The sequence below is a fragment of the Grus americana genome, chromosome 8, assembly GCF_028858705.1.
Source record: "Grus americana isolate bGruAme1 chromosome 8, bGruAme1.mat, whole genome shotgun sequence".
NCBI classification, from domain to species: domain Eukaryota; kingdom Metazoa; phylum Chordata; class Aves; order Gruiformes; family Gruidae; genus Grus; species Grus americana.
Window position 1 is genome coordinate 18,914,394 of NC_072859.1, and position 268,848 is coordinate 19,183,241.

Sequence of the window (268,848 nt, forward strand, 5' to 3'; positions counted from 1 at the left end):
CTGCTTTAAAAAATGCAGGAACCCCATCTTCCTTAACCAGTCACTCTTGTAGTATCTTTAGTGTCTCTGCAAGATGCTATCGATGTCAAGAACAGTGAGCCATTTTTTATATGACAGCCAGAAACTCTTCCAGCACCTCTTGGTAAGTGGTAATGTCTGAAACTAAAAGGCGTAGAAGACTCCCTAGTTGCTTCCCTGCAGTGATGGTCATGTGATTGCCAGCTCCTGGCTGAAGCGAAGAAGATGCTGTCCTCACTTCCACACCAAGTTTTGCCTGGTTTGTGAGGTATAAATTAATTCCCCTTCATTTGTATATATCTGGTGGTGTGGAACTATACTATCAAGAAATGTATGTCTTCAATAAGGCACGACAATTTATCAGTACCATAAGCTATAGATTATACCAGTGTACTGTGCCTGACTCAATCTCCCTGTGCTAAATCATGTCAGGATCTGAAATTCACTGTTCCATAAAAAAGAATAGAGGGAGCCAAAATACCTGTGCACACAGGTATATGCGTGGATATAGCAAAAAATTATAAGTCATTTGGAGGCTCTAACAATCCCTGCCGAATCCCCTGGGAATAGGTTTTTGCCTGGTTAGTATTCCAAGGGAAATGACAGAAGCCCAGTCACTTGGGACATTTACAGCTAGACCAGACAAAGCACCTCAGCATTTTAGAGCGAGAGGCGATCCTGCCCTGGCAGAGGAATGTTATTAATGACCATTAAGTCTTGTGCATCTATAAGATAAATTCTGTGAGTTTCTGCTCAACATTGATATGCCTCAGTTTGTAAAATCACTGTTCACATTTTAGAGTGTCCCTTCTTATTATTTTTCAAGATCAAAGCCATAAGATGCAAGAGGTGATAAATGCATTAGTATAAGTAGTCTTTTTTTAAAAGTTTAAGAATTAGAATTAACTCACACTGTATAAATCATATGGGATAATTATTGCATTTAAATGTTACATTACACTTATGTTTACATTAATTCTTAATAGGTCTGATTTTTTTCCTTCTGAAAACATAATTGGAAACAATATTTTCCCTCTTATTCTAATTAAAATACTTTAATAAATGTTTATTTAGATACTATGTCATGGAAGGTTGCAGCCTTGGCTGCCTAATGTAATGTAAAAATCAATTAGATAGAGAAAAATATCTGTTTTTAATTTACGAAGACTAGATATCTGCCTGATCGCTGCTGGGTAGCAATATCCATAACATTTTATATATTAAAATAGTAATGATTAGTATTAATCTTGGACATGCTGTAGTGTTTACCTATTCATATATTCAGAGGTAATCTGTTTCCTCAAATGCAGTTTTTGAGTTGCCATATAGTATCATTTCTTTTACCACAATGTCTTCTACAGTGGTTTGAAAGCAATTTCTAACATGCATCATATAGTCAAGGTTTATTTGTCTCATGCAGAGATCAGCATGCAAACATTGCTGCATATCTAAGCCTTGTAACTAATTGCATGCAAAACAATGCAAAGATTTGAATGTTGCACAGCAATTAATAATATATCTGTGAGTGTAAGTATGTTTCCTTCTCCCCATACTCTCTTCCTCCATGCCCCCCCCCCAACCATAAATCATTTCCAACCTGTCAGAATGGATCTGTGCTGGCAAAGAAACAAGGGTAATGTTTCAATATTCTCCATCTGGTAAGATATTTTCTGTTAGTTTTTCTCCCTCTCTGTAGTTATTGGATTTACATGAAGAACTATGTATTGTAGACTAATAAGATTCCCTGAAATATAGTGGAGGAAGCATGACCTGTCTCCCACTAAATCTGAGGTTGTGTGAGATAGGGTAAATTCTGTCATGGTAATGTTTATCAAGAAGTGTAGCTGAGGACCTGGCTGCCTTCCTGCACCTCCAGTGCAAAGGCAAGGATGCTGGTGTACTGGCAGAGAGGCTAGGATTGTGGCCATAGGATGTGAGTCACTGTACTCTAAGCACATCATTCCATTCTTCTCAGTGTACAAAATCAATTAAAAATTAATTATAAGAAGATGCGTCTTTCTTTTCCTAAATATCAGTCATTTCAGTATCTGGGCTTTTGCATCTGTGTCCTTTTTGTGGCTTAAACTGCAAGCTTGGTGGGTTACTGGTTTGTTTTTTTACTTCAGTTTATGTTAAGTGTATTATTAATTACTTTTAAAAAATAATTCCACATAGGAAAAAGCAATATCCTCTCTGAGTACCAGATCCCGTGTTCATGATAGCCCTTGTGAACAGTTCTCTGTATTGCTGTGGGAGGCTCCATTACAAACTGGCTCACAAATGATGTATGGTTTTGTTACAGCCATTAAAAATATAACCTAACTTACTTGCACAGGGAGAAATTTTTGGTCCTTCTGAAGTAGCCACATCCTGTACTTGTAGGATCCATAGACAAAAGGAAATATCTGGATGTACGAAATAGTAAATGCTTTTTGGATAGTTGAAAGCTCCAGACCTTGAAGCACAGCAGCCCTTGGGGGACCGGTATGGCAAGGCATGGGTGGCATAGATGGACTTGGCAATGAAGTTCTACTTGGTGCTACTGCTGCAACTCCAGGCCAGAAACACTCTCCTGGGGAGCTGATTCATATCCTAAGTGGGAGAATTCCTCCCTCTTCTTGCCCTCATTCCTTGCTTTGTAGTGCCCAGTGTTTATCTGAGGATTTTAGCCAATTTGCACTACTTGTCAAATCCAAGTTTTCAGGATTGAGTTGAAATTAAGAAATGATATTCAAATTATGCTGTAATTTAATACCCCTCCTTTTGTTTTTTAATTTACTTTTGCTTTTTTTTAGCCCTTTTGGGTACGTTTGGTTCATATTTTCAGATTTTACTTCATGTTTGAGGAATCTAGCCACTTTTTTAATGGAAATTCAGATTCACATTTATTCATATGATTTCAGCAGTCAGGGCTTTAAGAAAAACAGCAAATATCACAAGATTCATAGGAAAATAATGAGAGTTGGCAACTATCAATTTCCTCTGAGCATACTTCTATTAGATTATTGGACATAGTTATTTTATTGCAAAGTTTCATCTGTATGAAAGGAGCAGAGAGCCTTGTTCTGAAAGAGAACAAAACACAAGAAGAAGCAGACGTAAATTCTCTGTGAAAGAGCAGAGAGACAGCGTGCATGTGCATGCATGCCTCTGTCTCCATGGATAGTCAGCACTGAACACTGAAAACAAAATGCTTTTGACTTAACAAGTAGGGAGAGTACTTAGAAATGTAGAGGCACAAAAATATCCATGCAATTTCACAGCTAAATACACTACAATTATGATCTAATGCAATAACAATTTTAAGGGTCATTTCATGGTAAGAGATGAGATATCTTTTGAGTTGTAGAAAGCTCCCACCCAGCCGTCACCTAAACAATAGTTACGGTTCCCTGGGAAGGGAAACATTTGGACAAATTGCTGACACAGGGACAGAATACTTTTTCAAGTATTTCCTTGGTGTACCTGGAGTTCTTAGAAGATAAGGGAGACTTTAAACTCACACATCCCTGTACAGACCCAGAGTCGCAAACTTAATATCCCTATCAAAAGGAATTTAACTTTTCCTTATTTGTGGTTTTGATGTCTAAATCCTTTTTTATTTAATGGTTAGTTATTGCTGTTGGATTTTGTTTAGACTTTAGCAGCTCCACAATGCACTGTGCACAATGTTCCCTGCATCTGGAAGAAAACTATTTATGTCCAAGGACATGGACTTGTAGAACTGTTGATAAATAAAGGGTAACTTTACTTTTTAATGAGGTCTAGGCATATGGCAAATAGTGCACTATACTGAAAACACGAGGACTCTGGGTAAGATCCTAACTAAATACAAAAGTAATGGGAACACTCCTTTTATCCTGTAATTTCAGTCTCAGCTTTTTCCTTTTTGTGTGTTTGCAAAGTCTGTGTAAGTCTGATTTGTGATGATGTTCATTTCAGCTCCTGGTGTTGCTCTGTGGTCCAGCAGTGACTGGGAGCACTTCAGAGACAGCACACTTTCAGGCGTCACATTACAGCATCTCCTCTGGCTGATAAAAGAGAAGTATTAATAAGCTCCAAAAAAGCCTCCTATCCAGTACTTTCACCACTGCAATGCTGTTCATTAACATGTTAGTAAGCATCAATAGATGCCTCCAAAAGAGACCAAAAGCAGCTAAAATAGAGCTGCTTCTTCCAAATATAAGCAGTGGTATAGAAATACCAGGTTTGAAAGGAGAGTTCCATTCTGTTTCATGGATTTTTCAAAACAATGGTATAAGTCATCATTAAATCAAAAAGGCACCCTCTGTGCCTGCCAACCTTTATGTCTGCCAATCGGATTTCTCAAATGGTTTTTTTCTCTCATAAAGCTAAAATTGGGTATCATGGGTTGAGAAAGGCAGAAAAGAGGAGGAAAAATTATTGAACTGATCAAAATCAGGAATTGTTAAAATTGTGAAGTATTTCACCACATTTTCAAAATTATGTCTTCCCAGTTCTGCTGAGCTACAGCTCTCATATTTTCTGTTTATCCAAAGTATGTATTTCTTTTTATTCAATATTACATCATCCTCAGAGAATGTTAACGGACTTTTCAAAGTCAAAATAAAATAGACAGGGGGCAGTTGTAAGAAATGTCATATAAAACTGTGTGTGTGTGTATATGAGTAAAAAGGGAAAACCATAATGAAATTGATGTCAGTTTAAAACATTAAGGAATTATAAGCAATTCATTGCATTAATTTATAAAGATGTCTTCTGAGGCAATAAAAAGCGGGGATTTGCTTATCGGGATTGTAACTACTTGCCTTTGGAAATGCATGATCCCAGTGGAAGTGCTGAGATTTACAAGGCAGCAGTATATGTGTAATGTGATATATATTGCTGTTTGCTCAAGAAAAACATTGAAATAGCCAGCCACTGGAGTTGTTGGTTCATCTGTGGTACTTGGGATGTAAGTAGGTCCTAACACTCTTCATTTCAAATGGGTTTTGTTAGATGTTTCATGCCATAGAACTCAGTGAGACTGAAGCGCACGTTAACTCGAGCATATACCCGGTTTTGAACTTAGTGTTTGACTGAAGCATTTCTGGAAGCAAGATCCGAAATTCTGTCTTTTTTAAAAAGTTATTTATATTGTAAGATTGCAGTTGAAGTAAGGACTTACTAAATGTTATCACCTCTAGCCAGTTTTATTCTTCATCTACTGTGCAATGAGGTACTGCTAAATTCCCAGGCAGATGTATAAACCCAAAAGTGAAATACTGGCATGCCTGTGAAGGAGCGACAACAGAGTGTTAGGGTCAGGGCAGTCTTCAAAATACATTGGTTTCTGAATGCTGCAGAAATGCAGAAGCACAGCTGAGAAGTTCAGGATCAAAATATAATCACAGCTGTGTTATCACTGCCAAAGAGGGAAGTTGCCTTCACCTCTCCAGGCAAGACCTGCTCCCTCCTTGCACAGGCTCTGGCAAACTCTTCGATGGGCTTGATTCCATAGGCTGATCCTATCCTATCCTATCCTATCCTATCCTATCCTATCCTATCCTATCCTATCCTTTTTGCTTGCTGGGCCAGTTTTCCACTGTTTTGCCTAGCTGAAAGAGCTCAGGTCCGGGAACAGCCAGAAGCAGGAGACAGGAGTGTGCAGTGAGGGGTGCACAGTTGTGAGCAGATGGAGGAAATGAGCTTTTCCTTTCTCAATAGCAGTAACCAGTGGGATCAGCTCACCGTGTAACATGTCACTTCACCCGAAACAGCAGATTCACCTTTGACAATGTTCAGGTGCAGCAGCTTTGTTTCTAACATGCTCATAACTGATGCAGATATAATTACTTTTCCCAACATATATTATCAAATTGAAGATTGATGTCTGATCTAATGAAGGGGGTTAGTAAAGTTACTTTGTGTTATCTCTGATCAAGAATGAGAATGCTCATATTTTTCCCAGGCACTTTTTTGAACAAGCTGATATCTGACAGCTTTTAATTGTTTTCCTCTTTTATGAGTGATAATGATCAACCAAATAACAACCTGCCCAAAAAGAAACGCTTTATAAAAAAACACCTGAATGCTAGTGCTTAAAGGAAATGGTAAACTTTGTTTTAAGGAAATACCATATTCAGGGAACTGACCTCAGGCTTATGCTCTGTTGTTCTGAGATGGGCAAGGTTATCTAGCTACTGCACTGGACAAATCCCTCATTTAACATACTTCAGCCTGAAGTACATTTCAATAATCAGACTGTGGACATTTCTAACTAGGTTTATAATACAAAAGCTGATGGAAGGAACTCTGCCGAAGATACAGTTATAAGAAAATGCCAGAAAAGCGCACCAAATCTAATTATGCTCTGAAGAAGTAGTTTTATTTATAGTTTTGTTTTGTGCCTTGAACTTTGGTAGCACATCTTGGAACTATATTCAGACTACTTTGAATTTTAATTTATTCAGTCAAAAGCCAGGCCAGCGTTGTTTATTGTGTGGATTATATTCATGCTTACTGAAGAATTCACTAGTACTGAGTTTCTAATTAGTGTTTTTAATCTATGCAGTGAGATGTTTTGCATGTTGCCTTCTGACCACTGCCCAGCTGGAAATCATTTCAACTTTCACAGGCTTTTGGTAGTGAAGACTAAAAATTTTGTAAGGTGCATGCATGCCTAGTACATTTGCATAGCTCTTATCATTATGTTAGAATATTTACTGGAAATATATTACACACTTCTTATTTCCTGAGAAGGTCAGTGATTTGTGGGATTTCGTCCTGTGGCACTGACTGTCTGGTCCAGTCGTGCATGAAAACAAGATCTATGGCACAGAAACTCATTTAGGTAGGATAAAGCAGACTCCAGAATTCTCCACAGCAGAGTTACAATTTTGGGGTGTAGGACAGCTTGTATAAACAAACACTTAGCTTGCTTGGGCTGCAGTTCTGGCTAGTCTGGGAGAGAGGAAGAGAAGCAAGTTTCTTCAGTGCTTTCTTCAGTGTTAATCAGAGGTTCATTTGCCATGCTCCTAGGCTTGGGGAGAGAGGCCAGGCGCATGTCTCATCCAGGTACATCAGAATGAACCTTTTCTATGTTGTAGCCATGTAAACAAAAATGTTTTACAGCTTCCAAAATGGCTTACTTTTTATTGCAGAACATAGTGATATGAGATAATAAATTCAGCTGCCTGCTTTTTGTTGATACAATGTTTGAAATATTCTTGTCCATAATAAGGACAATTGTTTTGTCATCATTAAGCTCCCTGCCATTTTTTGCAATAATGTAAAGTCTGCTATGTATGGGATTTCTGTAAACAAAACAGTGCTTAGTTTTAAGAAGTCTCAATGAACAACCATTAGACTCTTTAACAAGATGTTTTAAACTTTAGAAAAGTTTGACTTTTACATTTCCCAGATGCCTGCTTTCATCATTGCTCTTAAAGTTCTACTTTAATGTCTTTGTTGTGTTTTTGGACATTTTGATCATTCCTAATTTTAGCATTTTGGGTGAGAATTAAATAGTAATAATTTATTATTTTCTATAACTGTTCATTGTATGTGTGATGACATAATTTTGCTTTGCTATATATAGGACTGGCTATATTGCCTTATTTTACTGTGTGCAAATTCAGGTTCCTGCTTGAATTTCCTTCCTAGTTTCCCAGGTTCTTTCACAGGCAAAGCTCTCATCATAAGTGGAAACTGATTGACCCAAGGGCCTAAAAACTTTTTTTACCTATAAAAAAGATGCCAGAAGAATGCAGCACAGTTAATGTGGTGATTTGTCTTTGCAATTTATTTCAATACCTTTTTTATCTGTGGCAGCACTGTGGTGTGTGCGTTAATGTAGTACATTTAAACATCAGCAGATGGGGCCCTTGTTTCCTTTGAAGAATGGTTTGTCTTTGAATTTTATTTTTTAATGTCTGTGGCAAGAATGGATTTTTCTTGTTATAACATATTAAATTAATGTAGTCTTTGTAGCAGATAGGGATCTAAACGCAGATCAGAATGGCCGAACTTTAGTGGGAAGCGAGTATTTCCAAATCTAACAGGACATCTAATTTTCATGGCTGGCTCTTATTTCTGTAACTGACTGAACAAAAACCTCTGGTTTGAACACCTCCGAAATTTTCTAAGGTTTGAAAACCAGCTATCTGCCTTGTGGTTGAATCCATCTTTCTACTGTATTTCATAAATCTTTCTATAGGTAAAAGAATAAAGCAAATTTCTATGTCTTCTCCAGAACAGGCAGCACTTTTCAAAGTTATTTACAAAATGCAGTTTCCCTTCTCCCAAGGTGAAATAGCATAAAGGCTGTATAAAAGCAAAGAAATAGGCACTGCAGAAGCAAAGCAGAAATCAGTGTAGAGACTAATGCTTTCTTTTAACTGTTGCATCTAGGGGAAAAGCACAGGAACATGCAGCTAAGGGTAGCATATCTCTTAACTCAATTTCCTTGCTTGTGAAAGACTTGAGTTATAAGTGGAATGGGCTGAATATTTGAGTACGGTAGTTTTGTTTCTAAGCTTGGTTGTCCCCCTAACTGATTCTGTTCAACCTAAAATACATGCATTTTATTTCTAAGTAAAAAATTGTATGGAAGGCAAAGCAATATACTCTGATGCCTTAACCAATCTTATGAATGTATTACAAATTTATACTTGCATTTTGCAAATAGGTGTCTCGTAGTTTGGAATTACTTTTTCAGAGTTGTTAATCTCTCTGATCTAAATAAGAACTTTATTTGAATGTGGCTTTTTAACATAGTGTATCATAGAGGGCAAATCTTTCCTATTATTAACTTGAAACACCAAAATTGCTCCTTCTGTGCCATTCTAATCTGTCATGTCAAAATGACTGCTGCTTGCTTATGCCAGCATCTTCATGTGGTACAAATGTGCACTGTCTTATAGACTGCAGGTTTGTTATTTTGGGGAGCAAAGCAGAATAACTTAATACATTAAAAAATTCAGCATATCAAGAAAACACGCCATGTTTGAAAGATGAGCACACAGTTTGCCTTTGTTGGATATTTTACCACTACCCAAGGGTTGATACTAAGGGTTAAAGTCCTGCTGTTTCAAAATTGAAAGCTACATAACATGGAGACAGTTATTAGGTAACGCACATCAATTTGGTACTTCATTTATTGTTGCTTATACATAAAATTGACATTGGTGCAGCCATGATTTACACTTATTCTTTACTTTTACGTATGAGATTTGTTATTAACGTTAAACACATTTTCAGTATCTAATGGTGCTTGCCATGCAAGGCCTGTCAAAAATTATTGATATTTTAATAATAGTTTTTTAGCTCCATTTTTTTCTAGAGGTATGATTGGTTTTCCAGAATTCAATGGAGAGTGAACTTCAGGAACACTTTACTGGTTGCTCATTTAGCTGATTTGGGTACATAGCTCATAAACAGTATGTCCCATTGAAAGATCACCTAAGCTTACCATTCTGCTTGAATTAAAATGATTTTATCAGCATCATACGGTATAATCGGAGCATCTTAATGCTTCCCTGTATTTTATTACTGATTTTCCCCTATATTCCCATATATATTTGTCTGGATTGGTCCAAACTGTTCTGTTCTTTACACAGATAAAATATAGTGGGAAATAATCTGATCAAATCATCGCAGTTGTACTGGACTTTTATTGGTGTAATTCCCATCAAAATTTTGTTCCCTGCAGACGTTGTACGTGGCAGTGCTTTAACTCAAGCAGGAAAAATTGACTGGCACGCCACATCAACTCTATTGGCATTTTCTTCCAAAATGGCAGTGGATTATTTTTTAGGTAAGTAAGAAAAGACAATTTTATTGGGCAACAAAACACTCAGGAAAATATTTTTCTACATAGTACATTTCTTTCTGTACACATGAAAGGGAATGTTTTTAAGGCGTGCTTACAGTATATAAAGAAAGAGAAAACTTTTAGGTTAACTATGAACTATTTCTTACACAGCGTATTAAGTAAGTAATGTAAAGAGATCCAAGGATACAGTACAGGTGTCTAATTTAAATTATTATTGTAGTGGCTTATTGATCTCTTTACTCAACACACTTATTTTTGTATCTCTTTTTGGCCATATGTTCATAATGCAAATGATCAAATGGAATCTCACTTCCTGTTGCTCAAGGCAGAAAGAAAAGAGGTTTAAACCTTTGAGTAGGAGGAAGGGAGGGAAAGAAACTTAACTAAAAGGGAGGTTACTTTCTTTAGAAGTAGGGAGCTCTGCTTTAGTTGGGAACTGAGATAGTGCAGCTGTTTAGAGCAGCTTACATCTTTGGAAATGCTAATGGTCATGATTTGAGTGTCATTGGAAACTGTTCTGTACATTGTTAAGTATAAAAAAGTTAGGAAGGAAGGGAAGAGGGTTTGAAGAACAAGGCCCTTTTGGAGACAAATATCTTATTTACAGTAGCTTTATCTAGGAATTTCTACACATATAGGTAAGAAGTAATAATCATTACTAAGCATCCATGAGACTATTTATCTAATTGTACCTAGTGGATCTTCTAAATCTAGAGTTTATCTTGCAGTTTGGTGCTCTTTCTTTTTTTCTGTTAGAAATGAATTAAAATCAAAATGTGAAATAAAAAAAAACCCTGAATTGTGCAGGTTAATCTTAAGGCTTTCTCTGTAGCTCTTTCAAGGGAAGTTCTTCAGCGAATTTTTGTAATGGATGTTCATTTTGGGTTCTGTCTTCTTGCAAGGCCTGCACAGAATACATTGAATAAAAGTGATAAATAATTACCTTTTTTTTTCTAATTTGATGAGCAGGTCTGGGTGTGGTGGAAGTGTTCCTGTGTGCTGGTTTTCTTGCTAAAACATTGTAAAAACCCATGCCGCAAAGCATAACAGTGAAGGGTTGTCTGACATCACTCAGTATGGGGTAAATTTTGGAGATGTTCCATTCTTTCTATTTCTGAGGCTGTAGCTCTATGAAAAGGGCGGAGGCTTTCGATGAGAAGCGCTTTTGTGGGATTTCCTAGAGGAGAGCACTATGCACTGGTGATGAAAGAAACTCTCAGACACAGTGGGTCAAGAAGGGAACCTCCTCCAGATCAGAGTTCACACCTCTCTGCATCTCTGGACCTTTAATGAGGGAAGGTTGGACACACTTGGTATATTCTTTTTATTCCCTGCAAATCTCGTTTACCTTAGAATTGTATAAAAGGGACTAATAAAAGAAAATACATATTTTTATCTACCTTTTGGAGCATATCAGCAGAGCTGGTTGTGCTTAGAACTCTTCCCCACAGAGCTTGGATGTTTCTCCAGATCAGGAGCTCTAGCAAAACTGGTGCTGGAGCTGACATTTTCATTGTGTGTCACTGAATCTAACAAAATGTGGCAGGCTTGAATTCCAGCATACTAACACCCTGCTCTTACAGCTGGATTTAGTCTGGAGAAAAGGAGGCTGAGGGGGGACATTACTGCTCTCTACAACTACCCAAAAGAAGGTTGTAGCGAGGTGGGTGTTGGTCTCTTCTCCCAAGTAACAAGCGATAGGACAAGAAGAAATGGCCTCAAGTTGTGCCAGGGGAGGTTTAGATTGGATATTAGGTAAAATTTCTTCTCCGAAAGGTTTGTCCAGCATTGGAACAGGCTGCCCAGGGAAGTGATGGAGTCACCATCCCTGGAAGTATTTAAAAGACATGTAGATGTGGTGCTTAGGGACATGGTTTAGTGGTGGACTTGACAGTGTTACGTTTACGGTTGGACTTGATGATGTTAAAGGTCTTTTCCAACGAAAATGATTCTATGATTCTATGATTCTATGATTTTAGGTAGCACTTAGCTGTGCTCCTGAGGAGCTCAGCTGATTCCCAGGGAAATCCGTTCAAGACTGCAGAAAGTTTGACATTATTAATTGTAACTTGAGATTGTCTGACTTAAAACTTTATGTTTTAAAACTTTATTTACACCATGGTTTCTTAGCTTGGTTTTCACCACAGTGTTCTAAATGAATAATGTTTGATGTTTCACAATACTTTAAATTAATAGATAACCATTTACAACGTTAACACTATCTTAATGAAGATTTTTGCCTGGGATTACAAACAGCTGCTGGAAATACAGTTCATCTATCATTTATAATCTTTTATTAAATTTGCACCTGGCAATGCAGCTATAGTTAAAAGTCTGTTAATTATGAGACTTGTATTTGGGAGGCCTATAAGTCTCATTTCCAATCGTATCAGGCTAGAACGTTGTATGCAATCTTTTCACTAGAGTGGACTTTTTTCTCCTTGAGTGGGTCAACATTTAACTTCTTCCCTTCTCAATAAATAGGTAATTACTGAAGAATTACCTGAAGATGCCAAGTAAGAAAAGGGTTTGGGGTTTTTTTTTTGCCTTTTTATCCTCCTCTTTCTGAAGCTGCCTTTGCCTGGAATGGAAAACCAAATAACAGAGATGAAAAATAAATGATTTAACATGTGTAACTTTTTTCATTTGTGAATTGTCTGTGAGCTGCTTTTGATTCTCTCAAATGAATTTGCTATTCAAAATTATTCACCAAATACTTTATCTGAATAATTTTTGGTCTGGAGATTGTTGGCAAGCAGATTGTTGCATGTATTTGAATTTCTAATTTCAGATATCACTCTGTATATGTTGATTAGATGTAGTACCATTTATGTTCCCTATTTGGAAGAGAAGGTAGTAGAACTCTTAAAATCAGATTTCCAAGCTGAATGCTGGTGTTTGCAAGTTCAGAATTATCAGTGAGTACATGGTTTCCAAGTGGATGGGCTGGTGACTGCTCCTTGAGTGTAAACTCACTTAACAAAGTCTGGTGCCTCTCTCAGAAACAGTTCTGACAGCAAACCACCACAAATTCACACACACACAAAATATATATATGCGATAGTGGGCATATTTTTTAAAAAAGTATTAACTTAGCTTGACCTTATTTTATTAATGTTTTTAATTTTTAAGATCCAGTAGAGTGTACAGATTGCCTTTCTCAGGGAGCTGCCATTGTCAGGGAAGATCAGGCTGGAGGCTGGTAGGAGGATTGGAACAGCGTACAGGAGCAGGACTTGAAAGGGAAAGCAGAATATTTCATAGTAATAGAATAAATAAACCTGTCAATTTAGGGGCCACATTAAACTGCATTATTTTAGGCCGACAAATCTAATGAAGAATCTAGGAAGGATGGATGGGCAGAGAGAAAGATGATTCAATGTTTTGTTTTTATGTAGCAGTTTCATACAAACTATCTCTAACCAGCTTACCAATAATGAGATATTGCTATGTAGAACTCAATACAATAGCTTTTACATTTGTCACACAGGAAGACAAGACAATATCTTGAAGAAAGAGAGATGGAGAAAATGATGAGGAGTATTAGAGAAACGGTACAAGTTCTCTTGTAGGGAGAGAAACAGAAAAGCATAGAAGAATGGCTAAGAATGAGAGGGGATAATGTGCACAGTGGAACTAGAGCTGACCTGCTGGATCATCTAGTCTGACATCTGAAATATATCACAGGAGTGCTTGCTAACTTAAAGAAGTTGTTGGCTGGCTTTCAATAGGAGTTAGTCATCCAGCTTTTGCTTAATTTTGTGACTTTGAAAATTCATGTTATACTGAGTTTTGGTAACATTTCGTTGGTTTTTTGCTACCACAAATGCTTCATCTGTCTTTGTTGGCACTGTATTCCGTACCCAATGACTGGATTAGATACAGGCAAATTCTAAAGAGAAAATTCAGGCTTGATTTAAAAATGAGTAGTGATTTCTTAAGGAGGACCAAAGTTTTTAACTAGATGGGTTAATACATTCTTGTGAAAGAATAACTCCTAATTATTAAGTGTCGTACTGATCTGGTAGAAAAGAGGTGCAGCGGCCTTAGGAAGCAGGTGTAGTCAAGTGGATTCCCAAACTAAGTCCAGAAGAAAAATTGTCACTGAAAGCATATTTTGTTTTGCTTTAATAAGTAACTTGAGAGTGATTGTGGTTGTTGTCACACTTCTGGATTGGAAAGAGTCTGTAACCCTTTGGACATTGCTGATATTTAGAGTGACAGAGCAAAATCATAGAAGATACTACTGTATTAAGTAATATGTATTGAGTAATACATACTTACTTTTGAAAACATGATTAACAGAGAGGGACTAATTTTGACAGTTTCTGCTGGGGAGTAAACAGGAGACCTCGAAGAGAATTATGGAGAGGGAACTTTAAAGGGAATTTTGGAGAGGGAAGGAATGTTTAAGGCTCAGGGCTGATTTCAGGAGTTTTAATCTCATCAGTAGGGTAAAGATTAACTGTGGCCTGGCTTTACATACCCATGCAACTCCACTGAAGATGAAAGGAATCGTGCTGACACAAGTAAGCAGAATTTAGATCCTTCTTACAGTAAGGTGGCCAGTATAGTAGATCATCCCCCTAAAATCCAGTGCAGCACTGAAGCTTGCGCTTTTTCATTTTTTTCCTAGCTGGACTCACTGTTCCACTAGAGATTGGGTTTCACAATTTGTATGCATTTTTTTAAAAGTGCACTTTCATCATAAGCCTCTTTTCTTCCGTTCCATATGTTCTTGAAGCTTTTGAGATCTTCCTAAGCACTTTTGTGAGTCTTTTTATGTACCACTAGTTACAGCCTGATTGCTGAATGTTTTGGGTGAATATTTACAGTTTGGATGAATAGCTGAAGGTGCACCAAATGGCAGCATTCAGAGGTATTTGACCAAGAATGATTGACAGTGTCTGTAACTACTTATTATGTCAAGGCTTCAGCTCACCGATTGATGGGAAATGATGTATAATAAATTAGAATGATCACACATCATTTCCCATCGATTGAAATGCCAAATCCTTTGATGGAGTAATGAGTTATGGCCAATACTACTCACTGTCTTAGTGGGAGATTGATTGCATATCCCTTCATCAATGTGATCAAACAACTAAGGAATCCAAAGTACACATGTAGCACACAAGTTCTACTGCATTTTCAGTATAAAGAGAGACTAATACTATAAAGTCAGTGTTGCTTCTGTGGTATTATCAGTGCTACCTGGGTATATGTGAAACATTAATAAACCTGAAAATGTGGCCAAATTTATTCAATGCAAACACTGTAAAGGAACATAAACTGATTCCCTCTCAGTTTCATATACCAACAGAAGACTAGGGATGAGATTGAACTTATCAAAATCAGTTACGCAATAAATTAAGAAAATCCTAACTAATGAAAACTCAGTTCTTGCTTTAAATTTTTCCTGAATTGCATGTCCTTACAGAAATTAAACTTAATTTGCTCTGACTGAGGAAAGAGTAGGTAGAGCTATATCTCCAGGAAAGTAGATGGCCCCCAAGTTAGTAAAAGGAAAGGAAAGTTTCTAACAGTCTACTGAGAAAATCAATTGCTTTAGAATTTTGTATTTTTCTTCCCTTTGAGAAGGTTCTTAATCTCCATATGTATATTATAAAATTAGTGATTTGTACCAGCTAGTCCCTCTATCCTTCTCTCTCAGGGAAGATACTTCAGTGCAAACACATCCGTACACATATTGAACAGGATTTAAAAGGCTGCACCATAGTATCTTGTGTCTATTCCAGTGTGTTATTGCTTATATACTCAGTGTTCCAGACATTCAGTTTTACTTCACATATAGCGGTACGCTCCATTAGCAAAAAAAAACCCAGCAGAAAACAATGGCTAACATGCAAGATAATGAAGCTGAAGAAAATATGATCTACAACAAAAGAAGAAGAATAAGAGCTTTTTCTTGAGCTCATGGATTGAAAAGAGGCCATTTATTTTTCTTCACTCTTCTTTTCAACTACTGAGAAGTGGATGTAGTCTTTCAGTGATGAAGACTTCTGAAGTAGAAAGTAGATAAGTTCCCTTAGGGAAGGAATTGCAATAATTTTCTGTATTTAAATGTTATTTTATAGGTGCATAAAAGCTGGGGTTTGATGCACAACTGTTCCATGTTGACTGTGAGAGAATGTGATGATGAGGAAATTTGGACTTGTTATGTACTTACGTGAGTTTAAAATGTTTTGTAGATTAATTTTCATGAGGAAGAACTATATTAAAATGACTATTTCTGGGTTACAGTTGCACAAGAAGGACTGGTCAACAGAGCAATGACAGCAGTATGAGATCAATAGATGGAAGCTAACTTTAAACCAGGTATTGTTGCTGTCTTGCCATAACAGCATGAGGCTTAATGTGGGCCAATTAACCCTACCTGTCATGAAGATTTTGCAGCAGGCAGTCACTTTCAGAGTGCTAGAGCAAGACAGCTATTGAGATTTGAGCTAGCTAATTTAAGCTCTCATGAGCATCTACACAGCACTGCAATCACTACTCTTACAGACTATGTAACCTCTGCAATGTGAAAGCAGTGTGGTCACGCTGCAGTACCGAGGCTGCAGGCAAGTATTTGTAAATTAGGAAATGTTGGAATGTAGGTTGCTTGTGATACTAAAATTTTGTCTCTGTATGCATATTCACTATGGTAGAGCCTTTGATTACATGATCACCTGCTATGTTTTTCTGCTGACTTCTATCTCATTCAATGCATAGGTAGCAATCATAGACAGCAGCAACTTTTTAATATCTTCTTCATGGAAAAAGCATAATTCTGCTGTTACATGGACCTCAAACACAACTACCCTGGGCCCTGACGAGAATTTGAAACCTGAACTTTTGTTCTTGAAATGTGATGAACTTCAGGACTAAAGGAGTACACAGCCTGCTTTCCTGGCATGATTTGCTTAAACTGAGCTAGGTCAGATGGGTACCAGAAAGTGGTCCAAGGCATCTTTCTCTCTCCTCTCCATCCATCCATCCATCCGCCCGCCCACCCACCCACCCAGAAAGGCTGTCTGTCATTGGAGTTTCCAATATGTTATGGGCAGTTGTTCAGTTTCTTTGGCTGGGCATAGCCCAGCTGTAGATTACAAACCATGTTGCTCTGCACATAATGTTTTGACATTCTGTAATTGCTGACTCTCCAACAGAGACAGGAAAAACCTTTCTTTTTCCAGAAGTTTATAACTATGCAAGACCTAGGCAGAATATACAGTGACAAAGAAAGGATAGTTCTGTGGGTTAAGAACTTCCTCTCTGTCCCACTTCTAAAGCTTTCTGTAACAGTGACATGATTAAGTTTATTATAGATGCCTCCAGAAAACCTTAATGTAAAGAATTCTAGTAGCTATTACTGGTGACAGCAGGACAAACTTAAAAAGGAGCAACTATTTAATAGTTAAAGAATTAACTTTTAAGAACTGATTCTGTATTCACATAACGTATGTACAGGCACATGAATAACAGAATTTTTAAAATTCAGCTCTGTATTAAGATTCAAACCCAGTATTTCACTTATTGCCATTTGCCTTTCATCCATTTGCTATGTTAGAAGCCATTCTCCTGCATTACTCATTAGCACAACAGCAGCACAATGTACACAGTGCATAGCCAGCTCTTGAAAAATATATGCCAACTTCCAAATTCTTTTTTAATATTTTTTATCTGTGAGGAATGGTTAAATACATGAAAATTGGTAGAGTCACTATGCTTTGGTTTTTTATACCCCTGTAAGTCACAGCAAATTTTGACCTCAGATGTTTAACTTGCCTCCCATGAAAATCAATGTGGTTGGCGCATCCAAGTTCTCATTTAAATGTACATTGAGACACTGAAGTACTTTTTATAAAAGTGAATTTTTGACCAAGTACAGTAAATTGTAACAGCTTCTGACCCTGTTACAATAAATACATAATTTATCACAAGTACTCCACTAAATACAATTTTTCTGAAGTATCTTGGAGAGGTAGTTACTTGCTATGCATATGCAATTGCCACTTTTTAATATTTAAATATCCTCGAAGTTTCACTTTTTTGTTCAAAATGGGAAAGGCACATCAGCTTTCATAGCTGAATCAAAATCAATGTTAAATAATTACAAATGAAAAAATCATCTGAAGCTATCCAGCATGTATTTTTATACATTATCTCAGAAGGTCAAAACTAAGATTGAGAAAACAGGCATGAATACAAATTGCTTTCCCATATTCAGGTTCCTGTGGGTTCCTTTTGTTTTTATGGATGATTAAAAAAACTTCAATGATAGGGCTGCAGGAGGACAGCAAGTTCCAGAGCACCACACAGCGATACAAGATTCTGGAGAGTTGTCCTGTTACCAGGCTCCCCTTTGCGCAAATGCCATGGAATTCCTGCCAACTCACAGTATTATTAGGGTTTAATTAGCACTGAGAAATACATTAGAATGCTTTGAACTTTGGGATAGAGAAAAATGTATGAAAATCTCATAAGCAGCTGAATGTAAGGAAAAAGTTGGGATAGATTTAATTACCATGCTATTATTTAGGTTACCAAAGAAGCCAAAGATCTGATGAGGAAAACACAATGTGATGAATTAGCCAGGGCAGACCACTGTGTTAGTGAGGCCACACTTCTTTGTCTACATTTCTGCATATCTCTGCCTTAAGAATTACAGGTAATTGAGGACAAAGAAAATGAGAATATTAATCACACTGCGTACTTTTGGTCTTTATTAGTCCTACTTGTATTCCTCCAGTGCTTAGAAGCCCTAGCATAGATACCATTTCATGTATTTTATATATGCTACAAAGGACAGTCCCTGGCCTAAAGAATTTACAATCCTATGCATGAGCCAAGGCATCCCAGATGGGTGCAGGCTGATGCAAGTACAAGAAAATCATGAGACCATCTTGTTCAATAGGGTAGACAGTGGCCATACCTTAACAGCACCTTTATCATTGCCCACCAGTGTTCCCATGTAAACATTAGGAGAATGTTTAGGCAGGGGAGAATGTTTAGGCAGGGGATGCTTTATTTTTGCAAGTTTTTAAGGTAGTACCAGCTCAGACAGATAAAATGCTGAAGTGCTTGTTTGAAAATTCATCAAATCCGTGATGAAGCTGTTTTTCCCTTTCATCTGATTCTCTGATTCTTTTCGTGGGAATAAGGAAAAACAGTGTCTTGTGTCCTGCCAGCTCTCTATAGTCTACCACTGAGTCTGTAGTGTTTTCTAGGCAATTGCTTGGGAAAGCATAGATCATTTACAGATGAAACCTCTCAGTTTTCATTACTCAATAAAATGCACACAGACAAGTTACGCAAATAACAGTACCTTTAAAAGCATTTTTTCAGTGCTATAATGATGCTGAAATTAATTCAAGTGATTTTATTAGAGATAAAAATTATTGGAAATCCTGGTTTCTTCTGTGATGCTTCTGAAACTATACCTAAGTGAAACATTTTTACTTTAGATCCAGAAATAAAAACTTCTGGCATTGCTCATCATTAGAATTTTTCCCCTCAGGCTTTGTCTTTATTAGCAGCTTAAGAGTATATTTAGCACTGTCATATGTGAAATCTCTTCTGTTTGCTAAACTAATATGGGATAAAATGTCTTTTTTTACAGTGTTACTCATTCATTATATAAAAATGAAAGAAACTACTTCAGTGTGTATGTAGAACTACTCTCTATTTTTATGACAAAAGGGAGGTGACAATACACATCCCTTAGGCACCCAGGGGTATTATGTAAGAGTCATTAGTGTAATTGATATCCATATAAAGAGTGTTGTATCAAACATGATTAAAATGTGCAATATATTACAGAGGTTCCAGTGTTCCAGCTGCTTTGTTATAATCCTTCTTCTGATAGATATGTTTCTGCTTCCTTGCGAAAAAGTAAAATTATTTCAGAAGAAAGGATCTTTTCCTTCTTTACTAATTTAAGGCACAATTTCTAAAAGGCCTATCTTGTCCTATATATGTGATTTTCTCATGCACAACGTGGTGAACATTTACTGTATGTCCACTCACGCAGTAACAATTTAATCAAGAGAATTCCTTGTTTTATGGAGACTTTTTATTAGGGATCATTTCCACAGACTACTAATAGGCTTTACCAATTCTTGTAATAGAATAAGATAGTCTCTTGATGGCATGCTACACCTTGTCAAGAAAACTAAACTCAGAAAATAGATTTTAGGTCCGCTTACACCTCTTTTACACCAGAATGGTATTGCTGCATTTATTGTCCTGAGAGACAAGGAGGTGTACGCTTCTAGCGTTTCTAGAGTTTTAACCTTCCATTCTTATCTTTTTGTTTGTTTCTTCAGTTGTTTTTTAAGGAAATTTTACAGTATTTTTAATATCTAGTTTTAAATATTGTTTCCATTTTCTCAGAATGTCAAACAAACATCTTTCTTCAATGCTCTTTAAAGACATTATCTCAATGCAATTTTTCAGTAAAAATCTTTTACTAGAAAGCAACCCCTAAAGTAAAAATCTTCCCATTTTCAAATGCTGGCCAGGCAGAAGGTGGTCGTCAGATAAGAGGCAGCCTGCCTAGAGTTCAAACTGCAGGGGACCACAGTCACAGGATAAGATTTCCTATGGCAATAGCAGTTTCTAATGGATGACCAAGCACAAGTTTTCCACATTAATCTCTGCCCCAAACTTGCTAGTCACTGTAGCTCCAGCCCTGCAGGGTTCTTTAGCTCATGCTAGCACAGTCTGCGCCTTTTAAGATTCAGGGTCCCTGAAATAGTGTCACACAAGACATATTCTTCCTTCTGTGTCCAGTTTAGATTGCAAGGTCTTCATTCTGTTCTGGTTATAGGCACTGAGTCCGTTGTTGCCAAGGGAAAGCACAACATTTATGTGTGACTCTCTCATCATGTTTCTTGTCAGAACCGTCAAAGCTTAGAAATAAGCCACTGATAATGGTCTTTTCTTGCTATCCCTAAATTAATAGTTTATAACTGTACCAAACTTTAACATCTTAGCTGGCATTTTCCACAACAGGCATCTGTCCCAAACACAATATGTTTGAAGATTAAGCTCTAACACTTTAGTAATTTCCAAGTAAAAGGTTATCAGGAGACAATTTCTCTGTCTGCCTGAAGAATATCCTTGCTTCTTGAAGAGCTCTTTTTCTGCCATGGGTGTTGAAATTTGGCAGAGTTATGCTGGTGTGAAAATTTATCCTAAATATGTTCCTGTTACATGTAACTGAAAAACTGTTGCTTCTACAGGCTGAGTAGGGCCTTTTTTTTTTTTTTTTTTTTTTTTTTTTTTTTTTGCTATTTACGTTCCTTGAAGAATTTGTCTGCACTGAACATGCTATGCTCCAGGCCTAGGGATGCTGAACAGAATTGTCCTCACACCTCCAGGTATGACTGTGATGCTGGACATGGGAACTTGCTGTTGGGACAATCCAGCAGAACATGGAGAAAAGACTCGGAAGCATGAGAAGTAGAGGGGAGAAGAAAAGCCGAAAGGTACTGCAGAGGAAATGAGATTTGAACTGAAGAGGATGGGGGTTAAGAAAGGGAGTGCAAGAGTAGCAGATATATGTCAGAGCAGCAAGGAATAGATTGTGTTTGGAGGCAAAAGAACAAAAGGTAGTCATACTGTGAGAAGCTAGAACTTCCTCCAGAAGCCTGGATTTGAACCCAAGCGTCTTGAATTTCTTCCTGCTTCTGCCATCAACAAGTGTTTGGTGGAGCATGTATCTCTCTCACTATGCCATCTAAATGCAAGTTAGTTCAGAGAGGACTGCGTCCAGTTGCTGGATTTTGCCTTAAGGAGAGGAAAAGCTTTCCCTGGCTAATGGAATAACGTGACCTTGCTGCCGCAGCCACCCCCTTTCCCAGTTCAGGTACAGGGATAGGATTGACAATATTTGTAGCATGCAGGATTTAGTTAAGTTTGATCTGCTAAGGCTGAGTTCATACACACTGCACTGGCCTTTTTTCCAGGATGCATATTCTGACTATTCAAAGTTTCTTAAAATTTGTGTTTTCCAAAGAAACTGTATGCAGATTTGCCAGGCATCTGTCATACAATATTTCCTGTGTGCAAATATATTCAGAAGTAGAAATTATTATTCCTGAAAATCATGAGGCTATCATGGGAGACATGCTGAAAATATGAACAGTAGAAGGGGAAACCTTCAAAAAGGGAACAACAGCATCTGCATGCAATGACTGTCAGCAAGAACTTTTGACACTGCCATGTCTTATAGCTTGTAATTTTAACTCAGAGTTAAATAATGGAATGTTTCCTATGCCTTCAGTGCAAGGTGGTTAAAACCTATACAGTAAATACATATTTATATTGTTCGCAATACTACGTAAATAGTGAGTTTGCTGTAGGAGACGACAGTGGTATAATAGCAACACTTAAAGTATGATCTTTCCTTTTACATGAGTGGAGTTATTGATTATAGAGAACCTGTTTTACAGCCAGCGCAGTGACTTTCCTGTGCAGTAATTGTATATACGCTGCAGTTTACTACGGACATATGTGATTGCCTGAGACCAGTATTGCCCTCTACTGTGGTAACCTAATTTCAAATCAGGTGCTTCTGGTTTGCATTATGAATAAAGTAATACAGCAGTGCTGCACAAGAATGTGTTTAGGAAAAGAGTGGAAGCTTTCATTCTTGTTGTTTATGCTAGTTTGGCATCATGTTTCTTTTTGACCCCAGCTCTAGTCAAATTTATGACAACACTTGTAGGGGTGAAACAAGCAATCTGCAGGTCAGGTTCAATGGAGACAGAACCGGGTAAGTGCACTTACTATCTTGTAAGCCTTTATTACTAAGTGTTTGTTTTCAAGAAAGAGAAATCCATGCTGCCCAGCTTCATTGCAAATTCCGGACTTTTTAGAAGATGACCAAGCAAGAAATTTCTATTGGCCAATAGAATGAACAGTTTATCTTTTAGCAGTGGCCTTCATTCAGACAATATTTCTTTCTGGTTTTGGCCTCCTGATTAACACACAAGTGTACAGTCTACAAGGAAAGACTGCTTTTGTTGGGTTTTTTTAAGCAACACCAACATTTTGCCTATCCCAGTGCTAATGCATGCTCCCGTTGGGGTTCCGAGTGTTTTGGGCACACAATAGGGATTGCATGTCCAGATGGGTGCCTTGAGAATCAGCCTGTCCCTGTGTTAGGTGACATACCTTTCACAGTCGAGGAGAACCTGAGCTTCACACGCATGAAAGTGTACACCCTCTCTGGACTTAGAAATCAGGGTTTGAGAATAAAACAAACTGGAATTAAATTGGTTTCATTTTGAATAGTCAAACCCCATAAGACTTTAATACTTGGGTGTATGCTGATGAAATACCATGACTCTAAAGACTATTAATATTCATAGGAAGTCTGAAATAATTCATGACTTTCTGGAGTAATGTTAGATGATGTACGATGGTAAACAGTATCATTTACACTGAACCTTAAAAATTATTGACAAAGACAAGTTCCTAAACACTGGCTAAACCTTGTATTTGTTGTTATGATTTCTTGGTTTTATACTTCAAGCAGATTTTCAATTAACTCCACTGTATTCAGTGTAATTATTCATTTATTATAGTCAGTTTAGATATGGTAAAGATTAAAGGAGTAAAACAAATCATTTCAGTGACATAGGCTAGTGATACATTGTTATTATTCTGATTTCTTTGCCTCTTGCGTAAGGAAGATTTATAGCATCCATTTTTGAGTGATTCCTTGTTAGCATGTATTTTTATGGGTATTTATTTGCTAATATAAAGTGTTTTGATAAAGTAAGAAGCTATCTTCCTCTCTCGCCATTCCTTTAGGAAATATCACCATTCCTAGAATAAAAGAAAAAAGATTGTAGATTTGAACAGCATGCATATTATACATGCAATAAAATGTACTTGTCTATTAATAAAAAAAGATAGATAATATGATGCACCGCTATTCTAAGATAACTACATGTGTTCGATGTTGAGAAATTAATGGCACGAAGCAGATGCTTTCAGTCATCTAGGAAGTGTGGTTTCCCAGTGTACTGCAACTGCATGCCCTGCAGTGTGTCATCTCACTTATAAAGGGGTTTTACATGTTTATAAAAGTGTGTTAAATATTGGTAAAGTTTATTTTATGCATTATGCATAAAAGTTGTCATTAGGATTTAACAAAGCAGCTTGCAGAGAAAGATTAGAAATAAAATCTCTGTATACAAAAATGATTTGGATGGTTTAGCTAGATGGTTCTGACTTTAAAAAATTAACATTTCACTTACTGTTCTCAAACATTCAGAGAAAGGAGAAAAACAGCACTAACTGAAAAGAGTGAAATATATGTTGCTATAGCAGTGCCTAGTAGGATCACTATTACAGAGGTTCTTTTAGTATTTCCATTATAAATCCTCTTTATTCAGTGTAATATCGTGGTAATTTCAAATCACATTTGGCTTTAACTTGGCAAATAATCTGTCAACACAGAAATTCAGTTCATTTATATGTATGCATGCATTTATTCTTATATGTGCACAGACTATATCATGTTCACACATTGCTGATGTATAGATTTTAAAATAAGCAATGATTCTAAAGCTACTTGTTTTTTGGTCCAGTTTTCCTAACCATCAATTTAAAAGGAGATTACAGATGGGATTTTCAGAAGCACTTAGCATTGCCTTAAATGGTCGCATTTGAGTTAATGGTAAAATTCCTATGACTTAAATTGCAGTAAAGTTAGGTCAATGCTGTTGAAAATCTCACCCCATCTTTTCAAAATATGTTTAGGGGGGTCTAGCTCTAGGCGTGTGGTGTAAGTGACTGACTTACAGGCATAGTGACATTTTAGTGGAACTTCAAGGAGATTATTCAGAGCTCTTTTGTGCCTCTGAATGTTCCCTGACTAGATAAAAAGCCTAAAGCACTAGTCTAGGCACCTATATTAGATGTTTAATTGATTCAGTTGGGGGAAATTGTTTTCCTCTTTAAAAACAAACTTGAAAGGATGCTTTTATGTTGGATCTAAATAAAGAGAAAAAACCCATTAGGAAGTGAAGGATGCCACAAGTAAACAACATGGATGAATGTCATGGCTGGAGTTATATGGCAGCAGTGTAAGTATGAGAGGTGCAGGTATCAATAAGCATATAGAAGAAACTCGCTGACAATAAAAGAAGGCACACTTTCGGCAGCCATACTTTTATTTTTTATGATGTTTTATATTCTGAATTTTTTTTCCAGTTGGATAACTTCCTTTTTGCTGTACTTTCCTTACCTACATGCATCTGTGCCTAGTTAAGATGTTATCTGTCAGGTAACTTTATTTATCTAATTTTTACAAGTTAGGAGAGAACTTCTCAAAAGATACAACAATATAATTTTGAATCAAACTAGTCCCTGCTGATTCTGTAAATAGATATGGTGGTAGCTAAAAGCATAACACCAGAGAAAGAGAATTGTTGGAAGTGTTTAGTTAAATGTCCAGAAGTAGTTGGGGACTTTTTTCTCTGGGTAAGCTAGAGCACTTCACTTCCATTTATGCAAGAACAGTTCCTGTGTTAAAAAACTAAACCACAGAAACAAAAAGGCAATTCTAGAAAAGACCTAATTATTAGTCAGCGTATTAGACGAGATCAGTGTTGCAATGTTCTTGGCCTTTATCAAACAGGGCATCAATTTGGAGGTGATTCTTTGAGCTTGTAGCTTTAGGCTATGTCTGTAAAGGTTCGGTATTTCTCTCAGGCTCCTGGACTAGCCAGTACAGCTGATAGTAGCTGTGGTCACCACACGAGTTTGTCTCGGGGCTCTGGCCTGGACGCTGGCATGGTAACCTCACTGGGGTAATTATGTAGCATCATCCTAGGCAAACTGCTGCTGACATGCCAAATGACAGACGTAGTGATTACTAATTGGGTAGCAGTACCTCTGGAAACATGGATCAGGATGGCCAGGCCTGCTGTGGTTTGGGATTTCCTTTGAGCCAACTGCAGTCTTCTAACCAAGGCACTTAAGAATGTGCTTTTATGCACACACCCAATTTTGTTGATTTTAACAGAATGTAAGCAAATCCAGAGATAACTGGGTGAGCAAAAGAGGAACCCACATACTTACTTAAATACTGAAAACGAGGTTTGGCTCTTTTTAGTCAGAAATTGGAGGAATTAGGCTTACCACCCACATTTTGGGTGGTAGGCTTTAACAATTCAATTTTTTTCAGCTGACTCGCACCCAGAGGCTGGTAGGTGTTCAGGGTTCATCACAGTTACAGATTTGCTTTCAATTAACAGTTATTCAGTACTGTTGCTATCTACTACTGTTACTGTATAAAATGTTAATGGCTTTCATCTCACTTTCCTGAAAGACAATCAAAGCCGATTATTTGATGAGTTATGTGGCATCACTGAGCTCTCACATGTTGGCTTTTGCTTTTTTTGAGCATTTCCCTGTTATTCAGAACTTTATGTTTAAATAAATGGGAATATTTTAAAATATTCTCAGAGCAAGGACATTTGGTATGTAGGCTGCAGTGGATGACATGTCGTTTGGTCTGAGTTTGTAATCTTGCATAATACAGGACACCCTAAAAGGTCTGGATTTAACTTTGTACTTCCTGAATGGAAGACTCTCTTCTGTCCCTTGGGTTTCACTCCTTGGTAAACTGCAGTGAAATAAAGAGCCAGGGTCAGTCTTTCCTGCACATATTGCAAGTTTAAAACAACCTATGAACATAATTAATGAAACTTCATTTTTCCTTAGGATCTTAAAGTATATTGTATCATCGCTTGAAATTTCACGTTGGTTTCTTTTGCAAAAGATCAAAAATGTTATATTGGTAAACTTCAAAGCAAGAAGTCTTGATAAAATATTTGCTACCCAAGAGGCTATTGAAATACAGTTATCACAGCTCCAGATGGCTTTATACTGGGGGGGGGGGGGGCGTGTCATGAAGTTTTGTACCTTTAGAACACCATTCAGATCTAATCTGAAGTTGCTACTGGCTAAACCTCATGAGCCTAACTGCTCTGTGGCCTGCAGAAAGCATTCAAATCCAACATTCAAGCCCAGTGTCTGCCACTGTTCAAGCCCAATTTCTGCATTAGCTACTTACCATTGGCCACTCCTTGCACTTTCCCAGGGACCTCCAATATAATTAGTCTCAAGGGCTGCATAAATTACAATTTGTGTGGGATGCCACATTGCTATGAATTTCCATGGAGCTGAGTGCCTGTCACCCCGCAGAACACTGTTGATCTTCAGAAAGTGCTGTTCTGACTACTTTGCTTACTTTTTACAGCAAAGTGTACTTGCTGAAACTAGGGGTTTAGGTACCTTTCAGGAAAGTCTGACCTACAGGACTAGGTGATAGTGGTGTCTGTATCACAGAACCTTTCATTATCCTGGCCAAGTACAGTATAAATATGCAAACCGAAACATCTTCACCATCCATGCAATCATTTATTCCTTTTGTGCTGTTATCAAGAGACCAAGTGGGGGAGGAAATTTGCCACATGTGTTTCTGTTTTCATGTTTTCTGAGCAAGAAATTACAATGCCTGGTAAATGGAGCAGGTTCTTTATACTCATTATGGACCATTGTGTGGAAATGCTTTGCTGACTTCAAAGGAACACCCATAAATTTGTTAGATGTGTTTTGCAAAGTGTATATTTGGCCCAGAATGAAAATGATTACTACAAAAGAGATTTCTGAGGAGTAAATGGGAGTTATATGTTATTTGGTCTCTGGAAATTGCAGCTTGCTGTTTGATCTGACCAGTGGCATAGTAAATGAGCATGTAGATGTTGAAGTGACACAGGCTCGGCAGGACAGGATGAAGACAGAGGGACTGTGCTAGTACTTGTTTACCTGTAGGAAGTTTAATTTTCTTATTTCTCCACCCCCCCCAGAATATCCTACACTGCTTTGTTCCTCAGTGTATATGAAGTTTAGTAAATCATTACTGGTCTTTCTGTATGATTTAGGATGGAATTTCATATGCTTACTAGATCAACACTTGACACAATGGAAAAACAATGGGTACATCGGTGATTTTTCTGTACTTTTCTGATGCCTTGACCCTCGAGATTGCTGAAGGAAAAAATATCTTGTATAAATAGAGATAACAGCGCCAAATTGAGTAACAGCTGCTGAAGAACTGCTCCACTAACCATACTGTAGAGATATTTCATGTTCTTGCTGTGTTTCTTCTTTGGCCTGTTCTGCATAGTACTCATGCACTGAGATCAGGCAAGCTAGGTTTTGTGGTGATCTGAGGAGCCTCTGATGACAAGGACATTTTCAGCCATGTATTAAGATAGTCTGTATGTCCCCTTTGCACTGCTGGCATAACACAAAAGGAATGTAAAAATATCTGAAAGTGATGTTATTTTGGTCTGGTTTTCATAAAACAGAATTGCATTCTCTGCTTGAACCATTCTATTTTTATTTTTCATTTCTTAGTTCTTCTGCTAATCAGAGATTTTTGTGTTTTGCAAAAGAGAGGAACTTGCAGCAATCAGTGTTGTGTCTTGCCACATCTTTTCTTTGTGAAGTAGAATTATTGCCTAACAAAAAAGCAGAGATTGTCCTCAACTACTATAGACTAGGACATCAGCGGTCAAATGAAATCTTGGCAGCTTGCTCTAGAAAAGGCTACCTAAAATTCTGGATCATTTGTCTCCCCCATCATCACACATCTTATATAAGAGCTGGTGATCCTTACAGACTCTAAAAAGCAGAAGGAAACAGGTTGGTAAAAAAACCGACGTGAGTACATTATGCAATTGTTGGGCATTAATTTTGATAGTATTATAATCACCTTTCTGATTGCACCACAATAAATAAAGACTCAGAGTCAAAAATAGCAAAATCTATTTTTTGTCTTTTTGCCAGCATGGATGTGTGAGAATGATTTTATAGAAACCCACGACTAAGGGAAGGAAGTGATGAGGTGAAAAAGGGCAGATACTGATTCTGCACCAGAGGGTACTGATTTTAACATTGAAATACTGGTTTTCATGTGATGCTCGAGAATTAACATTTTTTGAGGGATATTAACAGTGTGTGACTAAAGTTAATACATCTAAGTGCATCTTAAATCACACTCCAGTAAAACAAACGTTAACTTCCTATGTTTACATATCCATCTAGTGGGGTTAGTAACAAGGTGAAGACTAAATGCGGCTCTTCTGATTAGAGAACAAACCATTCTCACTACCAACAGAAGGAAAAGAAGGATTGTCATAGGTTCATGGTTGTGTCTTAACTGGAGTATTGCGCCCCTGTAACAGCAGTTTTGGTTCCCCAGGCCATTTCCATCAACATATCTAGCAAGAGACATCTTGCCTAGTTCTGCATTCTTCCTTTTGCAGACACAAAATAATAAGAAAATCCAATACATGTGGGCAAAAGAAGCTGCAGCCAAAATGTGATACTCTTGACTGTTTCCAGCAGAATGTGTAAGCTTGCAAATCACTGCTAGATCAGGCTAGGGTGACCCATGGACAGAGTTTCAGGCTAATATGTAACTCTTAAGCTGTTGGACTGTAAGGGGATAGCTATTGTGTCTCCACAGAGTGAATATGATTTGTCTGTAGTACAGGAGCACAGTAGACTTATATGAATTACAATGAACGGTATACTGGGAACATTACGGGCTTTTGCCTTGTATCTACTTTTGCCTTCTATCTAGTAGGTGACGTAAATGCTAAGCTATCATCTGTTGAATTAAATGGAGTTAGGATTGCCTCATGGTTTATATTACAGACCACCTACCTGATGTTAAAACACAGAAATCAGTAGCAGCATGAATGACTCAGTGAGCAAAGTTGCTATTAAAGCATTTGTGCGTAATGGTTTCTATCTGTAATCCATATTACATGATGATGAGAAAAGTGAGGTGAAACAGAAGATTAATGAAAACAATCAATGGTAATTTCTGTGCTTTTACTAAATAAGAGTCAATTTATAGCTTCGGTGTTGAAATCAAAGTAATGTTAAGTCTTAAACTAGAACCAGGCCTATGGTACTGAAATGACTCTGTCTGCATATTGGTCTCTTAATCCACCTGGAGTGCCTTCCAGGGCTGGAACATTTTTCAAAAGAGTCAAGTTCTCCATAGCATGTTACTTTATTGTAGGAAAGGAAAAATATAGTTATTGTAACAGCAACAGCACCTATCTCAGAAGTAGCTGATATTATTTTTCTGTCTGAAATCTGCAGTAAACTGACTCTAGAGTTCCAGAAAAATGCTGCAGAAATATATTTCTTATTTAATTTCTACTGTTCTTTCAAACCGCGGTTTGTAGAATGCATCTGGGTGTACAGCTAATGACCCATGAGCAATAAGCAACTGTTTAAGTAAAATGCACTATGAAAAAGCTTTTACCAAACAGCATTTTAATATTTTAAATAGATTTTCCATTGCAGACTCTTTGTAACTGGATTAGTTCTCTGATGTGTTCTGACAGAGCTGTTGTTAGGGATACTCCATTAACTTTGTCTGTCATCTTATTTTCCCCAGTATCCAGCATAACACCCTTATATTTCATAATTTGTATTGCTATCAGTGCTGATTTGTAAATGTGCAAATTATAATTAACAACGGCCACTACTTCTATTAAATATTAAATCATTCTTGCAGCCTATATTTTCCACAGCAGATGGAGCCCTGCGGTATGCAAATAGACTTTCCTTAAGTAGTCAGCAGTTTTTACCAAAATTTTGGCTTTAAAAATGGATTTTTTTGTTTGCTTTATGTTTTCTATAGCATATAGGTTAATATTTATTCACTGCAGATTCCCTTTCTCCCCATAAGAATTTCATGGACTATTACATTCTAGCACTGAGGTTTTGTTTCACTTCATTAATAGCTCCTTAATCATATCGCCTGCTTGTAAAGTACAAACGCTTGTTATTTGTACTTATGCTGCAGTATTGCATAAGAGGCATTTAGTTATATTTTAATATGTATAGCAGAAGCAAAAATGCTGGGTACACCAACATAGTTTTTAATTTGAAAACCAATCTACGTGCACAGTTTTTTTCCCCAGAATAAGCAAAAGCATTTATGATTTTATATTGTGTCTTAAACATTCCATTAAATGTCATCAGCTGATTCAGGAAAATGTATTGCAAGAATACTAGAGAACTGTAAAATGCGTAAATGTAATGAATGCTCAGGACGTAGACGGGATTGAAAGTCCAACATTTATCAGGTAACTATAAAACAGCAAGAAACATTGATAGAACATTACATTTTTCTAATATGTAGTACCTTAAGCATGAAACTCTTATTTTTGGTGTTTACTGCTGTGCTGTTTTATTAAAGAACACTGATCCAGAATTAACACAGCCTTTCTAACATCGAGAGAAATCTGAAAGGCAAGCAGTGTTATTCAGGAAATGGTTTCGCTATCCACCCGAGCAATTGCAAATGAAGATTTTTCAAATGATCGACTCGGAGATTGTATCCTAAATAAGGGCAACCCATTTTTTTCCCACATTTTTAAATGGACACAGGAACATAGAGCTCAAGGACATTAACTGCCACATTAACCAAAGAGTAATGAAAACTTCTCTGAAAGAACATTTCAGTGAGCTGAAATGGCCTCGGCAATATAGAAATGAATTGTAACAAGTTAGGGTCTTGTCTTCCTGCCGTTTTAGTAGGAGTTGGAATTAGCATCCTAAATAGGATCAGCAGTAGTAAGCAAGTGGATTGGAGAATCCTGGAATCCATGCTGTGAATGCACATTGGTAGCGTGATACCTCTTATAACTCTGAGGTACCATTTACTCATAAGTATTAACCTATTTTAAGCTGAAGTTGTAAACGATGCTGGAATAGAATTCTGGGCCAGATTACCAGCTAGTCTGAGTGGGAGCAACTCTGGCCACCCAGAGCCTTTACATCTACATGGAAGGTACTTTTAGGTACACTCCATATGAGGAGGAATTCAGATAACGGGGCAGGACCTGGTGCTAACTATTTGGGAACAGTTATTGTAATTCAAAAGATGTTATTTGCACAATGAGAAGGTAAAAGACATGTTTCCTGTTCATCCAGATTTATCAGCTTTATTGCTAATGTTAAGAAGAACTGTGATTTGAAAGATGCTGCAGGAATAATACCTTCCCTAAAGGGAAAGTGAGTTTTAAAAAGCGGGCAGCAAGCAGAGAAGAATCGCTGTGTTCAACATCCACACCATGGCCTGTGGGAGAGCAGAGGTAGACTAAACAAACCAATGGAAGTACTGGAAACAGTCCGCTTGTGATAGCCTGGAAGTGTGTATGGGTTGACTTATGTATTAGCCAAGTGAATTAGTTTCCACAGAACTCAGGCCTGATAAAACAGCATTTTCATCAAGAGCCTGCAGTCTGTGCTTTCCTAGAAATCTGCTATTATATACTCAGGATAGTCTTGATGTCTTTGATGTTTCTATGCAATTTCTACTGCAAAGAGAGTTTCAAGGAGGCAGAAATTTGACCAGTTTATTGAAATGAAGAGGGTCCATATACCTTTAAGTATTACAGAAAGTGGAATTTCAGCAAAATTTCTACCAGAGTCAGGCTAATATTTGACGGGAACAGTTTGTTCACTGAACTATCTAAAATGTTTCCTTGTGAAAGGAACTTCATAGGAAATAACATGGGCTTTCAAAGAATTTTCACTCTGGCAACTTTCGTGCTCTGCCTAGGAAATAATTGTATCCTTGTCTTTATCTCCTTATAATGTCTCACTGCAACTGCTGTTACTCACATGCACAGCATGGAACTAATCCCTCCCCCTGCTTTGAACTCCAGTGCACCCTGGTAGTTCTACACTCTCTGCACAGCTTTGCCCCTTGGCTTTTGGCATCAGCCCTGCTCTTTGAGTCCAACTGTTTAGAGCACAGAAATTTACTTGCTCAGGCAGGTGGGCACGGCTGCACTTCAGCATGTCCACTTTTGTAAAATGGGCCTGACAATTTTCATGGGTGCAGGACACTTGATACTGATGTATTTCGTGCCTTTCAGTGTAATATATCATTGATGAAGATGTTGGCCTGTTCATAGATGCAATCTTCCAGCATACTCCCAGAGTTCTGGTACACTGTACCTCTGAAAATCTGATATATAGTGGCTAATGAAATAATTTACAGGCAATTGAATGTCTCTTAATATCAGATCAAAGCAAGACATCAGGGAAGAGAGCCTACTTTCTTTAGGTTCAGAAACGCAGTTGAGTGAAAGCCATTAGACTATTCCTATTTAGAATCAGAGGAAATCCTCTCTGGAGAAGCTAAGGAAACATGAGCATATTTCAGTCAGTCACTGATATCCCACTTAAGCCTTATTTAAAATCTGTCTAAGGAGGAGCTGATATTTCGTCTGTGAAACTGTAGTATTTTTCTTCTCTAGGAGTAGCTAGTTAGGAGTATTTTAATTATGTTGAACAATTTAAATGGCTATATTTCTTCATTCCTTTCAAGAAACCTCACTGTTCTCAATGTGGGAGATTTGGATGTTATAAATTCTCCATGAAGCACTCTTTAAATATCAATTTGTGTATCTTTGAGGCTTAAAATAAAAGCATTGGTAAGGGCTGTGCATCACTACCCTTGAAATCATTCAGTGCTTTTTGGGGAATAATCAGTTATGTCAGATGGGCAATCTACAGGAATTTACAATGAAGAGAAGGAGAAACAGGACTCCTAAGCATTCATTTTTCTCCCTCCAGATCCTGAACCTTGGTTCATTCTCAGCAGTGCACTGATCAGGAAAGCTTAGAAAAAGCTTAGAGAAATTAGGAAAGATCTTACCGGTTGCGGGTAGTAGTGGTGAATGTAAGAGCAGATGGTCATTCCAGAATGGCTACCTGTATGACTTTGGATGACATTCATGGTCTCAATTAGGAGCCTCAATAATTCTACATTAGAGCTCCTGTTTGCAGCTGGACCCCAAAGGATCGTGTCTGTAGTCTCTTAGTCATACTGTGCCTCCCCATCCTTGTCTATTCTTATTCAAATATAAGAACTTTGCTTCTCCACACAGTATAAAATGGTGTCAATGAAGATGTTGGCCTGTACATAGATGCAATCTTCCAGCATACTCTTCTTCCACACCTGGAAGGCAAATTCATTTGTTAGTCTTCTGTCTCTAAATTGATGTACATTGGAAAGATGAGCAGGCTGTAGATTTCCAGCTGCTTTTCAAATATATATGTTTACAGTCTTATTGCATCTTTATGTGACAAAAAAAAAAATGGAATATCTGGGGGATGAAAGTTAGAATTCTGGGACTCCTAGAGTAGACCAGGGCAGATATAAACATAAATGTCTAAATTTTTTAATTGCACAACTAAATCAAATGCAATTGAAATTAAGAAGACCTACAGAAATAGGGTACAGTATGAAAAAGCATTTCACTAGACCACATCTAATCATAATGCAGCTAAACATGGAGTCTGGGATTCTGATGTCCAAGGCTGAAATTCCTTTTTTTGTAAATTTAATATTAAAAACATACATAGAATTCCTATTTTAAAAAAGGACAAATTTATAGTGGTGTGGAATTTTACAGCTGGTAGTTGTTCAGTTATTATGAACTTTAAATTATTACTTTTCCCTGCAAAGTAAAAGAAGAGCCCAAGCAAAGTGCATACATAGTTTCAGTCATGTGAAAGGTTTTGAATTGTAGACAAACTCTTAATTTTTTTCAGGTTGGTTGAAGCTATGTGTTTGTTCTAAGTGATAATGGTAATGAACTGTGTTGAGATCCAGAAGACATTACAAGGGCAGAACCTCATTATTCCTTGTTTTGGACATACTGTTTGAAGAGTTTCTAAAGTAGCCTAGATTTTGATCAGGAATTTTCAAATTTGAGAATCTCTGAGCTCTACTTAAAGAGTGTGGTTGATGCATCTGTGGTAAATTTTATCATACAGCGTTTTCATTTAATTAGATTGTGAACTCTCAATGACTTCCTGAGAGTAAATTTTCTTGAGAGGAGAATTAGAAAACATTAGATGAGGTAAAGGACTTGAGAATACTTGTCCAGAAGAGATTGATAAGAACATAACTAGGACAGCTGTGAGCTGTGCTTTAAAATTGTAAATGATGCTAGTAAGTGATTTTCACTTCTGATTTTAAATAGTCTCAGAAATTGTCTTCTGCCAAAGCTTCTTTGAATTACATTTTGTTTAGTAATCAGAACTATATATGAAGTATTCTGGAGCACATTACATACAAGGAGAGGATGATTATTTTTTTTTCCATGAGAGTGATCGCATACTGGAACAAGTTAGCCTGAGAGGTTATGGCCTCTCCTTACTTGCGGATATTTAGAACTTGACTGAACCTTGTCTTGTTGACGCTGCTTTGAACTTGGGAGTGGATGAGATGACCTTCTGTGGTGCTTTCCAACGTAAATTATTCTGTGATTCTTTCCTGTGCTGTATTTGGAGTTTCAAGAGACTATGTTAGCACATTCAAACTCTTTCAAGACTCAGTTTTGCAAATCCTCTTCCTGTTCTAGGCATGTATCAGCATTTAGGGACCAGCTGAGGTGTACAGATTGTGCAGGTAGTGGTTCTGTAAACTGTCTAGAAGATAGACTGCTATGCCAGAGCCAGGTCTTAAGACTACATGGTAAACTGGAGAATAATGGAGGATGAGGGACAGGGAATGAGAGAAGACTTTCAAGCAGAGCAGACATAACTGATGCCCGGGGTCTAGCAATCCCCTCAGACGCGAGAGGAGCCTGAGTAGCAGTTCTGTCCCTCCTGGTGTCATTAGGCCAGGCTGTGCGAAGCAGGAAGCAGGGCTGGTGCGGTAATCACAGTGATGCAGTAAGTAGGTTGGAGTGGAAGGAACCCTCCTCGGAGTTGTGTAGAGGCAAAGGCCTTCTTTCAAGACCTCTGGGAAGAGCATTTCATTTCCTCTTATAAGAAGGGTGGCTGATTTCCTTCCTGGTTACTAATGTAGTTTCTAAGAGCTGAAATTATCTTTAGAGAATGTTCATAGCATGTAGCCAGTTGAAGCAGCTGACAAATAGCTCAGCCACAAGAGAGCATCATTAAAAAGGGGTCAATTTATGTTTTAATGCTATTGGTGATGCCGAGGTCACCACTTAAATATTAATTTTCTGCTGATCAGAAGAGGCACTAGTTGTGCAGATAATAACACAAACCTGACAGTCAGCTGGCCCAGCTTTCCCAACACAGTGAAGATGAGAAGAAATAAGACATTGCAGTCTAAAAATATTATTAACAATAGGTTAGAAGTGCTAGACAATACTTACTCTTCCTCAAGAAATCAGAGGTCCAGCTGTGATGATGATAACTCAGCAAAATCTTCCTCAAACCTTCTCCAACTTCATTCCAAAACAATGTGCTAGTTTTTCAGGTTTTCTGTAGATATAGAAAAGGTTACGTTTACCCATAAGATCCTTGGTGATACTTCCTGTGTTTTCTGTTATCATTTGAATGATATAGTGGCCTGATTTACTCTGCTGTGCAATGCTGAAGCTTTTGATTGATGTTTCATTGAATCATAAGGTAACTCATTGCCTGTTGTCCAGTGGGTAGAACATGAACACTGCAGGTGCTCAAGCTGCCATAAAATGTCATTATAAATATATGCAAAAGCTCCACTTCAGTGTTATAAAACTGCATAACTAAAATACTAGCAATGATATTGCTTAATTTTTGAAGGCATTTTAACAAAGGCCCTTTAACCTTTGGAAGAACTTACATCTGATGGAAGGGCAGATGTTGGGAGACAAGAAGTAAAAACCATTTCTGGAGGGTGGCAGGGATAACTTCTTGATGCAGGTATTGGAAGGGCCAGCTGGGGTGTTCACAGATGGATCTGCTGCTGTTCACTGACAAGGAAGGATTGGTTGAGGATGTGGTAATCAATGGTAGCCTTGGCTGTAATGACCATGAAATAGTAGAGTTCGAGATCCTGAGGGCAATGACGAAGGAGAGTGGCAGAGTGCAGTGCCTGGAACTTAGGAGAGTCAAGTTTGATTAAGGATACTAGTGGTCAGAACGCATGGGAGGCAGCTCTGAGGGCAAATGTGCCCAGGAAAGGTGGCAGGAAAACAATAGTACCATCCAAGCACAAGAACATCCATCCCAATACTCAGAAGAACGAGTGAATGTATTGGCTAAGCAGGGAACTAATGGCAGAGGTCCAAAGTGCAGATGTTCTTCTGGTAGCCCCTGAAGATGTCTGCATGGTTTTTTAAGAGAATAATGCGTAGTGGAAAAGAATAGTCTAACTTCATGGAAGGGTCTGGCCTAACTCTTTGGTCTCTGAGGGTCAGTTCCCACAAATTCTATAGAGAAATCTAGGCACTGTCCCTCTGTAATGCTTTATTTTCTCTGACAATGCTTCTGCAACATACCAGGCTATGTTATTCCTTAATGTTGTTTGCTTACTAAGAGCTATAATTCTATACTGTGAAATACTAGGTAATGTGAAAATGACCAAGATGACAGAGGCTGCATTCTTCCAGAGTGGAAGGAGAACTATAACAACATGGTGAGGCATATATGGGGCACAACTGCATGGCCATTGTTTTAAAGCTTCTGTATCTTAAGCCTTTGCAACATACTTTGCATACTATTGAAAGCCAGATACACTTGATGGTTTTGCTTTGCATACTGGGCACTGCTCGTATTGTCAGCCAAGCAACTTGCACTACTAGCTTTGTAGCATTAGGAAGACATAAAGTATATGCTACAAATCCTGTGGGCCAAATCCATACAAATGACACTGTTCAAGCTGAATCCTGAGTGCTTTGCTAAAACAATCAGAACTTAGCCCTACTTGCCCTTGGTACTAATCTTGTCCTCTACCCACTAAGCATTTTATGGGATGTAAATGATTTATTTCCATTCATCAAATTCACAAGTAATGTCTGTATCTGTGAAACAGATTTTTTAAAAAAATATTGCACAGTTCATAATCTGTATTAAAAAAAAAAGAAAAGCATCCATGTATTAGGCCATCAAGAGTCAAAAGCATAATTTGAAATGATAAACGTATCCATTTTAAGTTACACATTACTTTGCATAGTTAATATCACTATAATTAGTCATAGTTCCTGTAATTTATTGAAAAAGATGCTCAGCCCCTCTAGTGTACTACAGTGATGAATGTTGGAAGTGCAACTTTGGAAGCAGGAATCAAGAAAATTAGTAACAGTTGGAGAATTAGCATGTAAATCAATAATATCCTTTCTCTTGCATCTTGAAAACTGAGGGTATACATCACGTGCTACATAATGAAAGGGAGGGCAGAAGTTAGAATTGTAACCTCCTTTACATTACTAGGTCTGCTTTTACTGCAAGAACTGCTTAAAATAATTTCAAACCTTAGAGTAAATCTCTAGTAAATATTTAAACTATGTATAACTAGTCACAAATAAATTAAGCTGATTTTATGCATTCTCTCTAATTAGAAGGGCACAGCATTTGTTGAAACGTGATTAGTATTATTCATTAAGCAAAAAATTCTCATTTGTATCTTATTATCACTATTCTGCATAAACCAACACAATTTGTCATGAACTCCCTCATTTGCTGTATCCTCAAAAAGCAGATTATGCTTATTTTTCATTTGGACAGTGGAAAATCAAGCCAGGTGTTTGGCAGCACCAGAGTGTTCAGGTGTAACTGTGCCAGTGATGGTACATTACTAGCAGCGTGGATGAAGAATGAGGCATGGAGAATCTCGGGACTGAGGTGCCTTGAGGCCCATCCCTTTACAGTGGTCCTGCTGATGAGACAGGTGGTGGTGTATAGGACTTAAAAAAAAAAAAAAAAGAAACTTTTTGTAAAGTCAGCCTTTCACCTTCAAGTGGAAATGAGAAGTGCTTTCACATAGCTGCTGCTGCACTGAAATATCTGGACATGTTTGTGACGAAAGTCTCTATGGTTGATACTTTTGTCTTAAAGTTTCCTCAAACTGAAAAATGCCACTTGGTGCACAGAGGTCTCTGTCACTGTCACTGTCTGAGAGGAATCGGTACAATACCACACGGGCAGTGCACTGTACATAAATATTTATACATGACCTTGATTGTAGTATATTATGCAGGATAACTAATTCACTGTATGCATATTCTTCCCCGTCTTTCCTCTCTTTTTTTTTTTAAGCTTTGAAGAACATGTCTCTAAATATCCTATATTTAATTCTGCACTCATTCACATGTGTGTAAACCATCAGCAGTACTGCTGAGCTCAGTGGTGCTGAGTTGGCGTGCAGTGTGTTGGAATAGAGTAGCAGGCTTTCTACATCAGCTCAGTGGTGTTACAGATTTAAAAACTGTGTGAACCATGCATTGCAGCTGCAGGGATACAGGACTGGGTGTCACAAGGACTGGTTTCTTCTGACTTTGTCACTAACTGATGCATCACTTTGTTCCTTTGTGTCTTTAAACTGGGATGATAGGGATAATGATATTCAATGGGTACCAACCTCTGTAGAGGCAAAAAGTGCTGTAAAAGTGTTAAGCATTGTTATTCCTGTATTGGATAGATGATAATATTAAAGGAATCATCTAGGGTTTAATGTTGTGTTTCCTACAGCATGTTTTTCAGGTCTGCCAGAATCTAGTTGTGAGGCAATGAGTGAAGTTGTAGGGACCAATAACAGTTTTGGGTATACAGATGGCCAGAGTCCAGCCTCTCTGGACAGCAGACTGAATTCTTCACTGTTTTCTTAAACTTAGATGGTGGTGAGTACCCCAGTAAGTCCTGGACAGCATAGTAGATGGTAGCCTTCAGAGACTAGCATGAGGAGTGATACAGTTATGTACTCTTTCTCTACAGTTCCCTTTTTGCATTTGGAGATAAGTTACTTCTTTATCAATCTGGACTCTCTCTGAAATTTTACAGTGAATCTGATGTCTGGTCATATATTTGGAGCAAGGAAACAATGAGACAGGCCTGTCTATGTTATGATATGGAAATATATATTGACACTCTTGCAAGAGATATGACAGGAAATTTTCATCCCAAGATCAAAGTAGAGGAAAAGCGCTATTTCCATCATAAGCCAATGGCAATGAAAAGTCTGATGCAGAGCAATAGTGAAAAGGAAGGACTTTGTATATGGTCATGCTAAAATAATAAATGCATAGTTACAAACTTAAACCCCCCATCTTGCCACTTGACAATTCATTAATATTATACATCTTTGCCATTGTTCATCTATATCTTGTGTATGAGTTACTATGACTAGTTTATTCCATTCTACTGAAAATGTACTTGTGAATTACAAATCCAGACTATGAATAGTTTAAATAGCTAGTAAGAGAAACAATTACATTTTCTTTCTAACATGCAATTTTAATTTTCATAACTCTAAAAACCCATATTCCCCACAATGCAGGCCTGCCAGGAGGCCTGAAATCTGCAGGCTACGGCCTCTCGGGCTGTTTTCCAATGACTCATTTTTAATTTTAAAGAAGCATTATCTCTAGCTAGTAAATTAACAACAGCCTATAGTGCACACACACACTCATCCATCTGCTTAAGGCTCTTGTCATTTGACACCAGTCTTGTATCTATAGACTTCATCTGGTATTCAAAAGCTATCAACCCTGCCTCCAAGATAGCCCACCTTCTGGCTCCAGGCTAGAAGAGTGACTCTCCATTTCCAATTCTAATGAACACATAGCTAGCAGCAGTTTTTACATTAAGGATCTGGTGTTAGAAAACGGATAATGGTGGAATTACCTGGATCCAGAACTGCATGGAAAGTGTAAAAGAGACTGAACTATTTGAAGAGTGTTCCTTAGGCAGCCTGACTTCTGTTTCTGCGCTTCTTCCGTCAAACAGTATACTCAGCATTACCTCGCACTTGTAGTATGTTAGATATAAGTGTTTATACTGCTGCATTCTGAGGAGTGGCATATTAACAGATGAAATTCTTTATATTATCTTTCAAATTATGAGCATAATTGTTAAGGAGTTTTGAAAAATACAATATCAAAAATCTCATGACTGGTATGAATCCCCCAAATGAGAGAAAGGCATGATATGTTTGGAGATGAGCAACTATTTCACAGTTAGTAAATTTTGTGTAATTTCAAATTTGTCTGCAAATGAGGTAATTTCTATCCTTGCAAATAATTTTTATGTAATCTGATGTCTGCTGTAAAGAAGTGATAGAGGTTTACCAGATAATGTATCATCTGCTTGACAAGCTTCAGTCATCGTAGGATAGAACAAGTTCCAAACACCTACTGCTTCATCAAGGTTAGGGAACTTAATTCCAGGAATAATTGAAGAAAGGGGGCTCATGTTCTGGACACAAAAGGAAATAATTTTTTTATATTTTCTTTTCCTGATTATGATAGATGTAGTTGTCATGAGCATGAGAAGAATTGACACAAGTCATACAAAATTGTAGTAAGGGATGAAACATAGGTGATATCAGCATTTAAAAATCAAAGAAGGCAGGGAAGGTGAGAGTTTATCCTTTTATTTTCCCTCTGCTGACAAGCTTGGAGAAGTTCCATCTAGGCCATTTGTTTGTGATTTTTTTGTCTGATAATCTATGCAGTGAAAAAATTATCTGTGTTTCGATGGGGTTTGTTTTCACTGCGTACCTCACAAAAACTCTCTTTTATTCAAAAATCCATCCACAACAGATGTACTGTCATGGTACTTCCAAGAAAATAGAGCTCTGAAGGACATATGATTGACAGTAGTAACTGCCTTCGCTGACTCTTTGGTCAGGTATGGAGAGGGAGTAGAAAGTTCCCGTACTAGTTTAACACACAAGTAATTATACTTCAACATGTGACAGACCCAGAATGATTATTCACGTATGTTCAGTTGAGGAGTGAGGCTGAGACGCAAACGAGAGACTTCAGATAATCAGGCTATTCTCAACCTTGATCTGTCAATGATGCAAAAATAGTGTAGTTCCATTTCTGTGAACTCCTGCTGAGGACTTGTTTCACAAATTTAAGGTCTTACCACTCTGCTATCAGTCATCATTATTTTTTACTGAGTTATCTTTGAGATCTTGAACTGGTCTTTGTGGGTCTTTTTTACTTCCTTTTGAACAGAAAGAGTCAAGTTATTCTGAGGAAAATGGTGGCGGTTTAACAAAAGTGATGCTAACTATATGTATTATTTAATAACATTCTCAGTTGCACGAGTAATTTTCTTGTAATTTGTATGAAGAATACAAGCAGTATCTTTAAAATGGCTGGGGAAACTTTCTTCTGTGTTCATCAAATATGAAGCTGCCCTAGATTAATAAACCTTTGAGATTATTTTTCCATTTATCGGTGCTCTCCAAATCAAAATACTTTCTAATTTGATTTCAATTGGGTAGTGTTATATCAAATGTTTCACTTCAGTACATAGTGAGATAATGTGAAAAAAAAAAAAGCCCCTTATGCTCAGGCTTTGTAATATTGACAACAGCATCAAATTAGAAGAGAAATGGCTGTTGATTTCTACTCTTTAAGAAAATAAGATTTGTATGTAAACAATTTAAAATAAAGCATCTAAATTGCTTCCAATTATATAGTATATAAAGCATTAGTAATGGAAGCAAATTAGGCATGATTTTTATTTATACATTTTCAATTGGGAAAATTGGCCCTTCACCAAATGTAGCCCTCACTCTGCAAACATTTGCTTACTTCCTTACCTTTAGGCATCTAATTAATCCTCCTGAAGTCAGGGGGACAAATTCTGTGATTATAGTTTAGCAGCCATAACTGTCTATGGGTTTGGAGGTCAAACAGAGACTTAAACTGACCCTGGAAAGCATACAGAGAAAATACAATAGGGTGCCAAAGCCACACTGGGATTGCAGTGCACTGTGCAATACTTCCTTGCCAAATACATTATGAATTTGCCAGACTTGGCTTTTGGTTCTGAAAGCTGATTAGTTTTCCAGTACCCTTCTCTAGGTAAGCAAGCAAGTGTTTATATCTTCATTTTACAAATGCAGGAAGTTGTTCGCTTAAGGCTGCAGGCTCGAGAACCCGTTACTGGAGGGAAGGTTAGAACTGAACAGCTCTTGGTTCCTGGTTCTGCATTCAGTTCACAGCAAAATGCTGTTCTCCAAGAAAATCCATGGAAATATGTACATAAATTATAATTAGAAACATGTAGCTTATTGTGTCCAGTATATATTCACTGGTAGACAATGCGTATTAGAGGAATAATAACTAATCCTGTCTGATGGTGTGCAAGACTCCTTATGGTGCTGTATAAATAATAATCCATTCTGTAAAAGATTATTATATTGTGTAGCTCTTGCTACATAGGGCTGCATCCACAAACAGAATTAGGTATGCAGTCTCTGATCTTCCACGGGATCTTTCATGTATTGTTTGTGTTATCTGTTGTGCAGTTGATTCATCAGAATGAGTTTATCAGGCAGATAATGGGCAGACACTGTATTCTGTTTTTCAAATTATAATGAACAAATGACATTTCTATTTGTTAAAAGTGGAAAACGGATGACAGATAAATTCCAAATTTCTATTTCTGTGGATCACCATTACCTATGTAGATAATAGCACAGTTTTATTTCTGTGATATGAAATGTATTTTTTAAAATACAGAGACTTACCAGACAAGGAAGTAATGTTACCCACTGACTTTGCCACTTGGTTTTGTAAGGGTCTGACAGTACAGCATAAGAAGTGAAGGGACTCTTTGATCCAGAGGCCACTAAGGCTGTGAACAGGTTTCAGTGGATCATGTATCAGGCCCAAAGGGTAAGGAGTGTGACTGAATTGCAGTGGTACTTGCTATACAGAAAAGTCTGGAAGTGGCTTTTGGTAGTAAGACAGCTTTTTAGCTGTTCCCTCACAAAATATACTAAACATGTTTGCAAAATGTTACCTTTACACATGAGGATTTTTCTTTATTAAAAACAGTTTATGACTGTCCAAGTACCTCATAGGAGAATAGAACTTTAAAAAGCAAGATACCTTCAACCCCATCTTTTTTAACAAAATCTACTTCCCTCTAACTGAAAAGTATATCTGTAAATCGTCCTGTATAACAGCTTATGTTGATTTTTTTCCCAGTTGTCTCTATGGGTAAGTGTAGCAATAGGCACAAGGTATATTCTCAAAAGTTTGTGAAATCTCTATAGAGATTATAAAGTACACCACCAAATTTGAAGGACTCAGTGTAAGAAGTACCTTGGCTAATCCATTAATTTATGAATTGTTAGCCAAATTGTCTTGTAGGGAAACAATGCTTTAAAAATTGAGCCATGGAATAGACAGCTGTGATTCCATAACTAGCAAAGTATGTATTCAGTATTTGTATAGTTAGATATTCAGTAAATAATGATAGTAAATAATAATGTGCAGTAAACAATACTGAAATTCAAGGGTACCAAATTAAAAAAAAATCCCAAGGAAAAGACTTGAAAAGAGATTCTATTAATGAAAAGAAATACTTTACTGTAGGAGAAAAACTTTTTATAAAGAGAATGAAAGCAAGAATATTTCAAGCTAATCTAAAAAATCCTCATCTCAACCTCTGTCCCTTTCATTCTTTGCCCAAAACTCTTTTTGCGCAGTCACAATGTCTTTTCTGCATATCCAAATATTGAACAATTATACTGTAGGTTCAGATCTGCAGACTTCTTCATACACATCAGATGTAAGCCATGCATTCAGAAATCCTTCTCTGCTTCAACCTCTCACAAGCTGATGGCAAAAATCTACAATACCTCTTTTCTTGTCCTTCATACACAGTTCCCAAATGTAGGCAAAGAAACAGTCATTCGTCTACAAGCTGGAAAGCTCAGCCTGCCTCAACTGCCTTCCAAAGCTGTCATGACCACCAATTTTTGCCTATTTATATGACTAAGAGCTTAATGATACACACATTGCCGCCCTTCTGAAAAATATTCAAAAAGCCTAGCTTTAGATTGAGTTACAACCCCTGAACAAATGATATGTTCAGAGTACCTAGGTCAGAAATAAAATTGTATTTTGGATCTTAACTATTCCTTTTCAGGTATCACTCAGACTTGGACAATAAATTCCTTAAGATCTCTAGACCGTTGACCCATTCTCTAAGGAATAACTTTGTTTTCAGCATAGACTTTCCTGTGTTTCGAACACTTTTAGATGTTTGGATTCATGTAAATAAAAATTTAAAGCTACAGATGTCTATCCATAGTTTATCAAGCTATTTTCAGGCTTTCCTTGTCAAAAATTCAAATTAGTTTCTTTTGATTATGTTTGAAATGCTGCAGTAATAGGATGGAGGGCACTGAATCAGCCATTCTCTACCTGAAGCTTTATTCTTGTTTTGGCAGAAAATTTATGCCCTTCATTATATTATTTAGGGTCTGTTTTGTCCATTTCTATGCTGGAAGCTCTAACAATATTTGTAATCTGAAATACGTAGCTGAGTGATGAAACAAGGCTTAGAAAACAGTATTTTGAAAGAATGGCTGAGTGCCTGCAATTTCTATGATGTTCAGGACAATATATCTGTATTTTAATCAGCTGGCTGCAAATGAAGAAGCATGCCATTGTATGATTAATGAAAACTGCTGTTTTTAAAGTTATGGTAATATATGTATGTTAAAGATTTAGACTGTTCTTTGGAGCTATTAAAGTTTGCTATTAACATCAGCAGCATTGTGCACTAACGTCGGATTACTTGCTGTATTGTACAGCCCTCAGCTTAAAGAAATGTACTTTTATTCAGTGATGGTGCATTGATACTACAAAGTTAAGTGAGCATGATTTAACTTGAAACATCATGCTATGGTTCCAGTTAACCATTAAGTTGTCATTTACATAAACCCAAATGTTTTGATAGGAAAAAGCAATTGCTGTAGCCAGGAAAAAATATCAGACTTTATACAGATCAGTTCAATAAGCAAGAGTTCTTGACGTGTTATAAGGCAGTGGCTTCACAGCTCTTGGGACAAATTGCAATTTGATCGACTGCCAATAAGTGAGGTCATACTCGTATCTTTTTTATTTGTTTATTTTTAATTTGTGGGTGAAGACTGTGCTCATTAAAGTGAGGAACTCTGCACTAGTTTTAGCCAAGTGTTACCATATTCTATATAATGAATTGTGTACACTTGTATCCTTTTCAATAGTTCATCTAATTTTCCTTGGAATTGCATGGAATACTTTATTATTTAAGTATTTTCCCAGTCAGTACTATTTATATTTCTGGTACAAACCTGCATTTGATTACCCTAGTATCGTAGATGCTTTGTCTTTTCTATGTGCTCTTCCGCTATGGAAGGGAGCTTGTTGCCCTTTTTTTTGTTTTGCTTTGTTTTGACAGGTAAAAGAAATAATTGACCACGGAGCTGAGCTAAAGTTATTCTCTGCATTTTGAGATTTATAATGAGTACAATGAATTTGAATTGCTGTAGACCTTTACAGCTTTGTGTTGTTTTCTGGTCATATCATGGAGTAGAAAATATTTTCATTATCTATTTTTAGCAAAATAAGTAACTTTCTTTCTTTCTTTCTTATTTGTTAATAATGACATGGCCCTTGCTTTTCATTTTCAAATTTTGTTGGATTAATTATTGACCTTATTGGAGAAGTACTGGGAAGATCTGTTCTGGTGGCAGATAGATACCAGTGGCTTAATATCTTGGCCACAAGGCTAAGCAATATCAGATTGCTGAGGCCTGTGACAGTTAAAATATCCAGATTGTGTCTGTAAATGTTTTCCCTTTTGAAAATGTAAACTTTCAGTATTAATGCTGCCATTACTAGAATGTTACTGGCATTGCTCCTATGTTAGAAGATAATTACTGGACTCATTCCTGACATATAACGTTTCTTTTCTTCGGAGAGGTGAGTGGACAAGCACACAGAGCTCACTGCTGAACTACTGAAATTGGGTAAGTTCTCCTGTCGCCCTGATTGGTACTGTGTGGCTTCCAAAATATGTAAGGAGTTGATGGAGAAAGCATCTGTGTAGTTCACATTACTAGAGAAATTTGTTTATTGTACTTTGCACTGAGGTTGTTCCTATTCTTGTACACAGTGTGCCTGGTAAACAGTTTGATTTCTGATTGCCTTTTAGGCTTTTCAGATGACCTACATGGAGCTTTTTATTTTGATTTCTACTGACTAAGGTGTTTTCTTAAGTTATTTCCTGCTTTGTCACTCTGTAAAAGCATATAAAATTCACCCTAGCTCGGAGGACTGTTACAGGTGCTATGAACCACCTAAGATTTCATAATAAATGCATTTCCCAGATCGAGACTAAAAAATCTTTCAGAGGGGCTTGGTGTATCTTACTTCTACCTAGATGGAGAACTAATGCTGTGGACCCTATAGCCTGTAACAAATGGAAAGAAAAAGAAAGAATTACAATGTGATCCAGGGGTCGCCTAGTCATACGTTCATTTCCCACTTTTCTGTCCCACGACTTTGACTGCCTCCTTCATCCTTTACGGTTCTTCATCTATAACAAGATGGTCCTGTGTGGTCCCCCAAAGGCATTGTTTCCCCCTTAATGAAAAGCCACACGTTCTTGTACACAGTGCAGGCCCCTATGTTCTGAGCTTTGGTGGACTGCCAGCCTTGCTTACTATGTGGAGGTGGAGAAAGCACACAGAAATACAATCCTTTTCAAGCTTTTCAGTCCCTATAGAATGTATTAACAAGTCTGAAAGCAGCTGTGCTTGCTCTGGCTGTAAGGATGGTAGATCCAAAAAAATGTAACCAGCCTTTCCCATGCCATGAGTTTCAGTCTAACTATGTAACTACAGTTCCTTCTCTAGCCTCCAGTAAGAAAGAAACAACAAACCAGCAAATTTTAGAAAGCTATTAAATTAGAGAAAATCAAATTACTGTCAAATGGACTTTCATTACTCTTTATTTGTAATGACATGCATAAAATTGCAAAGAATAATGTAGAAAACTTGCACTCTGAAAGACATGAAAGACACTTTGCACTGCATATATTGTTGAGTTAATGTGAAATACCTGTTTAAATCGGCTCTTTCTGTAGTTTCCTTGTCATACATCTTAATGTCAGCAACATCTGCAGTGGAATTGCAATGTGGATCAGTGCAGATTATCACCAGTTAATAAAGAGTCAAAGGCATGTTTTAGGTAGCACAATCTCTTCAGTTTATTTCTATGGATAGTCTACACATGTTTTCAATATAAAGCCACATTAAACACAAAAGTTATGTACAGCATGAGATGTGAATTACTTTATTATTGGCATAGCATTTGCTTGTCCAAGATCAAATCCTACTGCTTGGTCTCCTCTTCTGATCTTAGTTCCAAATGTTTCTTTTTTGTTAACAGTGCTCTAAAGGATGATTTGAGCTCTCATTTTGACATAGATTTTGCAAGAGAGGTACTCTTAACTTTATGTACATCCCTATAATCAGGAGGGAAAACATTAAATTATTGAATTTAGAGGATCATTCCTTAAACACTGATTCTCAGAAAGAATGGAGATCATGGGGGAATCTTTCATCTTAACAGCGTCATTTTAAATCATGTCATTAAAAAAGATCAAAATTTCAATAATTTCATCGGGAAGATTTTGGATGCACTGCTGACTCATTAAGTGTGAGTTGTAGTTTTGAAAATCATCTCAAGGATGTCCAAAATTCGCAACAGAAGAAAAGGAAACCATACTCCCCAGCCCCAGAGGCAATTTTGAAAATATAATTCTAGTTATTAGTGGATCTTATTAACCGTACAAAACTTCTGCCTCATCTTTGTTACCACAAGAAATACTTTTTCTGAGAGTGCAGTTTCTGAAGATGATATTTATCCGTGATTGATTGCCTTTGAGATGGTGACACTTTCCATTTTATGGAAATACTATAAAGCTTTGAACACCGAACTTCAGAAGGGCTCTAGGGGTGAACAAAGAGATAGCTGCCTCAGACCCCAAGATCTACAGGGTACAAACTGGATAAATTAAACAGTGCTACAGATTATCTAGTGTTTGATTCAGGGAAAGATGGCATGCCTCGGTCTCTGCAAGTGTTCCCCACTTTGTTTAGTTCTGAATAACAGCTCAGCATTTGCTATCAGTCCAGCAGCCACCATGGATGATAGAAATAGGTCTAGCAGTTTAACGAGTAGTCACAGCCAGCTTCATTTATCTGGACCTTGTGAGCCCTTAAAGTGCTCTCACGGTAAGTGCAAACACTGCAAGTGAATATTCTGGAGTCAGACAACCCACTGTTTTCAAGGAAATGCTTTTAGGATCTGAGGGTTTTGTAGTAATGCCCATGTTGTGGGCCCAAACTACCTGATAATCCAAGTTTTAAACTAGTGGAACTTTCCCCTGGTATCCAAAGAGATTTGCCATCCCACCTGCGTTTGAGGGCACTTGCAAGAATTGGCTGGGGGCTTTGGTAGAAGCATTACGTACATAGCAAACATTTTGTATTTGTAGTGCAGGGGATGACTGCAAGTATTTATTCTTAGTATTATTAGTTATTATTATTTTTATTAATCCATTTTTAGCATCTTCAGTGGTATATAGCTGTGGTTGCTGTTATCCTGTGTGTGAACAAGTGATGTATTTGGTCTTACAGTAGCACAATGTCACTGTGATTATAGATGCCTAAATACGTGCTACATGTGCCTGTAGTGTATCCAGCTCTCCCACGCAGTGGTACGTGATACAAATGTATGTGTTCTTCAGTGATATGTCAAGACATCATAATACAACATTTTACTATTTGAAAGGGCATTCTTCTATGTTACATGCACCTAAAATAGAAAGGAAAGGAACCACCAGGCTCTGTGTTTGCATTGTTTGCAAGTCTTTGTTGATCTCTGCCGGGACACAAAAGTTGTCAGAGCTCAGAGGACTTTGTGCAGGCACTGAGCCTGAATGTTCAGTAACTCATTGTGCAAGCAGAAGCAGCATTACATAAACATTGACAATACAGAGCAAAATGCACTTGGATTAAAAAAAATAAACAAGATCGAGAGGTTTTCTTGCATACAATAGGCCTAGCCCTTTCAGAGATGAAAATAAGCAAATTTCTGAGGTTCTGAATGCAAATCTTGATGCTAACCATTTGAATTTCCAAAATAAATAAATAAAATATCCCCAAACGAAGCCCTGCTTGAAGCACTGAACACGCCAGTGGCAAGTTCTGCTTCAGACTCCAAGAGATAAAATATGTTAGCTCCTATCGGTTAGTCTAATTTATTCAGTGTCATTGCCATATCACAACCTTCTGTTTGATTTTCTTATAAACTAATAATTTCCTGAATGAACTAATACTGCCACAGCCACTAGTACCTCTGCCTTGTAGAAGTTTTTTATTGTTGTGTATGCAACTAAATTGAAATATCTTTCACTTGAAATATTGACTTTAATATCTCATTTGAAAAATTCATGAAGCCTTTGATGTTAAATCCATACTCAATTTAGCCAAATGCCATTAGAATATGCAATACGCCTGAATACAGAGAGCATTATTGTCTGTGTTTCTGCAGAAGAATTACATTTTATGACTGTAACGTCAGGATCTTTTTTGGATTTGTTCATGAAGAAAAGAAAGGGAAAGGCAGCACATTAGAAGCAAAATGAAAAGTGGTATTGATTAGGCTCTCATTTACCCTCTCTTTGCTTCAATCCCTAAATGCATGGAAATAAGGGTTGTGCCACAGCAAGTAACAATGCTCGGTAATGAATGGAACAATCTTTAGAAAATTAGTGTAAACATGTATGATAGTGCACAGATGTTGCTCCTAGTAACTGTCGTACATTTATTTTACATCTCCATTTACATACGTCTCTTTATTTCCTAATAGTATCATAATAGAAACATGACAATAGTTAATGATTTCATAAAACATGGAATGTAAAGCTGACAGAGAGGTAGAACATTAATTGAAACCTATAGCTATAGTACATTAGAATTACATCTCCTAAATGACTCATGATAAAAATATCCCTCTTTTACGGAGAAAGACAAAGACAGGTAAAAAACTAGGCTTTCAGCAAATTAATTTTTTTTTTTCCAGTAAAACAGAGACTGGCAAATGTTGCAAAATCTCCTGAGTGCTAATAGAATGGTATTTGCCTTTAGTAATTTATGGGCACTTTCCCCTCAGCTATCGATCACATTTGAAAAAAGTAAACTGCATTAACATTTTAGGCAATAATGGCTCCAGAAAATGTTTGATTTTTATCACTACCAAAACTGATGTCATGATACTTGGTTCTTTAGCAGATGTGGGAGAGCGTAATGCGTCCAGCCCGTAGCACGTTTATGCACGTGCCCAGGCCTAACTGAATGAACTGGATGTAAACCAATGCTTGGAGCTTGCTAAACATAAACATATCTTAAAACATGAAAAATAAGTTGATGGCACAAGTCAGGAGACTGCCATGTAGCAGTGTAATGAGGTGTCCGGAGGACCTTGGGGTCTACAAGGATTAAAAATACCGTGATAAACTAGGTAAGGAGGCAGGGAGAACTGCTCTCTGCCACCATCTCCTGGCCAGTCCTTGGGACATAAACTGCCTCTGCTTCATCTCCTGCATGGTTTACCAAGTCTCCTGTTGCCTCAACCGAGAGGACAATCACAGCCATTTTAAGCAAGCTCATACTGGAAAAATAACATATTTTTAAAAATTTCTGATAGGCAACTGGATCTTAACAAACTCATTTCATATATTAAAGCGACAGTGCAAAATGCCAGACTAAGAGAGCTCTGTGAATGAATCAGCATTAGTGCCTGTGATTTTATGCTTGGAATTAGGGGAACATGTTAGTTTGGTCAATGGCGATGACTCTCACGTGCTCAGATAGTCCTGAATGCTCTACAAATGTGTGTTACATGTGATGGTGACTGGACTCGAATTCCTGCAGAATATCTATATATTGTGGCAGGAAAGAGCTTCATTTCAAGAGTTAACGCTTTTTTAACCTCAAGGTTGGTGTGGCAGCTGTTCCCTGAATACAAACTCTTATGGGTTGCTTTTGCTGAAACGCTACATAGGTAGAGAGAGGCAGCTTGAAGAATTAAGTCTGAGTGAGCCATTACTAAATTTTTTCTTGCTTTTGCTGATGTCCTTCTGTTTAATTATTTGTTGCACTCATTAAGTATTTGGAGACTGCTTACAGAACTCACAGCTTTAGTATTGGGAAGCAGTGTTATAAGGCAGATTGACACTGAAAGTAAAATTAGAGTTGAAGGTTCAGACTTTAGATTAGATTTCTGGTTTTACCATCGGCCTTTACCTTTTGCAGAAATCTGTGATCTACATTAGTGAGTTGCATGAAAGTTCTCATTATATTAGTGTTATTGTAGATGACAGCATAGCACAGTAGATTGATATTTGATTCCTCAATAATTAATTGTGACAACAACGAACACATGGAATTCATTTACAGAATGTGTACAAACTGAAGCTGCTATCCTTCTGATTCCTTTCATTACTGAGGTTATTTCATGCTTTTATCTCTGCAGAGCTATAGAATTATATTGCTGTTTGGTCATATGTTAAATTAATTGTGACAAGTTAAAATAGACGTTAAAGTTAGAGGTCCTACAAATTAATTAACAGTTGATTAGTACAGTGTATATTTTTTTTCATAAGAAGTAGAATCATGTATATTATGAGTAGAAATGAAGGTTAAGCATTTTGACATACTGGGAGAAGTTTAGTGACTTGAATGTATATCATGTAAACGATATCATCTGTGTGATGTAGAACCAAATTAATATGCTTGCTTGTGTTTTAAACAAATGTGGAAACATTTCTTAGAGATCTTGTACCCTAGTGCTTTTTCTTCAACTGAAAAAAAAATCTTCAGAACATCTGTACATCAAAAGAAGGTTATTTGTTATATTATGCCAAATAATACGAAATAGTATATATTAGGATGCAGCATGTAGTTTATATGTACCACTGAATCTGATACTGGTGAATAAAAACTTATTAGAGAAATCCATTTGCTATGCCTGAAGACTTTACGGTGAAGTGTTTTACAGATCTCATTTTTCAGATCTGCATTTTATTTCAGAAGCTTTGCAGTATGCTGACTAATGAAGAATTGTGGGAAAGAACACAAAAGTTGTATCAAAAAGAAAGAAACTTTCAACTGCAATTTAGAACTATCACACAAATTGGCATGTGGCTATACACCTGCATATCAAACATGAAAACATGTGCTCCCTAAAACAAATTGCATCCTTTATTTGGATCACTTACTCAATGGTCTTGAATTTCTGACTTTTAGTTTCAACCAGGTAAGATGAGGTGGCCTGTTCAGCCCATGTTATTAAAGAAATTGGTTCACCTATTTGATTTCATGTCATTGCAGTTCCAGCCATTTGTTTATTCAATAAACAGTTTGGTATGTTCTGAGAAATAATGAATATTGATTAAAAAATCGATCAGTTATTAAGAAACAGTCTAAGGGAAATTGTTTATCCAATCAATTTTAATTTTTGATTTGTTATTTATATTTTCCAATTTAATCCACCCCTCCCTTAGGCTCCCAAACTACCAAGCAAATCAGGAGGAAGGACAGAGAGACACTGGCAGCAACTTTGCAAAGAACACAAAACCTAATGGATTCGTTTTAGATTAGGCAGGTTGAAATAAGCCGTAATAAAGGAGATTGTGATTGAAAACTGTGGATACATTACCTCATGCACCTTTGGCTATTGGACTGAAACTTTAACTTTTAATGGGATTTATTAGGCTCTCTGCTTCCTACCTATTACATCAGTCAACTTTGACGCTGTCAGAACACAATAGTTACACAAATATTATGGGTTTCATCTGAGCTGGCAGAGATTCTGAGCATGGAGGCTGAATTCACAAGGCACTGAGAGAGACCTACACAAGAGCTCTGGAACATTTATCTGTTCTCTTGACACAAGATCTAGGCTGTGAACAGAGTTGCTGATTATCACTTTCTGCAAGGGAACAGACTGACCATCTGATCTGTGTTTTATCTGAATGTGTGCAATATTTCTAATTCCATTGTTCATTACACTAATAAAGAAGGTCGCCTTGATACTGACAGGCAATAGATAAATTCTTCTGCATCCCCAGTGACTAGTTTACTCTCTTTGGGATTTTAATACACAAGTTTGAAAAAAATTGTGTTACTTCTGCCTCTGAATTTGCCTGGAGTTACAAATCTCTCTGCCATTGTGAGTCTCACCTAATGTAGTTCTTTTTAGTAAGGCAGAGGTGTGCTAATCTCTTCATATTTAAAGTTGGTATTAACTATGCTTTGCTCACCTGATGTTCTCCCATACCTAACTTCATGTCAGAATGTTATTTTTCAAGAAATATGGGGATATATGTGTAAAGCATGGGGGAGATATTTTAGGGATTTAAAGCCTTGCTTCTGGACACCTTTTTGGGACAGGCACAATACTTTAATCAAGAAACTTCATGTATATACATCTATCTGTTCTTTAATGGGGTTGGATGAGGAAACACTACCTGCAATCTGTCATGCTGCTTCTGTGGGCCTTGAGTTTATAAATAAAAACTCACCTTCCTGTGAACAGCTGAAAGGTGAGAATGCTTGAGCAAGAACCGAATAGGCAGAGCGAAAGGCCAGGGCTGCGTGCTTTGAGATCTATAAGGGAAAGAGGGCATCCTTTGTGGAGGATAGTTTACAAAAGGAGGAGATACAGTCCTCGCGTGGCTTTCAGCCTCTGTGGAAACCTAAGGCCCTGAGGTATGATTAGCAATGTTAAATAATCAAGGAAAAACCTTATTCAGACTAGTTGTGGTGTTGAACTTTCAAGTATGGAAGAGTAAGGGAAGAACTAATGTTTGGGGTTTTTTCTCCAGTAAACACACATTTTATATAGGAATTGAGAGTTCAAATTATACATAAAAGCAAAACTCATGTTTCCTGGCTTGTGCAGTTTCCTTCTGCCTTTTAAAATTCTGTGGGAAATTTTGACTGGTCATATTTATGATAAGTCTTATGGAAAGTTTTTATACTAAACTTGGTTTTACCCACTATTATTCAATCTCTGAGTAAGAAATGGTTAAATAATTTGGAGACTATAAATTGCTACTACCCATAATTTTTCATTTCATTCATTTAATTTTATTCCTATGTTTGGGGCCAGATGTACATAGCATTAATGGATAGGTATAAGTATCTGATAAGGTGAGATAAGATATAAGGACAATTTGGTACAGAGCAAGTTAGGCTCAGGTGTTTCTATGGGTTTTTCCATAAGGCTAGGAGCATGGATCCAAAACTCCTAGCCATTATTCCATGCAAACTTTATCTCCTGTAGATGTCATCACTATAGAAAAAGCTAACCAATATTGATAGTACCAGAATTTCCATCTGATGCCATCCCAAGGTAATCAGTAAATACTCAGAAAGAGTAAGACAATACTGAATTGCTTCATGCATCTGAAAAATGAACAGCATTCCATGGAATACATTGAAGGAGGCCATAGGAGTGCTGCATATTGCCTCGCCTTTCCAAAGAGCAGACATTTCTATAGGTCACTATGAAAAAGATCTAGAAATGAAAGTGTTCTAACCTTTTTTCCAAATTTGCAAAAGAATTTTATTAACTTGGAGCAGCACTAAGCTTTATTTAAAGATAAAGCCTGAACACTGTATATATTTGCCAGTTCAAGGCTAGTTAAATTTAATGACATTACCTTGCCACAAAACAGCTGTGGGTAACTGTGTCCACTGTGTTTATTTTAAAGGAAGCCATGAGTTTGAACTGAAAGTCTTGTAGAAAATGAATGATGATGAATTTTCTAGGGCAACTATCCCTTTGAAAAACCTACATATATGTTCATACTTCTATCTCATAACTCTCCCAATACTTCTTGTAGGATTTTTCCTGCAAGGAGTCTCCAGGTGTAATGCAGAGTTGCAGCCACTCCTGAGTGGAAGCAGTGAGGCCTGTTATGTTTACAGCATCAGGCTTAAAGTGTAGTGTAGTCAACTGATGTTGCAATAATTTTGAATAATTTAAAGAAGTTATTTGTGTTAACATCTTCTTCGTGAAAAATGTAAAGAGCTGGTAAGAAAGTACGTTTGTTCTTAATGAGTGACCTTGATTCATTAGGGCCTGCGTGTTAGTCTGTACGTACCAAAGGAGTCTAGACCCCTTAATGTATGGTATGACTGGTTATCATTGTGAACCGTTCGGGTTTATCATATTTTCTTCATTATTCTAATCTTCTCTGTATGAATGGAATTGCATCCCTTTTTGCTTGACAGCAAAGACAAACATCAAGCTGTGCAGAAGACAGAGTGCCATTTTATTCCACTGTTGAAATTCTTGATGGGATGGGCAAAACATCAGCAAACATTCAAGAAAAAATCCTCCTGACCTTCCAATTATTCTTGTTGGCATCTTTAGATATTTTTAATAATGAGAAATATTTGAGAAATATTTGAGAAATATTAAGTCCTTTGTGCCAGAACAAAAACAAAACCACAACAACCCTACCCCCGAAAAAAAAATCCCACCAAACCGAAAAACAACCTCAAATTTTATTTCATTGCCATTTGGTCAGAACCTGACTTTTACAGTAGTCCTACTTGAAATTAAATTAGTGCTCAGAATGTTACATTTTCCCCACTAGAATTCTTAAAATGTAAGCAAAGCATACTATACTAGAATCATTATGTTAAGATGGCTATTTATGATTGTTTTAAACCAAATGGTTTGAACCAGTTTTATTCCCAGACACATTATACAGCATGCACACTGTTGCTGTGTAATTGTGGCAACACATTTTAGAATGTTCCTTATGTGTACAGAATGGAGAAAAATCATATTACCACGTTATTCAACATGAAAAACTATTAAAGCCTCCAATTCAAATACGCCTTTCTGAAATGATTGAATTAACAGAGTTAGATTAAAATATAAATGCACTTGTTAAGTAATATTTTATTTTCAAACCCCATTTTCTCTTTATATTATTTATACAGTTGGTATGTTTGACCAAGAGAATTGATATATTGTCCTCAATAGGGTAAATATCCGCTGTGATTACTTCTTTAATTGCCAGAGCAATCTTTCTCCTTTCAAAGAAAGCAGTAAGTTGCTATTTAAGAAAAGAAGTCCATTGCTGTTTCTCCAAGCACAGTGTTGTATCCAGAAGATGAGCCTGTCCTTCCCTTTCCTCTGTAAAATCGTAAACCTTGTACTCTGCACGTACAGTAACTTACTGCAAGAACAGTGTACTAAACCAACCTCTCCCCCTGTTAGAAAGGAGGCTGTCGGGCTTACTGCCACCTACTAACGCTGAGCTGTACACAATGCATTCTTTGGAGTTCATGGTTGAGTATCTTGATAACAAGATAAAAATATTGCACGGTGTTAAAAACATCCGAGATCAATTTAAACGGGTGAAAAGTATAGTGTTTATTCACATTCCCAGGCACAAAACTGAGTACGTTCACTACACAGTTTGGGTGCTTAATAAGCCCAAGTCCCAATGAATTGGTTCTTGACAGTTATGAATGGTAGACTAGCTGCATTAAAGCAATGAGGGAGCTAACAGCAGGTTTGAAACTGGGTTTGAATAAATCATCAACCAAACATAACGGCATTGTAACAGTAGGCCAAAACCTCTACAGCCATGTGATTGCTAGTTGCCAGGAGACCATGGATCTTGGGCATTCTGGAAATATTGAAATAATTTTAGCTGTCTCAAATTTATAGAATCTGTGGAAAAATCTAATACATTTAAATTTATTAAAATACAACTACTTTGTCAGAGTGCGTGTAAAGCTTTTAGACAAAATATGGCTTTTTAACTAAAACAGTTTCTTTTGCACATTGATCTGTTTTCTTCTGTATGATTTATAATGTCTTTAGAAAGAATATTTGCAAAATGTGATGTAGTGTTTAAAATCTTGACTGCAGTAATTCAGTGCCTCTAATGAACACATGCAAAAATATTATTGTACTCTTAGGTGTCCATCCTGCCATCCCTTTGCTTACATGGGTAACTTTATGCTTTAAAGTACTCCAGTGGAGGTCAAATGCACTGCCTTCATGTTTAAATTTAATCACATTAATGAGCCTTTAAAAGCCAAGATCTAATACTCTGTTTGCAATTACCTTTCTTCCAGAACAAAAAGTTAGATTATGTCAGTGGTAGACACGTTACATCAAGTCCAGTCTTTTCTGTCCCCTTTTTTCAGAAGGAATTTTGCCAGATGTGTGTGTATCTGTGTTATCCACAGATGCAGTGTATACGTGATAGGCTTGATTTACAGTGGGATTTTTAGGCTGTCATCTTATTTTGTGGATGAAATGTTGAACTTAATTGAATTGAATGAAATAGATGATAGAAGTTTATTTGTCTGATGTGTAGCCCCAGAGAGGAAGGAGTCAGAATGAGTCCTTGTAGGCTGCTCATCTAGCTCACAAGCCATCTTCTGAAAAAGAAGCAACAGGCACTCATCACTAGCACTTGCTGCACAACTTGGGATAGGTGCAGGAGACCTCAGAGACTGTTCAGAACAGCTGGAAGATGGAGCTTTCTTTTTTTGATTTCTAGTTCTGCCACAGATTTTATTTTGTATGACATTGGGCAGTTGCTTAATTTCCTTGGCAAAAGGGAAGACTTCTCTTTCTTACAAGAGTCAGGAGACAAAATTATTTGCTGATTGTAAGGCTATTGTATTTTGTGATTATAAGTAAACAGCTAGTTGTTAACTTACACTAAAAGAAATAACAGGAAAAAAATCTGATGATTCGTGAAGTATGAATTCATGGTGCATTTAAATTCTGTCTTAAGTAGATATAATGAATAAACCAATTATATTCTTTTTGCAAACTGAATTAATACAGACATAAGAATTTATTTCAACACTATATATTTTTGCAAGAATTCAGTCAACTGAGAATTTCTTTTTTAGAAGAATTCCCTTTCTGGAAGACAGCAATATCATAAAATAGGCACTAGGCAAAGCTTGGGAGAGAGAGAAATAGAGTGAGTGAAACTAAGGGCATGTGAAGAACAGTCACTATCCAGCAACAGCAGCAAAACAGTTTCAATTTTCTGGATTATTAATTCAAATTCACACGCACATGCCAGTTAAAATTAAAGGCCTTTTTTTACTGCTTTAGTTTAAATTAAAGATTATATTCTGCTCCACAAGTCTGAATTAAATAGCTTATTTTGCACACCAAGCTCTCATTTTAAAGCTAATAAAGAAAAGACATAGCATGTATGTGCAAGCTCGAGACAGGAAGGGTCTAAATTACTACACCTGTTTCACTTGGGAGCTACTTTATTAGTGTTACAAAACTTGGCTTTCAATTTGGCAGTCAGAAGCACATTTAGAACAAGCATTTCTTTGTTTTGACAGAAAGGCTGTGGTAAATGAATGACGTTTGAGCGAGGTGTGAAATGTGAAGGTACAAAATTAACTGGTAAGATAATTACTGTTCTAATTCTGCATAAACAAGCGTTTTGAAAATCATTAATAGTTCAGGGAAATAATGTTAGTGATTAAATAAGGTGGTTTGCATCACTGAGCACAACTAAGCTGTTTTAATTACATTTGAAAGCAAGGGAAAGCAGCTAATTAAAATTAGCACAGGGTTCCTGAATGACCAGCATTGCATTGTTGCCCTAACCTGTTTAATTGCTTGTTTATTAATAATATGTCTTTATTTTCCCCTCTTTTGCATTTAACAAAATTATTAAAGAAGCTAAAACGTGTAAAGAGAATCTTACTATGTACACTTATCAGAATATGCAATGCAGATATAACCCAGGGAATTACTTACAAGGCAAGCCAGCATCATTCAAAAGTCATAACTTTTCTTCATATTAATAATGTTTTCTTCCTGAGTCACATTCATATGTCAATCACGTCCATGGACAAGAAAAATGGTCTTTGGCACGATTGCCGAATTACAGCATTTTGTAGCTGCTTTATTTTTAAAACCTCCTGAATACTAAATTGTTAGCTAAAATATAGGTAATAAATCTAAGAGTAATCAATAATAAATTATGGAAAACATGAGCAAAAATATAATCTAAATTAAAAGAAAGCTTTCTACCAGCTCAGCCTTTTCTAGCAAAACTTGTGCTAAATTGACCATCTCCAATAGGTAGGTCTGTTCTCAGAAAAGATAAACCTCAGTATTCCAACATTTCCAGCATATTTGTTCTTCAGTTGAGGTATATCTTTACTCGACATCTGACTTTCTCTTCCTAGTCCCTCATGAGCTGTTTTAAGTTTCACTTTATTAGTGTAAAACTATCGGAAATAGTTGGGAGGAGTGTTAATCTACACACTTAAATATACAGTATAATACAATGAAGACAACTAAAAATAGAGTAAAATGCTAATTTATTTTTTTTATATTTAGGTATAATCAAGTCAAGTTAAAGCAGACATGATGTTTTCCACATTGATTTAGTATTTATACTGTACCTCTGATGTGAAAGGCTCAGATGCATAATAATTTACATACATATACATTTTAAACAGTAAAAATTCATAAAAATGTGAAGTTCTATATGGAAAGGTAGCAGATCCCTAAGAAAGCAGGTTAAATCATGGGAATTATGCTTATGGAACTGATAAGCAATTAAAACAAGAAGTTAATTTTAACTTCATGAATAGCAGAAAATATTCAGCAGACATTACATACATTATTTTATAGGTGCATGTTTTTATGAACAAAGAGAAGGCTTCTGCTCTGTGTTGCAGGATCCAAGAAAGAAAGATCCAAGTCACAGATTTCAATGGGAATTTTCCACTTCATGTCTACACACAGTATCTGATCACCATTTTGAACCAGAATATGTAACAGAAATAGCTTGGTTGCAGAGAGAGATTATGTTGGCACTGTTCAAGTGCTTACTGTATTTGACATCCAAAGCAGAGGAAGATGTCTAGTATAACTTACATAAATAGTGGAAATATCTTCCTAACTTTTAAAAAGCTAACAGCTAAACAACAACATTAAAAAAAAAATAGAACTAGAAAGAAAAGAGAAAAGAATGGGGGGAAAAAAACCCATGAGATCAAACAAATTACCTGATTAAGTCTTACAAAGAATATTTAGTAGCATCTCATTGCCATAACAACCATATTGCATCATCAAAGGGAAACATGACAACTTTTTTAGTAATCAATGTGGTGTATAATTAATGGTGGCATTTCTTTGTGCTCTGGCAATAGATAAATAAAAGTTTAGTGTTCTTTTTTAATTGCAAGGTTCCTTGGCCTTCTGTTAGGTCATGGTCATCATAATTATGACTAAAACCTTCCATTAACCTTCTATAATCTATTTCCTTAAGTTAATATCTGTAAAATTGTAAAAGCTACAAAAAATCCACTATCTGAAGGACAGACTAGCAAAAGTATCAGACATTATTCCCGTAAATGAAGTGATGTAAATAATTCGTATTCCTATTTATCCTATTCCTATTCCCATTTTTATTCATGTAGGGTTCAGGTAAATGTGTTCTGGTAGATTTAAGTTGCCATGGTTTAAGATATTACAGTCCCCAAAATATCCACTCTGCCCTCCTTTTGGAGGCGCCTGCTTCAGTGTTGGGATATATCCCCTCCTAGCTGTCATAGTCCATGGCCTGCAGTATTTTTAGACTCCCATGGCATGTGGGCCTGCATTTATATTACACCACATTTCTGCTGCGAGGAGGTAACTCACATGGATGGTAGTAATAACGTCTTAAGCATTGTACCTATCTTACTGTAGTTTACTGGTCTCCACCCAAAACATGACTTACCCACCTACTGCCAATGGGAACACATTTTCTCCTCCTTGACACATCGTGCTTTCATCTTAGTTTTCAGAATATTGATATGACATGTAAATGATATTGCTAAAAGAAATTTTTAAGATGGGTGGTGACTCAAATTGTGGAAGAAGGTTTTTATTTCAGAGGTCTTTTTGCTAGCTTCAGAACTGAAGAAGTTCTCTGCTTTGGGGTTTCTCTGTTACTAAACTATCTAAATGTGCCAAAATATTTTAATTGTTTAACCCTGAAATACCCTGGAGTTGGAGTTGTAAGGGCTTTTAACCCTGTTGTACAGAGATAATCTCACTCAGTTGCCCAAGGCACAGAGGAAGCAGTGACTTAAAGTAGGGTCTTGTACACCCAGATCTAATGCTGTTATTGCTGGCCAATATTGTCTTTCTCCCTCCGCAAGCCTGGGCTTCTTTGTTTCGTTTTATCCTCAGTGAGGACATCAGAGCATACTACAGCAGAAAGTGGACTCTTTATAGGATAATTTATTCTTCTGATGTGTGCTAGCACTATAAATATTTTGCAATTGAATTTTATTGACATGCAGAAAGGGCCAATCCTAAAATGTGATGAGACCCTGCAGGAGGTTCAACTACTCAGATGTTTGCTTACAACTTAATAGAGTCACAGAAATAAATACTCAAAGCAAGAAGATGTGGCTGACTGATGTAGTGCCAGACTTGCTTTTGGCATTTAGTGAGGTAAGCGAAGTACTTCCAGCATATATTGGAAACATCTCTATGGTACGACACAACTGCTAGGTGCTTGTGGCCTCCTATTCCGTGATAGAACTGAGATTTACTAGGGGATGGGGATTTGACTGTACTTTATGTATTTATGATGCCATTTTAAAATACCAGAATGATAAAAAATATATAAATAGCTCCTATATTTATAAACAATTAAGGATACTAATTTGTGTGGCATCTAAAATACACTGCCTTTATTTAGCATTAATGAAGAACATGATCATCTTGTAGAACATCCCAACAGGGGAGTCACAACAACTTCTTAGTACAGAGTGTTAGCAGTGAGCATGATCTGATTAACTGTGGCATTTCACTGTGTTATGGCAGTAGTGTTAAAGGAATGTGTTGAGGGAGTTTAATTGTTAAAGCTGCCATTTCTCTTGCCCCTTTGCTTCATCATGGTCACTGCAATCATGACTGAAACCTTTCATTAACCTTTCTCTATTTAATTCAATCTTTTGAGCTAATAGCATTAGAACATCAGATCTACAAAATGTGTGTGCCATTTTACACAGAGAAGTGCCTCACGTCCCTGCTCTCTGTAGTTGGGGAAAAAGGTACAATACTTACTGGCTTGTTAAAAGCGTGTTTTAAGGGCATGATTTTGAGCACGCTGGAGAGGTAGGCTTGCGACGTAAGACAATCCTGGTTTTTTTTCCCCTTTTACAACACAGATAAGCACTGACAAGCTGAGTGAGTTTTATGCTGATGGAGAGTACATAATTGGCGAAGCATTGTGCCAGAAATACTAAGGCTAGGTGACAGATGAAATAAAAATTAGTTGGAGCACACAACATCACAAAGAGGTGAAGAACCCGGTGCTGATGGGGTAAGCAAGGAACTGTATCATCCTAACACCAACAAATGACACAAAACACCTAACAAAGGCAGGCTGTCTGAAGCCAGTCTGTGGCCTGCACAGAAGCAGGTGCTGCTATGAGCTGCTTGCTGACTTTGGAGAAAGGAGAAATTAGCCAAATCCTGAATACAGTTGGAAAGCTAGCAGCTCTAAATAGAATCATAGAATCATAGAATGGTTTGGGTTGGAAGGGACCTCAAAGATCATCTAGTTCCAACCCCCCTGCTGCGGGCAGGGACACCCTCCACTAGACCACGTTGCCCAAAGCCTCATCCAATCTGGCCTTAAACACTTCCAGGCAGGGGGCATCCACAACCTCTCTGGGCAACCTGTTCCAGTACCTCACCACCCTCACAGTAAAGAATTTCTTTCTAACATCTCATCTAAATCGATCCTCCTTCAGCTTGAACCCATTACCCCTTGTCCTGTCACTACACTCCCTGATAAACAGTCCCTCTCCATCTTTCCTGTAGGCCCCCTTCAGGTACTGGAAAGCCGCAATTAGATCTCCCCGGAGCTGCCTTTTCTCCAGGCTGAACAACCCCAACTCTCTCAGCCTGTCCTCACAGGAGAGGTGCTCCAGCCCTCTGATCAGCTTCGTGGCCCTCCTCTGGACTCGCTCCAACAGCTCCATGTCTCTCCTGTACTGGGGCCCCCAGAGCTGGACGCAGTACTCCAGGTGGGGGCTCACAAGAGCGGAGTAGAGGGGCAGGATCACCTCCCTCGACCTGCTGGTCACGCCTCTCTTGATGCAGCCCAGGACACAGTTGGCTTTCTGGGCTGCAAGCGCCCACTGCTGGCTCATGTTGAGCTTCTCATCAATCAATACCCCCAAGTCCTTCTCCTCGGGGCTGCTCTCAATCCATTCCTCGCCCAGCCTATAGTCGTACCTGGGATTGCGCCGACCCACATGCAGGACCTTGCACTTGGCCTTGTTGAAGTTCATGTGGTTCGCACAGGCCCACCTCTCCAGCCTGTCAAGGTCCCTCTGGATGGTATCCCTTCCCTCCAGCGTGTCGACCCCACCACACAGCTTGGTGTTGTCGGCAAACTTGCTGAGGGTGCACTCGATCCCACTGTCCATGTCGCTGACAAAGATGTTGAACAGTGCTGGTCCCCGTACCAACCCCTGAGGAACGCCACTCGTCACTGTTCTCCACTTGGACACTGAGCTGTTGGCCACAAGTCTTTGAGTGCGGCCATCCAGCCAATTCCTTATCCACCGAGTGGTCCATCCATCGAATCCGTGTCTCTCCAATTTAGAGACAAGGATGTCGTGCGGGACAGTGTCAAATGCCTTGCACAAGTCCAGGTAGATGACGTCAGCTGCCCTTCCCTTATCCACCGACGCTGTAACCCCATCATAAAAGGCCACCAAGTTTGTCAGGCACGATTTGCCCTTAGTGAAGCCGTGTTGGCTGTCACCAATCACCTCCTTATATCTTCCATGTGCCTGAGCATATCCTCCAGGAGGGTCTGCTCCATAATCTTGCCAGGCACGGAGGTGAGACTGACTGGCCTGTAGTTCCCTGGGTCTTCCTTTTTACCCTTCTTAAAAATGGGGGTGATGTTCCCCCTCTTCCAGTCAGTGGGAACTTCGCCAGACTGCCAGGACTTCTCAAATATGATGGCGAGTGGCTTGGCCACTTCATCCGCCAGTTCCCTCAAGACCCGCGGATGCAACTCATCAGGTCCCATGGACTTGTGCACCTTCAGGTTCCTTAGACATTCTCGAACCTGATCTGCTCCTACAGTGGGCGGTTCTGCATTCTCCCAGTCCCTGCCCTCTGTGACCTGGGCAGTGTGGCTCAAGCATTTGCCAGTGAAGACTGAGGCAAAGAAGTCGTTGAATACCTCAGCATTTCTCCATATCCTGGGTAACCAGGTCACCCGTTTCATTTCAGAGAGGACCCACATTTTCCCTCATCCTCCTTTTCTCACTAATATACCTATAGAAGCTTTTCTTGTTGTCCTTGACATCCCTGGCCAGACTAATTTCTATCAGGGCTTTGGCTTTCCTAACCTGCTCCCTGGCTGCTCGGACAGTTTCTCTGTATTCCTCCCAGGCTACCTGCCCTTGCTTCCACCCTCTGTAGGCTTCCTTTTTTTGTTTGACTTTGCCCAGGAGCTCTTTGTTCATCCATGGGGGCCTCTTGGTGTTTTTGCTTGACTGCCTCTTCGTTGGAATGCATCGCTCCTGAGCTTGGAGGAGGTGACCCTTGAATATTAGCCAGCTGTCTTGGGCCCCTGTTCCTTCCAGGGCTTTGTCCCATGGTATTCTACCAAGCAGATCTCTGAAGAGGCCAAAGTCTGCTCTCCTGAAGTCCAGGGTAGTGAGCTTGCTACACTCCCTCCTCGCTGCCCTGAGGATCCTGAATTCCACCATTTCGTGGTCACTGCAGCCAAGGCTGCCCTTGAGCTTGACATCTCCTACAAGGCCCTCCTTATTGGTGAGAAAAAGGTCCAGCATGGCACCTCTCCTCGTGGGCTCCTCTATCACTTGGAGGAGAAAGTTGTCATCGACACATTCCAGGAACTTCCTGGATTGCTTGTGCTCGGCTGTGTTGTCCTTCCAGCAGATGTCAGGGTGGTTGAAGTCCCCCATAAGGACCAGGGCTTGTGAGCATGAGACTGCTCCTATCTGCCTATAGAGGGCTTCATCTGCTCGGTCCCCCTGGTCAGGTGGCCTGTAGCAGACCCAAAATAGAGCTTAAATAAACAAATATGCTACTCATATTCACCAGTGGACTGGCTAAATGACAGTAGCATTAGTGTCACCCCATGAGGTCTTCATTGCTCCTTATGGTAAAAACCTTTCTAGGTCATATAGCTGATACCTGAGTGCACCTGTCACGGAGCAAAGTGTGAGCATCAGTAATCTACCACTGGCCAACTTTTGCCTGTAGCCTTAACACCTCTAACCCAGATTTCAGGTCTTGCAAAGAAGCAGTGATGGTCATGCAGTAGATGATTCATTTGCTTCCAAAAAAAGGAAGCAAAAATCTACATTTATGTATTTTGTAGTCTTTAGCAGTTTTGCCATATGTTGTCACCAATTTATATGTGGAACAGGGGTCAAGGGAACTGTCCATGTTCCTTTCTGTAGGCTCACAATGGACAATTTCTATTAATTCAGAGTGTATTCACTTGAGAAGGAGGAACCTAACAAGGCAAGAGGTTTTGTCCCAATTGCAGTTAAATATTAATTATGCTGCATAAAGTTGTCATGACTTTCTGCAGGCTCAAACAGCAGTAGTATATGCTATATTCTGAAACAATGCAGCATCTGTATTTGAAATATATTTCATCTACTTCTGATCTAGAGGCAAAAGTACATAAATGGAATAGCTGAATACAATCCAGTTTAAGTATGGGGGAGGTGATAATGATATATGGAAGACAAGAGACTGGAAGTCTTTTGGAAATGGTGGCTAATTAATATCAAGCATATAGCTATCTGCAACATCATGAGTGAATTGTGTGCAAATGCCCAGGTTAAAACATAACCCTTTTTAACAGCCAGCTGGCCAAAAGCTGCCCCTGCTTCTCACAGATACAGACAGGGCCATATCAATCTGTGGTTTTGGAACTGTAGAAATAACAGATAATCATGGGCATGCAGCACTAGAAAGAACAGCATGTATTCTAGGCAGAGCAAGTGAGTATGAATCACTTGGGGAAGTCTGCTCCTTAATTTGGCAACCAAGTCAATACATAGGTCTTCCCAGGCTGAGACCTAATGACATAAAAAAAAAATCTCATCCTCTGACTCATGATCCTAATTCATTCCTGTTGTACTTTGAGCAAAATAAGCTGGGGGTGAAAACAAGTCATATCCTCATTTCAAGGAGGACTTGTGAAACTGTTTGCCATACATAGGCATAACAAGTTCATGCCTTGTCATTTTCACAACAAGGTTGTGAGATGCACATCCGACCTCATCATCCAATGAGACAGATTTCCTCACAATGAAGTGGAAAGACTCTGATGAAACAAACATGAATGGATTTTGAGACTTTGATACTCGTAACTTTCTCTCATATGAATGTGATAGGGGAAAATGGAAGAACTCTGATTGACTTTACTGGGTCAGGTTTTTATTCATAGAGAAAAGAATCGAAACCCCCAAACTTTATGGAATCTGGTACAACCGTAACAATGGTGCCCCATTGCTACCATAACTGTGCTTTACAGGAGTTATCTGTATAAGGTAAGAAGTTAATGGAGACATCTGATAAAATCAGACCACTGTCACTCAATTTGGAAAGCAAAATCAAAAAATGTCTGGTCTAAACAAATTAAAGACAAAATGAGGATAGTGCTTAGAATGCCAGTCGGAAGAAAAGAGCAAGCCGTCATGCATTGTAAATCAATCAAAATGATCGAGTTCATCTTCTAGAAGGCACAACAGTTGCCAATACAATATGTATAACTGACTGGAGAAAAGTTAGTGCTCTAGTAACTAACATCAGTAGAACCACTTTGATAGGAATCAAAGAATGAGAGAAGTATCATCCCAGCAGAATAAATGGTAGGCTCAAATGAGAAAAAACGCATGAAACCCTGACATTTTTGGTGAGTTCTCAATGGATTGAGTACATAGTAAGCACAGAAACAGCAAGGGCATGTGGACTGATTTGATTACCAGAGCCTAGTAGATAATTTCCATATTAAATCTGAGTTACCTTTTTTGTGTTCTAGATGTTAACAGCGTGTGTCTGAGTGGTGCTTTTTAATCAGTATTTTCTCTCTAGTCTACTGCCTGGCCTTTGTGCCTAATCCTACACTTTTGGATGCTGTTGGTCAAGCTCCTGTAGTATTAAGCAATTATTAGTGATCTCTCAGAGCTGTACTGAGTTGTTTTAATTAACATCTCTTATGTCAAATAATGCCATTTGTGATGGTCAATTTATGTCGCTATCTGCCTACCAGTAAATGTGTTCAGACTACTAGTCCATCTTGGAAGCCAATGAAAAAGGAAATATTTTTTACCATTCAACCCTATCAGCCCCTCTAGATTTCCTACTTATTTCTGTAGTAGTAGCACAAACAGCAAAGTGTGTTTTTTTTTTCCATAGAGCTATAATGGCATGAGTTGGACATGTCTGTTCTGAAATCACCTGGCTTTGGGGCTTTAAGTAGGACCTTTAACATTGTTATTTGTGTTTAATTTTACATAGCATTGAAATGTTACCTTGCCCTAAGCTGTGGAAGACACTGCTATCCTTTCCAGTAGCCACTTTTTAGCACCCTGTCCTTGACTTCATAATCCTCAAATACCAAGCCTGGAAATCTGCTTCTGGCAGAACAAGATCTCTTCATCTTCGGGGTCACGTTCCAGGCTTTTGTTCAGTCACAAGTTCTGTTTGGATTTATCTTCAGTATGTCTACTTGAATATTCAAAAAATCATCAGCTAGTCTAATTTGTTTTTTTTAAAGTCATGTAAAAGACTGATTTGCTTTGACAGGTGGATCAGAAACAGAATTGGAGCTATTTTATCTGGACCTAATTAAACAACCTTCATTACTGGCAGGTATGTGTTTGTGATGACTAGAAATTAGCTTGATTGGAATTAAAACTCAAAATATAAGGCATTGAATTGACTTGTTTTTAAAAAATATATGGTTTAAAAATATATCTGTGAAGTACATTTTTAAATGTGGCAAGTGCATGTCTAAATTTTAAACATCTCATCATGCCCAATTCCACTTTGTATTTTATGTTAATGGCACTTGTCACAGGTATTCATGAGGATATTGCCAACACTTACAAAATGGTACCACACTAGTTCAGAACTACGAGACTTTAATAAAACATTAGCAACAGTTCTTTTTTCCTCTTGCAGGCACAGAATTTCTACAGTATTTTGTGTGGTGTATTTGGGGTGAATTTCAGTCATGCAAATGAGGTCAGCATGAGGCAGATGCAATGCTTATGTCCTCAAAGAGGGGTTTAGGGGGCATTCAAGTAATGCATGTGTGTTGGTCCTCTTTTACCTTCACAGACCCCAGTTACTTCCAACTGGTAAAATGAACTCTGTGTCTGTTGAATTAAAGGAACATTTCTCTCACTGCCCATTGCAACTCCAGCCTGTGGAATAGATGTCACACCTCCTCAGTGTCACTCGAATGGCATGCTAAAGTCATTAAATCCTATGATAAGTTCTGTATGTCCTATTTGCCTTCTCCGGTGATGAAACCAGGCATAACTTCTTAGTAAAAAGTCTTCAATGACCCTGACTGTTCACCCAGTCCAAATATGCTGCTTGAGGGTTTCAACACCTACCTTAAAAAAACTAAGTGTACACATACAGATCCATACTGCTGAGATACCTGAGTGCATATTGCGCTGTTAAGCACTTTGATATCATAGTTTTCTATGGCTGTTCTGATTATGGAGAGTTTAGGGCAAGGCATCTTGGAAGAGATTTTTCAAAGCAATTGAAACATTGTACTAAACAGCTGGTTCAACAGCTTTTGGCATGGATATGACGTAGCTCTGAAGAGGAGAGTATTGTGGAGAGGAGAGTATCATGGTGAACTAGTCAACAAAGTAAATACAGCTTTTTTTCAAATAAAAATAATAGTTGAGTCATGTTATCTATGCCAAATAGAAATATTCTATTTCTATCTCTGTTACATGGACCTAAAATGCTGCAAAGTGTGTTAAAAATTCAAATGATATTTCTGAGAGGCATTTTGCATTCTTCCCTATAGATAACAGATGTGAAAAATCCTGTGTCAGAAAGGCAGCTCCTAGGGACAGGATATCTGAGGAAGTTCAAGCTATTCTGGTTATTGTCAACACTAATATAAGAACAGAATATTCTCCCTTTCAGCCTCAGATGGTGGCAGACAAGTAAGGACTGTGTTTTGCTAATTATACCCTTTAAACCGTGTCATGTAAGGGGATGCAGCACTCATGCCAGTTACATGAACAGGAAATACAATTTGTCCTTCTGAAGGACAAAACTACATATATGCTTAACCTAATCCTTAGGTTCTCTTTAGCTAAGGAGGGGCATTAAACATGACCATAAAATCAAAGACTAACTCTATGAATCCATAGTGCAAGTCTGCTGAATAAAATTAGGCCCATTTTACCAGTTTAGGATGTAACTGTTACCAATTTAACAAAGCATGTGCTTAAACTTTGAATTTCCAAAATGTGTCTAAATTAAAAGTCCCAGGATGACAGTACATAATAATGCAACAGATTACATTTTAAATCAAAGGCGATTTGATTTAATCAAACAACTAAAACATAGCAATAAATGTCCTGCTGCTTTCTCTGTCAATGACAATACTGTCAGAATAGCCCCCAAAGTGTTCAAATTTCTGCTGTCTTTTCCACCTCTTTGCCAAGAAGATCTTCTTACTTGGCTGAGATGAGTGTACATATTAGTCAACCCAAAACTGTCAGGTAGGTCCTACTAATACAGTGATTTCTCTGTATAACTTCTTATGCACGAAACTAGGACAAAAGGTCTTTATAGGGCTATCTGTGGAGCGCTGTATAAACAGCAAACCATTTCCCCTCAGAGAACTTTTGGACTGGGAAAGTCCAGCAACTGCCATCAGTAGCAATTATCTGTGGATAAAATATCACTTCAGAACATGTTTCAGTAAGTAAATTATAAATGCCAAGGCTAAAGCACTATTACAAATGCAAAATGAGAGCAGGCAATGTGGTCCTGAAATGTGCTGATCTAGGCAAGAGCCTTGGATTTTGTTTTTGTCTCTGTTGCTGGATGATCTAGGGAATTTGTGTCATCTGTGTGGTTGCGCTCCCTATCAATATAAATGGAAATGATGCCTGCTTGCTTTTGTAATGTGCTTTGAGATCTGTATGTGTGCACTAAGTATCATTATTTTCACGTACTGATGTTAAGAAGCAACAATGCCTAGTCTGGAATGCACATTTTTTCCATAGTTTATTGGAAACTTAATGTGCTCACAAATGCTTGCTGGGATGTGAAGAAAGGTATTTCGCATAACATTTTGCTAGGTTGTCTTACAAGCCTTGTCTTCGTGCAATCACAAACATCTGTTTGCAAAACTCCTATGCATTAATTGTATTCTCTTACACATTGGTCAGTGCCTGTGAACCTTATTCAGTAATGACTTGTACACTAGTTAACAGGGAATTCATTTAGAAAGCGAAGCGAAACAAACCAGCAAAGAGTGCACATATCATTAGTTTCATCCCTCAGATATTTTTCCCCTATGCATTTGGCTAACTGTACCAGGCTATGATCAATGTGCAGACCATGAAAACAGACAAAACCAGCTGAAAAAGCAACCTTGTGCCTCTTTAAGAAAAAGGAAAAACTTTTCCAATTGATTTAGTGCTTCATAAATTAGCCTAGGGACAGCTTTAAATTGTGCTCTTATTATGCATACAGGATTCTACTCATCTAATAATTTTGCTATTCAATAAAAAAAAAAAAGATGTTTTGAATAGCAACCAAACATGCCATAAAAATCCACTATCCACATTCTGCAAAGAGCAAAAAATGTAAATGAATGGATTGAAAATGTCCCCAATATGATTTCTCTCTTGTTGACTTTCCAATTTAATTTTTCATGGGGAAAAAGATGTACTGGGAAATAGAATGCATGATCTACAAGTAGGAGTTTAGGGAAGTCATTATATACCCATTAGTTATGTGCATTTATTAAATCTGTCTGGTAAAATTAAGGGAGCTGAAATTTTATGTATTTATTTCTATCTAGTGTACCTAGTGTATCTTGCATGCCAGTCAGCATTTAAGATAAGCAAATTAACTGACCGTATCAGAGAACAGAAGCCTTGAACTGGGAAGGATATACCCACTGAAGAAACTCTCCTGAGATTCTGTAGTTGTGGTCCCTGGGTGAGTTTGGGATACTATCCATTTTCATTTAAAGAACAAAGTCTTTTATGACTATCTTTCAGAAACTATAGGAAATATAAACAACAACTTCCTCAGCATTTTCGTTCAAGCTCTAGGAAATCCTTCAGGCTGTCCTGGAAAAGGGCACTGAATCTGTCTGTAGTTATGGTGTTTGGCCAGTTCATAGTCCTAAGAGCCTTTACTATGGCTATAAGAGCAGTTATTCATCCCCTAAGGCCCATGGTGGTGAGAATATTTATTTACTTAGATACTATCTTAATCAAAGCAAAGCCAGAAGAGCCCCTTAGACTGCATATCTTGGCCTGAGTCTACCCAGTAAGGGCCCTAGGGTTTTTAATAAGTACCCAAAACCTTCTTATATGAACCAATTCTCCCAGTTTAGACTTACTGATATTCATGGGAGATGCCAGGATTTGCATCTTAAATTTCTACTGGTCAAAAAAGGAATACAAATGGTATCAGTAATAGATGTTTATTTTATCCCTTTCCCATAGGAAAGGGGATTGGGGACTTCTGCTAATACTGCTCTCTGCTTTCGGTGTGTCTGCTTTCTATTATAGCATCCAAATGTGATTAATGAGCACAAGGAGAAGGAAAGGAATGGACAAGTAAGCATTTGCTGTCGCAAACCACTTGGTTCATTCTGGCATGGTGGAATTTAAACTCAATAGGCTTAGAACTAAATTTTCTTTTAAAAGAATGCTCCAAAGATCTAGGTATGGATGCCTCAGTCTTGCTTTGGTCATCTGTCTAAAGATTTGATAAAAGGGCTTTCTGAGCATAAATGTGAATGACTCACAGTCTGGAAAGAAAGAATCAGTGAGGTTACATGTAATATAGCACAGGTTCTGTCAGACACTGCCACTTCCAGGCCCCTGTCCCTGCAAGCTAGAAAGAACCAAATGAAAATGGCCATAATAATAGAGGCTAATGTCATAACAGTGTGGAGCTATTGCCAAAGCTGGAAACATTCCCCAAATGTTTCTCATATTCCAATGGGAATAAAACATTTATATTCTTTCTGACGTGCGTTATCAGCAGCAACAAGGATCTGGTTCAAAACCCAAAAGATTCCTCTGGAAATTAGCAAATCCATCAATCTGAGCCTCCTTTAAGTAAACTAGTTAAAATAAAATACACTTGCTGACTGTCTTTACTGGGCAATAGTTACATTCCTACAACCACTGACTACACACAGGACAAAGAACGCACAATTCGTTCCAAGAATCTTTGAAAGAAAGAAACCATAGTTTTGGCAATCACAGCCTTAGTTTATATGAATAGTAGGTTAAAAACGTACCCCATAGTCCCAGAAGTGCATTCTTTGGTCTTTTGCACTTTTTTTAAAGCTGCCTCTTGTAGAAAGAGAAGGTGGCAAATGATGGACAAATTATGGTCAATACCCTATTTCCTGCACACCCTTCCCTTCCCTTTTCTGTATTTCTCGTGCAGGTCTTCTATGATTGATTAAGTCAGAAAGTTTACAAGTGAAGTTTCAACCCTGGCTTGTAGGTTTTATGGCTTGTAAAGGAAAGTGTTCCCTATCCTTTCCATCTACCTTCCTTAAGCTTCAATGCGTCTCTGGGGTGTCACTACCTTTGGCTGGGATGGCCAGTCTAGTTATGCAGCTGATTGATAGTTTTCCTCTTGTTATGCAGGGTATGTCTTGCTGTTGTTGCTGCTCCTTCTGTGTTTCCCTCATGATGCCGCATGTGTTTTCTAAAGATCTGGCCTCACTGTGTTAGTGATTTCATCAAGCGTTTGCTAGGGGGAGGGAGGTTTTTTCTGCTGCCCGTACTGCTTTGTTCTTATGCCTTGTGGCCTCAGTAAATGGCTGCTGTGTGGACACGGTCAGAATGATGTAGGGGAAACTTTGTGTGAAATAATGAATAATTGGATTTCTTAGGGGTTGTTCTGACTGCCAGCCTATAGACATCCTCCCTCTTTCTTTGTCCCAAAGGATGTTTAAGCAGTTTAAACTAAGTAAAACAGCATCAATGAGCAATACTGAGAAAAACTTGTCTCTGAGGATCTTATATTGCCTGGGAGGAGGGAGACCTAGGTTCAGTCATTGCTCCAAATCAGACAGGGGAATTGACAGTCTGTCCTGAGTATTACAGTGTCCTGAGTATTACAGCAACAGCTAGATTTACTAGGCTGAGCAGCAGCAATACGGAACCTCCAGCTTGCTGCGTTTTGTCTGGGGTTGGCAGACAGCTATGTGATGAACTCTGTTGAGGTGATGGATAGGTGTCTAATTTTTGAAGGCTGTCAGGTCTAGGTGTGGATTAGTCACCAAGCTGCTTCACGTGGTCACGTTTAAGCCGTTTCCAGCCTTGCTACCAGTAGAAGTTCAGGGGTCTTTGTGAAGGTGTTGCAACAGAACAGTGATTTTTAAGAATCCCAATGGCACTTAGAGAATGGATTTAAGAATCTAAATTACTTCTACCCTCGAAGTGTGATGCCAATAAGGAAGTAAGAACTTCCTGTTCTTACCTGATGTCTACCTGGCACGCTGAAAACACTGAAATACTCCTCAAGAGGTCTCATCACTAGGAGATGCAGAATTCTAAGGAATAAAAGTTTCCTGCTTCTACCCATTTTTGTAAGCTCTAAGGCTGGACATGAAACATAGGCCAAAGGATTTCTCTGAATTAATTCCTCCTTCAAGTCCTATAGCTGTGGTAAAGCTAGAAAATGTATTTTAGGATGACATCCAAACCATAGTCCTCCTTTGCTCTGAATGATCAGTACTGTGATCAGTTACTGGAGGGACAGAAAACAGTATTTGTATAGTAAAGGACCCTGATAATGAAAATTCTGTCTGAAAATGAAGGACTGTGATGAAAATACAGTTAGCTGTGTGCATTAGGTTTACAGTCATATTTTTAGGATGTGAAATAAAATGCAAAAACATTTGGGAGTGTTTTCCAAAGATAATTGACTATTTAGCAAACAAAGTTAGAAAAAGAAGGTCTTTTGCCATTGTCCAGACACATGACTCATTGCTGGCATCCATTTTGCCTGGGGTAACAGGAATTGGGGAACTCAGAATGCTGGTTCGAGTCCTACGTAAATTAATTCATATCTAGTGATGTGACCTACTGAAGCAGCAGTCTGAGCTGCAAAGTGTCTTGTAGCTCTTATTTTATTTTTTTCTGGCATGGCATCAGAACTAACTCTTCTAAAATTCAATACAAAGCAGGTAATGAAAAAAAAAAAAAAGGTAAAGGTATGAATTTCTGCAGTTGAAAGACTAAACCCCAACAGATAGCAGTGAATTTTACCTTTTCTGAATGTGTAGAAGGCAATTAGATCTTTTGATTATAGAAACACAAAGGAGATTCTCTGAGCAGAAATGGTGTGAGGTGTACATATGGTGTAAACCCTGTGGTTGGAGCTTCAGGGGTACCAGAGTAGCATTCAGACACTTGGAAGAGGCCAAACTCTTCCAGTAGAGCATTTTATGCTATTCAGTCACTGGCTAACACATAATGACTCCCAAGGCACAATGAATATTAGCTCTGTTTGCTGCAGTTCATTGGATTAGTTCTGAAAGACTACAGAACTTTTCATGTGATGGTTTGAAAGTGACCCTGCATAGACATGACATTACTAAACTAAGAAGTAACCTCTTTCTTTCTGTTTAGTGCATGCATAGCCCAAATTCCCTTTCCTGTAATACATCCAATTGAAATAATGGCGCTGTATGATGAACAAGTCCACTTCCACCACCACATGTAATTAATTTGCATCCCAAATACCTGACTAAGTTTTTGCAGGTAATTGGTAGTTAGGTATTAATTTTTTCATTTCTAGCCAGTTTCTAGTTAATAATCAATAGTCCTCTTTTCTAATGAAGAAATGGCCTTGACATCCTGGCCTTTGTGCAGTGTTAAAATAACATTGATCGTTATCATTATCATATGTCCTTGATATACTGTGTAAGGGCAAGGATATCAGTCTTACAGTACAGGAACACTTAATAAGCTTGGATAAATAATTGTGATTGGCCAAAGAAGTATGCAGAGCTTTATAGGCAAAGATGTGTGGGAGAGAATTAATAAAATGTTGTATATTAGTTCTATCTCCAAATCTAAATAGAAGACAATCTCTCCAAAGATATATGGAAGATGTACAAAGACATATGAAAGCACTCTATATCATAGAGTCAAGCTGGAGATGGGGTTATGTTTCTCCTCATTGTATTGGACATCTCTGAAGAAAAGATCTTTCTTGCTCTATAGTTGGATACTCCCACTGGTGATTTCTCCTTTCCGTGATTAGGATGAACCCTTACCAGTTTTAGTGAGGGAAGTCTGTGGATAACACATCAACCATAGTAACTCAGTTTTCATTTTTTTATTTTATGCTTTTCTGTTAGTGTCCTCCCACTATTAGTAGAGCTTCAAAACTTTTATCTATTGCAGGAGCTTCTTTTTTCCTCAGAGAAATCAAAATATTAATTATGTCTTCTTGGACTCTTTAAGTAGGACTCGAGGACATTTTTCATCAATGACATACTACAGACCAGAGCATGGTCTATATTTGGATCTTTTGACTAAGGTACAATGTCTAATTTCAAAAATAATGGTACTGTAGATCTTATTTTACAATTCTTCCATAGTAATAAGATCTTTTTTTTGCTTCCAGAATTTATACTCTGCTATTAAATAAGGAAAATCTTTTGTACAGTAGGTGTAAAATTACATCACTGTCGAACGATTATTTAAAAAAGAAAAAAATCAGGGGTCCTGTGCTAAGATTAAAAATCAGAAATGAGTTACATTTAAAATGTCTACTGCAAAATGATGATATCCACTGGCAAGTCTTCCACAGCAACCTACAGAAACCTAAACTTGGTTATGGTTGACATTTTTTGGTTTTGAATGTCCACTTCAAATGTAAGGTTTCTGGAAATGGCATTAAACCAGGACTCTTGAATTTTGCTGAAATAGGTTATGGGAATTCATGCCTTTGTTCTGGAACATAAACACAATCTCCAAGTACCCTATGTTTTGTATCTATACATGCGCTTCTGTTCAGGGGTACAGAGGAATTTATACAGAGGGTTTTCTGAGAATTGATAGATACATTTATAATTATACCCAGCTGCATTGTATCAGCACAGGGTATGTACCCCAAGAGTAAGCAGAGTGTGCATAATTCATGCTAGTTCCTGTGTTGCAGCATGACCTGTGGCCTGCACGAGGCAGCGTGGGTGAGATGAGAGGGGGAGACCATGGCTGCCAGGGCAGTGGGTGTCTGGTGGATGAGATAAGCTTATGCCTTTTGAGATCCCTAAACCAAAGTATAACATTTTAACTCTATGTTTAGTAATTTATATGTGTAGATAAAATACAGCTTGCTGTTTAAAAATATTAAAGCGATTTTTATAAAGCATACACAAGAACATCTTGTATGTGGGCTGAGTTCGCTAACTATAGTCTGTGTTTCTCTCCACATACGTGTGGTGCTCCCCTGCAGAAAAGAGCTATGGGGGCTATACGATGTGCTCCTTTACTGATTGTCAGAAGTGGGACAGATTCCTAAATAATTGCCATTAGATTATTTTAAAACTGCCAAATATTCAATTTATAGCTTAAATATTTTATAAAATTATTTTATAAAAGTTTGAACATTTGGAAAGTGTTTAATGTTAAAGTATAAGACACTTGAGCCTCTTCAAACACCATTTTGGTTTTCAAAAGTGAATAATTAATGAGACTCTTAGCACTTGGTTTTGAGTCTTCTCAGTACTATTTATAAGTGGAGTGAGAGCAGCTATTATTATCTTTATAAATATTTGGCACTGCATGGCCTTGATACGCAATCGTGTCCGTTCAAAGAATGTCTAGTGAACAAAGGAACTGGTCTCAGGGCATGAATGTTATCCTGAAGCAACGAAAGGATACAAGCCTTGTCACTTCTTGTCTCATTTTCATTAAGAAAATCATGTGGTTTAGCTTTAGGGGGGTGATGATGAATCAACCATGTGACTAAAGGCAGGTGGCCATCTTAAAGCAGCTCTTATCCCTAGTAAAAATAAGAATTAAAAGGAAGGGATGGAGAGGGGGTGTTCAGCTCCATAAAATGTTCACTCACTGGGCTGCCAAAAAGTAAATATTTTTACAAATACATTATTTACTACAAGGGAAGCTTTTCCTGGAGAAGGCAGATAAATGTGCTTGCTATGGGAGCTTTATGGCCACTACAGGCCCAACTGTCATTCCTTCGGTACTTCCTGTCAGTCTGACTAAACTCTGTCATCCTTCAACCCAGTTTAAATTAACAGGTAATTTGTAAATGTCACTTCAGGTTAGGCCGCTCATTTTGTTTCTACTCTACCAATGCAAAGTCTAGGACTAATTTTTCTTGTCTTCTTTTAATAGGATTTTCATTTATAAATAGAATTATGTTCTGAAAATAAATTACAGTAAGTGATGCACAGAACTGGTAGCAGCAGCACTTTCATAGAATTTCAAGCACCTACATCAGAAGAGATTAATAAAAACACTTCAAAGGCTAAATTCTATTTAAGCAGAAGACAGCTTTTGGTTAATATTTAATCTGAGTAACTGAGATCTTGGTTGAAAATATAATTTTTTAATATCTAAATTAATTTGCAAAACAAAACCATTAATTTTGCCTGAGAGCTTTCATAGTGCAAAAGTTTCAGTAATTTATTTGAAAAAAAAGTTTAGAATGTAATTCTGTAGTAAAAGTCCCTATTTTAATATGGAATTTATTTCTAATGCAATATATTATATTTGATCAGCAATACTGCTTTAAGTCTATACTTTTTAAATGATTGCTAATGTGCTGTATTGAATAAGAAAAAGAATCAGACTTTTCACGAGAGTTTTTAATTTGTAAAAGAGATTGCTTTTAGGTTCAGCATTAACAAATAAACATCACCCATTTCATTAAAGGTAGCATACAACTGAAAAAAAGTACCATTTCAGTATAATACAGGCATGCATGGTAGGAGTTGGTACAATATTTTTCATTGACATGTTTTTTGAAGTGTTGTAGTTACAGTATATGCTTTGATTGTTCACCCTCTAGCAATCACATACCCAAGGGAGCTGGGGGAGCTGTTTGCACAGTGAGACTCCTGTGTGGTAGGAGGCATCTTCTTTTTCCCTCACCCCTCAAGGAAACCTTGCATCTTTGAGCAGAAAAAGAGACTTAGTTCATCTGTGGAGGGGAATCTCAACACCTTCTGGTCCTTGTAAAAGTTTTCTAGGCTCAGGCGGGGGCTTGACTGTCCCCTCAAAGCAAAAGCCATTGTCTAATCCCCTCTTTTGCCTTCAGTAGTAGCCAAACGCAGCTGCAGGGAGTGCAGGCCAAAATCCAGCTCTGTTCTTTCACTAACCTCTCCATGTTCATTTTATGCTCTTCTGCTGTCATCCCATTCACTTCTTTTCTGCACACTCTCACTCCTGTTATCTTATTTTTCCTCTCATTCTTTATGTTAATTCATTTGTCTGGATTTTTGTGACTCTTTTTATTCTTGTTGATTATGTTTCTGATTTCTTCCAGCAAGTCCCTTTTAATATTCCGTCAGCACCCAGAAGTGTTCTGTAGTAGTTGCACAGATGTTTTGTAGGAGATACATAACAGCCAGGGTATCTGGAAGACAAAGGTATTCACTGTGCATAGTGAAGTAGTAGCAAGGATTCTTCTGTGACTTGGTGAGCAGAAATTCAAGAACCATAGCAAAAAGGTTTGGCACTGGGCCACCAGTGATGAGTGATTACCTTGGCTGCTGGTCTGGTAATTAACATATAAGAGATATCTACATGGGAGATTGCAATATAATGTGACACGTTAACTCTCAGTTAAAGAGTTGGATCCTTTAGGTTGGCTTCAGTGCAACTGTGCTTTAAGCTTCCATTCATACAACATCTGTATAATTTAAAATCTCGTGTCTGGATCCTAGTTAAACCTGTAAGCACATGGTAAATTTATTTAGATAGTTATTCTAAAGGCCACTTCAGGTGGTTTAAAAATGTTATTTTTAGTGACATTAGCAGTATCAGAGCCCAGTATCTAATACTGAAAAAGCAATTTTCATTGTGCATTTATACTGACTTATTATCAGAAACATAACTTTTCCATGTAAACATTAACCATTTTGTTTAAACATTGAAGGTCTTACTTTATTCTGAATGTTAAGGTAGCATTAATGCGGCAAGAGTCTAGGATTTGAAGAGAGCCATGATGTATTAAGTACTAACTGACCTTCCCCCACCCTGACTCATGATAATTAGTAGGAATGCATGTCCAGTGGGAATGTCATTTATTTTCTTGTGCTTTAGTGGATTTTAGCTGTAAACGCAGCATCAGTCCAATTTTCCACATAACTTACCTTAACATGGTTTCACAAACTGCTCAACTCAGATTTGTTAGATTTTCCCACTGTAAAACATACAAAAGATGTTGTGGCGAAGCAGAAGTAAGCTTGGATCTTCTCAGCATGGCCTCATGTGAATCAATATACGGGAGTATGATGAAACTGAGGAAACTGACCTTTATGTGAACCAGCTGCTGGTGTTCATGAAATTCGAACTAAGTCTCGGTTCTAGGAAGACTGTGAAAGAGCTAATATTCTGAAATGCTGACAAAAAGGAATCCACTGTGAAATAAATGCCTGTCTACCTGTCTGACCATCAAAATTAAAGCAGAGAAGTAGAAATTTATTGCCACCTGTCCCAAAGACAAATATGCGAGATAGATGTGCACTGCTTTCTCCAGGATGACATCTGGAGAAGCACTTATTGTCTATCAAAGTTATTGCAAAAAGAACTGCTATGTCAGTTGCCCTAATTTCACTTAAAGACACAGAGGTTCTTTTGGCAATTAACTGAGCAGGAGTTTGGATGATTCTTTGAGGTGTTTGTGTTCACTCTACATCAAAAGTTCACAGAAAGCAAGGTAAGATGCACATTGCTCTTTTAATCAGAATATTTTTTCCCATTTTTTGTCTCACTTTTAGTTTACTTGAGGAGGTCAAATGACTATGTACTTGACATTTATCGCAGGGAGAAAACTATGGAGGTCTATCTATGAGGCCATTGCAAAGGTCATTACTAGGACACAGCAGCCCCTGGATGTAGTTCCCAGCATTTCTGAAAGTGCACCAATATTGAATCTTTCTTGGCCTCAATCCTCCATTTTACAGGCAAGAGATTAAGCAAAAATTCAGAAGATTATTATTTCACTAATTTAATGAATTACCTTTTTTTATGCCTGAAATTTTCTTTCCATGATAAGTTCTCTAGGTCAGTATGTCTCTTAATGTAGAAGATGATATGAATGTTCCCAAGAAGTCACATTGTACAACCTAGCAGGTGTTTTTTACATGTGGTTCCCTTTTTCAAAACTGGATCACACTTTATGAGTTGCACTTTCTTTATCAGCTCTTGACTGAGAGCTAGAGGAGTTGAAGGTGGTGTTTTTAGCTACAAAGTAATATGACATTCATATCCCCACATCTATCTAGCTCTGTCTTGGTGGGAGATACAGGGGCACGTTACATTCAGATAATAATGTCAGTGCTAATCAAAGGTTGTGATATCCAGTCTTGGGACTTTTGAAGCACAGCATTGAACAATGTGTTGTAGTGACTATTTTCTAATGCCTTTCTATATGACAGGTCAGTCTTTTAAATATAAAATTAATGATAATTTAATCTCATACTTCAGAGTATGTACCCATTTTATAGAATCAGCCTAAAAAGTTTTAAATTACTGCCCTTGGGCTGAAACTTTAGTTTAGTATCAGGGCTAGATGATAACTTCAAGCTACAATGATAATAATGAATATTGACTTCCTATTATTTTATATCAGTTTTCCAACACTGATTTTTAGCACTTCAATTTCTGGGGTCCAGACCGAATCCTTCTGGGCTGATTTGAAACAGGCTTGAAAAAAGCAGTTATTCCACACTAAGGAAAACATGGGCCAAAACTCTCTCAAGTTTGCTATCTAGCGTTGGGGAGATTTGAAGCATTAGGTTTAGCAAATAACGAACAGTTGAGACAGATGAGGGCAATCTTCCTCAAAGCTGTTGCATTAGACTGAGACAGACTGCATCCATGTACAAATGAAAAGTTTATCTTTGCAAGCAGGAATGTTATAGTTTGACTATTTTTCAATTAAAAGTTGGATTCCATAGTGCATTGAATCTGTCACAGTGAAAAATGTAGGCTGATTGTTAATAATACTGCTCTATAATTATTACTATTATACAGTCCAGATACCTCATGAGGGCATGATCCCCTGATTCTATTTGGTTTTGTATAGACTGTAGATGAAGCAATTGCTGAGCTGAAAGGTTGGTAAGCTAAGTATAAGACTCATACAAGTAGATTCAAGAAGCTTTTCTGTTGTGGTTATTGATGATGTTGCTGAAAGCAATCTGTCACGGTGAGAGCTACCCCCTTTTAGCCTTATATTGCATGCTTGTTTTCTCGTTTTGACATGTTAGGTGTTGAATGGCTAAGAGTGAGCGTTCTTGTTAAAGAAGGTAATTTTCAATATTTAAAAAAAACCCTGTAAAATATTTTCTTAAATTTGTGGAGAATTTAACAGAAAAATATTCAACACGAGATTATTGAAATATACTGCCTTCTTCAAAACAGAGAATTACAAAAACCCTCTGCAGAATACTTTTAATGTAATTTTAGAGTGAAATAATTACTTGGAGGTGCCTGTGGTACAAAGTTTAGCACCTTTTTCCCAGAGATATATAATTATGGATTGAAGAGGACAAGAAATTGGTGTAGATAGGTGTTCTCCCACAGAATCATCCCCCTTAGTGGACTGATGACAAGTGAATGCTTGTAATAGGAGACAAAATTCAAGTTTAAATGTTTCTTCTCTAGCCAGATGACTCATAAAGGTGTAAAAATATATATCTTTGTTGGGCCATCCATCTGTTTGCAAGAGACACATCAGTTGGCACTCTTGCTGTATTAGCCACAACCTAGAGAGCAAGTACCCATTATAAGACCCTTTTCTGTTGCTAATTGAAATAATTAGATGGGAAAATTCCATTTTGTTTCAGAATTTTGCTGAAAGAGTTCTGCTATTTCAGTGAATAAAACGAGGGGAAACACGTTGCTTTGTCTGTGTTCATTACTTTAAGTTATTGTCTGAGAAGCTCCGGCGCTCCTGTGGAAGGAGCAAGGACTTGTCATTTGGCAGCAGTGATAAGCATGTCAGGGTGTGCCTTTCACTGTCGGCATGAAGGAAGCATGAAAGTTTGGCTAAAAGTCATCAGCTACTGTAAAAAAATCCAGTCAGTGTTTTCTCCTTTTCTGCAGAGGGAGTTGTTAGAGTTCAATAGCTAAAGTCTTCTTTTTTTATTTTATTCTTTTTTTTTTTTTTCTGGGGCAAGATTTAATCTGTCCCTCCTGGGTTGCATCACTGAGTGTGGAGATTGCACCCCTAGAGAGCACCAATATCCCTTCCTTCCCCAGAGCTGCTGAAGCAAACCAGGCTTGTCCTGCAGCGATGCTGCTAGCACCCAAAGGTGGGCACTTAGTTGCTTGAACACCAAAACTGAGAGTGAGAATAAATTTTCCTGTTATCTCAGTGCCCTTCTTCTGTATCCTGGGACTCCATTTCAGTATGAAGAGGATAGAAAACATAAGTTGGTAAGTTCGTTTTGGAAGCTAGGAGAAAATGATAGGAAAAGGGTGGAATGATGGGGCTAGGGTGAGAACAATAAATACAAGAAAGACCCACCAGACAGGGAGAGAAAAAAGCAGATCAGTTAAGGAGGCTGGCAATTGAATGTTGTCCTGGAGAACTGGATTCTTCTCTTATGTCTGTTAAGCTGGAAAAATCTTTTTAAAAAGCAGAGCAACTGAGGTCTACAGTAAAAGCGAAACCCCCACATTCCTCTTCGGCCTGAGAACCCCTGAGGCTGGGGAAGCCGGGAGGAAGAGCAAAGGGGAGACAGCTCTGCCATGGGCTGTTTCCAGCCTGAGACATACGGTGTTTTGCACGTAGTGTTTTATTATGTTCGAATGTCATTTCTGCTAACAGAGACTTGTGTCCTTAAAGGACAACAGATCCTGGGAACTGGAGGACCATTCCTGAGCCAGTGTACAGGAGCCTGGGCCTGGTAGCTGTCTGTATGTGCCCATGTGGGCAGGGAGGGGAGGGAATGGTCACCCTCATCTACAGCAACAGCTCCCGGCCCTGGAGTGCTCATATGAAAGCACTCCAAGAAAGTATGCTTAGTTATCAGTACTCCGTGAAGTATTCCCATAGATGGAGTAGCAGGGGCTGTTGGTAAAAATGTTGGAGTTAGCTAAAGTGCTGTCAGCGAGGTGAGGAGTAGTGTGGGCCATAGCTGGGGTGAGAGGCTTGCTGCTAGCAGGAGCCAGGCAGTCAGGGCAGCAGGCAGGGACAATCCACACCTCTGGCGTGATCCAGCCTGAACTGGGCCTTGCTACCCAGCAAGTGTGCACGAGCTGGAGGGGAAAGGAGCCTGCTGGCCCCACGCGGACTCCTGGAGGAAAAGAGTGTAATGTGTAAAGTTAGGGTTTTATAAATGAGTCATTCCCTGCTTATCTACATGGGCATAGGTCTCTGTTCTACCTTTAATGAAAATATGGGTTGTTAAACTGCTGCTTTGCAAGCAGGGAAATTAGGTTTCTGGTTTTAGCACCAGAAAACTTAGTGTAATTATCTCTAGGTTCATTATGATGGCTTGAGTTTTTGTTGCAATTCCCATAAATTTAAACCCAACCCTTGCTGCTGCCAATGGCAACAGCATTACACTTGTGTCAGCTGACCCAGAAGAAGTGTGTTTTCATTACCCCACAGAGGTATGCTCTGATTTAGTGAAGTGCTTCATAACTACAATAGGTCAATAGGAAGTACACTTGAACGAATACAGTGTTGCATAATGCTTAATAGTAAGGAGAAACAGTGTTAGGCATCTCAGAAGAACCCAAGATGAGCAGATATTTTTAACCTTATTAGCTCTGTGTCTCAGCTTCCCACTTGTAAAATGGTTTACAATTAAATGAACCAAAGGGATGTTCTGAAAATAAATTCATTAATGTTTGAGAAATATTCAGATACTATACCATGGAGGGTAATAGACTATCCCACAAGTAAATCAAAATTCTTTGTTCTGTAAAATACAGTTTGAAGAGAGTTTGCACTGAGGAAGACGGGGGACCGCTCTCTGAACAGTGAGGATAACAAAAATATTGAATACCTGCCCTGCTCATTTGTGGAGTACCATCTACCTAGGACACTGACTGCAGTGAGTATTTCATGTGGGAAAAATTAATAATGTAATCATATAATTTAAAACCATATTGTAAATTGTGAATTTAAGGCGGATGAATTAAGATTGTATGAGTGTTAGTGCTACCTTAATTGCTGCCACAGTGAGCCACCTTATTTCTTACATTCCTTAACTTTGCTTGACTTTGCAACAGCAGTGCTCCTTTAATCTAGTGGGGTTTTTTATATAATAGTATAAGTTTATATATATATATATATATGTATATTCTTCAAAGTCAAGTTACCAATTGAAACTAACTCCATGAGGAGTCCTTTCAGCACTTCTGGGTATTGAAACAGCTTAAAAAAATCTGAAGCAGCCTTTGAAAAAATTGAAATCAAAAGGAAAAAGAAAATCAGTTAAATTTGATTCTTGGAGTTAATTTTCAGTGTCACACCCAGGAATTCAGGGGTGGAACAGCCATTACTGCTAATGGTAGCTGTCTGGCCTAATCCCTGCACATTGTGCTAGTTATTTGTATAAGTCTAAATATATAAAGTGCACTAGGTGCTCTTTACAAAGTGCTTACTAGGGGCTATTTATAGTACTTCTCAAAATCTTCTGGTAGAAAAACTACTTTTAAGCAGTAATTATTTTTTTTTAGTTTTGTCATGGTAAGTCTGGGCTGTATTAGCTGTGCACCCAGCATCCCGAAAAAAGGAAGGAAAGCGATAAAACGGTTGTCTTTTTTTTCCTAACTGCTCTTAGTCTGTAGCGGGACCTTATGTATTTTCTTTGCATCAAAAAATGCTTCTATGGGCACAAGCTTTGTGGCTACATACTCTGGAGAAGCAAGTTGAATCCAGGCATCATCCTCTGTCCCTGGTGCAGAGATGTCCCCATGAACCATCCTTTGCTGATGGCAGCTGTGGGTTGAATGGGTGAGAGTACTTTTCAGGTAGGGCACAGCTGGTGTTTCCTAAGCAAAGCTTACATTCTCCCAGGATAAATGGGGGAAGTTGACTGGCACATCACAGTTATTTGTATGCCAACAAAGAGTATTCTTTTTAAGTGGCTCCCCTCAGGGTCTCGACCTGGAAAACCTGAGCTTAAAGGTAAACAGATTAATAAAGCAAGGGCATGAGCTGTTAGGAGGCAAATTATCTATCCATCTGATCCAGGTAGTTGCACTTAAATAGACATGGGAGGCAGCATTAAACAAAACAACCCAAAATTTCATTTATATCCTGGTGTCCCTGTGTGGGTTTTAAAGGAAATTAGAGAATAAAGGTATTGGACTGTATTTCATGAGTTTAGTTGTGTTAACACACTGCAATGCAGTTACATTTTTATGTTTGTATGTGACTTTACTGATTTGTGCTGTTGTATTGTTATTAAAAATATGCTATTTAGACTGATAATGAAGTCGGAACAGGCTATAAAGTTGTCCTGACACAGAATTAAAAACTCTACTATTTCAGATACTAGGACAGAAAATCAAGGAGATTTGATTTCTGAAACAGTAAAAGAGAGTCTTGCCCCTCCAAAGTCTATGCTGAGTCAAAGCAGCACATAGAAATAATGCAAGCAGAGCACAGCACAGCTGAGGAAATGCTGGGAATGGGAGCACAACACTCAATGGGTAATGTTCCTCAGCGATACATGCAGAGTGGCCATAGCTGTGCACCTGGAGCAAGGCAAGGCTTTAGCTCACTCAACTGCCCCTAGGTCCTTCTCGGCACGGCTTAGCTAATCTGTATATTTGTAGATGCAAGAATTTTGGCAACTTCGCTGAAAACACGATCTGTTTGATTTCACTGGTCATTTAAAGTAAGCGGACTCCAACATCATTCATGTTGAGAGCTGTTTGTTTAGCAGCTACTTGTGAAAAATATGTTATCTGCTTAAGAAACCCACCACAGTTCAAAACTAAAAATACCATTCTGCATTAGCCAATTTGTTCAGGGAGCTTTTCTTCCAAATTTGTTGCTAGCCCAAGCTCAGAAGATATAAACTAGTAGCTGGTCTGGTCTCCTGAAATGCAAGTATCTAGCTGGAAAGAACAACTTGTATCAGCTGGGCAGATATAATTAAAGTTTCAGGCTTAATTCATACCCAGGTGGAGACTTTGAAAGACTTAAGGGAATTTAGTGCTAATCCAAACCTAGTATCTTCCAACCGACGACATGATGGGCAGCATGGAACTGTAATTGGAAGGGCATTGGAGGGGGACTTGGAGAGATTACAGAAGAGAGAGAAGAGAGGATTAGACAAGCACAGGAATAAGTACAGCAACTTCAGAAAATTACCTAATGCAATGCAGTTCTTGTGTCTTTATGATATTCAGGATCCTAGGCTTGTCAGAGAGTACAATGCTACACACCTTTCAGTTCTGTTATAGAAATCTGCATCTGAGAATGTGAACTGTCAAAGCCTTTACAAGCTGAAGGAAGCCGCTTAGGAAGATGTAGGCAGTTCATCTGACAATGCCTCCTGTTAATCCTGCCATATATTAAATCGTCTCTCCTTATCTTCAGATCTGTCCAAGCAGGACAAATGATCAAACTTCAGGATGCCCTTCCTTACATCGTGTGGCACATGGCCTCACAGTTGTGGGGGTCCATGATCTGCCTGCACCCACAGATCTTGCTTACTGTTCAGGTAGCCTCTTTGAAAGAATTTTTTGGGAAGGTTCCCTTTAATTGACATGGCATCTTCCACTGCCTGGAAACTCCTCTTTGCCATGTTGTATAATCATTTATTCCAACAACTGCTCAGGAGCTACAGTTAGGGATTAAATCAGGCTGCAAGCACGTGCATCCTCTTGTTATGACTTTGCCTCCATCTTCTTTTCCTAATGTGCTTTCACATTATCTTTGCCTCTTCCCAGTTCTGCTTTCCTTTACTTTTATTGGGGTTTTTCTCCTTGATTCTGTCCCTCCAAAGCATTTATTTCCTATCTGATTTTGAATGGATCTGTATGCTGTTCTCTCACTGCCAGCCTTCTTGCCTCTACCTGATGATTAGCAGTCTTTTCTAACCATCATGTGAGTAGAATTTGGCATGCAGCAGAATGCTAGTCTTAAGGAGCAGATGCTGCCCGGAGGGACAGCATGGGAAATGCAGTGAAACCAGATGAAATCCAATATGACCACTTGAGATCCAAGTCAGATTTTTAAATTGAATATTGTATTGCAAGGGGGAGGAACAAAATTAATGAAGTCTGTTTCCTTTAGAATGAAGGGTAGGACATATTTTTCCAACTCTAACATTTTCCAACTGAAATGATTCTATATTTTTTCTGATTTTTCTTATAATTTTAAGGAGCAATTGCCGATGAAAAATTATATCACTCTCTTTGATCCAAGAGGGCAGACAGAAACTTAGGAACTTCTGATAGCTCCAATCAGGGAAGAAATTGAGATAGGTAATTCTGTGATATAATCCTGTTTGATGATAAAATCCTCTTGTGCTTGCACCTAGAAGGAGGCATCAGCCAGCCAGAAACAGTTCCCCTGTCCACATCACCAAACCCCAGGTAGCAGCACTGCCAGGAGAACTCTCTGGGCTTCTCTTAGCTTACACAAACTGCGACTCTCTTCTCATTGTTTGCATGCCTCCATCGTGCTTTCAAGCAAGATCCAGCAAACCATGCTTTAAATCAGATTCTTTTCCGGACTCATCTTTGTCATCTTCTTTTTCTGAGCTATGCTATGAATCTTTCAGATGTCTTAAGTGAGCACGAGCAGGCCAACACCAGGCATCCCTTGTTTCCTGACAACGTTCTACTTTTTTGCCTTTAAATGCTGCCTACATTTTATGGATGTCTTTCTGTCCCACATACACCTTCAATACACCTGATTTTATTTTTCTTTTAAATCTTTTGTGGTGATAGCACCCAAACTTTATAAGGAAAAGCAGAGTTTCCACCCCAATCCTGTCTAATAGACGTATGTTTAGGTAAGATTCCTAGGCCTGGAGTGATGGGGTGTTTTCATCAATATTGTCACATTGTACTATTCGCAATGACGTAATAGCTTGGCTAATTAAATTCTAGTAATATGCACTTACATGGCTGATCAGTACTAAAGCTATTCATTTTATATAATTTTAATCTTTAAAATGTTACAAAAGCTATTTGAAATGAGTGGCTTACTGTAAATGAATGGACAGATACCACAGTCAATAAATAAAGTGCTCATTCACCAAAGTGCTTTAGCAAGGTTATATTTTGTTAAAGATTTTGAAGCTGGACATAGTGTTGAATTGAAGCCCATCAGCCATTCCTGTCATTTATTTAGATTTGCTAAATGATTTGAAAAGAGATTCAAATGCCAGCAAAAAGGGTTGGGCAGAAGGACTACCAGGCTAGTCCTCAGCTCTCCCACTGTTGTGTTTTGGATGCCACTGAAGACAAAATGCAGTGTATCAAATTATGTGACATACCAAAACATTGCCTTTGTTTTATGTTGCTTTTAATGTGAATTGATACAGTATATGGACAGGACTTGTGTTGCCCATAACAAGATGGAACGCAACTCAGTGTATAACTCAAATGCACACTTGGATGATGCTGGTACTCGTTTGAAGAGCAACTATTTGGCTTGACATCTTCCTCAGACTTCAGCAAGTTTCCAGCAAAGTTAACAACCACTTGCTGGTGACACAGGAGAGAGGAATACACTAGATAAAACAAGTATCAGCCTAGACCATGCAACTTTTCAGGTAATGTTTATTAAACATTATCTTTGTTTCAAAGTAGTACACTGGAAGAACATCCAAATGACTTTGAAGCTTCAAGGATAATTTTTCTGTTATATTTTAACAATGTGTTTTATCACTATAGCTCGCTTTAAATTTGCTTCAAATATTAAACAGACACTGGCTGTAGTAGTTAGCTGAATTGTTTATGGGATCAAAATCAAACTAAATGTTCAGAAAATTTTCAGCAAGAGATTCCAGTTAATGAAAGCACCATTTGTGATGTGCTAAAACATGTATACACATAGGTATTGCCCCATTTATCAGACATGAGAGCTAATTACCTCATCCACTGCTATATTTCTTCCATCCTCTGCATTTCAATTCCCAATATTAACACATAGGTGGTCAAGCTGACCATTGAATAGCCTACATGAGCATGAATGCATTAAATAATTTAATGTTAGAAGAGTTTATTAAACTGCCACATTCTAATCAGCATGCGTACCTGCCTTCATTAATCTTGCACTGGTCCATGGTGTGTCTCTACAGCTGACATAGAGTGTGCTAATGTTAATAGGAGCTCTTAACAAACAGGATCAGTTAATCAAGGAAAATTTGCTATTAGCCACATGACCATGCATACTGAAATCTAATTACAATCAGATTTAACCTCTTCATTACTGTATTCATCCAAATATTTTTGTTATCACTTGTGATACTGAAGTATTTCAAACTGAGACATGATTATACTCATTTGAAATATTTACATCAACTCACTTTTATTAAGAAGGGAGACTTTCTTTTTGCTATATTTTCAATGTATAATGTTATATGTGTTATATTTATTGCCAAAAGCAAGAAGCCGAGTACCACTTCTTCTCATCCAAAACCTGGCTACAGGAAATAATTGCTAGAACGGAATGTTGAAAAATCAAGTTCAGTATTCTGGATTAATTCAGATGGAATTTAGCACTTAGTAAATTGTCAGTTAGCACTGGATATGGTGGATATAATTTAGAATATATGGGGGGTTTAGCAGCTAAAGTGTTTTAAATTCTCAAGCAACCTATTTCTTTCTGATATCAATTGAACCATATTATTTTATAACACTTGGCTATTTTCATTAGATCTTAGACTGTGATAAGCAACTAAGCTCCATCAGTGGCCGTGATTCTCTGAGTCTGTTCACAGAATGCGAGAGGTTGAATGGGACCTCTAGAGACTTAGTCTTTGCTAGAGAAAAGGTAAATGGAGATAGTTCCATTTTAGGGCTATTGATTTTTATTTATTTTATTTTATTTTTAAATGTCCTTTTTCTGTATGCAGAGAGTAGACAGCATTAGTTCAGAGCTGAGGTCAAGTCTGTTTCTTTAATTAGGAATCTACATGACATTTTGTGTGGAAGAGCAATGTATTTTGAACCATAGTAGAGGGTAGCATTCTGAACTATTTTAAATTGCTGAGAGGTTCATTTGCATGGGGAGTTCATTGACTGAGAAACACTGTATCACTGCGCCTCTGCTTCATGGTAAAAACTGTGGGTTGAATCACAGCAGTGGCACTTGCTGACTTTTGGGTAGGGACCAACCACCAGCCTTGGGGACACTCCTGAGCCCTGCATTAGTCTCTATCACTACCTGGGCTTTGTCGTCACTCCTCTCCCTTCCACTCTTCCTCACCCCTTCTCCATTCTTCCTCCTTCTCCTCCACTCTGCTGTTTAAACTGAGTAACTTATGCAAAGGAGATGATAAAGACCTGGGGTGGTTTCTTCCTCTGGGAAATCTGTTTGTTATAAACCTGGTGCAACCTGGTGCGTTCCAGTGGTAAAAAATGTTGGGGTTTTTTGTGAGCTAGGGTAAAAGTCAGCTCAAAACACAATGGTTGAGCTGAGTCCAGAAAGGGAAATGGACTTGCTAAGGCAGTTTTCTTCCTCAGTTTGCTTCCTCTCCTACTGTTCTAACACACTCTCTTTTCTCTCCTCTCTTGTCTTTGTTACCCAGTTTTATTAGGTCCACAGGGTTTTGCATTTTCTTCCTTTCAGTACTATGGTTCCATCTTTTGGCCTCTTTTCCTTCTCTCAGTTTCCTTTTGTATTTCTGTTTCTCATTTTGTTACCTTACTCTTGGGCTACTTTTCTTAACTTACTAGCACCTTTAATGCAAGGTGCTCTAAAGCACTCCTTTGAGGCTGTGTGTTTGATGGTGTTTTATGCCTGTTCTGTGAAGACTTCTCTGTTACAAGTAAGCCTTTTTATTTTTGCAACTGTAGGTTAACATTGCTTACTGTGCTTGATAGATGGAGTCTTACATCATACATAAAGCTGGGACAATCAATTAGCTGGTAAGAACAAGACTGTTTCTCCCTAACCTATCCTAGGCCTTGTAGTATCATTCTCTGTAGTGATGGTTCAGCTTCATCCTTGATGAGAACAGAGGAACCCAATCAATTGAGCTTTTTATGTGTGCCAAAGACCAGATGAGTCTTCATGTTCGCCCTGTCACAGAAGCCACTTTCTGCTAAACTATACACTTTTTAAGGAATGTGATTGCAGTTGGAACAAAAGCATGGCTGTCAACCAATGGACTATCAGTTTGCTGCAATATACACACTCTGAAGGCATCATGCACGGTATTTGTTGAATTTTGGGGAAAATGGTGCATTTTTAGGTCACTATCTAACTTACAGAGAAACAGTAGGATAAAGAGAATTTAACTACCATGAATGGGATGTAGTGGTGATAGGGTGTGGGAGAGAAGGCATTTCTTCCAACCTAGCTGTTATGTAGTTATACCAGTTGTTTTTTCAGCATATTTAATACTCTATAACATATTTAGGGACTGTATTGGTATCTGGTGCTCTCAACAAACCCAATAACATTGTCAGGGCTAAACAGAGGAATAAATAACATAGCATAACAAGAACAAGATCTGATTCTTCATTAGTAGAATATCCTTCCTCTGCTCTGCTTTCCTTTTGTACGTCTGGTGCTTTCGATTGCAATTGCTTTATAAATCTGACCACAAAGGAGAACACTGATAACTTGCTAAATGTACAAATCCAGCATGATAGAAGAATTTAATGCAATAGTATATGACTCCAATATAATGTAGTTTGGAAATGTCATATGATAATCCTACATAAAACCCTATTCATCAAAAGGCTTTTGCTGTCAGGTCATGATGATGCTTTGATTATTTTACACATTATTTACACTGGATAGAGTTAGAAGGCATATTCTATGCATGATTCAAGATGAAAAGTAATTCTTTAAAAGGGAGGGTGTATTCTTTCTACAGATGTTAATTTTGATCATAGGAAAGGGGGGAGAGCACTAATAACATTGGTCAGGACATAACAGTATTTTGAAATTACTCTTAAAAAGCCAGCGGATGTATAATGTGAAAGTATTTTTAAAAATTTAACATTACATTAAAGTAGCTGCCTGAGTTCTGTGACTGGGAATTTGTAAGCTAAAGGAGATATGACATTTGCTGTAATGAAATCAGGATGGCTAGAAAAAATGTCTGAAAAGGGCCTAGACTGGAAAGAAGAAGGACAATTCCACAAGATTTGTTGTATCATATATCATGGGGCAATACTGAGCTCACAGCAGCTGTTTAATACTGGAAATGTGTGTTTATCAGGCCAACTGAATAAACAAAATCAAAATGGAAAGGGGGAGAAATTGGACATGGAGTCCTGGTGCTGTGTGTACTGAGCATTGCTGAAAGGGACAGGGTGTCTGTAGCAAGCAGTGTATGGGGCAGAAGTCATGTATTCAGTAAGTGATCAGTGAAGGGATCTGCAGGTCTGAGAATTACAGGCAAAACCTATGAGTAATGAATCCTACACACAACATTTTCACTCTGTTTTGCCTCCCCTCCCCTCCCCTCCCCTCCCCTCCCCTCCCCTCCCCTCCCCTCCCCTCCCCTCCCCTCCCCTTCCCTTCCCTTCCCTTCCCTTCCCTTCCCTTCCCTTCCCTTCCCTTCCCTTCCCTTCCCTTCCCTTCCCTTCCCTTCCCTTCCCTTCCCTTCCCTTCCCTCATTGCATTTTAAAGAACATGGTTTTTTTGAGCAGCTCCCTGTAAGGAGCAGATGATATGTGTTGTCCTGGAAATTCACTACTGATCTGTTCGGATTCACCCATGCTCTGTGGATTCTGTTGGTTTCCACAGGAAAAGAAAAGTGCTGATGTAATTTCCCCTTACTTTTAAAGGATCTCTCCAGATTTAGTGTTTTCCTCTGTTCCTGACTTACCAAGCAAAATCCTACCTACAGGCTGATAAATATTGATGTTGTATTGAGGATGATCATTAAATCCTCTTTTTCTGTAAGGATTTAAAGTAAATATTCTTTATGTAAAAGTTCAATTTGTAATCGATATATCAGGAAACAGTGGTAAATTAAAATCATAAGCTTTTCCTTAATTATGTACAAAGGTACCAATGGTCTACTGCCACATTTTACTGAAGTAAAACACTAAAAAGTGTCTGCCACTAAATATTGATGCAGTTTTATTCCTTTTTTGTTATCACGTTTGCTGAATTTCCTACACACATCAAATAGCAGAGAAGATAAAATGGGGCATAAACAGTTTTAGAAAAGTAATGTTATAGGGAATTTGCTGAGGGAGCTGGAAGGCCAGATTAAAACATTTTCCAGACCTGCTGAGAGCTTATCTTAAAACATGACCAAGATAATTGTTTTATTTTCCTCTACTGAAACATCTGGAATAACTTCCTAAAAAGATAAGAAGTGTATGCACAAAGTGCAACTGCAGCATAGCATTACACTCCCACATAGCTTTTCATTTAATGTGTTTCAACTACCACCTGGCCAAACAGAGATGAAAATTTAGTAAAACATGTTCAAACTTGAAGAAGTGTTCAATCTTTTGCTATTCCCTACCACTCCTCACATGATTTGTCTCCTGCTTCTCTTTCTCAAGGGCTAAATGTTTCAGGGAATCACAGTTTCTAGTCAGTGGAGTAACCACAACAAAGCTCTTCTGGAAATGAAAACTACATCCAGCCTCTTCTGCTTTTATCTGTAAATGAAACACACTCTTGTAAGCCTGTATCTGTTGTTGTAGACTGTGATGTCTAAGGGAGTTAGGCACCCATTTATAAATCTCATCTTGGAAATCCCATCTGAAGAGAATTCTTTCCTTACTCTTTGCGATTATATGGCATTAGAAGATAAAAGTGTTTTCACTGGGATAACTTATTTGTAGCTGAGCTTTCCATTAATGAGATTATGCTCAGTTTTCTACACTGCCTGTGATTTATAGACTGTAGACATAAGTGCATACAGTTTGAAAATATAGAAATACTTGTATTCAAAATAAATGATAATATTTTTCAGATTAATGGCAAACTGTGAGATGCTCAGAAGGTGCTTTTTGGATAGAAAGCTCTATCAGGCCCTTTTGCAACAATATGACACAGTGCTGTTGATACCAAATACATCTGGAATCAGGACTGGGATACTTTGCTGAGTAGTTCATGATCAGCTCCAGGCATCCCTTCTAGGAAAAGCATATGAGAATGATGCAAGGCTTGCAAAAACACACTTGTTAATTCCTAACAAAAGGAAAAAGGTAGCCAATTGTAGTGAATATGTGTGTGACACAGAGAGATAACTCACAGCTTCTTGATGCTGCAAACCTAACTGCACAAATTCTGGTAGCAATAGATGTACAAGGTTGTGGAAACCAATGCCAGTTTCTGAGCTATTCTGTTAGAATATCCTTATTCTGCTAAAATTTAAAAATCAAAGCTGAAGTATTTCTTATTGGGTGATCTGATCACTTCTGCTCCTTCAAAAAGAAAGACATGCCAGGAGCAATATAATGTCTTATGTCCAGCTGGAATTTACCACCAGAATCGTTTTAAAGTTTTTTCTTGGAATAAATGCAGTTTCTGTGACTGCCTCCTCATCTCCTGAAACACTGCAAAGAAGAAATGAGTGAATGAGCCCAGAAGGCATACTTCAGCATCTTCTCCCCCAACCTTTTTATTCACCATTGGAAAGTTCTAATTTAATGATAACAACAAATTCTACAGGCTTACTTTTTTTTTTGGTAGAGTAGTTTGTCAAGAACTGCTCAATATTTTAAGTCAGAATATTTATTTGCATTTCAAATATTTTCAAAGCAATGTTTCAACATTTTCAAAATATAATTATTTCATTATGATTTGAAATAACTTTCTATTTTAAGAAAATCAGTTGCCTGAGACAAAACAAACTACCCCTTTATTGTTGAAATGCTATGTAAAACTTGCATGTGGTCTGAACCAACCATTTGACTTTTTGGTTTGCTGAGCATTTTACTTTTTATTTGATTTCAGGTTATTCCAAAATGAATCCCCCCTCATCCCCCCTTTTCCTGGAATTGCAAGTGAGTCTTATTTTAACTGTAGATCACCATCTTATCTATTAGAAAGAAACAAAGAGAAGAAAAATACAGTGATCAGGCACGCTGGAGTTACCAAGGCTAGCAATTGTTCATAGAAGTGTGTTTCAGAGAGTCAAAGACAGACATTTAAATCCCATTTCAGGTTATGTGATCTACAGATCTCAAAGGCAGGAAAGCTCTGCCTTGACTCAGGGTTTTTCTGAAAGCTCATTCCTGGATCCAAGTAAAGTTTTGACATGATTATAATTCAATCAGACGATAATGGTCCCATCTGGCAATAGAATAGCAAGTCAGCCGAGACTGATGAAGGTGACATTTTACCTTCTCCAAATTCTTCATTCAAGAGCTCAAAGGACCTATAAATTTGATATCCAGCTCTTCCTCCTCACTTCCTGGCAGAATGTCCAATTTTCAGTCCTTTCCTTTTCCCTTTTTCTTGCTGAGACTATTCATCTCCTGATGAATGTCATAAAATCTTACTTATTTCCTCACTCTTCATAATCCAGTAACTTTTCCCACCTTAAGTTGGCAACATGACAGCCACTTATCTGTGCTTTGACTTTTTAAGTGTTGACTTTTCTTACTTAGATTCCCTAACTAGAGAAGGAATTCCGTGTGAGCTTGGATGTGTCTATACCGTTTCTGCAGCCCTTTCCACCAGAATGAGGAAAGCATAACAAAGGCAGCTATGCTTTTTTAATACCGATGCAGACTTTCCCAGAGGTAGCCTAAATGCCATTACTTGGCATTGCGTTGTTTAGACTGGCATTTAGTACCTGAATACATTAGTACCTTGTGCTTAATTAAAGTAAACTGTGATTAAAAGTCTGATGATGCTTCCTAATTCAATACCAAGGTCTATACTCACAAGATGAGACTGTAACTGCAGATTGTTTTTCTCAGGAGTGAGGTTTGCGTGTGAAGTTCCTTGTCTGTGCCATTTGCTGCTTTCTGCCATTTTGGGTGTGCGCATACCTCTGTCAGTAAGTAAGCTGTAAGCCTTAGGGAGGAGAAGGCAGTGAGGGAGAGAGGATTTTAATCCAAACCGTTTTGGTATCTCTGTCATAGATCATCCCCTTCCCTTCTAAACGACTGCCAGTGTAAACATGAGGGTGTGTGCATATAGGAGCGGGAAGAGGCAGGAGGAGTATGTTAGGGAAGGGCCAGGAACCTCCTAAACTGGCTTCATCACTGACTAAACTGATACCGTGGAAGGATAATATATGGTAGAGAAGGATGCAGTATTTATGATCCTTAGCTTATTTTGCTGTAGGAATGTTCCGTGCAGGATTCTTGTGTTGTTGGTCATCGTCCACCCAAATGATACGTGCCTGAAGACAACAACTACATCAATCTGTAGTACTCTGCAAATTTCCCTAAGAATTTTTCAACAAGCTCTCCTAGGCTTTATTTTCTGTGCGCTGGCAGCAACAAACATTGCAGCAGGTTTTTCTGTCTGACACCTCTCGCTCGTCCTGATCACTATATTTATCGACACACAGATTTGTTTTTTCAAATCTCAACTTCAATCATACTCATTTTATCATCTCTGAAGATTGTTTGGCACTAATCTTGGTTTGGTTTGGTTTGGGTTTTTGTTTTAATGATGCTTCAACAGAGATCATTGAGTTTCAAAAAAATAAACATCCCTTCCAGCCTATCCAGAAAAACACATTGGAACCTAACAGAATAAACCTCCATCTTGTAGGGTCATTTGATGTATAAACAAAACATGTACTCAGTCCATACTTTTCTGGAACTTATCTTTACTTCTAACATCCATCCTCTGCCAGATTTTGTCATCCTCATTTTACTGAATGGTATTTTATTCCTTCAGTCATCTATACATCCTAACAGAACTATGAAAGAGCATGAGTTTCTGTGCTGTGCATATGTGTAAAAGAATTTGACCCACAGTGCTATTGGTTTGTTGCTGCCAATATTGTTGGGGTTTTTTCCTCTTTTAGTGCCTATTGAGTCAATATAACCTCATAGACTTTTAACATTTTTGACGTATGAAATACTTCTAATCCTACTTATTTTATATTAACATCATACAACGAAACTTGATTTTTTTTCTAAGCAAAATATTGTAAAGACATTTTTAGTGTTGAGTCAGCAGCTCTGAAATACTGAAAAAAAAATTTAGCAGCATTTCTTCATTTGGTCTGTAGTCCTATCTCACTGTATCTGATACTCTAGATAGGGGAGGAGGTATTTGAAATGGATTGGGAGATTCTCTTTTGTCTGCCCTTTGTAAAGATTGTTTTTGGGAAGGGAGGAGGATGAGTGCTTAGTCTGTGGGGTTGCATGTTCTACATTCCTACTCCTTCAAACTTTAGGAGATTGCTATAAAGATTGCCCTCCCTGTGCTTGGTCTTGTTCCCACACTCCTGCTGTTGACACCATCATCTGCCTAGTCCCAGACTCTCCCTTATCTGCAGCAAAATGCAAATCTTGTTCAAATGATGATAGTGATCTCTCACCAAGTAATAGCTATTTTGTTGCAAACCATCAGTCATGTATCCCTTGTGCCCAGCATTGTCACCAGATACAAAGAGTAGGCAGGTCAAAGCAGCTCTCTTAGAACTGAGACATTAGGTCAAGCCCAACACTGAAAACCTGGGTTCAGTAAATGTTGTCTGAAAGTAAATTGACATTTCCCCACTTAGAAACCTTCATTTTATGTGTGCATCAGAGAAAATGTGGGGGAGAATAGAGAATTTGTCCAAAAAGCAATATTAGGAACAACATATCCACCGATGCAACTCTCTTCCTAACACTAACTTTCCTAGCAGCTACTTAATGTCATTCCAGGAGCAGCAGGACAATGTTTGCTGGGCACATCCTTCCGCCTGGTCTTCTCCTGTGCCACCTGCAGGGAGTGCTGGGCAGCAGATAGCCCAGGCCCAGCTGCCCGGGCCGCGGGCAGGGTGCTCTGTTTCTCGCTCCCTACAGTGCAGCCTACTTTTCTTCTTTGACTTCTGCCCACTCCTGCTGCCTTGCATTCAGGGTTATTAAGAATAGCAGATGTCCTCAGTGGAATTCACTGGGCTCTTCTGCAATCCTCTGAGATGTCAGTAAGGACATTCCCCACCCCCCATCAAAAAGCATCGCTCTGTCTCCTACCACTACAAATCCCTCAATGTAGGCTAGATCTGTCTGCTAAGTCTTCTCAATAGAACAAAGAGGCTCACTGGAGAGAACAAGTTTTAGAGTCGTGCAACTTGTGGTTGCCAAAATCTAATTGCAGCCTATTTTCCCCCCCCCTCTCTTCACAGTTTGTTTCCCTGTCTAGCCAGTTCTGAGTCTGTGCAATTTTATATTTGCTTTTTGTGTTGCTGACAGGGGGGTGGACAGAAAGAGAATGCAAATGGAGGTCTTCTTAGAGCATCTTCCCAAAGAGAGCTTCTGCCATTCTGGAAAAATACTTTATGCAAACAAAGAAGATCTGTGGTTGCTTGTCTCTGTTCAATATCGAGTAAAGTGGGGCCCTTTAGAGCTTGAAGCCATAGAGCCTATCTATCCCAGCCAAAACCAGCACAACTTTCCATCTACTGATGGTTTTATTCTGCTTCTTTATGCTGAATTTAACCAATGTGGCTGCATTTCAATAATCTGTAATGACAAAAACACCATCTAAAATATTCCTTACAAATAATCAGATATAAATTTAGGCCCATAAATATAAGGGAAAAACCACCGCTTTCTGCAGATGGGAATCTATTTCCCATTTGGTAACGGCTTATTCAATATCAGCTGATCCATTCACCTGCAATGGGTTGTTGTTTTAGTTTACAAGGTTTTTGAAAGAACACTGTTATCATACAGTCTTTTAAAATAATACCAGTAATACTATACCATTAGCTGAGAGAAGAATCCCATGATTATGAGATCTATTCCTGCCCAAAGGCAGCCAGCCATATTTATAAATTGGTGTGATCTCCTTGCTAGTAGTTGTTCAGGTTTGCCTTGACTTACCAGTCTCAGTAGTAAGTAAGTAAGTGGACTGGTAATTTAGCTTCTTTCTAATTTCTGACCATCTTGACCTCTACACTTTCTTTTTACATTATCGAGCTAGCATGGTATTTTGTATGCACTAAATAATACAGACAATAATTGTGTATCTGTATTAAAATAGGGAGACGTTAGGAGTTTTTTATATAATTTTATTACTTTCTTCCACTGTGCGTCAAAGTTCCACACAGAGTGCCTGTTTTTACTTAGGATTTTTTTCTTTTTATTAACCAGAACTTTTCAACCTTGTGTGATCTCTTTACAATTCCCTTTAGAATACATAATTGTGCTCGATCAATTTGTTAAAGGCTTTTGAAGTGTTAAAAAAGCTGCATTAAAATTATTTTCTTTCAGGTTTTATGTTAATGAACATAGGTGCTATTCAAAGCAAAGTCAGTGTGTCAAGGGAACTTTAACTAAAGTTATTCATACATAAACTAAAAAAGGAAACATCTTTAGTGGAGGAAAATACATTTAATAAGTAAGTGCAGCACACAATTCCTCCTTTCAAAAATGTCAGTTCATATTGAACCTCCATTCTAGATATCTTACAATTACTTTGTCAACAGAAGGTAGAGTAGTGATGGATGATACATTGGTTCTTGAAACCAAACTTTCTGTGAGTTACTTAGGCTGAAACTAAGTGCTTTTACATTCCAGTCTTATTGATGATAGTGGTTTTATATTTATCACCCTGTCATTTCAGTTGACTGTATCAGCCTCTTCAGTGCAGGAATATGGACACTAATGGAGGTGTGTCCTTAGTGCTCTAAAGGGTCACAGATTCATTCCACTAACACGTTCACAGCCCTGTTATAAGCTCAGAAATTGTTTTGCCATTTTAAACAGTAATCCGCAGCTGTAGGTGTATGAGGCCTGTGAAAAACGGTTTCTTACCAGTCTTTTTAGACCATGCTACCTGTTTGACACTGAATATGCTTCTTTCAACTTTCACTAATATAATGTTACTGTTTTGCAACCTGCCCTATAATACTCAGAATTCTACCAGGGCCTTGGGAGTCCAGGATCAGATTGCAACATTTATTTATAAGAAATTCTGTCAAGAATCAATAATAGTCTTGGGTCTCAAGTTCCTTCTTTAATAATACTTTGATATGATTTGTCACAAGCTAGCCCACAGTATCCACCAGATTTTATTACTTAGCTTGCAGCACAGTCTCTCATCTTTGAGTCATGAGATCAGCCATGGGGAGACCTTTAAAAAGCTATATTCTTTACTGTTTGGTTATTACAGAAAGTCTATATTACTCAATAATATCTTTTATAAGGTGTGCTGTCACATCTTCACATAGATGTTTAACCTCGATGTAGATATACTGAATGCCTGGAGGCCATTTTAGTGACATGGACATTGTTTTTCATGATTGGATGCCAAATGTATCAACAAAAACAACAGAAGTTGGGCCTTATTTTCACAGCTTGGTAGTTCTGACTGAATCTCATACTAACTGTCGATAGCAACTAAGATTTTATTTAGAGTGTAGAGTGTAACATTTTTATTACTTGAAAGTAGTAGAAATTCTGTGAAAGCAATTTAGATTACTTTCCACTGTAATATCAGTTCCTTAGGTTCTACTGTGTATCTCAATAAACAAGACCCTACTGTGTCACTCGCATATTGTGGTTCTAAATATATGAGATTTAACTCAGACCTGAAATTCAGATAGTTACAGTTGCCATTTACTTTTATAGGCAGTTTACAAAATGAATTATATATATTGTTGACTTAAGGCACAATATGCGTGATTCCATGAAATTTTCAGTGAAGTTTGTTAAAAAGTGCTCTGAGTGAATACAACCTAATCAGCCTGTGAAATTCAGATCCTCCTCTTCCATTTTTGTGAAATTAAGAACTGAGGATTCATAGAAGACGACAGAGGTTTGCTCTGTGTATCTTGTGTGTCATCAGTCACGCACATGAGTAGTACCAGTAAAACACATAATAGAGACATGTTTTCATAAATCAAGTTTTTTCCAAATATGTATTTTGAAAAAATTACATGCTTATAATTTTAAAGGTATTAATTCCTAAAGATTTCCTGTTAATAATAGGAATTGGTTATTGTGTAGTTCTCTGTATTTGAAGGTTCTTTCAATTTGCTATGTAGCCATGTTGTTAGCAGAGAAGGAAACCTTTAATTAGGGTACTGTTGAAAATTGAGTTAAGTTTTTTTGGGCCAGGCAAGTTTTCTTCAGGATAGAAGCATGCATGTTTTTCAGTACTGCTCATAGTGAGTATCTTAGAAAGAAGTCAGTGTGGTGATTTAATTGTAAGAGATTATATCTCCCTGGTTTATCATTTCTTAAAACCTGTCCCAGTAAAACTTATAAAGCAGGTAGGTCTTTGTGAAAACCAGTCCTCATGTATAATAAAGTTACATGGCCTGTTTTAGCTCAGAGCTAAGAATACAAAACTATTAATAAATCCATAGACAGTTTTAATACACATATTGCAAAACAAAAATAACTCTAAATTCTTTGCTAAGAGTGCATAGTAAATTTTGAATTACAGAAAGGCAATCTTGAATTGATTCTAGAAATTTCCTATGCTTTATTTTGGAAATGTGACATTTTCATGGACTAAAGTAATTCCAAGACTAAAAATGCATGTTGGTTAGACAAAGATTTTTACCCATGAAAAGCTACTAAGATTCTTTCCTTAATGAGAATTGAATTGATAACTGGAGATATTTCCTTCAAAAGTCTTTGCAAGTTATCCTAAAACGGTGTTTAGTACTAGATGTAATCTAAAATGTAGTAATTCCATAATACCCGAAACACTGTATTAATTTCACAAATTGTTCCAATTTCTGCCAAGAGCCTTGGAAAAGAAGTCCTCAGGAAATATAGCAATGTGTAGTATTCAGGTGTAGTGTTCATTTTCAGGCACCCTAGTCAATTAATTTTGAAACATTTAAAAGATTATTGTCTAATTATGTCTCTGATATTTGATTTATATTGAATGGATGAACTAGAAAGACGAAAAATATCTTTTCCAATGGATATTTTGGAAAAGTTAATGTATCTGGTACCACCAGGGAGGAGCCGCACACACAAATATACATATAAAAAAACCAACTAGTGAAGCAATTTTACTTACCTTTTATAGTTTTAGAGCCATGTGTAACATAGTCTAACTTTCAAATATCTGAATAATCTACCTGCAGGTAGCATTGACTTAAGCAAGAAAAGATATTAAAAAAAAAGACATTGAAGAAGAAGCCCGGAGAAGCCTATAGTAAAAAAGAAATGGTATGAATTAGATCTGGACTTGAAGACTTCCTATGTAAAATAAAGGAGAAAAAAAAAATCAGGAAAGCTGTGGAGCTTATCAAAGAAAAAAAGAGTTAGAGGTGGGTATTTCAACATTAAAATTAGAAACAGGCAGTGGAAACCTGGCTTCCTGCCTAAATTTCATAAACTAACCTGTGCTCTAAATTTATGAGAAACAGACAACATGTTAGCCCTAGACCTATCTTTTCTAGCTTGACCTCAGCCCACGGGTAGAATCTGTCTCATCAGAACAATTCATTCATGCCCTGCTCTTTTCCTTAGAGCTGTTATTGGCCTCCCTGAGGAATGTAAGGAAAGATGCTGATCACATGACCAAAATGCAGATGTGACTTATCATACGACCTGATTTATATCTGCCACATCCCTGCTTAGCAGGTATTTGGTTTTTTCAACAGCCTGCTCTATACACGTGTGAACAGAAAGGCCATTTAGCTGACCTTCAGCGCCTGCAGAAAAGGATGAGCTATTCGATGCACCTAGAAAGCTTCCCCTTCCCATCAGAAAAGATTGTTCTTTTCCAACATGCCTGTCAGCTCTGCCAAACTTGGTTTTCATTGTGCTCAAGTTTCCTGCAGTGTATTGACTATCCCTCTAACAAAAGCATGACACATGCTTATTTTTTGCGTATCTTTAGATAGTGCATTAATAAGCAAGAAGGAATAAAATAAAGAACGCACCGGTTTTAGCTTATTAATAGTATAAATGTATAGTGGATATGTGCATAATTTTTAGAGCTAGTAGCAGAGCCAATCTTTTCAAGATCCTTCATTGTTACTGGTTCTGGAGACTCTTACCAAGGTACTCACTCTAATGTACAAACCTGATCAGACTAACTCAGATTCTGTATGTCTTTTTTCCTTGAGCCTTGTGATTTAATGGTCAATCCTGACAAGCCATTGGCTATTTCCATAGTCAGTTAACTCTAACATAATAACAGGTTCTGTAAAATCCCTCAAAATTCAAAGCAAAACAACATGCATGGATACTAATTGTGTAAGCTTGATGATTCTGTGAAATTTATTGTTTAGAGGCACCATTAGTTTTATTGGTAGCAGGCCAACTGTGGCAGAGGTCTATTTAGCGTGTGATAGGAAAGCAGAGGAAAGTGTTAACTTGGGTTTTGATCTTATCAGCTTCAATCACTTCCATAAATCTGTGTTCTAGAAATGCATCTAAGTTTGTCCTAACTTTCCTGGGAAGCCCATATTTCCCTCTAGTCCCATCAAAGTTCACTTTATTAACCCAGGAGTTATAGGTTTCAGCAGAAATAAATTCTTTTAGCAGCAACAAAATGTTCTTGTCAGGCTTTCCACCAGATTCTCTGAAAATCTCATTCTTTTGTGTGGGAGCCACATTTTGTATGCTTACCTCTGGCAGCTGCTCTTCTGTAGTACATTTGCCATCTCCTGCACCCACATCCAGACCGGTAATACTTGTGTATTCATCAACCTGTGTTTGTATTCACATCACCTCACCTGGGCATATAATTCACAGAGGCCGAAAGAAATGGTTGCCATTTTTTTGAACAGAACTAGGACACACACAAAAAGCAGAGGAAAAGACAGGTTTTATACTCCTGACCATTTGCAAGAATACTGAATGGTGAGGGAGAAAATAAAACTGGATTTACCATTGAAGAAGAATCCTAAATCCTGCATACTCATCCTTGGCTTTCAATTGAGCAGAATAAACAATCACATTTTAGATAATGGCTTGTTTGCAGTTCTGTTCCAGTTACGCCTCATGGAAGTATTCTTCTCTTGCTTAGAAGCAGAAAAATCCTCTTCAGCAGTTGTTTGATTTGCTGCTTTAGCAAATTTACCTGAATTTGCCAGATCTGTTGACTAATCTATTTGATGTTTTCTTAGGAATCTGGATGTTGCCTACGTTATGTTTATAAAGGTTACACATATATCTCTGTAGTTGTTATACGGCTTCTAAAGGGCCACTTCAGAGTTAGATCAGCTGTTCTGGCCTTAGATCTGAAGAACAGCATCAGTTAACAGGTTTTGACACTCTCGGTAACAGGCACTGGCTCATAGTTTTTGAATATTTACTTTCTTTAATCTGAACCACAGAACTGCTTGATCACGAGGTGAGAGTTAGGCCAGGATTGCAGGGAGACACTTTCAAATTAAGAATTTGAAAAGAATTAGAAGATAATCCTCTGCTGAGCATCTGCTCCCCCACAGAACAAAGCAGGGGAGAGAAAAGACACCAAAACAAGGAAACTTAATTTGAGCTGTTTAATCTCCTGAAACTAAGTATAGATATGTCTTTAGTCCTTTTTTTTATTTCTAGGCCTTTCTTTTTTCTTCTGTGACATTCCTGTAGCCGATTCCATTTCTCCCCCTGAACATCGTGACATCATGATGGTCACAGAGGGAATGGATGGGCACATCTACACTGCACTGTGCTGTAGAAAGCAATATAGCTATAGCAGCATGGAGCTGTGTACTTACAGGGCTGGATTCCCTCCAGAAGGTAAGAGGGCTCATTTCAATTTAGCTCCAGGACCTATATATTCCTTTGGACTGTTCTATGACAGAAGATAAACCTAGCACACCCCGCTGGGATTAACATGGTTGATAATCAGGCATTTCTGTAACATTATCAGCTCAATCTAAAAGTTTCATTGTAGGAACTAGAAGATTTGTGAGTTCAAGTTGGAAAGAGGAGAGACGGGGAAGAAATGAAAAGGACAGTGTCATCTCAGCTACATCTACAACTGTGAGTACTTGGGAAGTGAATTCAATGCACTGAGTTTGACCTGAAATGAAGATTATCCTTGTGCTTACTGGGACCCTGCTGCGCGATGACTTTGCATTAGGTTGTTCACCATAGAGCAAAACATGGCAATTCTTAACTCCTCCTGAAAGGAAATCACTGTATTAGGATGCTAGGAGCACAGCACTGGAATTTGCACTTCCAGTAACTCATTCATTAGCACTGAACATCCAAAGAAGGAACACGCTCACTGCACGCTGACAAACTCAGACCATTTGGCAGGTTCTGAGGCTTTTCGCAGGTTGGCATTGTGACACGGGCTGAGATTTTAACCTTGCCCACAACATTAATAACATTTAAATTGAAAGAATACATACTCCAAGCAGGGCATGTTCCCAAGTTTGTGCCAAGATCTAAGCCATGCTGCACCTCAGGACTGAGCACTGGAGTGCTTATTAATTTTTCCCTGTAATTCTTAATAAAATTGTATTGCAGCATGCAAGCAACAAGGGCCTCTTTGATAATTTACCCTCTGCAAGTTCAGATCCATGTTAGTGAAGGGAACTGTCTGTCTTATATTTCAAAAGTAATGAATTCAAATTCTGTTGGGATTGTAATTTTATTAGAAATTCTGCATATCTTCTCTTGTTATTATTTCTGGGTCAAATGGATCATTATATTGATTGATCAACACTTAATTTGTTATTATCCATAAGTACTGAGCAAATAATGAAAATATCTTGTCATTTTGTTAAAGAATGAACAAAAGAGACAGTATAAGGTTACTTTTTAAATTAATTTTTTGCATACATGTAGATCAAGTTTGTATATCTCTGGAGCTTTGGCTGGCCACTCAAACATCTGGTAGGAAAAACTGAGTAGTAAAATAATTCAAATATATATATACACACACATATATATATATAGTAAAGCCTGCATTTTTACCAGTGTTCACTGTAAAAATAAACAACATGCAGGGCAGTAGGGTTTATGACAATGCCGTAAGTTAATGATCTTGAGCACAGCAACAAACTTTTGATGTTGCCATACTAATCAGGCATTTCTGTAGCATAATGAGCTCAATCTAAAAATCAAAAATCATGCAGCTCCATTCTAAGAACTGGTACTTTCTAGCTGGAAAGAGAAGAGAGACTGGGAATTTAGTTACATTTATTTATATTTATTGATTTATGGTACTTCCTTTCTTTAGAGTTACAACTGATTTTCCTGGCTTCGTTAAGCATATTTTCTCATCACTTCCACTAACTGACATCCCATACAATGTAAAAGAGAGAGAAGCACTGAAACACATCATTCAGTACATGTAATGTACGTGTACATATATATTATACCATTAGTTATAAGTCTTGAGGGAAAGACACTGGACCTTTCATGTTTCTGAAAATGGGACCATTTTTCCCAGTGTGAGTAACCAGCATCTACCTTTAAGAAAACCTATACATTAATCGTTCTGTGTCTCAGCTTGCCTAACTACTGCCTATAGTAGGAATACTCTTACCATGATACAAAGCAGAACTGACAAGAAAAAGACATGCTTTGTTCTGTCACAGTCATCTTACGTGGACCAGTTAGAGGCATTAAAGATTAAAATTACTGTTTTATATATTGTGTCGATAATGCGGTAAGTATCAGGCATATCAATACATATCATGTATTTTTTTCTACTGAGCAGGTCTATGACCATGCTCAAATTATACCACAATGGGTTGTTCATGAACAGCAGCACCAATAAATGTAGTGGGTTTGCACATCGTATCCCAAGTACCTATACCTCTGCACCAAAACAACTCACTGTTCCTCTCTGAGTGTATTCGATGATGTGTTTGCACATGGAACTTATAATTACTTCATACGTCTCATAAATCCCTCCACAGTATCCTTGACTAATTACAAGCGGGCAAGCTACCGTGTTATGGTTGGCGCTGAACTACCTGCAGACCAGCCAGCTGAGAGGCCAATAGTCAACAGAACTGTTACATTCTCAGTTGAAATCTTTCTTCCATGGAAGCACTAATTTGGCTCTTTCTTTACTACCCAGGTGCCAGTTTTTGTGAAACTTAAGGCAGACTTTAGTTTCTATAATTTTGCCCCCTGCTTAAAGGAGGGAAACTGACAGATGGACGAAACAGCAAACAGTGCAATGTTATGTATTTTATCCTTTGAAAACCAGGCTATAATGATATATAAAACTTCACTCACAAAGTTATGAAATACCTTATAAATATGAAATATTGTATAAATATGAAATATTGTATAAATATAAAAGGTGAAACTGATTTATGCCAATAATCTCTTCAAGCACTAATGTTTATCTAATGGATTCAGCTACCAAAAATTATTGCATATACTACAGAAAGCATTATAATTTGGGATTCACCTGTGCCATTATATCAAAGCTAAAATTATTCCATGAGACTTTGGAACATTCCATGTTGGTTGATACTACGTGCTTTTAACTAAAAGCTTCTCCTTTCACTTTACATCAACAGAAGTGGAACAATTAATGCTTCAAAATACAAGAGAGGCTTTTGTTCTTGTTTAAATTTTTGTACCTTAGCTTGAAAGGTATCTTGAGCTCCTTTGAAGTTTTCCTTTAATATACTGCACCCAAACCACTTCTTTATAAGAGCCTCATTTAACTTTTACATTTTAAAGATCTTTCAATGCAAGCCCAAATGTAACAAAAGAAAGTGATAATTGTTGAAACAGGCAGAGTTGTTGAATAGTGTAGACACTGAATCTTATGGAAGCCACATCCTGGAAGCATCTTGTGCAACTCTGGCTCTGGTGTATAGCTGGCAGGTAGGTCACATCGCATAGAATTTGCTTCATGCTCTAGACTAATGTTTTCTTGAATTATTAATCAAGTTTAATAATTCACAGAGACCCCAGTTCCACAGAGCTTGTGTGGCCCCTTGCAGAGAGCCCCACTTGCTGCTAGTGGCATTCCCTCAGTGGTCTGCTTGTGCAGTTCTCAGACACGGGCTTAAATGCCAATTCCCTGTGAAGTCAGTGGTCAGACTTCTATAGATTTCACTGGGCATTGGATTGGACTGTATACTCTTTGATAAAGGACTGAGTTTTCTCCTCTCTGCATTTGAAACCAGCTACTACCCAGCTGATAGTAACAAGAACAACTGAAATGCTGATTTCAGATTTTGGTGAAGCCACTTAGGACTGCAGGCAGAAGGTCAACACAGTCAGCACTGAGGAGTACAGGATTGTTTGCAATTAATCCCAACACTGCCCTGGCACTCCCAGTGACTATATAGTGGTATTCCTGCCCAACAGCCAAGCAGAGTATTGAGTAGAGCCTGCAGAAGTTCTGAATATTTTCATACCCCTATTTAATTCCCTGAATTCCTTCCGAGTAATTCCTGATATAGTCAGTGTACAGTGTATTTAATTTTCTGTATTAGAAATTTGCCATTTCAGATTTCTGATGACTGCCTGGCTTTGAGGCTCTGGTGCTGTCATCAGACTCCATCATGAGTGAGCAAATGTTGATGTCATACTGTAGTTTATGAGCCACAAGCTCATCATGCCTATATTTCTGCTTGGTTTTGTGCTTCTACCAGTGGTGTGGGAACTCACACAACATTTCAGACCTTTGAAAGTCTAATTCTCATGCACCATACTTTTTTTTTTTTTTCCTTCTGAACTGGGGCAGATGTCCCTTTCTGTAATAATTTAATTAACACTTTGGAATAATGATGCATTAATTAATGCCAGATTACAATGGAAATGCTACAGAATTACACTTTATATCAACATTAATTCAAAATGAGTTCCTCCTGGATAATATTTCTTACAGAGAATACAAAAAGAGATAATACTAATTAGGCCATCAATTTAAATTTACCATAATTTCAATCCATGTCACTTATCTGTTCTCTAACACAAAACCTTCTGTTCTACCATACACTTTTTGCTGCATTGGTATCAGTATGGCAGCCAGACTGGGAGTCATTTCCCAATGTGCATTCTGATTCATTATAGCACACTCCTATACTATAATCCTGGTTTTGGTGCATGCGTTGTGAAGGATTGAACTTTACAAATCAGGTATAGGCTTAATAATGTTCTGACATAGATCTTCTGTGGGTGGAGAAACTTCACTGGCAAAAAAATGCCCTCACCAGAGGCACAGGATTTTGTGTCGTGCATGGCACATTATTAGACTGTAGCACACAGTTCAGGTTATTCTAATTCTTCCTGGCATGGCCCAAATTTGCTGCTGCAAATGAAACATCTGCAAAGCCATTCTTTTGTGAGCATTATTATTTTAACTGCCTCATGCCAGAATGTGAGACAAATAAGCAACCAAGGTTTCTCTTCCCAAGTAGTTTCAATCTCAGTAGTATGTTCCCACTTCCGAGAATAAAATGGTTTATTTAAAGCACATCTGATCTCACTTGCACTTTGGTGCTTTTTTCTTTATGGCCATCACCTAGATGCTGCCTCGTGTACAGGCAAGAAAAGAGGATTAAAAGATAATTCTGAAATGCAAAGCATAAAAAAATTTATCGGAGATGATTCAATTTCAATGAACATCCAACAAAGCTGTGCTTTGCTCTCTGTCTCCCCTCCAGACTCTCTGGCAGTCTGTGTGGAACCTGCTGGGTCACCAGAATTTCAGGCTCCTTGCTCTTCAGCAACCAACAGAGAGTCAAGTCAGTGGAGGCCAGTCAGGCTGGCTTGCAAGCACTGGTGTTCATTTGGAGTTCCCAAGGTGTACAGGGTGTTAGCTGCATTTCAGTCCAAAATATGTAATGAAAAGTAGTTGGGGACCTGGAAGTCTTGGCTGTACCAGCACGCTCGGAATCTGAGAGTTCTTCACCCACTGTGAAGGACTTTTTTTTGGAAATTACAAAAAGAAATGTTTTGATTTTCCAGAATGCAATTTTTCAGAATTTGCTGCATGATGACTTTTAACTTGTTTGGGGATTTTTATTCCAAATACAAACAACACCAAATTTTGAAATTCCCTGTGAAACAGACCCTTTGCACAGCTCTAGCTGCTTTCTTCAAACACTGAACTATCCTTTACAGAAGTATTTTGCTCAGTAGATTTTAATTGTATGCTTTTATACTAGCCATTTGCACTAATTTTATTGTATAAAATGGAATTGTTTAGTTCAGCACAGAAAATGCTGATGCCTTTGTAGAATGTTTTCACCAACAAGGGGATTTCAGGAAGCATTGGCCACTCAGCAGATCAGATCAGGAGAGAGTAGCTGTGAGAAATTATGGAGTAGTGACAGAGTTCAGAGAAAACAAAACCCCACATAGATGGTCCTGCTTTATAGAAAAATATTTCAGCCTGGATAATAGCTCAGGGAATTCTTTTGCTGGCACATTGTGTATCTTCCAGAGGGGGCCATTCTTTTTTTATAGACATTTTGAGTGAAATGTATGTCACGTAAAGAACAAGCAACTTGTACCCAGTTAAATGACATTAGCCTTAAAACAGGAGTTATGTGGGATTTGGCCATCACAAGTCTACACAGTATTCTGCACCAGAATGAATTTCACACATTGAACTTTGGCTTTAGCATACTGCTCTCTCTGGAGACTACCATTCTGGTCTCAACCACATGGGCAAATTGAGTTAATGCAACAGTTCTTCTCCTTTGCAGAATTTATTTGGAATTTAGAAAAGGTCAGATATGTAAATCTGTGTGATTTGTTTTATGAAACTACCTTTTTATTTGGGACAGTTCACTATAGCTGGCCATCAGTGCCCAGGACTGTTTAAAGAATATGTAGTTAGGAGTAATGAAGCAAGTGGATTTTTGAAAACATGAAGAAAAGTTCTTTTTCGAGGTGCTATCTATTAGATAGTGGAACAGACTTTTTGAACTACAGTAAGCCCACATCATTAGATGGGCTTATAACTCAGTGCAGAGTAGACAATGTACTAGAAAAAGTACGATAACTACATAGACTGAACTGATGTTGATGCCAGTGTTCTGGAATTAAGAAATGTCACAACTGTTTTCTATCTCTAACTTCTGTGACGACTGGCAAAGAAGGGCTTTTGTAGATTGGGACTCAAGCAAGTATAGTAGAACAGCCTTGTATAGTAGAACAGCCTTGTATAGTAAAACAGCCTTGTGCTGAGGAAAAGTTTGCTCTGTGCCAATCTACAATGTGCTTTCCCATCTCGAGTGCTATTAATCCCTTACTTTCACAAGCAATGAAGTATGTTCAGAAAAACGTAAAGAAAAAAAAGTGAAGATTATTTTTAGATTTTATATGTAACATCAACTAGAAACTAATTGGATTAAATATTTTAGTATAAAAATAGCACTCTTTTCCAGACTTTTTCTTTAGGTTGCCAGTTTTAAATATGTGTTTTTCTCTGTTTAAGTCTTCATATTGTACTTTTTTCTCATTAAGTTATATGGTCTTAAAATGAAGAACTTTTAATCTTAATTTTTTTAGATGATCTTAACCCTTCATTGCTAAGAATGGTATGGAGATATAAATAAAATATTTTAGCTGGACAGCTATCTGATGGTGCTGTGTTTAGCTGAAACTACAAATGACTATCTACAGGGGATGGAAATAGGGTCGGATGCCTCCCATGAAGATGACATCTTTATGGAATCTAAAAATCTAAATGTGCAGATGTCGGAGTTAAGTTCAAGTATTTTAGTACCCACATATTTAAGTACTAGGGTTTTTTCTGGCACATTTCCAGTCTGAAATCAGACATGGAATACTCGTAAGGTGGTGGCTGATGGAGAATTTCAACGCTTTTCAATTTTAACATTAAGTTTAAGGCTTCTGCAAGACATCCTTCTCCTATGACCGCCCCAATACTTTGGTAACACCTGCCTCTTTCCAGTTGATCACACCTGACGACACTTATGTGCATTAACAAATCAACTAATAGCCACCTTCTGTTTCTCTTTTTTTTCACCTGCATTAGTACTGGTAGCTCTGTGCATAGAGAATTATGATATACAATGTATTCCTTGTTTAAATGGATTTTATTGAGTGCCAAACCTATTTCTGCTCATATTGCTTAATGATACCTCTACCTCAGAAAGAGTAATTCTAAGAAAAGAAAGCTTTTTCACACATATATGTAACTTTTAAATAATTCCATCCCTGGACTGTCCTATGAGTTATATGTATTTAAATTTTGTCCCAGAATAGTAGGACAGTTCATGTTCATATCAGCTCTCTGTATTTATGTCTATGAAAGAGAAAAGCCCTAAAAAAGCTGATTTTGATGGTGCTGCTGGTAGCCAGACAAGGTGGTACCCTTGCCACAGTGCTGCGTATTGGAGCACAACGCAAATAATACCAAGCTAATTCCAGAGTGGATAATACATCCACAGGGAGTGGGGCAGCATCATAAGAGGTTACTAGCTTGGATTCTGAAAGCAAGAGAGCCACAGATAAGTGATGCTGCACCTGAGCTAAGACATCCTCCATCTTGATGGTGGTAATCAATCAGGGACAGCACCATGCTGATGATGCCGTGCTGTTTCCAGTTTTGCTGCATTGGTACATCCAAGTGTGGTTGCAACTAGTTCAGAAACCATTGCACAGGTGTCTGTCAAAGCCAGGACAAATATTGATATCACCAGAGTTACATGCTCAAATTTGACATGGTAAAGGTTTAAAAATCACTACTCAGGCACATTCATCAGAGCTATACTACACAGACTGGCTAATGACTATTGAACATTTGAAAATTATAAGTTCAAAAGCAATGAGTAAAAACTGTAACAATTGGAGATTGTTGAATAAATTCAAAGAAATCATGATCAGCTCGTGGATATTTCGTAAACAATAGTTTTCTAAGTTATTCGATATGCATTGTTTATTCACCTCTAATAAGTATCATACAGTATAAATGGTATTTTTATTTCAGCTTCTAGAACATAAAAAAACTGGAAGCTAGCTGAGAGTTTTGCAAGAATATCTGAATGGCAAATCCACTGAGGTAAGTTGGAGTTTATGTCCCTGAACATATTGTACAATCAGTGGATAAGGCAGGGTTTAAATATAGATTGAAAACTGCAGGGTATTAAGTATCTAGGAATATTTTACCTTATGGAGTTGAAGTCTACAACTAAACTTAACAAAGAAGTAATGTGAAAAACAGTGAAAAAAATAATTGCTCGGTGGTCTCTGCCACATACTGTATCGTGTGGTGGAAAAGGCTGAGAGCCATAAGAAAGATATTGGGACCAAACCTGACATACTCTATACATTAAACATCTTACTATTTACCTTCTGAGAAAAGCTCTTTAAGGAACTCATGGGTTTGTTAACAAAAACTTTATGGCATTATAGGAAGCCCAAAATCTGGGATGAAAATGGTAGTGTTAGCCAAACCTTTAGGTGGAGCAAATATTCCAGAGTTACAAAAATATTGGGTTTTTTCTGAAGCCAAGGAATGGATACCATATAAGTGGATCTCAGCCCATTTGGATAGCCTTTGAAAAAGCACAAACATTACTTTTTCATTTGTTCTCATTAACAATGGTGAATGGAAAAGAGTTGAATGCAGTACTGAAAGCCATGGCTAAGTAGATTTGGACTCATAAAGCAAATGCAAAGGGAAAAGGCAAGGGAAGATGCAAAATGAAAAAAAGGGAAGTCCTATGAAACCAAATGAGTGTAAGATTTGTTTGTTTTCTTGATTTTTTTGTTCTTAAGTGTCAGGGCCCAGAGGGCACCACCAGGCCTCATGGGCCCCGATCAGCCCCCTCGGGGCTCCCTCACCCTGTCCACGGGCAGGACGCCATTTCAGCCTGCAGAGCCATGAGCCCTGCCGCAGCGACACCACAGCAGAGCCCATCTCCAGCTCCCCACACTCTGCCCTGCCCAGCCATGGGCCCCACTTGAGCAGGGCCCACCCAGAGGCCCACACTGCCCCGGGCAGGGGCTGCCACAGAGGCCCCGACCTGCTCTTCTCCTGGGTGGGGATGGGACGGGCCCTGGCTGCCGGGACAGGCCCTGGCTGCCAGGCCCTGCCCTGCCATCCTGTGGGGCCTCCACAATCCTGGCTCTATGGAGGCCACAGCTTGTGCAGGGCCCTGGTGTTGAACAATAAAGCAGGAGGGCTGGATGCTGTAGCGCTACAGAATACATCAGACCCGTGGAATGACGTCTGTGTCTTTCTCATCTCCTTGTAAAACCGTGTAGGCTCAGACTGGGACTTCAAGCGCGTGCAGTTGCAGCCTTCCTGCAGACTGTGAGAGAAGTACTGCGGAAACCTCTCTGCTTCTCCACTAGGACTAGTACAGAGGGAATGTAAGTAAAACATAGACTTCTGCTAATTTCTAAGGGATTTGAGTCAAGTCCCTTAACTATATACATTATGTTCTCCCCTCCTCTCTGCTCACTTCAGTCTCCTCAGAATTACCACTCATAGCTTAATGAATATAAGCCTAGAAGACTATTGCTTAAATGCTGAAGGGAGGCAATGGAGGAAGATTACAAAGTGAACATAAGGAAAAAGTTCTAGTGTGCTGCCTTATTCCTCCTGCTTTATTTTTGATTAACGGAACAATAAACACGAATGAGAACTGCTAGGGATAGCTCAAGAGGTGTGGACAGATGCTTGTCTTGTGGCTCTTCAAAGAGCATTTACTACCTTAAATATTATATGATTCTGCAATTTTGGTTGAGGGTTGGTGGCTCTATTCCATTTGTATGGGTATCCAATTACAACTCAAATATTTGCACTTGACAGCAGTTTTAGACTACGTAGTTAAATGAAAAATGAACCAAATGCAGTACATACTTTAATAACAATCAGTCTTAAGAGAATTTTTTGAAGAACAGCTTCTGACCCACCAGGATTATTAAACATCCTGTAGCATTTTTTGCAAGATTAGTCACAGTGTCTTTTCTGAAACTCAATTTATATTATTACATTCAGCCTCCATAAATCGCCCAACAGTATCAACTGAATATAGTATTCTTCTGTCATATATTGTTGTACAAAGTTAAAAAGCTGTCATGTTCCACCTCAGAAATGGATCCACTTTGCTAGAATGTAATGCAGTTCTATTACAAGATTTGGAATTTTTTGTTATTTTACAATCCAGTACATTTGCAAGAGAATCCATTAGGTTTTTAGTGTTTCTTAGTGTCCTCATCTGCATCAATGAATATAGAAATTATAAGTATTAGTATTTTGCAAAGGCACTAATTTCCAGAGATTATCCCCTAGGACTGTCCACAAAAGAAGGAAAACCATACATTTCCATTTGCATGTATGTGCCTAAGTGCATGCACCAGAAGAACCAAGTTTCTAATTTTTCAAAACCTCTCTTTATTTCACAAGAAATGTCGACATTATAGCTGAAGGTCCCAAAACCCATGATTATTTACTTAATACATTTTGTTTCTTGGCAAGTCTTGCAGGTAATGCAATAAATGTCATTCTTTCCTTTTACTCAGTATCAAGCAGGCAGATCATTCTCCTTCTTTCAGTCTTATCTTTCAACTGAGAGAAGAGCCAGTAGCCCTGCTCCTCTTGATTATTATGTATCTTATTATATGTTTGCCAGATTGGGGATATAAACCTAGTGCTCTATCCAGATTCAAGTGTGAATAACTACATTCTGCCTACCTAAATTCCCACAGCAGTTTCATTTGGGTACAGTATATTTCTTCATTTCCTGCTCTCGGGCCTGTTCTGGCATCTATTGAAGTTAATGGAAAGTGCTCAAGTTAATGGAAAGTGCTCAAAGACTTTGGTGAAATAAAATGTCCATAAACTATGGTGTAATTCTGTTGTGGTATTAAACAGTTTGAGTTGACATGAGTCTGTATCTTATTATAAATTGCTTGCACTGTGTATCTTTACGAGTTTGGAATACTCTTCACATCTCATCAACATTATATGTATATTCAAGATATAACAAATGGCAATTACCATATAATATACATATTCTGTTGGAGACATCTGTTAAATTTACAGATACGCATAGTTGATCCTGGGGTCACTGAACTTTATGAAGATCTAGTGAGGATGGCTAGGTAATACCTTAAGAGCAGTAGGGCATAGTAGTCTTTTGAGGCATGAAAATTCTGTCTTTTGTGGATGTGTGCAGAAAAAAATAGAAATATACAGGTTGTTCAAAAATTGAGTTCAAGTCTTTTGAACTCCAGATCAATACCTAAACTACAATACTCCATGGCACTTCATCAAGGAATGAACGCAGTTGCAAGTAATTGGTGCTCTGTACTTTCTTAGCAAACTTTGGAATTTTTGCAAAATACATTTTTATTTTAATAACATTTCTAGAGATAAAAAAATGCAAGTTTTGAACCCTTCTTGCTTGTCTCTAAGAAGTTCCTTGGAGGAGACAAAGAGAATGTCTCAGTGAGCAACTCGAAACAAAGGCAGATCAAATTGTAAACTTAATTCCACCCTCAGCTTTCCTAATGTTTTGGGGGTACTCAGGCCCATCTGTAACCAGAACTGATTTTATTTAGTATTTTAGTAATGTAAGGGTCACTGTCTAATGAAACTAGATAACTCCGGACTGGAATATATTTGATACAGTTGTTCCCACCTTCTTTTCTCTTGAAGATTGTAAGTTATTCCATTCACTCTCATTCTTACGACTTTTGATGATATTCTCATGAGCCAGGCAAGGCCAGCGCAGGACACAGGCCATCTCTTTATTCTTCCAAAGTCTGTGTCATGTACTTTTAACCTTGGCCTGAGCTATTGACATGGAAGTTACCAGTAGCCTAAATATACAACATTCCTTTTCTTTGGCATTAGACAAAACTAGGAGTAGGGCTGGTATAAAAGTCTGTGATGACAACTTTGTACCATTTCTCAGAAACCAGCAAAGGAATTCTGCAGTGAAGCTAAAGCAGTGGAGAGAATCTCAACAATTTAATTCTGTGATTCTTACTGTGGCAGTGGGAGGTCATTTTAATTCAAGAGCAAAAACAACACTGTGGCAGTATCACATACAGCATTTCTAATAATTGAAAAATCCTCTAAATCAGAAGTGTGGTACCAGTAAGCAAGCTGGTAAAAACCCGCCTGACAAGAAAGATGGGTTTATTTTATTTAATTTTTAAATGTTTCTGCAGCTTGCTAGATTCATAACCTAGGGCAAGTTTAATTAAAGTCAATGAAGCAGTTTAAAGGGAAGAAAAAAAGCATTAGAATAAGTGTTGATTGTTTTCTAATTATGCTGTGGACTTTCTTGGTAGTGGATTCTTGCCTTTTTAACTCTAGATAAAGCCACTGATATATGCCAATGTAGGGAGAAGACCTGGGAAATTCCTTCATAAAATTTCCTTACTAGTCACTTCTGTAGATATCTTAGCACCCTTGTGACATGATTCATTTCATTGCTTTTTGTCAACAGTTGGACAAGGAGGATTTTATTTTTTGAAGATTGTAACAAAGAATAGTGTGTCATGCAGGAAAGTTTTGCATGTATAGTTCAAAAACCTTTTGGTTTATGAATCCTTTATTCAGACAGCAAACCTATATGATACTATTTAAGTGTCCAGATCCAGCCTGAATTGAGGAACACTGGTCAATATGGAGGATAATAGTTGTGAATGCTGCTCTGAACCCATGGATGGTCTCAGTAGGATTTTGTTTTGACATGGCTGGGCAGCTTGCCCACAATACAAATGGCACCCCCTTACCCTCAGTGGGCAAGGATCTGCCAGTTGCATGTTGCCTCCAGTCATTCCTTCCAAACATTTCCTGACTTGATACAGGCAATGGGCAGTCCATATTCCTGCCAGCTGATCATCAGCCAAGTTTGTGATCTGACAGTGATTTCCTCTAGTAGAACCATTCATCTCTTTTGGAATGGTGGATGGAAATACTTTCTAGACTTCATTCTGAGGTACCAGTGAAGCTCAGAAAGGATGATGATAGGATACTGGACTGTCCCAAGGTAACAGTCCAACATCCCAGGGCAACATATATAGAGTCATAGAATTGTTTAGGTTGGAAAAGACTCTTAAGATCATCGAGTCCAACTGTAAACCTAACAAACGCTGCCAAGTCCACCATGCAACAATGTCCCTAAGCACCACGTCTACAGGTTTTTTAAATACTTCCAGGGATGGTGACTCCACCACTTCCCTGGGCAGCCTGTTCCAGTGCTTGACAATCCTTTCAGTGAAGAAATTTTTCCTAATTTCTTACCCTCCCTTCTGTTAGATGCAGCATCTCATGCTTTGGCCTTTCTGACTCATCACAGTTCATCTCATCTAACCTACCAGAGGAAGGTATGAGAAGCACAATTTGTGCTGTAGCCATCTCATCCAGAAATTTACATTGAGGTTTTATATTTTCAAATCCATCTGCATATCAATAAGTATTCCCACTGATGTGTTAGAAAAAGCATGTGCTGTGTTATACCAGCTATGCTCTAAAAGAAAATTCAGCTTTTATAGCCTGCTGTAAGTCCCCTTTGTTCAGGACTACACATTAAATAAAGTACGTATTGTAACTTTTGATACACTTACTCCTTTGGTTTTTTTTAGACTATTTATTCAGTCTTCAAAATTCTTCCATCAAGATTTTGGCCTGATGACTGTCCAGAGGCCTCCTTAAATTAGAGCAGGTACATTAGATTCTGCAGTTGTGACATTCTGAATTGTCCCATCATTCTTCATCACTGTTTTAATGGGCAGAAAGAGTCTGTTTGGCAAGATGCAGTAAGCTAAGCATGAGCTTTGGGTGGGCTTGTTGATAGAGTTCACTAGAGAAACGTAACATTTGCAGAGGAACTGAAATGCTCCTAGCAGTGCATTTTTCCTGTGAGAAACTCACTAAATGCTCACAGAATCGAAGGCTACAAATGAAATCTTTTGCATCTCTCTAGAGAAGCAATGAAAGCATTTCCCATTTATTTTGCAAACAATCAACTTAATAATCAGGTTATTTTTGTAGAAATGATAATTTGTTTGTAACTGTGTATTAAAAAACACATCAGAAGTCATGTAGGTTGCAGGATCAAGCACTCCCAATTTAGAGGATGGCCCTAGAATCCTAAGTCAGCTTCCCTCAGGTATATGTTAGGATAGCATCCTTATTTACAAATCATGTATTATTTTTGCCTCATTTTACACACAAGAGTGATGATTCACAGGGAATAAGGAAGATGTTGAATAGTTCTTTTTAACTTCATTGCCTAGTCTGTAGTCTTAGGCCTTATTTATTGTCCATTGTGACAGCTAATGTAATCCAAACCTGCACTGCATTTGGAATTATTAATTTCTTTTTACTGTTTTCAATGGCATTCTTCATTATAGAATTATCTGAATACTTCCCTGATGAGTTTTTCTGTATGGGGGGAGCCAAGAATATTATCCCCATTTTATAGCTGGGAAAGTGTAAATTAGCTGAGCAATAGAAAGAAGTCAACATGATTAAAACTCGTCCTGGCACTGTTTTTAAATTTATATCCTCTCAGTGACATTCCATGTCCTTATGCTTCTGTATTATGTGCAAGGGTAAGTAGGAATTTTGACTTCTTTTCTTTCTATCGTGCATTGTGTGGCCTCTCTCTATTACACCATCCTTTATTTGGGCAGTCTGTCTTCACATGTTGGGATTTCCCTTTAGGCCCCATCATTTTCACTGCTCATATCTAGACATTTCCGCTATAGAAAGAATAAGATCAAAGTTCTGTTTCATTGTCCACTATAAAAAAACAAAACAAAACAAACCAAAAACGAACTGGAGTATTTGTATCTGAAAGGTGTCTTTTTAAAGCAAAACATATTCCACAAAATGACTACAACATGGACAGTATCAGTGCTGACTTATTCAGTCCTAGGACTGAATAATCCCTTTCAGGACAATGTGTATGCCATTAGCCAAGTCTGACGGAGGATGCTGGTTAACATTAATTTTGTTTCTGGTGGTTTTACAAAACAGAATTCTGACTGCTGAAAATTAGACTAAGCAAATTGAGCTTAGTTTGGACAGACCACTGCAGGGTATGAAATGGTCCTTTGCAATGAATGGGGCTTGATTTAAACAGTCATGCACCAGCATACACAGTGTGTATTGCATATCTAAGCCACTCAGTGACATGTATTTATTATTCAGACTGACATTCAGTTATGTGAAAACTCTATGTATTTAGATTGGAAACAATTTTAAATAATTAACATAAATATATCAACTCCAGCAACAGGCATATCATATTAAGTAACACAAGATGTAGATTCAGGAGTGCTACTAATAAGATGGATCAGCGGGCTCCTGCAGCCTGGGCCAAGCATGCTGTTGATGGTGATTAGAAAATGGTGTTCACAAGTGTGAAAATTAAACACAAGGCCTTACCATTTAGGGTTATCTAGAGGAAGCTAAGTCCTTGAGCAACTGTAGAATTATAAATTACGCGCCTTGCTACAGTTTTTCTCTGGCGCAATTTTGGTTGCTTGCAATGACTATTTTTCATTTCCAAAACAGTGCAAATTCGGACACTGAATCATGCTTTGGTGTCCTGTCACCATGCATCGCTGTGATCCCACAGTGGCTAATGGTGCGTGGTCTGAGTGCAACATCACTGTTCCAAAACAGATCAGCTACTAAACTGATAGGCAGTGTAATGAGAAGCTCCTGCTGACAGCAGGTATTTCTATTTCATCTGAGAATAATTCACTGAGTAGATAATTGGTGAATTCCCAATGGGAGAAAACTTGATTCTATCTCAGCATAGGTTACCAAATGTACCACCATAAAATAATTGATTTCGTGATATATCAAGTAGGGACACAGTTGAGACTATTGAACTTTTCACTTAGGGCCTCAGGGTGAACTTGAACCAAGCTCCCAAAGGTGAAGAACCAGTGCTTGACATGTGTGGGGTTTTGCACTCTTAACAGCCTCTTTAACTTTCATTTTCTCCTATTAATCTACTTTCACCAAGATCTAGATGTGCACAGAGTCTCATTAAGATGGTTGAGTTGTCATTGGAGATAATCACCAAAGGAATGTGTTATAAAAGGAGAAAAAAAGTATGTCTAGAAAGTCTGAATAATTTTTTTATGCTGTTGTTTTAGTGAAGAGGCTTTGGATGCTGATAGGAAAGTTACTATAGCTATAGGGCACATTTAATTGCATTTTAGAAACTTCTTTTAATCCTGTAATAACAAAAAATTAAATCAGTGCTGACATTTTTTTGTTGCCAGAAGAAGGTAGTAAAAGGGTAAAGAAATAATTGTTAGTTCTGAGAATATAATTAGCAACTTTAATGCTTTAATCTAAAAAATGCATATTTTGAGCCTGGGTGAATGATTAAAGAAAAGATACTGAAAGCCTTTGAAATTTCTAACTGTTTGTTTTTAATTGTAAATTATGATCACTATAATTAGCTCATTTAGTACATTTATAATGTAAACAAATATGAATATACAGAAGTTCAGTGATATATTTCAGGGCAAATAAGAGCAACATTGTGACCCTGGGCTCTGTTTATTAAGCCTTTCTTGTAGCGCTTGGCACTGCTTCATTCTTTCATACTGGGTTTTTTTCTCCCTTTTTTTCCAGAAGATAAAAGAAAGCCGTACATAATATTTGCAGGTCTCTGCTGAGGTCTTAATGCATCTGGAACTGCACCGAAGAAAATACAGATAGAAATCTTGTCCTTTTTGGGCTCCATTTAACGTTCACTCTGAAGCTTTCTTAAAGCTAGAGTATTTATCACGTTAAAAAATAAATACTACATATTTTCTTAAACACTAGGTCATTAATACTGAGCGATTAGATCAGCTGAAAGTGATACTATGTTTCAGGTAGGCTTACCTATTTCCATAGCTAGCTATCTGCAGAAATGCAGCATGTCTGATGCTGGCTGTTCTGTTTCCTGGTGATGTGCTTTATGTAGCATCCTGGGACTTGATTTCAGAAATCTGCTCCTTTCCTGATACACGTGCTGCCCTACACATCACTCAGTACCGTGAACAGGACCTGCCTGGCTAAGACTCGCTACATGCTAATAGAAACACTTAATGAGTAACAGGATGTTTTTCCCCCACCAACTTCAAAGATTAAAATTTGTGGTTTAGTCTCACCATTATTTTTATAAACAAGGCATCTTTTGTTACATTTCCAGAGCTCGGTTATCATGCTGCGACACACTGCATCCAGTTCTGATAAGTCATGGAAAGTTATGATTAGTTAAGCTCCTTATGAATAGAGAAGGCTTCCCTGAAGGTTGAAACTGGCCTCTAACTTGAGATTTTAAATCATTGTTGAAGTGTTTTGACTAGGCTGCCTTTGTGTACACTAAACAGTTTAAGGTTACTTTTTAATCCAGTGGCGCCTGTTTTATGATGTACACTTGCTGCGGATTGAATGTTGTTCTGTTCATCACTGCCAGCTGTCTCCTTGGGATCCTCTAGTAACTAAGTTATTTTATCTCAGAGGAATGAATTGTCAATAACAAGCAAATAATAACTTTTCTGCTGAATTCTCAAGATTTAAAACCCCCCTCTTCTTCTGTCATACTTCCCCTGTAATGTAAAATGTATTGTGAGGGTTAGTTGCTCTTTTCTTGCACTGTGAGCCTTTAGGAGTTAAAATGTTTATAGCATGAAACAAAGGTAGAAGAGGTACATATTGCAGCAGTGTGTTCACCATATTCTGTGGATATTTTTTAGCTGAAGGAAGTAAGCCCTGGTTATTACAGCTGTCATGGTGACATCTGATATTTCAGTATCAGTGATTGCCTCACCCACCACATGACCCTGATCACTACCATGATTCTCTGTCCACTATTAAACTGTGAAAGGTCTTGGCCCTCCAGGTGCTGTTTCAAGTTTGAAATAGCAACTTGTCTGTCATACTCTTTCTGCCTAACTTAATGCTTAAGGACCCAGCAAAAATGTTTAATATAGACAGGGTCTCATACAGCAACAAAGCAAAGAACACGTCTTAGTCTATTTTCATGGCTGATGCAGAACAAGGGCACTAAGTATGCATCAGTTATTAAAAATGACCAAAAAATGACTGTGGCTTAAGTGTCAACAGTTATATTTTTTGCATTTGATTTCTACTTTTGGGGAACACACTTCTTGAAAGTCCTGAGAGGTATCTTGAGATTTCACACAGGAATGGGGTCATATAATTGCATGATAATTTTCATGAGCCGAAACCGAAAAATTCCAAAATGTTGTCATACAAAATTTCAGATCCAAAGCAGATCTTTACTGAATTTTTGCTTTTGTTTCTACAGCAGGGAAAAACTAGCAAACAAGCAAAACTGGTTCATGGAAATCTAGTTTAAAAACTTAAGGCTATGAACCAAACTCCAAAATTTTGTAGTTGATACGAAGAGAGCTTCCCATGATGTGCATTTTTCCCTCCTTAGAAGGTACCTTGCTTGTGGTAAGATTAATTTAGAAGTTGCTTAACCTAGGCAACATGAAAGACTTGGACAGTAGACTTTTCTATGCAAATAGATAAGGCCTATCAGGCCTACCTAAATCTTAGGAATAGGGCACTGGAAAAGATTCTGTACTTAAGATAACAGACCTGGCCTAACTGACTATTGCTCTGTACATTGTACAAGCTTTGACACAGTGGTTGTCAGACGTTTCCAGCCCTGACTGCTTATCTTTTTTAGCCCTGTACTGTTTGTTAAATTCATGTAAACTGGTATATGGGGCTTGACAGCCAAGAACAAGGGTTTGTATATTGCAGTGCAGCTGCATCTGGATTGTACCAGAAATTAAGTAGATGTAATGCCAGAGAAATAAAGAGGTTGGATAACCAGCCTCTGACATTTTTTTGGAGTGATTTTAGGTTCTTAAATGTAGTTTTACAACACTAATTTTTTTGCTTTGATCGACATACTTGTGAGCATCTGACCTGCAATTCCTCCTCTAATGCAGAGGGAAAGGTACTTTTGTGCAGAGTGCTTCTGGTCACCTTTGCTAAGGTAGTGCTGAGTTTCTTACAATGACCCCTGGGAACAGGATCTCTAAGAAACACAGCTGCAGCATGTTATATTGGAAAATATTTTCCTTTGAAATAGAACTATACATGCTTTCATACCCTTTGTGTTATATTCTGGATTGCAGTTGCAAACACCATTTTTTATGGCATGAAAGGTCCTCTCTTCATGTTTTGTCAAAAGCATCTCTCCGTTTGTAACCATATACCTATATAATATGTATATATGCATACATAGTGCATATTATATATATAAAAAACCAAATGTGTGACTTCATATCTCATGTTAAGATAAGAAAAAGCCATCCTTTAAAAATAAAACCTTACACAATTTTATATAGTTGTAAACTAAAGTTATGAAGTTATATATGTGAAGTTAAAAGGTTATAAATGCAGTTCTGCTTATCTTAGTGGAAAACCAGATCAGAAATTGTCAGACGAATACTTTTAGAAGGGTTCTGTCATGACTCTGAAGATGGAAAGGAAGATAGACAAGGATTTAGAGCTAATATGAAGAGGCAGAGAAGGGAGGATATGTCTTCTTGAGAGAAAACCTTAAAAACAAATGTAAAAAGTGGGAAAATTAAGGTGTGTTCACTCTGAGCACGTTTGACATTAACTTGTAACAGGTATGGCTTTGCTTTCTGTTAAATGAAAAACTACAACTCTGTTGAATAAAGGACACAGATCAATCCAAATGGGTTGCCCTTCTGTAGAATGTCCATGTTCTCCACACATCCCTGATCCATTTGATGTCTGCATGTGCACTGCTTTTTATACACAATATTTACTGTAATCAGAGATGCCACACAACGAGAACTTTTGGGAGCTAGAGGTGGGATTATATGGTTCTACCAATCCTCCCAAATCCTAAAATTTAAAGAGAAAGCCACTGTTTTATTTTTGTTTTCTTTTAAAATACAAATAGTTGCTAAAATTTGTCAGTCATTTCTCCGTGGACAAACACTGGATTTGATGCTGCCACTGGCAGTTTAGGGATGAAAGGCTTTGAGTCTCATGCTCTCTGGAGTACAACTCTGTGCTGGTTCATTTTCTCTTATGAGATTTGGATGTGCTGTTGCAAAGCCTTGGTCTTCACTATGCTCTTAAGTTTTCCACAGTGATTATGACTAGGATCTTTAAATGATACTGTAATTACCATTATTCATAGTAATGGCTTATTAGTAATAATTTCTAATAGTCTTGATAATCGCCTAAGGAAAAATATTGTAGGTGTGGAAAGCCGTAGATGGAGTCATTATAACAAAGAGAGACTTGTTCCTTGCGCCCATCTTGTAATAAAATAATTAATCCTCAGCTTTTTTCAAGGGTGATGAAGAGATTTCTGGAGAGACTTCTCTCCTCTCATACTGACCCTCTTTGCCCACCTGAAAGGCCCCAAAAATTAAGAGTGGAAGAATGAACAGGTCTCTGCCCCGATTCCAGTTCATAAATCAAGCAGCAAATATAACTTATTTCCATCCAGCCTTCTGTCTCTCCTTCACTTTTTCTTCATCTTAATTTTCATTGCCTTTTGTGCTTTCATAAGCCTGTAGAGTGTGTGGTAGACAAAAAATATAGCATTCATAGCTTGGTAGACGACCCGTTACCAGAAATTTTTCAGAAAACCTCTTTCTCACAGGATACGTTGCCAAATATGCATTGTTTTTATATTCTTAAATTCACTTTTCAAAATGTGCACAAAGCTCTGGCTGTGTTTATCTATGGCTTTAAAAGAACAACTATCAAAACGAACAGCATTCCATGTTCATTTAGTCTTCAGACCCAATAACAAAATCCTTATTCACTTATGTAAGTGCATCTCTGTCCAGTGATTTGTCCCATACGCAGAATGTGCCTGCAGCTTTTGGCACCAGGGAGGGTGGAGAAAGAAATATTTCTCATTGGCTGGGAAGGCTCCGTGCAGATGAAGTAACGTAAACCCGAACGGTGCGCTCAGATTTTTTCAATAAATGTTTTTTGTCACTACAGAGCTTTATATAACAGCAGTAAAGGCAAGAAAGGAAATTAGAAACACAGCTGAAACTGCATCTCATACTTCATAATGGCCTAAAATTCTTACTGTTTATTAAAACTAACACCCCTTGTCAGGGTGTTGATCAAAAATTCTCTGCAGTCTCTTTTCTTTGATCTTTTCGTTTTACAAACCACAGATATTTGTTGCCATTTCTTTATTTAATTTTACGTCTAAAACATTGAAACTCAAAACTGATTTCCAGTAATATTGCATGATAAGGAGTAATCCTGAATTCATTGAGCAAACTTATCCCTAAACAAATTTGTCCACTCCCAAAGAAAGGAGAACTCTGGTGTGTCACAAACAGAAGTTGTCAAAGGTGGCACCAGAAAGGATGCTTTCAAAAACCTGTCATGTCTGTGGGCCTCATGCTTCTACTGCTGTCCAGTCGGAGAATAGGCATAACCTATTCTAATACACACATTTACCTTTTGTTTCAGCAGCTCCCTGGCTCCTGCACATGCAAACATTTGAATTTCCTGTTGGCTCAGAGGTGAGATTTATAACATTTATTAAAGTTGCTTTTCACTGTGAGTTTACTAGGCAGAAAGCCTAAGAGGGCCTTTTTTTTAAGGGGGTTTAATTGCTTGAATTTACCAGAGGGGTGAACATTATGCTCTCTTTGCAGCACCACTATCCACTAAGATTGCCAGGTGTTGAATTTCCCTGGAGGTTCCCTATTTATTGAAGGAATTCATGAAATATCCATCTATCCAGAGCTGGGGCTTCTAGCATCCCTTTCCCATTCATTGTCTCGATTTTGTTTCCTTCATGGCTGCTTTTGAATTTCTTGATTGATCCTGTTAATTTCTGTCCATTCCTCTCCATAAGTGTCCTCCCTCCCCTCTGCTTGAGCACCTCGACCATTAAAAATGGGCCAGACTTGCCTCAGAATTGAATGCACCTGAAAGCCTTTTGCGGTGATGTGGCTGCTGGTGCAGGGAGACAGTTCAATGTTGGAAGTATACCGGGTGCTCTTCAGCAGGGTGGAAAGGAAGATGAACACAGGGCAGGAAAGACAGACTAAGTGGAGGGAAGGGTGAAGAGCAAAGAGGTATTTCGCAATGTTTAAAATAAAAACCTATAAATAGCCCTTTAAAATCCATGAATGGACTTCTCAACAGATGGCAGCCCTACTGTTAAGCGAGCCCAAGGCAGGCAGACCATAATTGTTAGCAAGTGTATTGTTAAGGGAATTTACTAATTTACTGATGCAGCAGCCGCTTCAGTTGAAGAATAAATTGGAATATTTTGGTGCATTTCCTTTAAAAAGTCATCCACTTTTAAGTCTATGTATTAAAATGACAGAGTCTTAAATGGGGGTCTCCTTCGCTAAACAAAAGATATGCAAATTACATTTCAAGATTTATATTATGATAAAAAACGAAACACAAAAGAGACATTATCTTGCAAAAATGTAAAAAGTACATTGCTTCATGAGTCTATAATGATATAATGTGATGTTGATGTAGTTAAAGATGTCAGAAGGGAGACAATGACCTTAAAAGTTTAAGGCAGACACATTAATATTGATTGATTTTTAAGAGATTGAACAGCAAGAATATATCTATATATAGCCTGGATATTGGATTGTTTGAAAATTTGAGATGAGATACAGAACATTTTGGTCTTGTAATGCTTTAGACCTAATAGCAAGAACATGCTTTAAATGCAGCCATTTGTACTACAAGAAACTGGATGATGATTTGCCTTGAATTTAGCAGACTATAAACCTATTTCTCATAAAAATCAGTGGTGTTTGACAAAGCTGGATAGTAATTGCTGGCTTAACCGCAAATGCAGGTATGTCATACAAGATGTCACAAAAGGCCTAATGTAGGAGGGGGTTTTTGGTGGTGGGTTTTTTTTTTACCATGTTCTATACATATGTAGATCTATATGTAGTCTTGTAACTGTTTTGCACACACATACACACATGCACATATTCCTGTAACATATTGAGCACTGTAAAACCTCGGCACCTTCTGGTCTTGAACCAAATAATGTGACTGCACATCTATCGTGTCATTTTTTCTTCCTACTTTTCCCCAATCTGGGAGAAGGTGGTCAATAACACTTCTTGTTTAAGTAAGTTTAGGCTCATCTTATATCCGTGTTTATGCCAGCAAAGTCATAAAGAAATATGCCTTGCATTGAGGTGGAAGGTGCTAAATATTGTAGTATTTTTTTATTCCCTTGGGGCAGTTCATTTTATCATCTCAGGTTTATGAAAGTTTCATCTCCTTCACAAATGAGCTTTACTCTTAAGGTAGAGACTTCCACTGGTCAGAGAAATGGAGATGTTGGGCATGGTTTGGCCTTTTAAAATTTTAGGGAACAGACGACAGACACCTCGGACACAGGGACTAAGAATTTAACTTGCAAAAATCTTCTGGCAGCAGAGAGCAAATCTGACCTGTATGAGATGGATCATCTTGCTGAGAAGAGAACCTTCAGCATTGTATAAGCTGGAGAATTTCATTCAGAATCAAACCTTTTGAACCATGAGGCAGATAGATAAACATAAGGTGTAGACCACATTTATAAACAGGGGGTTTTTTAATACCATTTTCCAATGAATCATTAGTCTTTTACCTTATTCTCCCCACATATGAAATGATGGAAAATCAATATATAAAGAGGTCAGCTGGAGTTCAGTGTAGACATTTTGCATAACAGAGAATTCTTGTTTTCAAGAAGCAAAGACCAGAAAAATTATCATGTGGCCACTTTACCTCCAGATTCAAGTTTTTAAATGTATAACCAGAAATAGATGGATACTTTTTGGGAGAACTATCAAACAGCAAGGTGTCTGGGTGTTATAGGAGCATCCTGTAAAGCTCTACTTAGTTCCACCAATGGTAAAACCTACTTTCACCCTCCACTATAGGAAAATAGCCCCAACAGCCTGTTTAGTAAACCAGAGAAAGCACAGCATCTCCACAGGGCCTGGCCTGAGTGAGTATCCAGAATCCCAGAAAGTCAAGAAATTTGAAGGCAGTCAGACTTGATTTAATTCTTTTTTACTACAAATCTCATTTAAGAGAATGATTAACGGGAGAAGAGACATAAATGGCAAAGTTTTGATCAAGGGAGCTGCTGTCAGGGTACCATCTAGATAAATTAGGAAGAGAATGCTCAGGTTTCTGTGGAAGAAGACTAATGACATTAAGTCAAGATGAAATAGAAAGGAGCAGCATTACAGGCTGAAAATCATAAAAGACCAGCCTGCCCTGACAAGAAACACTGAGAAATTTCCTGAACTGAAAAGTGGCTGGTAATACTAAGGAATGACTTTCTGTAAGTGCCAGGTCTTGAAGTTATGCAGGACTGAAGATGACCCAGGCCCCAAGTTTGCTTTTCAGGACCTGTCAAGACAAGTGAAGGAATGTTCTGGAAGCATCGTCAAACAGCAACTGTTAGTAGCAGCTCTGCACACTGTAAGTGTTCTGCATCTCACATGCTAACTATACTCAATGAGGATCAGTCCCTTCACTTAAATCTGAAACAGGCCCACCTGGAGGCAAGCAGACAGTGAATAAAAGGAGACTGTGAAACCTACAGTCAGTAGCTGTTTATGTAATTCAAAGAACCTGTTTATGAGAAAGGAGGAATGGTAGTCTCCTGGAAGGTGTGGCAGCACCAGCTGAAATCATGGGGAGACTTTACAAGTGAGCTGAATGTATTTGTACAAAGAGAGATTTCTCAGAAGCTAAGATCTGTCTTTAGGTATACTAAAAAGGATTTTATAAAAGTAAATTTAAAAAAACCCAACAATAAAACAACTGAACACCACCACTTCAGTGGTTAAAAGCCTACTCCTGGAAATCTAGAGTGTTTAAACCAAAACAAAGTGCCCTCTTTTTCAGGAAATGTTGAATTGTTGTTGAAGTATTGACTTAGTCTTCTCAGAAACACTAATATTCCTAACTAAAGGGGCAGATCTTCCATCAGAAGTCTTCTAGCTTCAGATTTATAATATAGAGTAGCATTTCTGCAGCCAAGCACTTAGTGTGATCGGTACTAAAACTGTATGAGATTAGCTAATGTACTTTTCTGTGATGTGCAAAGTGAGTGCCAGGACACAGCATTGTACCTGACTGCAGTAGCATGAAGTTATGCTTCAAGAGCATTCCATTGTAATGTAGGATTTTGAAGGCAGGGAAGCAGTCTCTGGAGTGTTGCACATCAGCAAGAAATTATTTTTGAAAGTAGAAAATAAAGAGTTTGAAGTGATGTTTAGAACAAATAAATGGGAGCAGCAAAACTTTCAGTATTAGTATTACATCTAGCCATATAACAATAACTAAATGAAGCATGTATTTAAAATTTGGGGAGATGCTTTTGTACATTTTAGTTCTGTTTGGCTCAGTAGGTGTGCTGCACTTTAGACTTCAGTCTCCAGGGCTGTCAATCCAACAACTTTCACAAGCACTATATTTACTTAAAAGCTGAAAGAGAAAAATAGAAGGGGATGATGTTAATAGCACTTAGCACTTATATAGCTTTTTCCTTCCTGAAAGTACAGTGCAAAGATGAGGTAATTAACAAGTACTTTGTCTTGGAGATGCAGATGTGTATCTAAACAACCTTTAAGCAAAGAGAATACAGACATGTAAGACCAACTTATGCCCAACTGTACATTTCCAAGGTTAAATGTTGCACAGTGGTATTTATGGTATCACTTATCCCTGTAGTGGGTCAATAAGTCCAACTTGTGGAAACCAACACAGTGTATTTCTGTGTGTAGGGCTCCTTCATTGTGTGAAGAACTTATTGTAATAATTTCAGATTCTGTTTGATGGAGTGCCCGCTATAGGAAACAACTGGCAAGTTATACAAGGGGTGTGTTGTTTGAGTAGAGTCAGAATATGTAGTTAGGTTGCACAGATGCGTCAGTTATTCAGACTGCCAACAGCTTCTGTAGCAATTCTGCTGTGCCTGCTTCTCTCCATCAGCTCCAGCATCTACCCACCTTGTACTAGGTATTCTGAATATGGCCCATGAAGTTTTGTACTCTTGGACAGACAGATATCCATCTAAGCCACTTGCTTAGAAAGTTCAAAGTCTTAGAAGGAGAGAACCAGAAAAGAGAGGTTCAGCAGGCAGTGAGAGAACTGGAATCCTTTTGAAGAGGAGAAGGGGCAGACTGTAAGGTTAAAACTACAAGTCTCAGACTTTTCTTTCTCATTTCTAGAGAATGTTAAGTGTTGGCAGCTCTGATATGTTTTCAGTGTGTGTGTTTTCTGGTTAAAATAAAAGTTCAGTGGTGTTAGCAAAGCTGGGAGTAGACTTGTAAGTCAATTTGATAATTAAAGAGCTCTTCCAAGCCCTTGAACTACTAAGGCCTATCAGTGCAGATCAGCCAGGATGCAGAGCAAAGTCTGCTGGGAGAATTGGCTGTTTCGCTCTCCTCTTTGTTCTTAAGCCATTATGACTTTAGGATGACAAATCTGTCAATTTTGCAATTTTCTCCAGTAATAGAGTTTTGGCAGAAGCTGATGCCTGTGCTGTATTGTACTCATGCAGAGTTAGGTAACCAGTGCATGCTCCATTTAAGAGAGGCACAGAAAGCTTCTCAAAGTTACTGCGTTCTAGTCTGTGTCTCTCTGCTGAGCTCAGCTGCTGAGAGCAGAGGAGGTGTGAAAAGGTTTGTTAATAAAAGTCTGTTTAGGTTTCATTACTGTGAGCAGCCAAATCAAGCCAATCTTACCCAACCCTCTGAGAATTTCAGTCCTCTCTGGAAATACTTTTCCTCCTGCACTGGATACGTTTCCCAGTTGAACCTTTATGCAATGCAAGCAGAGCTCTCCGCCGCTGCCTTTGAAGAATAGAGAGAGCAGAGGCTCCCTTCCAATTGTAGAGAATGGAGCAGGAAAGAGGAAAGGAGTAGAGCGTGCTGTATTCAGGGAGAGGTTTTGTTTCTCCTACCCGTATACACTGAAGAAAAAGCATCTAGCTCAGCCTTCTGTTTTTTCCCCTTTTTCTTTTTAATACTAGAAGGGGGAGCTCCTTTGAGTTGCAGGAGGAACAAAGGTGACTGGCATGGAGGATGGACTAGATGTGGCAATCTCACGGGCTGTTGTTGCAGAAGTGTGGAAAGCATTGGGAAAGGGTATAACTAACTGATTGGTCCATGGGATAGGCAATTATAGGTTGGTTATGTTCCACTGATATGGGATTTGGGGAAGCTATGTCTTATCAAGCTCTAGTATGGCTTTTGCACTGTGCCAAAAGCTTCTTATTGACTAGATCTAGAGAAGTCTCCTACCAAGGCTAACTAAAGAGAGAAGAAGAGCATGCAGTGAGCCATGAAGAACTTACAAAAATATTAATTTCTTCTTCAGAATGGCTCTGGCCTCTGAACAGTGAAATAAAACTGAGCACTTCTGACAGAAAGCTGTAGCTACAGAGGTATCTTTGGCTACATGGCCAGCCCTAGTCTTTAGCCAATTTGAGGGCTTCAGAGATGGAGGGTTTTTTTCAGTTTGCTATGAAAGAAAAATCCTAACCAGTGGCAGACTTGGCATGTGGGGTGGACAGGCCTTTTTTTCCCGGAAGATTAAACCTCTCCACTTTCATTACTGATTTCCTTTGTTGTGGTCTTTTTAATGTTCTGCAAGTTTTACTTAGATATTTATGAAAGTTTTTTTAATGCTTAAGTCTTGATGAAAGTAGATATAGGTCTCCTAACCATACATGCTGCTCTTCTTCTCTGTATTGGCATAAAAGAATCACCTGAATATACCATATATATGCATTTATATATATACATACAGATATCAAAACCCAGCTAGTAATAAATTACATGAAATGGTTGCTGGGAAGCTGGGTCAATCCTGTTCGCCATATATTCCACTGTGTTCCACACTTTCATTATAAATTCAAAGTAAATAACAAAGGTTAGTAAAATCTTATTTCACTTTTCACTTGTCCACTTGTATTTTCTAAATAACTCTCAAATTCTAGATGAGTAATGACCTAACTTAATGGAAAGGAAAATTCTTCAGAGAAGAACACGTTCTAAATAGCACATTTCCATCCACATATTTTGCATTATTACTGAGTGATAAGATAATACAGTTAATGAGTACCTTCCTCCCTAGTATAACTTCTTTGTCATCAGGAGTAGAATTTTGTCATTTTATCTCGTGTTATGCCGTGGCTTTTGGTGTTATGTTCGATGTCTGCAGTACCTAGCCCCATTAGGAGATACAGAAGGGTGATATTTCATTTATTCCATCACTGCAATCTTTGCTGTAGAGTTACTTAACAAAAACATTTTGTTATATGAAGTGTTTAGTAGTGTAGTCATTGAAGTCAATGTGACTTTCACAATTGATTTCAATCAGAAGAGGACTGTGACACCCCAGTAAAAGATGAACACTGTGCCCTTTTAAGTAATGTATTGCACCTATATTTTTAAAGAGATCACTTGTAAAAAAAAAAGTGCTGAAAAAACAGGCACATCTCTATTCCCCTCTTACTGCAAAACTTACCTTCTGAATTCTGTTTCTGCTTGCAAGAAAAAAATGCAGAATGTAAGGCATTTGCTGTATATTAATATTTATTCAAACAGTCTTCTGATACATTGTCTTTCTGTAGCTACATGGTGTTCTCTTGTGCTGTTTCCCAGCATGATGGCTAATGTCCTGCTCTGAAAATTAGCCATTAAAATTTTATCAATTTTGTGTTTTGGTGAGACAGTATGAGGAAATGCCATTGGAAAATTAGATTCTTCTTTGACATCAGGCGCCCAGTCAGCAATCCAATCCCATGTGTTTCTACTGAGACATTAGGATTTGATATAATTTTGGGCAGAAAACATTTTAAAATGAAACAATTGAATTTTCTAGATGGTCTTGGGGACCACTTAGCTTAAGAGAATACACTTCCAAATCAAAAGCCTTTCAATCATTCTAAATATTATTTGGATGATATTTGCTTTATGTGTAGTAGCAGTTTGAATTTGTATTGAATGTTTGACTGGCTCGTGCTCACATAGATGATGTATGAAATTATTATTTCATATTTTTCTAGTGTTTGCATTGCAAGTGACATCTGGCTGACAGGAACTTGGAGAAATGGGATACGAAGTGAATGCTGCAGTTACCACAGCATCATATTTATCAAAAGGCTTAAGGTTGGTCTGTCTTTGTTTAACATATGAAACTCACGGCAATGAATAAGAAACAGCAATTTTTTTTTTTCACTGAGCTGCTTAGAAAATGAAGATAGATGAAGAAAAAATGTTAATGGTATTCTTTATTCTGTTCATTGAATTAATTTATGTAGACAATCATGCATAGCGGCTGAAAGACAGTTCTCAACTTGTTTGGAGGGGGTTTTTTGCTATTATACCTTTAAATTTTAATGTTATATAATTCATACACACTATATCACAGATGTAGGGAAGTCTGGAATAAGCTACAATAGCAGCTTTCTGGCATGTTTTCTTTTTAAACTTTAAGTGTTCAGCTATACAAGTCTAAAGGTGAGTTTAATTCTAATGGCCTTATAATTTTGAAATGTATCTGTTGAAATACTGTCTTCAGCCAAACTCTTACCCTGATATCTTTTCATTAAGCTTTTGATGTGTCACTTGTCTAATGGTAAATTGTATCTTGATACAATATAATGCAGGTTTTAAGTATTATAATACTATTTTACAGTTCAAAATGTGGTATGAAAATGTATTTTATTTAGAAATATGAATTCAGCATTTAAAAAAGGCATTTTCAAAATGCGTGCTCTTTGGGAGGAAGCTCTGCTATAGTGTTACAGAATAATGACAAAAGTGATACAGTGAAGTGTCCAGCTTCTGGCCATGTCCTGGCAAGGGGGAAGAATTGGCTGCATTATTCTGACTGGAAGGGTCTGTTGGACACTCATTGTCACTGTCTTGATATCATTCACCCTTACTGGTTATTAAGACTGTGTGAAGAAAACCCACCCCTGCAGAACTCCCCCATTATTTCCCAGCTATCCTGGGAAGGAAGGAACCTGGATGCTGTTGCACTTAGGGATATGGAGTTCAGAAGAGAAAAAACAAGAAGAGGTTGTATGGAGATGGTGAGGTGGGTAGAAAAGACTGGGAGGGGAAAAGTCTGCTGAAGAGAGACAGAGAGATGTCAGACTAAGTAATCCAAAAATAATTGCATCTGTACTACTGCCAAGTGATTTTTCTGATCTATGAAGATACCAAACTGAGAGCACTCAGCATCTCCCAGGACTTGGACCCTTCCATTTAAACAAATAGAAAATCTCACTTTGTGGTCCAATTCACAGGAAGAAGGAAGTAGCAGTGATTTTTTTTTTTTAGGTCTGCAATTGCGAGGTCTAGTTAGGAAACTTAACAAAAAAAACCAAAACAAAGAAGTGGGGCAAGAAAGACAAAAAAACACTTCAAAATTGTTCAAAGAGGAAAATTCTATTCCCCTAAGTGAACCTCAAGAGGAGCCCATCTATTTACTGATGATATAGGGAATTTGCCTGTCCTCCTTTGTTAGACATTGGCAGTGTGATTACCCTCCACTCTACTTTTCTGCCTCCTTTTGCAAACATCTCCAGTTGATAAAATGACTTATCCATTGCCATACTTGCCTTTCCTAGCAGTCATGAACTTTTTCTCCTATAATAAAAAAATGAAAGCTTTTTTGTCAGACAATTGAACAAAGAATACTGAGATGTTGATCACTTCAGACCAGCAAAGAGGGCTATCAAATTAGAGCATTCAGAGCAATATGTATTCTAAGTGTAGCAATGACAGGAACAGAACTGATCAGAAAAGTAAAAGAGATAATACTCTAGCACAGTCTGCCATTGAGGCTGGTTTCTTAGGCATTGCATAGTAGTGCTTTTCAACAGTTCTTTAACTGTGCAGAATGCAATATATGATTCATTGGAATATGCTTTGCACTTTTAGATGAAGATCACAAAGTGTTTACTTGTGTTGGCTTAGCATGCTGTGGCAAAGAACTCATTGTGCAGGAAACACTAAGTAACTTATCACTTAAAATATATAGTAGGTGCTTTTGGGGCTGTTCTGAGTGGGTCCTATTCACTGTTGCAATTCCCATGTGCTCTGACAGTTTGTTATAGATGGAGTATTATGAAACATAGTCTGCTTACCTGTTTTCCGTGTTGTCATTTACTCTTTTGAACATGACACCTTTTCTTGGGTTCCTCTAAAGCTCAGGAGCCCTGATGTCAGTCATTCCTAAAACATATTCCTCTGTCTTTCTGCAATGAATGTCTCCAAACTCTCCTTGTCTTTCAGCTGAGGTGGGCCAGTCCCAACGTCTCAAACTTTTACTCAGTGTGTCTTTTCTTATGAACAGAATGATTCATATGCAAAGACATACAAGGTATCTTGAACTACTTTTAAACAAGCCTGCAAGTGCTACTGCCTCCTGTTGAGCTACAATCACAGAAATCTTCAGTTTGTTGTTTTCACTTCCATTCAGCTCTGTGTGTTGTATTATGTTACATAGTACTTCTCTTTGATATGTGGAACAAAGCTATTCTAGTTTCTTAGCCAATGTTGTTTATGCTCTGTGATAATGTACATTACACTTGTATTTGTCTACTTCTCTGTTTGCCTAGCCACACACTCAGATTTTATCAGCTTCTGGTTAAGATTGCTAGACTTCCTGTATGCCAACACAAACAGAAAGCAAGGAAATAAGTGATTAAGTCATTCAACACCCCATTTACACTACTCTCATCAGCTCTCTTTCTCAGTCTCAACTACCTCACTTCCAATGTCCACAGTCTACACACTTCTAAGTTCATCCTGATTACATTAGTTTTCTTCTGTTTACTATTCAGGGCAGTATTTCTTTGGCCTGCTGCATAATTTTTCATTTTCCATCTTGAGTATTTGCACCCCAAACTAAGATGTCATCATTAATTAAAAATTAAAGTCTGTAGATCATGGTTATTTGCTCCATTGCCAGTTCTAAGACTGAAGAAACACTACCTAGCTGTAGAACTGGCAGTGATAAGGCTGGAGATGTGTGATCTGCATTCTTTGAGATATTTTGGTAGAAAGCGTTGGGATAAAAGTTTCAAAAGTGCTAATATATCAGATTTTCAAAGCCATTTAGGGGCTGAAAAGTCTAGTGGGCTAGTTCTAATATTTTTAAACCTTTTATTTCATACTTGTATTTCATCATTAGAAATCTGTCCCTAAACTTAGACATGATATTCTCTATTCTACTTACTGTTTTCTGGCTGGGTTTAGTCTTTCAGATGTGTACCTCACATAGAAAAAGGACCACAATGTTATGATAGTAACTATACTGCCAGTCCAATCAGCCAGTGTCTCACTCCACCTTCATTTAAGATTTCACTTTCTCTTTACAAATTTAATGTGCTCATTTATGCTTAGTGTAATATTGGAATTTCTATCAAAGCAATGGATCATCTTTTTAAGAACTGAATGTCTAGGAAACACTTCATTGCATTCTTTAATATCCTTTGTGTGTTGAGTAGTGAAGCCATGCTTCTTAATAGTTTGCAGTTACACTCTGTTTTTCAGAACAAGGGGAGGTCAGACGTCCTCTATTGCTCTTTTGAACCTTCCTCAGCCTGTGGGGAAGGCAGATTGGTCAAAGGTCTGATCTCTGGTCTTGGCACTTTCTTCTGTGTGGGTGAAAGTGAATGACTGACAATATAAACAACGCTTCCTTTTCAAGAGAAGACTAGTAGCACCTACACGTACAGATATTCTGCAGGAACTGAGTCCTCTGATCGATGTTAATGTCAGTTGAAGTACTTGCATGTGAATTTTGAGGTATTTTTTAGGGGTGATGTGTATAGATAGTAAGAGCCAAAGTGTTCACTCTTTATTTAAAGACCAAAATTAGCATTAGCTGTGATAGACTGATGAACTGCTTGAGCCATTTCGATACAATAGTAGACACTGAATATATTTTTTTAAAGTTTGGTTGGCAGAAGGCAGTAGGAAGGGATAAAAAAAGGCATATAGACATCAACACAGACAAAGCCATGAACCTGAGATTCTTCCCTCCTCCCTTTTCTTCCCCCTTGTGTTCCCGGTTCTTGGCTCTAGAAGATTTTTCAGATAAACAGCAATCCTGAGTTATGGCACCATAACAACAAAAGCACTCCAAAGAGGGTGGAATGGAAAAGAAAAGGGAGATCCCCTAGGGTAGCTCATGCAATGCTGATAAAGTCATATTTTGTAGCTCACACTTTGTGTTCTCACATTCAGAAAAAGTATAATTGAGACCAATTCTCTAACTGACAAAAGTCCATTTAAAGCTGAATTACAAGTGACAATAAAACATTTTAAAGAAATCTAGTCTGTTCTTTGTTATTAACTTTTTCTCTGTTGTGCCAAAGGCAGTACAAAGATGTAGAGAGGGAAAGTAGAGAGGGAAAGAAGGAGAAATGACTCTCAGCTTCAGGAAAAAAATTGTTATTCATTCTGCCAAATGGGGACCCCCAAAGTACAGTCACTGAGAAGAATTTGATACTTAAAATATTTGGGGTTTTCCCCTTGCATTCCATTTTTCTGTCACTTTCTTCCTCCTTTTCCTTGCCATGCTGTCTCACATCAGATACTTGAAGTCCAGTTCTCATCTACTTTAAACACTAGTTGTAGCACTCCTTTTCCTTCAGCTTACATTCACAAAGTTTCAGGGTAGTTTAGAAAAGAACGTTGCCTGCTTGAAACATTGCTTTCCCTAATGGCAGCACACTAGTGTATTGGAAGATATTTGCCCTCCTAAATTAGAAAAGTTTCAGTTTTTGTCTATGGGCATCCTAGTAGGCTGAATAAAAAAGTATGGAAAGACTTCAGAAAGCCTTTTATACTCCTCTGTTATGGCTAAATGCTGTTATGACACCTCTGAAGATATTGCTGGTGACTGAATTTTGGCCTAATTTATTTAACATTTTGGTATAATATCTGCTTTTTCTCCCCTCTATATTAACTTGCTAAGGTTTGAGTTCTGTGTTCTAATTGTTGTGGTCCTTTTTTTAAGTGATTTTGGTCCGTATTAATCAAATTAGACTTTAGAGATTTTTTTGGCTAGAATAAACTTACCCTGCCTACTCTGCAGGTGATCACATGGCATTCAAACCAGAAAAATGTAATGTCGAAAGCTGCCGTAATGATGGCAATAGCTGTGAATTCCAGTGATACTTTTAGGGATGGAGAAATCTGTACTGTGTGATCTTTCCGGCATATATGTAGGTGTCTGGTCATTGTGTGGACTAATTCTCTTCCAAGTTTTCTGTACAGATAAAATTTGACTTGAAGCTCATCAATCTGAACAGCCTTTTAGTAACAGCTATTTTGAAGTCTAAAATCCTTTAGAAACACTATTTCACCATCCAAGAAGTTGACTTTGGCTCAGTTAGTAGAGACTCTGACATCTCAGAAACAGATCTCATTTCATATCTAAAATAAAATGGGATTTAGATTGTTACACCTTAACCATAGCCATGTGGCTTAAGACTGCTAAATCCACATAAGAATGCCTGACTGCTTTCCTTCTGAAAAACAACCATTTCTACCAGCAATCAATTCAATATATTTTTTCAAAGTAATCTTTCCTCGATCAGCAGACTACAGTGGTTTATCATTTTGTAGGTTTTGTTTCCTTCATGGGTGAATACTTCCACCAAATTGCATTTAATATCTATTAACTTGGATTTTTAAAAGATCAAATGGCTTCCATATCTCATTATGTTGTTCCTCATAATTGGTTATTTCTTCCAATTTGATACCCCTGCATATTTAGAACTTGACTTCTGTTCTGTCATCCTGTCTAAAACCAGGGTCCTGATAAGAGGCCTGTCTTATGAAATCGAGAGCTTCCTGGGAGTGACTATTATGCCCCTCTTTTCTTGACAGAGGCCTTTCTATTGAATACCTGCTCTTCAGGTAGTTCTTTCCAGATACCTCAATCTTCTGTTTACTTTGGCCATCTATGTATTCTCAGAACTGCTCTGATAATATGACGGGTTGCTTTTTTCAACTAGTTGAGCTTTTACACTTGGATCTATTAGTGTATTCTTATGCTGTTCCACCTGTTCTTTGGCTCTCTTGGTTTTTTTGTCAGAGGTCATTGCTGATGTTGAAATTTCAAAACATTGAAGTAAATAACCCACACTTCTGCTACTTTTTTCAGAGTCAGCTTCCCAAAGAAAAAATTGAATTTGCAAAGTTACAGAAGCAACAGTGGTGCAAATGAGATGTTCTGTTTCTTAAACTATGAAGTTTATTATGTGAGGCTTCATCCTAGGGATGTAACTGTGTTTTTGAAGATGCCTAGAGTACTCAAGCTACAACTACTCTGAAAATAAATATACTATGCACTAGCATTTGAATATTTATATCAAGAATTATTTTCTGTTATACAGGTATCTTATTTAAATTATGCATAGCTACTGCAAAATACAAAATAAAAAGACAAAATGGGGAAGAAGGGAAGAACATTTTTTTAATTGGACTGAATAGAAGTTAAAAAAACAGTCTGAGAAGCCATTGCTTGTTGTATAAGTATTGTGGATAGATATACTCCCAGTCAGGGATGACTCAGTATTTCTACTGAGGCAGCTTCAGGTTTATAATGGCATAAAAGATCTTAGAGCAGTTTGTAGGCTATGTGTAAATGCATGGTATAGTTGTTTTGGCAGACTTTTACACAAACTTGAGTGTGCAGCATTAGGCATCAGATCCAAATATGTGTGTGTCCAGTCACAGTTAATAGAAGTTACAATATTTTGTTGTGAATATCCAAGCAGGCTCCATTACTAGTTATTGCACTTGGACACAAATGTTCCTGTGAGGGCAGAGATGCATTAATCTGACTTGAAGCTCTATCCATAAACAAGAGCACTCTCTAGATATTTTAGTTAACTTTCTTCAGACTTCAGAACTGATATGTTCTACTCAGATGCGCTTTTTATTTCTTGTTGGTTATTATCTTGTTGGTTAACCATCATGTTGTTGGTTATTAGGTTGGCACTGCTGAATGGCGATTTGTAACATGATGTTTCCGATCATAAGAGGTTCAGATGAACTTTTTTCTTAAATTCAATTTTTTCATTTTGATATTTTCTTTGTATTTCCCTTTCTGTAGCAATATACAGTAAAAACAATATATGCAAGTTTTATGTTTGTACATGTGAATATATATACACAACACTTTTCTTTAGTACAGATTCTTTCACAAGCATTGCACTTGAGCAACCTGTTCTAGTGGAGGGTGTCCCTGCCCATGGTGGGGGGGTTGGATCTTTAAGGTCCCTTCCAATCCAAACCATTCTATGAGGTATTTATGTATGGAGACTGTAGTTTAGGTTTGGGGGATGATGTGCTTGTGGAAGAACCTGCACTGAAGAAAATCTGAAGCTGTCTATTTGCCTCTACAATAGTACTGCTAAGGAACTTCCAGTATACCTTTTTTCTTGATATCTTCCAAATACACACTTGTACCCAGACCTAAAATGAGCATATATGTCTCTAAGGTCACCATGCTGCAACAATTGCCCCAAAACAGGACATTCATTTGTAAATAAAGCCGAGTTTCTGAATTCTAACTGCTGTCTATTGTATTTGAGAAGCAATGAAGTTTCTGCCTAGACTGGAGGCACTGACCTAGAAAGATAAACAGGGAGCACATGTTCGGTGCTTGTGAATTACTGTTTGTGGTTTGCTTTGATAATTTTGGCCTTCGTATAGAAGTAGTCACTTGTAGACAACTGGCAATTACTTTTGAGGCTGTGGGTATAATCCATTAATATCCCTTAATTTAATGTAACCATCCAAATCAAACATTCTTCTGTTTTTAAAAAAGTCTGCAGGTAATGGAAGCTTCAGAACATTCATATGTGTAGTGTTATGGTAGAAAAGTCTAAATTCTTTACTCAAAGACCTGGTAAAGTACCAAGCTCATATTAATGCCACTTCAGGCTTCTAAGGAAATATTTTGACTGTTTGCCATTGGCCCTGTTGCTTATGGAAAAGCAAGGAACTAAACTGGTGCCCGTTGGCTTTTAATACATCTTTTTAGGGGACGTCAAAGCTTGGGCCAAAGAAAATGGGGGACCCACCCCAGTGTCTGTGCCTAATGACATTAGCAGATGTGTCTAGAGAACAGAAAACTACATCTATGAAGTCTTACAACTATCCAACCTAATTTACTGTGGAAAATGGTGGTACTGGTAGGAAGACTTCCTCTGTGTGCAAATATTTCTGATGAATCTGATATGGTAAATGTTAGGTTGCCCAAATGAGGAAACATCTCTCTTCATTCCTAATTTGAAAGTTTTTATGCTGTGAGACCTGGAGAATATCGAGTATGGATTTCTTGTTATGGTCAAAGTTTTTTTGATATATTTCAGTGAAAATCTAAAACACTGCTCATTCACTAGTGTTTAATATTAACAGAGTGTAAGAAACCTCATCAGCAACTTACCTTACAACTAGCAAATAGGTACAAAAGGTTTCTCAAATCTGTCTGTCTTATCTGGATGTCAGAGTCCTATAAAGCTAGCCCAAAGGTGCCTTCCACTGTGGTCACTCTCATACAGACAGATCAAGCCATAAAGGACTTTGAAAAAGGCTGAGGAGGTTTTAAACAGTTACATTCTTCTCTTTTAATTGCTTCTTTTTGCAGTCAGTCTGTTAATTATCTGTTTGTGGTGTTTTCTGAATCTTAGTTTACTTAGCCTGTCTATAAACTTTGTCTCCTTTTGGTACTGCTGTATCTTATTTCTGAAGAATAAGATCATATTGGTATGAGAAGAAGCAATATGGAGGATCTCACTTTGGTAGTTTTCCAGTCTTAATGTTCCCCCCAATGACAAGAAGAAATCACTAATAAATATAAATATGATAACCTTCAGAAAACCTTTTGCTGAACAGTCTTGATTTCTGATTTGTACTAGTTTAAGTCATTGCATTTGCATACAAAAATAATCTCTCTTTTTCCCATCTGTTATATTATTGATTTACATCTTTCAGGTAGTTATCTGCGATGGTGCACACAAACGTTCATAGTTTAATATTGTTATTTTGAGCTGATTTCCTATAGTCTATTGATCCTAAGCCATGAAAAATGTAGGATACATTTAATCTTCTTTTAAAAGTTTATAATAAACTTTGGAAACCAGTTGTAAGTGGGTTCTGCAATAATGAATGCCTTCACATTTTTTTTTGATGCTCCATACTTTTGTAACACTTGGTAAATATCACTCTGTAGACCAATAAATAGTAATTTTGAAATAGCTTAGACCTTGTTTGCTTTATTTGGATAAGTGAGTGTGTGTTATCATGTACACAGGCATTCTATGTCATAGCCTGCCAACTCAGATGGCAGTAATTGAAAACGCTTCTTCCTGATGGCTGGCTATATCTTGCCACAAGTTAAATCAGTAGGTAGTTCTGGCACACTCCTGGTTGGCAAGTACCATCAGAGATGGTGTTAGCTAGGGTTAACGCCCAAGTTAACGTCATGGTGTCCTCAGCAGGTGAACCAAATACTGACCTACAGTCTTTGGGATAGCCTTCAGAAGACAACGATGCATTGGAAATAGACTGAGAGTATCACCTATACTTTCAAATGTCTGCTAAAGCCATCTCACTGCAAGGGTTAGTTTGAATTAGTATGTATTAGGTCCTCCACCAAAACTTGCCAGCTGTGCACAGATGGAACTCAAATTACATGCAAAACTGGAGTTACAGCTCCAGTTAATACAGCAAAGACAAAACCCAATGTGAGTGTGAATAGATGTTTTTCAGTGAAACATGCTACCCAGCAATGATCAGTATGAGACAACCAAGTCAATAAAGCTAAGTCCAGTTTACTTGTCTGTTCATCTGTTTCTATCTGTTGGTGAATAAAATAGTATGCTTCCTCTCAAATACAGTACAGGACAATGCAACTCATCACCCTAACTTTCTAGATATGCAGTCCCTCTCACAGCTCTGAGGAGCTTCTTAATAAATAGTTCTGGACACAATCATAGCTAAAGATAGTCAACAATTTGGAAGGATTTAAGAGAACACTAGCAAAAATTAAGAAGTTGAAATGATGAATGCTCTACATGAGGAAAGGATAAAAAAATATAAATAGGTTAGCTGGCTGACATCTTCTGTCTGACTGTCTGGGGAAGCTTCATGGTAGTGACTTCTGTTAGACTATAGACATTACTTCCAATAATCAGGGAAACTGTCTCTTTAAAACTGTTGTCTATAAGATTGGACTAGCTCTGGTCCTGGGTTACTCCACAGCAGAAGTACTCAGGTGACCTAAAGCCAGACAGATCATCAGGATCTGAGACTACATTTTACTACACTGATGAACTGGTGAAGGCTTGAGGTCCTGTGGTTGCATCTGCCCTAAGTCCTTGCCTTTCCAGTTGGTATTTTTAGTGAAAATGGAAGGAAGGCCTGCTGTCTTACCTCTGTGATGCAGAAAAAGGCAGAGGACTTTATTTCATTGTAGTAGTGTCATCAACAGATGAAGAATTTCAGAAAAAAAAACTCTCTAAAAGACTAGTGTTTGGAGGATTAAACCCCAAATGGGAAGGAATGAGGTCTTTAGCTTAAGAACACAATTGAACAGCCCAGTATTAAAGGACTGAAGGATTACTGATCCCATACAGAGCTGACAGCATATTTTGTGTTGTCTTATTCTTCCAGGAGGGGAAGACTGTTTCTTGATCAGAAACTTAAGTGTTTTAGTAGCAAGGGAAACTGAGACTTGAAATTATAATACAGGTTTTGCTACACTGTAGCAAGGCAGGGCAGGGGCTTAGATCTGAAGGGGGAACAGCTACACTTGATGCTGGAGGGTGAGAATACTTTACGCTTTCTCTTTGGAAATGGTGGAAGCCCTATTAAAATGAGTCACTTGAGACTGAATGAAATTTACTATGGGGAACAATCTAGCATTGGCAAGAGAATGAATGTAATGACCTAATACTGTAAAGATTGTCTATCTCTGTTTCCTGTAGGTCTATGAAATGTCTGACTTTTGCAGGATTTGATTCCAGTGTGACCACCGAGTAAACAGAATGAGGAAAGCTTTCTTATTCTTGGTGTGGGTGTAATGTTCCCACATTTCTTTATGGCAATCCTAATCTAAATGGTTTGAAATCCTGGAGCACAGAGCCTTCAGGTTTAGCTGGGGCAGGCTGCAAACTGCTGAGTCCTGCTAAACATCCTCATAGCTGTTAAAGGCACAGGGTTCTTAAGCTTTTATTTGAATAGACTGTAGCTATTATTAAAATAACCTTCAAGTGTTGACTCAAAATCCCTTCACACTTTGCTAAAACTGTCCTGAAATTTCTGTCATTCTCACTAATATGTTTCATTTTCCATCCCACATGCTGTACTTAGCATTGTGAGAATTTCTCCCTCTTCTACCTGCTGTATATTAAAAAAATGTCGGTGCCATTTTCCTAAAACAAATAAGTAAAGTGAAATTTTCCCTTTGATCATTTTATCTGTTCTTATTATGCATTTAAAGCTGCCTTTTGTCTGTTGTTTAAATGACAACTCCAGATCAGGTGCTTTAAAAGTTTGCAGTTACAAATGGAAATGTCTTTATTTATAATCATCTTTGTTTAAATTGTCTTCACATGTAGAAGCAACGTAAGTGAGGCACAGAAAACAGTGTCTTGCTAAAAAGTCAGTGTTTTTGTGAAAGGATGCATTCTTATCAAGGACTGAGAAGTATCTTTTTTTCCTTCAGCATATGAAATATTTACTTGTTAGGCAGTATCAGGAATACCCATTTTCCATAGTGCTGTACCAGCCCAACCCATCAATGTGCTGGTTAATTAAGTGTGACCTAAACCAACTTGACTTGAGCTCTGCATTAAATGCACAAAACCCATTTGAGCTGACCAGCAGCAGAAGTGGTACTCAGAGAAATTGAAAAGGATTTCTCCCAAATGCTTTCTACTTACTTACAGCACTCAAGTAATGGCTGAAGATTAGCATATGACATGACAGATTACATTAAGTCATGTCTTTCCAGTGCTTTATGACAGCACTATCACATTAGCTTCTTAGCACTGGCACATCGAGGCATGCAAATGTTTTCAGACCCTCTTATTCAAATCTACAAGCTGACATGGCAGCCTTGATATGATTATTAGTCATTTGAGAGACTTTAATTCACGTCATCAGATAACAGGTTCTGCTAAAAGGTTAGAGAAACTGTCTGCTTTTAATGAAGCCCTCAGAAAAGACCCTCGAAAACCTCACTGCTCACAGAGAGCCTGATTTGACTTTATTGACAAGATCCCCCTAAGAATGAACTTGAGTTGAATAAGTAAGCAGGCATCTATAGTGGAAAAAAACCCACTGACTCCATTTAAAAATTAGACTGAGCTGGGTTGAAGTCATATCTTTCCACCTCCCATTTTCTCTTTCTGGTTTTATCCTAGCTTTAAAGACAAGGTGCTCTGTCTGGAAAATGTTTTCAGCATGGGATGTTGAATGAGGAAAGGTGGGGCAAGGACTGGTCTGCTACCTTTGTGACACTTTCATTGTTATACTGAGTGGAGGGTCATTGCAGCTTACCGCAAAGGGTTAACTGATGTCACAAGGAGCTGTGCAGCACAGTTACAAATTCTGTTTATGCTCTTTTAGTCTGCATCTATTAACATGACTTAATATTCAATATTATTTTATGTTAAATCATGGCAAATCTGCATTCCAATGGAAATATGTTGTAAATTAGTCACTCATAGATCAGTGGAGGTTGGCACAGACTTTGGTTTGTTTCAGATGAAGGAGGGATGAGTGAGGGGAGAGGTGATGTTCTTCCTGGGCAGTTAAAAAGGGAAGGATTAAAAGTGATACTTGTTGCTAGAGGAATGATTTCTCTTTGCAGAAGGCGTGGGAAGACAGTGCTGATCTCAGCCAGCATCGCCCCCAGGGCAAAGATACATGTCACAAAATTGCAGAGAAATGAATCTGAGTTCCTAAAATCCTTATGGAATCGGTGTCACAGTGGCCTCTGCATCAGTAGAGCCTATATCAATATAATGCCCAGACTATGCCAGACTTCCAGAAAGGTACCAGTGTGTCTATCTCTGGAGATCATTGCAGGCTTTTGTTACCTGATCCCTTATCCTTGCCTGAGGAGGAGGCTGGAGCTTGCTTGTAGACTTTGTAAAGCACCTCATTTAGAGATCACTTTGCTTATGCTTCAGACTTTGTCTAGAGCCTTGCTTGGTTTGCCTCTCAGCAGTGTGTTAACTTGGAAAGTGGTAGAGAAATGTACTTGGGTTCACAGACATAGTGTATTCAAGCTAATTGTTGCAGTTAACTTTATCTTTTGTCCCAGTTGTCTGAAAAGCCAATTCAGAGTCCCTAGTACAGGACTCGTACTTTGGTTATTAGGACATGCATAGTCTGAGTTTGGGACAAGCGATTGACTGCAGCCAATTCACCTTGGTGTAAAAGACCTGGTTTGTATCACCTTTCATGTTGCCTCTCAATGTCACCTCTAGCACACATGCTCCAGTAACTCTGTTTTTGTTCCTTCTGAATATAAATGTGCCAAGTGCGAAACAGCTATGTCCTCTCTACCTTCTCACTAAGTCCTCCTGTCTTCATTTGCCTTTGCTACTCCTGCAGCTTTGGTCTCAGTGGCCTTCTCAGATCCAATCAACCTACTCTGCTGCTTTTTCCATGTCTTCCAGCTCTTTATCTGAGCAAAATCGACTGCTGTAAATACTGCCGGTCTAATCTGGCTGCACTTCATCCCATTTCCTAGGGGTAAATTGACAGGATGAGAAACAAGGCAGTAGAGCACCAGCTCTTTTGTTACTGTTCCCACCCTCTTTCTCAAGAGCTTTTCCATTCTTAACAACAGTTCCCCATCACAAGACTCTCCTGTGCTTTGCCAGCATGGACCAACCTTCTTTTCTGTCTGCTTCACTGATATGGCATCTCCTCTCACATCATCTTAAAATGCATCTTTCAGCCTTGCTCATACTTGTTAATTTCTCTCTCTCATTGGATTGATGATCAAGTACTTTATTAATCATACAATGTCTTTGTAACTGTGTGTGGTGGGTTGACTCTGGCTGGGGGCCAGGTGCCCACCAGAGCTGCTCTATCACTCCCCTCATTCACTAGACAGGGGAGAAAAGGTATAACAAAAAAACTTATGGGTCGAGATAAGGACAGGGAGAGATCACTCACTAATTATCGTCATGAGCAAAACAGACTGAACTTAGGGAATTCATCTAATTTATTACTAAGCAAAACAGAGTAGAGGAATGAGAAATAAAATCAAATCTTAAAACACCTCCCCCCACCCCTCCCATCTTCCCGGGCTCAACTTCACTCCCAGCTTCAACCTCCCCGCCTCAGCGGCACAGGGGGACGGGGAATGGGGGTTACGGTCAGTTCATCACACGTTGTTTCTGCTGCTTCTTCATCCTCGGGGGAGGACTCCTCTCATCCTTCCCCTGCTCCAACATGGGGTCCCTCTCACGGGAGATAGTCCTTCATGAACTTCTCCAATATGGAGTCTCTCCCACAGGCTACAGTCCTTCACGAACTGCTCCAGCGTGGGCCTCTCCCACGGGGTGCAGACCTTCAGGAGCAAACTGCTCCAGCGTGGGTCCCCCACGGGGTCACAAGTCCTGCCAGCAAACCTGCCCTGGCGTGGGCTCCTCTCTCCACGGGTCCACAGGTCCTGCCAGGAGCCTGCTCCAATGTGGGCTTCCCACAGGCCACAGCCTCCTTCAGGTGCCTCCACCTGCTCCGGCGCAGGGTCCTCCACGGGCTGCAGGTGGAATCTCTACACCCCCTCATCCTTCCTCCATGGGCTGCAGGGGGACAGCCTGCTTCACCATGGCCTTCACCACGGGCTGCAGGGGGATCTCTGCTCCGGCGCCTGGAGCTCCTCCTCCCCCTCCTTCTTCACTGACCTTGGTGTCTGCAGAGTTTCTTACATCTTCTCACTCCTCTCTCCGGCTGCAAAAGCTCTCCCTCTAAGTGTTTTTCTTCTTCTTAAATATGTTGTCACAGAGGCGCTGATTGGCTTGGCCTTGGCCAGCGGCGGGTCCATCTTAGAGCCGGCTGGCATTGGCTCTATCAGACCCAGGGGGAGCTTCTGGCAGCTTCTCACAGAAGCCATCCCTGTAGCTCCCCCCCCTCCCCGCTACCAAAACCTTGCCACACAAACCCAACACAGTCATCTGTCATTTCACTATGGCTGGGTACTTGCTGTGAAAAGGAAGTTCTATACATCTTTCTTCTCCAGCTCTACTGGCAGCAGAAACCTGAAGTAATCTGCTCCTGCACTGTGTGACACTGGGTGTTGAGATCCCATCCCTTGGATCCAGCACCACCCTCCCTCTGTCAGTGGATTTGTTGGTACCAGCACAAGCTTTAAGTCTCCAGTCTGTGCAATCTGGCACAATCCCAAACCCCAAATGGCTCCATCCTGCTTTATGGGTTCTTTTCAGCAGCAGAGGAAAATAGCAGGGAATGGCTTCTAAATTGGAGATTTCAATTGCTGTCCCTTCAGCTCCAGTCCCAGGAGGGTTTAGCGTAGCCACTGACTGTGTTAGGACATGTCTGATATGCTTGCATCTCTTCTGTAGACATATTCCTGATCCTCGTTTGCCTTTTCTGAAACACATCAAGTAGAAGACTGGATTAGAGAAATACAAATTATTTTAAAAGCCCTGCTGAGTCTCTGAAATTTTGCAGATAGTTCTGTACTGGTAGTTATTTCCATCTTGTAGTTTAATACAAGCTAGAAAATCCATACCACTTTGCTCCACTCTGCCTATTTCTTCTGCAAGGAATACATGTTAATCAATAAAGAATCTTTTCCCTCCTTCCCTTCCGTTATTTCTAGCCTCCTACCATACCCATATTCTCTTATACACAGGTTATGAACAATTCCTTTCTCTCAAAATTATTTTAAATGTAATTTAGGCTAGAATGGTGGAGAGTGGCAAATGCCAGTGAGTAGAGAGAGTTTGTTCACCAGAGGCTGCAATCTCTTGTGACACCTAACTACAGCTCTGATCTTCATTTGTGCTCTCCCAGTCCTGTAACAGATTGCATTTCTCTAACCCTTTCTCTCTCTGTGTGTTATTAATTCTTCACCTTTAAAAAGATTAATACCTTTCAAGAAATGGACTTGTGTGCTGATTCAACTATTCTGAGTGCTAATATATGGAGCCCACCAGCACTGAGAACAGCAGTTTGATATCCACCACCTGATGGACCTTGATGTACAGCCACTGTTATCTCAAGTTTTCATGGTTTGTGAGGCTTAACGCTTACTGTACTTGTGTATAAAGGTGCTGCTAGTGGGAATGAAGCAATTGCTTTAGTAGTTGAGAACTACAGGATAGTTTTAGATTAATCCTACCTGCTAGTTGTACATTTCAATTTTGAAGGGCCGACCTCAGTACCTGGATCTCTTGTCAACAAAAAAGCTTTCAGTGACCTACCTGGGGATCAACATAAATATAAGGTGTGATAAAAGGGAATGGCTGAGGTAAGTGGCAGAAATAGCAGGAATTGTTTAAATTTGGCCTGTACCAGAACAGATGATGATGTTGACTTCAAGTTACCAGCTCTTTTTCAGTATGTTGCTGATATAGAAGTATTTCAAGTTGTCTGTCACTGTAGTCTTCTAAGAATGAATTTGGTAAAAATCCTCATCTTTAAAAGCTGGCATTCAGATATCCTTTAGCAATCTAGCAGTCACAAAAGTAATAGTTCTCATTATTATTGCTACCTAAATTTGTATAAAATACTATTTTTCTTAAACAACTTTGTGCTGCTGTTACACTCATTTTCATGCCTTGACTGGTTGTATGTTCTTCAGACATTTTATTTTCTAACTATTTAATAATTCTAGAAGTTTAAAAAGTTATGCAACTAAAATTTGACATGAGCAGCATTTCAGGAAACAGTTTCCTAGCACAGGGCAGTTCCAGGAGCATTTTAAGGGAATATGAAGAGAGCCCATACTAACGCAACTTCTGAGAGATTCTTTTTGCTTTTGGCCTATTCCATCTCTTTACCATCTTGGACTGTCTTACACATGCATCTTTCTCATTTTAGTCTACTTGTCCTTCATATATCAGTTCTGAGGCTTTGTCTGAATTAGGACAGATGACTTTCAACTCCATCTATCCAGTTATGAACAGATATATTTTAACTATCTGACCTTAATACCATGTGTATTTCTATACCACCCAGTTCCATGCTATGTAAAGTTATTTGAGCTTTAAACAAGCTTCTGTGAGCATATTGGACTCGCTGAGTGCTGGACAATCATGGGTTATATATTTCTGACACTGAACTGCCTCAGATATCCTAACAAACATTGCATTCTGAAGTACAAAGAAACAACATACTTCAGATTGCATCAGACTGACTTTAAACATACATTAGCTGGTGGATTTGATGCCTAAGCTCTTCTTTAACTGTCCCTTTAAAATATATATTTAAATTCTACACTGTGTATGACTGAATTTGATTTAGCACTTGGTCTTAAACCACAGTTCAGTTTTCAAGTGAGCGATTAATTGGGTTTTCCTCACGGTGACAGAGGATCTCAGAATGAAGTTGCTTTGACAAATATTGTGGGCATTATATTTTTATAGCATGAAACCTTACCCTGTTGTCACTGAAGTCAAGGGTATCCATTGATTTTACTGAAGAGTGGAAGCAATCCCACAGCCAAGAGGGCTTTAAGACACAGCTTAGCAGAAATAATTCCTTGGGCAGGTGGCATTGTCCAAAATACGCTTGGCAAAAGGAGCTGATTTAGAAAGCAACTCAACACTTTTTCTCGGTGATGTAGTATGACATATTTGATAAATGGGTGTGCTATTAGATGAAGCTTATATGACCCAGAGTTGAAATTAGCTATAGACCTTAGACATAAACCAATATTGATACATCTCTAGAGAGAAAATATTGCCATATTAATGGTTGGCATTCATCTTTTGCATTTCTATGAATATATCAATGCATGCATATACATGCATACAATGTGTGTATTCACACACATGTACATGCTATACTTCTAGTCTGTTGGGAAGATATCATCTTAAGGTCAGTAGAGGGGGTACTTACCTTTACAAGGCACTTGTCCATGCCTGTACTTTACATCTTCTAGTATCTCTTGAAAGCTCTCTTTCAACACTCTGCCTTACCATGCTGTGTATGTGGTAAATACTTCAAAAGAAAAATTACTGTGTGATGGTGGAAACTGCATTCTGCTCTATGTGGGTCCTTGCATGGAAACACAGTAGAAAGTTTATCTGAGGCAGTCAGATCTGCTTTATATGATATGCTGTCCTTTGCTTTTGCTTGGTATACCTCTGAAGCCAGCAGGCACACAGGGCTCTTTACAACTGGAGGAAGACATTACAAAGGAGCCTGAGCAACAGTGCTGGCAATGAGGGTGCCTAGGCATCACTGTCGCTGTGCATGCTAAGGATGAGCTTGTTTGATGGCACCTAACAGCCTATCTTCTATCAGATAAACTGAAAATAAAAAAACAAAACCAAACTCTCTTTCCTGGGTTGTTGGGGCTTTTTTTGTGTAACAAACATTGCTTAGCTGCTTTATCACTTGTTATTTGCTTTATTAAGCCTTATTTTGGGATTTTTATGTAATAGTATAAATGTAGTGTTTTAAAGGGAAGTATTTGATCAAAAATATTTTTTCTTATTTATTCTCAAGATTGTGTAAGAGATGTGTGGTTTAAAAAGAACCTGGAATTGAGTGACACTCAGATTGAAGGTGATCTGTTAGAGCAGAACAGGCAGTCACTGTGTAAATCCTTGTCACATGATGCTAAAATTTTACACAAGTTCAGAAAGGATAGGGGAAGATCAGAGTACAGGAGGGAATCCACCAAGGGTTATTGTATACAACTAGTGCTGGTGTGTCTGCTGGGAAAGTATTCTGGAGAAATGTCACTACACGCTTACCTCTGTGTGTTTTTCAGTGTCTGCTGGACATTGTCAGAGTCAGGATACTTGACTAGATGGATCTTTTCTCTGATGTGGTTCTATTCTTAAATACTGCAAAAAGACAGAAGCCTGGAGAAATAACCTTATTTTACTAAAATATTTAATGACTTCTTTATTCTTATCCTCAATACCAGGATGACAGCAAGACAGACTCTCCTATGTCTAGCCAAAGGTTTCTTGGAAAATCTAAACGATGATTGTATTAGAAATGTGACAAATTGTATTCAGGCCCTAAGAAGGTGTTGCTGGTATGGATAGATATATTGCTTTATTTCAATAGCAACCATAAGCCAAAGAGCTATTAGAGATCTATTGTTAGACAATGGATAGCATTTTCTGTTAAAACTAAGCAGAATGTAGCCAGTGTGGTCATCTAATGACAGGGCCACTTGTGCACATCTAAGGAACTGCTGGTTTAACTCCTTCCAGGCACACTATATTGGTGAGATTCCAAGGAGACACCCACTGTAATCTCTGAGAGGGGAAGAAGAAATAAGGATTAATCCTCTACTGCTCAGAGTCCTAAATGCAGTTGTACAACAGTGGTGAGAACAGACCAAAACAGCATCCTGTCCGGTAGGCGCATGTCTTGATTAGATGGAATGGTTCAAAGAAGACATGGCTCCCTGTCCACTTACTTAAGATACCTCCCATGACCTTCAGCTGTAGATTCTTCTCATGTTTATAGGCCCAGGGAAGGACAGATATCAGAGACAAACTCACAGGGAACTAGCAAATGGCTGTAATCTGGTCTGTAAAGGAAGAGTGCTGTAGAAGAGAGGGAGAAGGACTTGCTGCTGGGAAAGGCTGAAATGACCAAAATACACCACTAAACATGACTCAGAGGCCACAGAAAGGGAACCCCTTTTTTCCCATTTTAGCAATTCCCAAGTGTTTAGTAGTGGTTCATTCACTTCATGATAAAAATCAGAAGATTTGAGGTGACACATTTTAAAAGGCTTGTTAAAACATTTAAAAAAAAGTTGGCCTCTAGCACAGCATGTTGCCAGCTGAAAGAAACAAGTGTGAGAGGAAGATGGGAATTAAAGCTCCTTGGAGAGGAGAATCTCAAGGGTTTTACAGATACCAGGTCTCAGTTGAGAAGGACCATGGAGAGACAAAAAGAGATTGTCATAGCTACGAAACAGGTGCTCTGGGAGGATGAAAGTCTGAAGGACATGCTGATGTCTGCAAGGGCTGGCTAGAGGACACAGCACAGCTGATAGTAGATGCCTGCTGAGATAAAAAGTATGTAGAAAATCAAATAAAAAGCATATCTAAAATGTGCTATGTAACAGTTAGCATGTTTTAATGCCTTTTTTTTTTTTAGCCATGGACAGACTTTAAAGTGAGCTGGTTCTTACTGGTTTTGTAATTTTTTTGCATGGTTGTTAGAAGTTTGCCTTGACACCCTCTAGATTGTAGCTGGATTCTGGATAAATGAAATGCTTCTGTTTCTAAGCCTGCTAAACCCTTTAACTTCATAAATACTAGCATTCATCTTGCTGCTGCTTCTGCTCCTGGTAGTCCGTGTTTGCATATCTGTAACCACCACACACTCACCAAAGTATACTACCTCAAAAAGTGATTCAGCCAAATAATTGTGCCCTGAGGCATATAGCTGAATGTTCACCTCAAAAATGAACAATTCTAGTGAGTAAGCTTGTGTGTATCATATACATATATAATCCTCTTCAGAAGACTTAACGCACTTGGAGCAAAATGTTACTCTGCTTTGTTGAAACTCAGTGTATGTTTATGAAAGTATCTGAGTAATGGTTTTGAGAGGTCCTTTAATATATTCACTAGAAAAAATGACAAAGTTTTGGAGGAAAATTGGTTGCATTTCCATATATGCAAATAAAAATAATTTTGAAGATTTGAAGTTTTTAAAAAAAACTAAATTATTCAACCCATTCCAATCGTAAGTATGTACAATTATGTAAGTGATGTGTGACAGATATGAGAAACATAGCTGTAACAATGCTGGTAGTTTTTCATAAGAAGGCTTCTTTAGAGTGCTCATTTGTGACTGAGACAAATCTCTGGGTTAAGAAATACATTAAGGTTCTAGTAGGTAGTTCTTCAGAAATTCTGTCCATTCAGAATACACAGTATATAGCATAATGCTCAAGCTTGGCTTAAGGCTCCATACGATTTACAAAACGAGTAAAGTTTGACCATAAATGTTATGACAGTTTTATAGTTCTGTTTTTGTAGGAACATTAACTTGCCAATCTGTTCTATACGTGCGTCTGTAGCCATAGGTGTAATTCACTTATAAATATACATGAAATCAAGTCTATATGTGTGAGTTTCTTATAGGGTGTTTTTATTCAATAGGTATCAAAGGTTTTTATGAAGGAAGCTAAGGATGATCATTGTCTCTACTTTGCAGGTGGGGAACTGAAACTGAGGGCTTAGCAGATTTGCTGAAGACCTAAAAGTAGTTTTCAACATTGAGTGGTGGTTTTCTGAAAAGCTTTAGACAGTATATGACAAACCGTATCTGCTGAACATTTGTACTCTGGTCTCTCCAAAACTTTGTTCTATTACCTCAGAAAACTCCTATCTACATAGGAGCAGATCTGTAAAGCGTTAGCTGCATTGATGTTATTTTGTTGAAGTTCAGTTTGAGGTTTTGCAGCTGAAATTAGGGGTGGAAGGAGTGTTATGCAAAATGAAAACCCTGTAGTTTTCTTGCTGAACAATATGCATGTTACCCAGTATACATATAGACCAGAAGCGTGCGTATGTATGCATATAGATGCAAGTGAGTGTATATTTTATACGCACATGTCTCCATGCATGTACTTTACATTTTATGATCTGTCTTTTTCCTTTCTCTCTTTGTAGTAAATCATAATCCACATTTTCTCCTTCTTTTCTTGGGCTTCAGTTTTAAAGCAACCCTTGTGGCCATGGGTTTTGCTTTTACAGTGTTTTCTATAGTGCCAACTGCAGTTAAGCGTTTATTTGAAAAGCTTAATTGAGACTAGCAAAAAAAAAAATCCTCACTACTTTTCAGAAATAATTCTTACTATCACTTTTATTATTTAAGTGTGATGAGTATGAACTGTTGAACCTGTAGCCTCTGTGGTGATAAGATTAAAAAACGGCAGATTTTGTCTGCCCTTCAGAACAGTCACAGTTTGTTCTGATGAGATTCTATCCAGGAGTTACGAGTTAGTTTAGTCTTGTTTTTGAGTAGCCAGTAGCTTTCACACAGATATGCATAGATGATGGACTGGACTACTAAACTAGGTCTCAAGGCAGCATCTGCAAGATAGGTGGAAACGACTGCTTTAAGTTGCCTTTTCTTGCCTGCTTTGAAGTCAACCCCACCTATTTGAATCGTTACTTATTAAGCTAAGATCAGCAGGTAAAATGGTCTTCACAGAAAATGTTCTGCCAGCCAGTGATTTCTGGAATACAACCCTTGCCCTGATTCACAGCCCTGAAGAATGTAAGAGAGGTTGGTTTAGAGGTAATAAAAACTTCAAACTCTTGGCTGTGGTGAGGAAATTTCCCTTTCCCACTGTGGCAGTTTACTAGCTACTCTGTGTTGCTCAAGCCAGCTGAAAAGCAGCGTGGACTATTGTATATTGGAGTACATTATGCTCTTGAAAAAGTTATCTTCTAGCTGAAATCCAAAACAAAGGGACATTCTAAAATATAGTCATGAAATTGTGTAGCAGGTTTATGTGCACAAATCTTCATAACAAACAGCAAATGGGGAAATTAGTCATAAAAATCCAATTTACCAATAACAGAGTTTGTGCCTGTAAACTCTGGAGCACCACTTTTAAAATGGGCACTGTAATAAAAAGGGAGTAATCAGATTGGATGGAAGCAGTGGTAATCAGTTTTTCTAGTGAACTTTGGTAAGGAATGTTTGTGCTCACGTTCAGTGTATAATGGAGGACTGTACCAATACCACAGTGTCCTTTCTAGGAAAGAGTTACACTCAGTTGGGTCTGGTTCCTCTGTGTCTTCATTCAAAGAAATTTAGAAAGCAGAACAAGAGCATTACAGTGAAGCAAAGCATGAGGACACGTTGAAATTCTGGCAGGCCATCTTTAGTAATCGATTGCAATTATAACCTTTTTGCTTAATTTCTTGTAAGTTGCTGGCTGACTTGCCATCCTTTCATGAGCTCCATGGCTGAAGAATGTGTGATAGGCAGACTAGGCACAGGTAAACAGAAAAGACAGGGTGTTCCCCATCAATCAGTGTTCTCCTTGGAAATGTTTATTTTACTTAATTTTACTTATTTTAGTATCAAGGATTTGTTAATTTGGTTCTGAAGATCATCAGTTTGGGCAGAAATTAGTGGGGCAGCAGGGAGTAGATTTTAAATGTTGAATTATATTTATAGAAATTGCAGCTTAGATTACATGTAATTGACAGTGTCCTTTAGATTGACAAGTGAGATAGGATCACCTTATTTTCAATAATCTTTAAGGTGTTTCTTTAATGGTTTGGATTGCAGTTTAAAAATAGAAAGCCTATGCATGTGCTTCTGCTTGCTAGGGTACTGCAAACTTGATTTCTGAGGTTGCTGACAGCTTCTGAAAGATTTAGGAACTGTCAGCAGGAAACATTCCCATAGAATCTGTACTGTGAACTTTTTCTGGAAAAACAGCATCATTTAGCAGGTAATATATCTGCAATAAAAATACAGTTATGCAATAATGGCTCATTAATATGGTAAATCATAACATGGTCTTTTCTATTCAATTTAAAAAGGAACTTGTGGAAAGAAATAAGTTCCTACTCAGCTAGTTGCTGAACTTGGTTATTTTTGTATATTGTTGCTTTTTAAACTTTGAAATAGCTATTTGATTTGTATGGGAGATAACATTTAGTCATGACATTTTATTTCTGCATAAAAAGATTTTCATTTGGGTTTAGATTAGTACAATAGGATTTTTTCCTTTTTTTTCCATTTTTTCTTTTTTGAATATGCTAGGAACTGCTGGATTACTTTGGTATGTAACTGCTAATTTATCCTTTATGTCTTTACGATCTTGTCAGTGCCTCATGTATTCTGTAGTTTTTCTAATCTAAAATAATCCCAGTGAAATCCTTTGATTGTCTGTTTGGACCTGATCCACTTCTAAAGCAGGAACGTAATGGGCTTTATGGCACTTACTTGGAAGTAATTTATCCAACAGAGTGAATATAGATACTTGTTTTAATAAAAATATGCTTTATGGTAAGTGGGGACGGCTATTTAATTAGCCTGAGAGAAAGTAGTTCATGATACAATCTGTTCCAATCATCCTGGACATTAAACAAAGTCAGACAAAGTTATTTATGTACAGGCACTTTATTTGGAGTTGTTTTGTGTAACCTCTTGGTAGAACTTTACAGCATTATCTGGATAAAAAAGGTGGATGTGTATTTCTTAAAAAAAAAATGTAAACAGGAGTTTCACTTATTGCTGCAAGTGCTTCAAGTGCGTATATATTAAAGCAATTGACAGTGGCAGCAGTGCTCAGTTTATCCTGGATAATACCCTCTTTCGACATTTGGTGGTTTACACCTTTCTGGTGTGAAGGCTGATATAGGATACTATAAAAGCATTACACTCTTCTTTATAATGTGGATTTTTTTCTATTGCCTTGAGCTGCCTACTGCATGGATAAATAAGATGTATTTCTGAACCATAAGGATTCCCATGAAGTACTGTGGAAGCTGTTAGGATTTTAGGAGAGATTAGAGCAGCATTTGGAATCTAAATGGGGACATGCTTCCTTCAGTTCTTCTGGTTGCATTGAGTACTGGACATTTACATGATTCTTTGTGTTATAATTTGCTATTAGTAGGAAATGTAGTTACAAACCTATAAACAGCAATGCAAAGAAGGAATGGTGTGTAGACTTTAGTGTCCCATTATTTATGAGTATGAAATACTTAGTTGTCAAAATGTACTAACTACAATGCTTCATTTTCCTGCAAAATTGTCTTTAAGGGACTAATCCAAAATTGATTTGATTTAAAAACTCCTGTGGACTTCAGTGGTCTTTGGATTATGCCTCAAGGAAAGAGGCAAGTCTCATTTATCCAAACAAAGTTGGAGCTATTGCAAACACAGGGCACTCTTGAACAGTCTCTCTGAATGGGCTCGAGGTGCTGGCCTTAACGTTATCAGTGGCTATAATAGATATTTTCAGTTGGTAATTTCTCCTTCCTGACTACTATTTTGACTGTAGAAAATCTTCCAAGGTCTTTTCACTCAAGCACATCACCAGGATGTCCTGAATAACTGATTTCACATGCAATTTGTCAGGTCACAGGAGCCTATCCAGCATTTTGTGTTGTAAAGTCTTCATTGTGCTGAACAGCCATAATATTTTCTCAGCATAATGATAAGAGACAGATATCAAATATACTCATTCAAGAGGAATGCCAGTGGCAATAGGAGTGAAGTTCTAGGGCTGAATTTATTTAGTGCAAAGAAAAATATCATAATTAAGGAAGGTCTCTTATTATGGCTCCAGTTTCCAAACTCATTTACAGTAAGTTGGAAGAGTTTTTGATGTAAGACAGCGGGTAGTGTGTGTTGATAGCTTCCCTCCTCCTCACAAATATGTATCACCAGCTGGTTTATGTGACCCTGCTTGTTCCCATGAAGTCAATGGTAAAACTGGAATATTAGGCCAATTATGGCCCGTGTACAAACACAAGTCATGACATAGCCTGGAAGCTTCTTAAAACGAACAGACTCATGGCTTCCTCCTTGTCACTGCAAGAAGCCAGAGATGAGCAACTATTGGAAGTTGTATGGGTATCTCGAACGGATCACTTTATTCAGCCACATAATGCAAATAAAAGCATCATGGTAAAGGGTAAAGATGTTTTATTTGGGTCACATCATAATGCATTTCCATATTAAATCAAATTAGCAACTCAGTTCTGGCAAATCACCAGTAGGTTACTCACAAGTATCAGACTTTTTGTTGTGTCCAGTCCTAGCATGATACCAAATGTTAATAGACAGCTCAAGCTCTGTTCAAAATTACATTTTAAAATGAAACAAAAAAATTAAACCACCTATTTATTATATACAAACAGTAACTGCCCCAAAGCCCAGAGGAAAACCTATCTGAACTTCCTAGACCTGATTGTCTAAGGCCTGTTTTCTGGAAGGTGCTAATTGCCTCCTAAGGGATGCCAAATGCTCTCAAATCCCATTGAATTCAATGAATTCCAATTGATGTATTTCAGTGAATTCCTGATGAAGTCAGCCCTCTGAGCACTACAGACTCAAGGGCTCTCAGCAGTATTCAAGATCATGTCCTACATGGACAAACAAAACAATGTTAGTACAGTGTCCTGGATGACAACCAGGGAGGTTAATAAATCAAGAATATCAGTTACGAATTGTGTAGCTGCACTACTCACTTATGCCTTCATTCTTTGGAGACAGATGCATCTTAACTTTGTGCACTGTGAGTAGTCCCATTGATTTAGATATAGGGAACTATTCAGTGTCTACAACTGAATATGCACCTAATTCCTTGCAGGGCTAATGCCTGAGGGGTTTAATCTCAGCAGATTTAAGAGCAGGGATGGGACAGTTGACAAGCTGTCTGCCACTCTCCCATCAGCTAGACAGCTGAGCTTCCTCCGGAGCTGCTCCTCCACCACTGCTGTTAACAGCTTGGAGCCCATTTGGTTCAGGTGCTGCTGCAGAGGCAGGTCAGCTGTGTGTGCAGCTGTTAGAGCATGTAAGTGTGCACGTGATAATGTCAGTGGTAACCCCAGGGTTAAAAGTGCCCTCCCTTTGCAGAGCTTTAAGATGGAATGATGCTCCCAGGGTAGATAGGGACCCTTAAAAAAAAATACAGCAAACACTTCTTAGCACCTCTCTGGAGCTTTTGGGACTTCACCCTCCCTGTGAGGTTGATTGTTACACTATATTGGCAGCACTTACCCATTACTGACATGGAACCACCTCTGCAGTGAAATGCAGTAACTATTTCAAAGTGACATTGTAACACTCATGAGAAATGACAGGCATACTTTAATGACCACAGATCATCAGATCCTTAGATTTAGATCTCACACAAAAGACCTTCTGATCTCCTAACACCCGGATCCAATAATGAATCAGAAGGAAGAACATTATCTATGGCATCACTAAGCTGTTCCTGCAGTGGTGAGCTTGCTTGGAGGTCTCCCTTCCAATACTAACTAGCCCAACCCGTCTTAGCTTTTAAGATCACAGCACAAGGTGGTATGGCTTCAGGCCATAACTCTAATGAAAACCTGGTATAGTGGGTAGATTGTTCCTGGATCTCGTTATAGGCAATTGTTCCACTACTTCTGCTGTTTTTAATTCCTAAACCTAATATTTACTTCTGAACATTCAAAGTTATTTTGAATTTTATCTTGACAAATCACTAAGGGGTCTATTCTTCTTTCAATGCATGCATTTAACTCTCATTAATGTTCATATGAGTTATGCACATTGCTCAGCTCCAGCAGGTTTTTCCAGCAGGGCCTGACTCTCAGCCCTTATATGGTGTTTCAAAGTTTCTTATGCTTCTGAAAAAACCATAAAATTCTTCTGCCTGAATGGAGCAGAACAGTGCTTCCTCCCACACTCTGCTGTGACCTTCTGGTCTGCTACACAGATCAGACCTGTACTGCAGCAGTAAGGAGTCTGCCTACTTTTCTTTCCCCATTTCCCACCGTGCTTACGTATGTGTACTGGGAATCCTGAGGGCCTGATTTAGCAAAGAACTCATTCAGGCTCAGCATTACGGAAGCCTTGTGCAAGCTTTTACTGTAGGAAAACTGTGGGTGTATTTTGTACTGAATCAGGTTCTAAATTATGCCTAACATTCAGTTAACTGGAAAGGAAAACAAGCCCGGGCATGTTGCACACCATTTTGACGTTCGGTGAGTGCTCTGGCCGTCTTTCAGTTATACTTCCTGAAGATGCTTTTGCTTTTTTGTTCATATTCTTGACAAAGTGTTATGTATCTTGGACTGAGCCCATGATATCTAGAAACAAACAAACCCTAAAGGAATTAATTTTTAGACATAGGAACCCAAAGGTTTAAGAGGATGACTGTTGTTCATACTATATTAGCTACTGTAGCAGGAGTTGAGAGACTTAGCATAAAGGTTTTGGAAAATTATGATTTCCTGGGGCTTCTGCATCAACACTTTGATACAATGCAGGTTACTTTATCAAGCACTGACTGAAGCAATCTCAAAGAAAATGCTGGAAATAGAAGGGGCTATTTTGAAACTTAAAAATGCCTCTGCAGGGCAAGGTGCATTCTCCTCTGCCTGGTGAAAGTAAAATAAATCTCTTCTTAATAGAGAAGAGCTGTAGAAAACAGACCTTGAAATACCAATGTCTGCATTAGAGATCTCTGGATACTGTCATGAAATAGCCAAATATGTTGCTTCTAACAGTGCAGGTAGAGCTGGCCAGGAAACAGAATTTCCATTCTGCCATAGGTTTTAATGTTTTCTTTGAGGTTGGAGGAAGGAAGAGGGGAGAATTACCCCCTATTTTTGACAAAAGCCAAAACCACAGGAAACATGGTATATCCGAAATGAACTGTACTGCAGGGAACTCTGAGTTGACTGATGGAGTCTGACATAATTTTTGTCAGTTTTAGTGCTGTGAGTTGCAGAGAAGTCAAAGTGGAGGGAATTCTCTTGGTGCCAGGGCTTCCAGGGCCCGCAGTCCATCATATGGTCTGTCCTGAGAGCAAGGACCCAAGATTTCTAGACCACTTGGCTCCCAACTTGTGGAGCAGTATGGGAGCCAGGCAGCCTGCACAGATATCAGAACCAGGAATCTGAAAGCTTTAGGTTTCAGTATGATGACAGGTGTCATCCTGCAGATACCCACAAGCTACAGACCCTGAAAGCCATTTTCAGGCATGTGGCAAGGGTCCTTGATCCCAAAAGCTCTGGTTTGACTGAGGTTGGTGAGGCTTCCAGACAGATAAGAATCCACTTCTGAGAACTTCAGTAGAAGGACATACAGCAGTCTGGGAAACTGGGCTTCCCAACAGCTCAGCAGACAGACTGGCAGGAAGCCAGACATGCCAAGATCTGCCTGACAGACAGGATTTCATCAAATGTTGGCTGAAATAGAGACTTTGGGGAAAATATATAGATTTTGATGAACCAGCATTTTCAACAGCAAGTTTCACTGGAGAATTCTCAATGAGCTCTAGTTTCCAGCAGTTTGAGATGGTTCAGATGTTGTTGGTTTTAGACCAGCTCTTATAAAATGCAAACAAACAGCAATTACTAATTGCAAAACTATGATGTAGTAAAAGTTATCTGTTTGGGGGACATGGGTTACTAACAGAAAGCTAGGTCCTAAGTAAATACTGTGTATGTTCTGTAGAGAAGGCCAGGAGTTCTAGGAATTTGTCTCCTTTCCACTTCCTAGATGGAGCTGCCTGGCTGGTGAGACTGGAGGGGGGGGGGGCGGGGCGTGAATAGCTGCAGCCTCAAAGGGAAAAGTGCTGTTTGTTCTGATTTCTACTTCTCCCAATAGGACAGAACTACAACTTCATCATCAATTATAGGTTCTCAGTCAGGACTGCCTCTCTTGCAGCCTTAGGAACTAAACATGCTACATAGCCTATGTGTGTTTCTCGTGGATATTTCAGTTTGTCATGTGAACAGAACCCACTGCATTTCTAACTCATCTTCTCATTCTCTTTAGTTTTGGGACACAAATGGCTGTGACCGAGCCTGCCACTCATTTGTTGCCCTAGTTGTTTTACTGGGGCTGCTTTTTGGGCTTGTTTCAACTGGTAATATTTCAGTGTGTCTTCCCTGCTGTCCCTCCTCTGTTTCTTCTACACTGTCCAGGTTCCTCTCTCAAGGTGCTCTTTGTCCCTAACCCTTGTGCTGGTTCCTTGAGGGCTTCCCCATTTCCTGTAGGTCTCACCAAATTGTGTAGTCATGCAACATGGTCATCATGTTCCTATTAGTTCCAGTAACAGCCTCTTTCTTAATCTCAGACTAACTTACTGTTGCATGAGAAAGGTGTCATTGATATGTCTGACGTTGTATCAGAAACTCCCATCTTTTTCGATGTCCTTGTATCTAATGTCACTAATCCAAAACATCCTGCCTTGCAGACAGGTGGTCCAATATAAAATTCACACATTTACAAGCCTTCATGCTTAAGAAAACTAAATAGAAGAGTAAGAGCTAACAACTGTATCATCTGGATAGTAGCCATCATAATGTTATTCTTAATATACTATTTATTTTTACTTTTCCATCCTCTGGATAATTTTTCACAGAGATGGTACAGTGAACTGTGCTTTTACCAGTGATAGAGTGGCTTTGCTCTCAAATGACAGTTAGTTTTACATTAGAAGGAACAATAACCAAGCCTATATTTTTACTAATTGGTGGCACCAGTGAGCTCTACAGTTGTTGCAATATCTTTGTTTTAAAACAGTGAGCTCGTTAGAGGCGGTGGACTCTGCTTGCACTGGAATGGTTAACAAGCTGCAACCCAGAACACTTCTACATGCCTTTCCACCCCCTCAGAGACTGCCTTAGTCATCTGCGCAGTTATAGCCTGTAAGAAAGACAGATTGTTTGCTGAAATGTGAAGGAATTTTACCATTCTGTGGTATTGGAATTAACATATTATTATTGGATTCCAGGCCTTTATTACTTTGTCTTTATTTTGACTACGGTTCTTAAAAAGGCAGATCTGTGAGAGAACTTCTGGCTTAATATACAAACATAAAACACATTTAAGGGCAGTATGGTGGAAACATGCTTGATTGAGAGCTGTGGGTATTAATATAACTAATTGAACCTAAACTTACTTCAGTACCCTGTATTTACTGAAACAACTTGAGATAAGCAATGGTTATATTGTCTTATACTGGAAGGAAAATAATTGTCCATTGTATAGCTCATTTAGTGTCAGGTAAGTGTTAGGTTGCTGGACATGTACAGTTTCATTCTGCTGCTCCAAAATAGCACTGAGCTGCTGTGTTTGCAGCAATCCTGGGGACTAAGGGACAGCAGTGCAAGGAAGATCTAATATCAGTAGTATTGTCTTTCAAAATTCACAAGTTCTGGTGGAAGTCATGAGAAAAAGCATCAGATTCACATATGTTATTTAGCAATATGGCAGAAACAATGCCCCATTCTGGGGCATTAGAGGGTCAGCTGACTCTTTCAGCTAGCTCGATGTAGGCCCATCAGTTTCTGTATCCAGTCTTGCAAGGCCAGCTATGTGCTTAGCTCCATGTCTAGTCTGAGTCCAGATGACCAGATATCCCTCTGAAGATGAGCTGACCATAGGGACAACCATTGGATTTGAAATAAGAGACTAGAGCTTCTCATTTCAAGACCATTGTCCTCAAGGCTCGGAGGAGATATTTCTTAAATTTTCCCAATTAAGACAGCAGTAGATAACACTGGCAGCTGAAAAGATTGTCAGGTGTCAATAACTGTAAAATCCAAATAACAGACTACCCAATACTCTCCTGAGGAGAAGTCTTGAGAGCTAATTTGTGGGATTCTAATTCTGAAGGATTAACTGGCTAACATCAGTCATGCACTCCGGGTATAAAATCTGCTATATTCATCAAGTGCCATGGGCAATTGCATTTGTACATCTCAAACGTGTCTTGGATACCTGGTCAGAGATCTGAAAAACATGATTAGAAACTTCAAGTTTCCAAACAGCGTAGTTGCTGACACCTGGCTCAAGCAATTAAGAGAAAAATGTGCTCAGAACTTCATTTAGTTACAGGGCTATTGCTCAGGCTGTTCCCCCTCTTCCTGCATATTAGTTCTATTTTAGCTGAGCGTAGCCTACTGTGTTTGGGGGTTTTTTGATTGTTTGCTACCCATTGTATAAGTGGTGATCTATACATACTACTTCTGTGGGTCTGTAGACTTAGTTCTTTTGCTGGAATCAGAATAGGAGGTGTGAAAAGGTGACCTGAAATATGTTCCTTCTATGCCAATGTGTGCCCCAGTGGCAACAGAAAGGATTTGCATTACTTGCCTGATGTTTTCTGTTCCTCACCTTGAAAGAAAAAGGAAGGTAGCATAGTCTGTGTCCTCTGCAATCACAGCCTTTTCTAAGTGCTTTGGTATGTTATTGTAACTTGCCTTTTTCCCTCTTAAAAGTCTCTTCTGTAATACATTATAAATACCAATAAAATGTTAGTAGAAAAAAACATGTAAAATGCATGTTATTTGGTTTAGAAGTCTATGAGATACAGTGAGTGTAGGAGGCTGGAATTTTTTACAAGGGGGAGTATTATTTTCACTTTTTAATTTCACATTGACCAATATTTTTACTTTGGGTAAAATAAAAACATACATTTTCCTGAGCCTTTACCAAGATAAATTTTCTGAACATTAGGCATTCCAGGATATACAGCCAAGTCCTCCTGAGAGGCCAACGGATAGATCCGTTTGCTTTGGGATATGGTTTGTCCGCCTCTCATCTGTCAGCTCTTGCCTGTGGCAGCGATGCAAAGTATCATGGACAAAGCAAATCAAAGCTTTAAAATGAACTGGTCCACACCACCTTCTCCTCTCTCCTGTCCTGTCATGGTTTGGGTCAAGAATTGTGTCCAAGAGGAAAGACTGACCTTTTTCCTCTTCATATACTAAGGAAAAGGTGAGCAAAACGGCGTTTGGGGTGCAGTTGTTCCCCGTGCCCGAGGGTAGCAGAGATGACAAGGCACTGTGATAGTGTAAGGAACGTTGGAGTGGAAAGTCAGCCAATCGGGTTGGTCACCTCTTTCCATTCCTGGCAATGAGTCACTGTAACCATGTTGTTAAATGAAGTCATCTGCTACCTCTCCTCCAAGCCATATTATTAATACGTCTCATAACCAGGCAGTCACCACTCATTATTCCCCAGTGTTCTCAGATGCTTCTCTTTTATTTTGCCAGAAGTATCTGAGCTATTCACAGAGCACTGGGGATGCCTCGTAGTCTGATTGTCTTGTGAAGATGGTGGCTGGTGTGCCTTCTGAGTCCCAGTGCAATCTTTGAACAGTTCATTTATGAATGGGATGTATTCCTGTACATTTAAAAGAAAAAAAACCACTTAAATTTGTACCTTGACTTACATGTATTATGACTTTTCTATATTTATTTTCACATATTACTGTGCACCAGTTGGATGACACTGTAGGGGAAATCTGTATCCCCTCTCTTGGATTTTGAAGGCATCAGTATTGCTTAGCCCTGTACTTCTCATACTTATACACAAAGAAAAATCCTTTTATGCAAACAGGTTTTTATTGCTGTCAACACACAGCTATACTGTATGCACAGATAGAGCCTTTTGCCCAAGGACCTCTCAGCACCCTAGAAAAAAACATATCAGTGAGTCATAAGCATTCCCATTTTAAGACATGTAAGTCCTTATGCCCCTCATGTAGAAGTTTTCACAGCAAGATTGGTTAAAATTTCATCAGTCTGAATAAAGACAAAGGTAGGAGCTGAGCCATCTGATTTTCATTGTAGCCTCTTCTGTAACAAGGACATGTGCAAATAATCTATAAACCTTCCACAGATAATCTTCCACTGGCAATGTGATGTTCTTGAAGGACTCTTCCAATTCTTACTTCTTTTACTGATAGCAATAGTTTTTCCCCTTATAGATGACCTTTGTTTAAACTTTTAAACTAATCTTTGTTTAAACTTTTACTGGAAAGCTGAATTTTGCCCTACTGGGGAACCAATGACTTAAGCATCTTCAGAGTCATAGAACGATTTGGGCTGGGAAGGACCTTAAAGATCACCTAATTCCAGCCCCCTGCCATGGGCAGGGACACCCTCCACTAGACCAGGTTGCCCAAAGTCTCATCCAACCTGGCCTTGAACACTTCCAGGGAGGGGGCATCCACAGCCTCTCTGGGCAACCTGTTCCAGTGTCTCGCCACCCTCACAGTAAAGAATTTTTTTCTAATATCTAATCTCAATCTACCTTCCTTCAATTTAAGGCCATTCCCCCTTGTCCTATCACTCCATGCCCTTGTAAACAGTCCCTCTCCAGCTTTCCTGTAGGCCCCTTTAGGTACTGGAAGGCTGCTATGAGGTCTCCCTGGAGCCTTCCCTTCTCCAGGCTGAACAACCCCAACTCTCTCAGCCTGTATTCACAGGAGAGGTACTCCAGCCCTCTGATCATCTTATTAATTTTGCCACAGTTTTATATTCTATTTTCTTTTAAATTTTACAAACTATAGGCTTATTCATTTTTAATAAATGTGAGACTCTGGAGTGTGAATGAAAGGCCCAGATGTCCTCTCCACACAGACTGCAGCAGATTTTTGGATTCTCCTTTCCAAAACTTGACATTAGAGCATATGGAATTTTTATAGTAATTTTACAGAAAAGATTACTGCTTCCGCAACTGTTTTTCTGTTATGAATATTGAAAAATATTATTTGGGAATTTACAGTGAAAAGTGTGTTTCAAAATACTGTGGCACTCATTTTTACATTCTTGTAGTTGAGGTCCGAAGGTGACTATTAGCTATCATACCAGATCAAGTCAAGTATGTAGTGCAGTGCAAGTGTTGAGTTCTTCTGTATGATATAGCTGGGCAAGTCTTCATGATTGGCTTAAGTATCAGCATCTGCAGCATTTGGAGGAGTGGACTGTTTCTCACAGCCAAAAGAGTACAAAGGAGGATCTGAATTATAGTCCACATATAGCAAAATAACCACCTTCTCCATTGTGAATATATCATTATTTAGTGACAGCAGATAGTTTAGCGTTCATCTGCTATTAGTTGGTTAGTGATTCTGTTGTGTTGACCTGCCTGCTTGGCAAATTGAAATAAATACAGTCAAAACAAAGAAATTGAGATGTCTGCACTCTGGAGAGGACTTTAGATTTGTCTCTGACAGTGACCCATGGCAGACACGTGAGATAACAAGTGTCTACATTTGTCCTACGTTAGGTGTGGGATGACTTTTCTCCCTTACAGTATTCAATGTCTTGATAATATGTAATATTCTGAGACTCATTTAAATTTGAAGGAAGGACTTTAGTATTCCTTCAACAGTATTTTCAAAACTCAGTTCTGGTAATTCTGGCTTGGTTGTTTTTTTTTTTCTTTGTAGAAGTTGCATCACTTTTATATTTAAAAAGGTTTTTGTCTCATTTCCAGTGGCTATAAATGGTTTGAAGTGTTTTGAATTCCACAACTTTTAATTTGATTGAGGTTTTTTGGTTCTTGATTGTGACAGAAAAAAACATGATTTACTTTCTCATTCATTAGTATGCTTTCAGTATGTCCCCCTCTTGTTCATCTCCCTTCTAAGGTAAATAATCTTACTCTTTTCAGATCATTCAAACAGTCTAATTGTTACTCATTAGATCTCATTAGTCACCTAACACTTTTTTTTTCTTCTCTGGCATTTTCAAATTTTGCTGGGATTTCATTGGGGGTTTTAGGTCCTGGTCTTGACATAAAAGGTGCATGTTTTTTATTTTGAGGTATGTTACATTGCAATTGTCAATGATTCATTTCTTGTCCATTTGCATAGCTGCTTGTGATGACTCAGCATATTATCATGTTCCTCCTTTCTCCTAAATTAAATACCCTTATGTACCCTGCAGATGCTGCCATCTTACTGCTCCTGGACCTCTCACAGATTAATAGACAATGAAATAATCAGAGGCGTAGCACAGAGCATGAGGCCTTCACTAGTTAGCCTTTTGCTGTACAGAAAATTGATCTGAATGCTATACTCGACTTTCTGCTACACAAATTTTTACCTCAGCAGGATATGTCTTCCTAACCACTTGACTTCCTTAGTAGCTTCTTACAAAGAAGGTTGTCACAGGCCCTTTCTAACTGGAGTTACATTGTCAAGCAGCTATCCTTACCTACTGACACGATTGATCACAAGAGATTGTGAGGCATAGTTTCCTATTACTTGAATCAGTTTACCAAATTCAGATGGTCAGACATATAATGGATGATACAAGGCTCTAACTCCTTGATCATTCTGAGATGTCTCTTATGCACTGAAGGGACAATCTTCACTTGGCCTGACTCCTTTGGAACAGTACCTTTCTCAAGTAAGAGCTTGCCTTTTGCCAGCAGCCTAGCCAGTTTATACTTAAGACCTTCTGAACTCTTGGTGTAATGTCATCATCTGTACCTGATGACTCATTGTTTTTATGATTATCAGTTTGTTCAAGAACCTTTTCCCCTGACACCTCAATTTCCCAAATATATCATCTTTATTAGCAAAGAAGAGGGAGCTCGGATCCTGGTTCCTACCTACAAATCTCTATTAAATGCCTGGGAACATTAGGCTTTAAAGCATGCCCTGAAGGTCATGATATTTTCTAATGAAACCAAATTTAGAGAAATGAAAATCCACCACAAGTAGAATTACTTTTCCCCTCAAATTCTATAATTGGTCCTTTTTGTCAGCTTAGTGAAAGTAGAACATGTCTAGTCTTTTTTCCTAACCTTTTCTCAATTTTCCAATTTATTTGGTAAATAAATTGGTAACTGGGCCAAAAAAAAATTTTCTGAATGGGTCCCAGATTTGCTTTCATTTGTCACTCAAGAAAATGAAATTTTGGGTTGAAAAATCACAGTGTTCCCACATAAAATGTTATATTGAAGTAACAGAGTTCACATTTCACTCCATTTTCATCCCACACTCCCCTGAAATTCTTCCTTTTGTGTTGAACTTACTTCTTATATATGTGTTGAATATTTAAGTATTTTGCCACCTGTGAAATTCTTTGCAGGAATTTTAAAAATTAAAGTGAAAAAAACCCTAGTGAATGGGATTTGAAAAGTGCTAAGCTTACAGTCCAGAGAGGGCAGTACATGGCACCATTAAGGATAACAAGAAGAAGAATTCTCTGATGGGGACTCTAATAAATGTAGTCGTGTGTTATAATAAAGAGCACATGAAAATGGATGTGGTATAACAAAATTATTCATAAAGAGAAATGCAAAAGGTTGTCATGCTGAATGGTTACATGCAGTTATTTGGAGCACTAACAAGGTCATCAGTAGAAGCTGAGTGCTGGGGCACTAACATGTTTTCTAACTAGCAGAGAGACTAAACTGTTTTTATCTTGGAGGATATAGACAAGGCTGGAGTTGAAGGGGTGCTAAATCTTTCTACTGATTGTTAATAATTCAGAGCCAAATGGCAATAATGACTCATGTAGGTCAGCGTAACAAACAAAGCAACTTCACTTCAAGATGTTTGATGGAAGGTTTTCAGGCTAAATACTTTACTGCTGCTGTCTCCTGGATTCTTTTTGATACAATATTATCATAGTCTCACCCTGTTCTTTATAAATAAACAACGAAATGCATGTGTGTGCATGCGCACAGAAGCATTAATGAAATACAGCAAACAAACTGAAGTCTCATCAAAAAGGTTTACTGTGGAAGCAATGAGAACTTGCTAAGCAGCTATGGTAAGGTTAGAAAACCAGAGGCTCAAACTCTGCTCGCATTCCAGAAGTACAAAATTTCTAGGAAGTGCAGTAATTCAGAGAGTTGGCTAAGCGTTGTTCCAGCAACTCACTGAGCTAAAACATCATTTACTTGCAACGTCAATATGATGTGAATTTTATACTATCATTTAAACAGCAACAGTTTTACAGCATAGACTCAAGATATGGCTGTAACTAATACCGTAACAAAATCAATAGACAAATGTTTTAGAAAAGGGCAGTCGCTGCTGTTTTCACTGATGTGTGTTTGTGCGCATAGCACAGTCACACCAATGTGTTTTAAATTCAACTCAGAGGAAGGAGTTTTAAGCTCAGGGATTTAAGGCATTCAGACTTCTTCAGACCAAAATCATATCAAGACACGGCTAGGAGTATCGGTGGCCATGTGTAGAGCCAATAAAAATCTGTGGAAGTGTTTTTCTACTGAAATTGGCCTTTGGGGATTTTCCTTTAAGATTACATTTTAATTGAAGTAGTGAGCCAGTTCTGCATGTGGTGGAAGTAAGAAGGCCGCTAACATTAGAGTTCCTCACAGAGCCCTGCAGATTTGGCCAGGTTAGTTAAGACGTTTCTGTTGGACTTAGCCTTCAAGCTGTGGAATGATGAAACACTCTGCACTGTTTCATCAGTGCCTCCCATCTTCAGAAGTTGATTTTAGGCAAGCTATTAGTGGTCATGGTGCTCAGCTGGGCTAGTAGCTATTTGCTTTCACATCTAAAGTATTTACATCAATCATCATAAGCATTTTGTCACCTCATAACATCCTGGATTTAAAAATACATATATAGAAACAGGAAGAAAGGTGAAAGCTGAAAGGATGGACAGTCTCTGTGGCTTGCAGCAGAAAAAGGTCTCTGTAAATATCAAGCATAAAAATTATAACTTGGAGCATTTACCTCCAGAAGTTACAACGTGCTGAATATCTTTGATCCACACACCTCAATCATTAAAGTTACTAAATAGCTTTTTCTTCATATATATGCCTTTTACCCTGCATTTATGGGCTTAGAGTCCTAACCTAGAAATAAAGACTTACATTGATATTTATTTTTAAATTAACATAAGCTCTAGTACTGAAAGCCTATTTCATGAGAGATGGGTTGTCTTTTCCTTTTATTTTTTCCCCAGATTAGCTGTCCAGAAACTGAGTCAGAAATAGAAATCATTAAGTAAACTTCAGAATTAAAATGTTCTTCCCTCACCTTAACAAAGAACTGCAAAGAACAGTTTTTATATGAAATAGGGGGTAAATTAATTTGATTTGCTTCTCAATGGAGACTGTTTGTGCATGCAGCTCAAGAGGAGCGGGTAATACCAGGAAGGTGATTTAAGCTGATGTATTTTAGTCTACCTTTAGGACTGGCTGAAGGCACACGCATGATCTGTTTCTGTTGTTGAGCTGCAAGTAGTAACTTGTTAAGTTACAGGCATGCAATCACATTTAAGCATGAGCCTATATACTAAGATATTAATCTGAGGCCCTCTTCTAATTGTCAACAGTAATAAGTTTGTGCATGTGGTAAAGGTATCACTTGCTGGTGTAGGACAAAAGGGTTAATGAAGAAGCAATGCCAAAAACCAAAACCACGTGTTGCATTCGGAAGTGTTTCCGCAATAGTGTGTCGTTGTTAGGGTGAGGAAATGTCACGTGCAGCTTCAGACTATTTATACTGCCTAAAATCAATTTTGAAAAATGTAAGCACTGGCCACAGTGGAGCCCTAGCAAGGATTTGAAATAAACCTCCCAGGAGGAGGATGTAATTATTTTCTCTTAATATCTAAAATATCAGGTTTAAAGGGAGAAGGTAAAAGCATTCATTCAGCACAAGTGTCTCAGTGTGTTTATTGAATGGAATCACACAGCCTGGAGGCCAGCGCTGTGCTGCCTCACCTGCCTGCTATCCCACTAATTTTGCTGGGATTAGAGGGGGTGTAAATGAGTGCAGAATTTAGCCACGGGATTCTAAATCCACTTTCGCTGAGAAACCACACGTGGGCATGTGTACACCTACATGCACAGATGCATGCAGTCCGCCCTGCGCCCCTGCAGGTGGAGGTTGCTGTGGTATGCTTGTGGGGTGGGGTCCCTGGGGCAGGAATGCCAAAAATCTTTTTGATCTTATTCACCTCACAGAAGTTATAGCCAGCTTTGACAGTGGCATTTTTGTCTTCAAAATGTATTGCTGTTTTTAAAACTAGCCCAATGCACTTAGTTAAGAAAGCTGTACTGCCATGGTACTTTTCATTGCATTTGTGAGCTTCCACCTGTCAGCTCCTCAGCATGAGGACCTGGACAGGAAGAACCCGTAGCCATACCTTTGCACGGCTGAAAGGTAACTGCGTGTCTTTCATTCAAGAAAATACACTCACAGAGACTGCTATTGATGCTTCTTTCCAGCTACAGAGATGGATACAAAGCTGAACCCTCAGTATTCAGGTGTTCACCAAAGTGGAAGTCCCAACCAGAGAGGTTCTTTGGCTGCTCTGGGGCTCTGTGAGGGCTGAAAGTAGAAGGTCAGAGTGATGCTTCCTGTTTTAAGAGGCATCATAGTGTCTTATCCCATAGCGATATGCACTTGATCTTTCAAAGTAGTGAAAATCTCTTGAAAAGTACTTCTATTGCTCTTTGGCATCATTAGTAGAGAATTTGTATTCCCCGGCTTTCAGGAGGATCGCCAAGTATAGGGTCTGGGCATCTGTGTGACATTAGAGCCATGTACAAAATTAGAGTCAGGGCCTGAATTCAAATTTCAAACATATCTAGGTGACTGAAATTCAGATGCCATGTTATACTCTGGGCCCATCTCTGATTTTCACTCAGATATAGCAGGAGCAGAACAAAACAAGCTAGGTCTGTCCAAGAGAGGAGATTTAAAAGCAAAGATGTGAGATCTACAGGAAGGATTGCTGCTATCTCTGGGCCATATTGTGTCATTGATTTTTAGGCTGATCTCTTAACTGATTCCAGTTGGGACTTAGACTTAAAAATTGTTGATAAAGACTGGCCCTACATGATGAAGAGTAATGGCTCAGGTTTGCTCACAGCTCTAGCGATGTAAATCCTGAGTCACTGCACTCAGCTGGGGTTAAGTCACTGGAGCTGGAAGAACTTGGAGCCCGTTACTGCGGCGTAAAGGAGGGTGGTGGACCCACAGCGCATCAGCTGCTCTAGGGGATCGGCCTTGTCTGCACCCTCTCTCCCCTCAGCTAATCAGATAATTCAAGGCAGCTTTACCTCCCTATGAGAGAAAGATAAACAACCTTGAAGTAACCACAGGATAAAAGTGTGCACGCAGGCAATTACCAGAGAGCAGCTGATGCACTGCAAGTTCACACCCTGCATTACCCTGTGATAACTTGTTTGTAGGCTGGTTCTCTCTGAACACAGTGCTGGAGCACAGGCTGCAGCCTTTACATCACCCTAATGACTGCTACTCAAAAAATATTTGCAGCCTCTTAATTTCATTCAAGAAAAAAGAAAAGGGATGGGCTAAAAGCAAAAGTCTTCCTTTTGGGGTTATTTTCCTTATGTTTTGAAGTAAGGCCAGCCTGACAGTTCTTACTAGTTAGTATCTAAGAGTACTGAAATGTAGTCCAGTTGCTACCCTAAGATTCCAGCTTCTGTCTGCTAGAATTTGTTACAGCTGTCAATAAGCAGATCACAGTAATAACTACAGTGGTGCCTGCCGACACCTCTGTGGTTAGCATTTGCCATTAGTTTTATTATAAATTCATGTTTATTAGTTGTAACTTGGACAGAGAACCTGCTCTTTAAGATTAATTTACCCATATAATTATGAACTATTGCTTTTTCTTAATCCAGTTATTTTTACATTTACAAAATGTGCAAAAAATAATGCTTTAGAATGGTTTACAATGTAAGACAGCTTTTTTTATTCTTTTTATTTGATCATTTAAAAATCCCATTGTTTGCCAGAATTCCATTCAGACCAACGATGAAACAAGTTAACACCTCAGATGCTGGGATATAATGAACTACAAAATGGCCCCAAACGTATGTTCTTTCCAGAAGCCCGAAAATCTTGACAAATGCATGGAAATATTGCTTGGGAACGTATTGTGCTGTTGGAGACACTGAAACCCACAAAACAGAGAACTAACTTCTGCCATCAAATAAAACCCTGCAACTCGATTAACTACATTCTGATTAATGCTATAATTTGGCCCAGAAAATTTAGGGCAAAGGCTGAACCTATTGGTTATCACATAACTGCACTGAGCTATTGCATGAGTCTCAACCGTCTTTTTTGTCTTACAAATCATTGGCCCTGAAATACCTATTAAAGGCATAAATGGGTAATTTATAGATGAAGGGCCAAATTCACCAGTGCTGGGTCTGGAAGATATAAATAACACTTTCTTGTTTCAGCATGGCTCGTTGCACTCTGCCTTCCTTTGGTGTTTTCTGATGATGGAAGGAGATTAATTTAATTTGTGGTTGGGATTTCATATGAGCCTTGCTGTTAGCGGCTGCTGAATCAGTGCATTCCTCTATTGCTCTGGCCATTCGCTGCTTGGCTGTCTAGCGCACGTTTTGGGCAGCTGTGGTACTTTCATTTCCCTGCTGCCACCACTGAACAAGGCACTGGGCTTTGGCATAGATTGGTAAAAGCTGACACAATTTTGATTTGAATTCGTTCTAGAATTTTAGCTTAAAGTTAAATTTGTTCCTTCTGATGACTACCACTGAGTGACTGACTGCCAGTCTGCTGCTTCTAATCAAAACATCATAACATTGCTTTAACACAGATATTTGTTTAGATTAATAATAAAGCACCTATTGTTAATGAGGAAAAAAGTTTGCTCTAGGAACTAAAACTATGTTTTGATTGGGATATATTGGAATATTTATGGAAAAATTCCTTTGACCATAAAAATTATAATAAACTACTTACTACATTAAACCTTAAAAAAATGGACCTGCTTTATGTTGCTTCCAAAAAGCAGATCATAATCCAATGGTATCTGGTCAATGCTGATGGATAAATGGGCACTGTACTTAAAACACAGGGGAGCCTTGAGGCAGGAAATGATATTCATTTATAGGTACTGGTGCTTCATTAGGAAATCATAGCTGTGAACCAAGATTTTACTAGTTCTTGTAATGTAAAAATCTGATTACTTTGATTCTGTTCATTGGCGAACTTTTCAACTAGAGGCTTTAGCAATAAATTTGGACAAAACAGAGACTGTACAATTTCAAAGCCACTGTAGGAAAAAAATGCACCTCTGCTCGTGTTTTATATTAAAATTTATACCATCTATCATTCTAATAGATTTTCTCTATGATTTGTCCATCATATCATGAGAACAAAATGCTATCTTTTCTCCTTGATATTGCGCTTTTTAGAAAAGCAATCCCTTTTCTAGTTTTCTCCTTTGAAGTAGCTCATAGCATGCAAGGTCCAGCTTCAAGAGTAATTAGACTAAACCAGGCAGAAATCCCAATGGAAGTCAGCAGGTAAGGATAGCATTAATTGCTTAAAAACTAAAAAACAAAGCAAAATGTTTTAGAGGACAAGGAGGGTGAACGAATCCTTTTTACATATACAAAAGCAAATAGGATCATTTTTTGCATATCATGTACTCTGATATTCTTAATTAGCAAAAAAAATTAGCATATTGGGATTAATTTTCTGGAACCCATAAAACTTATCCTTAGAGGGAGTAAATGTAATAAGATTACTATAATAATTGCCATGCTGCTGGGATGTTAGAGCACAGCAAGTTACATGCAGTTTCAATGTATGCACATACATGTATTTAACTGGACTTTCTCCAAATTAGGAAGAGACTTTATACTCGGATATGTTCCCTACCTTTCTGCAGGGAATTACTTTTTGGGGTTATGTGTAAACTTTTAATTGACTTCAGAAATCAAATTTATAGAGTAATTTGTTGAGATTCCTTTAAGTATGTTGTATGCAGCACTTTTTCTCAACCAGTGGCCTTTCAAAGACCCAGCAAATAACAAAGGAATGGGCCCTACTGCTGGTCTGTAAAGAGAGATACTATATTTCTGTCAGCTCCATGAGGAGATGCCTGTGCTGTGCTTCCAGTTACTTAACTGCATTACAAAAAAGAAGTAATATAAACATCTCCCCAGATTAATTCTGTACCTCAAAACCTGCTCTATTTATATATTTATATATAAATGAAAAGGAAACTGCCTGCGGAAGTATGTTTTGCAGCATAAACTTAGGTGTAGCACTTAAGAACCTGGAACTAACCTGTGAATGTATCCATCATTCTGAGTTACTATGTGGGCAGAGCTTAACTCACTAAAATTAGGTACTATCAACTGCATGTTAGTAAGATGGCTCAAAGTCCTAAATTGCATGTGAATAGCTCAGCTCAGGGCAACCCATATAAAGGGACTCTATCCACTCTGTGAACTTGAACCTTTTCTTCTATCTGATAGAGGATGCAGAGCTGTATATATTCTGGTCTCCACGTTAGAGGGATACATATGCTAGCAGTAGTATAAGTACCTTGTACAGTCCCTCCATCACATTCTTTTTAGCCCCACTATGTTAGTATTTGTTATCCTAGATGAGAATAATAATTATGTTTTAATGAAATTTGCAAAATAATGTGCCAGCCAGACTGGGACTATTTATCAGAGTATTATATTTTAGAGTTTTTGTACTTGCAAGTAATTCAGAACAATGTCTTTTCTATTTTTTAAATAGAAGGAAATAAAGTGAGAGCTATAAGAATGATTATACCTCTTGTAAAAGGTTTCTTAGTGCTGCTGCTGACCTTCTCAGTCTGTTCTGCTTTGCTTTGGTATGTTTAACTGCCCCGGGAGGTCATTATCAGACAGTGGTGACTGTTTTGTCGGGTCTTATTGTTTAATTAGATCACAGTTTATGTCAAAATTCTAAAATTCTTTTGGCACATGCCAAAATTTTCACAGTTTTTAGTTTTTAAGTTGAAATATTTCTCAAACAATAAGTAGCAGCTACAAGGGAGTAGACAAATTTATTTAATATTTACAGTGTGCACTTAAAAATCTGTGCCTTGGGTTAAATTCATTGAAATGTGACATCTTATTTTCAAGAGTATCCTATGGGTAATCCCTTGAAACTTGTATTGACATTAATATAAGCCTTAAGAAATAGGCTTGCCAAGGCTCACATTATCTATAGGAAAGCTAATTTTTTCTACTGATCTTGCCTCCATTCATCTGAAATGGTATAAGATTGTGTAAACAAACCCTCATCTACAGAATTAGAAAATGATGGTTTTGATATGCCTTTCCTGCCCTTGAAATTACATGCCTGGAGTATGCAATCTGTGATGTACCATGTTCTGCTAATGGTAAGATAATTGGTACAAATTTCTAGGGTAGAGGTAAATGCCAAACTGCCGTACCACAAATTTGTTGTTTGGATGATCTACTTGTTTCTGAATAAGGCAACCTATCTTTTTTTTTTTGGCCATATTTAATTAGAACCTATTATAGAAATTAGTGGAAAAAGAGGTATATTACTCATTCCTCAGCATTTTATTCAAGAATAAATTTTTAGTTGTCATATTCTTCTTCATCTTATGCAGAGCCAAATCAACTAGTGCCTTTGGAAAGACGCAGTGCCCAAACTGAGCCAAGGGTGATGATGTTCGAAGGATCAAAACATTAAATGACCTCATGCAGGTCCCATGTTCTGGAAAATGTAGCTGCTTTTCCCAGCTTTCTCATATAGCCTGATAAAGTGTATTATCTCTCTCAAGACACTTGGTGTCTCTCAGCAAAATAAACCCCAAAGCCCCAAATGTCCCTCACAATAAGCTATTAGTAAGGCTATTCTGTGTCTTGATGCTTCAGTGTATGACGTAGGAAAGCATACAAGCTTTGGGTGGTAATTTATTTCTCTAGAGCTATCACCCTTAGATATCTCAGTATCACTATTCTCCAAGCATCTCGCTGCTGAATATTTATGGTGACTGACCCCACTGCCAGGGATTGCCATGAGCATTGTAGTATATCAGTGCCCAGGCATTTGATAGAGCAAGGTCTGTGCTACACCTTCACAGCAAGCACTATCATTGTCCCTCCAGGTGTAACACAGGGAGCTGAATCACTCAGAGACAGATAAATGACAAACGTAGATCCCAGACAACAGCAAATGGTAAAGTATGTAAGAGGGACTAATTACTCCTGCAGCTGGGACTAAAGCCCTTGAGTAGGGCAGATATAAAATGAGGCTACCCCAAGCAGGCTGGAACTGCTCTGGAGTGACTCTGGGGAGGGAGAACTGGCTTAAGAAACTTGATGTCTCCTATCTTGTCTTCCCTGAAAGGAAAATGGCAAAAAGTAGTAACTCTTACACTACAGAGAGGCCCACAGGTGACCATATGCTAGCCCATGCTTTGGGATTGGGTTTGATGTTTCCAGCACCCATGAAAGCTGAGAGCCCTCATTGTGAAGACAGCAAAGCAAACAGGGCTGCTCAAAGCACAGTTATAAGGGGATGGTGTACAAAACAGGTGACCAGAAACGTGTTGTAGCCATCTTAATAAGGCATATTCTCAATCACAAGACCTAAACCTACCTGAGGCCTGAAGGGAGAATCAGCCCAAGTGTGAAGTTGGCTCCACTCCCCCTAGCCCTGTATTTGGCTAGTGCAAGGGACATGTGGGCACGCCAGACCTCCCCTGCAAGCAGCCAAGGTCCAGTTGCTCACTCAATGTGCACAAGGCCTGTCCACATCACTCATTTGCTGGCAAATTGCTCCCAATTACCTGCCTACCTTGACTAATGCTGTCCAGCTTTATCAGAAATGGGCTGTTTTCTAGCCTGGTGCTAAGCCTGGCCTCTCCACACAGTCATGCACATGCTCAGTCCTGCCTCCTGTCGCATTTAACCTTCCCCACGCTGGAGAAATTTTGCAGCCCTCTACTGTCTGGATAGAGACTTGCAGATAAAGATATTTTATCAGTAATCCCTGTGGGTCTGCATTAAGCATTTTTTCAGTCTGGCCATTTATCAGTAGCCCTTCTCTATTATCTGACACCCAGTGGTAGCTCTTCATAACCACACCAGCTGCAGGCCTTTCCTCAAGTACATTTCTAAGAGTTGTATCAAGCATTTCATTTCACCAACATGTTTGTGGTCTCTAGTGTATGCTCTTATTGACAAATTCCTATTTATTTCTATGTGGCACATAAAAGCCATGTCAGAAGGTATCCTCAGTTTTCTATGTTGACTTGTAGAGGCTAGAGAGAAAGCAGAGAGAAGCCTTTAACCCTCATAGCTCTATAGAGAAGATCATCATGTTAACTCTGCATAGTTGGGGATAGGGCCAACTCTCTGAGGATAAGCATGCTCCATGCTTTCCCATGCCTCAAAGCATGAGGAAAAACAGATCCACTCCGTATGTGAAAGGGTATTTGAAAAAAAAACATTCAAGAGTGTGAACCATTTCTGCAGGATCTTTGCTATAATACCTAATATTAGTGTCTCATGCACAGAGGAAAAGATAATGCCCTTCAGCACCATATCGTGTAGGGTTGGGAGAAAATTTAGCTCAACTTTGAGCCCAGCTCTTGGCTCATAAAGAAATGTGTGTGTTTCACATCTGATTAATCTGCCTTCTTCTCATTCTAGACTGTTTTGCTGAGCTCATGTTAAGATTTTCTGTTTCTGCTATTTTATTATGAATATTATGTGAGGGAAAAGTATGTATATTGTGTTGCATATGTGTAACATAAGGCAATCTCTGCCCTGTGGTACTGGCATCTAATACAGAAACAGCTACTGTAGAATGTGAGGAATCTGATTTTATTTTTTTTTTTAGATAAAACCAAAAGTGGTTAATAAGGCATCTTGCTCAATTTTTGAAAAACTTAAATTGCTGAATTTATTTTGACAGAGTTTTAAAAATTAAATTGATAAAATTATGCTACGTGACAATATTTATACTCAGAATCAATATGTATAGTAGCATGTTTCAGGGTAAGTTCATAAGGCTGCAGCTACTTTGTAGCAGATTAACTACACTGATTTCTCTCCTAAAGAACAGCATTGACAAGAAAACGGATGCTGTTTGTGGTATTAAGAGCATATTGTATACAGATATTTGTAAACAAAGTACGCTATTAAATTATTACTTAGTATTTATTCAATTATTAAATACCTCTCAATTAGCATTTACTATTGGAACTTTAGTGCTGAAATGCTGTATTGGATAGGAGCAATGTGCAATTATGGTTCCCTCATAGTTGTCCAGCGGAGGGCTATGAGGATGATGAGGGGACCAGAACATCTCTTGTATGAGGAAAGGCTGAGAGATCTGGGTCTGTTTAGCCTGGAGAAGACTAAGAGGGGATCTTATCAAATGCTTATCAATATCTAAAGGATGGATGTCAAGAGGATGGGGGCAGACTCTTTTCAGAGGTGCCCAGCAACAGGACAAGGGGCGACAGGCGCAAACTGGAGCACAGGAAGTTCCATCTCAATATGAGAGAAAACTTCTTCACTTTGAGGGTGACAGAGCACTGGAACAGGCTGCCCGGAGAGGTTGTGGAGTCTCCTTCTCTGGAGACATTCAAAACACACCTGGATGCAATCCCGTGCAACCTGCTCAAGGTGAACCTGCTTTAGCAGGGGGGTTAGACTAGATGATCTCCAGAGGTGCCTGCCAACCCCTACTGTTCTGTGATTCTGTCCTTAAGCTCTTTTCAGAGAATTAGCTCACTGAAGCTCTTCCTGCCAGTAACTGATTCCCTGAATATCTGTGGATTCATGATTTCTACCACACATCTCATTGCCCAGAGCCCTTTCTAGGCACTAATAACACCTTCCCGAAGCATTATTATGATGGTCCAGACCTGTTTATGGTATTTTGAGCCTTCCCAGAAAGTCATGTTTTCTGGCATTGTAATCAGAAAGGGGCTACGTTTAAGGTTCAAGCATTAGGATAGTGGCTTGGTAATGTGAACTTGCCCACTGTGCTCATAGTGGAATGATAGCATGTCACAGCACCATTTTTTTCTTTGAAGGCTACTACTGCGCCTGCTTTTATGGACAGCAGATTGCTTTCTGACAGAGTGTAACAGGAGCCGCTGCCCCAGGTAGAAGCAAGATGCAACATAACCTGCACTCAGGGAGGCTCTCCAGAGCCTCCACATGAGCAGCTACTGACTCCTGTGTGGTAGGCCAGGGTCCTACTGAGAAAACTGTGTTGAATTTGAACTAGTTTGGCCTGCATGTGGAGTGATAAAGGGCTTCCTTGGTTATTTCTAGAATGTGCTGCAATATATGATGTGTGTACATATCTCCAGCAAGTTAGAGGCTATTGAAGCTGATGGTAAGTGGGTAGAAAAGGTGCTGTACCATCTTCCTCTCTAACTTTGAGTCTCATCAGGTTTTGTTCTCCTCTGCCCACATCATGGATTGGTGATGAAGCAGTTGTCTTTGATATGCTATAGGAAATTCTCTCCTATTTAATTTTCAACAATGCTGTCAATATGTTCTTAAAGTTTCTTCTATTTATGTAGTCTGTGACAGCTTTCTGTGCTCTCTCTGCCTTCTGTTCTTATCTGTTCCACCTTTTCTACACCTGCTTTCTTGGCTCTTTGTAACTTGCAAACCTTAGTAATTTCTGTAGCTTTATGTATTATAGGCAATGGGTTTGAATTAGGTACCTAGCTCGCACAAACCTCATTCACTGATGAAACATATTCTCAGAGCCTTGACTTTGATGTCACTATTAATCAGCTCTTGGCTTTCAGTTAGATTTCTAGTTTTCAAACGTGAGGATCAAAACAGATGTTCAGGCTTGTTGAGGGCTATTTGAATGGCTTCAGGCTATTCTTTGAGACTGTACTGGGATGGAGCCAATGGGCAAAACACAACATTTTGTTAGCAAAATGAGAAGCATTTAATTTTCCTCTAAAAGGTTAGGAATTTAGTACAACCTGTTCACATCATCATGATTCACCAGTGCAATATCTAAGATATGTTTATGGTTGTTATTACTGTAGGATCTGTACAGCTACTGAACGAGCAAGCCCAGACTTTTTTATACTGAATGGAGACAGTGAAATGGAAAATTTGGAAAAGCCATTGATAATACTGTCAGTGGGTGACTATTCCAATTGTGAATCCCAGACACAGTATTTTAGGGTGGTGTTGTAGGTGTCTCAAATTCTATGCACAGAAGTGTATGTCTCAGAAGTGTATATTCAGCCTCTGTTCCTATTAATGCTTGTGCAGAGGGACCGAAAAATCAAGTTTCCTATCTCACAGATGAGAGCTCTGACAACAAAGCTGTAGGCATGCTTGCTCTGTTCCTTCTCTTGCTGATCAAGCTTTGCAGAGTGGAATCCATTAGAAGAGATTCCAGCACAAGGTAAACAAGGGAGTTTCCATGCCATAACTGATGGCATGGTGGTTACAGGAAAAATGAGTACAAGGTAATACTCTACCTCCTGAGGGAGAGTTGTTGGGAGGGAACCTGGGTAGGGCTCTGTTAGTTGTCCTAAATGAAAAAAAGGAGAAAGGACTTCCTATACTAATTGCAACTGTCTGGTGTTTGGATCTTATCAAGAATCCTGATTGGAAATAGGAGTCTTCATGTATCCTAATACAATGCTTAAGTAGTGGTTACTGTAGCTGTAAATTACATCATCTGCCCCAGAGCTAGCTTGTTTCAGCCAGTTTGGAGCACAGAGAGGCTTACATCTCTGTCCACCTTGTCATATGGATATGCCCTTTAGTATCTAGGATTTAATATTTTGAGGGACACGACATTCTTGCTGTTGAGATAGGAAGTGTTGCCCTGAAAATTTAAAGACTGACATATAAATTATGAAATCACAGTTGTTAATTGGAAATTGCAGAAAGTTAATCTTGTATTTCTCTTATGGAAGGCTGAGAGAGCTAGCGTGCTCCTTTCAGAAAGAAAAGCAGGAGGAACAAAGCCATAACTAAAAAAAGATCCCAACATGCAGATTTGTCAGATATGTGATTGCAGATCAAAGATAGTTGTTAGCACATCCCAAAGCTTTGGGAGACACTGGGTTATGAGGCCCTGTTGGAACCATCTTTTGAAATACTGGAATCTGTTAAGCTCTGCAGGCCTGCTTGCACCATTTCCTACACTGGTGAACCTCACACACTGGCAAACCAGAAAAAGATGACTGGAGAGGTGGCTTTGTTTTTTAGCTTACAGTTAATTTCTCTTTCCTGTTAGTTGCTTTTCTTTATTTACTTCTCTCTTCTGACGTCTTGGAATATGAGCTATACTAATTTGGACCTAGAATCTGTGCATCATATTCAGAGGCAATATGTAAGTTACACATTACTAAGTAGTTTGCCTAAGTAACTAAGTCTCAGTGCATATGTCTAAGTGAGTCTCAAGGGAGTCTAAATTGGTATGATGTGCACAGCAAGAGGTCTGGAAGAAGAGGTAAGCTACCCCAATTTAGACTTCCTCCAGACTTAATTGGCATTCTTCAATTTACTTACGCTCCCCTCGGTTGTTGGCCCAGCATCTTCTCATAAGTCAATTTCTATTTCACACTCTAGAAATAAAACACAGTAGAAGCACAAGACTTTGAATGTAATCAGACTTATTATCTGGTTTGATCATTATTTTGTAGAGATCTGATTGCTATTTATGATCTGTAATAAAGGCCATTATTTTATTACATGCTTTCTGGGTATGATTAAGTCACTTACATGAAGGCTTTCTTTCAGTTTAAGTTAGTAAGAGTAATGTATTTCTGATTTCTTGTAAATAAATCTGAATTTCCACAAATCTGCATGCATTGTACTATGAAAGCTTTTTTGTTAGAATATACAGATACAAGTAGATCAAAGTATAGAACTTTGTAAAAGCTAAAAATGTTATTTTTATAGAAAAAATATTTTTGGTTTTAAATTTTAAGCATATTCTCTCCAATGCTGTGATCCCATTATTCATATGACAGGCTTTGAGAGTGAAAGACGTAGTTTCTTATTGGATATGTAGCCCTTAACAGGAAAAGGAAAGCAGTATTACTCAACGAAGATGAGTGTTTTAAAAATAAATTTAGCATTGTTAACATTTACTTTGTTAAAAATTTTTCAGTGAGATGTGTAGTTGTTCAGCTGCATTGCAGATTTATGAATAGATTTTATTCACAAGTGCAGTTCCCTCAGATATTTTTCCACAGGTTTCTTAAGGGCCTGTAATGGACTCTAGCAAGCCTTTAATGCTTCTGAGGAAAACTGAGCTAGGTCAGTATTACTCAGTCTTGAATGAGCCTGTAAAAAATGCCTTGTAGAGGTATTTGCCACTCATCTTGTTAAACTGAGGATCTGGAAGGAAAAGAACAAGGAGTAGGTAGCGAATGAGTTGGGCAGCTCCTCCAAGGAAGCAAGAAATGCGTATGTCTGAAGTGATCACATAAAGCTGAAATGCTGTTTAAGGAGCATTGCTGAAACTAAAGCCGAGCAAGAGAATTAGGATGAGAGAGTGTAGTCCTGAAGAGAGAGACTCTGGACCTGAGAGAGGATGGCATTGATTAGTGATACATGTTGTGCTGCATAGCTTGATCTCTTCATGCACTAGTAACACTTGGTGTGACCAGTCTGAGCCCAGAAGTCTATCCTACATCTGTGCTATGGCTGCTCAAAAGCAGTTTAGCAGCAGAAGTACACAAGTGATGGGACTCTTGGCCAAACTACCTCATGGGCAACTCTCTAGAAGACACTCAGATGGGTTTTTTTATGCTGATGAAAAAATGTGGATCGCTTTCCCATGGCAGAAATAAAAAATGTCCTGCTTGATTATGAACTCTAGGAATGGAGAGAGAGGCAGCAGAACAAGAACAAGAGAGTATTTTCCATCTGCCACCCAAATACTGTAGGGTAACACTGTTGTATTTAAACTAGACAGTTCATGTGTCTTTCTTGTGGTACTGTGTGGAACCTCACCATTAGTAGTAAATGTGTTTGGTCTGAATTGTTTCTCAATGGACTGGTTACAATCTGGGCTCACCTGTTTTCTGAATGGCTTCTATTTGTGTCTGTGACTGAAGACTGGCTGGGAAAGGTATATGTAATGGTAGGAATTCAGCTATATTACTGTGATATGCAAGTAGCAACTGTGTGGTTTGTTAGGGAATCCAAGGCAGGAGATGGCTGTATTTTTGCTATCCTACATTCAAAATTGTGTCATCTCACTCTAGAAAAAAAACTTATTTGGGGAATCTTGTGATTCTACTGTTTGTTTTATTTTGGCTTTTTCTGACTGAAAGTGGTCAACCTTGAAAATGCTTGGGTACCCTCTTCCCAACTTCCTTTGACTGAAGGTTGACCAGTCATTTCTGTGCAGCTGCCATAATTGGCTCTATATTTATACATCAAGTGAGCTTAGCAGACTCCTTTGTCTTAGAACATCATCCTAATATAAAGACTCAGTAACTCAACTACTAATTGTCTAAATAATCTTTTTCAACAGAAAATATCTTCTCACTTTTCTATGGAAGCTACTCACAGCTGTCTTTCCTGTGTAACATAACTTTCTATGTGGTTTCTGGTCTAAAACTTTGCTATCAGTCCTAGTGATGCAGCAAAATAGCTGGCTGAACCAGACATTTTTCCTGGACCTGTCTCAGAAAAGAGCATGCAAGTTGAAATTTTGTTTTAAAATTTAACTTCTCCCTCTTGGAACAAATTCACTAAAGTCAAAGTCTCACTTTTTATAGCCTCAGTAACTGTTTCTGGATTTTCAAAGTCAATTCAGCTCTAAGCTGAAGTAATTATGACACATGCTATAAACCACAAGCACTGTTAACTCAGCGTGGACCGCTATATCACCATCTTGAAAGTATATCAATCTCCTTATACTCTAATTTGTTATACACACTGTTTCTTTGGTTGATTTTTCTTACCTTCCCATTCCTTGATTAAAAGAAATGAGAATGGGGCCTGTTCCCAATTCATAAAAATGTAGGCCACTTTTGGAACCATGAAGCTGAGAATTAAAATGAATTTAGAATAAAAATGAATAAATGGTAAGTTTTTCTCTACATTGTCCCTTCTGTTGGAAAGCAGTACACTATTAACTTAAGGCCATTATTAAATGAGTCTGTGTCTACTGCTATCAGTGAGGATCCATTGGCTGCACTAATTATTTAGCTGTACTTACTAAATTCAACTTATCTCTGAATGCATAGAACTCCTACACTATGGATAGCTTTTCTCGTACAAGGCATCTCTAAGAAGTAGGCAAGGAAACTTTGGATGTTTTCTCTTTAAGGATTGGCAGATAATGAAAGAACAAACCACTTGCAGTGCCTCATACCTGAACATTTCCTTGATGTTTATAAGATATACAGAGAAATTCTTTTTCATTCTTTTTTTCCTCATTTTTGCAAATGTGTACTCATCCCAGTTTTGCCCAGTCCTGAATATGAAATGCCAGACTACCACAAGAAAGTGTAGGCATTGCAGTATTTTTCCAGCTCAACCAGCAACTGAAAGTCTCATGAGACAGCTTGCAGATTTCCAGTTCGAACTTGTAGAACCAAGATGTTTACATAATTTATATAGGGTGGGGCTATATGTATGTGAGATGATTAGCTATAATAATAACAACCAAATTTTCAAAGTTGCTCAGCACATGTAGCATTTGGGCCTTCAGACCCTTACAGAATCGTGATAAAATAGTTGGTCCAAAATAACTTGTAGAAGGGGGAAATTATTTTTGTATTGCTTTTTTACTTGATTCAAACAATTCTTTTGTTTATATCATAAGTGTTGCTGGATATCATAGTTATTGCAACTTTATTTAGCATTTCTAGGTGGTAGCTATTCAAGGGTTCAAAACAGCTAGCAATAGTGAGTTTCAGGGAATACCCAAATATTTACATCAGAGTGTTTGAGTAACTCTAATATGACATCTATAGACACAACTCAGCAATAAAAACCTGGCCCTCATCTTCATAAGGAATGACAGAATTCTGGTTCCACTAGTGTATAAACTGATGGACAAAACGAAGGAGACCTTGATGGGTGCCACCAAAAGTTCCTCTGCTGTTAAACATCTTTGGCTTATCATATGTCCTTTTATTTTCTAATTTGGGCTGTTCTGGACGTGAGGAACAGTTTCGTAAAGCTCAATAGCTTCAAAGAAAAAGGCCATCAACACTAAAGATGTCCACACTGAAATACCTTTGATGACAGGAAAAAAAAAGATGTGGCCAGGGCCACCATCCTTAAGGAGACAGGCGCAATAAGCATGTTGTTTCCACTTTGATCTTGAATGAAAGGTCATTAAAAAACTTTCACTGACTGTGGATAACATACTCCAGGAGCAATAGCATGTATTCCAGTCTTAAAATACTGCAAGATGGAACAAACTTAAGGGCTGCCACATATGATAGGACACTATCACAGATATGAGTCTTGGAAATCCAAAAGAAAACAATCAGCTTACAAAGAATACATTTTTTTAAGAAAAATCATAAACCATTGTTTTCTGCAATACTTGCTGACCACAAAACGATGTGATTTCCTGTTACTAATAGATGAAGTTACCTGTAAGAACCTATTCCTTCCCATACTAAAATGTAGCAGAGTGCAAGAGGCATTTCTGAGACTGATTTCCCTACCACAGCACCAGCATATTTTAAAAAGAGGCAAAGTGAACTTTATGAGGAAATGAGAGAGGGCCCAAAATGCCTTTTAATTTATTTTTATAATAAATATCATTAAACAGAATTTTGAAGCCATATATTTTTATTTTGTATGTAATGCTTATAACGTAAAAAGGAGCCATTTCATGAAAAAGTTGGAATAAGCAGTTGCTAACAATGAAGTCACTATTTTACTGAAACCTGATAAATTTTCCTGGATAATTTGGGATTTTTTTGCAACATTTTTCAAGGGTGAAAAGAAGGAAACCTTAAGTTTGGCAGAAATGAAAAATTATTTCTGCGGCAGCTTCATTTGGACATGGAAAACCTGTTTCAAACCATTCATGGCTCCACCTCTCTCAAACTATTTATTATGTACTATAAATTACATATAACATGTAACATAAAAATTAAATATAATTGTTCTGGAACCATAGATACAGATTGAGAGTTAATTAAATGAATGCGTGGGGAAAAATCTGTGTGAGATACAGGACTAGGGGTTCCCTGCTGTACCTATTTAATGAAGTCTCACCCATCTGATGGCTCCTGGACCCACTCTTCAACACTTCCACAAAAATGTCACATTCTTTATGGGGGAAAAGCGTGGAATGTGCCTTACCCACATCAAGTACACCATTTTACAATTCCAATCCAATTAATTAAGCCTGTATTCTTCATGCATGAGCGGCTGTCTCTCAGTTACACACCCAAGGCAAAGCTCCAAGGGGGCCAGCCAGCCAGCCAAAAAAGAAGGTACATTCCCAGCTCTCATTTACTTAAATACATATTTTTGGTAGAAACAAAATGTTTAAAATGACTTCAAATAGAAGTGTGTATATTTCTCCAGGGCCAAAGCATCAATAACTTATGTCTCAGGAAAAGGAGCTTTTATTATTTTTATTTTTAATGCAGAGTCATAATTAAAGCAGGGAGGAGAGGATAGCCTCCTGTGTGAATGAGAAAATTAGACTCAGTGTAGTGAGATGGGAGGGTAGAAGGAGACTTCTGATGCGTGATTAAATGAGGAGGCAGTATGGTGAGGGCAGATGAGACACAGCACAGTGGGAGTATGGAAAGCATGGTGAAGGAAATAAACAGAAGACAAGATGTTAAAAGTACCATAACCTGACTGCACTCCTGAAGAGTTAAAAATGAACTGATCATCTGTCAGGAAACCACACAAGAGGGAGGAGGACTGATTCCAATCCCACCTCCCTGGGTAGGAATTTTGCTCTTATCTGATTAAGGGAGAAAAGTAACTGTTTTTTCTTCTTATGGCACAGCATTGCACTGTTATTTTTAGCACTTGGTTTCTACGTATGTTTCCTATAGATCATCTGTCATTTCAGTGTTAGAAACAACCATGCTATTTTTCTGTAATTATATAGAGTCTCTTCCTTTATGCACTTGCTGGTTATTTTACTTGTACTGGTCAAAACCTCAAATTCACTGCATTGTCTGGACACTTGAGATCCAGCTCAGGTAAGCACATGCTCAGGTTCTCTTTTGTACTGCAACCTCACCCCAGAATAAAAGTGCACATTTCAAATAGCAACATGTATAAAAAGCTTTGCCTGCTGCCTCAGTTTAACCTGTGTTTCAATATGAGGTCACAGGCAGGGACGACATCTTCCAAAATTAGCCACGATAGAAAATGTTGCAGCTCCCTCTTGTTAGTGCCCACCAAATGGTATTACTTTCTGTGGGAAGAATCATGTTATTGCTGCCCAAAGGCAGTGGTTGTCATTGTGAATTAGTCAATCATTTTGGTAAAAAAACCCATTGTAGCCATTCTTGGCTTGTCAGAGAAATTTGGGCTAGGGGTTGGAACTGGCAGGCCTTGCTGGTACTGTAGCATCAGCTCTCCCCTCCTTTCCCCAGCGATTGTTTCTGTGCCAGTATGTAAAAAATGCCAGTGCAAGTATGTCCTTGACAGGTGCTATTAGGCCAGAAGATTGTTTCACCTGTTGCAATTACACCTTGGAACTTTTTTACACTTTTCTGCAGAGGTGAGATTTCCCAAATGAAATTATATTTTCCAGCTGGATTGCAAACTTGAGGCATTTCACCCATTTACATATCCCTTCAATCTGTCATCATTGATGCTAGAAGGGAAAGATCTGAAACAGAAAGGGAAAGCTGACAAGTCCTAAAATTAAAAAGTTATTGATTAAGCTATTTGACTTGTTCTTTTATTCCAGTATTGTACTCCAGGAAACAAATGTTTAATTTATTTTGGATAAAGGGATTCAATTTGTGATAATGCCATGAAAATATAATATCCTTACAAACTCAGATTTCTCATAGGAAAATGTTAATGAGTCTTTTCTATTACACTAAAAATACTGTGTAACAGAGTTGGTTGAATATTGCTCAACGTTTCTGAACATTTGTCAGAATTGTTGCTTGGTTCAAGAAAATTCATATCCCATTGTACTTGCTATTTGCCAACATTTGCCTGAACAGTTTTTGTTTAGGTAGAGGTTGGTTTATTCCCTAAGATCTATCAGTTCATTCAAAAACATGGAACAGATGCAGTATCAGGTGATTAAATGACCAACCACAATCATCATTGCTAATAATAAATGTTTTACTTTGCAAGCAGCCTATAACATCAAAATTGTTCATTAAAAATGCAAACAAACTTGATATTATACAAAGTCTAGTATAGGTAGTATTCATCTGCAAAAAAAGGATTGATGCCTGACTGTCAAATGCAATTATTAAACACATTGCCAGAATTCAGACTTGGTCCACAAATATTCATTAAAGGGAAGAAAATTCAAAATGTTATCACAATTTCTTCACTGCAATTGATTAAACAGCATGCATTGTTTAATAGCATAAAATATTTTTTTCTCACTCCAAAGTGTTTTCTTTTCAAAATGCAAGGAAATACAAAGAACTAAGTCTTTATCTTTGTTTTGATGCATTGGCAACATTACAGTCCTAATCAGAGTACTCAATCAGAACTGGGCCTTCTTTGCACATAGTGCTAGTAAAAGACATTCATTGCCACAAAGTACATAACCTAAAGTTATTTCAACAAAATAAATGCCTTTCAAATTGTGAGAACATAGTTCATCAGCTCTTCCCTAAATTATATAATACAATTTACCAGTAAGCACTGTGTTCTCTCTAAATATTAAAATTTGACATATTATAATTTCATAATTATGGCTTTATTTGGGCCAGAGGAATTGCTGGATTTTTGTAAATTCTCATCATGTTCTTCAAAGAGTTTTTTACTTTGTTTTTTTTAAAGAAATTCATTAGTACTGGGGAAACAAACCCTCTAAAATGTGATATGAGTGTTGCCAATGCATTCTTATACCTGTGTCTGTAAAGAGCCTGAAACAATAACATTGAAAGGTAGGATTTGCAAAATGTGTTGTAACATACAAAATTAGTTCAGATACTCCATGATAATAATCTGAAAAATTTCAATGATAGCTTTGGTAACTATCTTATTACCCCTAAAACTGATAAGAAAGGAAAGGGTCAGTAAAATATCAGTGATCTCACACAAGGTGGTTTTAATAATAAACTCACTGATTTCAATAGGCATTTGGCTCACCCCAGGTTGTAGGATTTAGCCATGGAGCTCCTCTCCACTTATACCAGGTCTGCTTCTTCACTCCCTCTGGCCCATGTTAAGACTCCTCTGGCAAAGGACATTTTGGTGTTCATCTGGCTGAATAGCCGTGACCTGTCACAGAATGAAGGTAGGCAAGACCAGCAGAAAGCAATCAGTACATGTAATCTCATTCTGTTCTCAAGCGCCCTAGCAGCCTCTTGGGGGAAGGAGAGCCACTGAATCACATATGGCACAGCTCCAGCGAGCTCACAGTTTGGGATTGACTTTGGACTGGTCGTTGCTCTCAGCCCAGATTTGTCATAGCCACTCTCCTGTTAGTTTGCAACAAGGAGGCATCAAACCCATTTCTCTCCCATTCTGCTCTAGAAAGTGAAGGGAAAAAAAATATTTTCCATATCACAGCAACTTCATTCTCAAGAGCAACAATTCTGGACAAACCCAACTGTAGGACTGAACGAAAATTCTGCATTGAAATAGTGAATTTGGGTGAAGTTCCACCTAGGGGCCAATGTAAACTTTACGATAGTTGCCCATGCACTCAACTGAAATTCTAAATATAAACCACCTTGAACTCTGGGACAGTTCAACTTTGTTTTTTTATATCTTTCCAGTGAACTCAACACTTAAAACACCAGTTTTAAGTTTCTCATGACTTCTAGATTTGGTTATAAACATTTTCACTATTCTCCTCATGCATTATTTCATTTACTGTGAACTTAGTAATTAATTGTTGGGTTTTTTAGTAACTGTTGGGGATTTCTTGTAAAGCTTTTTGGCTGTGTTTGTTTTTAGAGCCCATAAATCTCACTGTATTTTATGAGACAGCGGATTACTCAGATTAAGATATTTAGTAATATGTTGAACTGTGTTGGTGGGGTTTTTTATTTCTTAGAGAACTGTCATAAAGGCTGTAGGTATTTAGTGATATTAATTAAGCAGCTTAGTACTCAGCAGATTAAACCAGTAGTTTGCTTTACCTACAATCATCCAAAACATATTCTTATTCCTTTCCTTCTTTCTCACTGATAGCCTCCTAATATTGTCAGGACTGATGGTATCATTTATCCGCTCCAGAAGAATATAGTCCCTGGAAACTAATTAGTTGGGGGGGGACAGTGGGGAGGGGAAGCCAAATCTATTTTAGTGATTTAAATACATAAATAAATAGTATTTTTCATGAAACAGTAGTTCCTAATATAGTATATTTCTTTAGTATTCTCATTATTGACTCATCCTCCATTCATTTGCCCTCCCCCCTGTAGCAGAATAAGAAAACCAGATTACTGTAAATTTTGGCACAGAAAGGTATTTGCATCATTTTCTTAGAAGTCACGTGCTTTGGATTTCCTCTTGTTTATGATATATTGAAATGGCTTCCAGATGTTTTTAATTATAAAAAGTTTTCAGGAAAGCAAAGTAATCCGTAATAAAATTTCCTCTACATTTTTTAAAATAGCCAATAAATTAGTGTACTGTAGCTTATCAAACTGCCACATAATTCTACATTTGACCCCGGTGCAGCAAGGTCTGGCATTTCCTTAGACAGCTAGTTTGGTCAGAGGCAAAGCAGCCTTCCCCAGGCATCCTTTCAGTTCCTCTTCCAAAGGAGCATGTTCCCTTCCTGGGGCCAAGCTGGCAGTGCGAGTGCTCATTGGTGCAAGCGGCTCCAACTTCCTACACAACGTAACCACCTCTGCTGCACTGGCAGCTTTGTGACATGGGGTGTGCCAAAGTTTGGAGTCAGGACAGAGAGAAAGAGAAAATATTTTAGCTGAGGGTATGTGATGCTGTGCTGCATGAGGAGATTTTAATTTATAAATTTTGGGGTGGTGCCCACATTGCTGTGGTAGAATCCGGAGGAAAACACAATAAAAATAAGATCAGTTCAATTTTCAGGGACATATATATGGGTGGGGGAAGGCTTTAATTATAAGACACATTTTCAAATGGTCAAAGAACTAGACGAGGGACAACAGCTATGAATCCTTAAAAATCTTCCCTGACTCTGCTCCCTGTATTCATTCAGCTGTTTGTTCATCCTACTGACATACCTGAGGAGGGTGCTTACTCTAAGCCTGTATTTGTATCAGGAGTTAAGGTAGGCAGGGTAATAGGAAATAGAAACCAACTTTGCCATTTCAGTGATTTTTCAAGCTGTGTGCATATACATGTGTGTCAGGTTTTTTCCCCAGAAATGTGTTACTAGAAAAAATCAAGATCTGAAGGAAAAGGTATAGCTTAGCAAAAATCTTGGTGAAAGAGTTATTAGGCATTGAATGAGACTTGCTGTTTGTTCCTGGGTTTAGTGTCCTGCATGGGTCTTTAGATTTGTCCTCCAAAAAAATCTCTCTATGGAAAACAGGGACTTCAGCCCATGTCCTGAAAGGCAGGAATAGAAAAAAGTAAGCATATGTATTTGGTACTGGCCAGGTATGGGGATTTCGTGGCACTCTGAGGCAAATTTGAAGCATTAGGTCAAACTGCATGATGTTAGGAACTGTAAAAGTGGGAAAGCATACAGGATCCTAACGGACTAGATCCTCCTGCTTGTCAGAATCAGTTCTCTTCCAGAGGTGGAAAGGGAAGGAATGACACCAAAAAAATGCTTTATATGATATTTTTTTCAGATCATCTAAACACAGCAGGACTTGTAATAAAAGCAAATTACTATCAGTGTAGCTATGATACCTTCTCAAGTGGTATAAATGTCTAAATGGTGAAAGTGAGCTCTGTTGGCTTGCACCACTTGAGACTCTTGCATTTTCTCACTATTTTGCCTTGTGTAATATTTCGTTAGCTAGATTTGCAAAGAACAGTTAATAACCATGCAAAACTCCAAGACTTTTTTGCATTAAAAGGGTAAAAGCAAAAATTTGACCTTACTATTGAATCTACTTGTATTTATTGCAAAAGCAGTACAGAGTTTGGACCCAATTTTAGCTAAGAGGAGACAGAACGCTAAGAAACAGATGTAAGACAAATGTCCCTTTTACACCTCTTAAAAACAGTAACTGAGGGTAGGCTTGCCATTAAAATAGAAAACCATAATCAGTGATAAACAAGCTGGATTTTTTGAAAGGCTCATGGAAGCAAATTACATGTGATGTAGAGCTGATCTGAGTAAGGATGGTGGCAGGACACGAGAAGGAAGGAGGAAACTGCTCACCTCATTACAGTGGCCAGCATGGCTGAGAACTTTGACCAAATTTTGAAAGGGACTTAAAATGCTAATGCTGCTAGCCCCCCGAAACTTCCACCAAAAATCCCCTGAGGTTTTGAGATGCCAGAATCCATTGGTCCCCATTCTTAAAGTACTTTAAGAACTACAGATCCAGTTATTTCTTGACGAGAGTTGTGCAGCGCCACTGATGTTGGCTGGTCACCCATTCCTCCACTGCCTGCGCTCTACCAGTGCTCTTGTCTGTACTCAGGCAAAGCTGCAGCTGAGACCAGGGGAAGTTTAGGTTTGATTTAGGCTGAGATGAAGGGTGTCCCTCACCCAAGAACAACTCACCTGCTGCAGTAGGTTTCTGTGGTATTTGTCTTTATCTCATTTTTTAATGTTAAGGCAGGAAAACCTCTGGCCCTTCCGATGCAGTGGTAATGAGACCCTTACAGACAGTAGTGAAGTGAGATGAACCACCCCTTTGGAAAAGAATGTATTATTAAATGTTTGACTGCAGTTGTTTATTCTTTGCTGGACACTAGTAGTACCTGTAGTGCTTGCTACAGAGACAGGTGAGTTACTGGGGAGTCAATATAAAGCTGAGTCTCTTCACTGCTAAATATTGCCCATGCGGAGTGTGAGGGGATTATAGTGCAAAGGAGAATTTTCATGGGAGACAGAGCAACCTCGGTGGTCAAAGTCTGATCACTGCTCTTGCTGTTACCAGCACTGGTGAGTGGAGGCAAATGGAGCTAGGAAAAGACAACCAAAGCAGAGGATACACGCATTTCAACCAACCTTATAAAATTATGTACCAACCAACCTTCTGTTAAATTAATGTGCTGTTACCTAATCCTATTTTATGATGAAAACCTGCAAGCAGGTGCACTAGTGCCCAGTCATTGTGTGTTCAAACTGGCAGAGAGTAGCAGTGCTGATTTTAAAAAATCGTGAGATTTTGCTTGGATTCCTTTTTATTCCACTACTCTTGCCCTAGAGTCGAGCTTGATCCTGCTCCCAAAGGGGTGCCTTGCACCTGCGGGCTGTTGCTGGCTGTAGGCTGTGGGGCCAGTGAGGGGGAAACAACGGGCATCACTCTGCCAAGTGGCAGTCGGTCCTTTTCAGTCTGTGAAGTGTCAGCAGCACTTTTCTTAAGTAGTGGCTGTCCTCTAGACACAGTTTCACAGGCAGAGACAGGCAGTTTTGCTCCATCTACAAGTGTACAAACTCCTCCTTCCACTGACTGCTGCGCTGGTGGCCTCTGTCCTGGGTGGAGGAAACTGGTGTTTCACAGAGAAACCTGAGGAACATATGAGAGAAAAAGTGAGCTACAGGTAACAAAGAAGGTGTAGCTTTCTCTGGAAAAAGGATTTAAAGTGCTTCCTGATATTTTTGTTGGGCTAAAACTGTACAAGCCATGCTGTAAATGTCAGGGAAAGAGACAGAGGGAGGATTGCACAGCTCTTAAAATGGCAGCAGTTACTGACCTTCAGCATTTGCAAGGGGCTTACTGAGAGCAGTGAGGGGAGCAGAAGTGGTGCTGGTATCCCAGTCTCTGGAGGTGTTACACTGGGTCTTAAACACCAGAGAAGTGGCTTTTATTTTCACATTTCATTTGCTCTTCACAGCTGCAAAAGGCTTGAGAGTGAAGGAGAAATGGGCCCAAGGTCTTCAGGCAGCCATGTTTGTGGGAGTGCAGTTAGGTGTCTGCTCCTCAGCCTACCTGCAGGAATAGGGCTGGGGAGGAACTTGTGGGATATTTTCTGGCTGGCCCATTCATCAGGGAATATTTATTTGTTCATTAATTTATTTTATGAAGATTGTACAGGCTACACAGTGCAGTTCCTCACTGATCAGTCTTTGTTCAGAGTTTACAAACCATGACTTGATGGGAAGTGCAACACTACAGTCTGACTCCTGCTCTTGGAGCTAGTGGTGTACAGCTGGTTACTTGTAAAAAATAAGCCACAATACTGTGCCTTTGTACAGACTGTTATTCAATTATATTTTTTATATTTTTTTTTTCATTTAAAAGTATTTAAAGCATATAAACAGGACTCTGATATCCCCATTGCACTGGACTAGAAAGCAACTGTGTTAAGACGACTATCTGCACAAAATTGGAAAATAGAATGCTAGCATAGTTTTCTGTTACATTAAATTTCTGTTAAAAAGGAAGCAAGGAAACATAAAGAGGTGGAAGCAGGGTCAGATCACCCAGGAGGACTTCAGAGATACTGAGTGTGCAGGGATGGAGTGAGGAAAGCCAAAGCCCTTGGGGAGTTGGACCTGGTAAAGGGTGACAATAAAGGCTCCTGCAGGAACTTTGGCAGCACAAGGAAAGCCAGGGAAAATGTGGGCCCACTGCTAATGGGAGTGCTGAAGAATACAGGGCCAGACTCTTCTCAGAAGCACCCAGTCAAAGGACAAGTGGCAATGGGTACAAACTGAAATACAGCAAACTCCACTTAAATGTAAGAAAAAACGTTTTTAATTGTAAGGGTGATTGAACACTGGAAGAATTTGCCCAGAAAGGTTGTGGAGTCTCTGTCCTTGGAGATATTCAACACTGGACACAGCCCTGAGCAACCTGTTGTTGCTGACCCTACTTTGAGCAGGGGTTTGCACTGGGCAGTCTCCAGAGGTGTCTTCCAGCCTCAACTATTCTGTGATTCTCTGAAATTCTACAATTTGCAATTTAAACCAATAGCTGTGCTAACAATCTGGGCTAAATTAATCTCTCTGTAAATCAACTGAATATTCGTTACCAAACTCTGTCAACTTAATTTAACCTAAACCTAAGTGTTCTATAAAAGCTTTTATTGAATCAGAGGCCAGTAGAAGTGTGTGCAGCTTTTGATTCCAGTGAAATCAACTTGTTTTTTTAACAACTAGTCTTTTCTGAAAGTAAAACTGGCTGGAAGCAAAAGTGAAACTTGCTTTATTGCTTTTCATTGTTCCAACTGAGAGAAACAGCAAAAGTAAATGGAGGTCATAGGTAGCGCTAAGTAAACTGAATTAAAAATACGAATTTGTTTATGATAGCAATGCCACTTTTAGAAATACAGTGAAGAAATTAGAGTGTTTACTGATACCTTTATTACATTGACAGAGCCCTTTTAATCTTTTGTTTGAGCTTTCTGTAGCTCTTCCTCTTTTCATCAAATTTCTCTGACGCAACTCAAATGCTTCATGGTTGTAAATACCTGTAAGATGCAAGTTGCTGTCATTTGTATGTGAGTGTAAGAGGTAGACTAGCGTATATCACACTAAAAAAGTGAGTAATTTACTCCGGAATGAGTGCAGCCCACTGCTGTCATTGGCTCCAGGAGGACGGATGCCCATTTGTGCCTGTGTGTGCTGAGAAAGGTGAAGGCTGAGTTAAAGGAGATCAGGCCTGCTTTATTTTACACCCTTCTGTTAGCTGTTTTGCCAATGATTCTGTCGGATCCTAAAGTCCATTTCTGTTCTTGGGATGCTAACCTGCACAGGTGTCTTCTGCCACTTACACCCACAAATACCCACCATGTTACTTGCATTGCTCCATGCTGTCTGCAACTACAGCTGCTGGCCATAAGCTACTTATGGTTGACTGTGACTCCTGGGAACCTGTTTTGCCATACCTTGGGCTCATTTTAAGTAGCACATTATGCAATGTGAATTAAATTAATGTATATTGCATAGGCTACATGTGGCTTAGAATACTGTCCACCAGGCATCTCCCTAGCTGGATGTGGATAGCTGACAGCATTTTTTTTCATGACTCCTAAACTAAAATAGGTCTGTAACACCCTTCATTCCATAAGCAGTGTACAGGAATTTGTGGCTATTTAATTCCTTTTTGTTGTAGGCTTTCTCCATGCTGGTTATATATGATCTATCGATATTCCCTCATATACCTGCTACATGGACTCCCTCCTCCTTCCCTTGGCAGTAATGCTGATAATTTGCAGGAACAAGGACCTTTTCTTGCCCCTGTCATTATGAGTGAACTTCCAGTACATAAACAGGTTCTTCTGTAACTAATTTAATATGCACCATTTTATCTTATTTATTTTGTCTTTATTCCAGCTCCATCTTGAAATGACTCACTGTAAAAGATTTATTTAAATTTTTGAAGTTCCCTTTTAACGCAAACTCTGATTCAGCCTCTAGTGGTGCAAGATACTGTAACCCAATAACACTAAGTCTTCTTTTCTTAATTCTTAAATGTTTCCCTTCCTCCTTCCCGTGTGGAATAGGTGAGAAAAGCAATTGCCTCCACTGCTTAATGCATCACAACTCAAAAACTCACTCCATCCATGTAATTTTGAATCCCAGCCCAGCTGGTGGTTCCTAGATTTCAGGCTCTGAATATGAGTTCAGCACTTTTAAATGAATCACTCTGAACAGTACTTCTATCAAAGAGTCTTTTTTTTTTTTTTTTTTTTTTTGGCTGGAAGGTTTTTCCTGATTTTTCAGATGCAGACCCTGAAAAATAACATTCTCATAAATGTACCAAATGCAGAGAAAAATATTGAAATTTTCTGGTTTTTCTCTGTTTCTTTAAAGTGCTGCTTCTCTTTCTATTGTCTTTTAGTGCAACAAAGATGTGTGGGATATGCTACCTTTGCATATAATTGGCCTTGTTCTTTCTTACTTGTGAAGTGATTTCATCGTAAAATGGACACTTTAGTGTTTTTGCAAAGTCCTGTCTTGAGGAGCACTTTTTACCTCATATCATGAGGAGTTCGTGGGATAAAGATTCTCTTTTACATCTGCTGGCTGTGGACAGTTCTCTTCAAAAACAAGTTTGTGGATAATGTCCCAGCTCTCACTAGGAAGTTTGGGTTTTAATAAGCTGCCTGCTTATGAAAACATTATCTGCTCTGAAAACAGAAACAATGAAAATGTATAATGAACTGGGATATATTTTCAGTTTTGATCATTAGCACACAGCCTTGGTTTTCTTTCTTAGTTTCTTATTGATGCTAATTGGATTAAGAAGGCTGTAAAGGAAATTACATAGTTTTCTTGTTTAACTTTTTCCCCAAGGATGTCTGTTGAGTGCCATGCTGTTTCCTTCCATCGAGGCATACAGAGTCTCTAAGGTGCTGGTTTCTTTGTTGAACTCTGAATGGGAGACATGCTTTTCTGGTTAGTCTGCGTGAGGTTTGTTGCAATTTAATGCAGATAGTTAAACACAAAATTGCCAAGGGAGGTTTCTGAAAAAATCTTGCCTATATTTATAATGATTGCAAATAAATGTCAAAATAAATATGGGAAGTATCATAATCTACTTCTGATATTTTATTCGTAGTAGTATTCACATCTTAAAAAGAGAAAAAATGCAGACAACTATTTTGCAGTCAGTTTAGGGTATCTTCTTACTTGCATTGAGTTGGCTGAAAATGAGTATCATTTCAATGAAAATTCTTAACTTTAAAATTTTCATTTTGAAACATAGAATAGCTTCTCTTTTTGAAAAACAGTGTACACTTCAAAATAAATTTGAGATACTAAAAATATTATTGGAAAGAGTTCACTCTTTTAAGACATAGCCATTTTTTATAATCCTTTGGATAATGTTTTCAGTAAAGTATTCAAATGAGCCATTGATTGACAGATATGTTAAATGTGGGGATCTTGTTTAGGTTTTTTGCAAAGCTGAACCTCCTGTGGAGAAAAAGGGTCTGACAAAGAAACAGGGAAAATTAAACCCCACAGGAACAAGAAAAGAACAATTTGAAAAATCATCAGCCATCTTTATTCACAAGCAGCGAGTTCCTGAGACAGAGCTGTTTGATACTCCTCATTTCTGGAAGAAGAAGTGTGAAAAAGACAGACAGGCCTGTAGTCACTCCTGCCTTTCCAGATCCTTGTTGCCTCCCTACTCCAGTATGGTGACTGAGCCGCTCAGATGAGAACCCTTAACCTGTATTCCTCAAAAAGTGAATTGGACTGTCTTAATTGATTTAAATAACACTGTCATTGTAAGTAGACTTCATTTTCACTAAAACAGGTGAGGGCAGTCTTAGCTAACAGGTTTGAGAGAACCCCCAGGAATGAGGCAATGACAAGTTGCTGATGATAGTAGCCTCTTCAGCTAGCAGAGCTGTGAGTGGAGGAGGATCTGTGAGCTCAATGTACTTGATCCACTATGAAAGACAAATGATTGAGGAACGGCATAAGATGAGCCATATTAGACCCAAAGCCTCATCTAGCCCCATATTCTTGTCCCAAAAGTGGTCAAAAGTTGAAGAATGTAGATGTTCCCTTCTGGAATACTCTTCTAAGCACAAAGAGGCTGTCCTGGCCTTGCTGAGGCAGAAGAGGGGGTTTTCTACTTGGTAGACTTTCGTTAAGTTTTTTCTCCAAGAATCCAGTCACTTACTGAACTTGTGCAAACTTCTGCATCCACAGTGATATGCCTCTTCAAGGTGTTCCACAGCTTGACCATACATTGCATTGTTTTGAGTGTGGTATCTGCTTGTGGTGTTTGATGCTTCTGAGTTCTCATATTGGAAGAAGCAGTGAATGGATCCCCGTTTACCCTTGCCATACAGCTAACAATTTAATACGTCTCTGTCATATCCTCCCTGTGGCATGTCTTCTGTACTGGAGGATCCCAGTACATTTGGTTGTTCCCTTTACAGCAGTCATTCTGCAACTTTTATTGTCCTTGCCACTCTTCTCCAAGCCTTTTCTATTTCCATTATAGCCATTTTAGAAGTGGGATCAGAACCAGATACAAGGGCTCCATGCATTTATGCACTCATAGAATCATGCCCTCTATTTCTTTCACAGTGATTCCTAACATTTAATTTGCTTTTTTTTTTTCTGACAACTCTGTTGTTGTTCTGACCTTAGCCATCTTTCCAGCCTCTGGATGAAGTATCTGAATTCCCAAACTTACTTCTGTAGCCCCTTTAAAAGCAAACTTCCTAAAAGCTCCTGCCAGATGATGCTGACTAATGCTGAAGGTCTAAGTTCCAGACAGCAGGGTGAAAAGAAGGCGTTGGAGGCAGGTTCCTGAAGGTGGAAAGATGATGTACTTATGCACTGTGCAGTTTTAATAATTGATAGAAGTAGTTAAAACAGAGCTCTTGAATGACTGTGCAGGGTGCTGAAGAATATTTTTCCCCAGTTGGACCCCTCGCCATATGTACAGTATTATTACTGTAACTGTATTGTACCATATAAATGAATGATTTATGTAGTGATTTATCCACTCTACCATGACTATGTGTCCAACCTCTATTACTAGATCATATTCAAAGCTTTACAATGGCAATATATGCAGCTTTGTATTCCAGAGCATTACCTGCTCTTTAAGCAATAAGACCTGATAGGGCGTACATTATTGGCCGCTAGAGCATGCCTCCATGTGTTCATTAAGCACAATTCTGGAGGCTGCAGTCAGGGACTGCATCCACAGAAGAAGCAGGTTTCAGGCTGGCCACACAATCCCAAAATTGTTTTCCTGGGATGAGAGTGAACATCTGTAAATTTTATGAGACCAAAAAGCAGTTTGTTTTGCTTTTACTCAAACTGTTCCTAGATAAAGAAAAATAGTGGAGGGTGGGAAGAGACATTCAAGTGACAGTCATTTTTCTTCCAGATTTTAACTAATGGTTCAGATATTTTTGGCTGGTGATGCTGTGGTGAGTTTTCTGCCATTGTGGCAGGTGCTGCTATGAAATTCTTTACTCTTTTCCTTTTGATTCTGAGTCAGTTGCTTTTCCTCTCAAGTTGGCTTGTCTGGCAAGTGAGCCACTTTGATCTTTTGTTTTGCGAGAGAAGAGCTGTGGGACAATAAGCAGTGGACGGAAGTGGTGTTTTTAAATGAACACCAGACTAAAATTAAGGCTGCTGTTGTCTGTGACCTACCTGGTGTCCCTGTCCCTTCGGAGGCATAGTGGCATTGGACTGTACGGACATGATCTTCCACAGGAAGCTGTGTCTTGGGGCTTAGGCTTCATTATGGGATGATTTGAGGAAACTTGCCCTTAGGTGGCAAGAAGTAGGTACCTACACTATGACTTACAGAAAATCCATTCTGTTGGTTTGGCAATTCAACAATGAGTTCGCACTGGGGAGGAAGAAGTAGATCCTGAGTGTTTACTACTCCCAGTATATTCTTTTTAATGGAAAGTGAAAGGTCAAAACAGCTCAGCTGCCAATGAAATGAGATAAAAGTAGTAATTCATCTGACAGACTTCTAAATCTGTTCCTCCAGACTTTTTATTTCATCAGTGATTTAGCCCTGACTAACATTTGTTTCCCATGCAGCTTTTTCAAGGGCTGGACTTTATTTCCTCAGTCAGCCTCTTTTTCTTAAAAGAGATATCAGGAGCATAAATGCACCTGATATGTTCTTTTTAACAAACTGGGAAAGATCCAAAATGTCCAGCTTCCAGGAGAAGACTGCTGGAGGGGCAGTTAGCCACAATGCCACATGTATAACCCCAGGGAAAAATAAGTGGGAAAGGTTTGGAGCGCAGTGAGTAGGCAGAGAAAGACACAGGGGTGGTCTGGGCAGCATAACAGAACATCCTTCACAGGAATTACAACTTAAGTCACATTTCCATTTGTATTCATTCTTCAAAACTGCATTAATGCTATGAAATAAAAGTGTCCTCTGTCCCTGACTCTGCTTCCTAAATTGAGGAGGAAAAGTCCTGGCAGAGGGACAACCTCCATCCTGTCCTGTGTTAATAGGGAGCAACTTTTCCAAGTTCCCCAAAAAACCTCTGTGTAAGCAGTTGTTTGCTTTGTGGTTTCATTATATATAAATATATATGGAGGCCCAAATGCTCCTACATAGAATCTATACAGATGCATATCCTGAAATTCTCACAGGTCTCTGAGGGCTGGAGAAAACCTGCCTTTGAGCAGAAGAATTCTTAATTTTCTTTTTTTGGTTTTCCCCCTTTTTTTTTTTGCCTCTGGAAGAATGGAATCAGTTATCACTGCCGTGATAGCTTCACACTTCTACAGCATATGAACCACCACTGCAAGCTTGGCTTGCAAAGCAGTTGATTTAAAACAGTAGAAAGCATCTTAAGATTTGTTTCTCTAAATTTTGTTTATTACTGACATATGGATATGAAAGGGCATAATTTTGGTAGCTAGATCTAATCAGCACTTTGTATATAAAGTGCATCAAAACCACACATCAATAGCAGTCCATCTTAGTGTGTCTGCATTCCAGATCGTTGTGTAGTACAAGTTAACTGTTCCTTTTAGTTCTCCTGGAACCCAGCTGGTCTTGCTTAATTTCACACTATTTTATATTCTGTTTATTACTGAGGCCAACAAATATTTTATTTTAGCTGTTTGTACATGTTAAACAAACATGGGATCCTGGTGGAATGTCTCTGGCAGAAACATGCTAATTCCTTATACCCTCAGAGTCCCTTCCACACTTGAAGGAGTGGGCTCAGCCAGTTAAATTAGGCACCCAAACAGGAAAACCACACACAATTGCAGGTTTCAGCCAAAGCTAAACAGTGCAGCATGAAAGTTGTGGTGTTGTTTGGCTTTTTCACAGCGAGGCCTGCATGAACAGAGACAGCTGGCAATGTCTCTGTCAGAGCCTGCCTGTGGGAGGCAGGAGAAAGGGGATTCCTGCTTCATGGAGCTGGCAGAATCAGTTTAGCTCTCCTCCATGAAAAGATCATCATAGGTACCCAGCAACAAAACAGCACATTTCAGTTTCCAGACAGTGTCTTAGGTGCCCAGACACTGGAAAAATCTAAGGATTTTAGGCTTCATTTTTCTGCAGATTTCTGCCCTGATTAGGTCACCAGGCCCTGAGCACTACTCACAACATTCATGAATCTGACAGAGCTGCTGATGAGGTTGGACTATCAGGAGAGGTGGTGAGTGTCCCCCATGCTGACTGCCTGATGGCTTTGTGGTTAGGAAACATTCACAGAAGATACTAATTTGGGCACCTGCAGGAATATCTCAAACACAATCTTTCACTTTCTTGCCAGTGCTCAAACCACTGGTATGTTAGATTTAAAAAGAAAGGGCACTACCATAAAACTCCATTTAAAAAAAAGTATAGACTTGCTGTTTTCATTGAAAGACTGTGGTGCAGACAATTCTGTAACGTAGCTCCAGAATAGCTAGAGACACCTTTTTCTCTGTCTATTTAGATGCCTGAACATCTCACATTCAGGGAGGTAGAAATTTAAGATCCAACCTATGTTCATACCTCATGGCTAGTTCTGGTGGCTCCTTCTGAGACTTGTGCCCGGCTGTTACTGCCAGCACTACCTAAAGTTCACATTCTTTGGTTAGGAAACATAGGCATCAACACAAATTTGGTTGTGCACCACTTCAATGGCTGGATGTCCAAAAGTTAGGTGTACCAATGTACATTTACCTAGCCTTTAGCTACTAGGACGGTACGTACCTTAGAAACCCTTATGGGAGGTAGAAATCTGAATATAGGCTGCTAGACCAGTCCTTTAAAGAGTGACAGTAAATGATCATTATGACTGTGGTCTGTCATAATGAAGCACAACTGTGCTACTCTATAGAGAGTGAGCTGTATATTGTGTTCTTATGCTGCCATTGCCAGACTATAGCTGGAGAGGGCTTGGGACTGTGAAGCAGTGCTCAGTAAAGCTGTCTGGTTTCACACTGTGTCCTTCGTGGAGTATATTAGACTGTGAGCTGTGCTGACTTGTATTTTGCTTCTGAGGAAAGCTCAAGTGGTGTTTAACTCTGAAACTGTAAGCAGTTTGGTCCTTGGCTACCTTAACGACACAGCTTCACTACATGGGGTGTTGCAATGATTTAGATTGGCTGCAGTAACCAAGCTAGCAGTACCCTCATTTAACTGGGAAAGAGCTTGTTACTGTCTTCTTTCAAAATTCTTCAGATCTGAAAATTATTTTCCAGCCCTTTGGTCCAGAAGAGGCCAGGCTTCTTGATTTAGCCCATGCATCTAATAGTAGCTATTTTATTTTCAAAAGGACTGAGCCAAGTTGCATGGAAGCATTTTTTTGAATGATGAATCTTTTTTGTGATGGTTTGATGGTATTGTAGATATTGATTACAGTTTAGTATTGTTCCCTCAATAAAAATTGCTCAGGTGTGGTATTTGTAGAGTAAAATAACTTAAGAGTGATCAAAGATGTAGGACTCCTGGTTTCTGTGTGAACTGAAATTTTGTTAGTTTTTTTCTCATGTTGATGGGTGGAAAAGGCCAAGGGATGGTTGTTTGCCTAATGAGGGCAGGATACAGCTGGGAGGAAGCTTGAAACTCTGTTACAGGGTCTGCAAACAATCTAGTCTCATCAAATAGATGCCCACTGTTTGCCAAAAATCAGTGAAATAGGGAGATAATGAGGATAATGAAATAAAGAAAAAGAGAGCATTGTTGTTCTTTAATACAGTGACCTTTTTTGAGATGTCATTTACACTGGCATTCATATTAGTGTTGACCCATGTTGATTTTACAATACTTAGTTGTGTGGTGGCTTCTTACCAAAGCTGAGGAAGCGCCCTGTGGCTGGCCTCACTCTACGCTCGATAAGTTATTACAGTAATGCTGTAGTTAATGGTTTCTGGAAAGTTGATATCTATCTGCATTTGAATGCACACATTTTGGGCTAAATATTGAGAAATCACAGGTATGTAATGCAAATCCTGGGTGTGCCAGCCAAGCCTGTAGAAAAAAGCTCATTAGGATTAATCTCTAGCAGGGTGAGTAATGCAAAGGGAATGAGGTACTTTCCTCCCTGAGACAGCAGAGATTTGACATAGCTTTCAAAGGGGCTTCACTGGAATGCAGTCGGTTGCTTTGTGCAATAGGTATGCTAGCTTATTTAATTTAGAACTGCTTGCTTTAGACCAGAGAATACTATACTAAATTAAAAGAGGTATATTCAGCATACTCCACAAATAGATTTAAAACAAAGTATCTTACTCAGTTTGGAAGAAATGAGTTACATAATTACCCAATGTACATTAAGAACATTTAAGGCAGGAGCATATGAATGCTGTCTTACCTCCTGCTCTGATCTTTGAGCTTTGTCAGATTTTTATGTTTTAGGAACCATATTTATGAGTAATGCATTCATTACATCTCACCTCTGTCTAGTTTTCACAGTGACTTCCACATGTAATATCAGGAAAATTAGTTGCAGCCCAAGATTACTAATGTGGTATTTTAGGAAGGAGTAACTAAAGACAACTCATTTTATTAACAGTTCTCCAAAGTCTTTCTTAGGTGGAATATTACTTACTGGTAACGTTTGTGTAAGACAACGGGATTTTTCCTCACAAGTGCTGTAGTCACTGCTAATAGCAGTCAAATTCTTTTGAGCAGTATGTAATTGTTAACCCCATAAAAAGAAAAATAAATTGCTGGGTTTTATCAATAAAAGTATACAGAGCCAAATACCAACACAAAGAAAATTTCAGTATAATTTACAGTGTTTAACCATGTTGCACTGCATTCCCAAGTAACACAGTGGTATTTGTAGTTTCAGATTGAGAACTTTATATTTTGCCTCTGCATTTTTTCAAAATTTCATCTGTATTACATGTTTCGTTCTGGATAACTTATCAGGCAGGGTGAGGATATTTGGAGATCCTTTCTAAAACTCTTAATAATTTTTCAAAGAAAGTTAACGGAAAGGGTAGCTTTTGTTGATAATCCTTTCAAAATTAAAATATAACACAAAAACACTATGTTTAAGTGACATTAAGGGTCTTACTTAAACCAACTAAAGCTGGGAAATTCAAAGTGAACAACTGACACTCTCTTGTAAACTACTCTCATGTATTACAGCTGACAGTGGGGAAACAGAAGTTCAGAGAGCAGTTCAGATAATAATCTTAAGTTTGGACATTGCCTGAGCCCCAGTACTTGGGAGAGCAGGATAGATTTCTGTCAAGATCATTCTTTCTCATGAGACATATGGCATTTCCTTTTCATGGTCATGCTGAACATGGCTTTTCTTTGGCTGGTTTATGCTTTTTTTTCCCTGGTTAACAGTAAGGGCTGAGTATCACAGAAGTAGTTTCCAACAAATAGAGATCTATAATTTGAATCTGAAGCCTGGAGGATCCTGATCCTAGGCTTGCTTTCTCTCCCATCTCTAGTTTAAAAAAAAGATCAACGAAACTCCAACTAGCCAGAATCTCCTTTTAATCTTTTAAAGTGTCAGAAGGGTCCAGATACCCCTGGTTTTCATCTAGAATCCAGGATGACCTTTTTTCATTGAAACCAGTTCAGTATTCTGTGTTTACACACTTTATTAGCTTCATATTGCCAGTATATCAGATAAGCATTGTTTAGACACAGCAGGACTTGTTAGATAGAATCTATAATTCTCCCATAATTCATATGATTTATAGATCATTCTAGAAGTCTATTAAAATTCTCCAAATATTCTGACATATCTAAAAAAGGGGAGGTTTTGTATGCCTTCATGCTATTCCTTTAAGGTGAATGGCAGATTTTTGTGTAGAAAATGGAATTTAATATTCTTGGTGGGTTTTTTTCCGAATAAGCTAAAACTGCAGTTAATTTGAGGCAGCAGAGAAACTTTGCCTTTTAGCCACTAACGCTAAGGTTAGCCCATATTTACAGAACTCTTGCAAGCAGAGCCTGCAGTCTCTGATTAATGTCAGAATCTCCTTTCAGTTTTTCTCTGAACACATTAAAATTTGCATAATTGTTTAAAGTTGCACATTTTGCTGATACTGCCCCTATTAAATGATACAAGAAAACACAACACAACACTACATTACATTACCGACAGGATCAAAACAGAAAGTGACACTTTTATGCAGTTGTGTATTTTGTGAATCAGGGCAGTAATTGGAACATATTAATGATTTCCTTGACTCCCCCTTAATCTGCTCCACCCCTGCTCCCCCTGAAACCATCCATGTAAACTCTGAGGATATTTAACACATTTTAAGCTGTCCAGTTCTATGTAGGTCTGTGTAAAGTAATTTGGCATGATGATTCCTACTTGGTGAGACGTGCTCAGACATAAACTCACACATACACATAGCAGCACATAAAGCATGAACCTGTTAAGGATTTCAGCTTTTAAGAAATGACAGAATAATTACAGGACAGCATGTCCTTCATGAGTAAAAACAACTAAGCTAAAGTGCTTTCAAGGCTGGCATGGCCTACTTCTCTTCTAGCAAGCTGCATAAATCATAAACTGCTAAAGGATTGATTCATACACTGAGTGATAAGTGGAGTCTATATAATGGTGTATATAAATGTGTGGATAATATACACATACCCTGAACTGAATTCAGTTCTTAGTTACAGCTAGGCAGCAGAACTGAGTTGATATGGCCCAAACCTTGACTTTATTTACAGATAGAGAAAATGTAGAGGATGAACCACGTGCTTCCTTAATGAAGGGTAGATAAGTTATTCCATCTTCAGACCTCTTCAGGAGGGGATTGTAATAGTTGGTAAATTGGCCTCAGGCTGAAACTTAGAGTGTTAGAAGTTCTCAGTCCTGGAATGAGTGTTCCTGGCTTTAAAAAAGAAGAAAAAAAAGGGATCTGTCATCTAATTTTACCTATTTGGGAGTGAATAAAAAAGTGTTGATGTTTGCAGTATTAAAAAGAAAATATGCCTTAGCCAAAAATACAAACACCAAACCAGAAATGTCATCTGGCTTTTCAAGTTACCTATCTCTTACAGTGTCTTTCTGGTGAATAAATTGTTAAACTTCTTTGTATGTTTTTATGACCTGAAATCTTTCAGATGCTGTGGATAATCTATATTAGTGGGACGATGTTTCTTTCTCTGAACACTTTAAGTGGACAGATTGCACATATGCTCTAGCATTACTAAAGGCCAGGTGAATCCTGAAGAGCTGTAAGCAAGGGTAACTCAACCTCTGAAGGTTATCCAGAGATTTAAGCTACATGAAAATTATACTTGTTGGAAATACCTAGTCTTTACAGGCAGGGCTGCTTCTTTTTCTTGCACATAATTTTAGGGCCACAGTTTCAAAGTATACTTAATAGACTTCTCTTTGTGTACAAAAAACCTTTGCCCCTTAATACACAGTGGCACGTTGGTTGGTCTAGATAGCTAACATTTGCATGCATAGGCAGTAGATTCTGTCATTTATGCATGTAGATAATAGAATTTACATGCACAAAACTCATTTGGACTTGGCCTCAGAACAGATTGGGAGGACAGGTATTTAAGATTTGAGGGACAGATGCACAGTAGGGGACTGCTGGGGTAAATGATGGTTGAGTCTGGAATATGGAAATAGGGATGTTAAAGAAAGGATGAAGACAGTGCTCATCTGTGTTTTAGTTGTGCTGAAAGCAAAAAGAGTTTAAATACAAAGAGCAAGGCAAGAATTGTATCAAAGGTCACCTTTCATTGTGAAGAGAACTCTAACTTGAAACATGAAATTTTCTTTTCTGAAATATGTTTTTGCCCTATGGTCTCTGTCCAGTGATGGCCTTTAATCCGTCTTTCATGAAATTTCAGCCAGAGCCTAGTACTTCATGTCACTGATACCAAGTCATTTAGCAGAGATTGTAGACATTTAAGGGTCAGTCCTTCAACTCAGGTGAGTTTTTTAGGCCTATTGAAATAAATACAGCGATCTTTTTTTTGTACCAGCTGAGAAAATGTGAATATTTAGATTCTTTCAAAATTACTTCTGTTTGAAGAGTATGTCTCTATTTGATCTTGGTCAATCTAGAATAACATTCTGGTTCTGAAGTTCAGGGACATCTTCTACAGTGTAAGAGGAAATTAGTATCCAGATCTGAATGTTGCCATTTGGGATCCCAGCTAAACAAAGCTTATCACCTACACCAGGGCCACAGCACGCAGGAAAGTATTATTTGGAATCGGACTATGAAAAGCCTTTTACATTTTAATATCACAGTGGTCACTCGACCTAGCCCAAACCCACTTTTAGCTTAAATAAGATCTCACAGAAATTAATATGAGTCTCACTGGAGTCAATAGGATCTCTTTCTGAGTGAGGAGGAAATTCTTGTGGCTCTGTTTTGGTGCACTGACTGTGTAATATTAAGGCCTCTGCAGCAATGCACTTAAACACAACTGGGTGAAGTATGGAGAGAGCAGAAGTCTTAATTTCCAATTTCTCGGTTTTGTCAGATTATGTTATATAGTATCAGATTGTTCTGTGAAAGCTGAGGCCACAGGAGTCCCATTACACTTTCTGGGCTAGATCCTCGGGTGATGTAAACTGCTGTAGTGCTCCTAGAGTAAGTGGAACTGTGTTGATTTCGCTAGCTCGGGATTTAGCCCACTAGGTCTGAGATAGCTATAAAACCTCACTGTGCACTTTGAAAGTTGTACCCCATAAATGCTTCTGCAGTGCAGTTTTTTATAGTGTCTATAGGAAACCCACTTTGTCTCTGTGGCTTAAAAACACTAACTAACCAAGGTCAACTTTGTCGTTCTTGCACCATAACTGTTAATACTAATAAGTGTGGTTTTAAGTGTACTGTCTCTTAGTGTGTTTGATCTTTTTGCTTTTTAGTTTGTCTCTCTGAACTATTTGTATCTTGGACCATTTTTACAAGTACACAAACATAAAAGGAGCATCACTAGCAGGGACTATCTCAGTGCCCTATGTAGTAGAGTATCCTCTGTCAACACATGGGTGTACTTGCACATAAGTGCTAGATATGTATACACACATACACAAAATTAGTATACAGTAAGTGTCCTCAAGCATCCACATTCCTTTTTCACTTGATAACTAATGAAATGACATTTTTGCAAGAAAGCGTTATGTCTCATAGCGTTAGCCATTCCAGTGTCTAGACTGAACTCCATTGCACTCATTGACTGTGCCAGTGATTTGGCATTAAGAGTTGAGGTTGTTTTCCTGACAGACAGTCATTTGAAAGTGTTTTGCAACAATTACCTTATAAGTAGATTTGTTTCTGTGAGGGGAAGAAAATCATGCCAAGTGATGTATAGAAGCAGGCATCCATGTGCTTTTTCCATTAGTATATGGCAGCTTGTATTTTGGTAAACACAAGGATAATATAGGAGAATCCATTTTTTCAGTTGCACAAACAGTTCAAAAGAGATTAGTAATCAATTGAATTCTAGCAATCTTTATTTTAATATTTCATGGTCATCTTTGGGGGGGAAACCTCCCAATTTCCCCGTATGTCAAATAAAATGCACTGATGGTTCCAGAGGTGAGACAACATGTCTCTAAAAACGTTGTATAAGTTTCAACAATACCTTCAAGATACCTAATGGCTTTCTGGATAAGGAGCTAAACAACCCATCTACATCTCTTTGCTTACTGAGTGTAGCTAGTCGATGCACTGTATATTTTTCCTCATTAAGTGTCAAATTTTTGAACTTGGCCTTAGTAAGAGTGAGGGGAAAGAAGAGAAATCATTAAAAGATCAAAAGAACTTCTTATTAAGGTGTGGACTGTACAGCAACAGTGACCACAGTTGTTACCCCACTAACTCTTAATGTAAACTAGGGTTCTGTAGACAATTGATTTTGCAGCATGGCAGCCAAACTGACAAAAGAAAAGAAAATCTGGATCAGATTGGATTCACTTAAAAAACCACCTCACTTAAATGAAAGGACTGAAACCATTTCATTTGCTCGGTGCAGAATTAACTATTTGATGTCAGGTGCTGGTAAAGGAAAGAAATGGAGTTGAAGAGTAGGTTGATGAAGATGAACAAATAATGGTCCTGTGTTTAGAATTTGCAGATGAGATGTGAAGGAGCTGAGTGCAAGTCAGTTGTCTGTGTGTCTCCTGCTGCACAAGTCCTGTGTCTCTGAGGCCACGTGTCCTGCAGTGGTGAAATGCTGTCTGCAGCCTGTGTGTGCCCCTGCCAGTACTGCTCAGTGGGAGATGGCATTGCCATGAACCTCTAGGCGCTGAAATTATCTGAGTTAAAGGAGACTGTTTTACTGGGGTTGGAGCGAGGTGGCTTCTCTTTTTAACCCAAATAATTCCTGTGACCCGGTTAGCACTGCAGACCTGCAAAATGGAGAACAGGTACATGGAACTGTATCATTAATTAGTCCTCTTTTCTTGGAGAATCAGCAAGAATAGGGATTCAAAGCACCTTCTCCTGGGAGCAGGTTATCAGGCGCTTGGGACATTCTCTTCAGAGGCTGCAGGCTCTGGTTCACATTTCAGCTATGAATTAGGCTGTGAGTAGATTTGAACTTGAGTGTCTTGAGAGAAACCAAGGAGAACAATAGCAGCTTCACACCGTGTCATGTCTCAGCTCCAGTGAGTAACGCTAAATTGCTTGCATTGTCACAACCACACGCTTTCCCTGGTGATCCTAATGGGTCCCTGCAGATCCAGTGGGAATCACAACACTGGCTGCATATGTTTTTTAAGATTGTTTCAAGATATCATGGAATACATCCAGAAGCCAGAGTGATGTTTTCTTTGGGGCCCCAGATCATAGAATGTTTAATTACTGATGCCATTACTAAAAATAGCCATAGGAAAAGGCACGGTTTAATCTTTTAGAGAAATGTTGGGGGAATGGGGGTTAGGGCGACTTGTTTTAGAGCATCATTTCCCTATAGGTTAGGATCTATATAATTATAGTAAAATTATAAAAATGGATTGCCTGCCCTTTTGTATTCATACAGTGGGCACATTGTACCCTTATTAAAGCAGCGTTGCTGTTCCTAACCACTTGTATATTTTTCTTAGCCCTTTCATTTCATATGCTAATCTTCACCTAACCTGTAAAGTTTTGATTGGGTGTTTGATGCCAGTTTCAGAGGTGATGTGTAATTTGGATTTCCTTGCATTTGCTCAGATATAATGAACCCAAATTATAGCTAGTGGGATTTGTAAGCATATTGCAAACTGGGAAAGAATGTAAGCCAATACAAGTAAGGGAGTCCAGAAGGTATCTGATTTTGAATACAGTGTATACTAAGGGCATAATCTACATTGCCTTTGACGACTCCTGGACTGCACTGAACTTTTGATTTAATTAGAGTCACAATGACCACCAGATTTTTTTATTCCTCTTTCCGTTGAAGCTCAAATATTAGTCTTGGGACACATTTTCAAATTGACTTGCCCATCTGTACTTTAAATTACACTGCTAGTAGCAATAATTAGATTTTTACATTCCTCAATATGGATGTGTGTGTCAGAACACTCAAGTATGTTAGACAGATGAATTTTCAAAATGAGCCAAGAACTGAAGAAATGGAAGTAGCCCTATTGACCCTATAACATGTATCTGCATCTCTAAAAGTTTTTTGAGAACTTGGAAAATTCAAACTGCAACTGCAAAGCTCTGTGTATCCCCAGGCAGCCTTAATTTGCATGATCAGCACTTACTCAGCAGAGTACCATAGGTATTGGAGACCTTGGTATATTAAATGGGTCACATTTAACTGTCCTTGAACAATTTCTCCTATGTATTAAACATAAACAAGCTTTTTGTCATATTCAGCATCACTGTTTCTCTTTTCTCCACATTTTCTTTGATACAGGGTAATTTTTCTATAGGAAATTTTAGAGGGTCACAGTGAATATGCTGTGCCACTGCCCTCCCATACTCTTGTTTAAGAATTCTGCATTTTTCTCATTTCATTTTCCTTGGGTTTTTTCCCTGAGAGTTGAGTAATTCCATCTGAGCAAAAATTAAGAAAAGTTGGGGTTTATAGCTGAGGATTGTAGGACAAATTACACAATCTCTTTTAGTTTTCTAAATAGCCTTTGGAGACTGACCATCTCTTGTCGTGTAAATGCACTGCCCTGTAAATCCACTGCCCACAGATTAAGCTGTCTGTTGGTAACCAGAAAGAAGATGCAAGAGATCACTGGTTTTCAGAAGCTACAAAAGGAAACTGGTAGCAGAGTTCAAATGTAAATAAAGATGGCAGGAAAATATTCTTTTCTCTTTCACAATAAAATCCAAACAAGACCACCTTTAACAGCCTTTAGTGTTTTCCTGTGATGTGTTAAATAAAAGTTTTTTCCTTTATATTACAGGAGATACCTTTCTGCCTATTAAAATTCTCTTTTTTTTAATAGTATCCAGGAAATGTTTCTCAAAAGCTAGTAAGTGGTTTTACACCCTGAATAGTTGTGAACAGAACTCCATGAAGTCGCTGTATCCTATGCCAAAATGTAAAACATGCATTCAGTGCAGAGAAAGAAGAGGAAGAGAGTGAGGAAAAACTTTCAACAGTTACTTTACACAAAGAAAGCTTTAAAAAGGGTTGGTTTTAAGCATGCTGCTAGCTTTGATGCAATTAGCTTGCTGTTAAAACTATTGTACACTAATGTCTGAAATAAAGGAACTAATTAAATTACAAATTCTATTTGCTGTGCATCTCTGTTTCACAGATTTGTAAGTCTACAGTCCTGCAGATGCAAAAATTCTCTAGATCACCCATTTCCAAAAATCCTGTATGTTGTAAAAGCTTGGAAGTCAAAATTGAACATTACTTTCTGTGAAGTATGGGGTGATATGTCAGCAAAAGAACCAGGTTTGTTCAGGATTATTTGAAACTTGGCCCATTCAGTGTGAAAATCTACACACATTAAAAGATTCAGTCCTAGGGGAACTTAACGCTACTAATATATACAGGACCTAAAGAACTCTCAAGATAAAACCTTGAATTTCAGTGACTGAGTTTGAAATAGATTTCTTTTTTAAAAAGATGTTCATTCTTAGTATTAACAGTGGTTTCTTCCCCCCCCCCCTTAAAAAAAAAAAAAGAAAAGAAAAAAAAAAGAAAAGCCTTAGCAATATTCACATTCTTGAATAGAATGTTCATAGGACACTTTTACTGACAGATTGCCTTTAAGGACTCTTTTGAATACATTACCTCCACAGTGTTCTTGAATTTTACTGTCCTAAAACAGTCAAATAAGTTGGATAACTCCCTTCAATGTGTTTTCAATTGCAGATCATGGCACTTTCATCCAACAATTTTGAGGAGATAACTTTTAATTACAATAATAAGAACCACATGGGCAATGATTGATGCAAACCTGATGTGTTCTCTTACTTTATTAATCTTTTTAATTAGAGACAAAAGAATGCTTTATCTGTTGAGAAGGAGAAGAGATGAGTTGTGATCTTCTGCTGCACTTTTGTGACTTAAAAAATTTTATTGCTCACCAGAAGGGTATGTTTACCTGAATGCAAAAGGTGAGAGCAACTTGCATCAAGTTTTCTCCTCCAGCTTTGCTTATATTTAGCTCTGTGTGGTGCCCATATGACACCATACTGTTGAGGTTATGCTACTCTTCTGTTAGTTTTACTTTAGTTCTACAAGCTTCTTTTAAGCATAGTTTACAAACTCAATTAGGAGGCAGGGAAAGGAAAGACAGTTTAACACCACCAGATGTCAGAACAATTGCTTGCCAAAAAGGGTAGGTTGTATGAGATGGTGAGAAAGACCTCTGAGATGTCTTGTTCTTTAACTGTCCTTGGCTTTAGGAGTTGAGAGAGCTTAGCATGTCTTGAGTCCACTGTGGCTATAGTTTGAAGCAGTTGTAGTTTAGGATGGTGTGAAAGACACACAAACAGGGTGATGTTGATTCAGGTCCTAAAGCAGGTCTTTTGAAACAGACACTGTGAATATTTTATATGAACCAGTGTAATAGATTTGCTTGTCTCGAGCATACTGAAGGTTAGATTCAGTTCCCTCTGTGACTGAGATACTTTGCAAGCTTACAGGTAAGGCTCAAATTTAACACAGTTGCCTCAAGTTTTTTGTCCTGCAAGCACTCTGAGTACAATTAATGGCCATGGTGGAAAAAGAGCACAGAGGCTTTTCCCACTTACTATCGTTGTGATTTATTCTTTCATATTATATAGTGCCAATAGGGTATCAAATGAGTTACTAACAAGTAAAAGCAAGATCTCTGCTCTAGAAGGTTCATATTCTAACTAAAAGTATGACATCTCAGGGCTTTATAGAGAGGCATGAAGGCAATGACATTTCTGGGCAGGAAAGGAACATAGAAAACTTATGCACATAAGATGTCAAAGACAAAGCAGTTTGTGATACCTGGATTTTGTGGTTCAGATGAGACACCTGTAAATTAACCTATATCAGCACAGGAATTTGTGGAACTTCACAAAATGTTCTGCAAACTAACAAGATATCCTGGTTTCAGCTGGGATAGAGTTAATTTTCTTACTAGCAGCTGGTATAGTGCTGTGCTTTGGATTTAGGATGAGAATAATGTTGAAAACACACTGATGCTTTTAGTTGTTGCCAAGCAGTCAAGGACTTTTCAGCTTGTCATACTGCCCCACCAACAAGAAGGTGGGGGTGCGCCCAAGAAGCTGGGAGGGGACATGGCAAGGGCAGCTGACCCAAACTGGCCAAAGGGATGTTCTATACCATACGATGTCATGCTCAGTATATAATTGGGGGGTTTGCTGGAAGGCAGTGGAGCTCAGGAACTAGCTGAGTATCAGCTTCAGGTGGTGAGCAATTGTGCTGTGCATCACTTGTTTTGTATATTCTATTATTATTGTTGTTTATTCTTTTCCTTTTCTGTCCTATGAAACTGTCTTTATCTTAACCCATGAGTTTTACCTTTTTCTTCTTGATTCTCTCCCCCATCCCAGTGGTAGGGGAGGAGTGAGCAAACAGCTGTGTCGTCATTTCAGCTGCCTGCCAGGTTAAACCATGACACAAGGAAAGAACAGCATGCATTTTCAGAGACCTGAAGTTGCGTATGCTTTCTGCACTGCTTTAGCAACAGCATATAAATGACATGGTTTCTAGCCAGTGTTGTGGTTTGGTAGTCTGTGCTAGCATGGTGGGGTGCTGACTTTGGGCCCATTCCAAACGTCTTTGAAGTCAGTGGAAGACTTTCAATTTCAGTGAGTGAGCTGAGGAGGTGTTTTGAGGTGCTTTCTTGTGCCAGCCAATTTGGAAATATCAGTGGGAACAGAGAAAGGGAGAAGTTCAGTTTCCTGCATCAACTGAAAGAGGGGAAAGGGGAATTTTATTTTTTATTATTATTTTTTAAGAAACATTTGGCAAAAGATCTTTATGCCTGTCACCGCATGAGAAAATGGACTGGGTTCAGGATAGGGGATTGTAATGGAGAGAGAAGGGCAGTTTTTTGAGTGGCCTCACTTTGTGACCCTTTATTTGTGTGGTAGAGGTGAGTGTGCAGTTCATCATTGATATAAATGTTTAGTCAGTTACGGTCTGCTTTAAAGCCATTCCAGACAACCTATAAGTAGATCTACTAGCACTCAATGCCATTCAAACTGTGACCTTGTCTGCAAATTATTTCCCTATGATTGCTTAAGTGGTGATACTTGCAGCAACAGAACTGGAAAAGTTAGGCCTAAAAAAAAAAAAAAAAATTGGGCTTGCATTACACTTACTGACAAAATGGTTGTTTTAGCCAAGCCCATTCATCCATTCCTAGGTCTGGACACAGTAACTCTCTAAAACCACTCTCTAATGTAACAAGAGTTGCACAAGGGAGTTGAAGTGCTCAGAGAGCCTACATTTGTTTCCATCTGTCACACTCAGTATGAGAATGTATAGTGAAAGCATGGAGGGGATATTGCATTTTGAGATTCCTAGAAGGGTGCCCTGGCATATATTCCTACACACATGTTTGTCATATCTAAATTATTGAGCAATTGAATTTAGTAATAATGACCATGAATTAACCATCTGTCAAAGATAAGGAATGTCTATTTTAACCCTTTGGCTGCCACACGTGCCTTTATATGGTGCCCACAGCATTGCTTTGGTTGCCAACATGGAAGCGTGGCAGCAGACCAAAAGTTAACATGGGGGGAGGATACATTCCCTTCCACTTTCTGAGAAATTATTATTCTTTTGTTCATTTGTTTCATGCAAACTCTAGCAATATCAGAGTTGTTTCTGCAGATTGTTTTGATTTTGAAAAAGAATGACTGCTTTATGCCACAAATACATTTCAGCTTTAAAGAATCAGGATTTTTTTTAATTATCTTTAATGTTACCTGAGAAGAGATGTACATTGCATTAGAGTGCTTAGAACTGAAAACTGTTGGATTTTCTACTTAAATTGTCCTCCATCCTCCACTTCAATCCATCATCTAAATGAGGCAGTGTATATCTTTAAAAATGTAGTACAACTGTATCTTCAGAGAGTCCAGAGTAGTTCAGAGATCATTTGCCAAACTTACTTCCTTGCTGTGTACTTCATCCATAAAAATGAGATTGAATCCCCAACATCCAGAGCAAAGCTTATAAAGGCATAAATGTAACAACTCATTTAGAAAGTTAGCAGGCTAACTGATGGACATCTATGTGGTGGGATTATTGTTTTGTTTTGTTTTGTTTTGTTTTGTTTTGCTTGGAGTACAGTTGCCTCCTCACAGCTATTTTCTAAGATCTGTTCTTCCACAGATTACTAGCCTGTGATAAGTTTTTCTAGAAAGACTAGTTAAAAATCTAATGATTTTCCCTTTAATTCCATTTTGAGCACTGACTGGATCATATTATGTGAATGTAACTACTAGATCTGTTTTAAAACATACATGGAAATATTTGGGAAAAATTTTCAGCAAAACCTATCCATCCATTTGCTGAGAGTTTGTTGTAGCAGTCTTCACAGAGGCATTTGAATTCAATAGTCTGGAAAGTGGGTGTTTGTAGCATGTTGAGAAATGCAGCTTCTCTCGGCATAGTTTGTTTTGGAGGTGCTTTTCTTTTTTCTTTTAAAAGTGAGCTGCTTTCCCTGCCCTCCTCCTCCTTTTCAGTCCTTTCTGATGGTCTTAAGTTCTCCTAACTGGTCCACTTTGACCTTATAACTTGAAGAAACATCCATATGGAAAATATCAAGATGCTTAATGACTTTCATGATTTCTTTGGGAGGGGAAGAGGGATCAGGGGAAACAAAGTTCGTTCTTTATACAGTAAGCTCATTGGTATACCTGAAGTGATCAGTCTTCTCACCTGTCTCTCACAGTAGTGGAATGTAGTCACAAAGGCTACCTCCTTGCTGCTTGGCAGTTAAGAGCTGATGGTACAGAGGAGAAAGGTTCCTCATCCTTTACCATGGGCTGTGAAAAGCTGAGCAGCTAATTGACTGCTAATAGTTTTACCAGCTTGAGGAGTTCCTATAAATCTCCTGCTCCATGCATCATCTCTGGAAGAATCGTCCACTGTCTGTATAGAGCAGTTTCAGGTCCCTTTTGCACAACCTGGGCTACAGGGTTGAGGATCTAGCTAGCACCACAGCTTGCAGTACTTTCTTGTCCCATAATGAGAGATTGTAAATGTGCAGTCTTATGAATCTTGCAGTCTTCTCAGTGGCTATCTAGAACTTCCCTCAGGTTCAGATCAGACTTTCTCCATTTGTACTTGGTAAGGCTGTTTTGCTGCTGATCTCTGAAAAAAATCCTGAAATTGAAAGAGATACAGACAACACAAAAAGAAATACAACTTTTCAGTATCAGCTGAAGTGATTACAGGGTATGGGGTATGTTTTTAAAAAAAATTCTCTTATTTGTTTTCTGAAGAGTCACATTCCACGAGTGGTTAATTTGGGCTGGACTGTGTCTTATATTTCAACAATAGTTCATGCTAACGTACAAGTACGTAGCTTTGTCCTGCAAAATATTGTACAATGCAGTCCCTTAAACAGCCTTGATCTGGCAGTTTTAGCTTTCCCCCCTACAACCCCCCCTTGAAATGTAGGTGGTCACCCAAAGTAAACAGAATTCTTTCTACTCCCTCCACATCTGCTATGTGTTATCTGGCACTCACCTCTGACCCTGATATTCATCATAAGAATAAGAATTGCATCCTATTCAGCTGGTTGCATGCACTTTAACTCCAGTCATCACTGGCTGTTGAAATAGCATGTGCTGGGAGCAGAAATTGCTGAGACAGCATTGAGGTGTTCAAACTGGACTGTTCCACTTTCTTGTACACTTTTGGATAATTAAACAGAATTTTAGAGATAAGCAGGTCAGCACAGTATACTAGGGGACAGACTTTGGTATAGTTTACAATTATACTTTAGTATAATTTAGTGAATGCAATGAAGCAAGTTTGATACTGACTCTTAATGAGAACGATTTTTGAAAACAGACTAGTTCTCTTCCCTAGCTGCTGTATCAAATGACATTATGCATCTATATAGAGAAACAGTATTTTTCTGTGTGAAAGCAGTAACTTTGAAAGTATGTTTGTGTTGCAAACACCAGTTAGTGATCCTCTTTCTTTGGATTAATAACACCATCCTCCATGACCTAATGGTATCATTCAAGGAACTAAGTAATTTTTGTTGTGAGTAGGAGTTTTAAAATCTGACCCTAAATGTGAGGATCCATATGTTAGGATGAATACAGATCTGGTCTCTGTGATCTCACTAAATAGAACCCATCTGAAATTTTCCTTTTTCACAAGGATGAACAGAACTACTTTTTGAACACTGTGGAGGAAGAAATAAAACTGCCAATTTGCTCACTAAGGGTGGATCGATTATAACTTTGGGAACTTCCCAATGGGAACTAGAATCTTCTTTGTTTACTGTTTCTGCTTCTTTCCTCTCTTCTTTGTGGCAGAGGTGTGAGGGAAGAACCCTCTGCTAGTCCTGTGATCTTCAAACTCACATCTTCAGTGGAATTATCATAGTTATGCAGTGCTCTCAGCTAAATAATGTGACTTTGGTCTGTCTGATAAACAGCAAAAATCTTATGGGCCTTTAGCTGCCAATTTTATCTCCCTCTCCCCCCTTCCCCATCCCCAATACTTTTGATTTTCAGAAAAAAAGATTTGGGAACCAACACTGTTATGAGACCAATGTGGTTCACTAGCTGCCACTGCTTCCGTTTGGTGCTACAAGCTGCATGAGTGATTACTGACAAACAAAACCAAGACCTCCTTGTATCAACACTTTTAGGTGATCTCCGTCATCCCAGCAAAAGCTGTTCTTGCACAGGCACTTCTAGTCAGAGGGCCATCATGTGGATAACAAGCATCTAGTAATGCTCAGTGATACATACTGATTATCAGCATGTAAATAGATTTTTTTTTTTCCTTTAAATTGGTTATGCTTCTTCACTTGCGAAGTTTGTTTCCTTGAGCATGTCTGTATTTATATTTAGCAAAATTAACAAGGGATGAAATAGGTGCTGAGGATGTTAATTATGTAATTACATGAGCAAAGACATACCATGTAATGGGCAGAGAAGAAAAATGACAAAGAGCTTACATGAAGAAATTAAATCCTGTGTTAGGCTTTTGATTAAGGTCCTCATTTTTTCTGTGTTGCCAGTGGTCACTGGTGACCTCAGATGCAAAGGGTGAAGGGTTTTATTTCTTGTTTGCATTTATTTAAGTATGCACATGTGCATCTGATATACATTCACATTAGTTATTCTTTTTTACCAGCAGATTAAAACATGGGAGGCAGGATTCTCATCCAGGAAATCATCTGTTTGAAAAAGACTGTAAAGTGAAATGAAAAGGATCATATGAACTTTAGTGGTATCTAAGTGGTTTCAGTTTGCGCATTGTTAAAAATCATGGGGTGTCCTTTGGTGCCCTTTTCATCTTGTTTATTTTAATAAAGACGACCAGTTAGTTTGAAAGGTAGTTCTCAGTATTAGAATTGACTGCTGATCACTCTATCACTTCACAATTCTTTATATGGCAGAAACACTCGAAAATATATGCACGTTTGTGGGGATTTTTCTTTTCTTCCAGAGAGATTAAATTATTTATGCTAGAATTCTTCTTATTGTGAGTTATTTTTATAATTGAATCAAAACTGTGTAGGCTGATAACAGCCCCAAGTTACCTTTGTGATCTGAAAAATTCTCAAAATGGCCAAATAGAATAACTTTGTCACTTGTTTGTCATACCAGTTTTGACAATGGGTCATTCCATAGATGTCTAAAATGATCTTTAGCCACATTTTATGAAGCCAGAACTGTAATCCAATAACAATTTTCTGGCTAAGTGCTTCTCAGTTGCCACTGGGGACTAACTGCATCACTGTTGCTGCTCTTAAAATGAGCTTAAGCTAAAAGGACACAAATTTCATATTTCTTTACTTATTTTCTTGAGCGTAATCTACGAAAATAATATTTTAAATAATTGCATTCTGGTTCCTGAGGGACATCAGCATAATTGCATTGAGGATACCTTTATTTTTTTATGCATTTATTTATTAATAAAGAAATACATTCCATCTGTAAACCAAACGATTGGTCCAGTGGCACAAAACAATAAAGCAATGAAGCCTCTAGTTCATTAAATTGGAATATAGGGATTGAATTACTAATTTATGTTGGTTTAAATTTCATGTTATAAATTATAGGATTCTAAGATGTAAGGGAAGAATGTTTCCCATGATGCAGACTACCTACAGATCCAGCCAGAAAGATTTATACTTGACTCATTGGAGATGAAGGACGGAGAGTTACTGAAGACTGAGACTGGCGTGGTTCATCTGGTATGTTGGTGGGCATGTTACAGAAGACACAACTGAACAAAAAACCAAAACCCCAGAAGCAAAAACAAAAAACCAAACCCAAAACAAAACAAAAGACCCCAAAACCTTATTTAAAGTGAGAATCCTCTGAAGGAGTTACTTTTAAATACGGATAGTTTGAAATACTGATTTCTGAAACTCTGCAACATGAAGGTCAGGTAACAGAAGAAATGAATGGTGAGAAAGAGAGATGCTTCATGAACCTTAAGTGATTTCATTTCATTCCTATGTTATCTCTCCTGTCATCCACCCTAGTGTTTTATTCTGTGTAATCTTGTATTGAAAACTTTCTTGCAAATTTCAGTCTGCTTTTAAGTTCCCTCTATTCTGATCATTTTAGTTTGATTTCTGTATTTAACAGTCTCTGGAGTTGCCTGTAGAAGCAACTATAAAACCCATATAAGACAATATGTTCCCTTCAGAGTTATTATGTTGACTGGATTCCTACTATTGGGACCTAGTTCTCTGATTTCAGAGATGAAATCTTAACTGGCTCTTATTTCAGCCTTTGAGACCACAGGAAAGTCACTTCCTGAGAACAGCACGTGCCTCAGTGTTACACTTCAAAAGTTGTGTTCGTTTCCATCTTGAGTAAGGGGAAGTGTTTCACAAAGGCTGCCCTCAGCTTTTCTGGAGAAATATTAGCAGATCTTTCCCTTTCTTACATAAAATTGCTGATTAATCTAAGCCACCTGTATGGCAATCTGTCATGAATGCTCAGGATTTGACAGCTGATTTAATGAATCTGAGATGATGTGAAGTTTTGCAGCATTTCTGCAATGGAGCCACACTTACTATGAACTTAAAGTCTTTCCCTGCTTCATTCGAGCCTTCTCCTTGTCCTCTGTGGGCTTCTGTTTGGAAAACAAATGAGCGCAGCAGGGTATTTTAGTTTTGTCTCTATTCTGTGCCACTTTTACAGGGTTTTAAGAATCCACTACAGTAGGTAGTTTAATATATCTGTGAAATAGCATGTGACATGCTTGTTTCGCAGTCTTTCTCAGGTGGAAGATGCAGTTATGATGGGGCATTTGCCTGCTTGAAGTGTAGCCTTTCTTTGTAGAAAACTTGCTCGGTTATTTGATCTACTCATTGATGTACTTTGAACCACCATTAATTCTGATACACAAAATAAAAGATCAGGGTTCTTCCTAAAATTTACACTTGTTTCATGGGAAGGGAGACTTCAGTCGCTTCTGACCGCTAGAAGTGGGTGGCTCCACCCCACCTCAGAATCAGGTGAAGGCTTCGAGTCCTCAAGTGAGTCAGCAAGAATTGAGGCACTTTCATGAGTACCAGCTCTCTGCTCAAAGCGAGGCCAACTCAGATTAGGTTCCTCAGGGGTGGTCCTGTCAAGTTTTGAACATCTCCAGGGCCCGGGATTGCACAATACCTCTCGTCTACCTGTTAGTGTTTTATTATCCTCACGGTGATTTTTTTTTTCCTTTTAACAATGTTTAATTGCAATATTCCTTGTTGCAACTTGGTGTCCCTTATCTCTCATCCTGTTACTTGTGCTCCTCTCAGAAGAGTATGGCACACTCACTCTCTCGGTAGTTGAAGGCTACCTCAGACTGTGTTAGAGACTGTCTGCAGTTGCCCTTGTTTTGGTGAACCTTCTCTGTCTTGCAGAGCTTCACAATTTTCAAGAAATAGTATTCTGCCTTTAGTGGTTCCTTGGACCTTATTTTTAGCATTTTGCTGAACCTCATCTAAAGTTGATTGAATGGGGGTGAACAAATTCTTATAGTTTTGTGTAAGAATCAGGTTTTCTATTTCAGTGTGGGTGCATTTGGGATCTGTACGTGTATAATTTGGATTTGATAATTGTATTCTCAAAAACTGGTTTATGAAGGACAGTCATGCGTTTGCAGGTCATACGTTTGCTACAAAAACTCATGACACTGAGTACCTTATCTCACCAAAGCTGAGTGTATTTCCCTTGAGGCAATGGCTAACCTTGATTATTTCCAAAGGCTCAGAGTGGCCCAGGGGTCCTAAGCTCTAGTTTATGCTGATTGTCCTTAATGTATTTGAAGCTTATCTTTCTATACCTTATTGACTCAAGACTATATAAGTGTTTGCATACTATGAAAACTGTAAATGGAATAAAGGTGCCAATTATCAAATATGAACCAGATTTCAGGGTGATAAGACATTCACTTTTCATTACAGATCTGGCCTTGGTATTCCTTAATCCTGCCAGCAGGATGATACTAGGAGGTTTTATGTATACTTGGCTAGACAAGATAATCTTAAAATAAGTTTAATTACTAACTGTCTGGTTTTTTGTGGGTTTTTTTCCTAGCATTCTCAAATGGGAGATAAGCTGACACACAAAGTATTTACAGCACTGGTAAGTCACACAACTGATTATATTCAATTTTTTTTGACAAAAGTATTGAATTTATTGATGTGAAATTGACAATCTGCAGATCAGGAAAGTAAGGTCTAGGTAGTTCTTTAGAAGTACTAGCAAAATGGCAGATACAGAGTTGGAGAATACAGTACATAGCTGTAAGTCATTCTAATGCTGCCAGACCACTTCCAAGGCATAAAACCATCTTTGAGAAATAAGTCATTTTTCCATGTCAGCTCTCTCTTGAATATCTTCATTAAAGCACAAACTTCCAGGTCCATAAGTCATCCTCACATGCCAGACAGAGTTCAACCTGTTGTTTCCTCAGCTACAGTTTAGTGTGTGAATTCCCTTCTCTCGTGTTGGACGTGTACACCACTACCTTCTCCAGTCTGCTGTCTCTGGCCATTGAGAAGTGTAAAAGATGTTCTCTTCCTCTGCCTTCAGAACAAATAAGGGCATGGATTTACTCTTTAAAGGCGATGTTCCTCTAACCTGGGAGTAATGAGATGAAATACTTGAAAAGTAAAGAACTTGTATTTCTCTTTATTTGTAATAGATGCTATTTTTTTAAATCACTGATTTGCATACTTCTGTGGTGGGTTGACCCTGGCTAGGGGCCTGGTGCCCACCAGAGCTGCTCTATCACTCCCCTCATTCACTAGACAGGGGAGAAAAAGTATAACGAAAAACTTATGGGTCGAGATAAGGACAGGGAGAGATCACTCACTAATTATCGTCATGAGCAAAACAGACTGAACTTAGAGAGGGAATTCATCTAATTTATTACTAAGCAAAGCAGAGTAGAGGAATAAGAAATAAAATCAAATCTTAAAACACCTCCCCCCACCCCTCCCATCTTCCCGGGCTCAACTTCACTCCCAGCTTCAACCTCCCCGCATCAGCGGCACAGGGGGACGGGGAATGGGGGTTACGGTCAGTTCATCACACGTTGTTTCTGCTGCTTCTTCATCCTCAGGGGGAGGACTCCTCTCATCCTTCCCCTGCTCCAACATGGAGTCCCTCTCATGGGAGACAGTCCTTCACGAACTGCTCCAGTGTGGGCCTCTCCCACGGGGTGCAGACCTTCAGGAGCAAACTGCTCCAACGTGGGTCCCCCACGGGGTCACAAGTCCTGCCAGCAAACCTGCCCTGGCGTGGGCTCCTCTCTCCACGGGTCCACAGGTCCTGCCAGGAGCTTGCTCCAACGTGGGCTTCCCACAGGCCACAGCCTCCTTCAGGTGCCTCCACCTGCTCCGGCGCAGGGTCCTCCACGGGCTGCAGGTGGAATCTCTACACCCCCTCATCCTTCCTCCATGGGCTGCAGGGGGACAGCCTGCTTCACCATGGTCTTCACCATGGGCTGCAGGGGGATCTCTGCTCCGGCGCCTGGAGCACCTCCTCCCCCTCCTTCTTCACTGACCTTGGTGTCTGCAGAGTTTCTTACATCTTCTCACTCCTCTCTCCGGCTGCAAAAGCTCTCCCTAACTGTTTTTTTCCTTCTTAAATACGTTATCGCAGAGGCGCTGATTGGCTTGGCCTTGGCCAGCGGCGGGTCCATCTTGGAGCCGGCTGGCATTGGCTCTGTCAGACACAGGGGGAGCTTCTGGCAGCTTCTCACAGAAGCCACCCCTGTAGCCCCCCCCGCTACCAAAACCTTGCCACGCAAACCCAACACATTCCACCCCCCGCCTCTGTGAATCACGTATTTAAGAATTATCATTAAAATATACATTCAACACAAAAACTTCACAAACACTAATCACATTGACAAGGAAAAAGAAAAAAGAATTCCCCACACCAAAATCAAAACAACACTATCACAACACCAAACAAGAGTAGACAATCTACACACAAAATCTACCTCTAGTCCCTTCACCACTATTTCACTCTCAAGCTATGTTCAGTCCATGTTCTGCCCGTTACCTCTTCCAATTACTATCCTTATCTCAATTTTCTCGAGCCCCACGTTGGGCGCCAAAAAAAGACTGTGGTGGGTTGACCCTGGCTGGGGGCCAGGTGCCCACCAGAGCCGCTTTATCACTCCCCTCTTCAGTAAGGCAGGGAGGGGAGAAAGGAGGATGGAAAAACAACCCCAAACTCGTGGGTCAAGGTAAAGGCAGTTCAACATAGCTAAAGCTAAAAGCCATGCGCGGAAGCAAAGCAAAAAGCAAAAGATTCTCTACTTCCCATCAGCAGCTGATGTCCAGCCACTTTCTGGGAAGTAGGGCTTCAGTATGCGTACCCCTTACTCCGGAAGACAAACATTGTAAAAAAAAAAAAAAAAAACAATGAACGCCCCCACCCTGTTCCTCCCCCTATTCTCAGTTTCTTATTGTTGAGCAGATGTCATATGGTATGGAATATCCCTTTGGTCAGTTTGGGTCAGCTGTCCTAGCTGTGTCCCCTCCCAAGATCTTGCCCACCCCCAGCCTGCTGCTGGGGAAAAAGAAATGTTGGAAAGACAGCCTTGATGTGTGCTGGCACTGCTCAGTAGTAGCCACAACACTAGTGTGTTATCAACAGTTTGCTAGCTACCAATACACAGCACAGCACCATGAGGGCTGCTGTGGGGAGAATTAACTCCATCTCAGCCAGACCCAATACAACTTCAGAGGTGTGTTTGTGAAGAAATAAGTAGCTGATCATATTAGAAGTTTGAGCTTATATGGAACAACATAAGTGAGCTGATAGACAAATATGGCTTGAGATTTTTCTCTAACTCTCACTGATTCGTGCCAGCAGCATATTACCAGATTAGGAATAGTTAATCATCAGAATAAACTACTGAAAATTTGTGTTGGACTCTGTGCTCCAAGGAGCTTCTTCTAACATCAGTCAGATGCAGCCCACCTGGGAGGACACTGTTGCTAGCTGCTTATAATTATGTATATTAATCCTCTCATGAGTGTCACATGCAAACCGCAGCTTCCATTATCTTTTCCCTTTCCTCACATCATCCTTCTTGTCCGACCAATTTCTGACTCTCTCTGCTGCTCCTTTGAAGTGGGTTTGCTCTTTTCAGTTCCAGCACAGGCATTTCTGCATACGCAGCTCCCAGCTGCGTTCCACAGGCCTATATTCCAGATGCCTGTGAGGACCAAACAAAGCATTACTGTGTACAGCACAAACTACATGGGAATACATCTGGAAGAGGGAAATATCAGCTGCCTGATAACAAGAAGGCCACTGTGGATGAAGAGCTATTGTAAGGAATTGTGGCAAGAGGAGAAATAAACTGTCCATTTTAAGTTACTTTTTTTAAGAAAAAAAACCCAAAAACTTTGCCCTGACAAACTGAGGTTTAAGCCTATTGCTGGGACATTAGTTATTTTGTGTCCAAGGTACTATTTAGTATTGTGCATATACTATTGTGAACAGGTTGTGAAGGGGCTCAGTACTGTGGATTTGTTTTTGTAACCATGTAAGTGGACTCTCTGCCTTCCCACATATTTAGCTTAAGGATCATTTGTTCTTTAACAGTGATCTGTTGGTGACAGAACAGAGTTCAGTTTTGGCAGATGAGGTTCAGAATCATAGAATGGTTTGAGTTGGAAGGGACCTTAAAGATCATCTAGTTCCAACCCCCCTGCTGCGGGCAGGGACACCCTCCCCTAGACCATGTTGCCCAAAGCCTCATCCAATCTGGCCTTAAACACTTCCAGGCAGGGGGCATCCACAACCTCTCAGGGCAACCTGTTCCAGTGCCTCACCACCCTCACAGTAAAGAATTTCTTTCTAACATCTCATCTAAATCGACCCTCCTTCAGCTTAAACCCCTTATCCTGTCACTACACTCCCTGATAAACAGTCCCTCACCATCTTTCCTGTAGGCCCCCTTCAGGTACTGGAAAGCTGCAATTAGATCTCCCCAGAGCCTTCTTCTCTTCAGGCTGAACAACCCCAACTCTCTCAGCCTGTCCTCACAGGAGAGGTGCTCCAGCCCTCCAATCAGCTTCGTGGCCCTCCTCTGGACTCGCTCCAACAGCTCCATGTCTCTCCTGTACTGGGGCCCCCAGAGCTGGACGCAGTACTCCAGGTGGGCTCTCACAAGAGCAGAGTAGAGGGGCAGGATCACCTCCCTCGACCTGCTGGTCACGCCTCTCTTGATGCAGCCCAGGACACGGTTGGCTTTCTGGGCTGCAAGCGCCCACTGCCGGCTCATGTTGAGCTTCTCATCAACCAATACCCCCAAGTCCTTTTCCTCGGGGCTGCTCTCAATCCATTCCTCGCCCAGCCTATAGTCGTGCTTGGGATTGCACCGACCCATGTGCAGGACCTTGCACTTGGCCTTCATGCGGTTCGCACGGGCCCACCTCTCCAGCCTGTCAAGGTCCCTCTGGATGGCATCCCTTCCCTCCAGCGTGTCGACCACACCACACAGGATGGGAGAATGTTTCTCAGGTAGATGGGATCTGCCTGCCTCTGCAGTCCCTCAGCCTGCCTGTGTTCTGTCTGGTCTTCCTCTGGGCTGCACACAGTGTGAACCCGCCAAATCTGTGGGGACTCTGGGGGAGATGGGGTGTTGGTGTCTCAAACACTGTCACAGATTACATGCCAGCTATGTCTAATCTGTTAGGCTCCAGACTTCCATTAATTCAGGCAAGGTCCTCTTTTGATCCTCAGATCACTTTGCATGGCAGGTTTCAGGGCATCAGAATTGTTACTCAGGTGACTGGACTTGTCATCAAAATACAGGTGAAGCACATAAAAGAAGAATACTGGCAGCTAAGAACAAAAGATGAAAGTATGGAGAGGATATTGCAAGTGTTACTTTAGAATGAGGGTAAAACTGCTTTCCAGACTGAGTGGCGATCATTTGGTTAAGAAGGAGATTTTGAAAGTTTGACTCGATATGCACACAAGAACAGTTCTTAAAAACTTAAAAGAACAAAGTCATTTGTGCTAAGCACACTTAAACCAGATTGTTTCAGCACACCTAAAACAAATTGTGTCCTCTTTCATGTGGAGAGTAACATCATAATATTAAGGATTTTTTTCCCCTGAGAATCTTAAACATAAAACACCATTCTGCACACTTGGTTTTTATAAATTCTGGATTTAGAATGGATGTGGGGCACTGGAAGTCCTTTTTTCTATGTTGGTATTGGAGGAGTTGCAGTTCTAGTTTTAGCTTCAGCCCCTTATAAACCATATCAGTATAATGTTGTTGAACCAAAAAGCAGCCATTACATTTGCACTATTTAAGCACGTTGGGCAAGTGGCAGTAAACAAACAATAGCAGTTTTCTCTCACATATTGAAAAACGTATTTGATAGCCTCAATGTTACAGTCAGAAAAGGCAGTCCTCTGGTTCTAGCATTTCTATTAAATGCCACTGCTTTAAACTAACTGGCAGTAGGCTTTTTTCTACTCACTAAGCAGTTTACTAATTCACATAACTCCTCAGTCATCAAAGGCTCCTCCTTTGGTCACACCGCAATCATTGTGACAGTTCCAGGTAAGACTGTTTGGCAGGGATAGCTCAAGGGTTCATTCTTTTCAGAATGTTTACTTTACCTGACATATTTTTCCTGGGTGCCACAGTGATTAGTCATCTGTATATAATTTAAGGGAAGCTAAGGAATACTATTCTCTCCATATAAGAAACAGCTAGGGGGTGTATAATGAAAATAAATAAATAATAAAACCCTCTCAGCACTGAAGAAGACATGCTAGGAGAGAACTAAAATAAGTTGCACAGCAAGCAAAACACTGTGTAGAACAGTGTGTGCATGTGTATTCAAGGTAGGGCAGAGAATGTTGACTGCCATCAAGATTGCCTGCAAATTCTCGCTTATAAACTACTGCAAACAAGGTTATTTTTTTTAATTTATATTTAGTCTTCACAGACTTTAACTTTTTGGGTTGATATTTTCCATGTTGGACTTCTTCCTGGGTCAAAACATTTCGAATTACTATGATCAAAATGGTTTGGCTGTTTCTGTGAAAGGAAGTGAATATGTATTGATCTGTATAAAATTTTGAGCACTTCCCTCTCCCCCTGCCCCCGAATTGCATCTTTCTTTTGTTATTTCAAAATACCATATAGAATCTACTGTCAAAGTGTGATTTTCTTTCCTTGAAGTACTGGCTTCTATTGAGAAAAATGCTATTGTTGCTTTATTTCATGAACTGAAATGATAGAGGTGTGTACAGTGACTCTAAATATTGCCAGTGATGCTACTGAGCCATGGGTTCATCAGTAGGATTCTATGCTATGGCATTTGTGGAGAGCTGGATAGCTCTGAATTTTTAGAAACCTGGTAATTTACAAATAAAACCTGAGATTGCAAGTTGAGAGGTTAAAATCGGAGTGAAATCTGATGGATAAAAGCATGGACAGCACTCACTTAATGAGCAGGTCAAATATTTTGTTCAAATATTTCAAATCCAATATTTTATTTTTCTCTCCTGTTAAGTGTGGGCCTTCAGGCCCTTCTTATTGCATGCTTTTCAAAACTTGCTCCAGGGACAGAACTATTAATTTCCTCCTAGGTTTCTATATAGCACTCAACACTACAGTGCTTCACAAACCATTAATGAAGTTATTTTCACAACACCCCAGTGAAATGAGGAGGAATTATTGTCCTCATTTGACAGATGGAGACTGGGACACAGTAATTCAAGGTTGAAAGTACCTACTAATTTGGGAACCTAGTCTGAGACATCCTGCTCCAATCTTTTTTGGAATATTTAACATTGAATAGTAAGCTGAAAGTACAGCTCCCTTTAACTTCAGCTAGGTTGCCCAGAGAGGCTGTGGATGCCCCCTCCCTGGAAGTGTTTAAGGCCAGATTGGATGAGGCTTTGGGCAACCTGGTCTAGTGGAGGGTGTCCCTGCCCATGGCAGGGGGTTGGAACTAGATGATCTTTAAGGTCCCTTCCAACTCAAACCATTCTATGATTCTTAATTGAAATATCTGCTATATAGGCTGTCCTCTGGACCTCGGAGTTGGTAATCACTGACAGTTTGCTATGTGCATTGCCCACCTAGAATGTTGTAGGGAGAATTGCAATTTGTTCACTAACTTTCGTTTCTCTTAAGTGAATTTAATGTGTTTTATACTTTTCAATTTACTAAAGTGCTAGTAGTTTATTAAAATAGAACATTAATTTGACCTGTATACCTGTATCACAGGACTGTTGTGAAGATTAATAATTAGATAATGTTTGTAAAGCACTTTTTGTAAGTGAAAAGTGCTATAAAGTGCTAAGTATTATTATTGCAGCATGATAGAGATCACAAAACACAAGTGAATTAGCTCTAGGTTTAATCCTTATAAGGCAAAGCATACCAGGGGCAAAATAACATTACAGTTATTTTTCTTACATCCAGCACTTCATTAACTACCACATAGGGTTATATAACTCTGTGAGAGTCTAACTTAGTAAAGTTTATAATCATAGCAGGAAAAGTTCTCACGGGTTTTGCAGGCAAGACTTGTATGTACAGCCTTTGAGGTCATACAGAGTTCCTCCAGCTATGCAGCAGTCAGTGCCTCCAGTTGCATCTAAGGGACATCACTGCCCACTTTGGCTCTCTCCAGTTTAACCCCTATCGCAGGAATACCTCTGTCTAGGTTAGACCATACATGTCACTAAATACAGGTTTTCACTGCATGTAAAGTGGCATACTGTCATTGAATGAATACAGACATCTATATCTTCTCAGGATTTTACTGTGCTTTCTCTCACCAGCTCTTTTCCATAGATTCAGTCACTCCTTAATCTCTGCTTTTCCTCTAAATTTTTACTGATGTGAAAAAGATGCATGCCAGTAAATCCATCACTTGTTTTCTGGCTCCAGTCAAGTCTTTAACAGCTTTAGGAAAGTCAGTCAGCGCTTTCTTTCCTCTTTAATTCTCACTTATTGCTAATCTTATTGCAGGTGGCCTATTGGTACTACTGCAATCATTGCTTTTCCAGAGGATGCCATAAACACAGAATATTTTCTCAAGTCCAGTTCTGGTGCTGCCTATTTTCTGTCCCATCCCCTGTAGGACAGTCTTGAGCCAAAACTTTGAGAAGTAGCATTAGTTACTTGGTATAGCTACCTGCTGTTTTCTGAAAAGAGGAATGTGAAGTAGCCTCCTCAAAAAAGTGGTGTGCCAAAACTTTAGAAGATGGTCCATTAAGAAAAATTATATGCCTCTTTCAATTGGATTTAACTTCTCATGGGCTGCTTGATTTTTTTATTAATTTTTTTTTTTGGTAGAAGTGCAGCGTTTCTCCCCCTTCCCTCCCATCCTCCTATAGGAACTGTCAGTAGACAGCCTCTTCAATCCTGGCTGTTGGTACGTGGACTGACTCTACAATTCCCTCATAATGTTACACTAGCCACCCTAGTCTGACTGAAGCATTCCTCTGACATCTTTTAAAAAAAAAAAAAAAAACACAAACAAACCAAACCCAAAATGTGCACCAAGGCACCATGTCCCCCACTACAGTTCATATCCAAACTATTGGGGTGAGTTTAGTGCATTTGTTTGCTTCTGAAATAAACAAAATATGTGTTAAAATATCAGGTCTTATATGGTGAGTGCTAAAGAGAAACTAGTTACTAGTTACTGTGAGCACCAGGTACATAAGCTTCAGAGGAACAATTTCTGAACACCTCAGGTGTTTGTCAGGATCTAATTGCAGCTCACAGAGCAAATCTGAAGCACCTGTGCTGGGAGAGGCTTGCTGTCTGCAGAGCTCACAATATCATGGCAGCTTATTGTCTTTAGACATCCTCAACATACCCTGCTTCAGGCAGTCTCAAGAAGGTGACATTGGGGGTGCTCTATCTGCCTTCATGTCCAGATGCTGATGGTGGCACATACAGTTACCACGTGAACTAGAACAGATGAAGGCTGGAGATATCCACAGCTCTGTGACTTGCCATGGTCCACAAGCACATTCATATGTGCAAGAGAGGTAGCTGAGGTTGCCCTGTGGGACTTGTTGGCCCTTCTGTGGGAAGCAAGGTAAGCAGAGATGAATTTGATCATAAGCACAGCCCCAGTGCTTCTTGTGCATAGTGGTAACTTTGGGAGGTAGATATGACAAGTGCTAGAATGACGATGTAGATGAACAGGCAAAAGATTTGATTTGGGGACCTACTAATATATTTCTATTATATTTGTGGCTTTGTGTGGTGGTAGGATTTCTGTGTGGGTAACACAATGAGGAGAGGGAGCTGTAGCTCTGTAAAGGAAAGGGAAGCTCCACCTTACCCAAATTGGAACCAGCTGACACCAAAAACCAACCGGGTGGGGAGGGGATTATTTATAGTCAAACCAGCAAGGGGAGGATTATTTATAGCCAAACCTGGAAGCAGGGCGACAGGTGGTGAGGAGCACTTGGGTTGGACAAAGACATCTGCTATGAATGTCAGCAATACAAAGGTAACCCTGTATCCAGTAGAAAATGATAGGACAGAAATTACAGCTGGCCTGGAGGAAGAAAGGTTGCAGAGGCATATTTGAGGGAAGTAACAACATGTCAGACAAAGGAATTAACTAAAAGTAGGCATGCTGCCAAAAATAAAATCTATGTACTAATGAGAGACTTAAAGTCAAAAGTAGGTGAACTAGGTGCCTGGGGATGGAGGAGGACTGCCCTTCACAAAGTAAGTGCAACTCAAACAGTTGATACAAATGCAATATTGTAGTACATAGTTATTGGGTGGACAGAATAGATCAGATGGTGGAATATTTCAGTACACGGCTGTAAATGATGTAGAACAGACCAGCCATGAGGATGGGGTGTAGCTTTTCTGCGATCCAACCAGCTAATATTTCTCAATGAAAAAGCATACAATAACTTGACAGGGAACTGCTGTTGTTCTAGTACAGTGGTTTTTAAATGTTTTAGGAATATCCTACGCTTTGTGTAAGTTCTTTTGATGTAGGGTTATTTTTAAATCAGAAGAAAATTCACAAAAAATAATGGTAAGTTTATACTACTAGTTGCCTGCTCAATGAAATGATGTTGAAGACCTGGTGCTTGTTCTCACTAACGTTGCTTGCTGTTACTCTGGCATTATATAATGTAGGCAGAAATGCATAGAGACCTACTGCTTGAGTGTAAAGAAGGGTTAGCGTAAATGAAAATTGTTCCCTGCCTGTGTAGCTATGAGGAATATCAAAGAGGTAGCATTTACCCATCTATAAAGTGGTTGTATGTGACAACAGGGCAAGGTTCAAAGAGCCAGTTTCTTGACAATTCAGGTGATTATGCTGAAGATCAGCTAGTTCTTCAGATGCGAACAAATGGAGAGCTCTCAGTCATACATTAATTGCCTCAAGGTATCTGTCTATACTTAGTGGCCACAATATAGGTTTCATGTGTTTGGGACAGAGAGCACAATAACCTCTGTGGTTCAACACTGGAAATCAACCGCTGGAGTGTTTAAACCATTCTGAAATATGCTTTGGGATGTTTGCAGTGTCTAAAGCAGATTCAATTGGCTAGAACAATCTCTTACACTATCTTGTGTTCTGGTCATTTTCTATTTTGAAAAGAAATTAATGAAGAAGTGTAAAGTTAGAAACAGAAGAAACCCAGGGGTAGTCAAAGGAAGTCTTTACTGTAGGTGAGACTCGGATTTTTAACTCAAGGTGGAGAAAGGTGCAAAATGAGGAATGCTAAAAAGGAGAGGAATATTTGGGAGGAGAAGGGGAATGACTTGATAAGCAAGAAACACAGGGCTGGTCAAATGAAATGTCATGCATCTCATAATTAGCACGTAGAACTCATTGCCATAAAATATCATGGGAGTTGAGCACTTAAGAGGATTGAAAAAGATCATACATTCGTATGGGTAATAAAAGAATCCAAGCTACACCGAGTAGAATAAAAACATTAATAAATTAAGATGTAAAAATCTATGCTGTAGGCAGGAACCAAACACATGTGTGTAAGGTTCCAAGGAAACTCCATGCTTGAGGTGATTATTCCATAATTTTCTCCTTGGAGTTTTTTTGCTTTCCTTTGTAGCAATAGGTACTGATTCAGTTGAAGATCTGCTGAGGATCTGCTTCTCAGGAGGAAATAACTTTTAGACAATTCTAGAGAATACAAGCAAAGTAACCTTGCTGTAATGCATTAGGGCCTGGCTCCTCAGTTGTGTTGAAGAAAGACCTGGTCAGGTTATCCTTAGCTCTCAGCCACCCACGGCTGAGCCAGCAGTGAATTCTGTGCAACGCAGAGTCCTAGATGACTTTCTGCAAACCCATTGTATTTTTGCCCCATCTTCTCCTTCAAAGTAAATTTATCACTTGAAGTACATAAATACATTATTCCTACTCAAAAGCAATGATTCCTCATATGTAATCTGCCTCATACTGGCACGCTGCAGGTCACAGTTGCAAATGGTCTGTAAGTGGCAGTGCATGTTAGGGCTGTTGCCTGGGGATCTCAGTGCGGCCCCCAGTGCTTTCCACCCCTGCCCTCCATCAAATTGGAACTGCATCTAACCGCGTGGTGATCTGCTCCCCTGACCTCTGTTCTGCATGATGAGATAGAAAACTTTGGGAATCGCTTTCCCAAACCAAAGTGAGAGAATCTTCCCAATTAAAAATGGCAGTAGATTGCTGCAAATGTTGGGGGTTTTTTTGTTGGTTTTTTTTTTGGTTGGTTGGTTTTGGTTTTTTTCATTTCCAAAGGTAATGCATTTAATCTTATCTTTCACTGTTGCTTGACCCTACGGCTGCTGTAGCCACTTCCAGGCACTGAATTAATCTGAATGGCAATGTGGGCAAAAAAAGCACAGTAGCCACACTGTATTTATTATGAATTTGAGAAGGAAGAAGAAACTGCTTCTTACTGCCTCCTTTTCATACTTCATATCTCTAAAAGTAGCCAGTTAATTACATTCCATGGTTACTGCTATTGTAATATGTGCTTATTTGAAGTGCAAAGATGATAATCGATTCTACGCTCTTGACTACCCTATTAATGGTTTCAATACCCACATTATGTTTACATTTTGCTTTATAACTAACACTTAGCCATTGTGGTTTTAACATGTAGTAATTCAGTGAATACTGTCTCCATGTAATGCCCTTGCCATTTCATTCTGCGGTATTAACTGTTGTTTTTCTAAGAAGGTCTTGAAATGTGGGGCATTATGTATGAGTTATGCTAATTTGTTAGGGCAATGAATACATTAATTTCATTAGTAAATGGCCTCAAAGCAATAATTACCAGTGTAGGTGTGTCAGAAACGATCATGTTCAGTTTTGCCAGTTAATTATTAAGATTTTGTTCTAAGGGACCCAGATTTGACATCCAGCTTCAGTTTAGCCATAAATAAAAGTCTAAAGTATATCGGGCTGAAGAAATCTAGCCAAGAACTTGTTTTGCTCTTAAAAATTTCTACATTTTTGTCTAATTGTGACTGCCAATAAGATGCCAAAATAATTAGTGTCAGTGATACGAGGTTTATACTATACCTCCCAAAAAGGCACATTGTAATGAAAATAGCAATCACACTTTCTCATTCCTTCCATCTCGCCTTATGTTACAGAATGCTGAATTATTCAATGGTAGTATTACTTGCTAGCGCAGTATTAAATTTGAAATGGCTGCAGTTTGTTGTTAAAGCTGAAGGGTTTTTTTAATAGAGTTTACTTCTAATGGCCTAATTGGGTTTCTAAGTTACATCCATGCACTTCTTGAACTTTACATGGCTGACACTGTAAAGGAGACAAATGGAGGCACCTGGATTACTTTCCATGGATGTGACCATATTTTTAATTACAGCGAACCTGTTGAGAGCACCTAATAAACCACTGTTCAGTAATAATATGCTTTTAGGCACCTTCTTACAATTGTTATTTTTTCCAAAGGAAACTTGGAAAATTGGGTACTTGAGCTGAGACACGTTTCTCAATTATTAAAATGGTAGCAAATAAGAATTCTCCAATGTTTCATTTTTGTGGTCTGCTTTGTAAAATATATAGAAAGAGGGACAGGCACCCTCTCTTCTCATCACTGAAGTTACTTATAGCTTCTTTCAAAACACATTTTTCTGTTTTAAATTGCAAGGTGGAACTTTTCAGATCACTACAGAATAATGCTGGAAAAAATAGGACTGACTGTCTCTTTTTAGTTACATCATCAAACATGCTGCACTACTCAGTTGTATCATAGGAAAATGCACCATATATGGAAGCAAAGGACATACAGGGCTCACTACCTTTCCCATCAATGGACATGGATAACAGCCAGTCACAGTGGCTATTTTAGCTCTGAAATGCATTTTATGTTGAGTGCAGGACTCCAGCCAAGCTCTTCAGATTTAGAGTGGAGGCCATCATTAGTCCAGTCCAGTAAGTATATACTCTGCAAAGTTTGCTCCCTGACCTTATTTCATAATCTCAAGCAGAGTCAGTGAATAATGACATTACATCCAGCTTCTTAGATTTACAGATACAAAGAGTGGGTGTCTAATTGTGGCTTTCTTCTTTTGCATGATTGATAACTTTCCATTAGTTAAGCTGATCTTCAGTTTGCCTTGGGACAGATATAAGCAAATGCAACTGATCTCACAATGAGTTTTGGCATGTGTCTGGGTACTGTGGTTACTTTACCTTCTTTCTGGTCAAGCTCCTGAGAAACCTAGCCACACAAGGGAAAACAAATATTGTGCTGCTACTACAGTAATTGCAGGCCAGCATGCCCATTTCTCTTGCTGGATGGCTGTTATTCAGGACTGTTTCTTTGCTGCTCCAGTATTTCTTTAGGGACTCAAAAGCCAAGGGGATGAGACCTTTTCTGTGTCAGATTGTGCCCTTTTCCCAAGGTATTGGGAGGAAAATGTATTCCTTGTATTTTTTAGGTGATTAAGTGAAATGTATTGACAGTATTCAAACAAATGTAGAGCGGCGCAAATCTATCAGAGTAATTTAGGAATACTGTTCACCATAGAGATTCTGGAATATGTAGCAAAATGTAGACAAAATCGCTTCGTAAATTTTACTCCTGAAAGATAAATCCCCTGGGAAATCAAGTTTCGTAAAAAGCTGTCAGTAGCAAAGAACTATTTTTTTTTCTCCCCATGATCAAACATCCTAGTCTTTCAGGGAATAGGTTGCCAGCAAGTCTGTTACTTACCTGCATATTCCTTTTTTTTTTGGCCATTAGTATTAAGTTTAAACATTTAAGGATTGATTTAATATTTATAGCATAGTTTAATAAAAGTTTAGTGATGTAAGGGAGGTGGTTGCAAAGATGTGCTTTGCACATAAGCCTCACTAGAAACTCATTTACTTACAGAATCAAATGCTAAGTAAAATAAACAGCTTGGCTTTCTACTGACATTTTATAGCCACCTTAAGGGAAAGGTGGGGAGGGGGGTTGTGTTGCCATGTGGGTTTAATTCATGAACTTCCACTTGGATTCCTCAAAGGCAATACAGTAGTTGAGCCAACTTTCTCTGTTAAATCAAAAAAAGAGATTTTTTTTTTTTTTTTTTACCAAATACAGGGGATCAACTGCAGCTGCAAAGAGGAAATTTAGAATTATCATCATACCAGTATCAGAAGGTCCTTTATATTTATAGCTTCATAAAAGTTCACAGCTAGAGTATTTGCTGCCAACTCATAAAAGAACTAATGAAAATTTCTGCAGATTTTTTTTCGTGGTTGGTGATTTCTTAATCCCCTAAATCCTGATGAATTCTTATATTCAAAACATTTGTAAAAGAGGAGGGAGAAGGTCTTCTTGTTGCTCTAATAGGGTAGGTCACACTTAAACTCACTATGGGACAAACTGTGCTACAGTTTTACTTGGATGATATTGCCATGCTCCAAGTGTACCCATTAATACCAAGACGACTATGACCATATTATTCAATGTAAAAGAAAAAAGTTATAACTTTATATTGCCTTTGTGAAGATTGCTATATTGTTTGGATAAACTTTAAAATTTGATTTACAATCATAAAAATGATTATTGCTTCAACATTAAAAAAACTGTAATTAAGTAATAAGTTACTTTCAGATAAGTAGTATTCATCAGTGATGAAACCCTTGTGTTTTAATGTACCTCAAAGGGTGTTGTTACTCCGTAATTCCCAGGTTCTCTGAATTTTTGTGACTAAAACCAGAAAGCTTCTTTTATTTACATTCCTAAAACTATGAAAATTATATCAATATTTTTCTCTCCAGCTGCTATGGAAAGTGTTCCCAAAAGAAAAGCTAGTGATAGTAATGAGTTAGGTGTATATTTATCAAATCTGAGGGTAATACAAGTTTTGGTGGTTTTTCTAGTTACTGATCATCTTCTCCCCTACCCCTTCCAGTTATTGTTGTCTTTACGATGTCAAGGCTGCTCTAAATTTGTCACTTCTACGTTATTGCTCTGTCCCTTCTTCCCTGCAACCTCATCTAGTTGGAGAGAGCATGTCCCAAGAATAGCATGTATTTTTGAAGTTTCATACTTAAAAGTTAAGCTTGGAAGTATCTTTGAAATTATGTAGTGAGAAATGTTCTGGATTATAATAATAGAAGGGTGTCACTTAGTGCCACCAGTGTAGAGAGGGCATGTTTCAAAACCAGAATTTTTCCAACCCTATTGCTGGAAAAGGATTTACCTCTCAGAAAGAGGAGCTTCCTTAATCAAAGGAGCTAAACTGCAATCATACTGTCACTCTAGTTTTATATTTAAACATACATTCCTTTAGAAGTGACTTGCATAGGTGTGGCACTGGGTAACTAGGAGAAAATCACAACAGATTCTAAAGCGTTATAAAGAGCAGAATCATTTAGGAACTACCCTTTATGGGTGGAATAAGGAGGGGAAAAGAGTGGAAAGTGTTGGGGGGAAAAAAGCTTCATTATTTTCACCATGCTGGTTCTTTACCTTGCTGAGCTTGTGAATAAGGGCAGTGCCTATTCTTTTGATCTGCGTAGTTGTGAAAACTTGCTATTTTTTCTGCCGAAGAGTACTACTGCAGTGAAACATGACCTCTTTTGCAGATCTGAGAGACGTACTTAACAGAGCTGAGCCATTCAGGCTGTCCTCTCAGCCCAAGTCATTTTATTATTTTGTATGCAGTATGCCTCAAGCTGTGAAGCTATTTGTTGAACTAGGCCATGTTACTGTTTGACTGAGAGGAAGACAAATGTTCCATATTATCCTTAATTTCCATATAATTGTTTTAATCTTTGTTTTATAATAAATGTATAAAAGTGCCCTGAGGGTACCTTTTTGTTTGGTATTGTAGGTGTCTCATTTAGAGTTCAAGCAAGATGGAAATGTTCAGGTCTGCTTTTTCTTTGTCTCACCTGAATGGTTCACAAGATGCACTCCAAAAATAAAATATTCAGCCATTCTCACTGCAGAACTCTACCTCCACATATGAAAGCATGCGAAGCTGAATTTTCCATCTATCTCATTCTGGATATGTTTAGCAAATCAGATTAGGACAAGTGACAGCTTTGGCTGGAGAGATATGCTCCTGCCAGCTTCACAAAACATTTAGCTGTTGCTGGGGGATCGTATGTTCCAAGTTAAAAGGAACTAGGAAGTAAGGGAAGAAGGAATATCTTACCTGTGACTCACCACTGCTTCCTGTCTTGCCTCTTGACTGCATGTTTATTCAGAGAGGCCAAACAAGTAGTCTTACATAAAGAAAATTACAATCTCCAGAACTTCTGAAGGGTCAAGATTTATGGGAAAACACCCAGAAGTCTCGTATAGAGTCCTTTCAGTTTGGCACTCTACCTAGATGGCTTATACTCAGTTAATGACAGCTTGTCTCACTTAGTTCCCAATGGCTAGCTGTCTGCAGCCGTCACTCTTGGACTCTTTAATTCATAGTGGCATTTTCAGCAGTGTCTTTGTTTAGGGGTGGCTACTTCCAGATGCCACCCTATCCATACACCTGAACTTCACTTACACAGACCTGCTAAGATGAGGATTCCCTTGGGAGTACCCAACCAAGGAGCACACTTTGACACAATTTCTCCACACCAGTCTAATGGGAAGGAGTTAGAGAATTAGCAGAGCATAAGCTGATAGGAGGGTGAAAGAAGGTTCTGGAGAGTTTTGCTGTTTGATTCTGTAGCAGTTAGAATAATGACAGCTTATCTGCAGAGTTTAATGAAACATTATAATCCCACTGTAAAGTATCTGTGGGATGCCATAGCAAGCCTATAGAAAGTGTAACACTGTATAATATATTTCCATAACAGTATTCTTGTGTGGTTTTGATGGGAGGTGGTACAGTTGCTGAAATTAGTGGGATGAGAGGGTTGTCTGTGCATGCCTGACAGAACAGAAAAATATGGAAATGTCGGATAGTTCTTTCACATGTTGTTTTCAAGCTTGAAATAGAGCCTCGTCTTCAGGGGCAAGACAAGCATCCTGATTTCACCAGATGTTTAGTTCCATGGTCCCTTTAATAACAAGCCCAGTGAAAAGAAGAAAATCATATGAATACATTTTTTGACATTTTGTTTATTAGCATTTTATCTAGGCTAGTAGTAAATGAATAGACTTGTCAGCAGAAATCTCTTGGTGAAGCAAATAAAGAATCTTAATAGGCAGGGAGAACAGAACTAACGGCAAATTGCTCACAAAGAGCTCTAATTTATTGGTTTCTTTTTCATGAAGATTCTGTTCTGGATTCTGGCTTTGCCAGAAGAAACAGCTGAATGATGACATGGATTCTCAGAAAGAAACTGTGCTGTCTGGTAGAAAAGGGGAAGACTTGAGCAAAGAGTCTATTTCTGTTAACGCTTTCTTCAAAATACTTCATACCACACAGTGAATAGTTTTCTTAGTTTGATTTGTTGGTTTCAGTGAACTGGCCAAGTCTGCATTTATAGAAGTGCTGTGATGCCTGATTCTTCTTGTGACTGGCTGCAGTGAAAGAACAAGTGAAGGTTTCTCTGGGTCTCTGTTGTGCAAATGGTGCAGAGCCCTGGGTTCAGGATATGCAACTTCATGGGACTACTGCTTCTGGCTTGCTGTACACACCTGCACCCACTGGTATTACTGGCACACTGCTTTTGGGGCCAGTAGAGCTACTGGGAGGTATGGCACTGTCTCATTTCCTCTCTCTACCCTAGTTAAGCCAACCTGTTCTCCCAAACAAGGGAAGAAGCTGCAGATTCCAGAGTTAATATTATGAAATTTGTTTGGCGTATGTTTAGTAGCTACAAGCTGGACATTTTCTATTTTGTTACCAACTGTGCAGTCAACAGCAATCACAAATGTAGAGCATACAACTGAATAGAGTTGTACAATTAGTAGAAATAAGCGGTGTCTACACTGCATTCCTTCCAAATGCATTGGTGCAATAGAGACACTATCTGTAGAACTCTTCAGCCAGGTGGGCACAAGAAGCTGTCGTGTCACAGTGCATTAGAAGTAGCTGTCGACTCTTTGTCAACACAAGTTGTTATTTGCCAAGATTACTAAAACTTTTCTTACCCGACCCATTCAGCCTTCAGTTTTATGTTGGTGGTATTGGAGAAAGTGCTGTGTTTTCAAAAAAGTAATTGCTGAGTGACCTCATAGGGCAAGTTCATCCTCTTATTCCTTCCCTTGCCTTGGACAAGCAGAAAGGCATAGAATGTAACGATGCATCCTTAAAAGTGGTTGAAGTCAAGATGGAAAAAAGGTGGAGAGGAAGGGAGTGAAGTAGGATAGGACAGGTCAAATAATTTTAGGGAAATAATTTGTTTCTTCGATTAATTAAATTTCCTTTTCCAGTGTTAAACTCATTCTCTGAGCCTCTATCATTGTCACCTGATGTTGTCAGAATATCATTCTGAAGCATTAAAAACCCCCCAAATCACCACCCCCCCAAAAAAAAACACCCAAGGAAAAGTGCTGAAACATGGCAATCTAGAAGTTACGATATTTTTAATGTGGTGCTTTATTGGTATTATAATTTATTGCTCTGTTGGAAGCACTCCTGGCTTTCAGGTGGAAGGAAGAGTGAAAGAACAGATTAAGCCATGTAAAGGTAGTAAGACAGTAGAACTGGTTTGATTATGTAGGCTAATTGCATGTTGTTTGTTTTTCTTTCTCTTCTAACTCGTTCCTAAAATGAATTCCTTCCATAAATGCAGTAGAATAACTTCTGTTCCAATAAAAGCTTGTCAGGCTTTCTCTCTTGCTGGAAAAAACAACCTTAGAAAACAAAACAACTGTTGTAGCAACTCAGGAAACGTACTTGTAGTTTCTCCTGCGTTTCACGTTTTCTTTGTCCCAGATCCTGAAAGAAGACAGACAAGACTCCAAGAATGTGGTTTAACAAGGCTGTAACTTTACATAATGTTTCAAGGAACTATCTGACAATAATTCATCAAGCACAGGTCATTCATCCTTTTACAATCCGTTTTGCAAAGGGCCCCTGTCAGGTCTCTACCCCATTAACTGGGTGCAGCACCATTGCTGAGACTTCACTGCTCTCCCCCTGTGCAAGGCAGGGGGAATTGACTCCTCACTGTTCGGGACATGCAGAGCTTCATCCCGTTCTTCACCAACTCCTTTTATCAGTAAGTGTTTTCCCCTATGCAGCTGCAATTCTACCTTTCTAAATGGACAAGAAGCCCTTATGAAAAATTCTGTACAAGTAGGAATTTGCTGAATTGCAACTGTCCCTTTCTCATCCCCTGAAGAAGAAAGTAAAAGGATAAAATAAAATGTTTGTCACATTTGCTCACCATGAAGGTACTTGTCAGGTCCACAGAGACTGTGATGTGCATGGGAAGGTTCTGAAGTACAGTAATTTTACTATGCTAAAGCTACTGTAATTTTTTAAGAGTGAGTTTTCTGGATGGAAACTAGAGATGAGGAAAAGTTTATAAAATCTTTTGATTTATTGGGGGTGGACAGGAGAATGAGGAAGGGGAAAAAAGACTTAACATCTACAACACTGTTTAGTCAGAATCTCCTGACGCAAGCTCCTCTGTTAGGCCATAAGATGAGAACAGAGTAAGTTCTGGTTCCTTATAGTACCAATTTTGAAGGTGCCAAAAACTTTTCCAGCTCAGACAAAGCTTCTCCGTCTCTCAGGTAGCCAGAAGTGGGCTCTAACTTACTAGAGGCCCTTGCATACAATTTTGAAGGCTGGATAGCTTCAAACACTGGGTTTGTTGTTTTTTCTGAATGGGGCATTACCTTTATGAAAGTTAACGTTAAAAGGCAGCCTTATTTATCCACATTAATGTTAAATTAATTTCATACTGCTAAATGAGTAGGGTGATGAAACAGTTCCTTTTGATAAACCAATCTCTAAAGATTTAATTAAAAATATACTTTGATAACCCTCTATTTCCCAGTTGCTTCTCTGTGAAGAAAAAATGTGATCAAAATATTCAAATCTTGTACTTTTTTGTCTAGACACTTGTGTTTTGGTGTGGAAATATATAAAACTTACATTCAAGAAGTTGCCTTTTCAAACTGCTTTTCATAACACTATTTCATCAGATGATCATAATTTTCTGCATGACATTATCTTTTCAAGCTGACATGAGACTGGACTGTCTGATATTTCCATATTCAAGTTAGAACTGTATAGCTTAACAGAGTTTCTGCTTGTGTGTGGATTTTTTTTTTTTCAATGTATTATTATTTTTACTTCGGGGAATGTAAGAAACAAGTCCTTCCAAAGGATTTCCTTGGCTCTTTAGGTGATTTTGCTCTTCTCTTTTTAAGCAGGGGAGCTTTCACTGGACTATTCTAAAATGTGCTGTAGTATTATAATCAAGTGATGATTTGTACATATATTGGACATAATTTCCTTTTCTTGCAGGCATGTAATGTAGATTTCTTCAAGGAGAAAGGGATGATTTTAATTTAAATTGCATAGCAGACAGGACAGAGACAGATTATCATTAGAAATGGGTGAGGGTGGGTGAAAAAAAGGCTTCTGACTTAGGTAGAGTGCCAGCAATGTACTGCTTTGATTTAAATTACCCAGTTAAAAAAGGTTGCATTGGAAGAGATGCCATGCTGGATATCTATGGAAGAGCTGTGAGGGTTGATCATTTAGTATTTGAGAATTAGTGAATTAGCAGTACTTCCTGCTGGAATATAAACAGCCTGGCAGGCAGATTTCATGTTTCTGTTCCCTGTTTTTCTCTTCCCTTAATCTCACCACAATTAATTGAATCAAAGCCTAGACAGAAGTGAAGCACTCCTATTTTGTCACTGTATGTATGTGGACTTGATGAAGCGCATTTGAATCATGATGCTGACTGTCCCTTCAGTTATCAGAAACTGGCTCTGTCAGTGATCAAAGTCTGTCCACAACAGTGGCCTCTTTGGGTCCCTGTTTGCACCTATGCCATGCTCTGATGCTCAGTTTTCTCAGCTTTCCCCAAATGAACTGTAGAACTTGGAGGCAGTAGATGTTCTCCAGTTCTTCTCTCTTCAGCAGCCTGAGACAATAAGCACAATCCAACTGAGAAGCGTGACCACTTTTTTTATATATCAGTAACATTCTGTAATAGAAAATCCTATTGCTTGACTTCTGTACTCTCTGAATTTAATTTTTATGGTCCCTGGGCACAAAACTTGGGGGACTTGATTTTCACAGTATGCTGCAGGCCTGACGTATTTCACCAGCCCTTAAACCTGGGTGGGGGGTTGTGCTGATACCTGTTGTAGGTGATGCTGGTGGCTGGGTCTGACGTGACCCCATGGTTTGGTCTCACTGACTGTTGCATTTCAATTCAGCAATTTTACCACGATGATCAGGTACTCAGAAATTGTATTTTTCTGTTAATGCTAAACATGTGATTGTAGCTACACTACAGACTGTGCCCTTTGTGTTACTTTTTAGGGGATTGTTATTTCCACTTGATATTCTGTATCATATTATATTGTACAATGAAAGCCAGACTGTATTTTTTCCTACCTAAGCCAAAATGAAGTTTGCAACCCATTGCCCATCTCAGTGGTTTGTGTGGGAAGTGTGCTTGTGCAGGACTGTGGTCAGTGGAGCAGAGCTTTGGCAGCTCTGCGTAATGACACTTCACAACATGGGAAAATCTGCCGAATCTGGTGCTTTTCCTTGCCCTTAGGAGTCTGACTCTGTGAATAGGCATTTAAACAGTGAATGGGAAGTGGAAGGATGCCCTAATTTCTTAGTTCTTCTATGTGAACGATGTAGGTCACAAGTAAAATCTTTTTATGACCTGCAATATTGGGATTGTATCTATTTCAGAGCTCATTAAGTTTTGATAACTAAGGTGGTTTAATGACACACTGTACTGTGGGGTTTTTCTTCAATATGTATGTATATTTAACATGATGATGTTTTACATGTGTAATTCAAATGGTAAATAGTGGAAATAAAAATTAACTGTTTTCAAGAAGAGAGTTGGGAACTATTGTAGTTTTAAAGGCAGCTTTAAAATACTTTTTAATTGAACCTCTGTTTTGTCTATAATACCTGCTCTCTAAAATTGTACCTTAAAAATGCAACACTATTTTGTTTTTCTTCCCCTAGCTTTATACTATGTAGTTTTCAATTCAGTCTCAATTAGTCATGTCAGTGTGTTTTTCTGACCCTAACATCCAGAATCATATAGTTTGTAATATGGCTGTGAATTGGGATAGGAATTGCTATGCAGCACAAGGATGGGTTTTTCAAAACCCTTCTAATAAAACCTGTGATGAAATGTTTTATGCCTGTACTTTCTGCAGGAAGGAGATGTGGAATTAAGGAGAGCTGTAAAACATAAAAATTCTAGACCTGCATATTCATATTCAATTGAAGTAAATTACATTGCTCAATGAGAGAGTTTTCCAGCTCTAACGCAAGATTTGTTGTTTCTCTGCCTCCTTTATTTTTACATGTGAGATACTGGCTGCGGAGGGAGGCATGGAGTAGTGCTCTGGCCTTTCATCTCTGGAGACAGAGGGATTTGTAAATTGGATAAAGGTCAGTAGGGAATATTGGTTTAGTTGGTGATGTCAGAGGGGTTCTTGTCTAGATCACACAACCACTGTGCAATTGGCAAAAGTATGGTAATAGGCTGTGGTCTGTCAATTTAATGAGATATCGAGGGGGATCAGAGGGATCGAGAAAGGGTTTTAGTATCCACTGCAATGCTGTGCAAAAATCTCTCACAGAAAAAGGGAGATGCTTTAATTACAGCCCTGAAAGGGAAATGTGGCTTATTCTGCCGAACTCTGCTCTGAACTGAGGTCCATACTGGGCACTGTTTTGAGGTATCTAAACGCAGGAGTTCACTCGGATCATTCCAGAGAGATCAGAACATGCCTTTCTCATCCCACCAACTTTCATTCGAGTGTGCGTTCACCTTGCAGGGAAAAACTAACAAAAGGCATACGGATGCCAGGGTGCCTGGTCAAGTTCAGAAGGCACTCTGGTGCATTCAGCGTGTTTGCACTACGGGTGAAGACTGCCGTCCTGGGACTACAGTGTTACCAACAGACTCTCTGCAGACAGCAGAACAAAATGGGAAAATTGGAGAGCTGGGTTGGTTTACAGGCATTTTGTGCTCCCCTACTAATAAGCAAGTAGACGTAGCCTTTTTGTGATGATGATAATATGCACAGGGCTGTAAACTATTCACACAAGTAACTAACGTATTTTATATCTTCTCAGATTGTCCAACAGCTTTGCAACATCTGTGAAAATACTTATTGTTTGGAAATTGCACTGAGAGTAATTCCAAGAAAATATTCTTGGTTTTAGACAGATCCTTTGAAAATATTTTTTCAGAGTCTGAGAAGCATTTACACATTTTGTTAGTCACTTAGATCATGTGGTATTTTTCCTGTCCCTGGCTATGCAAGGTTGATTCTTAGAGTGACTATTTTATTTCAGGTGGAAAGCGTCCCTTCCATCTGTTTTTCCTAATCGCTAATTTGGTGAACATTTGTTACTGAATGCATTCCTTGCGTAGATTTTATGGACAACTAAACGGTTGCAAATGCAGCCACAAAAAGTTAAAGATTTTTCTTTTTGAGCAAAAATTTATTTTAAAAGTTTTGAAATCTTAATTAAGCTCATGTTAGGCCATTAAATAAGTATACAGTGTATTGTGTGATAGCCTGGCTGCTGGTATACATCACTGCTCTAGATAACGTCTCTGTGTGTGCTGGTTGTGGCTTCCTCTGCATGCGGGTCACTGGATGACTGCGCGCACAAAATGTCACCATATTGCATATTTCCATTACATCAAGTAGGGACTTGCACATACAGTTGCCTTTCAAAATGGACAATGTTGTCATAGGTCCACGCAAGGACCTATGAACTGCAAATCTTCATCTCATTTCTCCTAAGGCTCTTTGGTGAGAGTTATTCTTTCTTTTCTTGCAGAGTGACTGCAAGCACAGAGAGATTTGAGTACTTTATCAGAATCATAACTATTCCTTGAGAAGGCTCCCCACATCTTGAAGTCTATAGGTATGGAAAATAAATCCATATTTTGAATATCAATTTTTCTTTTAACCTATTTGTAAATGATTTATTGTAGTGGAAAGTCAGATGATGATAAGATAACACTGTTTAGAGGTCATTAAAGAGTTTTCAGGAAGTTACTACAAAGGTACTGTTCTTATATTGTCAGTACGATAAGAAAACTAACAATTTATGTCAAAGTTTGCAAAATGTGTTTGTCTGATAAACAGTCTGCTCAAGGGACATCAATCATGCTTCCTTCCCAGAGTATATTGTATTTTTCATGAAGTGAACATCAGTGACTCTGCACATTCATGTGTTTGATATTGCAGTGTTTTTAAGCAGCATCTTTTCTGTTGTAGTGGCTGTAATGCAGTGTGCGGCTTGGTGCCACATATTGTACCAGGTGCTAATAGCCAGAAGCCTTTGCTTCTGCAGAAGCTAGTGATCATATGTTCTTCTTTAGCCAGGTGAGAAAATGATTGATATGATCTCCAGTCCTGGACCTCAGAGTATGTTTCTTCTCTCAAAAGAAAGATGTTTCTGTAACATAAAAATTTGGTGTGGAAGATGGTCAGAAGGGAGTTACAACATAAGACTGCTTTATAGAATACTGTTCTGAAGAGACATTCTGCATCAATATAATTGAGAAGCATATTTGGCTAAAACCAACTAATATATAGACTGTATAATCTACTTTCTCAGTGTTTTTCTTAACATGCATTTCAGCTTATTACAGTATAAATCACTTCTCAATTGCCTTGAGCTGAAACAATGCATCTGAGCTTGGGTTAAAAGCCTATAAGTGCTTCTTTACTTGAACAAAGTGAAATCAGGTTACATTAATAGAAGTATTAATTAATTTGCCCTCATTCAGTAGAATTAGCATTATTGAAAAGCCTTTACCAACTTCAAGTACGGTTAAAGTGTGTGCAGCTTTAGTGACAGAGTTTCATCTGTAACACCTAGTGATGTGTCAGATAATGTAGAAAATTATTGTCCAATTTGGAAACCTGAGACATTACTGAGAAATGCTGTGGGGTGCATTATAATGAAAATACCAATCCACATTAGCCATGGTTGCCATAAGCAAAAATCTTAATGTCTTGGCCAAACCTACTTAAGGTTCATGTAATAAACTCACATTCCTAATTTTATTAGGGATGTGCCAAGTTAAGCACTTTGGCCTTTGGACAGATTTATAGCTTGACTTCTGCTGAATTAGTGTTGACTGACAAGAGGGCATTGTTTTATAGGATGCTATTTAAATAAAAACCTGCAGGGTATTTCTGTAATGTTGTCACTTCAAGTCCAAACTGGAAAAAAGAAATGTGTATTAAGGAGGAATCTTCATTAGCTTTCATGAGTTTAATCTAAGGTTGTCAAAAGCTTCCTTATAAGGTAATACATTGTAATGCACAGGGACAAGCCTCATCTTTGTTCCAGGTTTTAGTATTAAAGCAGTCTCTTGGACTTACTGGAAATTGGGGAGGAAAAAAATTCCTTTTCACTTTTACTTGGCAGAGTTGCATGTAAAGAATAGAATGTGATCCTCTTTCCCTGTGAATATCAGAATGGCAGTTGATGCTAGCCATTTTTACTTTGTAACTTTATTATGCATATATCACTTATTCCTGGCAAAATGTGTCATCTTGTATTTAGCTGTCCTGGGCCAGCAAACATGCTGACATTTTCATATGTAAAGCAGCCTGGTTGTAGACTAGAAAAATCATCCTTCCTTTAAAAAAATGTTGGTTGGTGGAACAGTCCTTCCCCTTAATAAAATAAATAAATAAAATTTTTTTTTAAAAAAAAAAGGAAAAAAGTGCATCTTCTAGAGTTAAAATTAGACTTGGTGTAACTGTTGTGACTCAGAGCAAAATATTGACCCAAATATCGATAAAATTAATCTGACCCTTCAATCCTCCCTTGCCATATATTTTTTAGTTTATGGGAAGAACCATGCAGCCAGGACACCTGTATTACTATGAATAAATTGCTCAGTGTCTTATCTGTGGTCACAGATTTGTATAGCTGAGTTGACCATTCGTAAAAGGAGGAGAGTTATTCTTGCCTCACTGAGAGGTGCAAGGAATGGATATGACTGAAGTATTATGTAGACCTTCAGAACTATCATCTGACCAGTAGAAAGCCTTACTTTTTACAATTAAATTATGAAATATGTGAAGGGAGTATAATTAGCACTGAAATGTCCTTACTTTGTGCATAATAAAAAACATATGACATAAGGAAACAGCTTCACTGGAGAGAATGACAAAAGGCAGGGATTGGTGTTATAACTTGTCAAGAATACATAGAGTTACATATGAAAGATTACACAATAGATTTACTTTAGGGAAAGAGATATTGTACATACTGATTAAAGTCTATGTAAATCAAATATTGGAAATATGCCAGTCATACCTAGCAGTGCCACTCATGCAGTGGATCTCAGCTATGTCTCGCTGATTTTCTTAAGCTTTTTGGTAGCTTTTACATACTCTCAGCCCATCAGCTGCTCAGTCCAGCAAGAGTAAGGTGGGACACTGAAATAATGAGAACTCAGCAACAAAATCAGGATGTGAGTTTTGACTAGTAGAAGAGCAGCTGAGGAATAACTGATGTCAACGTAGTTTAAATTCATGCAGAAAATTTATTGGACTGTGTCTCACCTGTTTAAATATAAGTTTGATATGACAAAGAATTTCCCTCACACATTATTTGATCATCATTATATATTACTTATAAAGCTCCATCATTGTGTATGGTACTTTACCAAGGTAGCTTAATTAAACGGTTCTACTTGGAGCTGATGAATGTAATAAAATAAGATTTACAGAGCCTTATTCCACAAAACATTGGCATATGTACTAGGGCATTCATGTGACTGCTGGTCAGTGATGGAGCCATTACAGTGTTACAAGGTTGACATGATGGGAATGTACCTAAACATCTCTTTATTAATGTAGTATTCACACTAGGTGATAATATAACTGGGTTAAGAATCTGTTTAAAATTGTTCTTATTGATAATTGATCTTCTCCATAAAGGAACACCACTTATGTTTTTATCAGCATTTGAATTAGAAAAAGTAATGGCAAAAGAGTGTCTTAGATTTTTTTTTTAATTTTATTTTTATGTGGGTAAGTATAATTTAAATATCAAACACACCTACTGTTGAGGATAGCAACTAATAGACAAGGGGGGTTCTAGATCTGTGGGTCCTTATCCTTCTCCTAGTTCAACCAAGTTTAATTGGGAGCAGCACTGCACGCTAATATAAGTATTTTCTTATCTTCCAATAGTATGTCAGGAGGTTTGTCTGGGTATGTGGTCAAGAGTAAGTCTGAGCTTTGTGAGACAGCACTGGGTGTGTTCATTGGTTTTGATGCTGGAAGGATCACAGACTTATGCATAGCACAGTTTTGTGTTGATGGGGAAGCCAGTTCTTTCTTCTGTACATCAGAGGATAATGTGTACTTCTTTTGTTTATGTGTCAGTTAATGTATTCCATTGGCAGAGGTACTTCTGGTACCTCAGGTCTGTAGCTGCCAATTCTGCTCTAATTAATAAGCATTAAACTAAACTCCCAACCTCACAAATCCTTCCCTGACAACTTCACACCCTATTAAACCCTAACTTTCTTGCACCTTAAAAGTACTTCTTTCCACAATACAGTACTTTTCTTTATGAATATATGCATCACTGTTAGTAGAGTCTACCATTAACCTGCTTAGTCTAAGAAATCTGGATTTTCCCCTAAAAAGAATTCAGAAACATTCAGAAGTAGGAGGCTTAAATTAAAATAATAAAAGAATTATTATCATTTAAATGTATGCACATGTGCCTATATAACTGAAACCTGTGCATACAGTCGGGTACTTGCCACATAATTGTTTGGGTTTGCAACTTAAATGTGTATTTGCATGTTGCTACTTTCACTGCTTCTAAAATGTTAACCTGTTTATATTTGTGTTCCACACTGCTACACGTTACTTCCTTTTAACATGAAGCAAGCTGTGTCTCTTTTGTCAAATGTGAAATAGCCACATATGTGACTACTGAAATCTGGACTGTAAAGGACAGTTAGAAGCTGTGTGACAAGCAGATCCAAGCTCTGTTGGATCTCATGTCATTCTTTCCATCAATTTCAGGAGAAACTAGATCAGGCTTAGTGAGAGAGGGGAGGAGAGAGGGATCAAGGATGAAAAGGAGAGCTCTCCTCCAAAATGCTGCAGAAATCTGAGAGCAATTCAAAGCGCTTACTCTTAAATACTGCCAGACTCCAGGAGATTCCAAAAAAATCAGTATAAATCAAATTTTGGAGCTTCCATGTGGGTTCAGAAGCTGCCAGCTCAAGGAAAATGTGTGGGAACCAGGTCCTGGGAGCAGATTCCCATTCCTGTTCCCCGTGCTACTTCTGCTTTTAGACAGAGTCTCTAGATTTAAATGCATCAACACCCTGGGACTAAGGAACAGAAATTAATGGCCAAAACATCAGGCTCTGATTCCACATGCTGCTTCTATTTCTCCTTTTTTACACCCTTCTCTCTTTTATGCTGATCCTGCTTGACAGGGGAACTAGAGCACAGCCATGTCCAGAATATCCTCACATAACCTGGTGATTAGTACACTGCCATGAGAGCCTGGAATTTGGGGTGGCCCTGGAAGAAAAGGACCGATAACTGGGAGCCTCCCATTTCCCATCTGATCGGATTTTGTGAAAGAGGAACTGGCCTCTGTTTCTTCTGTCCTTGGGTATAAGCCTGCCCTTGAAAAAGCAATGGCTTTTTTTATTCACTCTCAAACCTGGGAGATATATCAAGTCTCACTATGTTATTCTGAAGGGCTAACCCAAAATCTCAAATCTAAAATCACCAGTTGTCTTGCAAAAGAAAGTGATGGTGAAAGCTTGCATTGATCCATGTTTTTATTTCTAAGGGACACTTTTGATCTGCCCTTCTATTTTTGTAGGTTATGTTAAATGTGGTTTTGATTTGGATTCAAACTTCAATTCCCTTTGATAAACATAGTGTCAGCCAGTCTTCCTTGCATGTTTCTTGGAGGGTTTTTGTTTCCCCAACAGGTATATGGCCTAGCTTTGCACAATCTATTAGCCTCCTACTTCTTTCATCTGTCCCATTAAATTTGCTTTTTCTTCCCTGCAGTCTGAAGATGCTCTTGCACAAGTGATGTCATCTCTAATCCTATTTTTCATTTGTATCATGGATGTTGCTAACCACTCTTTAAATAAAAATACGACATGATTCTAATATGCTAAGGAGCTCCACGGATAACCATATAATTTCAAAATGATACTGATTTTGTTTATATGCAACATAATCTTTTACAGTTCTTAGTGTTTATTTGAAGCATTGCAAAGTGGATTTTTATGAAAGGTATTATAAAGGAGTCCTTGTTTTTTCATAACAGATTTGAACATTAACTGATCAGAGTTCAGATAAATAGTCTTTACTCTCCATTAAAATATTAAAAAGCCTTTGGTAGGAAACTGGCGTAAAGATCCTTCATTCTTGTTTAATGAACACTTGTTGGCAAGTATAACACTTTAATAGCTTTGCAGAATGAATTTTGTGTGAGCATCCTCCATTTCCCTGTCAGACACTTGTCCAGGTGCTGGGAATTTATTGGGGGAAGCATATTTTTACTCATTAGTTCTGTATTTGATTACAGAACAGTAAAATATGAACCACTAAGTCCCCGAGGCATAGCTGTGTACATTGAGATTAGTAATTGCATGTCATTGTGTTTTCCATTGGAATTTATATGGACAGATAGGATAGGTACTTCTTAAGTAGGTTTAAAAGCAAAGCAAATTTGTATTTAATCTTTTTTGCAGGCATATTTTCCCTAATGGAGAAAAGGTTAGGCTAGATGATACATTTTAAATATGGTTTTAATTTATTTTTCTCTCTCTTTTTTTTTTTTTTGCCTTTGTTGAAGTATGAGGTTTTCTTTCTGACAGACTAAAAGAAATATATTGTAGCTGAAAAATTTGACTCTGTATGTGCTAATATAAACAGAAGGAAAGACTTGTATTGTCAGCAACCGGTGTTTATGAATATATGTTTATACAAAATATGTAGACAATGTTTTTATTTTTGACCAGTTTTTAATGCTGTAGGTATGAATGAAAATCATGTAGCAGCTCTAAGGACAAACTTTATTCAAACTGAATAAAAGAATGCCATGTTTTAATGTCTTTAGCATGCCTGTTCTTGAAGAACAACTAAAAATCCATTTGAAATTTTACACATTAAGAAAACCCTCAAAATAAAACTGATTTTAAAAAATGTAATAGATTTGAAATATGAACTTCTTTTGGATCGTGTTGAAGGGTTAAATAATGCCAAACATACCATCCTCTCCTGTATAAAAGTGCACATAAATGCATTTTCCAAAACTGAATCTAATGAGGTACTTAATAGTCACAAAACTGGCACATTTGATAATTAATGTTCCTTACTGAATTTTTGCTGATGCAGTATAGTTTTAAACAGAGAGAAATGTTAACTCAACATGTATTTGAACCATCAGCTGTTTGGAAACTTCCCCTTTATTGATGTGAAATACCTGTGTATGAGTGCTTAGCAAGAGGCCTTCATTAGCACACCTTCACCTTAGCGTGACAACTTAAACTCTAGGAGTTTCCAGTTTGTTGAGTAGGTATGTCTGTACAAGGCATGCAGTATTGGGATTGTGTTCAATGGAGAGCCAATTATTGTTCCCCACTGGCAAAAGCAGAAATATTTCCACTTCCAGTCACTGAGTGAATCAGCATTCAGCTGAACTCCCACACTGACATCATGAGCAGCAGATGTACATTGTGTGACATCTGACCAGGAGGCTGCAGAAATAGGGCACAGAGTTACCATGCCACCGCATTGGTGGCTCTTCAGTTATAGTAGCTGATTGAACTTGTGTTGGCCCACGTTGTGCACATCCGTTGCTAGTGTCATGTACCTGTTTGATCAAAATGGTGGAAGGATGATGAGAATAAGATGTAATTTGTGCAAAAGTAGAGATTTACAGGGCCTAAGATTTAAAAATGTCTATTTAAAACCAGAATGAGAAGACTGTATCTTAACAATGTAGGCAAAATGCAATGAAGATAGGATATTTTAGTTTGAGAAATAAATGTTGAGAATGGGTAGTAAATATTTTTTTTTCTATCTTTTTCACAGTCATGTTCTATGGCAATAGTGGGAGGCTGTTTCTTTCCTGGTAAATTTCCACTGATTTCACAGTACACATATTGAATATACTACATGTTACAGAGCTGAGATTCAGAGGATTTTGAGGGAGAAAGAAATGTTGAAGGGTAATTGGAGCCACACAGGGAGAGTGGAGGAGGGATCAGGGTAGCAAAAGAAGGCTCAGAGAGGATTGTAGAGGCTCTAGGGAAGCTGAAAGTGGATCAAAACAGGACAAATGGAGGTAGAAAGGATCAAAATGCCAGGGAGAAGGAAAAGAGAGGATTTGAGCTATATAGGAGTTCAGAGAGAAATGTGTGATCAGACAGGATCAGACCAATTTTGTACTAGCTCACACAAGGTCAGAGGAGCAGGAAGTAAGGAGAGCTGGAAGAGGTATTTGGATCCTAAGTATATGGAGGAGGAAGTAAAAAAGAAGCAGAGAAAAAATGGGAGACAAATGAGAACAAATATTAGAGCTGCATGAGGAATACAGCAGAAGTCAGGGTATCAGGAGAGCTGAGTGGGAATCAGAGAAGAATTACATGAAGAGCTATCAGGAGAGCCAGGAGTGGGTCAGAGAACCTTACAGAGATTTGGCCAGAGGGGCAGAATGATGTGGCATGTTAGCCTATTGCTCAGCATAGCGCAATTAGTTCAAAAGCCCTTATGGAGCATCTCAAAGGGTGAAAGTACCCAAGAATATTAGCATGTTGTTACATGGCAGATTCGATTTATTAGCAGAAGCAAGGCTCTTACCTCATTTATCTCCTGTGAGGGTTTGGATGTTGTCCTGGCTGCTGCTTCAGAATCCAGCAGTGATTTCTCAGGACAGCTGCAGTCATAAGGCACAACCTAAAGATTTTAGGCAGTTTTCCCTCTGAACATTGCAACATCTGGAGGCTTATGCCAGGACCTCAGCATTATTTTAACAATTTTTCTAAAAAATAAACTGACGTCTTGAAGCAGGCGCATCTCCTGTGGAAGTCTTTAAGCAGGTGAATTTAACCTGAAGAACATTCTCTAATAAATGCTTGATATTGTAGACTACAGTAACATAGGGACCACCATACCCCCGCCTTGGTAAAGTGAACGTGCTTCTGCCTATCCTGGCCTGTACACAGACTTCGTCACTAAGCCACAAAGGTGGTTCATTTCATATTCATTTGCTATGGGATAGCTAATTCTGGCAGATGCCATCACTTGCCACTGCTGATGGCATAGGTTTGTCAGTCTTCCCAGCATGTAGCAAAGAACGTTTTTGAGAGGAAAGCATTCTGAGAACATGCATTCTCATTTTGTCCTATTCATCCCCACTCAAAACCAAACTGAATGGCATTAATTATCACTTCAGGTAGTAAATCAGTTTCTCATTTGTGAAAGGAATGCTTCGTCTTGAGTCCCTTTTTGTTTTGTATAGCCAGAGGGCTATTACGATGGTATTGAACTCATAGGAATCATTTTAGCATTACTCCAGCACAAAGCATATTATAAATGGATAACCTTGTTTTCCTAAAAAGCCATGAATAACTGTGGCTTTAAATTCAATGATTCTCCTCTGCCCTCCTCCCTCCAACTCTTAAAAACATGTATTCAGAGTCTTACTTTAAAGTCAAGGCAATGTGCTGATTGACTGTGCTGACATAATTGTGTTAATGACAAGACACTAAGACTACATTGTTAGATATGTCGCTTATCATCACTATTTATTCGCCGCTGTTCTGCCAAGCTTGAGTTATACTTCTCATACATTGTGGTTTCAGTCAGTCACTTAAACTGCTTCAGTGTTGAAATAATGTTTTTTACAAGTCTTTTAGTTGTAGTTCAAGAGAAGGAATTCTTCCAGAGCATCAATAAACAGGGTTCAAAGTTTGTCCTCACCAAAAGACTCAAAGTTTGAGCACTTAGAAAAAAAATTCTTTGATCATTTAAATGATTAGTGAAACTACTTTCTTTTCTCCTCCTCTTCTTTTTCCTTTTTTTTTTAAAAATACATGAATCCATTTTTCTCTCAAGTTAATGCCCATAATGCATTTTAATCTACAAAATATCTCTCTCTACGGTCACAACTGAGCTCCTGCGGGTACCATCTCAAACTTTTGAAATGTACTGTCACTTAATGGAAAAACATGCAACAGGAAATGCAGACATTTTTATGCTACGTTGCTTCTATGAGTGACCAAGGTTTTGGCTTACATTTCTTTTTAGATTATGTTTCACTGTGTAGTTGTGAATCTCCTCACAGTCCTTTAGTGGATGCTTCATGTGAACGTAGTTCAACAAATAGTAATATTTAAGCAATACTATGATCATGGGAGGTATCAAAAAAGATTTAAACTTGATATCATTCTTCCCTAGCTCATTCCATTGTAAGAGAAACATCATCATTAAAAGGTGAGCAGCAAATAAAATATGAACAGTTAGAAGTCATAAACAGGATTACTTACTCAGGGATGGAAGCCGTTTCAAGTTTGTAATTATTCCACATTGTGTGGGGATGTACTTCTTTCTGACTAGTGCTAATTGGGAGGCATAAAGCTCTTTCAGCCATCGATAAATTCAACATTGAGGTGATTTACTCAGCATTGGCTCATTTTGCTTATTGTTTCTAAACCAAAAGAGCAGATGAAAAAGTTCGTATCCTGAAAAAGAAAGTTTGGATTCAGACCTGCAGCTCTCAACATCCAGACATTTTCATTATAGCACAGTTGTCCTTCCTTGGAGAGGGTTGTACCTCCTGTATTAGTGATGTCAAATGTGAAATAATAAAAAGATTGGGCAGACTTTGTCAAGACTTATTTATATCCTGAAAGGGCAATTTTAAGAGGGACCTATGATAACTATAACTTCCGTGGTGTTGCTGAAGAATCACAGAGGCGGTGGTCTGAGTATAATTAAATACTAGTAAATTCAGTGCAAATGTGAGCTTTCTTAGGTGTGACTGGAAAATTCTACCACACAATTCTTTCCAGGAACTGGGACTCCTAGAGGCTATTTCAGTAGGCATAATTAATAATAATTGTTCTTATAGCAGCCATATGTGTCTTGAACATAGTGTCAAATAATTACAAAAATATCCTAAAAACATTATGGGTCACTGCTATCATAATCAGGAGAGAAGATTTTACATTTGTGATCAGACTAATAGCAATCAAAGTTCAGTTAAGCTGTGAAGTAGCCAGTTATGATGCAACATCTGTATGCATTTGGATTCACAGTCTAACTTACAAAGTCATTGTATTTGACTTGCATGAAATAACATATTAGTAATGCTGACTCAATACATATGACTATCACATGACAATTTTATTTTCTTATTTTTATGGAACATTCTGACTGTGTAGGAATCAACAAGCTTGTCAAGTTGTTCTGCAAAACTGCAGTCTAGTTACATTCTCATTCAGTGATAGTATTGAGAAATTATAAAATTATACATGTCTTCTCTGTCTCTTTGTATACACACACACTCCAAGTGTATAGTGTGTGCACATACATATAGTTATTTCTGTTGTGTGTGGTGGACCATACACACATGCAAATACTTGTAATATTGGCTATTTTGCCAAAGAAGCTACTCATCATGACCTATTGCACTGTAGAGTTTTGAAAGACTACTGTAATGCCTCCTTTGCTGTTGTCTTGAGTAGTTGTTGGCTTTCTTTACAAAGTTAAAATCCTGATTTCAACTTTAGGCAGACACAGGGAAGTGTTATCTATAGTGTTGGTGTACTCTGTTATAGAGGTAGAAGTAGGGTGCAAAGTTTGACATAGAATTTTAATTACTCCAAGCCATCAGGTGCATTGACCACGAGCAGTAGGTACAAGTTTAAGTGTGGATATTAAGTTGAAGATGCAGTGGAGCCTCCCACCACATGGGATACCAAAGGTTTGAAAGATCAGGACTTTAGGTTATCAGATCTTTAGGATAATGAATGCATCTCAGTCTCTTGTATATGATGCAGATCTAACTCTGTATGTTAATTTTCATAAGTATGAAAGAATGTATATTTTAATGTGTAGCCCGTTTTCAGATCACCATTTGAAATTTCAAATGTTAAAAATCTAGATCTATATTTTGTAGCCTAAAACAGCCTGTTAACAGAGTGTAGGTGGGATGCAATTGCTTCTCTAAAGAGAGCTACACTGGTGGCCCTTCTAGCTTGTTTGTTTTATTTTGTGTAAATATAGGCTTTGATCCTGAAAACACAAGTGCCTACCTCTTTGCGTATATGTAGTTTCACTGAAGTCTGCGGGGCCACTGACAGTCATTAAGTTAAGTCTCTGGTAAGTGTTTCCAGGCTTAGAGTCTTGGATGGGGGAAAAAGGCAGTAAGAGCAGATTCTCATTTTTGACTTTTCATTAAATCATCCTGTGTGATTTCTGCTCATCCCCACAACATAATTCTGTTTTTTCTCCTCATTTAGATGTATTGCTTTTGGTTTTGTTTGTTTTAAAGATGGCAGCTCTTTAAACCTTGGTAGTTATTTACTTTGGGTTCAGTGTCCCTCCTGCCACAGGAACCACAGATGTATTTCTCCCTTGGAAGGGAAAAAAAAAATTTTTTTTTCAATTTTGGACTAAGGGTTCATGTCAAAGATGAAAGAAAAAATAATTATTTGTAAGCCATATTAAACATTAGCCATTAAAAAGGAAATTGGAACATGTCATGTCAAATATCAAGAGAGAGAAATGGAGAGAGGGAGTTGAGAGGCACATTCCTTGAAGTAACTAGAAAGAGTCTCCTGGTGAAATGGAGGCATCCTGGGGATCACCAACTTTAATTAAGTAGAAATGATCAAGGCACCAGGGTACTTCCGGGGGATTAATGACTGACTGGGAGACTTGATGGCCTCAGGCAAAGCTGTAGGCCATTAACCCCAGCCAATCTTTCGTTTTTCAGGAAATGCCCTGTGCCAAGGTCATTTTTGCTATTATAGCTAAGGATGAATCTTTTTCATAGTCTCGTGAGAGTCATGGAGTCCATGATTTTTGTATTGTTTTTTTCCTCTTTTTTAATATCTGACTTGTGACATATGGGGATATTTTCATTAGACTGTCTGTGCTGTATCAAGCTATTCTCTCACTACAGCTCTGGTCCGAATTTTATGAAGATTAGTACATGAACAGCCCACTTGCATATTAGCCAAATGAGCATCAAGGGATTAATCAATACCCCAAAAGCATGTTGGATTATTAAACTTGATCCCAAGAATAAAAGTGCAGCCTTTAATAAAAGTTATGTTAGCGAAAACAGTCTTGGATCTGTGTGGATGACTTGTACTTCTAGCATTTTTTTTGTGGCAGGATTTCAGAAATTTTATGGCTTTTTGCTTCCCTCTCACCACTTGTTTTTCCCAGAGTCTGAGGGATCATGGAATGTATCAAACCTGCCCTTCTCTGGAGCCATTTCTTTCATGTGGGAGAAGGTGCAACCAAGCAATATGTTTTTACTACCAACATCATCTGCCATTCGTCACCTCTCCATGATTCTTGGATTCTTCATGCCCAATAGCTACCCTGTCAAGGGCTTCCCATCTTAGCTCCCTACTACACCGTGAGTAGGGATATATAAAGGAAAATGTTGCCAGGGATTGAAACCAAGCTTAGAAAAGCAAGGGAGCGTTAATGTTGTCCTCACAGTGAGTCCCACCACATTGATAAAAATAACTTAGATGTTATTGGACATTGGTGCAATTGAAGGAAAAAAAGATTTCTAGAAAATATGGCCATTCCTGTAGCGTTCCCATACTCTAGTGCCTTTATCTCATTTTTACATCAGCAGATTCTTACTGAGCTGGGGACTTTAAGGTTGTGCATCCTGGGAGGTGAGCCAGCTAGCTAACCAGACTCTCAACCCCCCTTCCCACTCACCCCCTTTTACTGGAAAAGCATCTTAGAAACAACTGCTAAAAATAGAATTGTTGATTAAAATAATTTAAACTAAAAAGCTTTTAAGCAATAGATCAAGCTCTTTAGCTTTATGAGCTAAAGGTAATTAGAAGCTGTCCACTTAATACTCTTGACACAGAATACTGTTGCAGCCACGTATAATTTTATTGCTTATCTACAGAGGTCAGAAGCAAGGAACAGACCCTGTGTCTCGTTTAAACACTTCTGCTTCAGCTACTGTTCCTATTCCATCTTATCTTGAATAGCTCATGCTGAAATCAATTCATAATATTTTGCTTGTTACACTTAGAGACGTTATCACCTACGAAGCATGCCTTAATAGTAGCTTGGAAAAATTTAGCCAGCCTTCTGTACAATATACATTTGTCCTCAGCTCAGAAAGCAGCTTACCTGGAGAGGAGCCAGCAGGGCCAGCTCAGAGGAGGCTGCTGCAGTGGCAGACTGACAGATGCCTACTCTTACCTGCCTGGAGCAGCGCAGCATCTGTGTGTCTCCCTGTCCCCTGTATTTGTCTTACCTTAACGGACATGTTCTCTTTTGACATGGCAGATGCCAGCCTGATAGATTCACTGTAGTCTGTTGTTGGTCTCTTACTCACTTGTATACAATGTCGGTTGGTCTTTCTACATATACATCTATTTATGTATAATATCTGTATGCTTCCATAAAAGCAAATAAGAGCCCTTTTCTAGTGACTACGTGAAGGATTCTGATATAATGATGGCAGGCCATAAGGCCTAATAGTTTAGTTATTTTAAAAATTAATGGTGACTTTCACAATTGGTTTCTATCCAAATCTTTCTGGTTAATCGGTTAGATATACACTGGACTTCGAATTATTATATGTAACTACTGTTGGGAAAAGAAGAATGATTATCACCGTTGCCATGCCTGCCATTTTTCTGGTTTCTAAGAGTAGAAAGGGAATGCTAGTCGGTTTTTTAGTTTGTTTCTGAAAAAGCAGAGGCAGCAAGTGCCTGTGCACTTCCTGAGACCCATATCCAAGACCTGGAGTGAGTTTTCTTGCTATTTGCCTGGAGAGCCTGTAAGGATGCTTACTGCATTCATTCACCTGACTCCCTGTCCATGTGAGTGTGATGCTTGATTTTCTAGGTCAGGGCTGTGGAAGGCAAAGGTAAGATTTTGTTAACTAGAGAAGTAATAGGTAACTAGATGCTTCCACTGCATTCAAGGGGTAGAATAAATATCTATGTTATGAGGGGAAAAAAATAGTTGGATAAAGTAACGTGCCAGAACACTTACGTTTTTAAGATACCTTTAGTCAAAGAAGACCCAAAAGTTCTTCAGCTCATTTGCCTGCAATTGAAATGAAAATTTTTTGGACCAAAAGTTATGTTAGCAGCACCAGTCTATACAATGCTTTTTAAGAGGAAAAGTGAAGAATAACTTCTCCAGTTGAAACTGCAGGGGGAATTTTAGGTATCCAGGATGTAATTACTAGAACCAGGTCCCTGTGATTAATCTAACACCCATTAAAATTGCCATGGATTTTTTTAATGATCAAAAGTGGTTAGGAGTGGGCCTTGGCTTTCTGTTTCACCCACTGGAAGCAAATGCAAAATACCAAGCGAGTCAGGTCTGTTATTTGATTTGTAGTCCATCAACCATTGGTGTGGAATTGGCTTATAAGCAATTCAAATAATAAAAAAGATATTTCAACCAGAATTTGAATTTTTAAATCAAAAGAAAATTTTGTGCTTTTATATATATATTTTATATATATTTATAAAATATTTATTTGTTTTATGGCAGCAGAGTTGTTGCTGTAAGCATTGTACTATGGAGACACTGCTTCTGTGGAAAGTTCGTGGTTTTGTACTTACCATTCCCCAATACTATGAAATCTAGTTGTAGTAACATGTATGATCTGTGTTTCTAAATAGCAGTGTACTTAACATAAGCTATGTTTCTGAATCACCTTATTCTAATGTGCTGTAAAGTTCTTCCCAAATCTCAGCATCAATAGTACTTTCTTTTTTATGTATTTCTTATTGATAACATTGATGAAAATGGGAATAGAGTTTCTCCACAATTGTCATCAGTCAAAATGAGTCCCTTCAGACTAATGCTGTAGAAGCAGAGGACCGATGAAAGCTATCGAAATGGAGTATTCTCCTCCCAGAGCAATTGACTTCCACTTTCCCAGGCAGACTGACCCCTGCCAGCATAACTGACACTTGAAATCCCACAGCGAAGTTTTATGGAACCAAAACTCTGACCCAGCAAGCAACATTTGAGCTTGAACTGGATACTAAGGACCAGAGGTTTATTTAAGAGATACATCCATTAAACACCTGTATCACATACTCGCTTGTGCAGTGTCTGTTCAAAAGAGGCATCTGTAGAAACACTCTGAAACATGTTTAGCAATTTAGAACAGAAAGCAGAATATAGCTTTTTCTCCTTAATATTCCAATGAGATTTGGTAGCTTAGCCAGAGATGTAGTACAAAAGCATTTATGGTTCATGTTATATTAATACTGGGGCCTGATTATCAAAAACCATTAGTCTTGGTTATCTTGCACAGGCTGAACTGAGCTGCTATAAGTCAGACAGACTGCCTGTACACAGAATGTTCCATGTTTATGATAAGAGTATTTTTAACGTAAAAGGATATTTGTACAATTATTTTCCTTTAACAATTGAATTTATTATAAATATGTGTACTCAGAACTGCTTTTCTGCGTGCAAGGGAAAAAGCATAAAGAAACTAGACACTCAAAATGGCACTAACCTTTCCTGACTCTATTTTCTAATGGACAGTTTTACTCCTGGTCAGACGTAGGGGTCTGAATTTTGAAACAGATGCACTGTTTACTTCACCCTTGGCAGAGACACAATAAGCTGCTTGCTTTTCTTCTCTGTTTTGTTTTGATTTGTTTTCTCTTTTAGTGATGTGCCTCATGGCTCCTTTTTTATTGTAATGATACTGTATTATATACCACAGCATTTCCCTATGGAGTAAAGTCATTGTTTCAAAGTTCTTTGTGGAGATGCATGCATTTAGGA

General features: G+C 38.5%; 1 long non-coding RNA gene across 1 annotated transcript; it reads left to right on the forward strand.

Annotated features, from left to right (window-relative positions):
* Positions 1 to 106,416: 106,416 nt before the first annotated feature.
* LOC129209445 (uncharacterized) lies at positions 106,417 to 228,303 on the forward strand. The gene is made up of 6 exons (XR_008578080.1): positions 106,417 to 106,505; positions 114,415 to 114,486; positions 115,695 to 115,802; positions 127,939 to 127,991; positions 135,539 to 135,641; positions 228,256 to 228,303. It is a non-coding gene; the product is annotated as an uncharacterized LOC129209445 (long non-coding RNA).
* Positions 228,304 to 268,848: the final 40,545 nt, after the last annotated feature.